General features: G+C 47.5%; 2 protein-coding genes across 5 annotated transcripts; one reads left to right on the top strand and one right to left on the bottom strand.

The window, feature by feature from the left end:
- The first annotated feature begins 7,232 nt into the window (after positions 1 to 7,232).
- LOC101919122 (cholesterol 7-desaturase nvd-like) lies at positions 7,233 to 23,260 on the top strand. The gene is made up of 7 exons (XM_055793307.1): positions 7,233 to 7,545; positions 11,726 to 11,914; positions 14,464 to 14,642; positions 16,118 to 16,243; positions 16,491 to 16,610; positions 18,021 to 18,197; positions 19,592 to 23,260. The coding sequence occupies exons 1-7, from the start codon at positions 7,233 to 7,235 to the stop codon at positions 19,751 to 19,753; spliced, it is 1,266 nt and encodes a 421-aa protein (XP_055649282.1). The 3' UTR covers positions 19,754 to 23,260.
- Positions 23,261 to 24,064: 804 nt separating this feature from the next.
- ZNF618 (zinc finger protein 618) lies at positions 24,065 to 186,290 on the bottom strand. Of its 4 annotated transcripts, none has more exons than XM_055802836.1 (17): positions 185,775 to 186,290; positions 119,668 to 119,711; positions 102,789 to 103,045; positions 98,902 to 98,997; positions 96,037 to 96,114; positions 89,173 to 89,211; positions 69,340 to 69,429; positions 67,918 to 67,953; positions 67,077 to 67,154; positions 65,958 to 66,047; positions 58,334 to 58,522; positions 54,717 to 54,800; positions 53,535 to 53,591; positions 46,517 to 46,561; positions 39,183 to 39,260; positions 34,028 to 34,129; positions 24,065 to 32,942 (listed from the first exon to the last, which is right to left on the bottom strand). In XM_055802836.1, exons 1-17 carry the CDS (start codon positions 185,826 to 185,828, stop codon positions 31,429 to 31,431), a joined length of 2,931 nt encoding a protein of 976 aa, XP_055658811.1. In that variant the 5' UTR covers positions 185,829 to 186,290; the 3' UTR covers positions 24,065 to 31,428. The 4 variants fall into 4 exon arrangements, with proteins under 4 accessions (XP_055658811.1, XP_055658748.1, XP_055658854.1 ...); XM_055802773.1 differs by lacking the exon at positions 67,918 to 67,953 and adding an exon at positions 74,616 to 74,699 and having other exon boundaries at positions 185,775 to 186,213; XM_055802879.1 differs by lacking the exon at positions 98,902 to 98,997 and having other exon boundaries at positions 185,775 to 186,287.
- Positions 186,291 to 246,701: the final 60,411 nt, after the last annotated feature.

Raw genomic sequence — 246,701 nt, 5'->3', positions numbered from 1 at the left:
CTGCGAGACATGGGAGTGGTTAATCTAAGGTACAAAAACTAAGTAAAGCACATGCTGAGCGGCCATGGCAGACCTCTAAGAGTGGTTTTTAGTGAAGAACTGCAATGAGATGCAGGTACACCTACAGGTATGAAAGGATTTGTGATGTGGTTGATGCTTCAGTATTTCTGCCATTGCTCTGGAAGAAATTAGTGATGATAAAATCGGTGAGACAGCAAATAATGACACCAAATGATTTGGATTGTTTGATAAACAGAGTACCGAAACGTATTTGAAGACAGTCGGTGCCCAGCCATGTACGTAGAAGCGAGTATCGTCGGTCCTGCCCTTAGGACCGCAGATGCGGTGGAAATGCAGATGAAGAATGGCACTAAACCCCAGCCTGAGGTCGAGGGGGGCAGCGGGCTGTGGCAGGCAGCAGGCAGGGATGATGGACAAGGAAGGGGGTGCAGAGGCCCCCCCGCAGCTCCTCACCACCTGCCTGGAGACTGGTGCAGTGCGTTCCCTGCCGGCAGTCCGCTGGGGAACGCGATTTGTGTGAGCACGTGGGGCACAGCAGGAGGACGTCCTTGTCACAGTGTCAGCCAGCCAGCCAGACTGACAGGCAATGGTTGATGTTTGCAGAGAGTAAGGTGCCCAAAAGCGTTATTCCTTGGGGAGGGGGGGGGAGGGGGGAGCTGCAGGGAGCAGTGGGGTGCAGACCAAGGTGAACATGTCTGAGCAGCCATTTGGCCTGAGCTGTTGCTGTCGTATGATCTGGCCCTGCCTCCACCTCTTTTCCAGATGATACTCAGGATGGACCACAGTCCTTAAGCAGGTCTTGTGCTCTCCCTAAAGCTTTCCCAGCTGAGAGGGACTCAGCCCAGCCTACTTTGCAATTCAGATGTGGCTGATGGAGTCACCAGGCAGCACAGCTCCCTGTTCCAGTGCCAGCGCAGCACAGAGCTGCCCGGCTATGGGCATTCGTGTTGTTTTTACTCATCTCTCCCCACAGGGCATGAGATCTAGGGCTCCAAGGGCCTTTGCCACCCTCCCAAGCACAGTGTGTGTCACCTCTGGAATCACAGAAAGAAGCTGCAGCATCATCCTATGAGAAGTGATGAGAATTGAGGCATCTCTCCCCCTCCACTGCCAGGTTACTGCATCACCCATGCACAGGAGCATTCCCACCACCCACCAGTGCTTTGCCTTCATTCAAGGCAGCCGGGCATTCACAGGGTTGGGGGGGAATTAAAAAAAGATGCAAGCCTCTAGTCTGGCTTTTGGATACCAAGAGGTTCCCGAGCAGGCAAGGAGATATTCAGGTGACTGATACAGAGGATGGGACAAGGAACATCAATGGCTAGAGGCAAAGATGGTGAGAAACCCCAAAACAGATTCTGTGAAATCTGAAGGAACTGAATGCACAGGAACACACAGTCAGCTGTGCAGTAGCAGTGGGTGGGAATTTCCACTGGAATAATTTTCTGAGGGAAAACTAGCATTCACATGTTTGAAATGCTCTGTAGGGAAATTTTCATTCTGATAAAATTCCAATTTTCTGCTGGAAAAGCAGCCAAGAGGTGGCTGGGCTTCAGCTGCCTACACACTGTGTCCCAGGAGATGGGACAACTTGTCCTCAGGGACTTCCAGCCCCCTGGGACTGCTGCACAGCAGAGGCTGGAAAGGAGCTCAGAGAGACTGGTCACCGCCTGGGGGGCTCCTGCACATCTACACCTCGGAGGACTCTGGAGCTTGGGCCCAAGTGATGCAGTGATGCAGTCACTGGTGCAGAGTGGCTGGAGATGGAGCATGCTGGGGAACATCAGCCCCTGTGCATCAGTCAGTGCCCCCCAGCACGCACATCCCACCACCCTGGAGCTCGGTCAAACAGCTTGGGTGTCCGTGGGAAAGCTTGCTGATGGGATGTGTCTGCCTTGCTTCATGAAGTAGAGCTGACATCCAGGGCTGTCACATTCACTTTCTTTATCTCCAGGGTCTCTCTGAGCACACTGGGACCAGAGCCTGCTGTTGTGCCCGTAATCTGCAGCCCTGCTCCATGCAAGCATTCCCATCTCTGAAACCTGCCTTTGGAGGAGGCAGCAAACATCTCCCCAGCAGAGACCCTTTGTGCGCACTCCCAAGCCTCCTGTCCCCCTCCTGGGAGCCCACCGCAGTGCCCAGGGCTCCCTTTGCACCCCCGGCCCAGCCAGATGTGGATCTGTAGCAAACGATGCCTAGGACACCTCAGTGCTCAGTACTTCATGCTCCTGCTGGGAATCTTTTTCATGTCTTTGCAAATGTTTAACTAGCTCCAGGGGCTCCCCAGCCCGTGCAACTCCTGACTTTGGGAGAACAGAAGAATTAGAGGGCTGCTTTCCAAATTGCCAGATGTGGCTTTCAAAGACACCAAACATGATAAATGAGAGGCATAGGGCCTGGGGAGTAGCTTTGGAGGATGCTGAGGAAGCCAGGCAAAGCCAGAGTTGGCCCAGTTGTGTCAATGTGGCATGTAGGGGCAGGAGCTGAGTGGCACCAGGCTTTCTGCCACGCTTGATGTACCTCACCCCAGGAGCCAGCAGGCAGGCTGGAGCGTGGAGCCTGGGTGTGCTCCGGTGCAAACCAGGACAGATAACTGGGGGGCTAGAGCTCAAATGCATGAGAATCTGACAACCGACCTGCACCCCTGAGAGCTGTGCCCTCCTGTCATGTGTGAATGGTGTTTGCTAAAATATCAAAAACCTTGTTGCCAAGGTCAGATAGAAAGATTGATTGCACAAGTGCTATTATGAAACCAGCCTAAAACCAAATAAAAACATGACAAGACAAGGCTAAACAGCACTGGTTTTGAAGACAACATTGTTTTTATCTCATCTCCTTCCCTGAAGGTATCTGGAATGTACTTACAAGTCACTGCCTCTGGAAAGCGAGGCACACAGTCTTGATGTGGGCTTCCTGGAAAGGCAAACATGCAGGTAGGACTATCTGGTTGAGAACTGTCAGTGAGAGGCTTTGTGGTCAGCGACTCAGTTCTCTGAGGCTTCACCCTCCTCCTTCAGTCCCGTGAATTACCCTTTCCTTCCCATTTCGGTCACCATGGCAAGTCCCAGTCCTGACTGAACGCAGAGATGTGCTAGAAAGTCCCAGCCAACCTTAGGACTTCTAATAATAGCTAAACACCACATTTCTCCTTTACTTGTTTTTCTATAAACTTCCTGTTTTCATCCTCTTGAAGCAGATGAATCCTCTCTACTATGACCACTGCTCCCGTATGTGTCACGCCTTCATTTCAGCCTTAAGTGGATAGTTCAGCAAACTCAGCAGCTTTTGAAATTGAGGTTTTGTACATGGTGAAAGGCATTCAGCATCTGTAACCATCGGCACTACTTCAGACCCCAAACAAATGCTTTAGTGTAGCTGAGGTTGCTATGTACCAGTCAAAAGGCTCTCTGTATATCCTAAAAATAAATACTGAGACAATAACTGGCAGATGCCACAGTTACCTCACCAATGCTTAATTATACTGAGTTTACATAATTTTACGGAAACATTTACTGCTTCTTGGACTCAGATGTCCCAGCTTCCTCCTTTCCTCTCCCAGCTGCCTTGGGATGGTCCCCCACAGGTCATTGCCCAGTTTTGCCTGAAAAGTTAAGAAGAGAAGGAAATCCCTGCATCGGACTTGATTTTCCCTTCTCGCATGGGGTGTGCTTCACCCCAACACTGCCCATCCCCAGCACCCTGAGCCAGGCACCCCAGCAAACAGGAGGACACAAGGCAGAGCCACGCACCCTGTGTCTCTGCAGAGGTTCTGCATTACTCAACAAGTTCCCAGGTGCTCCTGCCATCACCTGACTCGGAAACTCCCAGCGCCCTGTCCTGGACCCATAACATCCATCTGTAAATGCCTCTTGCACCCAGTCTCTAACACCCAGGGCTTCTGGGCAGCCGTCGTACATCAGGGGCTGTTTCTCTTCTGTTCCCTGCCCCAGCCCATGCCCAGAGAAGCAGAGGTCCCCGCAGTGCCATGCCAGATGTGCCCTGAGTAACCCTTGATGCTTCATCAGTGGTGGTGAACGCTCCATCAGGGGATGCACCCCTGATGCTGGGGGTGTCCTCACCCTGTAGTTTGCACCTGTAAGATGTCTTGGAAGAAAGATGTTTAAGGTAGCAGCAGAAAAAGTGCAGAGCAATGGGGTGAGCATTCATAAAAGCTCTGGCCAACCAGTTCTTGGACTGAGCCCTTCCTCGCCATTGAGGTAGTTATTGCTGCTGGGTTTATGTAACAAAGCTACATACAAGCTCCCGTTGTCCCCATTTGTCCTTTCATTTTCCCTCCTGCTTGACCGAGCTCTGCCCACCCATAAATTCCTTCAAACTTGGAAAAGGGGTCAAATATGAGCTTAAAAGGAAAGTGCTAGAACAAAGCCCCACCTAGTTCAGTGACTAGTAACAGAGGGGGAAATTCACCTTCTGATTTTTAAGACTTCAAGTCTATTCCGTTCACGCTACTCCCCGCGTCTGATCACTATCCTCCTTTCCCTGTTTCTTCTCCAGGTTTACTCCATGCAAGGTGAGGTGGCCACCATTACATGCACCTTGCAGTAGACCAAACTTGTGCAGATCATTTTTTGCTCTGGTCCCAGTTACATTCCTAATTATTTTCAAAGGAGAGCTATTACGCCTGAAAGCTTGTCAGCTTTTTTTCCAGCTGTATCAGCTCATCTAATAGAAAATATCATTGTCCTCTATGGACCTTGCTTCTTTTATACGCTTAGATCATCATGCCTACAACAGCATTAATACTAATTATTACTAACATTACAATTGTCTTTTTGAGCAGCGTGGACCAGTAAGCAGATGTATTCATGGACCAAGTCGAGGAACGCTCAGATGTCTTTCTGAGTGCCAATTAACAGCTAACAGTCTCCTGCGGGTCTTCGCCACATGCGTTACATTTCAGTGGCAGACACTGCTGTTTGCCTGCCAATCACTGAGAGATTTGTAAGGATTCTTTTGCAGTAGTTCACAGTCAACTTTACATTTCACCATAGTGAATAATTTAGAATCACGTTAATCAGATGATTTGGACACCTGTTTATTCCATTTCCCAGGTTCTGCAGAAATAAATGCATACTACTCTCTGTTGTAACAGCTGCGCATCTATTGCTTTTCCTTGGCTCAATTTTCTCCTCAAAGGAGTGAGGTCCCCCCTGTTACTTCAGGATGATTTAAGGACCTTTTGCAACTTACCTTAGAGGAAGTGTCTTGAAAAGCCAAGTGAACAAAGCATGAACTTGTTCACCTGTTTGCTGACTCCTCAGATCTGTTTGCGAGATGTGACTTCTCTGTGCAAACGGGGTGCTGACTTTTCCCCAACAGAGCACTTTCATTCCTGTGCCTCTCAACCCCTTCACTGCAGTGTCTAATGGATTTGCTGTGTGCAATACTGAGACTTATTGGTCTGCCCATCCCCGAACCACCCGTCAAGTCTGTGGTTTTGTGTGACGGATGTATTTGTTATGTGCTTTTATGCCCTTAGTAAGTTGCTTTTGAAAATCCCTTTGTTCTGCCTTATTTTGACTTGATGCTTCACTTGCCAGAGTTGCTGCTTTCTCCCTTTCCCCCGCTCAGACAGGACTCGCAGCCTGTCCCTCTCTGAGGGATATCTGTTTGTCTCTAACTCTGGTGTTCAGTGTAACTATGCTGGCATTCTTCTCCTAGAACAGGTTTCCAATAGGTCATATATATATTTACCTGAACCTTTCACATGAGGTCTTCAAGCAGTTCCCCCTGAGTTCACCCTTTTAGCTGCTCCATTTGCTACAGCCAGATGCTCCATTTCTGTGTACTTTTCCCTTTCCAGTTCTTCAGTACTGTGGTGGGTATTTGGGGTTGCTGCTTCTCCTAGAAACCCCTGACTGTATCTACCTGACAGGCGGCTTCACTACTGTTACCTCCTCAACCTGGGCAATTCTTCTGACTAAATCAAGTGTTCCCTTTCTGCCTCATGTTCAAATAGCCCAGCGCTGGATTTGTCCTGATTTATCCTCTCTGTGTGGAGGGGATCCAAGTCCCTCATTACGCCTGTTTTCTGTGCTGGCGTCTCTCTGAGCTGATCTTGAACTTTGAGAGACCTGTCAGGGTCCCAATGTCAAAGCCAGCCCCAGCACAAGGCTCCCCTTTCCAAAGCCCAGGATAGCAGCTCAGGAGGGTGCTGGGGTATTTATGGATCTAAGTAATGTACCTACTGGATTTAAGACCGCTCTTTCACGGAATCATTATTTCTGTCTAGGTGCAAGTGGAGTTCCCTTTGCTGCAGCTTGGGCTCGGTGCCTTTTTGCTGTGCATCTTGGAGAAGCCCCTGGCTCCCTCTGCTCCATAACCTCAAGCAGGCTGCAGTCCACCTCTCCCCAGTTTGCCTCCCTCTCCCCAGACAAAGCAACCCCCCCTCACCCCCTGACCCCCTCTGCTGAGCGTGGGGCTGTGCTGGGTTGCAGCTCCAGGGCCAAGCAGAGGGGACCCGCTGTGCTCTGGGGAGCAGCCAGGGATGCCCAGGGGGTCCCCGGGGTAGGGGTCCCACCCTCCCCAGCCTGTTATCCCAGCTCTGGGTTCGCCAGACAGTGCCCGAGAGCCAAGCCGCACACAGAGCCCAGATATTTATTTACTGGGTCCTGCACAGAGGTGGGTGCGAGGTGGTAAATCCACAGAGCCAGCACAGCTTTCAACACATGGCAAAACACTTGATACACCTTGAACATTTGTTTGCAATTAGCATTAGCCGCACTTAATTTTCACTGGTTCTTACAAGCTTCGTCTCCATTTAAAGGCACAGCACCCCTTCTTATCACCTTATCTTACGGTAAAATCATCCTATCTTATAATTTCTTCCTTCTGTATCTATCACAGCATATTCTGTGGGGACGGGCTTTGTTAGCAGGGGCTTTACTTTACTCGAGGGTGGATCTTTTAGTACGCTAATTAGGACTGTTCACACACAGGTCAAGTAATTTTGTTTGGTCTTATTAAGCATTTGGTTCTCCTTGAGCCTGTCATTTCTTAGCTTGCTGTATTTAATGTGTTTATTCCTTCTCCCAAGGCCATGTCTCGCTTACTGTTTGCAAGTGTTGATTAACACCCTCTGGTTTTCAAGTTCTTTCCTGTTTTAATTGCTGCATCCCTCCCGCCGGCACCTCCCCGGGCGGGGCCGCCGCGCTATAAGGGGCAGCGGCGGGGCCGGGGCCGGGCGCGCTATGGAGGGCGGCTGGTGCGGCGGGGCACTGCTGCTGGGGGGGCCGGGGCATGGGGCGCCGGGGTGTGGGGCGCCGCTCTTCATCTTCTTCCTCCTCGTCCTGCTGCTGCTGCTGGGCTGCTCCCGGCCCCTGGCGCTGCGGCGCGGCCCCGGGCAGGTGGGCTACCTGCCGGCCCCCCGGCTGAGCCGCGGCCGGGCTGCTCGCCCCCCCCGCCGGCCCGGGGCGCTGCCGCCGCCGTACCCCAACGGCTGGTACCGCCTGCTCGACTCCGCGCAGCTGCCCCGCGGCGCCGTCCGCAGCCTCGCACTGCTCGGTGAGTGCCAGCCGCCGCACCCCGACCCCCGCCGGGCATCCCTGCCTCCCCACGGGCATCCCTGCCCGGTCACCCCTGCTGAGGCATCAAGGTGTGCACCGGCACATCGCTGCCCGGGCATCCTTGCTGGGGCACAGGCACATCCCCGCCCAGACATCCCCATTGAGGCACTGGGACATTCACATGGATATCCTTGCCAGGGCACTGAAGCACCTCAGCCTGGGTACCCTGCTGAGGCACTGGGGCATCCCGGCTGGCGCCCATGGGGGGGCCCAGCAGTATTGCTGTCTGGGCTCCCTGCCAGTGTGCATGGCACCCCTGCCTGGGGGCTCTGCTCCAGCACTGGGAAAACTCTGCCTGGGCATCCCTTTCAGGGCAGCTGAGCCAGCACCCACATAGGGGCACCAAGGGTGTCACAGGCTGGGCTTTTGCACAGGCATTTCTGGGGCACTGGGGACATCACGGCACAGGCTCTCCGGGAGTGGGCAGGGCACCCCTCTCTGGGCTTCTTGCTCGGGCACCGCAGCATCTCCCTGCCTGTGCTCTCCTCCCAGGCATTGCTGCCTGCAGCTCCCCATGCCCTGGGGAGATCGGGATGGGGCCTCACCACCACATCCAGAGGGGTGCTGTGCTTACCCAGGGTCCTTTTGCCTTGAAGATGGCTTTGGACTTGTGCTGGTGCCTTTCTCATCAGAAGTGATGTTTCTGCATGGAAAACCCTCCGATTTAGTGGTGAAGGTGTGTGAGGGTTTCTGTTTTCCAGAGCCACCCTCTTCTGTTGAGTTGTTTGGGTTTGTTGGGGTTTTTTGGTTAATGGGACCTATGTAATCCAATATAGCTGTCCTGGAGAGTCCGTGTGTGTCCCCCCCCCGTCTGTTACAGCTCCCTTGGTTGCCTGCCTGAAGCCTGGTTCCTGGCACCCAGTCCTCTAGGTCTGGCTGAAATGAGCAGGTAAAATCACTTCTAGTGGCAGACTAACAGTAGTGCATAGGTGCCAACAAGAAGATTACCAGGAAAGAAGACAGTTAAACAACCTGCAGCCTCCAGGTTTGTGGGTGTCTAGTTTATTTTGGAGTCTGAGCATAGCCTGGAAATACAGCCCTATTCCAGAGGCAGCAAGCCAGAGGAGACGAAAGGATGAAAATTGCTTGGCTCAGTCCCTGCAAGACTCATCCTTTGGGGTAAGACACCTTCCAAAACACGGCACTGAGCACGCAGGAGCGCCACGTTCTCTCCCGCATTGCGGAAGTGGTGTGAGGCTGCTGTGGTCTGTGGGGCACCAGGCGGCACTGCTGTTTGGGTGCTTGCTGCAGGGAAGCTCCAGAGCAGGTCCTGTGAGCTGCTCTCTCCCAGACTCTGTGTTCCTAGACAAGTGCCCAGAATTGCACAGGGGCCTTGGGTCTCATGTCCCATGTGCTATTCTTGCTACAACTGCTGCTTGTTTTCCACAAAAGAAATAGGGTAATTTAATAGGAAAACATCAGTGTGTGGCTGTTAATGCTCCAGTATTCACTTGCAACAGTTTTTCAGCATGTCTTAGGGCAGGGTACTGTCCTCCCAGGTGGAGAGACATCAGATTTGATGTGCAAGCCAGAGCAAAGATCAGCTTTTCCTCTGGTTCTGCAGGCTCCAGAGTGCGAAGTCTGGAAGCAAAAGCAGAACTCACTCAAGAGTCCTCAGTGAGGTTTTTGGACAGTCCAGCAAGGGTCTGGCCATGGGCACTGCTTCAGATCATCAAGGCAGGATTGCTCCAGGCTGCCTGTGTGAAGGAAAACCCTAGTGGTGAGATCTTCTTGGAGTAAAACTCTCTTAAAACTTTGGTGGGCAAAGCACCAGGCTGCAGGGCTGCTCCCCGGGGGCATGTGGCTGGGACCTCCTAGGCTCCAGACTCTGGTGTGACCCATCCGAGGTTGCTCCTCTGTGTTGCTACACTGAAGCTGCTCCTGGTGAGCTTGCAACGCCTCCAGCAACAGGCAGAAACACTTTCCCTGCCTTCCCCCTTTTGCCCTGAGCCTCAGGTTGGGTAGAGAGGCAGGTTAGAGGCAGAAGAAAATGCTGATGTTTCAGAATGAATCCCTGTTACCTGGGGCAGGGGGAAGGACCTGCAACTCTGGTGCCTCTACTCCCCTGTACCTGCTGCCAGCAGCTGTGTGGGAGCCTTCCAGAAAGACTGCAGGGACAACACAGCCAGGTGTCCTGGGTGAGGAGGGATCTCCAGGTGCTGGAGTACAACTCATCTCTGCCAGACACCAGAAATAATCCTTCCTAGGCTCGAAGGCTGGGCAGGTTTGTAGGATTTTCTTTTCTTTGCTCAGACTGCAAGACTTTGATCAAGGAAAGTGGGTTTGGGTGGGATAACTCACGCTGTGTCACTTGTCATCAGCATGGCTGTCTGGGAAAATACAGACAGAACTTGGCTCTCAGAGTTTAGTTTGGTCTTCTTTCTCACTAGGTGAGCTTTAAGTTACAGCAACTGCATTAATGATCAGATTTCACAGGCTGATGAAATATGAATAGAGATACGCATAGCTGGAAGCACAGTATAGTAGAGAGGACCTGGCCTGTAACTCAGTGGCCACATTGGTGCTAACAGCACTCAAGTGCTTCTGCACTCCCTGACCAGCTGTGGCCCCTTCCAACCGGGACGAGGGGACACTGGAGCAGGTCTGGCTTCACTTCCAGCTCAGGCCAGCCGTGAGCAGCCCCTCTCCTCTGAGGTGCTGACAGGGATGCAGGTGCTGGCAGGTCTGCAGTGCCACAGCACCCTTGGAGCAGTCTATGCCAGGCCAGGAAAGCACCTGGAACCTATTCAATCCCTCCAGGATGAGCATTTAGTTAAAAGAGCTGTGGCATGCCATCCAGCTGTGGTTGCCTTGCACAGCTGGGTGGAGCAGTGCCATGTGGCTATAGCCCAGATATTGTGCCTCTCTCCATCTTCATAAGTCTTTGCTCACCTAACCTGGTGTCACCCTGGGGGTGGAGAGGGAGAGGGCGATCCTAGAGCTGGGCAGGGACAGATCCCAGCAGGAAAAACCTCACATTGCTTCAGGGAGCACAAGGAATCAGGCCCAGGAGTGGGGGAAAGCAAGCCTGAGTGCCAGGGCAATGCAGCCCCAGCCACCCCAGCAGCGCCTCGGCTCCCTGCACGGAGCAGGGCAGAGTCAGGGGCTTCCCCTCGCTTCTCCAGAAAACTCCCTTTTCCCAAGGAGGTGTCCTGGTACCAGGCCATGCTGCCTGAGGAAGGGATTTGCTGCTGAGCTGCTGCGTGGAGGGTGCTCAGAGTTCAAGAGCAAACAGGCAAAGGGCTTCTCCTTCCAGCTATCATTACCAGAGATTCCTGAAATGTTTGAGCCTGTGCGCTCTCCTCTACACCTCTTGGGCAAAGGGATGGAAATGGAGCTCCCCTTAAATGCAGCGGTTGCTCCTCTCTGTGTACCTCTCCCTAAGCAGGGGAAGCATCCTAAATCTTTAAACATTTTTGTGAAGGCACCTTTTATCCTGCGGCTGAAACGGCCTCTGAGAGCTTAAAAACCAGGGCTGAGGGTCAAAGCCATGAGGGTTTAGAGGTGGCCAGGAGAAACTATGCTCCTCCTGCCTGGAGCAAGGCAATGTCCTTCAGCATGGACCTTTCTGTGCTACAGCAGATCCCTTGGGACACTGGGCAGCTGCCCGGCTCTGCAGGGTGCCAACGTGCTGTCTGAAAAACACGAAACGCAGGGTGTGATGGACTGGCTTGCTGCTCTGGGGTGTCTTTTAAACCCGGGCAGCCAGCACACCCTGGACTCTTGCTCCAGCAGCTGCCAGGCCGATTTTGCATGGCCCTTTTGGCAGCCAGCAGATGCCTCCTGCCTGCAGCCTGCCTTGCCCCCCTGCCCGCAGCCTGGGCAGCAGCACCAGCTCTGGCAGCTGCCTGGTGCCATCTCGTGGTTAAACAACCTCTCCAGAGCAACCCTATTCCTGTCCTGCCACTGATACTCTGCTCGAAAGGGAAGAAACCCTCCAGTATTAATTTTTAGCAAGATCTTTCTGCATGTCTTGACACAGGCAGATGCCTGCCACGGTGGGTAAAAGCACCAGTCAGTGTCGCCTGTTTAGAAGGGGCCGAGCACTGTGTGTCTCGCCTGACCCCCATCACCTGGGGATGTTGTTTTTACAGCTCCATGAACTCCTATTTCTGCAGGAGAACATCTCGCTGTGTTTCGCACCCAGGATGGCCAAGCCTACGTGGTCGACACTTACTGCCCTCACCTCGGGGCCAGCCTCGCTGCCGGCGGGCGCGTCGTGGGCAATTGCATCGAATGCCCGTTCCACGGCTGGCGGTTTCAAGGAGAAGATGGAAAATGCATCAGCATCCCATATGCTGGAAAAGGTGAACATCCCCCACACCCGCAGAAAGCAGCTGCCAAAATGGTTGTGCCCCATGTGTCCTTGTTAAAAGCTACTTCGTTAAGGAAAAGTTGTCTTTACAATAACTCACCCTCCATCCTGCTCCCCTATTTCATGCAGCACCCTTATTTTCCTCCTGGGTTGTCAGTGTTGGGGCGTAACGCTGCAGTGCCCTTTCCTATGTGAGATGATAACTGGGATTTCAGCCTAATTAAAGAACCACCCTGTTTGGTTCTGTCAGTCCTACAGCTCCTGCATTCAGCAAGCAGGGTGTAAAAGAAGATACTTTTTTTTTTTTTTTTTAAGTCTGAGTCGTGTGTTGCACCAGCAGGGGTGGATCCTCAGAAGCTCTTGGGTTTCAGAAATGATCCTGTACTCCATAGTGACAGTTTATACCACATCAGTGCTTAAATCTGTCACATTAGCAGGATGAAATAGTCTCTCAATGGCAATTTTTTCTCCTTCTAAGGCTTGAAGGGAACTTTTGGTTGGAATCCAGGAAAGCTCTTCACATAACCTACCTTTTAGATATGGTTTGCGTTGACTGTGTAGGAAGAATATCCTACTTACAGTTCACATGTAACAATTACTTGATCTGGCTGCACTGATTAGTTTAAATCACCAATTCTAGATGTGGCTGAAACCAGCAAACAGACTTACCTCAAGTTTTGCTTTGGCTTGTGCTTCTTAGTTATTTTCCTGAGAAGTTCAGCTTTCTTTGATTGGGATTGATTGGGATAGCAATGAAACAGCTTTTGATTAGCAGCAAAAGTCAGTCTACTGAACAGACTATTCTTCCCAAAGTGACAGAAACATTCAATCTATACAGGTAAGGTAAACAACTTATAGATCTCACCAAAGAACAATGCCTTTTCTGTGTGTGTGCAATTTTCAGAAAAAAAGATTAATACTGTTTTTTTTTTTTCCCCCATGCATACCCAGTCAGGAACTGCATTCAGATGAAAATTTGGTTCCAAGTAATGAGCGATGATGCGTTTCATCACAAAATCAGAACGAATATTCTGGACATAGGCAAATGCTTGCCAAGATGCATTGTTTCATCTGAAATGGTTGTATTCAGAGGCATTGTTATCTGTAGTTACTAAAAAACCCGAAACTGCAGGCAGCTGCCCTGCTCCCATACAGCCCAAATGGGTCAGGTTGATTTAAACAGATTTAAAAGCCATCTGTGCTCGTGCAGGTCACTTTGACAGAGGGGGATTTTGGAGAGCTGGGATGAGCAGCTCCTCCAGCACTGGGCTTGCAGGGGACCAACACGGTGTGGTGCTTGATGCAGCTGGGGAGGGGGCTGGAGCACCAGGCTGATGGGGGGTGGCTGGGGGAACTGGGTGTGTTCAGCCTGGAGGGGAGGGGGCTCAGGGGGGACCTTCTGGCTCTCTGCAGCTCCCTGACAGGGGCTGTAGGCAGGGGGGGTCGGTCTCTTCCCCCAGGTAACAAGCGACAGGACAAGAGGGAACAGCCTCAAGTTGTACCAGGGGAGGTTTAGATCAGATATTAGGAAAAAATTCTGCACTGAAAGGGTTGTCGAGCATTGGAACAGGCTGTCTAGGGAGGTGGTGGAATCACCATCCCTGGAGGTGTTTAAAAGATGTGTAGATGTGGTGCTTAGGGGCATGGTTGAGTGGTGGGCTCGGCCGTCCTGGGTTAACAGTTGGACTCTATGATCTTAAAGGTCTTTTTCAGCCTAAAAGATTCTGTGATTCTCTGTGGGGGGTAGGTGAAACCCTCTTTAGAATTTGATGAGATGCATTCCACCCAAAGCACCAGATTTTTTCAATTGGGAATTGCAGTGATGGTTTCCTCCTGCCCCCTCTGATATTCGTTGACTGAAAGGGAACATAATTCCTCCTGTTATTTCACCTCCCATGTGACTGTGCAAGGCTGAATAATAAGGCAGTGCTATCCTCTGTACTTGTTTGCAAATTAGAAAAAAAGTAATGAAGAGAAAAGCCTTCCAGGCCAGTAGAAGCTATGTTTTCTGACAATTGGGTAAATATAAATGCCAAAAATAGATCTGTACTCTTTCCAGTGAAACTAATCTTAAAGCAACACACGATAGATAGTGCAGTATTGTAACAGACAATGATTTGAACTTGAGATGTAGAGATGGCTTCTACTCTCTGCACATCTGTAACTAAAAGCATCTCCTTTTAGCTCATTGAAACTTGAGGAGGGTCCATGGATACAGCACACGTTCACTTATTTGAGCAGCTTTAAGCCTAGTGAATGAGTCTGTAAAGCATCCAGCCATGTTTTTTCCCTAAAAACCTCATGCAAAACACTCAAGTGAAATACAACTGATTTAAGAAAACTCTCTTCTGTGATCTTCAGAAGCTGTTGTCCTCCTTCAGCAGCCTGAAAGCTGGAAAAGTGTCACCGGAGAGTCTGTGCTACCAGAATCTCTATCCCATGAAGGCATCTCTGAGCCATGGTTCAGGAGGAGGTAACCCCTGGTGCCAGCGTCATCCTTGGAGGTGCCACTTTTAACAGATTCCTTTCTGCCCTCCGCAGTGCCAGATTTTGCGAGGGTCCGGACCTGGCCGTCCTGCGAGGTGAATGGGATGCTGATGGTCTGGTACCACTGTGAAGGAGTTGGTCCAACGTGGGCAGTGCCCGAGCAGCAGGAGATCACCACCAGAGAGTGGGTGTTCCGTGGGCAGACGGAGCACTTCGTTGATGCGCACATCCAGGTAGGGAGCCCAGTCCCTCCACAGCCACGCCTGGGTCCTCTCCTGTAGTCTAGTTCAGGGACATCCCCTCCCAGTTAACCCACCCAGGGACATCCCCTCCCAATGGACCAGGCCCTGCCTGTGCTCAGTGTCATCGCTGCTGCTGGCAGATCCCAGACCTAGAAATACCCCCCTGCACCATGTATCCAGAATGTGGCATATGTTCCCCAAACACTGATCATGAGCTTCTCCAGTAGAGAACAGATGTTCTGGGTACTTAAAAGGGACCTGTTAATTTGCTTTGACTCATAACTGGTGTAATTTTTAAAAAAAAGGATTCTTTAAGAATTGCAGCACTTAGTGTCAGGAGGCTTTTCATCAGTCACTGGAAGGGAAACACACAGTTATTTTGCTGTTCATCTTCACAATCACCATCATATGGTGACAGACTTGCCACAGAGAACAAAACGGCTGTTGCCTCCATCGCTTCCCAGTAGAAATGAGCCCAGAAAAGGGGAACAGTTTGTGGCGCTGTACAGAAGGGGCCACAGCCGTGGACCTTGAGGGGTGTGGGGCGGCCGCCGGTGGAGGGTCCTCCGGGAGAGTGATGGGAGGCAGCAGCAGTTTGGAGACTGGGCAGTCCCTGGAGGTCCTTGGGAGATATTTTCTAGGCTTGCCATTGAGCAGAACATTTCTGTTCATAAAAATCAGCGAACAAAAATGACCCTTAATCTAGAGTGCACCTCTCTCAGAAGGCAGCACCCACCTACTGACAAAACCGCGATGGATGGGGCTAGAAAGGGTTGGAGAATTGGGAGAAGAAATGAAGAAGGTGCATGAGACATGGGAGATACAGCTCAGGGAGTGCGCAGAGGAGTTGTGAGCAGCGGGGAGAATGTGGGAGATTGATGACCTGACGGTAATATTTCATGTCTGCTTTTTAGTGCAAGCCACAGTACATAGGTTTATACTGGGGTCAGCCTGTGCTGCTTGCTGAGCTGGTGGAAAGCTGGTGTATTTGAGTAAGAACACAGTTAAAACTTCTCAAAAAGTGACATATTGTGGGCAAGCTGGTGGTGTTTACAGGTTTAAAGTATGTGAAAACTAGTCTAGGAGCACAAACAGGCTTTATTCCTTGCAATTATTACGGGGTCGAGGGGAATTATGTGGTGTCGCAGCTTGTGCAGCTGCAGGAGTTAACACGCATGGCCTTCTGCGAGCTTAAAATGAACTCTGAATTTTCCGAGCGCCATGTTTAAATTATTCCTGTGCATGAGTTAAGAGCTGGTCCCGGGTCGGTCTGTGCCGAGGCCTCTTCTCCCATGCACTTGGTTGCCTCTTGCTGTGTCAGGCCCCTGCGAGCATCACGGCTGTGCCCTGGCTGTGCTGCCGTCACTGCTGCAGTCACACCGGTGCCGTTGCGATGCTGCTGTTATGTACAGGCAGCTCACACCCCCATTAGCTCCCGCCGACGGCAAATTGTTCCCCCATGGCAGGAGATCCCCGAGAACGCGGCTGACGTGGCTCACCTGTTTTTTCTCCATGGACCAGCTGTTCTGGGTGGATCTGATCTGAGATACATACGGGCCAAGGTGTGGGCTTTTATGAAGCACATCTGGAAGGTAAGAGCCTGACTCCCCTCAGCCACCAGGCAGGGGTCGAAGCCTTTCAACCCAGGCCCCCTTTCTGCCCCAAAGCACCAGTCCCACCTCACCCCCTCTGCTGCACCCCCCCCATCCTCAGGTCCGGTCTCTTCTCTATCTGTGAGGGTTTTAGCTGCGTTCCCTCATCTGTGCTCACCTATAGATGGTTGTCACAGCCAGCTCTTGTCACCACCCCAGTGCCACTGATCCTTCTCCACCCCTGCAGGCGGAGTGGCAGGCAGAGCCAGAGCCCAGCGAGCATTGCTCCCGGCTGCTGCTCCAGCACAAGGCAACCATCTTCGGGAAGCACATCTCCTTGCTGGATTTGACGGTTTCAGTCCGGCAGGTATGTCCCATGCTGGTGACCAGCACCCTGAGCTGAAGGGCTTTGCCAGCCAGAAGGCTGAGTCCTTGCCTTTCCTACCAAGGGCGTCAGACACACGGGCCAAAAACCACACAGTGGCACTGGGGCTGCTCCACAGCTGGGCAGCACAGGGGAAACTGGGGGTTCGTAAGGGCTGCTGTGCCCATGGAATAACTAGAAAAAAACAAGCTGGTACCTCAGAAGACACTGGTGACAATCCTGAGGGACCTTCCCACCACATAGTCACAGCTCTTTGCAATAAAGTGTGGACCTTTTCGGTCCACAGTGAAAATGCCTGGGAAAGGCAATTGGAAACAGAGTGTTTAGTAGCCCAAGATTGGTCCTGAATGAGATAATAAAATAGCTGACACAGACTCATAAAGAACTGTAGGAAAACAGAAATAACGCCACGCATCAGTGGGGACTAGATCGTCTCACTTTTATTTTTGGTTGTGGGTTTTTTTTTGATGAAATGCTAAGTTTGCCTGATAAAACTAGTAACCTCGTTCTAGTAGAGTTTTGAAGGCGTTTGACCTACTCCCGTATTACAAACCCAGAACAACAGCAAAAGTTGTTCTTTTCTTTTGACAAAAACAAACAAAACAAGTCCTGATACAAAACTTTCATTAAGGGATAGATCTCAGTGTAATTAGGGAATTATCACAAAGTGCTTGTTGATTGTATCTCTGTTCAGTTTTTAGATCTGTGCTACTTAGCACAGTTATCAATGAACAGGAGAAAAAAGACATTAAAATAACCTTACAAAGAGTTTGTACCCAACCAAATGTTAGAGGAGTAGTAAATAAAGCAGCTGAACAATCCAGCAGTACCTGCACTGCTTCAAAGAACCAAGTGTATGACCATGCATCTGCTTGACTGGATGCAGGTTAAAGGGCACAGAGCAAGTACTTTATGTCATGCAAGATAAAAAGCTGAACCTGATTTCAGCTAAAACCTGATGTGACTGTGGTAGCTGCAAAGGAGAAAGACAGAGCAGGAGTGGGGATGCTGTAGTACCTCCGTATTGTATTGCAATTGCTGCTGCTGAGGTCAGAGCCCTGGACTGGCATCAACAATCCGATAAGACTGTTCATGACCTGAAGGTAATTCAGTGATGAACAAGACCAAGTGCAAATTTGCAGCGTTTCCTACAAGATTAGCTTTTAAACTTTTGGGGAGCAGAAAAGCACTGTAAACCCTCATGAATTCCCATGGGGCCACAGCAAAGAGCCTGTGACTCATGGCCCCCAGGTGCAGCTTGACTTTGTGCCTATGATCTGGTGAAAAGACAGAGCAAAGGGGTGCTTAAGCATGGTCTAGGTGACATCTCAAGCTGTGGGAGTTGCTGGACCATCCGGGGCTTTTCCCTGAGGCTGCTCTGTTGCTCTGCAGGTGGGGCCAGGGCTGGTTTTCCTGATCTTTGAACACGCTTTCCTGGGCCGTGGGGTCATCCTGCAGACGGTGACTCCCCTGGAGCCTCTCCTGCAGAATGTTGTTCACAAAATCTACTACCAGAAGAACATACCAGCCATAATCCCCAAGTTCATCCTGAGAGCAGAGTGCATACAGGTAAGGAGTGCGTACTGGTGAGGAGCAGCCCCAGGTCATTCCCTGGAGCCTGGTGGCTCGGAGATGTGAGCAGGAAAGGCAGTTGCCCACGTGGGCTCAGATATATGGGGGAGCAAAGCACTCGTGGGTGAGAGCCTTTCAGTGCTTGCTATGATCTTGCGTTTTCAGTAGCCCAGAGAACTAAACTGGAGGTTTGGTAAAGAGGGTCCCTTCAGTGGGTCATCTGTCGAGGGTAGCAGGGAGGTGCTACCCCTCTCCTGTGGATAGGGCACTAAGGCAGAAGGATTAGGCAGCCTCTCCCAAGCTGCAGGAAGTCTTCGAGGGAACTAATAGCTGCATCCAGATCTCCTGCATCCCAGGCTGGTGCTTTAAGATCATCGTATCTCCTTGGGTGACAACTGTGCCCAAGAAATGCTTCTGTTGTTAAACGATCATGATGTTTGGCAATTCTTACCCCTCCTGACAGAGGGTGTCCAGGCCCTTACCACAGGGATTCATGGAAGTGGTGACAGGTCCCTCTGGAGGTCTCCAGCAACCCAGCTGGGGCAAGCCTATTGCCAAACTTGGGTCAAGCACAGCCTTGAAGGCCTCCCCTGGAGAACACTCCCATCCCTCCAGCTCCTTTGGAGACCGATCCCACTATTGCTCTGCCCATATCAGGTTTTATTTGCAATGTCCATTTTAAACGTCTCAACCTGCCCTCTGTAGCTGTTGCTCCTTGTTACATCAGCTGGCACAGTCAGTCTGATTGTCATCCCTCTAACTCCCTTTCAAGCAGTCAGAAGGGTTCATGCCATTCCCTTCTGTCATGGGTCAAAGCTTGGAAACTGGTCTCGCCAGGGAGAGTTTCACTGGTACCAAAGCAGAAATTGCCAAAAGGTGGTTTTCAGATGCCAGAAACCTACCCCAAACCAGCCCGAGCTGTGCTAGCTCACACTCCATAAATGCTGGCTTAGTGTTTTGCTTCTTACTGATGTGAACGAGCAGCACTTATTTCTGCAGAGACTTCTTCACAAAGGGAAACTCCGTCATCTTACTGCATGTGTGTCGGAGCGGAGTTTAAGATGTGGATGCTAAATTTATAAAGCCCTGGCTGGCTGGCGCTACCCAACAGATCAAAAATCTCAGGTGGAGCAGCTCCTACCTCCACAACATGCATTTCTTTTCCAGCATCTCCCGTGACAGGGGCAGACTAAGCTGAAAGTGGCTTCTTGTTTGGGAGCTACGACGGGCTAAACATCTGCCAGCTGTAGCACTACAGATCACGAATAGCACAAGCAGTCCCACAGTGGTCATTTGGGAGAAATGCTGAAAAACAGCTAGTGTGCGGGTAGCTGGCACAAAACTGCTGCCTCGGCTTCCTCACCTGAATGAGACCGTCCTCTTCCCCCTAGTTTGAGCGGGATATAACCATCTGGAATAACAAACAGTACCTCCCCAAGCCACTGCTGGTCAGAGAGGACTCCAGCATCCAGAAGCACCGGCGCTGGTACGCCCAGTTCTACAGCCAGAAGAGCATGAGGCTCCCGGTGCAGAAGGAGGGCCTGGACTGGTGAGGACCTTGCCACCCACTGCAGAAGGTGGTCACGGGGTCTCCAGGGGCTCCTGCCTACGCTGGCTGGTGGGCAGCGGTGCTGGGCAGGCGTGATCAATGTAACAACCATTGGCACTTGGTGGGGGGAGGAGAGCCTGAGCCCTGGTGATGCTCTTCTACCTTCTGTGCTCAGTCAGGGCATCAAAGCTCAAAGGGTGTAACGTGCTTGCTCTTGTACCCGCGCTGCAACATCTGAGCTGAGCATGAACTTCTGATTGCCAGAAGGGCCCTTCAAGTGCCCTTGTCCCTTGCTGTGGATGTTGTTTTGGGTAGTTATATGAAAAGCTTGCCGTGTGGTCTTTTATCGCCTGATGCGTCCTTCCCCAGCCAGGCCTGCTGTTGCTTCTGCACCATCACCTCGGCTGGGGCAGGCTTCAGCTCTCAGGGGAGCCTTGGCCAATGTCCACGTGCCATCAGAGGTGTGATTGCAAAGCCCACAGACATACGCTGTCTTCTTTCTCTCTGGCAGCAGGCAGGGCAGTGTGGGTTTTAGGTGCCCACCATGCCCTTACCATATCTGTGGGCTTCCTCAAGCCTACTGAGCTCTTTCTTGCATGAGTCAATTCCTTATGGAGCTATCGCACCTAGTTGGGAAGAAGAGGGACTATTCTGGTGACCAAATCACGTAGACCGACAACTCTATAGGTCAAAGATGTGGATAAGATCCTGCCTTGGTAGCCCCTGGATTCCAGCGGTACCTTGGGTATGTGGCTGGCTGTAAAAGCTTGCCTCATGGCAAGACCATAGGTATCGCTGTCACGGTGATCAGCAATGAAGCTAACACATGGAGACCAGGCAGAAAATCAGACAAAAACTAGTCTAGATCCTCCTGTGCTTTGTGCCTACGTGCTCTATGCTACAAGGGGCTAAATTCTGCCTTGCTGCACATCCTAGGGAAGCCTGAATCCCCACAGGCAGAGCTGCCTCGTGGTTAGCAGGACTCTGGCAGTTTATCTGTGCCAAGCGCCAGCAGGAGCAAAGGCTCAGCTCAGGGGCTCTCCTGGGAGTCTGGCAGCTCCTGTTCTCCTGCACTGCACACTTGCCTCAGTCTTTTGAATTCTGCACTTTGCTGAGGCTTCTGGTCCCTCCTTCACCATTAACCCAGAGCAGGACTCGGACCAGGAACGTGCCATTGTTGAGTCCCTCACCCACCCTGTCAGCATTCCACATAACTGTGCAAACCGCCTCTGCCATTCACACCTGGCTATTGCACTGTCAATATTTCACCATTAAATTTTTTTACAAACTGATCTCATGTTCACAGTTTGGTTTTCATTGTTTTGTGGGGTGTTTTTGCACGGGAGAAGGGATTCTGTAGCTGGCCCATGCCGTCTTGCTTCAGGAGCCACAGGGACTCTCCAGCAAGGAACTTGTGGAGATAGCAGGAGCCTGGACAAGGAGCATTGCCCAACTCAACAGGCTGAGCTTCTCAAGGACCTGAGAACACTGTTCTAGTGGCCCTGACCCACCTCACCTGTGGTGTACATCCACTCCCTGCCCATAGCCCAGGAGCCCCATTTCAGCTCAGCTCTGGACCTTCCCTCCTGGTCCTGAGCTACGCTGTAGCAAGTCTCCAACTCAGCTGCAGACGTGCCATGCCTGGCTGATCTACACTGACCACAGACCAATTCCCACCTTGGCCTCCACCCTGTCCCATCACCATGGGCCAGCCCAGTGACTGCTGGCTGTGCCTGACCCTGGCCACCCTCAGCAGGTCCCAAACCCAAGCTGCAGACTGACTTCCCAGCTTGACCCCTGACCTGCCTCACCACCGTGAGCTTACCTGATGATCTGGACTCTCAGCTGAGCCTGGCCATGACCTCTGGGCCAACCCTGCCCACCCCACTTGGAGGTGGTGGGACCCCCCCTGCTCCCAGCACCCCGTTCCCTAGGGAGCAGCTGCCCTCATGGTGATGCGTGATGGAGCAGCAGCAAGAGGCAGAAACTGCAACTGGCAGGACAGAGACGTTACGTTACATGGCATGGGTCAAGGTGTAGCGTTCTCCCACACATTCAAGGGGGCATGTGGCCACACATCTGCCCCCCCAGAGGTCTTGCCACACTCCTGGGGCTGCTGCTCCCCACCCCTCACTGTGATCCCACATACAGGATCTCAGGATGAACAAAACTCCAAGGCACGCAAGTTGTTGAAGACCAGATTAGAGATGGTGACTTAAAATTAGCTTTGCTAGATTCACCAGTCCTCCTGAAATTAGAGGAAACTATGGGACACCTCCAGCATAGCCTGAATTCTGAGCTACCATTTCCTTTACTACTAAGGCTAAAGTAGTTGTGTCCTGTTAAGGCAGAAATTAGAGAATCGAGAAATAAACCAGGATTAGCTTAAGCTGCTTAAGTTTCCATTTGCAATCTTATTCACCCTTTTAAATGGGTCTAGCAAAAAAAGGACAATTTAGTGCCAGGAGACTTGCCAGCATGCCAAGGTGCATTGTCCTCCAGTCTTCTATGCCTTTTTGATGATACATTATCCACTTTAAATATATAGATTTTCAAATAAATCATAACTCCCATCTGGATAGGATGTGAGGGCATCTATCTGACCATTTACTGAAACCACTTTCACATCAGATCTACTGCAGAGCTACAGCCATTCGATTATATTCTGGTAGTTTATTACCGTGATTTATCTTTACACTTGACCACTAGACAGGAATTTATTCGACTGCCAGACCTATCATCATCCCGTGTCTTTGGGCGTTGTTTTTTCCCAGCTAACAAATTCACTACAAACACTCCAATTCCCAAACAATTTTGTTTGGGATTTTTTTGTGGGGGTGGGTGCAGGGTTAGAAAACCCCAGAGGGTATCAAGACAGGTCAAAGAAAAGGATACATGAAGGGTGATGGACAATGTACCTTGGATTTTCCGGTGGTAGGTCTGGTCTTCTCCTTTGAACCCTGGTCCATGTATTTGTTCCGCTCGGGACAACTCCCCGGTTGCTCTGGTTCAGCTGGAGGTGGGTCCCGGAGCTCCGGACAGCATCAGCCAGTCTGCGGTCCTGCATGCAAACCCGCCGGTGGTCCTCACTCCCCATCGCATCCTTGCGACCCTGGGAGACACTTTGGATGTAAGTCAAGACTGGCAAAGCCTCCAAGCAAAGATTTCCGTGCCCTTTCATATCCTGGCTATCAACATAAATACAGGACCTGGTCTGGTGGAAAGGACCAAGCCCGCTCAATGCCCAAACGCCTTTCTCCTGTGGTGAAAGCAAGTTGACAGATGGATCTGCTGGTACAAGTGAGAATCTCTGGCCACACCGGGCAGAAACACGGCACCTGTGAGTTAAGACTATCTTGCCCAGCACCAGCTCGCACTGCTCTAGCAGCACAAAAGCCAGCCGAGCTGAACCTGTCCCGGTGGTGTGAATACATGGACCGCGTCACACCACAGCAAACCCCTCCAGCTGGCCCGGCAGTCTCGGTTCACTTTCTGATACGTACAAAAATCTCCCTGGCGAGAGAGGAGCAGGTTCACTGCACTGCCAACCAAGCGTGAGACAGAAAATGCTCTGGAAAATGCTTTAGGGAGCTCTGGGTGCACAAGGGATGCAGGGAGAAGCCCACTGTAGAGTTTCACGGCTGATGAGGTCCATCAGGGAGACCGCTGCTGAGCTTTAGGTCACTTTAGCGGATGCTTTCCTTCTTCACGAGACACTCGGCACTGGCTGATATCCCATTCATGTGCTTGAAAAATAGAAAACCCCAGACACTATTTTTGTTTTTTTCCTAAAGGTTGTTTTATTGTAAAACCATAAATACAACACTGACATGAAAATCCTCAAGCAACGGATGCTTTCTTACAGTTACAGTTTGTCTTCTGCCTTGGCATCAACTCTGAAAAGAATGTTGCAGAAACATGTCTCTAAGATATCTCCAAATAACCGAGCTCTGGCCTGGAGCGCTCAGCTGGTTTGGAAGCTAAGTGGAACTATTCCTCCTCTCTTGTGGAATATTTCCATTCAGACAGCAACAGACTTGTAAAAACAGCAACATTTAAACACCTTGATTTTTTTTTTTCTTTAATAATCCTTTTCATTTGACGTCAGTCTAAGTTTCAAACAGCACTGAATTTATTTAGCTGTAAAAACCAAACCAAACCAAACCAAACCAAAATCCTAAAAAGAAAAAAAAATCAGAACTTGAGTTGGCCTCAAGCGTTCATATATCACAATGAAAATCAGCAACTCAACCCCGTGCAATATTGCTCTCTATTGAGTCATTCGATCCACACCAACAATACATGAGACTTCAAACAGGTTTTGTTTTGTTTATTAACACAGCAAGTGTGACATTAGATAACCTTTTAAATACAGTACATGGTACAGTGCAGGGCCAGCTGCCCGCACTTTTCCCCATTATGAAGACAAAGCCAGCGGTGGCGGTTTATAAAAATATTGTGTTGCTACAAAAGTATAAATTAATGCTACCGGTATTAAGAAATATTAAACACATAAAACTTATAAGGATTAAGAAAAATATTCATTAATACCTGTAGAAAACTCTGGCCTAAAAAAGATATTTTTTGTATATTTTTTGTATATTTTTTTTTGTATTTTTTAAGATGACATGAGATTCTTGCACTCGCACGTAGAGACACACGCAGGTGCATCTGTGGTATTGCCTAGAACATCTGCATCTACAGAAAGGAAGGAAATGCACACAAGTTACTGAGGGGAGGGAGGGTGAGGAGGGAAAGGAGAACATTAATCATTTGCTTGATGAAACAACAAGAATTCCGCTCCCAGCAGAAGGTTTTGAAAAATGAACATACGAATGAGGAACAGCTTCTCTTTTCAGACTGGCTGCAAACAAGGATTTCCTGACGGTTTGGTTTGTCGGCAGGACACTTTCTAGCTACGGCGTGGACCAGAATCCTCATGGTCTGGATGATGTGCGTTCCTCCTGGACTTACAGCCTTGGCTAGTCACCTATGTTTCAGTTCATCCATTATCAGTTTTCCTTTTAAATAATTTAGAAAAAAAAAATATTAAAGTCCCACTAAGTTTAAAGGGACCATGGAAAACAGCTCCTAAGACTGTTACTCCTTCCAGAATACATGCCTCCTTCCTTGAGTGGAAAGGTCCTTCTCCATAGATAGCAAGAAAAAAAAATAAAAAAAAAAATCCCTCCTCCCACCCCTCAGCCCACCCAAAAAACCCCCAAACATCCTATCCACACACATTGCAGAGACCGCCACAAGAACCCCCAGAAGACTGAAAACAAGCATTCAAGGCTGATGAGGCTGGAAGTGTCTTTTTAAGGAACTTTGGTTGTAAAAAGCAAGGGTTTGACATGCCTGTACTCATCAACTCCACTGGAAAATATTCCTATTGTTAAGGCTGCGCTGCTCACCCGGGTACCAGGACAGGCTGACCACTGTCACCGACGCTGGAACGATGGGAAGGAAGAAAATCCTTTCAGTCAGTGGTTGATGTTGTGCAACAATGAGCCACTTACAGGACTCATTTCAGAAGCTATTCTAAAAAAATTCAAACTCAGCTGCCTAAAGATCATTAAACCCTAAAGGGTCGACTGGATACACCGTTGTCTAACGTGAGCAAAACTCTTCTGTCAAGTTATAAAACAAAGGACTCTAACAGGAGTAGTAAAAAACTCAACTAACCAGCCAAACAAAACCCAAAATTCAACAGAAATCCCGCAAACATTCAATATATCAAATTAAATTTCAGGGCAATACACTCTCATTGGTTTACCATTTCTGGCCTAGCATAAACGAACGATCCCACAGCACTAACGAGGCATTCAACTTGGAGCTGCGCTTGGGTCCCCCTCTCTGCATTTCCTCCTGTCGTTCAGCGCCATGTCCCGCAGCCCCAGGAAGATGACAACCCGCGGCACAGGGACAGGTCCCATGCACTGTGACAATTCTTATTGCTACGGAGCGACATCTTCAGAAATACCTGACACGGGAACACTGCATCTCAGCCAGCATTTCTGGGCATTCCCAGTGGGCGCCACAGATTCAAGATCGAGGTGTAGCACAGAAGATGCACAGCAGAAGCAGCAAAATGTTTAACGCTCTCCCCACCCTGATTCTTGCACCTCGGCAGTATAAGGGTTGACAAGACATTTGCTCCTCAACCGGTGTTTTCTCCTCTGTCCCTCCCGCAAGTCAGCTACCTCCCTCCTTTATGAAACCCGGTTAACGTACGTACTGGGGTGCTGGGAAGGGTTTGGTGCCAGTGGTGGGTGGGAGGATGCGGAGGAAGATGCCCTGTGAACCCTCCTGGACCCATCAGTTACAGAACTGGCATTTCCCACCCCTACATCCAGTCTCTTTTCTCGGCGAGGTCCAAAGCAGCCCTGTGCCTTGCGGAGTGTGCTCCATGTAGCTGTACAGCCTTGTTTTAAACGACAGGGCTCAGAAAACATTCCCTTAACAGGCTCCTCCCAGACTTCTCCCCCTGAAAAAGTTTCCCAGAACCTGCCTTTAGTGTCTTTTTGCTAATTTTCATCCCGTCACTCCTAACTGTTCCATAGGGAACAACTTATTCCTTGCTGCCTGTGCTCCCTCTGAATGCTCACGGGAATTCCTCTCCACCTCCTTTAGCCAGAGAGATGCAATTAGAGATCCGAGTCTTTCCTCAGTACCAAAGCAGCACCCCCAGCCTTTGAATAACCTTTTGGCTGCTCTTTTACTGTCTTTTTTATTTATCAGTAACTTGGTGCTGTCTGGAAATGCACGCAGCATTCTCCCGAGTAGCACAAGGTCTCAGTCACCCTGCTCCTGTGCAAGACTACATCCTGGCTTGCCTACTGCGGGATCCAGAAAGTGGAAATGGTCCCTCAGACCGGGTAAGGCTGAGCAGACGCATCCGCCAGGATAAACATACGTGGTAATTTCTTCTCATGCTAAACCTTCCATGTTATTGCAAGCAGCTGGAAAAAAACAAAGCAACCAACCTGAGACATCTCACTGAATACTGTATTAAATCAAAAACCACAATTTAGAGCTCAAGCAATTTGCAGTCTCTATTTTCAGTCATTCCCGAGCTTTGAGAGTATCTGCCACAACTTCATTTGCAAAATGCACATAAGGGTCATGACTCCCTGAGCTGCTTCTGGACATATTCTCTGATCAGCAGGGGAGAACACCCAGCAAATGCAGTTAAACCAGTGCAGGGCGTTTATATGGGTGCTTTAACCAACTTAACTCAAAGTTAAACCGGTTTAACCAGCAACTAACAAACAACTGAATCTGATAAAACCTGAGCCCACAGTCAGTTTTCACAGAAAGTTTTCCAGATTGCACTAGTTCAAATACAAGCAAACCAGTTTTCTTAGAACAGACATAGCTTTGACAAAAAGGAAAGTTTACTTCTGTCTGAAACCGACCCAGGTGCAAGACACCAAGCCCATCTTGCGAGCCAGGACACAACTGCCGTCTGCTGCCAGAGGCATGGGAGGAAGAGACAGACACAGGAGACAAATCTGGGCTCCGTGTCCTGCTCGGGCTTTCTGGCTGCCATACTCACACAGGACTAACCTTCTGTTTTGAAGAGCTCTGCCTTTGTATCCCACTTGCTCGGTTTTCTAGTAACAAGGATCTTCAGACAGCATTGGAAGGCCCTTTTTTCTTTAAAGTTCATCTTCTGTTGGTGCTTGCTCCCCACCTGAAGACCATAATCCTTCCCAAAGCAAATGTGTAGTCAGAAAACGAAGTCTGCAAGGTCAGGCACACAGTAAGCAGCAGAAACAAATGAATGCCTGGACAGCACACACCCCATTTTGGTGTCCCAACACATTTCTCAAGTGTGAGTAAAGGAAACAAACAAGCAGAAGGCAAATTCCCAGCGTGACCTACCAGAGGATGATCCCAATTCTGAGGACTTCTCCTCCCAGCTCAAAGGAGCAGAACCTCATGACTGCTCTGGCCAAACTAAGAGGCCCTCTCCTCTCCGGTCTCCCCCCACAGGACGGACAGTGCTTACAGCCCAAGTGCTGCTCCACACCACTGAGCCAAGCACAGAATAGTTAGCGTTGCGATAACCTGTTAAACTAAGAGCTTCCAAAATTCAGACCTTGGTAAGGTAACTATGCTCCCTCGAATGCAAATCCCAGTCTTGAACATGGAAGGAGAAATAGGAGCAAGAGCTTGGCATTTAGAGCACATCTGTGCACTCCAGATGTGCTTCTCTTTAATGAAGCATACCAGACAAAAATCAGCCTGTGAGCAGACACAGCATGAATAAATAGCTCCTCTGAGCTGAACACCTGTAACCACGCTTAAGACTCATGAAAAGCTGTGGCTTCTTTCACCGGGTCACTGGAGAAGGGGGCTGGCTAACCAGCTCCTCTTCTCACCAACCTTCCAAGCTGCTCCATTTTAGCGCTTTAGGTTTCATCTTGTTTTTTCAGCTGCCGAGTTGAGTTTTTAAGTCTTTGGGAGAATCTCATCTACCAGACATCACTGCATGGCTGCTTAACATCCATCGTTAGAGCAACTACAACCAAAGTTGCCTTGGAGGGGACACTTGCTTGAATGGGGGAGAGGGCCAGTCAGCCCCTCTCTTTGGTCGTCACAGCAAGAAAGCTCCAGATCTGAATGCCAAAATCACACTGTACAAAGGGGAGGGGGAGACGGGCTGGGAGTTAAGGGTGGCTGCGGCTTTTCTGTTTGCATGCCCTGGCCATGCAAACATGGTCCAGCTCACTGCTGAGCACAACCTGGCAGCAAATGGTTGTGCAATCTACTGCAATTTTACCTCATTCTCAATTCCAGGGATTTAAACCTGTGCTCGCTCTGCTTTGTCCACTTCCCCACCCTGAATGCCTTGCAGACAGACAACACAATGAGCCTGAGCTGGCAGATTCCACAGAAGTTATCAGCCTGTCCCTTAGCAAAGGAGTGCTGGGGCTTGGAGCTTTCTTTTCAAAGGAACGCAAGGGTTTTGCACATTCGCCTGAGCACTGAAGAGCCTGTGAGTGGCTCTCAGGGTCTCAGGTGAAGCAAGCAAAAAGGTCTAAGTGCCATTAGTAAAAACAACTACAAATCCTGTCCCCAGTTCTGCCCACCAGCTGAGCTGCTGGTACACACTGTAGCCTCAAAAGCTAATCTTGCTTTGGATCCATCCTCCAGCCAAGTCTTCTTGCTGCAGGATACCTTGTGCTTTTCAGTGGAAACAGAGCACAGCACAACCACTTTGAAACTGGCACACATCTCACTTCGGTTTTTTGTTTGAGACTTAGTTCCTGTTTGTTACAGGTTTCTCCTGCATTGCAGTGCGTTACCACGGGCCCAGCTGATGGCTGGGCAGACAGCATTCGACTGGGAGCAAGTAAAACCAGCAAGAAGCAAGTTGGCCCTACAACCAACACCTCCATTTGCAAAAGCCACTGCCAGAAAAATAAGATGTCCAAGTGCCTCTGCCTTGGCAGCTCATTTTCAAGTGCTGCCACCCTTGCAGTTGTCAGCGGGGTCGCAGACTGTATCGTTTAAGATAGCCATATGCAAAACTTACATTTAGGAGACAACTAGTTCGCCCTGATGCCAAACAGTGCCAAGCAGTCAACCCAAACGCTAGACTCAAGCTAATAGCATGGCCTGTTTCTAGGCTGAAAAAGGGTAAGACAGCTGGGTGCAAAGAACTATCCTCAGTGACCTTGACCTAGGGGAGGTCTCTAGCACGCCAGCTGTTCCCCTGTCCGAGCCCCACGGCAGTGAAGCTGTCAGGTAGTGCCTGTCAGGTTCAAGGCATCTGCACACAAAGCCTGAGAGACTGGGTTTGCCGTTTCTCACATCTTGGGACTTGCAACTCCTATTGCAACCAGAGACGGGCAGGTGCGATTTTGGCTTAACATCTGTTCAACAGCAGCACTTCAACGAGAGCCCCCAGTCTCACCACCGCATTGTCAGCAACCAGAAAATACCAGGGTGCTGATAAAGGGTTTCAGCCTCCAGCCTGCCGGCTCAGAGCTGAGCGAGTCCATCCTCCCGAACCTCTGATGCTGCTCTGCTGCCACTGTGGCTGCAGCTCCAGAGCACATTACTGGAAGCAGGATAGACTACTTCAAAAATAAGAATTTGCTTCAATTTGCCTCTGGGATACGAGTCCCAGTGATGAAAAATTAACCGTCTGGCACCAGAAGTTGGGAATTGTCCAAGAGGCAGCAAACCTTTCTGAAAGCCTGCAGAGATCCCATCCAGCAGCCCATGAACTGTGTGCCTACAGGCACTGGCCGCAGCAGAGCACCGGCCTTGGTGGACAGCAGAGTGACTGAGATGTTTTTGTCTTACGCTGATCTCTAATTGCATTTGGGGTGAGCCAGTAAGTGTGAATGTTTCAGGGCCTGTGGCCTTCCTAGCCAGAACAATTCAGCAACATAACAAGTAGTGTAATGCACTGTAGGTATTAAAAAGACATTCGTGCTACTAGAGGAAACCATTCCAAATAAAATGGGAAGATATTCTTTGCACTCAATTGGGAGCACTTACATTCAGAAGGATCTTTGAGCCCATGCACTTCTCTAAGCTTCCTTCAAACCCCAGTCTGACAAAACTGATGATCTTTGTTCCCCTGAAAAATCATACACCTTGGTTTGTCCTTGGCCTTGCAAAGGTTATTTTGGGTGTGTGTGCCGAGAAACACTTTTACAAAAAGTTTAGGTACAAGGGTTCTCAATGGCAGCTGGCAGACCCCAGCAAGCTTGCCGATGGCCCACAGGCATCTGTGCTGTTGCCACTTGCTTGCTTTTCCTGGTTTCTAGTTTTTCCATAGAAGCAACTGCTGTTGTTCCCATAAGGATATTTAATCGCAAACGGGCTGCGCTAGAACAAGTTTGAGAACGCCTGATGTACAAAATTCACAGAGAAGCTAATTAACACCGGGAATTCAGAAAAGAAGTTATGCTGTAAAAAATAAATTCAAGAAGCGTAACAATTACATTTTCTGCTGTGAACCATTTCTCTTAGTTTTAAATCAAACTTATAATCACTAGCTAACGTGTTAAACTCAAAACTGGGAGAGAGAAGAAGAGTAACTTTTGTGTTTTGGAAAAAAACGTGTATGAAAAAGTTAAAAATAAAATAAAAAGACCCCTTAAAGTATCCCTTCCTGATTTCTAAAGATACTGGTGTTCGAAAAACACAGCTGCCCTGATAACATGCACCGTATGTCAAGAAGGCTGCAGACAAATGCCCTCAAGGTGTACAGTTATTCAAAGGAGCAAAGTCCAGTGCAGAACTGGTCTGTTCAATGTGGTCTGATTATCCATGGCAAGATGGCCCAGGGGACAAGAGGAAAGGTGGGGTGGAGGAGAAACAAAAGAAACTTCAAGTCACTTTAGATCTCAGCTGCCTGAAGACTTTAGAACATCAGCCTCCCATTCGTCTGCCCACTTGAAAACATTAGAAAGTCTGTCAAGTCCACACACTATCTATGGAAAGGAGCACGTTCCTGGCAGAGGGCTGTCTCTCTCACGTGCTCAGCTTTCCTTTCAAACTTAATTTTATATATATTTATATTTTTATATATATATAAAAAAGCACTTGGTTTCCAGGGGCATTCATAATGAGGTCCACAGTGTTTAGAACTTAAAATTCTTTTTCTTTGTTTGGAACAGTGTTTTAAAGTTTTGTTTTAATTAAAAGACAGTCTTAAAGCATGTTGGACTTCAAAAACATGAGTTTGTTCATGTCTTCTGGACTGAGTAGCCGTCTCCTTTTGATTAAGAGAGCCTGCTCACACATATTTACACATTCACTTCTGGCACCAACAGCAGGCACTGCTAAGAGCCAAAAGGCTAGCTTGGCTAGTTTTGTATGCTTTTGGGTAACACACGACCAGTACTGAAAGAGGTCAGGGGTGGCCTGGAAGAGAGGTTCTTGCAAATAATCATAGACTTCATTTTTCCCGAACCAATCTTCTTCCTGAGCTGCTGTGGCTTCCCCTGCTGCCCGAGGCTTCTTGGTTGAAGGTTCAAATTCTGTTTCTTCTGCCCAGGACTCTTTCACCTCATTGATCAACTCACAGACCTTGCCAATGATCTCTTCGTGCTGGTATGGTGGGACGGGCCGCAGCTTCTGCTGAGGGTCTAAGATCATGGCTACCTTGTGTGCCGAATGAACTTTGAAGTTCTCCTTCAGTGCCTCCAAGAAGAGGTGGCAGAGTTTGCTGACCACGCCAGCATCGTTAGCTTTGGAAGTGAACAGTTTCTCCAGTTTGACGTAGGTGGGCAGTACCAGCTGCAAGGTGGGCCGGCTCTCATTGCTCAGCTCAATCACTGCCTGTTTCACCGGAGCCAGAATGGCTGCCAGGTTGCTGAGCAGGTGTTTGTTCAGGTTTTGGATGAGGTTCATCTTCTTAGCCCTGCTGTAGAACTCGCAGATCTGCTCGTAGCGCTCGTGGACGAGCAGGAGGGAGTCGGTGACCGAGTTCCAGCAGGGTGGGGGAGAGGTCTCTTCCAGGGAGCCAAAGGTCTCCTTCGAGAGGCCCGTGGATCCTGCCAGATCTTCACAGACATTCAGGAGCTCGATCACTTCGTGCATATTGCGAGCCTGTAGTGTTCGCTTGTTCAGCACACTCTGCACTACCGAGTTCAAGGCACAGGCTGAACAACGCAAGCACATGCCTGCCTTGGAGAACGCAGAGGAATTGACTTTGCAGTCTGTGACGTACACCGTCCTGATCTCTGACATCACAAACTCCGAGAGCACGTTCTGTACCCAGTGGTGGATAAAATCACCATTATCTCGAATGTCTACGCCCTTAATTCCCAGGACGTAACTCTTGATGTGGTTGCCTTCCACCTGATAAGCTGTCAGGATGTAGCAAGAATCGGGACCAATACTCTGTGAGTGGCAAGTGACACCGATGCCAAGGCACGCGTTGCTGCCCAGGGCACAGGTGACTTTCACCTTCACTTGGTTGTACATCCGAGGCAAATGCTTCAAAGCCAGTGTGTTGAAATTGCCAAGGATTTCGGTGACAGAGAAGGCACCATAGCGAGCTCCGCTATCCACCAGGGTCTGTGCTAGCTTGATGAATTCCTTCCCGCTCACCACACTCAGAGCCCCAAGGTCAGTGCACATCACCCTCAGGAGCCTCTCAGCAATGTTCTGCCGCTCCTTCTCTGGGATCGCGCTGTTCCCTACTGAACCGCTTGCAGATGCTGCAGTGAAATACAAGGAGGGAGAGAAAGCACCGTATGAGCATTGGCCCTCTGCAACAGGAGAGAGGAGGAAGTCGAAAAACAGTTCTCAGAGAGACCCGAAGAGGTGGAACATGCCCAGATGATGGAAGAAACGTCTCCAACCCTGGATTCCTTCCCCCTTCTGGACAGAGGAACCTCCAGGGACAGGCCTTCTTTTGCTTAGAGCAGCAGGGAGCTTATCTGCATGCTTTCCCTGGGGTGGGGGCTGAGACAGAGCACACACTATCTACTCACAGTCCGGTGCCTTAAACCAATGGCCTATCTGTGGTGTTCAGTAATACCTAGTTAAGTTATAATAATCACGTGTGTTGTTTACTATCCATGTCTATGGGCTGGTGGTCATAGCTTAGCCTTTTCGTTTTTGTGATTTGACCTTTTTTTTTTTTAAGACAGTTATTTTAAGAGGAGTTGCTCCAGTGAAGCACACAGCTTCCTCCACCATCGCAAACAGTGCCGAAGCCCCAATTTCCATTTCTTCCTCTGAACTCCACCAACCCCACTTTCTGTGGCAGATTTTGGGCAAAAAGTGTCAGTTTTGGCTACACCAGAACACAAAAGCACCACCATTTCGTATCATCCTTCCCCCAGGCTGCTCAGCTCAAGTGCTTTGGAACTGATTTTCTACAGGGCTGAATTTTACCTTTTCCCGTGGTGAAGCAAAAGCTCACAGGACGAGCTGGGGATAAAGCCTGACAGCGGCTGCCTGCCAGCACAGGGAGTGACAGGTTATGCCTATGTGTCACACTGTGACGACTGGATTAGTTTTTTAACTCCAGACTGGGAACTCTGTCCTTTGATTAAAAGTTATTTATTTCCAGGACTTCCCAAATGCATCCTCCTCACAAACCTTTCCAACCGTCTCCCCAGGATTCCCAGCACTTTCTGCATATAAGCACTCCCGTAATGGTAGGGATGAAATGAAATGCAGTCGGGCAAGGACACGGGCCTTGTGCAATGCCCATCACTGCTGCACCCTCTCTGACAGTCACTTGTTCAAAGTGGACAGGTAAGCCCAGGACAGAAGAGCAAACACTGCTACGTACTATTGTTGGCGTTATTTCTTTGGAGCTGTGGTTTCCACTTTTCTTCAACAACAGCTAGAGGTGATCTGGGCTGGCTAGAGGCAATATTGTTCTCGTTGTCAGCTGTGGGACAAGAGACAGGGAGGTGTTAGAAGCACAAGATAATAATGCTTAAAGCACAAAGAAGGGGAAACAGCACCCATCTGCTTAGCACTTACTTATGGTTCCCTTAACCAAAGCGACAACAATCTACCATTCTCTGTAGCTTTTAAGCATTTTCAGTGAGATGGCACAGTACTGTCAGAAACCTTGGAACTGTCTTTGGACTTGCAACCTATCACCTCCCAAAATGTGGCTGAAATGACAATAGCTTTTCTGTGCACCAGCGACACTGATGCCATCAGCACACCTTGAGAAATGTTTCCCAATCAACCGAAACCACACACCAGGAAGAATAGATGTTCCTTGTGCAATCTGACTTGTGCAATCTACTTGCTTTCTAAATGACAGGAGGTGCAATATTTATCGTTCTTTTGCCTTACTGCATCCTTCTTCCCTGTTCTTCACTGTTAAGCACTTTGTCTTTCAAGCTACGCCCAAGTCCTCTGTATCCAGGGCTCTTATTATAATCTTCACATATGGTTTCCTCCCACCGTAGAGAGAGGGCCAACCTCCTCTCGGGCTGCTCACCGCTGCCTCAGACTGGAAATGAAAAGAGAAAAACCCCAAGTTTCTGGAGTGTGACCAAAAATTGTTCCTCACTCTGGCTGCAAAGACACCAACTGCCCTAGGGGTCTTCGTGTTCATGCTCCTGTTTCTGTGTATATAAGTGGGCTAAACACTTTGGCTGCCAATCTAATGAGATCTTTCAAGGAAATGCAGTCAAGGTCAGTAAATTCTGTATTGTTTCCATGTTCTTTCCTCTCCTGTGCCCCAATAAATTCTCCCCACCCTCTACAGGGAATTTTCTAGTTCCTAATATGCTTCACTGTGAAACTGTGCTTTGAAATAGGCTGTGAAGCATCATTAAAGCACAAAACGAAGAGAGGTGGAAAAGGAAGGAGAAAGATGGAGAGACTGATGATCACACTGAACAGAAGGATGGAATTAAAAACAAAGAAGACAAAACAGGTCCTTTATGCATCACAGCTGGACTCATCTCACCCAATTTTGGACACCCCTGTTAGACACACCTCTCTTCAAATTGGCCCCTTAGGGCTCCTTTTACACTCAGTGGCACAGAACAGGCTTAAGAATGCAATTCGTTCACCCGGGCAGAACTAGATGCCTCTTGTAGTATAAGATCCATCATGCTCTGAACTCACCTGGAGTCATGACTTCTTCTCCACTGATTATAAAGGGAGTCCAAGTTGACCAGTTCAGGTGGCAGTATCTACAGCCTAGGCACACCGGCATGCAGCGACATGAATCCTCCCCCAGCGCTCCAGACAGCAGAGCATGAATTAGATGAACACCTTATTAAGGCACACACAGGCACGCTGCTCTGCAGCCCAGGCTGATCTGGTGCTGTGCAGAGCAGGGGGCTGCCCATCAGAACAAACAGGAGAGGGCAAAGGTGCTCTCCTTCATGAGTGGCAATGACCTGGGAGAGAAGGGAGACCACCACGGATCTAGAGACAAGCAATGAAACTCCAGTGCCCTCTTAATTACAAGCAAGTCCTCTCAAATCTGAGCAGCTCTGCATGTTAACTGCTGGGGCACTCACAAACCTCGCTGATGAACAGCCACAGACTGCACAGGTATTCTTAGGCCTGGGCACTGCACCTAAGTATACCTAAGAGCAATCCAGGGTATGACAGAACCAGGGTAGACTCTGGGACTGCCTTGAGGACCATTCCCAGGGAATTCACTGGTCATGGCTGGCACCTGGGGAGGGCTGCCATGCTCAGAACTGCAGCCAGCGGCCAGTCTTTGCAGGAGTGGAAGAGACGTGAAGAGCAGGAGGTGCTCCAGTGAATGCCAGTGATCGATATGACACATCAATTTTCCCCCAGCATTTGCCTAGACTAACTGCTCTTGAGCTAATGCCACCAGTGTCCTCAACTGCAAACATCTGTGGGTAGGCAAAGGAAAATGCTCGATGTTGCCTACTAACTTTGTTCATGTTTCAGACCTTCCTTGTCTTGGTGAGGGGTGGATGGGGAGAGAAAACCTCTGTATTTCCTCCCCCCAACTCTTTATCTATTTCATAATAATAGAGGATTTATTATGTACAAATATCTGCTGGCATTCAATATGGTATTAATGAGATTTGTGCATTTCAGCCTCATCTTCCTTATCAGGCAGTCTGTGAACTACACAGATCATGGTTCTTTAATTTCTCTTCATGCCTCCAATCCTTTAATCCAGGTTCAGCCTAGTCGTCCTTTTATTTTTTTAGCTCTAGATTGCAGGAAAGGCATTATATGGTAGCACTCGACCTGAACAAAGTACTCTAAAGGGAGTAAAAGCTGTATATTGTACAGTGTAATTACAGAACAAATTCCTTTGCCTGGTGTTCTGCTGTTCTATTTCTGCCTTTCAGCATCCAATTTACATTCTAATTGCTTCTTCTCACTGTGTAGCTGCTTTACGGAGCTATAATCTCTCCTTATTACCTTCTAGCCTCCAGGCTCAGCCCTCTGAATGACTCAAGAGCCAGTATGTCCCTGCTTTTGCTCTTTGAGGCCAGCAGCATGTTGTTCCCTGTCTTCAGTCACTTGCGAGGGGGGCTCAGTGGATGCATCACATTTAGTTGGAAGAGATTAGCCCTTTGCATCAGACACAACAAGCCAAACTGGACTCCTGAACACATTAACTGAGGGAGTATTTGACCCATGTAAGCTTCTTGTATCTCTGCATCCCCATAATGAAACATTCCTTGAGCCAGGCACAGCGAGTGGTACAAACCGCTACTATGCCAGTGTCCCCAGTGTGTGGATCCCATGCCACCAGTGCTGACTACCGCAAGGTCTCTGCACTCCCAGACTTCAGAGATGTTGTGCCAATGGTGTTTCTTGGATACAGAAATCCCTGAGCTCTGACAGGCTGAAAGGCAACAAACTGCGACCAGAGTAACTGCAAGCCCTGTGTAATCGCTACCGTTGCTCTGCTTAAGTACAATACCCCAAACCGGACTTCCACCAAAGCTGTCTGTAGCTTTCACACCTCTTCATTTTGTTTTGCCCTGGTCCCGCAGGAGAAAACCCCGCGCTAATCGCCCCCAGCTGCACAGGTCTGGAGGAAAGGCTGGCGCTCCCTCCAGAGGAAGAGGCATGAGCACAGGACTGGCAAGCACCATGCACAGAGATGCCACAGCAAGGGATGGCTGCTTTCACAGGGGGCAGCCTCCGTGATGCTGGAGAAAGCACTTAAAGAAGACACAGACAAGCTTGCTGTCACTGTGCCACTGAGACATTTGGGAGGAAGCAGCCAAGCAGAAGACAGTGACTTACAAAAAGAGCAGGGAGAGATGAGAAAATACAGTTTCACAGGAGTAATCCTGAGTTGGGGAGAGGGATTTACCCATTAATGTATCTCTGCTGACATTACATGAGTCAGATCACAGGTACCTGCTCCCTCTAGCCCTGTTCTGTGTCCGAAGTAACCCAGGTTGAAAAAGCCCAGCATCCATGACTCATTTGCAAGGAAGAGAGGAGGAAGAAGCTGCAGACAGTATTAGCTTAAAATTTTCAACAGCTCACGCCTTGCCACGATTGCCATTCTCCCTTTTGACACCTTAGCTTGGGCCCTCCTTTGCAGCTCCTTTACTCAGTGTCACCAAGAGCTGTAACTTAAAATGCTGCATTTCAGCACCAGAGACCAGAACAAGGAAAAGGATGCTCAGGATGCGGCTTGGAGGTAAGCAGAAAGTGCTCTTGACAAACAGCAAGAACAGTCCCCAGCACCGTGGAGGTGGCAGCCACTACCCTGTGCGGAGCTTCGCTGCTCCTCGGTGTAACAGGAAATCCAATCACTCCACATTAACCAGCTTATGTTCTAAACAGAAAGTAATGTCCAAAGAACTCACACCATCTTGTAACAAATCTAAATGTCTCTTCATAACCTTGAAAAGATGATAAATAAAGCAGACACTGAACAACACACAAAGCCTGCACTGAGATTTGCCAATGAGAACTGAACTGGCACCAAGGAACTGCTTGGATGAAGAACCCAAGGGGCACTATTAAAATTAGGACTAAAACTAAAATATAGAACAAGATAAGAACTTTGATTAGAATCATTGTTACAGAATGGAAAATATCTTTTCCTCAAGGCACTTGTCCTTCTGTGCCATTCTACTCAGGTCTTACCTGTAAAGTGAGGGCAAATGCAAGCACTGAATGTGTATCTCAACAGAGCAGCTGTCTGTTGGAAAACACCAGTCTGTCAAAGGTGAATTAATTTCTAAACCTGTGTTAATTCACTTGAATTTTCATTCAAGAGGGGGAAAAAAAGAAAAAATTATGCCAATATGTTAAAAAAATCCTTTGCTACATTTTAGAATATTCTGAACGCTGTCTTTGAAAGTGCTTTGGCTCTGAAATTTTACAATCGCCTCTATTGAGACACAAAACAAAAAAGGTGGCTTAGAAACAAAGTAGTGGAACCACTCCTTAGAATTTTCTTTTGTAGATAGCTGAAAAGGAAATGAACACAACTGCTGAAATGGCAAATTCTTCTGAGAACACATTTCAGTCCTTTGCAGAACTCCAGGAGACACAAGTACAGAAAAGGACTTGTGTGGGCAAAGGCTCTGCTGCCCTGCAAGTGTTTTTGCTTTATCTGCTTCCATGAGAACTACCCTTTTTGCAGGAGGAGGGATTTAATCTGCTGTAGGAGTGACCCATTAACGCTTATGCAATGAGTATTCCCTAGATACCTTTGGATAAAGGGGATGAGTAGTTGGATGTGCTCTGTGTGAGCATGGCAGCACGGCACGGTTCCTCTCTTCCTATGGAAAGGAGTAATATTTATGATATACCCTGAGCCTTGCACTGTTGCAGCCACTGCTATGTGCTCCAGTCTTTGAGTATCTTTTTTGCTGCAGGTGAAATTACTGGGGCTTTGGAAACCGTGAGCACAGAAAGCTCTATTGACACACAACGGGGTCAACATCAGGCATCAGCGCAGAATTTAATTCTCCGCTTTAAGCGAGTCGAAGTGCCCAGCTTACCTGCATGGGACTGCATGTGCTCCAGGAGATTGTTATAAAACTGGAACTGGATTCCACAAGCTCCACAGGTGTAAGGCTCTGTTTGGGAGAAATCAGTTCAGAAGAATTATACAGAGTATGCAGGGAAGCAGCACACGTGCATACTTCAGTTTGTACAGTAGCAGGGCAGTGCCTTAAGGCCCGGTCCTTGTCACCTCAGCCCACGTGTGCATGTCACAGCAGCTCCTTAGAACCGAACCCACAGGGCTCGGGCTGTGATTTGGGAAAGCACATGGGCACGTGACTGCTTCCTGGGCTGGGGTCAGGCGTTTTTCAATGTACTTCACTTTACTGCCACGAGAAGGCCCAGGATGGCAGAGGGACTGCTCGTCCACTACAGTGATGCACCTGCCAGTGTGTGTGTGTGGGATCTCAGTGAATCTGCACAAAGATTTGAGAGGCTACACACTGACCGGGGTTTACTAGCTCATGCCTGCTGCAGGCTGTTTTAAGCATTTCCTTGTTCTTTTTAAGCCTGAAAGCAAAGCATGGTGAATTACTTTTACATCCAATCTGTCAAATTCCAGCCTCTGCTGCCTTTCCTGAGTAAGACAAGGAGCACTGGGTTGTGAAAAATCCTGTTGCTCAGAAGTTGGGGCATGGAGAAGTGCCACAGGGGGACTCAGCTTAGGTTTTTTTGTGGCTGTCAACAAGTGCAGCGAGACTGGGGAATGGTGAGTGCCACTGGGCTCGGTGGCAGCAAGTCGCTGGGGTAAGCAGAGGCGGAGGGGAAGAAGCACAGAAATCAGAGCTGTGCCAGAAGGCTGAGAGCAGAGCAGGAGAGCCATGTTGCCAGAGTAATACGGATGAGCTGGAGTCAGGTAAGAGCTGAGCGCAGAGCTCCCTCATGAGCTGAAAGATACGTTTAGTTCTGTTCTAACAAGTATGTTGAAAGTGCAGTTTTTCCACTGAATTAACCTAACAGCAAATGTTTGCAGTTGCTTGTTTAAACAGTGTTAGTTGAGTGCATTAGTTGACAGACGTAATATCAAACTACAGTGGCTGAAATACATTAACATTGCAGTTTGCTTCTATACCTCCAAATACACCAGCACACTGCCACCACTTAGGCTGTGGCATTTTGTTTCGTAACAGAAGAATGGACAAATGCAAGCATTTGATATATAAACAACTCAGCATATAAACGCCTGGCACACGCACAGAGCAATGCCTATTGCTACAATATACCAGAAATCTGTACCTATGTTCAAAGGGAAAAACACATTCTGTATCAATGAATAAGCAAAAGCACCAGCATCTGGGACGGAAGAACCAAAATACAGGAAAGCACAAGCCTGACTTGGCTACAATCTGTAAGAAGTCTATCTCAGGTAGCAAAACCCAGAATTCATCAGGTGGCTACAGGAAGCTGCGAGGGAAAACATAGAAGAGACCATGAGCAGTTCGTATAAGCTATACTTAAATGCTGTTAGGTTAAACACCCTGCTGTGCCTTTCCCACAGAACCTACAGCCCTCTGAAACAATGGAGCCAGCTCCACCTGGAGAAGCTGTGCTCAGTGCTTTATTTAACTTACTGTATTTTCTTGTGATGCTACTCCTGTGTTTTGCTGTAGTGAGGAAGTTCATTAATACTGTACTTAAACGTGCTTGTGAAAAAAAGGGAAGACTTTGGCCCCTGGGTGGCACACTTTGGAATTTCAGGACTGGGCAATTAACACGGACTGGCTGTTTCTGCTGGAATCATCAGTAGTGAAATAGCCAGTTGTGGTGAAATGCCACAAGAGGTGTAATGTAATCTAAGTGTTCAGACCTTTTCTGTAATTATAGGAGAGGAGAAGACCCCACATGGGTGCAAACCATCCCTCTTAGATATACATTTCGATGTCGAATGGCCTGTTTGATAGATGCACCTATCTGACCCTGTTGCTTATGAAGCTTATACTGCTCAGATGGAAGTGTCTCAAAGTAAGTGGGTTGATTCCGCCTTCAAGTGTCAAAATTAACATTTGATTAATCTAATGAAAGAAGTCACATTTCAAAAAGCCTGCTGAATGTTGCTGGCAGGTTCCCGACAGGATCAGAAGAGCTGCAGTGCTGACACCACGGCAGCTTACAAGGCCACCACCCCTGTTCTTTGCCCCAGTGCTGTGCTGGAGACCCTTCCGCTACAAGAACTGGGAGAACAGAACATGCTGTACATCTCAGGTGCTTCAGAAACTCTGAAATTTAGAGGTGTCACACCATGGTTCCCTGGGACACTTTCAGGTCTCCATGTGCCATTTATAAACATCAGCAGGCACATGCATTTCCTTCTGTCATCTCTGCCTGTAGTAACCTTGGCCAGAGGAATTGGTGGCGGAGCAATCCATCCTTCACTGCTGCAGTCCAAGGACCCTTCTCTGCTCCCAGACAAGTACACAAATGCCACAATTCCCCTAGAAGCAGGTTTCCAAGTAGCCGCCAGAACAACTCTTCCTCTAAGCTCAGTTACAGGGCACCTCACTGGGAAGCAAATCACAGCCAGCACTCTCCAAGCAGCACGTTTCTCACATTCATTTTTCTCTCCTGTTTCTCTACATCCTCACATTTCCCTCTCATCTTATTTTGCCTGAGCTGCTTTACCTTCCTCCTGTTACAGTCTCAGCTGTTTTACCACCATAAGTCTGTGCTTTCTTCTAGCCCTCCCTTTGCCTGACTCCTGACCAGTCTTTTCTGGGTTCTCCCCATCCCCATCTATCATGCAGTGACCATCGAGGTCTCCTCAGTTCTTTACCTCAAGCTCCTCCCTCTGTCACTACAACATACTGTGTACTCAGTATATTTGGTGCACTCAGCGCCTCTGAAAGGTCTCTCATTTGTAAATCTTCACAGAAAAATCCTGTTGATTTTCAGCCCATTTCCAAAAGCCTCCCCTTCTATTCTACTACAGATGTGTCCACCTCTGTAAACAAAACCCCTGTCTGGTTTCAAAAAATCATTTCTTAATTCTGAAAATGCCAGAACATTTTCTAAATACTTTTGAGACAAGGAGTCTACAGTTTGCCACAAATGAAAATGATGGAAGTTAAAACTAGGGATAAATTTTAAATTCATCCAACAATTCAAAAGTCTTTCCCAGGGAGGAGGGAAGGGATACTTGGGAGGATGTGCAGAATCCCTGTGGAAGTGTATGGACTCGTTTTACTTCCCAGGGCTTTCTCAACACTCACACTTCTGAGATAACAGCTTCTAAGCCCCTTACGCTCCACAATGCAAAGAGCTGGCAATAGTCAGGCTGGCTGAAAGGAGGGTGGGATGTGTCAGTGCTAGAAGAGGGAGAGGGATCTGGAAGGGGGAGAGAAGAAATAGGCAATCTGTCTCTGAAACCAGGCAAAAGCCACTGCTGGAAAAGAACTGCCCACCTGGGCTGGTACACACAGCCAATAAATTCCCCCTCCCTTTGATTTCTGCTTGCAACCTAAAGGTAGAGTTAACGGGAACAGCCGTCAGAACTGCTCTGAACATCCCTGTGAGCCACACTTGTGCCCCATTCTCCTTCCTGGGAGCACAGCCCCCTTCGCACCACTGCAGGACCTGCTTAGCTCTGATCCCTTGGCATGGGTTGGGGAGAATGGTGCTCCGCTTTCTCCAAGCTCCCTCTATTTGCATTCCCCTGGGCAGATGCTAAACACACGCTGGTGCCAGCTGGTCTCTTGCTGCGTACTTGGCTTGCTTAGGTTGTGAGTTGGGACTCCACACCTATTAACCACAGCTCCTGGAGGCCTGAGCACCCGCAGGCTGGTCCAGGATGTGGGCTACATCATCCCGAAACCCCACCAACTGCCAGTGTGCATGCAGGGTTGCCGCATTCACATAACCTTCCTTCACACAAGGGACTGGAGCATAAATTCACCAGGCTGCATGAGAAGCTCTCCCTTCCTCTCCTTGTTTCCACTACTCACTCCTAGTAACCACTGCTCCACCTAAAGCACCTGGGTGATGAGAGGGGAGGGTGAAAACAGCCCAAACAGCTTTGAAAGGTGGAAGGAGACAGGCAGAGAGCTCACTGAGGCTGCCTTCAGAGTACTCCTCCTTTACAGTCTGAAATCCCGAGCTTTGGTTGCTCTTGCTTTGTCAGCCAGGCTGTGACCTGGGCACAAGGTCCTGCAGTTTGCATGTATCCTCTCTACTACTGACTGCCACTAGTGCATCCTACAAAAACTGCAGAGTAACAAATGAGCCATTAAAAACCTGCAACATTCAACTCTAAACCTGTAGCCCAGCACTCTCACACTTCACTAAACGCCTCAGAAGATGGAATGCCAGGCTGCTATCGCTCCTCTACACACCTCCAGAAAGCAAGCTCTTCACAAAGCAAGCTCTTCACACAGCCAAGACCAGAGCCACAAAGCTGGGGAACCAGTCAGGGATGCTGCATTTTCTGCAAGCCCTGGGATACTTCTCGAGCTCTCCCATGGCTTCATATTCAGCCACAGCTAGGATGCACTTTCCTGCGGTAGTACGAAAAGCTGCAGAGCCTGTGCAGCAACATGGAAATGGCTCTGCCTGACGCCTGACACATGTGGCTGCGCAGGGAGCATGAGCATCTCTGAGCATCGCCTATTCTCCAGGTTCTGCCACATGGCTGAGCTGCACATAAGAGGCTTTGTTGCAAAAAGGGTGGAAACAGGCTCCAAGTCTTCACAGAAGGGTAAGAAATCATGAACTGGATGCCCAGAGAGTTTATGCTACCACATTAACCCCTCTATCTTTCTGGCTCTGTGTTGTTGCTGCATGTCCAGAAGCCTTCTGCAATCCTGTAGACTTAATTTGGCAGCAGAAAGTCCGTGCATGAAATGGCATGTTGTGTGGGCCAGACCTGTCCGCACAGCATCAGAGAAGAACAGGAGAGGGTACAACGTTGAGTATGTGACAAGCGACTGGCTGCACAGCACCTACACTGCTCCCCTGCTATCTGCCACTCACCATCTTCTCCCATCTCCTCCCTCCTCTGATCCCTCCTTCATTGCTGCCTGTCCCCTTCCACTCGGCGCCCGTGGCACAGAGCCAGCAGGTTTTCCTCAAGCCATGCTAGCTGTCGCTGTGCCCCCCGCTCCTTCCACCGCCTGCCATGCAAAGCAGCAGTCCCCGGTGCCTGGAGATGGCTGCCTCTGAAGCAGCAGTGCTATCCTCTCCCCAGCAACTTGAGGATCGCACTGGGCTGAGCCAGGATCCTGACTCTGAACAGCTCTTCTGAGGCAAAATATTTGAAAATTTGGGAGGAGGAGGAAATCGCTCTCTGAACATGTCCTGTCTGCCAGCAGAAAAGGGCTGCTCTACAGCCAACTGATCTCAGTAGAGTCTGACTTTCATTCCCAAGTTTTCCCACAACGTAGCAAGGGCTGCACAGTGGAAAGCACAAGAAAATCTGCTACAAGCAAGCAGTGCTGTGCTGTTAGAACTGCAAACACCCATCCCAGGGCGCTTCTAACAGCGTCTTGCAAGCTGTCTGAAACTCAAGCATTTGGCATCCCCAAGCAATGGCATTTCATTCTCCTATCAAGCACCAAAGAGCTTTCCTCCCCAAAAAGAAGAGACATTTGTCTGTGGTGTACTGGGATGTGGGCTGCTGAGCACAAAAAGTACTCCTTCTCCCCCAAAAGCGTCCTTCCCCAGAAAAACTGACCTCTGTTGTGAGCCAGGTCCCTCTCCACTCTGAACAAGACATGCTGTCACATCACCCTTACTGGTTGCCCAGGTACTCTCTGAAAACACCTTTACAGAAACCTGAAGCACCATCAGCTGCTGAAGCCTCTTCAGTCCCTTGAGCCACACAGAACTAACACTCACAGTTGGTTGCACAAGTTAAAACATCTTTCCCCAAGGCTATTATTAGACACTTTTATTAGTGCTTTTTATATATACCCAGTGAACAAGGCTCTAGAGTAAGGCAGCAGGCTATATAAGCCAAGACAGAGAAAAAACATCATTTGTGCTTAGGTTAAATAAATCACTCTAATTCCCATGTTAACTCTCATTGCCACATCTAAGCCAGAGAAAATAGCAGAGCCTGGTTTGAGGCCAGGACTGAACATGAGTCGAGAGCTTTTAACAGAAAATTTCAACACAAACCACCCTGAGCTGCTTGTGCACAAGTGAAACCCAGCAGCCAGCTCAATGACTGATGGCAGCACAGGGAACAGACCCCCAGGCAGCTCTCTCAACAGAAAGGACCCACATTTCAACACTTCTGTCCACATTTTGACGAAAAACAAATGCAGAAGAACTGTAAGGGAAACTTCGCAGTGTTTTCACCCAATGTTTCCATTGGTTTTAACCTTCACAACAGTGTAACTGCATCTTCCCGTACCTTTGATACAAACTGATTAAACACCACATGTGAATCAGCAGCAGTCTCCTAGAAAAACGCCATCACACACCAAAATAAGCAGAAGTTTCTTGAAAACAGAACTTCTATCGCTTCCACCCATCTCAGACAACAAACCAGGGGCTACATAAAAAGGTGCAATGACGTGTGCTTTAAAAACTGAAGTCCCGAATGCATCATGGTTGTTAAATTTGTTTGCACTGATTTGATTTCTCTTCCAATGTGAACTCTCATGTTCTAAATAAAACTCTCACTTCTTTAAGTGTCCACCACCACTGTGGCCACGGTCAGGGTGCAGCACACAGGGCTCTCCTGCACTAAGAGACAGCAGTCCCGGATACCAGGCTGGCACAGTATCACCCCTAATATCCAGATGCAAGCCAAGCAGTAACCAAACACACTGTAAGGCAAAGGACGAAGCTCCGCCTGTTGAAAGCATCAAGCACACAGGGCAGAACCTCAAGCAGAGACCACCTGCATCCACCCACCCCAAACCTGCTCTCCTTCCACTCCTGCATGCTCACCGCTGCGCCCTGGGCTCCCATTTCTCACCTGTGCTCTCAGGCCAAAGGGAACTGTCTCTGCAAAGGTGTTTACTGAGCAGAGCCACAAAAAGAAGTTTTCCTGTGAGTAAATGTAACTTAAACATGGGTTCATTTTCAGTCTTCAACCCTTGGTCTCTCAGAATACGTATTATTGATGTATTTCACAAAACTTAACTCCCAAAGGCTGTAAATGAGTCTAAATGGTCTAGCAGCCACATACTGCACAGAAACACCTTGAAGGATTTCTGTTGCATTTAAATCTGAAACCAGAGCTACAGAAGTGAGGCATTTTGTTCTTTGACACCTAGACTCACAATAAAAAAACCCCATTTATTCATAAAAAATGCTAAGAGGGCAGGCCAGCATGGCTGCAGGGTGGAAGTCCCCGCCTTTGAGCACCACAGACATCCATTACACTTACTTTGTAAAAGCGGGAAAGGATTTGAAATCAGGGGACTTGCGGTTTCTGCAAAAAAGAAAGAGATTTAAATATTGAGACTGGCAGAGACCTTGCTGCATGCCACACAGGCTCTGCCTATCTGCTCACCGATCCTTATCCTCACTCCGCACTTCAGATTTAAATGTGGCAGGATGGGGGGTCTTAATTTACCGCAAATTACAACATGTCCAGCTGTGAATTTTCTCTCTTGGTGTCTTGCTAAGTTTCTCATGGTTAAGAATCTGTGCCTTTCCTTCCCATTTTGAAATCTCCAGAGATTTTAACATACACCCTATGCTACAGTAATGGAAACAGACAAGTGAGGAGGGGCAGCAGCAGAACAGCTAAGGGAGCAAGAAATCATTTACAAATGCTTTTTTGGGGGCCCCAGATGCAAATTCCCAGATTCACCATGCAGCTTCCTCGGACTGAAGCTGGGAGGAAAAAAAGGCGTTTTGGCCTCACTGGATGGTATGCTAAAGGAAAGAGTTCTAAGCAGTGCACACTACTTCAGGCTGAGAATACCCATTTTCTGCCCAGCACATCTTGCAGATTGCCTCTCTTTAAGGTGTGACTGAAAGAAATGGAAACCCTGGCTGCTCAACGAGCCCTTGGTCAACCAGGGGCTGTCTGCATCCACTCCATGGTGTGCTGGAGCAGAAGCAGTGATTCTCAGCACCTCAGACTCTGTGCAGTTTCCTACAGTTTGCAGGTGAGGTCCTTTAGTGTCAAACCCCTGCAGAGGGGAAGAAACCATTAGTGTTAAATATTCAATCATCCATTCAATGCATTTACAGAATGGTCCCAGGTCCAAAGTTACGAATTGCATCGATGAAGGAGGCTCTCAGGACTGACAGACTTGGACTGGTTTGCTTGGAAGGAAAACTTAACTCATTAACTGCACAGGTCAACCGTGAGCCTTCATGCTAAATATTTCAACATGGTGAGGACCTGGGCTGTTGAAGAGGGCTTCAGCTGGCAGGGCCAGCCAGTAACGAATGAAGATGAAGGCATGGATGATGCTTGGCAAAGACGTGAATAGACAGTGCTATGGGAAGGGTATGTATGGAAGGCACCAGCTAGATACAGAACACTGCTGATCACTCAACACATTTCTGTTACTCCATGTTGCACTAACAGTGCTATTTGCAGCTGATGAGGTCTGTATCTGGAGGAAGATCTTCAACGGAACAGGTTCCAATCCGGTTCAACACAGCAGCTGAACAGGGCAGGCTCCTCTAGGTACCATTCTTTCACTACTTGTGCTCTCTGCCTCTGCTTTGGGACGTGTTGTATTCAGTGAACACACGGATGCTCGCTGACCGTCCCATGGCTTCAGGCTTTAAAGGGCTCTTTCAGCACCCCAGAGGCAAGTAAAGTTTTTGAGGGCCAAACCCCAACATTTTACCATTCCCCCAGAAGTGAACCTCATCTGGAAGAGGCACCCAGCACACAGCAGTGGCTACACCACGTAATACACTGCAATGAGTTCTCAACATACTCTTTAGCCACTTTCCAGCCAGAAGTGCCAACAGAGGCTCCTCGTTATGCTTGACTTCGTACGCACATGAAACTCGCTGTCAGTCTGCAGCAGGAGTTCCGGCCATTGCCAAGCATTGCTACTACGTATTTTAAGCGAAGAAAGACTGTTGGGATTTTTCTTGTCTTTGTGTTATGGGCCACTTCGTTACCCATGCACTGCAATGTCCCTGCCTCAGCACAGTCAGTTCAACTAAAGCCACCTGCTCAAAGAACAGTCGCAGAAGTATCAGTTTAAATGACTAATGATAATGTGGCTTGGTCTGGGGATATGCTAATATTAGATTCTCCAGGCAAAACTGAAACAGGAGCTCATGTTTTTCTGCCCATACATTGGTCTATCAGTGACTCTTTTTGCCATGTTCTGTCCAGGCCCAGCCCAGCATATCTGTGCTTGAAGACTGCAATCCACAGCTTGTACCACTGGCTGTTTGTTCCAATTTTGCTGACTGCTCACCTCTTGCCTCAATGTCTTTCATACATATTGTCTCAACGTCCCTCCTGGTGTCCCAGGGCTCTTGAGCAATTGGCAGGGTATCACCCACAGAGACTTGCTGCTGAGTGGTTATTTCAACCCAAGCATCCTTCTGCCTGTCTACAAGTTGCCTGTTCAACGTAACAAGTCTGGAATAACTTAAATGAACGTGGCACCAGAAATTAACAGTTCGTTCCCAGAAACCTCAATTCCATGCAAAAGCCCAGTGGACACAGAGACTCTCATTTATGTGACTGAGCAAGCGACACTTGCTTAACTGAAGTCTCTCCCTATATTACTCTTTATTCTAATGGTGAGAACTGCACTCAGATAGTAATCCCTCTTCTGGGCACATCATTTTTATGCTGCTTTGAAAAATGCAGCTCTACGCATGTGCAATTGTGTTGCCCCATGATCAGCATCACCTGTGCTCTGCACAGCTTACTTACAAAAATGTGGGTACTCACATAACTCCCCCCACTTTTCCTCACTCCTCAAACTGGATCATTAGCAGGCTTGGACTTCCCACCTCAATGGAAAGACAGCAGTAGAAGGCTTGTACCATTCGCAAACCAAGCAACAGATGAGAAAGATTTACCAACAGATGAACCACTTGAATGGGATTTGTACTTTGTGCTTCGGTCCAGCTGACACAACCTGTAAGACAGTTGGGTGCATCTCGGGAAGCAGAGGCGCAGGAGGCTGGCTGGGCTGTGCTACACATCAGATTGTAATCAATAATCAAGAATTATTATGCCCCAAGTATTAAAGCTGCACTCACCCACCAAAAATCCTAGTCATTTCTTCCCAGAAGAAATCCAACCAGGTGGGCTGTATGATCACTGGACTGCATAGAAAGAGCAGAGGAGGATGCATGGCCAACAACAGAGAAGGAGGAAGATCCCAGTGTTTGTAACACACCTAGCTGACTCCCCCCATATGTGCACCATGACCACCTGCACTTTCAGTGCAAAACAGCTTGGCAAAACAAAAAGTATGGCAGTAGCCACTGCTCTTAAGTCTGGCCTTCCATTTGGGTGCACATGGGGACCTGGCATTGTCAGGGCAAGAGTAACTCCTGTTACTGCAACAGAAGTTGCACGGGACACTCAAGCAGACATCATGTCTGCTCCCAGCACCACCAAAGCTTCAGAAGAGATTTAAATCATGAGTTTAACACTGATTTGCACTCTGCCTTTTTGCTGCTTTCCATAAAACTAAAGGTTAGTTCTGGCTAGTTGCTAAGCAAGAAAGACATACAATCTATTTCTGTTTAAGAGACTACCCTGTTTAACATAAGCTAAAAATACTGGGTTTATGTGGCAAGTGGTGAACGAGACATTTCTAATTATCCTTCTGCTTGAGATAGTTATATTTAGCTAGTGAAAATGTACATAAGCCGCATCCTACAATATACTATGGTTCTTAATTCCCATCCAGTTGTAGCATGGAACTATCTCAAGCGTGCTGCATACATAGGAAAATAAAGTGCATTACTTAAAAATATTTTGCACTTAGAACTGATTCACTAAAAAGAATATAGCATATAAGATCAGGAAATGACAGACTAACAGATTTGTCATTTCTGAAAATCCCACTGAACTCATGTTTAAAGTTTGGTCCTATGCCCTACCGATTTTGAGAACTGGCACTTCTCAGCCTTTTCCAAACATTTTTACTTCTAAATCGAAAGGAGGAAGTTAACTGTTTTTTGGTCTCAGTCTCACCTCAGCTTGGCATAAACTGATTCAGAAAAGAAGATATTTCCCTTGCCCCTCTACGCAGTCTGAAATAAACACTGCTGGAAAGAAAAGCTTCCTTAGGTAAACATGAATGAAAAGCACTGACATTTTAAAAACTGTAAATGCTAAAATTTGTTCCACTGGAACTTACGACAGTAATAGTTACCTAATGCAGCAGATGAAATTGAGACATACTTACACAGCTTAAATCAACTTTGAAAGTTAAAAGTATTTCCCAATTCCCTACATAATTTTAAATGTTCTCTCTTTCGCATTGGTAATGTCTAGCAAGTTTAGACATCAACAAATATTGTCAATTTCAATTAGTTTTCTCCTTTTGACGGCTGTATTTTAAGGTATCTAAAGAGCTTTTTTTTTCCTTTATGTTTTGGGGTTTTTTTCTTCTTGAAGCCTCACAATTTCTTTCATTCCTCTTGGCCTACAGGTGGTGTAACCACAAATTCTTCATTTTACTAAAGAGTCACCCATAGCGTCCAAAACAATAGATCACAGCTGGATTACGCTGTAAACACCAAGTCAGAGACGGTTGTTGCCCCTGAGGCTTTCTGATGTCTGATGAAAAGTGCAACAACAAAGAGATCCAAAAGCTTGGGAAGTACCAAGTGTAGTTGTGGTTACCACAACTACATCACGGCAGGGCCAAGCCCGCAGACTTCCACTCAAATGCTGCTCTACCCACTCCACCTGCACATGGTGGAAGAGGAAGGCAGCAAGCCTTTATTACTGAACACAATACATGTATTTGCCCCTTTCTGGGCCTTTTTCCTTCCCATGCTCAGGCTGACAATCACTAACTTTTGCAAGAAGAGTATTTCACAAGCTGGCCTTCAAATATTGTTTGGCCTCCTGCGAATTTAGTACAGAAAATCCCTGCACATGTCAAGACTCAGCAGGATAACCACCACCAAGGAGTGCTTTCTTGAAAGCAGCTTTACAGCACCTTAGATGAGTAACATCTCACGCACTGCAATGAGCAACTCTATCTTTCAGGATCAGGTTATGTCATTGTTTTCTGGACTCTGCTTAGTTCAGCAGTGAATCATCACAAGTTTCACGCGACTTGGGACCACTGCATTGGCTGCCTGTTGCTCCAGAGGAAGAACAAGGAAGCAATCTGCGCATTTTAGCAGATAATATTTTTAAAGCACTGTGAAACTTCCAGGTTTCATCAAAAAGCAAGTTTAAGGGACTGTGGAGACTATCCCATTAATACAAAGGACACTCTCCCACTCACGAGGTGGATGGGCAGCTAAACAATCCTCCATCCACTCTGTGGCTCCATCATGCCCTGCTGGGAGACAGACCTTCTGCTAGTCAGTGAGACTCAAACACACCCACAAAGCAGTTTGTGATGCAGAACAGGAGCTGTTTTATAGGCAAGAAGATGCCACCTTACTCAGATAAGGATACCAGGTACCTGCATTCACTATGGCCATGACTGGGGCTATGCCTAGGGAAGAGACATCTGAAATTCAACATTTTCCATGCTAGTTGTCTTACTCCCACTTACAGGACTCCCTACGGCAATGCATCCAAATCCATTTCAGGTGGCTTTTGTTGCTGATCTTCCCTCTCTGCTTGTCCTCCCCCTCACTCCAGACAACCAGACAACCACATTATCATCAGCTGCCTTCCTGCCTGTGCAAAATCCGCTGGTTGGAGCTCAAGAGAGGGCAAGCCAACAATGCCAGAATTACTCCCAAGAGTTCACATGACACATGTGAACACTAAGCCACAGAGAGTTTGTCCCACCTACTGAAACACAGCTATGGAAAGAAGGAAAACAGGGAGGTAAGGACATGCCAGCTCTTTGAAAAGGAAGTTACTGAGAGCTCTGCTTGGTCACCCAAGCACGCAGATACCTGCAGGGCTCTCCATAGCCTTCTCTAATCACCAGTGCCATTCGCAGTGTGGCATGGTGATGTTCATCAGGCTGCTATCAATGAGAACGTTTAGACCGACTCCTGAGAACATGAAATAAAAGAGAAGAAATGGCTTGGTGCAGAGGCTGGAAGAGAGCACTGAATGGGACACACAGGAAGCAGCACAAAGATGGGGTCAAGGGGGGAACACAGGGCTGGGGAAGAAAAGAGGATGCAGGATAGACAAAGAAAGGGGGAAAAGGGAAGAAGTTTATACATCTCCATGCACCACTCTGGCTTTGAGGAGTGTGTCAGCTGCTTAATGCAGAAAAGTACTTCCAACCAGAGCCAAACTCCTCTCAAACCAGTCCTGAGCAACTCACTCAAGTACCTCAGGTTTCCCAGCTCAAATAAAATTTCAGATGAGCACCTTGCAACTCCCCTGCAGCCTGCCAGGCCCTAGACTAAGCCATAAAATAAACTGCCAATACATGTGGTGCAGACAGAAACACTTCTTACAATGAAGTAAGACGAGGCAAATCGTATGAAACTCACTACTCAGTTTGTAAAAATTTCTGACTTTGTTTTGAGTTTTACTGTGAGATTTTTATTCATGTGATTTAAATGTTGCAGTTCAGACAGAAACAGATTCGGAAGGATGGGTGTGATGTGAGCTGGTACAAGAAGATGGCAGGGAGAATCTGTGAGATGTGTCACAGCAACAACAGGTCAGTATTTAATAGTTCAGACAGAACTGAAGTCTTGGACTATTCAATACAGCCACTCTTTCTCTGTGTCTGCTTTTTGTCAGTGGTTCCTGGACCCCCTCCCACGCTACAGTTTCATTTCTCCTCCTGCATAACTTAACAAAAGGAGGTTTGCAGCCAGAAGGTTTTACAAAGCAGCTTTCTTCACTTTAGGGACAAGCTGTTTGATATGAAGGAAGATAATTCTATCCTTCCTCTGTAGGCTATACAGGGTTTGACAGGAATAAAAAAGGAACAATCTAAGGCTGCTGCTTTCAAAGGGCCCCAGAGGAGTCAGGAACCCAACGATACATTGGCATGTAAAGCCAAGCACTTAAAGGCTTTGAAACCCTTCAGATAAACCACTCGTACTACCCACAGAAGACAAGATATGAGGAGCAGACCTGCTGAGAGGCAAGTGGCCACTTTCAGAGCAGCAAGTCAGGCTAGTAACTCTTGGCCGTCGGTGAACTACGCTGTCGCGTGTCATGTCTACCAGCCTGGTGGGGCTGACTGAAGACAGACTTGGCCAGCCTCTAAGGACTCCTGACTGCTGCTGCTCACGCGGAACGGGACTACAGAGTACAAGGGCCTGAAACACCGAGACAAGCTCACCTGATGGGTTCTGCTTACACCTCTTTTCTTTAGGTTTTTCTGTCCCCGAATGAACAGCTGTAATTGTGGTGAATGCTTGGATTAGTACAGGATTGTTCCCCAACACATAACATGCAGTATTTTAGTAACACACAACTTTTCCCCCATTCACTAATATCCACTCTGCTATCACATGCGGGTTTGCAGCACCACTTCATTCCTTTTTTTCCAACGTGGTTCCAAAAAGCCCCTTATTTGCTTCAGAGGCAGACATAAAGCCCTACAACAGATTCTGTGTAACCTGCTCCAGAGACAAATCCCTCCCCTTACCTGTCCATTCCAGCTAGCAGCGTTGCGAACACCACATGTTTTGGTATTATTGAATGGGGAGAGGAGGGAGGCCAGCCTTTTCTTCTGGATTGTTATTTATCTCTGCACCAAGATGCCAAAATTAACATTTCATCTGGTCTGTCTGTTATGCTCCAATTAAGGAGCATAAAAGAATGGCAGTGTCCCACTTGAACGGAGGGAGGTACATTGGCAGGATAAAACTCTACTTGTAAAGAAAACTCCATAAACAGTGTACCTAAACAAAATTGTCTAGGCCCGTGGTTATGTTTAGTTACTACCACTTGGACTTAAAACTCAAAAGAAACTCCAGAAGTGGAGTAAATTTTAATTCCTTCTAGCACATGTATTTTGGTCCCACATCTACACATCTGGTATGCTGTAACCTCCAGGTAGCGAACTCACAAACACCTGGACTCTGGTTACAGTGATGTGCAAATAAACTGACACATTAGGCATCACTGCAATATGCAAACTGCTGTTCTATTTAGTCTTCAAATTTCTCTTGCTTGCTGCAAATGGCTTTGCTTCACAAGGACTTCACTGATACACAGACAAAGAACAAGTACACTTTATGTCCATCCATATTCCCCTTTCTCTAGATCTTTGCTCCCCACTGAAAAATCTATGCTAAAATATCTGGACCTTGGGAGCAGGATCTCTGCATCACCTTTTTTACAGGCTTGGAGTGCCAGGAACCTGGGAGGAGTGAGAAGAGGGCACTACCCCCGGAATGCTAGCTGCCTGCAAGCTTAAATATATACCCCAAATATATAAACAATCACCGATCACAGCTGAATCCTGCTCTCGAGAGGGACGTGGTAAGCAACAGCAGGAGGGAGTGAACACACTTACCGCTGGAGTTCTGAGAATTGCTGTTTGTTTCTTCAAAGTTGTTTTGCGCTTTGCCTTCCACTCTCCTGCTGAAAGCACTTTCTGCTGGGTGGAGAACAAAGCAGGGATGGTGACTGGTCAATACTGGTTGCAGAACCACACCGACAGGAGGCAAGACAACATGCTCCTGTGCCACATAATTGCATACCCTGAATACATCAGAAAGGTCAAATACCTCGTTTTGGAGGCAAATGGGCCAGATTCATTGAAGGGGTAACAGGTAGGTATTTTTCTTGAATGCCTTCTGGCTGAGGTGGCCTGGATTGGCTCTTAGGGAGCCCATGAACACCAGTCCTGACTGAACCAGAAGGGTCATGGCTTCCTCCCCTGCAAAAAAACCCAACTCTTATCTTACTCCTCCTTAAGGCAATAAGCAGCCCTTAAAGTCTCGGGCACAGGTGACCACCAGGTCTGCAGACTGAACTCCATGTCTTCACCACAACATGCAAGAGAGTCACCTACCAAAGCCCTACGCCAGCTCTCCCCATGCTTCCCAGCAATCTGCATTTGCTTCCTAAGCACTCCCTCAGAAACATTCGAATGGAGGACTGACAGGCTGTCTGACAGCCTGCCCACGATGTCTGGAAAAGCTACGGCAGATCCCCTGGCCCTCTTTACTTTCCCACACTGAACTTGGTGCTTCACCCCTCCCCAAGACCAAGCAAGCAGGCCCTGCTCCTCTGCTGCATGCTGCCAGCCAGTGCTCTTAGCAGTTCACTCGCTTTGCACGCTTCAGCAGCAGTGCAGGGCTGTTTTCCAGGAACTGTAATGGGAGGACTCCTCCAGTGTGCAGAGGTGGTTCCTGACCCTGGCTGCCGTGTCCTGAAACATCACCGTACAGCACAGCTGAGGTGCATCCCATCCTTCTCAAGCTGATGTTCCTTAGCACAAGTTCAACAGTACAAATACTGTGAGGTCTCATCTCACTTCAACTAGGATCGCAATGTCTGGGAAAATGTCTTTACTGTACTGACTCAAACTACAAATAAATACAATAAAAGGTGAACTGGCCAAACTAATGTGTATGGTCTACGCTGTATAGACTCTTCTGTATGTGGACTCACCCATGGAGCTCACTGTCACCCAATGGGTTCATCTGAACATGGCTCTGCAAGGCTCTGCTGGGATCAGCAGCACACAAATTGTATAGGGAGGGAGCTGAGGGACAGAAGTCTCATTCAGGAATGACAGGGACTGTTGACAATTGATATCAGATCATCATTTCGCTACGTATTTCTGTAGATCGCTGCAGTGGTCAGAACTGCTGTTATTACTTCCGTAAAGAGGCCCCAGCTCCCCGCAGCCTCACAGCCTCCCTGTGCTGAAGCTGAAGTGTGGCTCAGACACATGGGCTTTATGTCTGATGCGGCTAGAAAAGACCTGAACTGCATCAAGCTCCCAGCTCATGAATTTTGGTCCAGCCAGTCCTTAGTGGACCCTTTGAGTCCTAAGCAGGCTTCTTAAATTCTCAATCTACTACAATCCTGACTCTTTCTAAAATGTAGAACAAGAAAACTGGGTAATCAAATCAGTTAAAACAGAATTTCACAAAACAGGGCTGAAAACGAACTGGAGAGATTATCTAGTCCACCCCCCCGACAGATAAATAACAGGAATGAGAGGCCTGAAATAACTAGAAAATCAGATGGCACAGTGGGAAAAAGAGACCACGACAAAATGGATGAGGCCAACCCACCCCCCAAGAGACCCAGGTTCAAATCCCGGCTTATGTCACAAGTAGAAGTGAGTTGCAGGTCTCCAAAATTGTTCAGAAAAAAATTGCATGGTAGTTTTGTCCTCCTCTCCTTTTTTTTTTCTCCAAATCTGGCATTAAGAAAAAGCTGGTTTAGTGCACCTCCTTGATCTTACTGTATCCCTCCCACACAGCAAAGGGCAGCTGACACAAGTTCTCTCTCTCTCCTCAAACTGAACCTTTGGCATGCAAAGCAAAATTATCTGTACAGACAAATTAAGTGCCACTCTACTAAGCGCCTGTGGAGATGCTGTCAGTGGAGTGGTACTCTATCATCTCTGGTATTATCCAGGCCCAGTGTAATGTCTCTAACCGCAGCGCTGGGAAGGCATCCCTTCTGGAGACTGTTTTCCTATAGGTATTATGGTCAATGCATTCGTACCAGAAATTCAAGAAACTGCTCAGACTGCCTTTGTACAAGACACTGCCTTGAAAGACACCACAGAAATGACGCCACCAGATAAGATAGGGTAGGACCCCCAGACTAGTATTAGTTTCTTGAATATTGATCTACTAGGCCCAAGCATCATGCGATTCCTTCCTCCATACAGGAAGAGAACAGCTCAAAAGTTTTTACCCAGTGTACTGATACACTTTTAGGTTAGAGAAGTGGGGGGGAAAAAGTGCCTTTACAAAAAACACCTCCCAGCTACTGCTCAGATGAATCTGGCCTCTGCCCCAGGAAGGCTCCCAGTTTTTCCATTTTTGTGAGAGACATGAAACTGGAAGACGTTGTTGCAGGTTTAAATAAATAATGAAAAAGGTTTCTCAGCTTTAACTCTGACATGGGTTGGATTGGATGGACATCAAATTAGTAATAAAATCATACAAATGTTTAAGAGGTGCAGTAACAATATGAAATCTCAGGACCCACAAGCTGTAAGAAGACAGGTCACTCACTGCAACATCTGGTACCTGTGGGAGTGTGTGCTATCTAACAAGCACCCGTGTTGAACATCCTGTGGTCTCTCCCACCACAGTCACCTCTGCTACTCAGCATCTGTCCATGCCAGACATTTCAGGGGCATTTAAACACCAGCTGATTAACCAGCCCTTCTTTTGTACCAAGATGGAATATGTATCTACCAACCTGACAGATTTAAGAGAGTGTTTCCCTGCTGCCTGGACATGTGAATGCTGTGTCTCACATCCTATTTATTAATAGTTATCTTTCTGTGCTCTTTGCTTTCTATTTTTTTTATCCCTTTTTTTTTTTTAAGTTTTGATATTGCTTGGAAGGAGGAAACAGGGACTATGGAAGGACCAATCTTAACTTGAGTGTCCTAACATCTCTGTAATGGTTCTGTACCATTAATTTTATTGCCAGAGCCCACCTTATTTCTTGGTGGTTCCTGTGGGGAGTGAAGCACTGTGAAAACACCTGTACTCCATTTCATTTCCTCAGGCACAGGCCTATCCCTGAAAATATCGCCTTGAGGGAAACAAACACTAAATGCCAAACAAAGCTGAAAACCAAACAAAAATCCCCACACCTGACAAGCCATTATGCCAGTCCCTTGTCAGGAAGCTCTCCTCAGTTTGTGACACCAGGATTTGAAACAGGGTCTTTTGTACCTTGTGGTTAGCATGATGCTTCAAAAACCCCACCTTGTCTCTGGGAAGAAGTTATAAAGACCTATGGCTCATGTAAATTTTTATATATAATGTGCCAAAGGATCTGATCCCCTCAACTGCTTCTGGGAGTAGCTTATCTGGGACAGTCATGGATGGATCAGACTGAGTCCAGGAAGGGTCAAAAGCCAACCCAGGGCTGGACTGGACACTAAGCAGTTAAGAAAGTTGATGGTAGAAAGGCAATTGGTACCTGTGATGGCCTTGCTTCCTGGGGATCCAGAATTTGGAGCGCGGAACATCTGGGATTGGGATGCCGGTGGGACACCGGAGGGGGTGCGGTGCAGGAGGGTAGAACATCGGTTTATTGAAGCCGGTGTTTTTTTGCTGGATTGGCTCGCCTGTGTCTTCACTGCCACGAAGAGTGGAGATCGAGAGAACTCTGGATATGAACACTCAGAACTAGTGCCTGGACAGTCAGTCAGCTCCCAGACCGTGTGCCTTCTGGGAGGGTTGCTTTCTAACAGCAATGCTCACAAAACCCTTGTGTGGGGACCTGAAGCAACTGTGGATCCACCGATCCCATGTAACAAAACTTTTCCCCGCTCACCCGAGGGGACAGATTATTGAAGCTTGTTAGTTCCCTTCCACACCTTTAACTGCCACGTGACCAACCCATTCCTCCTCCAGCAGGAATCACCCCATCCATCCAGGAGCACTATTTGATTGCCATGGCCTGGCTGGGTGTACCTGCATCACTGTCCTTCATCTCTATGTAAGTAAGAGTTTGATTTTTGAGAGCAGGTTTCTAATCTAATACCCAGAGCTCTGAATAGGGAGGAGTTTACAACTTTGTTAGCTGAGCTTTGCATAAATCCTAGAGATCTCCAGCTATTCCTTGTCTCATTAACCAAAAACAAAGGAAAGGGGGCTGCTGGTAATGGAATGCAATTAGGAGGCAGAGTTCTCATCCTGCAAGTCAGGAAAGGCCTTTTGGCCCTTATCTTCAGAAGAGTACTGGTGACATGTGGAGAAATTCTCAGTGTTACTGGGATATGCTCTTTGTATGTATCTATAGTTTGGTCTCTGCAATGCACAGTGAGGATCACCAGGAATTTTCAATGCCAAAAGTCATATGAAAAATCTTCAGGAGGACAGCCCTTTGTCTAGGCCATATGGACTAAAAAAAAATAATTACAAAAATAGAGAAGAAACCTAACCTTCTTTCATTCCTCAGTGGCTTCTTCCATGGAAATTTGGTACAGTTCCTGAAGCCCAAGTCTCACTACAACCATCTGCCCTGAAGAATCACTAAGAAACAAGGTTCACATAACCCACATCCCAAGCTCACTGCCAGTAATTTTTATAGAGTGATATTTCAGGATGCCTAAAGCTGGGTGGGCAACACTAGGACTTGTTCATCTTATATGGAAATAGTTATCCATATTGAGCAGTTCTCTCATGGACTGCCATGGCAGCTCAACAGCCTGACTCTGAAACAGGTGAGGAGAAAAGTCACTTAGACTGGGACTAGATCCTTATTTCCCAAATCCCATGAGATGCAGACCTCAAATGCGAACTGTTCTTATCTTCCCTGTCAGCAGTCAGCAGCACTGGAGAGGGAGGATGTGTACATTCAAAGCGGCTTGCAAAAAGATACTCAAAGTAAACAGGTTTTTGTTTCAACTGATCTGATACACAGATCCAAAATGACACTTATTGTTAACATTAGTGAACTTCTGCAGGAGATTATGTACTAGGTTTCCTCATAGTTTAGGTCAAGATACTTCTCTGCTTGGTCTCTGGCCAGCTGAATAGGCAGGAGGCTTGCTTTCGCTTCCTATACTTCCTTTCAATCTCCATGGACAATCCTCCTCCAGTTGCTGCCAAACCGCCAGCAAAAACGTAGTCAGATACGACAGTTTCCTGCTTATGTATCATCTAGTTTCCCACCAGGCATATTCCCACCAACTGCTGCTTTATTCCCCCTCCATACCAAGAGAAGTTGCAACCAGCCAACTTGGTGTCAGAAACAAAGAGCATCATTGCAAATTCTCTGCAGTCCAGGCACTGCTCTCTTGAGAGCCAAATAAAAAAGCCCCAGTGCTATGAAGGCCTCCAAAATTATTTCTTTTCTCTTCCAACTTAAACAAGTATGTCTTCACATTCAGACCGCAGAGCGAAGGCTGCTCCATCTGACACTAGGCAGAGACAGAGTCTGGGCCAGCAATGCAAGACAGACAAAAGAGTATTCTAACAGTATGAAGGATGCTAATAATTCATTGGAAAAAAAAGTTTTAGTCTTTAGTTCATCAGATGACAAATTCCCTCTGAAGACTAAGCAACACAGGTAGAGACATTAATGTAGCTCCTCTGTTCTGCTCTTAAAAAGTCACCTTCACTGTGCAACTCACTGCCTCAGGCTGATGAAAAGGCAAGGTATTTCCAAAGTTCAAGGTATTTCCAAAAGTGAAAATACTGAGTTGCTGAATGCTTACAAAAACCTCCTGCCTCAAAATCTGCAGCTAGACAGCAAGACTGAAGACAGCACTGTGAACAGATGATCCCATAATTGCTGCTATGAAGTTTTTTAAACTTTCTCCGAAAGCATCTGAGAGATGTCCCAGTTGAAGCTGACATAGTGAGGAAGGGAGGGCAGGAGAGGAGTAGTGTGGAGAGTAACTCTCACTGAATGCCCCCTAGTCACTCGGTAAACTGTGTGCCCTGTGCTACAGCTGCACAGACTGGCACACGGTGTGCTAAAGAACACAGACAATACAGGTGATATGTGAAAGATGGGGGACTCTGCCTGGGCAGCAGGAAAAAGAACTTGCTCATCGCCGTGCTCAGTCATGATGGCCGCAGAGTTGCTCCCAGGGCAATGATGTAGCTAAAAAGTCTGAGGTACTCTTTGGGTATGCAATCAGGGCACTTTTAAAGGGGATCAGGAAGACTTGTTAGCTCTCAGTTCCCTCACTAGACCCAGTGCTGGTGCCTGCCCTTCATGAAGGTGGTTAACAGACTTGAGAATATTCAGATGAGAAGGCAAGAGAATAAACGAAGGACAAGAACAGCACACCTTACAATGGAAACACAAAGTCACTCCTTTAGCTTAACCGGGAGGTTAGTTACTACAAAGTGACCTGACAGCAGGCTATACAAAGGTCTAGAAAGGACAGAAACTTCGTAACTCAGTCCTCCTTCATCTAGCAGACAAAATTATAAATAGGATCCAGTGTCTGAAAGCTACAGCTGGATATTTTTAGTCTTAATTTGGTGAGGGTAATAATTCATCAAAATAATTACCTTAAGAGGTTGCTGTATTTTCTGTCGCTCTTAACAGCAAGATTAGATGTCTCTCTAAAACATATACATGACCAATTAAACCAAGGCAATCCTGTAGCATGTGTCATTCCGGTCAGTCCAGAGATCACAGTGGTGCTTCCTGGCTTGCCTGTCTTTGGTAAGACCTTCAAGCCCTAGAAAGCTGTAGCACTAAGTAGAAAATGTGGCAGGCATTTCAACAGGTCTCCTTGAAAAAAACATAAATCCACACACTACCACAATGCACCACCACAACAGAACAGAGATCAGATTATCCCAGTAACTTCGCTTTTTCCAGCTAAAAATTCTGGCTATTGATTTGTGTACCACATTTTGTCAGAAAGATAATTTTTTTCAGAAATTTTTGTCAGGATGGGTAAGGAACCATTTGGATGGTTCAGATGGAATTATGCCATCACCTCTGGAGAAAAACCTATCTTTAGTGAGTATGATGGGAACAGATTCCTTAACAATGGCCTGAAATTCAATAAGCTCAGCAGAAACCTCTGCTATTGGGAACAGGAAAAACCCTGTGCTCAAACATATCAAATTCTTAATGTGCTTCTTTATACATACAAAGAAATACTGCCAGGGGAACCTGTTGCTAAGGCACTGTGGGATCAGAGAGTAGGAAAAACATCTGAACTCACAGATTTCACTCACTGAGATGGAGAAAGCAAAGACACACCATCCAACTGAAATCTGGATCTGTTTTTTTCTTGGTTAGGCTGGACCTGTGTGGAAACTAGATGGGCTACCAAAAAGGATCCCTCTCCCTAAAAGAAAAAGCCACAGTGGCAGCTGCCTTTAAGAAACACTGCATTTAAGCATTTTTGATGAACAAATTGTATCCAGTGCCCTTCACAGTAAGAAGAGTAATTGAGCAGAGAGGCTTGATGAACTTCCTTGAGCATCTCAGGTGACAGGGTGGATGTAGGTCTGCCTGTCCCCTACGGAGCCAAGTATGACCATGGGGCTGGCAGGGCAGGGTCTTCAGCAGCTGGGACCCATCCTACAGCCCCTGAGAGAGGTGAGAGAAGTGAGCAAGGCAGGACCAGAGATGACAGCCAGGTTCAACCAAGAGTCCAGATCATCACGATTCAAGCTGAGAAGTTAATCCACACACAGGTCAGCAGCAGGATCAGCCCTGATGAAAACAACCAGGGCCAGACACATACCAGTTATCACGGAGATCCAGAGTGATGAGACATGGTTGACATCAAGTTGGGAAGTCAGTCTACAGGTTGGGGTACTGAGCAATGGGATCCATGGCATGGGCATGTCTACAACTGAGCTGGAGACCAACAGCCAACAGTGTGGCTCAGGCAGGGACTGGTGGCCCAAAGCTGGGCTGAAATAGGGATCTGAATGTGGGCAGAGGCCCTGTGTGAGGCTGGACAGGCTGAGTAAGAACTACTAGTGCACTCAGGGCCCTGCCATCACTTTAGATTTTCATCCTGGAAGGAACAAACATGGTTAGCTGTGCCGATTTGAGTGCTCTCACCACACACCTCCATGACCAGCAAATCTGTTGCTTTATCTGCAGTTACCAGAAAAGGATGTGGTGAGGGCACAGTCCTGAACCTGTATTTACCAAGCTAAAACCCACTCCTGATGACTTTTCTAGCCAGTCCACATCCCAATCAGACTAGGTTTTCTCTGTGCTGTAAATACATGATCTATAAGCAATCACAATATGCCAGCCACCTGCAAATACAGTTACATCAGTTCCATCTTACAGAGCAGACAGAGCCTGGAGGAGGACAGAGAAAAATCTCTGAACCCTCCCTCTGTGCACCTCCATTCAGAAACAATTCTAAAATGGGGACAACGAATGTGCCTACAATCCACTTTTTTTGGGAAGAGCCTCTGACACCCTTCTGAAAGAGCGAACAGGCTGACAGAAACAGTATAAAAATATGTATTTAAAAAGAGTAATAGCCCAGTTCTAAGCACATGAAAAAGCCCCTACTCCTCACCAACAAAAGGGAAAATTAAAAGGAGACATTTGGCATTAACAATTCCAGGGAACCCCACAGCAGAGCTCTTTTCCAGACAGCAGGTATCCAGCAGCGCTGACCAAAAATTATCCTGCAAGGTCCTATTGACCCTGCAGGGTATGAGTCCTTGTTTTAGCCCATTTTCGATGATTTTTATCCATTATCAAAGAAAACCAGAAAGACAGGCTCCGGAAGGGAAGCTTGCACTCAAGCAGAGAGACCCAGAAAGTTTGAACTGGTAATGCTGAAGTGTTTTCCTTACCCGGTCCCACTAAGGCTAGTTTCTCAGCATTTGCCTTATATGAAAAGATCAAGACCAGGGTAAAGACACAGTCTCAGCTTTACTTCTTCTGATTGCTAGGGCCCAAGAAAAGCTAGCTGTGCTTTTCAAAAGTCATGGGTTTACAGCTGCCTCACAGGACCTTGGTTTATAGAAAAAGCAGAGTCTGAGCAGTAGAAAGGTGGAAGGATGTACTGGCCAGCCCGCTTTGGGAGCTAATCATGCCCTCTCCAGTAAAGCTCATCAGGGTTAATATTTTGTCACTGAAAATTATAAACCTTGCTGGTCATGGGAACTAGGAAAGGAAAAAAAAAAAAAGGTTAAAAAAAAAAAAGGAAAAAGAAAAGTTTATGGGGAGGGTGTTAAACCTTGTGAAAACACCATCCTGATCTGATCTGAAGTGTCCTCACAGTTAAAAGATATTTGCTGAAAAGACTGGAAACCCATCTGCACACCTCTGTGACTGCTGGCCTAGTCTGCAGCAAGGGCAGCTTCTTTGGCTTTCACAAAGGTTACTGCAGAAACCATGGTGCAAGGATGGCTTCAACCCCAGCATTCAAATGAATGTGCCTCCTCCTCTGAAACTGGCTTCCAGGAGTCAAAACGCGAGCATCAGGACCCTGCAGCTGCACTCTGCACAGGGAAAAGGGCCGTGGGGACCATCTGTGTGGACCATTCCTATCTGCAGTCAGACCTGCAGGGCCCACTTCAAGCAAATACCTCTCAGAAAACCAGCTGTGCTTTTCTTTTATGCTGGAGAGCCTGGACTGGAACCAGCAGCTGCATCCTATTACTACAGATAGTTGGGAGGACGGAGAGATATCCATAGTGATAAAGCCCCTTGACATGGGAAGTACTGGGAAAATAAGAATCTGCTACTGTTGAACAGAGACTCAGTGCACAGTCCTTACAGCACACTGCTCCTGAGCTATCTGTACAGGGGTGGACTAGAGACACCAAACCCTTGGTGTCTGAGGGCCCATTTATACTAGGAGATTGACCTACTGCTGATCACCACCAATGGCTTTTCTGAGGACCTAAAACTACCTCAATTAAGAGGTGGAGTTTGGGGATGCAGGGATGTTTAGGAATAACTGCTACATGTGCAATCATAAGCACCGCGTTAGTTTCTTCAGGCAGATGGGAGATAAAAAGACTAACTTTGTGATGATGGCAGCAGAGGTATTTTATGCCCTACACCTTCTACCACAATCTTGGTCCATCTCCGTGCCTCAGAGAACCTGCACGAGAGCTGTCAAGAGCCACCAAGCCTTGATCCACTTTAGAAGTCCTGGTCTGGTGGACTATGTTCCACATTTATTTTCTGTATGTCTAAAACCAAAGCTGCCTCATTATAATAACTTTAAACCCTAAGCTGAAGCTGAACTTGGTGAGGAAGGCATGTGCACTCCCTCTGCTGGCTGCACATCACAGCTGAAGAAATCCACTACACCCATCCTCATCATCAGCCAAAACACTGGCAGTGCACAGACATGGGCAAAGGGCAACCGTGCTGGCTCACAGCATTAAAATCGCAATAAAGCCCAGGGCAATGCTTTGAAAGAAGCATGAAGTTCAGGTGTAAAGAACTTCTCTGCATACTTTTAAAGCATCCCAAACCAGCATGTATCAGGAATTTCTTTCAACTGTTAGACTAAAATTTTGCACTGAATTACACTTAATTGCTCATTAAAACCTCCCCTTTGTCTGGGGAGTGCAGACCGTAGTGTCCCTCCAGAGTGCAGATCGTAGTGTCGTGTAGTATGCTGAGAACTGCCTTTTCCCGAGCTCCCTGAAATAAATATTTTATTGCCTGTGATTTAGTAGCAAGCTGCCAAGGTAATTTACATGATTTTGAAAACCAGCTTTAACTCACTGTCTGAAATAATTTCTCAGAAGCTCATAAGAAAGATGCTTCTTCCCTAGCATGTATGTCCAGTTATTATTTAGGGGAGTCTAGAAATTTTGTGCATCACTTCAGTTAAACAACAAAATAAAACATCAACCCCCCAAGGAACATACATAGATTTGCATGACTTTAGTAAAAGTTCAGTGACATTACAGACCTAACAGCAACAGTGTCCCTCTGAGAGGAGATTCCAGCTCAGCTTTACAGTGCCCTGGTCAGCACATGATCTATGTCCTGCCAGCTGCAATCCCACAGGCCCAGTGGAAGGATCCACAAGAATTATACTCTCTCCTGCAACCCTCGTGTTTACCACCAACCACTGTAAGTCACAGTCTGTAATGAAACAGATCTCCAGGATACTCACTAATAGGTGCATGCAGCGCCACATGTTCTTGGTAGGGAGTGTAGTATTTGTACTGCTTGCCGCAGAATTCACAGGTGTAATTGCCAGTTTCTGTGAAGATGAAACAAACACAAAGATCAGAAAGGAGTGCAGAACCCTCTCACACAATCACCAAGCTCCTGACTTTTTTACATAGAAACTAGCCAGGAGACAAAAACTAGAGCATAACCCTCATGCACGTGGAACTTATCTGCCCTGTAATTCACACATCCTTTTCCCCAACAAAGGAAACATTTAAAGCCAGTGTCCAGTGATGGACCGTGCATAAAAAGTCCAGTAGAACTGAAAAAGCTGCAGAAGACTATCCCAAAATTACAGCAAGTAAGCTTGCAAAACAAAGGAGAGAATCCATTTCTAAAGTCTGTATTACAGTTGACACAGTTTTGTCTTCTGTTTACAGACTGCGATGTGTGGACAACAGGAACGGTCAAACTAAGAAACAAACTGTCAAGTTTAAGAAAGAACTTTCATATTGGGATTGTAGATTTCTCTTGCAGGAGGAGGGTTTTTTCTGTGATAACTGCTAATTCCTGCTTTGGAGGTACTTGAAATAATGAGGAAGTGTAACCACACACTGACACCTCCCGCTCTTGTCAGTGCCAGGAAGTACAGAACTGACAGCAAGCTGCAAGCCAAAGGAAAATCCAGGGTTAATCAACTTTTTCCAAAATGGAGAATTCAGAGAAATGCTTCAGCAAAGTCTGGTCCTCTGCTTGTTTAACTCTCACTTGTTTGATGAACCCATCACAAAGGCAGTAGGAATGTGATCACCTGCCAACTCTGTCAATACACCTTAAGATCTTCTGTAATCGCTACCAGCTTGCTTTTCTCCTCAACCTTTTTCCTCTTTTCTTTGCAGAACTCTTGAGCAGAAAACACCACAAAGCTGCATTTCATAGGGCCAGGGCTGTTGGTGTTCAATGTTTGTTTGAACCTAAATACATCTTTCAGCACCCCTAAGGTCCCAACACCTCTGTGTAATGTAGTGCTTTCTGGTTTTCCTAGAGGTACTCCAGCTAATGCCAGATTGAAGCCCTTGCACTTTCTCTTTCACATGTGAAGCTGTATAATAACTCATACTTGGACCAATCTTCTGGAACGGTTCCGGCTCCTCCTCCTTCACTTCATCTGCTGCTATGACAGCCTGGTCATAGGGGTCTGCAAGAGAACAGAACCAGCAAGAGAGCTGACAACACCCTCAGGTTTTCCTTCTACAGCTGCATGGGCACCGAATGCTCCTGCATCTGTAATGACATTTTGATCTGTAACAAGATTTCAAGACAGGAATTATAAACCCAATGACCTCTCTGTATGATTTGTCCCTCCTCCTCCCCCTCCTCAGGTACCCCAGGATCACCCTCACTTCCAGCCCAGTCACATGCCTTGTAGGTACGTAATGTTTAAAAAATACAGAGAAAGACTGAACAAACACACTGCAAAGCCTGATCCATATTTTCTGATTTTCTTCCAGTGCATCTCCTATCTAATGATGTTATACTGTCTGAAAGTGGGCATGATAATGCAGTCTGCAAGCAAGTCAGCTAACGAATATTGACCAGTGACTTTCTACCATCTAAGAGCACAGCTAGAAACAAATCAGAACCCAACCCATTTTATAAAATAATTTAATTTATGCCTTGAACAATTCACTAAATCACCAAAGACATGAAACACCTGCTTCTTTGATTTCCAGAAGCCTGATCAATTGTATGTACAACAAAAGCCTGGTAGCTACTAGGGCTGGGCATCAACCTAAAGGCTGTAGACACTGGGGGAGGGAGAGAGGATGCTCCCTCTCCCGCTGCAATCAGTGACAAAATTCCCTTGACTCTCACAAGTGTAGAATCAGACCTGCTGTGCCTGAACTACTGAATGCTTGAAAAGGTTTGTGAAATAAAGCACACGAAGGATCTCAGCTTACCTGCCCGGTTTTCTGGGGCCCCTTCCACACTAAAAACTAACACAGAATAGAAGAAGGAGGGGAAGAAACAAAACAGAAATTAAATCCTCTTAAATGGCCTTATATTCCTCCTGTATTTCACGCACCACTTCAGCATATTTCAGCCCCACAGAATAAACCAGGCTTTGTGCCCCAGTCCCTCCTCTTCCCAGTAGCATCCACACAGGAACTATTTGAGCATGCCCAGCCCTAATATGATTCTCAAGGCCTTTGTTCTGACACTGACACAGCCCCACCTGAAGTTCAGATGCACAGCTGCCTCACCCTTGTGTTTGCTACAACACAACCAGCCCTTTGGTGGAACTGAGACAAAGTGTCCTTGCAAAACACAAGTGGAAGCGGTTACCACAGCCCTCTTGTAACCCTAGGCAGAGCTCCCTGGTCCATAGCTAAGAAGATACATTTCTGACAGAAGCAGACACATCCGCCTCACAGTGACTTTGGTTCCAGTAATTTAATTTTGGCTCCCCATGGGAGGGAGTTTGCAGTGGTGCACTGCAAGAGAACACTGGCTGTTTGTAGAGCATATTCAGATGGTCACATGTTTCAGTTAAAACCAGACATTTTTATGGACAGCACATATTGTGGAAAACCACTTGCTTCTCTAGAGACGGTTCAGCCACTTCTTCTTTCCAAGCAGCCTCTTTCAAAAACTCTCAGGGCTCCCTCCTTGGACAAGTGAGGAGCAGTACCGACAGGTTTTAGCATACATAGCGAGGACCTGGAGTATCTGTGGGCTCCGAGTCAAGGGGCTTTAGATGCTCAATAAGCAGGGGTAAGCCAAAGACATTATATTGTTGCTTCTGTTTCCCCCAATAGAGAAAAAAGAAACACTGCTTCTGGAGAAGGATGTCTGCTTCTGCCTGAGTGTCACCAGCCTAGGCCGCATCTACACTCACAGAGGAGAAATTGGCCTGTGAGGTTCACTGACAACTGCATCAATTCACTACCACAGTGATTACCAAGGACAAAACATTTCTCAACTCTGAAATGTGGTTTCTCACAGCAGAGCATGTTGGGAACAAACCTGGGCAGTCAGAAACCAAAAGGCAACTCACTCTTGCCCAGCAAGTAGCCAGGCCGAAAATTTACCTTGAGGCACTCAGTTCTAGCATATCCATCCTAACCATAAACCTGCAGACAGACAGGACTGCAAGGACCAGAGGTCCCACCAGAGGGTGTTACTCTGATGCACGCAAAAAGAATCAAGCAAAGTTCTTCCTGCAGTGCCTGTGGACTCTGCCTCCACTGACAAAGGCAAGCAAGCCATGCTGTACAATGCCCTGTACGTCACGGGCCACACGGTCCTGCAGAACCACGTTTTGCCTTCCCCAACGACTTCTCCTGCTAGTTTGGGTGTCTGAGTGCCAAAACAGTACTCACCATCCACGGCATGTAGATCTCTGTGCTCTTGGAAGCAGCTATAATATTTATATTTTTTCCCACAAATGTCACACGTGTACCTAAAATTGTCTGTAGGAAGAAGAAAACAGGCCACTTTAGAAACTTTGAGGTAAAAGGCAAACACTCCAGACAACGCTGCTCAATCAGACTCCCCCATGCAGAGACACTCATCCCACATGCTCTGTCAAATCTCTAAGGCACACAGACAGCCACTGCTTCATAATGTCCCCCCCGTGCCCCGTGCTATATGGCTTGGGGCGCACTCTGATCTGTTATTTCCTATTCAGGCAGCTCTGCTCTCCGGAAGATCTCACAGCAATGAAGATGCAGAGCAGCTTCAGCCCTGCTGAAATCTCCTTTGGAAGTTCAGGGCTACGGTAGGTAAGTACTGGTCAGAATGGGGACAAACTGGCAGAGCTAAATGCAGAGTCAACATACGAGCTGTCAGAAGTCAAAGTCTTAATATGCCAACCACAACATGGACTGGACGTGCCTACAAGCTCATGGTTCTCACTGCGGCTGCTAACTGATTACTAACTGCATTCAAGATCCTGTATGGGCACATTACAACAAACAAAACCAAAGAGAACCAACAATCCAAAACACACAGGACAGGAAGGTGCTCAATGAACAGGAGGACTGTTTCATATACATTTGTACCCTAGACCCCCTCCCATCATCCCAGCAACAACAGACCCCCTTCACCACAGCCGTGTGGGGAAGACAGACAGGCAAAAAAGCTCAAGATGCGTATAAATTAATTTTGGTCTGACTGGTGACAATGAATGTGTTTGGCTCAGCTATCACATCAGTGTAAGAGGAAAACTTCACTCGTCACCTTGGTGAGGTTTTTCCATCTTCTGATGTCTGACATACCCCTTGGGGTACAGACTGACATCCTTAGTCACCCCACTGCAACTTGCAGCGCTGCTGTACTTGTCAGCCGACCACAGTAGCTGATGGGTTGCATGCTACTAGCCCACTGCAAATGAAGTAAAACACACCAGCTTGTGTAGCCACAAAGGGTCTTGAAACTGATGTGTTTTACTTCACAACAGAACCAAGCTAGGAGTGTACACACCAGCTACTGTGGCTCCACAGATGAGCTGCCACTCAGTAAGCTCCCCTGCGGTAGCTCAGTTGTTTGTTTTCATGAATCCATACAATTAGCAAAGGTAAAGCCTTGTTTTTACCTCTTCCATACAGTGTTCAAACACACCAGAGTATGCATATTAAGTAAGCTGTTCTTTTACTTCTTAATAATTTTATTTTTTAAATAAATATTTTAAGCTAGTATGCATTGGTACAGTCTAATCGCTCACTTGGGTTCACTACTGCAGTCCATCAGCACATGGGGTTTCAACACTAAATGAAGAATCACTTTCCGCCTTTTATTCTGTTTGGCAGAATGAAAGTAGAAGCTATGGTGATCTATAAGAGAAAAATGCCAAATATAAAAGATGTTAAACAGCTGGGCACTGGAAATTTATCCCTGCTACCAAAAAATATTTGTATCTTAATCAGAGCACAGTAATGCTAAGCTAGACCTAAAGGATTTTTAAAAGTCTAGGCTGAAAAAGTGAGACAGAGCTCAGGTATATATACAGAGATGAAAAGGATTCACTGCTTCAAACAGTGCACTGCTTAAGGAAGAGGAGGAGGAGAAGCAAAACAGGACTGCAAGAACATTCAAGTGATAAAAGTACTGGTAGGTCACATTTAGCTATGTCCCATTATATAATCTTATGCAGTCTCCTGTGGTCAGACAACAGCGCTGAGGATCTCAACCTACCCTAGACTCTTTCCAACAACAAAGAGAATCTAATGATTGCTATGAAATATCTCTGTATCTGTTGCAAAAAAAATAAGTCAATTATTGGCAGAAAAAAATCATAACATGTCATCAGTAATCAGTCCCACATTGCTGGAGTCCCCAAGACAAGAAACCAACCTCCTTTTTGAAGTGTAATGAGCCATGCAGTAGATGAACTGAAGACTAATTCTTCAAAGGAGTACCAAATGCCAAGCACTTCCAATACCTCCATTTGGAGGAAGAAAACTATTATGGCCTTAGTTGGGAAGAAAAGTGCAAAATAAGTAAGACTTGTTAGAACAGAATAAAACTAGATGCTAGAGGCACACCATTGCACAGACTCAATCAGCCACAGCTAGTTGTAGTCACTGTAACTTAGGAAAGATTGTGGGGATCTCACTGTCAACAGGAGACCTGAGTAGCACACGCTGGGTATAACCACTTCCTTCCCTAGGTGGTGGGGGGAAAATAAAAACACGCTAAGAAGTACAACAGCACACCCCAAGAGAATAGGGGTTTGCTTGTTTTGTTAGGGGACTGCTTTCCCTAAGGAAGAATGACCTCCAGAGATTATAGCAAAACAAGCCATTATGAGAAGTAAGAATTTGTTCCAGCTAGTATTGGTACTAATCTCTTCCTCAACTCTTTAAATAACACCCAGCAAATGGTACTAGGTCTCAGAGACAAGGAGGTTTAGAGAGAATTCAGAAAGTTATCAGAAGACAGCCCATGTGCACCTAAGCTTCACCCTCTGTGAACAGCGGTCACTCTTCCACGGCTGCACCCGAGTGCCAGACTTCTTCCTTCTTACCCAATAAAGCTGTCTTTGCTGACAGCCACCAAATACTTGCAGTGCTGTTCCCAGCAGTGAAAGCTTTCTTAGCAAGAAGTTCACTGAGCAAAATTAGCCTGTAGACTACTACTTTTCCTGTTTGGGGTTGTAACTACTATACCAACGTAGACTCCAGCTGGGGCACTGCACCCAATATGCGTAACAGAGCTTTCAATGGGAAGAGCTACAAAAAGACTCCAAGTGCTCAGGTGTGCCTGCAAGCCCATACTGAAACCCCCACACCTAAACCTCTGAAGAGATGGTACCAGACATAGCCAAAGAAACGCTACTTAAGCAAGTTTGCTCAGATTCAAGCTCTCTCCTGTCACCAGGTAGACATCGATGCAGTGCAGCTCCACCAAAAGCAAAATCATACCAACAGGCACTATCAGGACTTTAGGAAAAATACAGGGAAAGATACTAATTAGCCCGCCAGCACAGAGGTACAGTGCTGACCCTTTCTGGTGTTCAGGCAACAGTCCTGCAGAAGGCATCCTTGCTGCAAGCTGAGCAATCACCATATTACACTGCTGCAAACCTAGAGTTTCATAGTTAACAACTGAACTCCAGCAACTATCATGCCTCCTTCATGCTCTTGAGTCTTTCCAAGGCAAGTAGTGATTCCAGAAAGGGGTCTAAGGAGTAATGGCTTTATATACTTTGTCAGCCCACATTTAACCTTGTGAAATACATGTACCACAATACAGCATCGCATCTTACTAGAAAAACAGGCAAGCAACAGCCTTGTTACAAGGCAGTTCCTCAGGTATAAAGGACGGATATACTGAGATATGTCAAACAGGCAGGTTTTTCAAGTACCCCAAGCAATAACTCCATGGGACATGAAAGCATTTTTGACCACTCTTCTCGCAAGTGCACCTCTAGTAAAAGACAGGGAACGTGCTGCTCTTTTCTGCCTGTCTCCAGGGGCTGCTGCCAGCTGGCTCCTGTCGTGCGGCCTGTGTTCAGCAATGACTCGTGGCTGCTTAAATACCCTGCCCTAGGGATGATCAGCCAGGTCATCTTTCTTCCCAGATGTTGTATTAAATATGTTGAGAATTTTTTTTTTTGTTGATTCGTTTCAAATATTCAGCAGAGAATAAATTAGGTATTTCATTTTGGCAGGAAAGAGGGAGGGCAGAGAGCACATGCCCAACAGTGGCAGGCAGAAGAAGAGGCTTCTCTCCTTAGGGCACTTGGCCCAGGGCCTCGGTGGATTTTGCTCTAGGAACACAGGAAGGGAATGACAGCAATCAGAAATTTGTTGAAAGGTCAGAACTTCTGTATCACAAGCTAAAAATACAGATCACTTAACCCACCCTCCTCAGTGCAGGAATCCAAGACCACAAAAACTGTGTGCAAACTCGTTTCCACTGGGCTCTAAGAGCTCTGCACAGCATCACAGAAACCCAAACTGGAAACAGTTACATACAACATCCAGATGACACCCCTGCAATGACGACAGCACATCCTGTTAAGGGTCCAGAATGATGGGGTCTCCACATAGCAGGCTGCAGGAGCTCCTTAAGGACTTCTCCAAGGCGAAGACTGATTTTCACCTGACCCAGAATTCATACTGACCTTTCAAATGGAAGAAGCTACAAAAGCTACTTGATAGAAGAGGAGCTCTCACGGCAACAAGGCACTTTGCAGATACTCTTGAATCCTAAGTGATCCTACTCTTACAGAGTACTGCAGAAACAGCTGTCTAGTAGGGACAGCTTCCATACCTGGAAGGGCAAAACTGCTGAATGTAAATAGATTGCAACAGCCTGAATTATTCTAAAATAAAGCAATGTTCCAGGTCCCAGTCAAGAAAAAAAGCAGCAAAATTAAAAAAGAAGAGAAGGCAGTCTGGACAGCGCTACTTGTCCTGCTCCATGGCAAGGGTGGCACCTTTACACCAGAAGGTTTGAAAATGGCAAAGGAAGCACCAAACTCCAGGAATCCCACATTCCTGGCTTACCTTGGGAAACAAGGTTTCTCAAACAGTTCATAAAGTCCAGCAGCATCTCTGAAAGGGGAGGGGGGCTGGATTTCTTACAGTTAAGCCCTCTGCAATACATTTATCTGTCATTGCACTATTTGAGGTTGTGATGTTTCTCCCCCTAAACAGGCTTTCTGGGTGAGGCTTATGTGACAACATATCAGCATTGTCCTTGCAGTCACAGCCAGTGGATCACAGGAGAGTCCACGAGATGCTCTGATGCTCAGTTTCACATTCCTTAACTGTTTCCTGAGAATCTGCTGGCAGATGCTGGATTCGTTCATTACAAGTCCTGCTGGTGATAAACACAGAGGGCCGGAGCTGGTGAATGGTTGGAAAAAGCATCGGCTTTCCTGGGATGTCTGCCTCACTGAAAGGAACCATGAGCAACTCAAATATTCTTCAGTAAGAGCCAAAGCCACCACGACTAAACCACCTGATGCAAAGAAACAGGAAAGGCTGGCATTTTCTGAGATCTGTGCTGCATGCTTGCCACTGGGAAAAACCTTCCCAGTTTGTGCCCTGAGCGCAGACTACCTGAGCAGCCTCCCCAGAAGAAGACCCAAAGTGCAGCTACTGCTTTTTACAACACAGCAGGGAGAAAAAACATCTGGAACCCTCACTTGTTTCTGTGGATTCCACCCAGGGCAGCACAAAGACAGCTCTGGAGAGAGGCTTCTTCTCCCTTTCCGCAGACAGAGGGGCACCTAGATGGAAAGGAACATATTTATGGCTTCCTAAGCTAGCAGGATATTCCCCGCGCAGGTTCACGGACAATTCCTTTGACCTAACCCTTTGGCATCTTTCAGCGCTTCCTTCTAGATTCTGGACTGACAGTGGGGAGAGGCAGAATGCAAGTTTGCAGACACAGAGCTCAGTGCCTGTAGACCTTCATCTACTCCTCACTCAAACTGTGTTCTTGCACAGAAGTTAGGAGCTTTACAACTGCATTTTACAGCCAAGTATAAAGTTGCCAGTAAAATCAGTTGCAATCTACTTCAGAGCTCAACTTCAAGGTGCCTAATAGCAAAATTCCTTGAAAAGGGAGCAGGACTGAGCCCAAAGTCAGCAGCAACCCCTTAAGAGGATTAAAGTATCCAGAGTTACATTAGCAAGGATTAAATAATAATAAAATCCAGAAATTTGGAAAGGACAGAAACCCTCACACACAAATGCACAAGCCAGCTCCTAAGGAAAAAACTTTCCCTGTGGGCAAACTATTCCAAGATCACTCATTTCATGATCATTTACTTCCTTCCCACAAACATTTGGCCTTTGTCAGGAACACAGGAGACATCTAGGAACACGCTGGCTTAACCTAGCACGGTGCTTCCCATGCTCCGCAAAGGGGGGTCCCTCAGGCTGCAAACTACCAAGCCAAGAAAAAGGTAATCCAAAACCCTCACGCAGAAGGGCCAAATCCCTTGAAATTCCCCCAAAATGGTGCAAGATGTTAGCTCACCTTCAAGCTGCCAAGGGGCTAAACGACAGGTGAGAGGGCATGGAGCCACAGGCTTGTGTCTGGTTTCTTGCTGAAGCATTTCAAAGCTTAGTTCCAGCTCCTGAGAAGAGCTGTTACAGATGCATTCAGTAGCTACAGGACTGATTTCACCTTACTGCATTTTTTTAAGCTGCTTTCAAAGTAGGCAGCCAGTGAATTCTATGAATTCTGTGATACTTCATCCAAACCATGTGTCAGCTGAATGCATCAGCACAATGGAGATAGAAATGCAGACCATCCAGGGCTGTATGTAATCCCTCCAGGTTCAGAAACCTGATGCCAGACTAGCAGGAACTTCCATACAGAGGGGAATATCCTGAACTAATTTCTGAAAGACAGCCCCCTTGTTCGTAATAGACCGATGGTCTCATACTGTAAGGTTTTTTAAAAACATTTTCATGAAAAGGTGTTTTGGGTACTACTCACTGGATATTGAGAGAGAAAAGACTTCCCAGGCGTTCTCAGGATGTTACACATGAATGGATTTCCTTCTCCCACAGTTAAAAGTATGTCAAAGTTGAATCCAAACAGACAGCAAGTATCAGCAATTCAAAGCAAAAATATTATAGCGTTTTACAATTACCCCCAAAATCAGTATTATGAACCAGTCTATTCAGACTCCATGAGAGAATTCAGACGCACCAGACAATACAATTAACAACAGCAGATCTAGTTTCATACTTCTTCATTCTGGTGTCACTACAGGGCAGTGTTGGATTTTTTTTTATTCAAATTGTAACTAAGTGTAAGATAGAGAATGTTGAGAAGAGTGTGTTAGGGTGCTACTACCAGCAATTTGCCAATGAACAGTCTTAACACTGCATAATGAAAAAAGCCCAGGTGTACTTGTACATACCTAACTTGCTGATGCAGGAAGATTTATCTATAGAATCAATAAGAATGCTGAATCTCCACCTTAAGTAAAAAATTCAATTCAGCCTACACTGTGGAGTTATGCACAACACACAATAAAGGCCGTTTTATTTTAACCTCCTTTTGGAATCAAAACGGTTTGGCTGGGAACAGACTACTTATCTACTTTACAACTGTTTAGATTAAATGATGTAGCACTAAGAGGTTCATAAAGGAAAAGCAAACCTCATCTTGACTTTTTCCTACTCATTTGTCCATGACTAGAAATTTTGTTCTTACTGTGATTTCCAGATGGGAATTCACATGGAGTATCACTGCCTCATTTCCAAAGTTGAAAGGAAAAGTGATAGTTAAATGGCTGAGCAGCACTGAAGAAGAGATCCTAGCTCCATAAAACGTTGTAAAGAATAAATCAAATTAAAATAAGCTAGGAAGAATGCAGAACCCTTCTCTCTACAGTCACCCAAGATAATCAAGAACTCCAACCTTTTCGCTTAGGTTGAAAGGAAGAGGTCTTAAGAAGGTAATCCTTGCATTGCTCTGCCTTTCCCGGTTATGAATATCCTTAGAAGTGAAAATACTGAGAACTTAAATACTTAAAATGTTTTGGGTTTTTGCGTGCTGTTGAGGTTCAACATTGTTGAAATGCCAACAAGCAGCTCAACAGACAACAGTTTGGGCTGAAAGAAGTTAATAGTTAATAGAAATAATAGAAATAATAGAAAGAATAGTTAATGGCATTGCTGTTTGTACACCTTTTCTGTTGATGAATTTCAAACCGTGTTGCAAGATGGAAAGTGTACCCCTTCTTAATGAATGTCGGAGGGATGTATTTCTATCTTCAGTAAAGCTCTCCTGGCATTTTCACAACATACTGACAGATGATCAGAATAGTCTGGGGTTACTAACATTCTTATTCTTTTTTTATTAGAATAAATGTATTTCTCCATCAATTTTGCTGCCTAGGAACTCTGTAAGAGATTTGTTGTGAAGTATTAACATCCAGATTTCTGTAAATAGGGTCTATTTGGTCAGTATCTGGGAAAGGGGCAGAAATTTAATTTTTATGAGTGTATCAGCCATTTTCTGTACAAGGTCATGTGAAGATCATAGATTTCTAGACAACCTGAAAGCCTACTTTTCTAAAACCTTAGATTAAAACTACATACAGAGAAATTGGTTCTCTTCAGAGCTACAAACTGCAGGACTTGCACAAACATCAAAAACTCCAGCATGACTGCATGTGTGTCATGCTCCTGAGTTCATCTTATGTGGTTATAAGGCAAGATACCCAATAGGATACCCAAAGTGAGAACATCCAAAAAGAATCCTTAGTATGACAGTTATGTCAGAAGAGCAACTTCAAATTTACCCTGTTAAGAAACAGATCCAATTGCTACTTGTTTCATCCATCCTCAAAAAAGATGCTGGGTACTGTAATGTGAAGGCACTGGTTCAGAACTAGCAGACAGCAGCAGAGAAAGGCAAAGGGAAGTGAGCCTCCCATGTTACAGAAAACCTGAGAAACTGCAGTGATAAACTCTCTCCCATTCCAGTCCTGCAATGTACTCCGAAAAGGAGGACGTAGGAGCAAGACAGGAGTAACCTGTGCTAAGGTGCAATGGACAGTACTGCACCTTGCTGAAAAACTCTCGTTCCAGGGAGGAATGAATGATCCCAGCCCCAGAGCTGCGAAGAAATACGCTTTTGTGAAAGGCAACAACTACAGGACTGAACGAACACGTCTCAGGCTTTAAGGTCAAAATTTCTTCACACTGTAGATCCCAGAACTAAATTCCTTATTATTTTCTTAATGTCTTCTTCCTGCACTGAAATTTATCATTCTTGGTCTCAGCCCACTGGTCATTTAAATTTGAAGATGAACATATTCATCTCCTTGTTAGGCAAATGGGAATCTAAAGAGACTTTACCTACTTAAAATGCAAGCACATTAGAAAAATAAAATCCATTTTTATAGCTCTCCCCAAGGAGCAGGAGAATTATTAAATAAGAACATTGGAAAAATTAATCACAAAGTTGTAAATGACTAACTGTTCACTTTGGCATGTGTACGTGGGTGTGCACGCATACATGCATCATTTACATGAGGCTTTTAATTGTGCAAGGCATTAATAAGTTTTACCAAGCACAAAGTGGAACTTTCCATTTTTTGCTCTGGTACCCCCCAAGAAGTAAAAGGAAATCAAAAGCTAAAATTTACTTTAAGGAAACATTAAGGTTGCAAATTTGAATATTTAAAGTTAATCAAGAAATGGAGATGCTAACGGTTCTTCCTTAACCTTAAATTAACACCAGCAAACCACTTACATATCTTCCCATCACTAGTCAGAACATTAAAATCACCATATCCTGTACGCGTAAGGTCTGGGCAAGAAAACCTTAATTTTGAACATATTAATTTCATGGTTTAAATTCACAACCCTCAAAATGTTTTTGCACATGCAAGACATTAGCACTATGCCTCCACAGTCAACGTTTGCAAGGCATATTCCAGCCCACATCCTTGCTTCTAACCTTTCACTGCTTTTTCAAATAAATTCCCTCTTAGGCTGAACTTTCTCATGCTTAGTCAGAGCCCAAAGGGAAATATGTTTTTAAAAGATCAGGCCAATCATTTTTTATTTATGGGGTTGTGAAATATTTACTATGTATTCCATTTTGGAAAAAAATACTGCAATTTTATTTTTTTCTCCTTGGAACTAAATAATGTCACACAGTGGACACACACTCCTCATGGATGCTGTCCTGTACACAGGTGATGGGCTTGAATGCACGTGGCTAAGAAACTGGAAAAAAAGTAATTCTGTTTGCAGCCTGTAACATCCTCAGACCCAGATGAAAGTTAGTGCCCCCCCTACCACCAACTGTCCTGTCTTAGGCCAGCATGCACACGTAATCTAGCAAACAATAAGCAAGTATGATACTACTATGGATGAGGAAGGAGAAAATAAAGGCTCACAGATGACAGCACAGTTACATTTAATTTTTAAAAGATGTGCCTCTGATGAGAATTTCAAACAGCTACCAGAAGTCAGGGTGTAATCACAAACTAAAACATATCTTGCATTGACACATAAATGCTTTGCTACATTTAGGTACTTAGTAAGACAGACTGAAGATCTGGCAAAGAGAAATGTCTCAGACATCGTAAGGTCCCCACTAAAAAACTATGCCCCAATGTGAAAGCTTCATCATGAGAGAGCTGAACAGGTTGGCAATGTCACAGAATCACAGAAATGTCAGGGCTGGAAGGGACCTCTGGAGGCCACCTAGTCCAACCCCCTGCTGAAGCAGGTTCTCCTCGAGCAGGCTGCACAGAGTCACATCCAGGTGGGGTCTGAATGTCCCCAGAGAAGGAGACCCCACAGCCTCTGGGCAGCCTGTGCCAGTGCTCGGTCACCCTCAATATAAAGAATTTTTTCCTCAGATGGAAATCCCTGTGTTGCAGTTTGTGCCTGTTGCCCCCTGTCCTGTCGCTGGGCACCGCTGAAAAGAGCCTGGTCCCGTCCTCTGGACACTTGCCCTTAAGATGCTTGTAGACATGGATAAGATCCCTCTCAGCCTTCCCTCCTCCAGGCTAAACAGGCCAGCGCTCTCAGCCCTTCCTCGTCAGGGAGATGCTCCAGTCCCCTCATCATCCTCGTAGCCTCCGCTGGACCCCCCCAGTAGCTCCCTGTCTCTCTTGACCTGGGGAGCCCAGAACCAGACCCAGCACTCCAGATGCAGCCCCACCAGGGCTGAGCAGAGGGGGAGATCACCTCCCTCCACCTGCTGGCCGCGCTCCTCCTCATGCACCAGGATCCCACTGGCCTTCTCGGCCACGAGGGCACACTGCTGGCCCACGGGCAACGTGCTGCACCGGCGCTCCCGGGTCCTTCCCCGCAGAGCTGCCCCCCAGCAGACCAGCCCCAGGCTGTGCTGGTGTGTGGGGCTGCCCCTCCCCAGGGGCAGGACCCTGCACTTGCCTTCGCTGAACTGCATTAGGTTCCCTGCGCCGACCCTCCAGCCTGTCCGGGTCTGGCTGAACGGCAGCGCAGCCTCGGGGGGACCAGCCGCTCCTCCCAGTTCTGTTTCATCAGCAAACTTGCCGAGGCCGCGCGCTGTCCCTTCACCCAGGTCACTGATGAATGAGCCGAACAGGACAGGACCCAGCACTGACCGCTGGGAACCCCGCGAGCTGCAGGCCTCCAGCCAGGCTCTGCGCCGCCGCTCACAGCCCTCCGAGCTCTGCCCTTCAGCCAGCTCTCAGCCCACCTCGCTGCCACTCACCTAACCCACTGCCCGAGCTTACCTGTGAGGGCGTTATGGGAGAGAGCACCAAAAGCCTCCCAAGGTCAAGGTAGACAACATCCACTGGCAGCCAGCTCTGCTGTACCAGAGACATGTGCTTCCCCCTAGGCTATGGCAAAGCCCAAGCCTGGAGTCAAGCTCTGAACCAGGGATGGTGATGACACTCAGCTAGTAACACAGAAGTTGGGACTGCAGCACCTCTTCTGAAGATCATTATCGTAACCCTTGTATTAGAAGAATATCTATCCTTAAAAGCAGATATTTTTAACTCTGTGACACTGCCTTCCTTGGTATTTGCTCCTGTGTGACAAAGCACAAGGAAAACATGCCAGCTGGTTTTTCCTTCCCTACACTGCAATGGTAGAACTGGTAGCCTCAGAGTTGAAACGCTTGTCAGCATTTTATAACTGTAATTTGCAGTATGATTTTTGTCTGTACTACAGCAATCTGTCACTCAAGAGGACAGCACAGTCCATCCATTTCTCAGTCTCTTCCTGAAGGCCAGTTTTGAGCCAGAGAGGATGCTAAAGCCTGGACTGTATTAAAAGAGCTCAAGAACTCTTTGTATCACCAGCTGCGCCCCATCTTTCCTGGAAGACATATCTGTGTAGGATACCAGTATCATAGAACCACAGAATGGTTTGGGTTGGAAGGGGCCTTAAAGATCATCTAGTTCCACCTCCCCTTCCATGGGCAGGGACACCTTCCACTACACCAGGTTAATCCAAGCTCCATCCAACCTGGCCCTGAACACTTCCAGGGATGGGGCATCCCCCTGTGCCAGTGTCTCACCACCTTCATAGTAAAGATTTTCTTCCTTGTATCTAACCTAAATCCGACCTCTTTCAGTTTAAAGCCATTCCCCCTTGTCCTATCACTACAGGCCCTTGTAAGAAGTAGCTATGTAAACCTTCAATGACACAAACTTTGTACACCCAATGCAGTAACACAACTCACTTCAACAAGGGAAAGCAACATATAATACATTAAAAAGTTGATATAAACTGGGAAGGGTGATCAAGCCTGGCCATAGAGGGAAAGAAAGGACTTCAGTTTAATTGCAGCAAAGAGGAATTAAGATTGGCTACAGGCAGAACGTCCCACCTGGGGCTAGCAGGGAAAGCACTAGGAAAGACCTCACGTCTGAGAGGCTGAGGAACAGTCTGCACAGTAAATTCCTGAAGGATGCATTAGAAAAACAACGTTGAGGATGTTCTATCTATGAAGCAATTTAACTTTTTGGAGCCCACATGTACTCTTAAAATTCTTGCAAGCTCACAGCTATCAATGCCAGCCCAAATTTTTGTCAGGGATAATCACCAATTTAATCCAGTAATTTTTACCTTGCCCTTGTGCAAGGGGAAGGAGTTCTCTTGAGATGACTAGAAGGGGAAGTGCATTCAAACCTCAGTTCGAAGTCATGAACTCTAGTTTCAGGGGCAATCTGCAGCTACTCCTTATGAACAGACACTTGCTACCCTCACATACAGTCTGATGAATTCCAGTTAACTCAGGGCAGCACCCCGCAGCAGGCTGTGAGCCACTCTCTTGCACAGTCCTTCCAACACTTCTCACAGCAGGGCCCCTAACTCAGGCAGCTCCTCCAGGAAGACCCACTCCTAACCCCAGCACACACCACATTTACCTGACCACAGGGAAGCAGTTTTTCTTCCCTCACTAAAGCACAGCTGAAAACCACCTCCTCTGTGGGAGACAAGAAGGAGGCTACAGGCTTGCCTTCTGCTGCCACCGCGCAGGGCAGGAGAGTCACTGTCCCTTGGCTCAATTCCACGGCTGCTCCTGCCACGGCTGTGCTCTGCCAGCAGCCGCTGACTCCTGCTCCATGGGGTGCTCCTGACTGGGGGGAGGCAGGGGGCTCCAGCCTGGGTAGGGCTATGACGCTGATGACCACAGCTTGGATGTAGCCTCACTCCCACCTGTACTGCTGCTGGCCTCAGGCACAGCGGGGCTGCTGCTTGTCCTTGGTTCTGCCAGTTCCCATGTACCTTACTCCCCAATGTCCTGTCACAAAACCATTAAGGTCTCTGGAAATCCATTTTTTCCCAGTAAATACTGTCACTAGTCTGTCCCCTTCAAAGGACAACATGGAGAGACTTCTGCCTCCTTCCAGAAGAGATTCAGGTAGGACACACTCTCTTTAGTACCAGAACTTCCCACCCACTCTGGAAAAACTTCACACTATGACAATCTGTGAAGAGCTGCTCATTGGAGTGTGTGTGGGTGACATAGCATTAATCGCACAATATCCAACGACCGCTTTTTGCCCCTCCTGCAACCTGATACACAACAGGGTGGTCTGAAATACCTGGTAAATATCATCACCCATGAGATGGTAATACTAAATTTCAAAAATTATTTGCAAACAGGAAAAACGGGTTGCGACACAACAGAAAGGCCAACAGACACAAAATAAAACCAGGTTGCAATTAATTGGGATCAGTCTTGGGATTTTTTAGGATCTGGCCTAGGAGCTCTCAATCTTTGGGGCTGGCCACAGCAAGCGTGAATGTATTATGAAAGCTGCTCCCATTTATGATAGAATTTAAGGCATGAGTGAAGGACGCTGTCAGGTGCTGCTGGGCAAAGGATGGACTGGGCTTACAAACTGGATTTGTGTGCTGGGCTCCCAAATAGTGGAGTCCGCTGAAGAGTTGTGTAGGAGTAACCTGCTGGTAGCACGAGCACAGGGATCTGCTTTTGAGAAACAGCACAAAATCCAGCTTTGCCTCTTGAACAGAATTACGTATACCCAAAAGCATGAGATGGAGACAGAAAGAATGGGATCTACCAGAAAACAGCCACTAGTAATCTTCCAACCTCCAGCGAATGTCACTGAATTGCCATAGTAACAAACTGCAACACCGCTAGGAATGAAAGCAAGCAGAGCATTTGAACTGGCTTGTTTTATGGAACTGTTTTTCCATGTTGTCTTCCTGCACATCGCAGAATAACTGGCTGGTGGCAGGCTAACAGTCTAACAGAGTAAACTTCATTCATTCATGGCTAGTACTACCTGTGAGCACTACCTGCCTTTAAACTACAACTTGTTTGCCGTGGTCCTCAAAAAACCTGCTACCAGGGCAAAAGAACAGAGCAAACCACACTATCAGCAAGCTCCTCTGAACTCAGCCAACCTCACTGACACACTGGAGTAGAATTCAAGGCTCCCAAAACATCTTCTTCCTAATTCCTCCCACTTTTAACAGAATTTTATTTAAAGATTCTAGAAATGGTAAGACTCTTCCCCACAATATTTATTAGCACGGCTCCATCAGGCTCACGACTTGCCCCCTGAGAAGAGGAACACCTATTAAGTCTCAAATAGCTAACCAGACATATGTGACATTAACACCAGATATACTTTTAAGAAACCCTCAGCTTTTAGCAGTTCTTCCCTTCCCATTTCTCTGTGCATTTGTTTTCTGCTGTCTTTCACAGGGCACAGAAATGCAATCCAGCAGCATTACGGCTGTGCCCTGCAGACAGCGACTGGGCTGCAAGCCCAGAGACTTGCGCTTTCTTCCTTTGCCACTTGCCGGCCGGTTGCCTCTGGCAAGTCACTTTCTTTCTGTCCTGCTGCTTCCCTGCCTGCCTGCAGAATACCAAACTCCCCTGTAAAATGATCCGAGGCTCATCCAGGCAAAAGGCTTACAAGTGCTCTAGACTCGTAGCACTATTGACTGTATTAGTTAACATTTGGTATTTTGAAAACAGGTATTAGAAGGCCACTGGTATGCTGAAATTAGGCAAGTGCCATATTAACAGTTGCCAGAGCAACCTTAATTTTGTCCTAGGTTGGTCCAAAGAGGTAGAGACACTGTTAGAAAAAGCAGTAGTGAGCATGTAGACAAAAGCTTAGGTGCTTATGCACTCCCAGATCAATTAAGGTTTCATGGGCAACCATAAAACTCACAGTCTGACTTCGAGCTCTTCAAGTCAGTTACGGTTATTTTGGAGATGTTCTTGTACAGAAGATTCCCTTTCCCACAGAAAAGAATAATACTAAAATCCAACAGCCTGAATATTACAAGCCCTGATCTGTAGCAGAATTACAGACCTGGAAACCACAAAGGCTACCACGCTCTGGAGACCAGGGCTATGCTGCTGGAGCCTCATACCCTACCTCCCGGGGCTGAGCCCAGCAACAAGCTGTCAGCACCGAGACCATCCTGGGTTTTCGTCCTAACGCAACCATACCTCCGAAGTATAGGCACTTCCATGTGTAGTGCTGATCCGACACTGGTGCCAGCCTAGCTCTTACAACTACTGTCCACAAACTGTGACATGTGCACTGAATGTAACCCACTGAATGCAACCTGCTTCGTGACCCAGCACAATACCTGTTCACATCAGAGGTGATGCTTCCCACAGCCGGGTCTCTGGCATGCTGACCCTGCTGGTGCAGGGCTTGTGGGCCCCTGCTTGCCAGTGGTTTTATTTAGCTATCTGTCAGGCTGCCAAGAATTTCCTGTGGTATGTGAGCAGCAGGAGGGAGACTGTTTTGCAAAGTATTTAACTCCCCTAAACATGACTGGAATTTCCATGGAGAATGATGGTGCAGATCTAGCCCAAACACCTTCTTCCCGAGGACTTCCAAAAGTCTGGAGCAAACCACAGAGGCATACAAGCACCTCAGAAAAGACTGCCAGACTCTTCTATAGGAACAGTCAGTGACCTAGATGTCAAACTGGCCACCCCTGCCTAGGAAAAAATATCTAATAGAAAGTTTTTTTCAGAACCTCTCTCTCCCCCTTCCTCCTCCCTGCCAGTCAAAGTTGGTAGCAGTTAGACAAGCCTTTTTATTAACACATTAGCACTGTGGGTTGCATTGTTTTCTTCTCTCTACATGTGGGAATTCTGGTCTGGGACCCTGAGCCAAGGCTACGAAAGTAGCTCCCAAAGCCATGCAACTATGTCCCCATGAGTACATCCTCTTCTCAATACCACAGATGTGTCCCTTCAAGAATGGGTAAAAAAAAAAAAGGGGGGGGGGGGAGTCCCAGGGATACAATCTATAGACTAAAAACCCCAAATGCTGAAAATAACTAAGTACAACAGTTTTTCCTCAAGGGAGTCTTCAAAGTGTCTTCCCAGCTGGAAAGTCTAAACACCACTGTCTCCTCTTTAAGCGGGCAGCAAACTGGCCTCAGCTGCATCCCAGCTTGCCCCATGGCTCCCTTCTTCCCAGGAAAAAAAAGGCCAGGCCAGCTCTTCCCGCAGCAGCCTCTTCTTGCCACAGCCCTTCAGCCCCGAAGGCAAGGACACGTTATGACACAGCTTTACGCGCCATGTCAGTAACCCATCCTCCCAACAGGCCAAGCATGACTTGCTCTCAGACCCAGTACGGCAAGATGCAGGCTTTGCCTCCCAAGAATAAACACGACTCACTGCTCTCAGGGCAAGCCTTGGGAGCACAACCCAGCGAACTGCCACCAAAGCTCGATTACTCCTGGGACCGAGCCAAGGCGCCCTCACTGTGCTCTGCAGAGGCAGCACCTGAGATGTTTCCTCACTTGACATACAAGGTTGCTTTCACCAGAACTTCTTAGGTGACCGCTGGGGCCATGAGTAACAGCCGTCTCCAAAAAGTCACCATGGAGAAAACTTGAACAGGTTTTGTAAACCTGCAGTTCTAGTTATTTGAAATAATGCCAAGGACTCACTGCTGGTCAAGGGAGCTCCTCATCCACGTCAGTTTAGCATGGATGCAACCTATGCCCCAGAGGGAACACATGAGAGAAAAAAGATCTTGCTGTATCCCTCAAACACTGAGAAATTTTGGAAGAAGGCAGCAAACCATGCCTGCAGAGACCGCGAATCTAGAGGTTCCCAATGAGATAGAAATAGCAGAGGAAGATCTGAACAATACAGATGTCTGTAATAAAAAGGGTGTAAACAGCCAAATCGGGTCACAGAGGAATAGCAGTGGAGCAGCAAGCAAAACAAAAATAGCAGGAAAGGAAAGATAAATAAAAAATTCCTAAAATATATGAGGAGCAAACAGACTGACAGGGAAACAAGAGAGCCATTGAGTGGAAAAAGGACAAGAGCCACGCAGAGGCAACCAGGGTAGGCTGGGGATGTAATCCAGCCCCAGAGGGGAAGGCATAGGGAGGAAAGAAGACAGCTGAACTATTTCATTGCAGCAGCAAGGAGGAGAAGGGGACGATGACTTTGTGAGGAAATTACAACCATCTGCAATTAGAAACAGCAGCACCAGCCCAGCAGTTTCACATTCACTCTGTAAGACAGGTGACATGCCTGGCTTGTTCTTCCACCGGGGTGGATGGCTGCGGTGGGTCCTTCTTACACATCCCCTAGCTCACCACTCACTGCTTCACTGCTCCATTGCTTTGGTGATTTGGTCTTGCCTCCAGCTCTTTCAGCTAAATGAGACTATTTTGGTATAGCAATGAGTGTAGCAGGTAAAAAAGGGGTTCCTGCGCTAGGGAGGGGGCCAGATTTGTACAGCCCTGCATGAAGATGGAAGGAGTCCCTGCCTCTCCTGCTGCTCCCTGCTCCATCTCCATTGTCACCACCACAGCTCCTCTGAAGCCTGGTGCAGAGAGCAGCTGCTTGTTGCTGTTCTCTCCCAGACTTCTTCTGCCTGTGACTTTCCATTCTCCCCCACTCCCCAAGATCCAGCCACCAGAGAAGAGGCAGTTACATCCACAGAAATCCTGTGGCTCAAACCTCATGGGGTTTGCCTACATAGCAGAGGCATGAACCCTCATCCCCTCTTACTCTTCATACCTCACTCTGCCCTGTCCTTCTCAGCCAAAAAACCTCCCATGACAGGTAAGAAGGAGAAGCTGACTTACAGAAAAAAGTATTTTTTTGGCACAAGGTGGTTCCCAAGCTCTGGCAAAGAGGATACTATGTCCAATACCCCAATAACAAGCCCCAATACCCGAATAACAAGCCCAGGATGCTCGCCGCCCAGCCCAGAACCCAGCAGGGTCCAGTGTCAAAATTCAGAGCAAGAGGGCAAGATGAGCCTGGGAAGACTCAGGATAAGTGAAACACCGACGGGCAGCAGAGCCTGGGAAGCAGTCTGCATCCGCTGCATGGAGGTGGTTACCACATGTCACTGGGTCAACGGAATGCGAAAGTGCCCAGCTGCAGAGCCTGTCTCCCCTCTAGTGAGCACCAGGAGTGGGTATACACCGTGTGATGGCTGGTTGCTACTGAGATGTTTTGGCTCAGGGCTGAGGATCTTCATCCCCCACCTGCAGTGAAGTCAGTCCTGCTTCCTTCTACAGACACAAAGCCAAGGCTCCCCCAGGCTAACCACAACTTTTTACCTATCACAGAATGGCACTGAAGAAACAGCAGTTTCAAAAGGTGGCATGATTGTACTTCATTATTACTTTTCTTTTCTATTTATCTAACATTTTTATACCCATCCAGGCTAAGTTTGGTGCTTCCAAGCTGCCCTCTGTAAACCACCATGGTATGTAACTTACCTTTCCAACAGAAACCGTGGCTCTCACCTAAAATGATCACAGCAAAAACCAGGTTGGCAGAGACCTGAGGAGGTCTTTGGTCTGACCTCCTTCTCAAAGCAGGGTCTGCTCTGAGCTCAGATCTGGTTCCTCAGGACTTTATCCAGGCCGGCGTTGCAAACCTCCAAGGATGCAAAGCCCACCTCTCTGGACAACCTGCTCTACAGCACAGGGAAAGGCTTTTCCTCCAACACAGCCTCAACCTCTCTTGCACTTTGTGCCCTATATCTCTCATCCTCACGCCACTGCCAACTGTCCAGCTCTGTCCTCCCAACCACCCCCTCACAGGGGCCGTTGGTGCCACCAAGTCCCCCTGTGGCCACCTCACCCCCTGTTGCACAGGCCCCGCGCCTTGGCCTCCTTGCCCTGGCAGCCCAGGGGCCTGTGCTGAACCAGCAGGTTACTCAGTGCCCCTGATCAGGGCAGAGCTCCCCCCCCGCCGATTGTATGTTTAAGGTTTAAAAATTTTCCTGAGACTTATCATGCTAGAGAAGCCGCCAGCAGCCAGCGCCTTCCCTGCGGGGCTGAGGCAGCAGGGCGGGCGAGCCCTGCTCATGGCCGCCCTCCGTCTCCTCAGGCCCCCGCGCCCGCCCAGCCCGGGCACCGCGCTCCCCTCCCGGGGGCCGACGGGCGCCTCTCCCCGCCGAGGCCGCGCTGTGCGGCGGCTCCCGCCCGCCACCGCCGCCATCTCCGCGGCTCGGGCCGCCCTCTGCCGGCCGCGCCGCCGCCCGGCCCGCGGGGAAAGGCCCCGGCGGCTCCTCGGCCTCCTGCCCGGCTCGGCAGCCGCCCGCCACCCGCCGCCTCCCCGACGCTTCGGCCACCCAGCCCCCGCCGGGGGGGCGAGGGATGCCGGGGGGCTGCGGTGGGCAAGCTGGGCGTGCCCCCGAGGGGAGCACCCTGCGCCCCACTGCTCGCACACGCCACAGGCCCAAGGCCCCCCTTACGCCCCCCAGCGCCATGAGTACTTACTGCCTTGTGAGGCTCCTTCACCTGAGGCAGCTTCAGTGTCTGCAAAGAGAAAGAGCTGCACTTAGATGCGACGGCCGACTCTGCCCCGTGTCCGCTGCGCTTGGCTGTCCCCGGCGCCTCGCTCCCTCGCTCTCCTCCATCCGCAGCTCTTCTCCACCATGGCACCCCACCATCGCCTCCCCGCAGCACCTCGGCTGGACGGCAGCTGCCCGGAGCGGGCTGCGAAAGGCCTGAGGCCCTTGATGGCGGTGGGGCCCAACACGGCACCTCCGAGGCTTGAAGAGCCTCCACAAGCGGGGCTGGTTCCCCAAGCTGTCACAGGGGCCTGGCTCCCAAACAGGCCAGCTGGAAGGGCCGGCCCTGCCCCTGCACACCGGGAGCCCAAGCTGAGGAGCTGCAGGGACCCCCGAGGGCTTCGGAGAGGCACGGGGGGCATGGGTCAGCCTACCAGCGGGGCTGGGAGCAGCCGCCTCCCCGCTGTCCCCCTGCAGCTCTGCCCGGGCCAAGCCCCGGCCTCCAGCCCTCTGGCCTCCAGCTGCCCCGTGTCCCCCCGGCTGCAGGGGCACGGGCTGGGCCGACACGTCCCAGCAGCTGCCACGCCAAGGAGTTCCATGATTTCTGCGGAAGGCTGGTTGAAATCCCTCATGTGCTTCATTCTTTGGGCAAGTGCCGCCAAGCCAGGAATGCATGCAGCGAACAGCATGCCCGGCTCTGCCTCCCACGGGAGAGGGCACAGCCTGCCCCGCTGCCGTGCCTCCCCTCCGCAGGGTGAGCAAAGCCTCTCCAAGAGATGGGTCATGAGAATCCCCCCTCCCCAGGGGGCTGTTCTATCCTGGTCTTCCTGAAGGCACACATGAAAAGATGGGAGAAAAAGCTCCCTCCGCTGTGACACGTGGGACCACAAGAAGCACACGGCAAAGATCATGTTCAAGCCCTAAATGACTGCAATGGGCAAAGCTGCAAGCTGGAAAATAAAACCCAGTGTTACAAGTCAAGGATCATAAATGATTAGGACTTCCAAGCCGTTTTGAAGTGTTTCATATTCATCCTAAATTGCATACACTGTATGTCACATTATCTAATAACATAACTACGTTTCAAAATATTCCGTATGTCTCTTGGAATCATGCTTGCATTGCTCTGAAAACCACAGCTGCAGAATGTCACAGCGTTTCTGAATTTAAAATTTGCAACCTTAAGTAATGAACACTGTTTGCATTTAATTTCCTTATTTCTTAAAAATAATAAAACCAAATGATTGTGGGTTTGTGAATTTGTATATTTCTACTTGATTAACCTGCCTGATTAGATCACTTTTCTAGGCAACAATATTAATTTGGCACAACTTCATAAACTGAGGGGCCAGATCAGAAACCCTCAGTATCATATGCAAAAGCTCGACAGTCAAAGCCCTGTATTTTTCCACAGCTGCTACTTGTTTGAATTACCACCTATCACTCAACGAAAAAGCTAGCTATGGCACAATGGAGTTCTGCAGAATGCTGTCCTGGTGTTCACAGACAACGGCATAAATAAACCATAAAAGATACGTACTATGCATGCACCAGGCCCTTTCTGTCATTTAAACAGCTTTAAAAAGTACTTTAGACAAACTTAACAAGAATCAAGCAACACACAAGTGTTTAAGGAGCAGCCATTTTTCCAAATTGTGTTAAGAAATGTTGTTACTCTTAGTCCTAAGACAGACTAAAGTCTTTAGGAATTTAAAATAATTTAAAAAAAGCCACCTAAAAATCCCCTAACAGCCCACTTGAAATCACCTTTGGGCTGAGACCAAGTAATTACAGCTTTAAAACAAAAGACCAATTTCTGAGAAAGTTGCAAAAGTAAGTCAGAGTAGGGAGGTCGGCAGGAAGGCTGGGAAATAGGCAAGTTAACTCCTTGCCTTTCTCAAGTAACTTTCTGCATCTCCTATAAAAATCTGCTGCAGACTGGGAAATGTACACAGTAAAAAAAATGGGTGCTTGGGATGGAGCACAGAGGGCAAAGGACCCCCCCCCAAATCTTATGATTTTTCGGTAGCAGATAATCATACAAATGAAACCCAACTTTTTTCAGCTCAGAAACACCATCTCTCCTCAGGAATGGTTATTTTGTGATTAATTTTCAAGTTCTCACCTCAAAATCGTTTCACTCACAGCACTGCTCTGACTCAGACTCCAAAAATGTGCACTTTGGAAAAATGCATTTTTCCATATTCACAATTTGAACAAGTCATCTTCCTTTTCGTATTTTTGGAATCGAGCAGAACCCATTCTTGGAAAGTATTGATCAGAAACTTCAAAAGCTTTGAAATGTTTTTTAACAATTGGTTAAACTAGAAACTTCGCCTGAAGAAAACCCCTCTGCTCTAGTGCCTCCAGCATCTATTCCGATGATGGCAGCTCAGCCCCTTGGCTGGCACACCCCTGCGGGAAGGTAACAGAGAGCTGATCAGTTCAGAGGGAGGCGATGCAGCAACCAAATAATGTAAATAAATAATAAAGAAAAAAACAACTTGAGCAAAATCATCATTCAGCCCAGAAAAGCTTATCTGGAAACAGAGAACTTCCACCAATTATTAGGACAGAGGTGATATATCCTGCGAGGGTTAAACTTGAACCTTGCTATTTTCTTTCATTTGCTTTCTGAAGAATTCTCCTTTGGGTAAAATTCTCCCTTGCTTGGCCTCAGCCCAGAGGTTTTTAAATTTACTGTTTGAAAGTCTAATACAGCAATTTCAGCCATTTTTTTTGAGTTATCTAAAAGTGAAATAATTTTCCTGATGCATCAGCATGCAGATGTTTTGCTGCTCATGTTGCTCAAATACGACCCATCGTACAAAACAAAACTTTCTAGCTGACTAACTCCTGAAGGCAATCCAAACCTTTTAATGACTTGAAAAACCCCACACAGCTAAACAAAAAGCACTGTAAGCAAAACATTTTTAAGGCCTGGGTTGCATGTAGGCGAAGCGGTAACGTTTGTCAGCGCCGATCACTGGGACAGAGCCTTCCATCGCCACCAGGAATGTGCAGCCTTTCTGCTCCAGCTGAACTCCAGCAGCTCTGCAGGAGGAAGGAGCCACGATCCTGCAGGGCTGCACAACAGCTCACAAAAGAGCCTTTCAGCTCAGCAACATAACGTTTTTTGTTGGGTTTCTTTTTTATTTTATTTGTGCCTTTCAGGGAGGCGAAGGGGAAGGAACGCAACCTTTTCATTTCTTCCTTGATAAAACGTAGTGAGTAAATTTCTTACCTACGTTGCTGACTCTTTGCAGAACCCTTTATGTGGGGTTTTCCATGCCTGCCTCTTGGCTTTCAGAGCAAAACAGAGAGGGAGCTTGCCCCTGTGAGCCAGCACATCTTGAACAAGACCTGCCTCAACCCTTCGCTCTTACAGATCTTTCCAGATCAACCGCTCCTTGAAATTCTCCAGCCAATGCTGAGCACCACAGGGAAAGCTCAAGAAACTAAGAAAATGCCCTGTTTTCCAATAAAAAACCACCCATTCCTGAAGGCACACAAGGAAAGAACACAGGTCACTTCCAACACAGCTTCTCTACCATGGAGATCTAGAGAGGAGGCAGGTGCAGTTATAAAAAGAACCATCTAGGAAATTTCTCCCAGAAATGATCATTATAAAGAAAAACATGACGTCGTCAGTGCAAGAATCTTAATACGGAACTGAACACCTCAAAGGGTAAGAAGAAAAATTTAAGTTTTGCACAGGGCAAACCAAGCCGCTGACAAGTAAGGACCGGCTGCAAGAGTGGAGAGGGTGACTGACCTCCTACCCCCGCTGGCCTCAAGCCACAAGCCCCAGGCTCCCCAGCTCTAAACTGGCCACCAAGATGTACAAAAACCAGCTTAGAAATAACCCAGTTCAAAGCAAGGACAGCTCGAGTCCTCCAAACCTCCCACCCTGGGGACTGAGACAGCGTCACTGAATGTAACAGTGGGGCTGGCTGGACACATGGGTTTGTTCAGTTGTTCTGCCCCAAAGGTCCAGACCAGATCAACACAATTACTACCTGCCCTGCTGTGGGCAGAACCTGCTGCATCACCAGCTCTGTCGATCCACAGGACCAACCCATCAGCTAGCCAAGGACCATGAGTGACACAGGAACTGCACAGGAATGCAAAAAACGGGGCTGTTCAAAGGGAAGGAGCACATCCCCCAGCAGATCACAAATAGCAGGTGTTTCTGCTCGAATGCCCCAAAAGCCCTGGAAGAAACACCTGAAGAGAACAAAAAGGGGCCTGAGTTTGCTCTAGCTACTCTCTGACGCTCTAAGCTCTAGCTCTACTCTGACACTGAGCTGTTGAGTTTACCCAGGATCAGCCAGACCTTCAGAGAAAGGCAGATGCGATGTGACTGATGGGTGGCCCAGAGCTTGGTGACACCACGGCTGATGCTCAGGCAAAGAGGGAATGCCAGGTCCTGCCACTGACATATGACTCCTTCCTCACCCAGCCAAAAAGGAATGGCTTAAAAGATTCAGGATCTGAGTTTCTGGCAGCTGATAATTGTGCGTAATACGCCAAGGGAGCTCAATTTTCAGTACTTTGAGAACAAGCAGACCTAGGAGAGCTGGCCTGCCAGTGCCTTGGGGTTTTATCTGATACACGGACTGAAGATACACAGGGAGAACACACAAGTCCAGGATCACATCCTCGGTGTACGTGTAACCACCAAGTTATCTTACATTTCTTATGACAGTGCAGTACCAGCCACTCCTCTATGAAACCTCAGATACACGTGGCAATAAAAGCATCTTTCACAAAAATGTCTTTCAGTCCTAAGTGCTATTTCCAGCGTTGTTACTGGTACGGTTCCACGTACAGCTCTCACTGGATAACAGTACACAGGGCTTTCCCTCCATATAATCCTTTCTTCTTTTTTCCTGACTGTACATGACATGCACATTCAATGGCACGTTATTTCTCTGCAGAGAGGTACACCTCCTGACTGCTTTAACCCCCAGCTCAGGTTCTGTTTCTGAGGGAACCGCATTTAGAGCTGCATCAAGTTTTCAGTTTGATTTCTTGCTGAAGAGTGTACATGAATAAATATGTCACTTTGATTTTTACTGTCTTAAGGTAATTCAAATGCACTTTAAATATTACTACTACATGCACCTATTTACAGCAACATAAAACATTCTCTGTTTCATGTAGACAAACTGTTCTTCTCCACCACTGATGTGAAAATTACTTAAAAATTTCCACATTCAAAATTTTGAAATTTCCATCTTCTACAGCTACACTAAAAAGGCTTTGGAAGCAAAAGTCATGAGTTCATGGCAAAACTACGGATATCAACTGTGCAGGAGTAAGTTGATGCATCCAGACCATTTAATATATAGCTTCATTCCATGATCAAAATGTAAGTAAATGTATAAATGTATAAATACAAATCAACTGGATCACACACAAGGACGTGTCCTCATACTAATATAGCTCTTAAAATTCCAGCTGAATTAAGGATCCCATAGTGCTTGGGGATGAAAAGTAAAATAAAAGCAATCTTTGTCCCAAACCTAAATACTGCAATTATTATTGCAAAATTATTGCAACGCTGTGATGCAACAGTAAATCATTCTGCATGTCAGCAAATAACTGCTGCTGACTATTATTTTAGGGATTTTTTTTTTTCTTAAACTGGAGGGTGAAACTACTTTGTAATTATATTTAAAGAACTTTTAGGAACTTTGTTGGCATTTAGAAAGGAACACCAGCATTGAAAAACAATTCTGCATGTATCTAAGGATACAGAAGAAGCTCTGTGATGTTCAACAGCACACGGGAAATATGCAACTTTGCAATTAAACAATGTATTATGAGACTGTGAAAAACTCTGACGAGTTAAGGACGCACTTGTTCACTTTTTAGCTCTGCATTTGCTGAATTCTGAGAGTTGACACATTTGAAATTTAATATTGTATTAGCCTTCATTATTCCCGGATTTTCAAACTTTTCCCTGGGAGCTTCCTTTACGTTCCTTTAGACATTCCAGCCAATCGTTCCATTGACGACCATGCACGCAGATACTGCTGGTTGCAACTGAGGAGCTAAAGCTGAGGCTCCGACAAGCCCAACGCACAGACTTCAGCGCTCAGCTCAGGCGAAAGAAAATAAAACCACTCAAAGGCTCATCAGCTAGTTTCAAGTCCCTGTTGTTCTGTTATTTCAGATATGTATTTCTCCAAATAATACAAGCTATGCTAAGTACAGAACACGGAGCAAAACTTCCACATTTCTCCAATTAAGCAACATCACACCAGCCACTCTTACAGAAAATTCAAATGAAGTCACCCCTCAGCACAAGATATGTCACACAAACTATACATTTAGGAAGTGACCTCAGTTGACAGCAAGGGTAGAGGGGTGAGTTCAAGCATCATTTTGATTTTAACATAAAAATACATCAGTCTAGCAATGCCAGTGTCTGACTTTATATGCTCCCATCCTGACTTAATGGGGATGGACTAAAACACCCAGCTGGGCAGGAGGTAGAGCACCTCAGGGAGATGCCTACCCCTGTGGTGCTGGCATGGGGTATCTGCCGGGAGAAATGGTTTGATTTGCAGCTCTCCCAAGACACAGCGATGCCCCCAGACAGCCCTGTGCAGTAAATACTGCACTGAACGCAAGAGCTGCTCCTGACCTCAGAAGAAATATTGCTGGAGCAGAGCCACAAAGCTCAGGCAGCCCCAAAGTTTACCCCACGAATGGGCCGATCGAAAGAAGCATTACCGATGAAGAGAAAAGCAGCAGAGACTCTTGAAGACCTTCCTGAAAAGAGTCCCTGAACCTGAATGTTACCCCAGGATTCCCCAAGATTTGAGCAGGAGTGAGATACCTCTGTGTGCTCGCACATGGGTCTGGAAACAGTTGTAATACTTGTATTTCTTCCCACATATTCCACATTCGTAAGACCCTGAAAAACAAGACAGAAAAGTATACGTCACCATCTTAGATCAGGAAAAACAGCCTTGCCACATACTTATCCATAAACTGGGGACAAAAGAATGTAGTTTGCAGCAAAGTAATTTTTGGAAGGTTCATGGAGATAAATGCAGGAAATCACTATCCCAGACTCAATTCTTTTTTCAGCCTTATTTAAGATTCCTTGGCATATTACCCTGAACTTACGTTTTCAGTATATCTTTTTAACTTTGCTAACATGAAAGGGCCACTCTCAAAATAGCCTGACTTATAACTGTATAATAACGACTAATATTTCCTATGGACAGAAATAACCTTGAATTACTTTTCAGTAAGTTCTTAGTATATGGGAAAAAAAGCTTTTTCAACTGAAAAAAGAAGGCAATCTGTTATCTTGAGGCAAGGAGTTTTCAAAATTTCTCAAGAAATGCACAATGTACAAATTTCTCAAGAAACCCACAGAGATTTGGTAAATATTCACCCAGAGGAAACCAAATAGATACAAATAGAACTTTTGACCTTTTTAAGGAAAAGCACATGACCACAGTAGTCTCTCTTCTCAATTTGCGTCTCTAATTCCAGAAAACACACATCTGCAAACAGTCATTTGAAATGAAACCAGAGAAACAAGAGCTGGGAGAATCATTTGTAATGATGAAATTATGCAATGAATTTAGCCTCTTATGTTTATTGGAGAAGCAGACAGAAATTTCCTTAGATTTGTTACTTAAGTTGATTCAACCTTTTTTCCCCCACTCCAACTTGGTGAACAGGCTATGAACTCACCTTTCAAGCTCTCACTTGTAAAATGCATTGCAGTTCTTAGCTGTTCACCAGCAGCTAAACAACTGCAGTCCTATCTGTGCTCTTCGGTAGGGTGAGAGCAGCACTTACTGGAAGGGGAAGTGGGAGAAAGAAGGGCTGGATATTATTCTGTGTGAACACAGCATTTCACTTCTATTAACGCTTCCTCACGCAACCGTGAAACAATCTCTTCCTGACCATGCAAAGCAGCAGAACTCAGGGATAAGCCACAAACAAGAACACAACATTCATATGCACATCCAAATACATATTCCAAAACATCATTTTACAGGGATACTCACCCAGCGCTACTCCAAGTGTGCTCTTTCCGGGAACAAAACCAACCAATTTTTTGAACACAATATACCCAGGTTATTTTTTTCCCTTTCCCATGCCCTATTGCTTACAGCTTGGGAAGAAAACAGCTCTCCTTCCAGCGCATAACAGTGCTGAATTCCCTATCTGTCACTGTTAGCATCACTTGGGACTGCCTTTTGAGCTTGGGATGCTACTTTGTCATTGATGCTGAAAGAGGCAATTCGCTACAGTCCAAAACACAGGAGTACACATCTGAAAAAATACTCTAAAATACTGATACTGTAGTCAGTTGACTATGTCTGATCTGCTCCACAGACTTTTAATTATCATAGCTAGTTGTATTTTATACATATATATACACATACATGGGACAGTCATCAGCCGTGGTCACTCCACACAGGCTTTGCTAAGTAAAATCCTGGATATCAGCAAGTCGGCATCATCTGCCAGCCCTCATTTTCCATGCTCAAGGACTAATTATATTCATCACCAACTGCCAAAATTCTTTCCTGAAAACTATTCCAGCTGGAGCACCAAAAGCAGCACCACCAGAAGATGAGCGCACTCACCATCCCACCAGTGAGCACCCTACCAACCAGTAACCCTGTGCAACAGCTGCAGTTCAGCCGTACCAACAGCAAAACGTGACTGATGCCCACTCATCCCCCGAAACAGTGCTGTGCACACATGGAGCACAGGGAAAAACATAAAAAACGTGAGCAGATCTAGGTTGAATTTTCTTCCCCATTTTTCTTACAGTTCCCCCTTCCTCTGGAGACAGTCTATGGCACAAGCGGCACATAAATGCATTTGGTTGTGCAGAAATTCTTCAAGAAGAGTATAACCTGTACAATTAACAGTGTAACGCCTTCCCTCTTCCAATACAAAACGGAACTGGTGCTGCAGCCCTCAGGCAAGGGGCTGTGCCTGGAAAGCAAGGGCAGGAGCTGAAGGCAGGAGAGCGATTGTCACATCCCATGGCCAGTGCTTTCGTGTGGATGTCCTGAAGCACGGGATATCTGCCAGGAGAAACTGATGTCCTGAAGCCCCCAAGTCTCAAGTGCAACCTGGGAAAGCCTGGAGTCATCTTCTTCGATGATGGTACCTCTACCCACCTCCTACACACAGACAGTAGAGCACTGCCCCAGGAGGACCGTGAGTTTGTGGAGGGTGTAAGGGGGGTGCATTATAGATCTGAAGTCCTGCACGCACTGAGGGACAACTCAACAGCCACAACTGTGTACTCAGTACACCACAGTTTGGGGGGGCAATGGCACAGATCCTCATATTAGAGAAAGGAGGGATGACTTGCCACAATAAATGTGTTACTAGAGTGGAAGAAAGATGAAGTGGAAAATAAAAAAGACATCGCTATGTGTTAAGACCTTACAAAGAACATGCCTGTGTTGCCTCGAACACTGCCACTGTGGTCATGGTTTATCTTGGGACTTTGTCCACATCTGGATGTGTCATGCAGGTTAAAGCTGTTTGTAGCAGGAGGGGAGATGGGGAAGGTTTTTGGTTAGTTGGTGCATTCAGTTTTGCCAGGCTTTTCCTGAGCCTCATAGCTGGAATTTGGGCAAGACACCCATTGCATCCAGAGCTTTCCCTTGCTCCCTGATCCCTGGTTAGACTTCCACACCCTTCCATCACATACCGGACGTGTATCTCAATGCATGGTCAAAAATCCAGGTCCCTGAATATCGATTTCGTGTATATCCAACGGGAGAGCCACGTTCCACTGCTTTTCCATCTAAATTGTGCAAAAAGAAATCAGAGAAAAGCCCTTAAAGTGGATGCATTTCCAAAGAATAATGATGGCTGAAGCCTATTAAAAATTTCTAAGACCCATCTGTCCCTGTGGCTTGCTAACAAGATGTCAGAGGTCACACAGTTTCTTAAGGCTTCTGCAGCACTATTTTACTTGGTGTAACTAGGGAGAATCCAAAGTGATCTTGAATTACATGTGCTGCTCAGCAACGTTGCAACAGCAGCATCACGGCAAGAATCAAGCATGTGCATGTAAGACTGACAGTCTCAAAGCAGAAGGATTCACTCTTCACTTTGTCTCAGAAACATTTCTGATTTAATGCATTACTTGAAAAATCCTCTGCAAAATGTTTCCTGTAAAGCACGGGCCAGACTGAGAGCTTAAATAGTCTTGTATAAAACTCCTCCTGATCGACTCACAGATAACTCAGTCCTCCAAAACACATATACTGACCTGACAGAATTCCAAACATTAGAAAATGATTCACATCAGCCAAATAGTCTCTCCTCTTTTCTCTTGATTTACAACACAAGTGCCATTCTCTCTTCCTCTCTTTCCTAGAACTTCTCTGCCTTCCTGCCCCCACACCCCTGCCCTGCGAAACGCTGATGTGGTGGAGCTCTTCAAATGCCCCTGGCCCAAGGCCAGCACATGAAACTAGTAAGAAAAAAAAGAAGAAACAAAGAGGAAATATTGCATCTCTAAGCTGTGCAGGGCAAGAAATGCACCACCTGTGAGGCAGGGAGACCCAGCGGTACCGCGGGGAGTACAGGTTGGTGGATGGGGGGGAGAGCCGGATCCACAGCGGCAGTACCGGTCTGTTGCTGACTGGACCCAGGCTTAGAGCCAACCTCTCCGTTAGCTTTCTTTGCCTGGGATGCTCGAGGGGGTACCCCACGGGGCTTGCAAGACTTCTGTGGAAAAGCAGATGAAAGGGAAATGGTCCAAACCCACAAACACCAGCACCCGCTCTTCAGCTGGGGGACTGCAGCCACTGTCACCACCCATCCCGCCTCACTGCATCCTCTTCCAGCTACCGCAGCGTTTGGGCTGCTCCAAACAGATGGAAACAGAGCATGGAGTAGTCCAAAGTGCAAGGAGAGAAACATGAACATGCAACCAAACAGGAGGCCTAATTTGATGAAAACACTACAAGTGAATAGCAGCAACTCAGCTGGGAAACCCTGTTATAAATTGCTGCAAGTAACAACTAAAAATATAAATATAGCACACTCCTGCAGGAGATGTGTGACTCAGAAAAGAAACATAAATCTTCTAATGCGTATTTCAGCCAAGTCCCGAAGCTGAGCCCCCTGGAAAGCTGTCTGTCACTTGGAGCCATGTATGCCCTGAAGCCTTCAGCAAGCACTGTGGCCCTGGCTCAAGGCAACACATCCCCCATTTAACTGACCAGCACCTGCGCCCTATGAAACGAGACAATCTCACAGTCTGCATTTCCACACGAAGGAGAAGAATTCTACTCCGGATTCACCATTTCAACCTGCATCATGAATTATTATAACCTTTTTCAACACCTCTGATCTCAGCTTCCTTGATGAAGGCAAATAAAATCCTACCAAAGCCTCGCCTTTCTGCACGGCCAAGGTGATTAAGAGACAGGGCTACCAGATCACATCACGAGAAAGCTTTCAGGAAGGAAAAACTCCAGGAGGTACCGGTGAGCAGCAGCAGAGAGCACAACACCTTTGCTCCAGAGGGAGGAGGCATCAGCATCCTCAGCTGTTCGCAATCTTTGGCTGTTCCAGAGCAGCAGCCGAAATCACCAGCGAAGCAGCAGGCACGGGATGGTTCTTGTTTAAGTTACACAGATGTCTGCAGTGATGGAAACAGTGCCTGTCCGTGGTTTCTGCAGGGGGGACGGAGGGGACCAGAAGAATTGACTGGCAGCCAGTTCAAGAAACCACAAGGAACTGATATCTGGGCACCACGGTTGGTCCACACGGAGTACAGTATTCGGTTGACAAACAGAACAGTTATTCAGAGGCATCTCCCCAACAAACGCGAGTTATGTGAATGGGGGATAAAAGGGGGCGCTTAGAGGGCTCTTTTCACAAAAGAATCGGCCACCAACTGCCAATCACCTCAGGACCAAGTTGCCTTTAAAGAAACCCAGCGCACATCTATAAAATAACAAATACGATGCACATTTCATTGGAAAAGGCCCTTCCAGATAGAAGCTCTCCAGTTTACTTTTGACGGCTTTCAGCCACCGCTTGCTACCTAGTAAATAACTCTGCCCCTCTCCCCACAGCACCTATATGTTGAACCATGTCCTCCCTCACCCCTGCCTGTCCCCAGTGCTCTCCATAGGTACAACCTGTCGGTACCTGCTAACAATCCAGGTCAGCCACCAGCAAAAGCCCACTCCCCACTTTGCACAACAACACGGTCAGCTTTAGCTAGAAACCACTGTTTTCAAGGGAGCTCACGCACACAGCAGCTGCTGCTCCCAGCCAGAAGCCCTGGGGAGAAGGGGGCCTTACATGGCAGACACCCAATCTGCAGATGCTTACATCAAGGGCTGGTGACCATTGGCTGAAGAAGCTCCTACTGCTTCCCATCAGTGGTCAAATCTCCACCTTTCCCTCCCAGGGCATCAGGTACATCTCTGCATATCAGGGTTGCCCACGATCGACCTCTCAAGAAGCGTAGGGGCACAAAAACTCTGAATATACACAGAGTATTTCCTCTAAATTCTAAGATCTTTAAAGTCAGAAACAGTTACAGACTTCTTCGCCTTTCCCTAGATGTTCTGAGCCTGCAGAAACAGCAGTGACCTCCCACCCTGCTGTTCTTAGTGACTGTCCTACTGGGGAAAGAACAGGAAGGACAATGATGCTCTCACCAGCTCATGACACCTCCAGGGTTGCCTTCCAACAGCACGGACAATGATCAAGCAAAAACCAGGAGAAAATCTAACACCAATACCTCTTTTCTCTCTCCCTGCAAGACAAACCAACCCCAACAGCAACACTGGGCAGTTCAAATTAGCTTTCTCCTGGGTTCCTTGAAGGAAACACGGTCCAGCTCTTCTTTCTTCTTTTTATCAGCATCTGCCTTTGGCTCTCAGAGTCACTGGCGGGGACCTGCTCCATGTCGGAGCCAACAGAAGAGTCCCTTTAGCCCCCGGAGCAGGAGAAGGCAGTCTGATGCTCACAGAAAAAAAAAAAAAAAAGCTTCATCTCGTCACCACGTGAGTTGGGGTGGGGATAGGAAGTACTGTTTTGGAAGTGGCACACCACAGCCAGCCAAAAGTCAAAATTATGCCCACAATGTTACCAGCGATCAGAAAAACAAACAAACAGCAACCTGTAAAACCTGTTTTTGAGCTAAATCTAATTATTTACAGAAAGCATCCACTTTCCTCAAAGCAACTTACCTCAAAACATCTCCACCGTTTCTCAGGCTTTCCTCCTGATTGCCTCATCTACACCCAACGTACCTACCACCAGCTCTGGGGTCACCATGAATTGTGCACCTGACTGATGGGCAACTCATTCAACACATCAAACTAAGATAACGAGCTTTTTCTGACAGTTACCCTCATCTTGGTTGAGTCTTTAGGGGTAACCAGATGCAAACGGATAGCAAAAGTCAAAGAAAGTCAATAATCCCTAAGACTGCTGTGCACCTTGGCTCTGGTCCCTCCAGCAGAGATGAGCTTCCAGGAACAGCTCTCCAGAGCCTCCTTCCTCTCCCCACACCACAGACTCAGGGAACCGACTGATGTGGGGTGTTATCCCACAGCTTACCGAGTGTCTGCTGGTTGCGGACCCCACCTATGACCACGCAGATCTCCGCCGGCACATCTCCCGGCCCATCTTTTATGTTCTTCTTGGAATCTTTGGTGTCATCCTGCCAGATCACCTCTTCGATATAGTCATCTGGTACTTCTGTTTTCACTTTCACCTCAGTCATCATTCCAGCCTCTTCACTGGGTGAGGACTGAGATGTCACCGAGTCGGAGCCCTCCGCCTTTGGGCTGCGCGGGCTCCTCTTCACACACTCCCTGAATGGGGGGAGAAGAGGAGAAAACATGAATCTTCATTGTCAAGCGCTCGCTTTCTCATCACTAGGACCTAATTAAAGGTACTTTTGCTTAATGCAGTTTATTTAAAATAAGTATGGGTAGGCACGTGTCTCTGTCATATATGACAAGTAATTAAAATTTAACCAGACAAAAGTAATAAAGCCATTTGCTAGTACTGAAAATAACCTTCATCATCACAAATAAACAGACTGGATCACTCAACACGAGCACAAAGTTTCCCCTGGTTCCTAGCAGGCCAGGAGCGTAACTCCAGCAGTCCTGACAACAAGTATTATGCCAAGACTAGTCCATACATTCAAAGGAAAAGCCATACACTCCTGGCATTTTTAATTTGGAGCTATCTCCACCCTTCCGTACTCCTCCACGTGTTACATCTACCATCACATCCTCTACTATAACCCTCCAAGGCAATCTAACATCCCATGGTACTAGTATGGCCTTATTCGACATATATGGTGATGATGGAAAGGGACCATCTGTAGTATAATGGTATTTAGGGAGACTAATACATTATGGACAGATACAAGTATCAAAGATGACAAAGAAAGCACGATGGATGGGGAAAGGCAGAGGGAAGAAAGGAAAGCTCCAGTGTTATTTAGAAACTGATCAAGGAAACAGTACGTATTTCCATCTTGTAAAGAGAAAGCTGGAAATTCATGGGAGAGATCAATCTAAATTAATAATTATTCAAAACCTCTTAAGAAAAGGAAGGGAACTAGACACCTCAAAGCTGTAAACCAACATCAACACGTGCTATGGTGGCAAAAGGCAGAGTTTGAGCACAACAGATGAGGACCAGGTAATAAGCCACTGTAGCTCCTTTTCCAAACACATCATCCCACCACTCCTTAGGGGCTCCCTGTTTTTAATACTGGTTATTAAGAAATTCCAACATGCAATGCAAAGATAAAATAATTGCTGGTTCAGTCTGTGCAGGAATCAGAAGAACTAAATACATAATAGCTTAAGATGACCCAGAAACAGACATTTTAGAGATTATGACATATTTAGACTCATGTAAATACCGGGAACAGCTAAAGTGTTTGAAAACATTTTAAGCAGAAGTAATAGGCAAAATAAAGTGAAAACCAGGCTGAACTTACGGATAAGCATCATTAGACCATGCAATAGCTAAAGTGAAGAAAATCCCATTGCTTGGAACATCACACAAAGTCAGAACAAAGCATGACTTAAAATGTTAGAAAACTAACACATGCAATGGTTTCTGATACTGGTTATGGAGCTGGTAAAGAAATCAAAATGCAACTGCAGGCAAAAGTGCCCAGTGGGTAATCCTGGGAGGATGGAGATGAGAGGAGCAGACAAACGAAGAGAACAATCTTCTGCAGTAATTACTGCACAGCCTCCTACGTGGACACATAGTTGCCGTTTCAAAATGGGTCAGTCACATCGTATCACCAGATATTTTATTATTCATCCCTTCATTCTCATTATGGAATGAAATGTACAATTAATAGTCTCTAAACAGAGAAAATTAGCCTTGACCTGCCTCCCTACTCATTCCCATCCTCCTCACACATACTCCCCCCTGCCATGCTCCCAAAACTGTACAAGGCTTTTACAAGTAGGAAAGATGAATTAAGACAGAGAAAATGTGGTTGAAAAGTGAACAATCTTAATGGTAATATTATTGGATGTCCAAAAGATCCATCAATCTCACCCAATAGTGCTGTGGCTCAGCACCCATTCTAAAGCCAAGGGAAAGGCAGTAGCCAGGAGTGCAAGTACAGAACGTCAGCAATCAGGAAAAGGTGGGATTAATAGCAAATCAATCAAACCAAGGTGGTGTGGAATGCAAAACACTGATGAAGGCAGCAAAAGCAATGGGAGTATGGAGGTGGGGGGAACATCTCTCCCTTGGTGGGGACTGTGGAGCAGGATCAAAATCAAAGCAGTACAATTCCCACCGGTAGGCAGAAAGGTGAAAGCAGCTAGCAAAAGCCAGCTTTGAACCTGAAGTGAAGGCAAAATGCCCGTTATAGACAGTACAGCAACCTGTACTTGCCTGGACAAAACAGAAAAATCAATGCAGGAGCCAAGTGATGTGGAATTAAAAGCTAATATAACTATCAGTGAGGCTAAGGATATGGCTTTCTGAGGAGATTATAAGACTAAGAATACAAGAGACCTTCTGATGGCACTCAGCTTTGCATCACGTCACCTTCAGACATGAAACAAATCTGCAGTACACGATGCAAAGGGCCACGTGCTACAAGGCAAAACGCTGTCCTTGCTGTGTACTGCTCCTGGGTGGACTTATTTCCACAGGGCTCCTGAAGTGGTTGATGTGGAATAGGTTTATTAATGCTCCGGAATTAAACTTTAACATCACAGTTGACAAAAAGTATGGGTGACCCATGAAGGGGTGGAGAGCAACGACTATGAAAGGGACACCAGCACCAGTGGATCCATCACTTCATACGCTGGCTCTGCCCAAGAGGAGCAGTTGCATATAGTCAGACACATCCAGGAACGTGGATGCACCCACGGCGCTCAGCCATGATGCCAGCAGGCAGGTCACGCTGCAGCCACACAGAGCCACACTCTGACCCAAAGGACCAATGCAATTTTGGGATACACGTGCCTGAGATCAAACAAGGAGGTAATTTTTTCCCTGTATGAAGCTGTGGTGAAGCCATTCCCAGCATGCTGAAGACAGATTGAGCACCTTCATTTTTAAAAGGTGATTAGAAAAGCTGGAGACTCAAAAAAAAAAAAAAGGCTCGAAAAAGAGGCAACAAAATGGTTCAGGACTGGGAAAAACATGCTTTATGACTTTGCAAGACCGAACAACCTCAATCCGTTTCTCATGCCAAAAGGAAGACAGAGATGATTTGATTGCAGCCTATTATCGTCTTCATGGGGAGAAAATACTGTCTTTCCTTAATTTGGCAGGGAAGAGCAGAGTACGAGCTTATCGCTGGAAGCTGGAACCAGTTGAAATGAGGCATAAAATACTAGCACGGATGGTGGTCCACTGGAACATCCATGTTCCAAAGGATGTGCTCAGGGAGAACAAATCCCTCCAAGTCTTCAAACCCAGAGTATCCGTATCTGGCTGGCCCTGGGTTACAGAGCTCAGTACAGATGGGCACTGGCCTGACTGGTGGCCTGAAGCTGCAGGAATATATAAATTATTAGATCAGAGCAATGGACCCTCAAAAACTTTGCTCTTCACACACAATGACTTTCTGGATCCACCTCTGCCAAGAAAGTAACTTACCAGCTGGGCCGTCTGCTCCTGGGTGGCACCTAAACCTGCAAATATTAATTGACAGCAATACTATTCCTCTGATATTGCCCCATATGTTACAAGCCTGAGCAGGTACTTGCTGTACAGAAGGACACCAGCCCCACGTATTTTAGCAACTGTCTTCTGCATGACTTCATAGTACAGAAGCCCTGAAAGAAGCCTCTCAGGAAAAAAAAAACAAACAGCAAAACTATAAAAAAACACAGCACACCTGGATTATTACAACAACCTTAGAACAATTTTATGACAGACAGAGACTTCTCTGTCTTTGGACGCTTTCTAGGAGAGAGGAAGGCAGCAGCCAGCAGGTATACCCAGGTCACAGAACGGGTACAGACTACCCACCACGTGTGTCAGGGAGGGGAACCCACAACACTCCCCATCGAGCCCCCCGGCATCGCACGCAAGGTCAGCCACCACGGCAACCCAGCAGGGAGATCTGCACAGACCCGCGTCCCACTCACATCCCAGGGAAAGAGCTCCAAGGTGGGGAAAAAGGAAAAAATTACCAGCATCCAGCTTATTTTTTCAGATGATACGTACCTATAAAAATACATCTATGTAAACCCATGTGTTTGTATACCGACACACAGGTATATACACATGTATACATATGAGAAGGGCTGATACTTGCGTCTGAGGCGGCATCCCCTTGTCGCACCAGCTCATGCCCTCCTGCCACGGCAGCCCCAGGACACATTCTCTGCTGACACCCTGAGGTGCCGGCATTTTATTGCATGAGCTAGATCTTGTTTCACAGCACCGAGGGCCCCAGCGTCTGGGCTGTGCAAGCCGAAATGCAAGAATCACCATCCTGGAATGCAAGCTTTGCTGTTGACCTGCACCAGGCTGGAATCAGTCCCATGCCACCTGAGAGCAGTTTTAGCTACCTTCTTCATGGCTGCTGCTGTTTTACCTAAGAAAGAGCTGTGTTCTCACATTGCTCTTATTATTTAGTATCTCACAGAGATTTTCTAGCCACTGGCTGATGTTAAGCTTCAGCCGAACTTCAGCGGGAAACTCCCTCCAGCTCAATGTCCAGAGGAACACTATGGCTTTGCAGAATACCTTAAAATAAACATAATCAGAGCAACACAGTCCCAGCCCTCCGTCTCCTCTGGATGTGCTACACAGGGGACCATAACTCTCTGACTGCTTCACATGATGCACGAGGAGCATCACCAGCTGCTGATAACAGCAGGTGAAGGCAACGGACCCCTTCCACCCTCCCTGCACATGGAGAACATCTTCTTCACCCTCCACCCTTACAGCCTCCAATGGTCTGGTGGACAGACTACACAGAAGAACTTGTCTGAAGACCACAAAACCAGATCCTGACAGGCCATGGGATCGACTCTTATTGGCCTCTTGCTAGCAGTGACCGAGCAGTCCCCAACAGCACAACATCACGGGGATCATCACCCACATGGCAGCTGTCCGCTGTCCAGCTCGTTCTGCTTGGACTGCAATCAAGCTCCCCAAGTGTGAAGATGGGTCCCCTTCCAGGCCGGGAGGTGCAAGGCTGACGAAGAGCTGCTGCTGCAGATGGCCCCAACGGAACAGCACTGAAACCCCTGGGAGCATGTCTGAGCCTTCAAAACGCTCACTCGGTGCCTCTGCTGGGGGCTGCAGAGCTTTGGAGCGAAGAAGGCGGTGGCAATGATGGAAGACAGCTCTCCCAGCAAGAACTAGCATCAGTTTCTTCTGGTCCCACGTGAAACCCACTGAGTGCTCCTGTGGCTAGCACAAAACTAGGATCCATCCAGGCTTCTTGTGTCTGAAGCTCAGTTACACAATTTGCTGAGATGAGGCTGTGCTGACCTAGGTATAACTCTCCCCAGGGTGCCAGGGGAAGGCAGGCTGAAGGAACAATCCTCATGGGACAGGAGGGTTTGAAGCATCCTGGTTTGGCTGGGAAACACTATGAGCATCATGAAGCAGAACGGGAAAGAAATTCCTGACACCAGAGAACTTCAGACAGGGTGGAGAGGGGTACATGCACAGCCACAGCAGAACCAGGTTGCACTTGAAGACAGCACTGACCAGTCTCCATCAAGGATGGCATCAAACCAGGAGGGAACACCTGCTGACCCAAGAGAGATGACCCAGTAAAAAGCGTAATTTCTTTACCAGCTCTTTGGTCCTTGGATGTTGCATCCTTTGCAAGCCCATGAGGCTGCAGTTGTTTGGTGTTGTACCAAATTTTGCCTCCCCTGCTTCCTAGCAGCACAGAGAGCCTCCAATTAAAGATGAGGATAAAACAGCAGCAAATCCAGAATGTATTTCTTCTCCAGAAATTCCCTGAGAGCCCCAGTTACAGAGAACATGCTGCCTGGTGGAGAGAAGAAATCAGGCCCCAGTGCCATCGTATCCAGACCTGGTTCTGCCATTCCTCTCGCAGCACCGCCGGAGCTGATACACAACTGCCAGAAAGGCGTCCAAAAGACGAGTAAGAACAGGAATGAATTTTCAGTTCTGCAGATCCCAAGGCTGGAAGCAAGTCTTACTGGTTTGGGGCAGGGACACACAGAGGGAAGGGGACTATGCAGCTTCTGGGACATCAGCTAAGTCAAATATCAGTACTCGGACCTGGAAAAGCACTCCCCAACACAAACCAGGAGGTGACCACGTCTCCGAGCACTCGAGGCACAGAGCTCACATTGTGCTAACACAGGGATCAGCCAACACCTGAATTCCTGCGGGGCACTGCTGGGTCACACACTGGTACCGGAGATGTGGTCACAGCCTCCACTTGGTGGAGACAGCAGTGCACATGAACTAAGGGAGAACCTACCACGAGTCAGCTCCCAGTCCCGGGTACCTGCAGCCATCCCTCTCATGGTGGCTCTGAACATGGTCCCCGGCCCATGCCACCGCTTTTCTGCATGAAACAACGCAATTTTACAGTTTTCAAGTGCCCTTCCAGGGATCAGCTGCAGTCCCCTCTGCAGGTCCAACCTGTGTTTAACATCCAACGCGTGATGTTCCATGGGAAGAGGACATTCTCCAATACAGGACAAAAACAACTCAGAGAAATCAGACCAGAGATTAGCAGAGTGCCCAGGCACATCTGGCTTCAACCCTCCCTCCTTCCACAGAGTGCATCTAACTTCTCCATGCCTTTGAGCTTTCCTGGGGAATACCACCCTTCTTTACTGTTTTGTGTCTTGCCTTTACTAAATTGTGGGGCTTCACAATCCAAGAAGCTCTTCCTTGCCCAGGAGATGAGGCAGAACCCTTGGGATCACACACACCGCTCACACCGCCACTCCATGGTGTGCCTGGATGCTCCTGCAGGTGTGGTACTGTTTCACTTTCCAGAATAAGGCTCTATGGATTTTAAACATTAAAGAGGCAAACAAACATTGCACTTGCATGTATCACTCCTCCGACTAAGTAGGCCACATAGCCAATTACTGTATTACCAGCTCTGCCATCTCACAATGCTCATTTCAACATCGCTGCCCGCTTTGATCATCAGACTTTCATCTTCCGATGACGTTACAGCCACTTTCATGTCAAACACAAGCATGTGAAGGCAGAAGAGATTTAAGGAGGCCTTGATGAAGACTCATCATGGGGAACTGGAAAGGTAAGGGGGAAAAATGGGTTCCTGGGCCCATTTAGGTACAACTCTCCCTTGGTCCTGCACCCACGATAGTTCATCAATTGCCCAAGGCTTGAGCACAGACGGATGATGCAGCAAGATAATATGGACAAATGACCCTGCCAGAAGCACAATTTCGATTATAAAGCGGAGTAGCCCTGACGATGCCTCACCAGCATCAATGCAAGGGCAATGCAAGGAGCTCTTCCAGATGGAAGACAGGAAGGGAACGGCCGAGCGCCCACACCGGGCTCCTCTGCAGAGGAACACGCCACCCATGAAGGCAGTGGCCCCCTTCCAGCTGGTCTCCTGTGCAAGGAGAGGAGGAGAAGGGGGTGCAAACTGGAGAGCTGCAGTAGGGTGCCATTTTCATCTTTGGAGAACATTTCTTTCTGGCTGTGATAAGCGGAACCGGCAATGACTGAAAGCAAATGGGGCCCGTCAGTTGCTGCAGCCAGAAGAAACTCGCATTTGCAGTTTGCTTTTTCTGATCTGGAGTAGCATTCTCATAAATAATGAAAGTGACTAAAAGCTACTTAAAAAACACACACTCCTCCCTTATGAAAGAATGAGAAAAAAAACCAATTATAAAGGGACATTTCTTCCAGCTAGGAATAATTTGTCATGTAATTCTCTGAAGACAGCAACAGAAACATGCATGCTCTGTGCTCCCTTTTGAGTGATCTGTGATTGCATATGTACTCAGATGGCTTCTAATGAGGCTATTTTTATAGCACACATCCTGCTGAGCTTTTGGGGAGGAGCAAAGTGAGATCAGTGGAGAACGAGTCTTCAACGTCAGCTCCTGTGTATTTTCTCCTCAAAAGGAGAGGAAAAGGAAGCAAACATGGAGGAGGACATACCGCTCTGAATCAACACCTACAAACAAAACTCTTCTGCCCCGGCAGCAAACGTGGAGCATCTTCAGTTTTTTGCTGGACACCACTCAATCTGGAAGAACCAAAGACACATCACTGATGCCTCGATGATACTAATGATGGTGATACCCAACTCCCCCCTGGCACAGCATGCTGCGTGCCCATTTATGCTGCTGAAGCACTCTTGTACCATCCCTGGTACGCTCCTCTGGTCTGCAGGACCAAAGAAGTTCAGAAGAGCACAGTACCGAGGACTGTGTAGTGGGCACCTGAAGGAACATACTTTGCAGAGCCCACCAGGACAATATCATCAGTACAACGTTACAACTCATCTTCTTGAAACCCATGTGCAGTTGGCTCATCCCATGCCAAATCATAAGGCCTCAGCTGTCAGAAAGGAAAGGAAGCAAAAAATGGGCAAAGCTGAAACTGGGCTCAATTTACAGATGTCTGCTACGGTTTTAAAAGAACCAGAAAGTTCCTGCCACGACTGGAGCTATGGGAAAGAAGGGACAGACCAGATATGAATGGGCTCCTGTTTTACATGGAGATGATGGAAGCCGAGACAGAAAAAGAAAGCTGTAAATTGAAAATCTGCTTGTCTGGTAACTTAGTTGTGGTGGCCTTCCCATCCCCTCCCCTCCCCACAGTTCTTACTTGCTCCCTGGGGCAGCCCAGCCCTGCCTTACACCAGGAGGAGGGAGGGAAAGCGGGTCAAGAAGCAGAGGAACAGCCTGGTGTCTTAATCAGGGACATCTCTTTTGCAGACATTACTAGGCAAAAAAAAAAAAAAAAAAAAGCACTTTCAAATTCAGGGTTAAAAGAGAAAAATCTGGAGCTATTTTTCCCATGTTACAGCTGAGCACTTTACTCATGAAGACTTCATGCCTCCTGCTTCGGCTTTCAGATATTCCCTCGCAGACCTGAAAGCCAAAGAGACCAACCTCCAGATCCAACCCCCACCCCGTGCCACAGCTCGTGGAGCTGCTCCTCCGTCAGAGCTGCATCTGCAGCTCCAGCCAGCACCTCTTCTAGAGAGAATGTCTTGATTTTGATGTGTAAAGTGCTGGAGTAACCATCACATTTCTGTATCCCTCCTCGGAGTAATCCTTTTCAAAAACAGGCACTCTACTTCCAGTGTGGATTGCTGCCTCTGGCCATTCTTTGCTGGAAAAGAGATCCTGCTACTGGGAATGCCCCTTCCACAGGAGAGAACAACCTCTTGTGCCGCCTCTTGAACGAAGCAAAGCAAACACACTTTTTCAATGTATACTGTACACACACTAAAATATGCCTTCTAATTCCTTACTCATTCCATGAACATTTGGGAACCTGTCTGCATTTCAAAGCGCGGATACCGGAGCAGGACAAAGTGTGCCACCAGCACTCGTAATAACACACGTGGTGGCAGCACGTGTCTGAAGCCCCAATCTTGGTCACAGAGCTGTACAAGGAGTTCACAGTCACTCATGTTCCACCAGGAGATTTCAGTTCTCTTCACAATCACCACCTTCTAAGATGCCATTGCGTATTCTCAAAGTGTGGGTTTAACCTCTGCGGACAAGTGTTGTAAGAAAAACCTGTTCACTCATCTTCTGAAGTTGTTTTAGGGAATGGGAATGTCTTCCTCCATCAGTGGTAGAGAAGTGAAAACTTGCTAAAGAACAGGAAAAAAGAAAATGCTGGTCGGAGCTTCAGGGCATCTTCCATGTGCAACACGCTCTTGTGAACCTCATGACTTAAGGACTTCAAGGCTACTGCTACATTGCAAGTGTTGCTTCAAACTTCTATACTGCTTTTGTCTGTGGTCCTACAGGCTGGACCCTTGGGTGGTTGGCTGGGTTTCTTCACAAGGCTGGTGCATCCACTCTTTGCCATACATGACTTTCTTGAACACACTGATCACTTACCAACTGACCAGAATAAACTGAAGCTAACCAGGATGAACGTGCAACTCTCAAAGGCCATGAGGCTCATGCTATAAATTAAGCTATCAAGACTTGAGGACATCACACTAATTGGGCATGCAAAAAAAAAACAACCTGAGGCAAGGGAAGCAGCCCAACACCCTGTCCTTATCTGGGACACTTAGGTTTTCTGCTTTCTGCCCCCAAAATAAACTGAAATCAGAGTATGAGACCACATCCTTCTGCAGGCAGAAGTGTAACAGTAACTGCCATTTAGGTTTTCCTGGAAAAAATGTGCTCAATAAATACCAGTATTATTATGGAGTTCATAAATTTAGAAGGGCCTAAATGCTTTTTAGAAGAGAGATGCCTCAAGTAGGATCACTACCTGCCTCTAAGGGCAGCCACCTCCTAAAACCAGAAGCCACAGCTTTCAAAAACCCCAAAATAACTAATGCAATAGTTGGTGGTATAGTGCGGGGTGGTGTCAGTGCTAAAATCCAGGGAAAACAAACAACGTAGCGTACTTAATTTTTCCAACTATCTTGGTCTGCTAAAACACACAACCCTTCCCGACAACAAACACTGCTTCAGTAAGCATAAGAAGAATTTAATTGTGTGTTTGTTCCTCAAGGGATGCTCGGCAGCTCCAAATCCTTCAGAAAAGGTAAATTACAGGACCAAATCAGGCTGCCTCTCCTCTAAAAATTAAACATTAAAATACAAACCAGAACAATAGTCAAGAGCCACGAAGAATTCCTAAGATATTAGCAAAACAAATTCCCTCCAGTCCTTATTAGGAATATCTTGAGGATGGTTTGAAGAGGAAAGTCTAACCAAATATAAAAAAAATTTGGCTTATCCAACAAAAAACAAACGCGCACTGTTTGCCAAAAGCAAAAGAATTCAGTCAGATAAAAAACGCAACATACAACTGATGCAGGTTAAAAACTAAATTTAAAGCTGATAATAGAATAGCTGCCAGCATCTTTAAAATTTCAAGCGTGGAAATGTCAACAGAGACAAAGAAATTCAGGGAAAAACAAAGAGAATAGATTAAGGGTTTATTTATATCGGTGAAAGCTCTATGTTGCTTGACTGAAAATTGACTGAGGGGGTGACAACTGCCTGCAAATGTCCACAGGTCCCCCAGCACGGCCACAGGCAGCCTGTGCCGGCCCATGCCACCGACGCGCCGGCGGCAGCGTGGCACGGCACCACCACAAGATGAATGGGATCAAATGAGCAAGGGGAAAAAGAGAGACAGAAAAGGAGCCAGGACCTTGGGACTGGGAAAACTCCCCAGCTGGAGAGCGATACAAATGAGGTGGCAGATGTCCTGCTGCTGGAGATAGACATGCATTTAACGTAAACAAGCTGTGAGGCTCTACGCCATTATCAGAACAACCCCAAGCTGCCCAGGAGAGGGGGTGACCCAAGGAAAACAATTTCCTGGTAACTCTGCTTTGCTGAAGACCCGATAGCTACGGCATCTTGGTACTTAGAGCTCCACAAAGGAACGTTTACCCACCTCACACCAACCGAAGCCCTCCGAAGCTCTGGCGTTTGGCAAACTGGTGCGGGTTACACAGAAAATGTACCTGTCCATGGGATGTGTCCGAGTGCCACTGCCTCTCCGTATGGGTACACCCGTCTGACTTTCGTCTTTCAAGGAAACCTGCCTGGTTTCCCACAGCTGCTGCGCTGGTCGCAGTACAGAACTGAACTACCTGCTTCTTTAAATTGGCCAGAGGGGGCTTGGGGGGGGCTTCAGCTGGCTGGTTTGTTTGGTTCTTTTTGAAGATGGCTGGTGAGAACCCTTCAGAGAGCACCAGGGCTTATTAAATACCTCGCCTAATGATTAATAGTTTTCTCTGTCTCTCTGATGCAGGATGAGTCTGAAGCTCTTCACGCTCTGGGACTGAAAATCCCACAGGTGGCCTTTTAAAGAAAGAGAAAACAATTGAAATAATTTTGCTTCTTGGAAATGCTCAGCCCATGGAGCCCTCTCCTGAAGTTGGGAGGACCACAGCTTTCAGCTGGGGCACACACAGAGGTTGTCTTCCCCAAACGCGGGGGACCTGGTGAGGATGGACGGCTGGAAAAGGAGCCCGCAGAGCTAGTGCCATCCCAGGGCAGACCCTCCCCTGGGTGACAGGAGTGCTAGGGACAACGTGTCTGCAGGGACAGAGCAAGCAACGTGGCGAGGAGAGGGAAAGATGCCACCAGCGAGGCTGAAGGGCGAACTGAGAAGAAGCAGAGTAGTGCAACCACTTCTCATTACCTTCTGCTCCAGCTGGAAAGTCACATCTCCTAAGACAAGAGACCGAAAGGACCAGACTACCTGAGCAGCACAGCTCGGTCTGGCGTACCGGGGGGAAACTGCACCGTGCCAGAGCTAGCAGAGCTCCACGCGCCAGCCTAGAGCACCCGCTGGAAACCTTCCTGCCTGCATAGCACTTGAGCTCCCTCCAGGCCAGCACCACGGAGCCCTTCTGCTGCACCTCCAGCCCCAAGAGACCTTCCCACCCCTTTCAGGACCTCTACCACGGTGCTGTTAATGCTGCAATAATGCCGGGAGCCACCCGTGCCCTCACAGTGAGCTCCTAACCCCAGAAGGTCTGGGATTTTCGCTCCGTTCGGAGCACAGCATGCTTTTCTGCACAGCTACATCTGTGCTGTGAGCGGGTTCCCTGGCTGGTGACAGCCCTGGTGCAGACGGGGGCTGAGCTTCCAGCTGGCTCCGTTCCCTCCGCAAACAGATGCAGCTCCTATATCAGGGTCTGATTTATTCAGCAGGAGTCTCGCACATTAAGTGTAGTTAAGTCTGAAAACAAATCTAATGATTTTAAAATAAATAGCCAACAGAGGACTTGAAACTAAAATTCTTCCTTCCTCTGACACCCACCATATAAACAATAATAATTATATAAAACCGTGTCTAACACATGACTACACAAGGCTCTGGTGACCAAGAAAAGCACACGCTGCTTGTCAGACATAATTGCACATTTGGTTTTTCAATTATTCCTTGTCAAGATCCAGAGCCCACCATCTGAATGCTGACATTAATTATTGGTAAGCAGTTAGTTTTACAATAGCGTTATGGAGACTCCCAATGATTCCCCGGAGGTCCGCAGCTCCCAGCGCTGTTCCCACACCGCCCTCTGGTCCCTCCAAGCCCCCCAGAACTCTCACCCAGACTCACACCGAACCTGGTCCACCACGTGCAGAAGTGGCTCTAGAAGAAGCTTCAACAAACTTTCCAGTAGGCACCAGCAAGATAACTGATCCCCAGGCAACATGCCTCGTCCCCCAGAGCCCACGGCACCTACGGATGCCATCTTTCACCTGAGCCCCCTCCGAGCCCCGCTCGAGCCCCAGCTCTTGGCAACACGCTCCACCAGCTAACTGCCCATCACTGCAAGAAAAAAATCCTGGCTTTTATTGGCTTTTAATTTGCTGCCTTTTAATTTTGTCAACTGCTCTTTTTTCCTTGCAAAAGGAAGAAAGAAGCCTCTGATCTACCTTCTCCGGAGCGTTCAGAAACATGCACAGCTTTGTCACGTTGTCTCTTAGTTGTCATCTTCTCCAAGGCAAACAGCCATCTCTCTTCTAGCTCCCTTAAAGGAAGGTTTTTTTCTATGCTCCTAATAATTCTCTTCACTTTACCCCCCCCATTAATAAGCATTCAGTGAGGTAGGGGAACCACACACAAGTTAATAAGGGAGGCGAGTAGTAAGCGCTTTCTGCTACCACCAATTCTTAGCTGCAAACAGCTGCACACGCTGAACCGTGTTATTTCAAAAGCAGCAGACAGGCCCAGTCAGAGCTGTGGGGGTGAGAAGATCATAAAAATCCTGCGCCTTCAGAGCTTTAAATGTTTACTTGAAACAGAATAAAGTCAATTCAATACAATAAATAAATAAAAATAGGATCAACCCAAGTCTACAGTCACCATGTTAAGATCAAGCGTGCTATAGTCAAAAAAAAAAAAAAAAAAAGGAAAAAAAAAGTTGCAGAAAGAGAAAGTTGTCCTGGCAACCTTATTTTGCTTATATTTTTTCTCATATAAATTAATCGTTAAAACTGTCCTCAATAGTTTGCAAGTAGTTAAGAGTTTCAAGCAGCAACAACTTTAAAAAACATCTGCCTTGTACCTCCAGCTGCTAAAGACCCGACGGATTTCATCAAAGCCCCATTTCAACCTTCGTCGCTAATAAAGAGCTTTCTTGACATATTCATTTTTTCTTTTATTTTATTTTAAACCAGACTTGGCAATTTTCCTTTTTTTGACCATCTTTTGTTCAGTCAGGTAGATGCTGAAGGGGATTTTGTTTCTACTTCTCTAAAAGAAAAAAGTGACGGCCAGCCTTGCACTCCTTCTCTGTGCATGTAGAAAGTAACGGTGGTAACGGGAGGAAGTTCTGCGGGGCCGGTGGGAGCTCAGGGACCCACCTTTGGGAAGGCCATCGGTCCCCCACAGGAGGATGCTCAGGTGCTGGGCCCCGAGGGCACCTCCCGCACAGCCGGGAAGGGAGGATGCCCATAGGGGACACCCTGAAGGGTCACTTCCCACATGGCAAATGCACCCACCCACCTGCTCTGCAAAACCCTCGGGCGAGAGCTACAAAACTGAGTGGAAAGTCAACACAAAGAATTTAGGGGAAGGAAGCGATGCCTGGCTCTTTTCCCTCGCTCTTCAGCCTACACCCAGTTTTCCTTCCAGTGCTTCATCCACGCTAATTCCCAGCATCCCAGGAGCGAGCACCGCTGGACCACACTGATGAGCCACCCCAATGCTGGGAGCAGAGCAGCCCTCCTCCACATACGATACCCGATGCTGGTGCTGCTCCCCGCTGCCGAGCCCAATCCAGCAGGCACCCAAGGCGTTCTGTGCCGGGCAGCGTCACCGCACCAAAAAGCTGCTGGTAACGAGGGTGTTTCATCCTGAAATGCCGAGCAGCGGAGCAGCCGGGGCACCAGGCAGGGACCAGGGCTGTCGTGGCAGGGAGCACTCGGTGCGTGTCCAGCAGCGGGAGGTGTGGGGGGGACCCACATCTCAGTGTTTTGGAGATCAGAAGAACAGACATTTTAACATGGAAGGATGATTTCAGCTGAGGGATAAAACTTCAGCAGTGCCTTCAAGTCTCCAGAGGGAACAGGAGGATGCTCTGGCACACAGCTAGTAGAGAGACGGTATCACTGGCAGTGCAGAGGGGAGGCCGTGGAGGGCAGCTCCCGCTGCGGAGCAGGAGGGCAGTGCTGAGGGGAGCGCTGGTGCTCCCTGCTTCGCTGCCAAGGGCTGTGGGTGCCTGCAGAAGAGCCTCGTGTCCCACCGGGGTTGGCTCCACGCAGCACCGGTGACCTGCCCCAGGCAGGGGAACAGTGCTGAGCCCTGCAGAGTGACCAGCAAACCTTGGCTGGGCACACCGATGGTGGCCTTGTTCCGCACCGGTCACGCCGATGCGTGATGCTACTGCCACACCATCACAGCTCCACTGTCTGGGTCACACTGGCATTTGGGGGCTGCCCTCGTTGCTGCGCCCCTTGCTGAGGAAGGGGCAGGTGATGCTGACGGAGATGATGCCAGGACGGGCTGCAGCCCTCCATACCTGCTGGCTTTTTCCCACAGCAGCCAAACTGGCTCTGGTTTTCTGCTGTCCGCCACCACCCATTCGCGCTGACGGAACCCACAAACACACCTCAGGTGCTCGGCAGTTCCCCCAACAAGCTGTGCATTGTCCCACCATGTGATGGCACCTTCCTCACTTTCCCATCATCTTCTCCAGCTGTCATGGATGTCTCCATGCTCTGCTGCAGCCTGTTCCCCTTCCCAGGCCACATACTCCCCTCCCCGGTGCACCTTCAGCATCGCTCCTGTTTCCACTCTGGCATTTCTAATCTCCTACACCTCCACCTATTTTTTCCACAAAACCTTTTAAACCTGGGAGGTGAGTTTGCCACTTTGCTTGTGGATGGCAGACATCCAGGAATCAGCTTCCAGTGTGCACAAGACCAGGTAAACCCTACTGTCACCAAAGCCACGTGTTGCTCTCGGCTCCCACCACCTCCCCAGCGCTGCCTGGCACATCAGAGGACACCCAGCTGGAGAGAACGTGTGTCTGGCCAAGGAAGGAAAGCTGCCCCTTCCCCCATGCTTTCACAGCTCCAGAATGACTCCACTGGACAAGAGATGGAGAGGGACCAAGAAGCACATCCTTGAGTGCATCCCAGCAAGCCCAGCCAGCCTACAGCATCAGCAGGAGGTAGAAAGGCTAAAGTACAGGGCAGCCCCAACCTCAGCACATCCCTCTCCTTTGTGCTGGGCTTGCACGCCTCCGTCCCACACCGCGCAAGGCTGCTGCAACATGCCGGCTGGGGACATGCCACACGCCCGGGCGCCCTGCTCGCCATCACACACACCGGGGTGGCAGCAAACCAGAGTCCCCAAGGTGGGACCTGACAGGTCCTGCACCCACCTGGGTGGGAGCGGCGAAGACATTCCTCAGCAGGATCAGAGGGGGCTTGGGTGGTGGACACCCCTCCTCTCCTCCTGCGTGAGAGCAGCACCCAACCACCACAGCATGGCCCAAGGTCTCCATCCAAGAGCCTCACCCCGGTGTCTGCACCCCAGCATGAGCAGGGGGCTGGGGGGGCTCAGCTGTACCACCCCTTACCACATGCAAACCGTGCCTTCCTGCAGCCCCCAAGCCTGTAACGATCCTTCCCGCATCCCTCCTTTTAGCAAAATCCAAAAGTGGGCGTATGGATGCTGTGCTGTAAGATCTCCCAGCTCACCCCTCTCATGCGGTCACACTTTGTCACCCATCCCCGAGATGGAGTGCCACATCCCAGCAGAGCCCCATCTGCCCACCACATCCCACCCAGCACAGAAACCATCTACCTACCTGCTGGAAGAGCTCCTCCGCCCACTGCTGTTGCTCTCGTTGGCCTAAGGGGACAAAAGACATCAAAAAAATAAAAGGCTGTTTAGGTTAAGAAAGGCAAGACTGCCCGCCAAACTCTTCCTGCTAGCACACTGCACCCAAAATACCTGGGGTTTTTCCATTCCGAGCTACGCACCCGCCCCGCGCCCAGCACCGGCAGGACACGGCGTGCACCAAACCCAGCTCTGCAGAAGCCCAGGACGGGTTTCGCACACGGTCCCACCACGGAGGCAAGGTCCCCAGTCGGTCCTCCCGGCTGCTCCCATGCAGTTACTTATTGCGCTTTACCCAAGTTTCAAGGAACTATCCCTCCTATGCAAAAATAAGCAATCTGCAGGAGGGAAATAAGGCAGGTATCGCCAAATCCAATGCTCTGTCCGAGTGGAGATGGCCCCACTCCTGAATTAGAGGGGCAGGTCCGGCGCACCTCCCTTCATTAATGATGAATTTCCTAATTGAGACCCTCTGGGCCCCTAGAAAGGGCTGAGCAAGGAGTAACCAGTGTCTCCTCCTTTTCGCCTCCTTCCCCCGGCTCGCTGATGAGGGGCTTCTTTGGAAAGACAATATTATTCCAAACCCAGAAATTTTATTTCTGAATTTGTGCAAATACAAGTTAAAAGATATTAGCTGCATTTCACATTTTGTGCAAATGGCAGAAACAGGCAATTCATGTGCAGCAGGATGGGGGCTAGCCAACGATTTCGATAAAATAAACCCTTTTTTAATTTAAATGCTAATGCACTGAATTAAAATTTAATAACTGAGGAAATTGAAAAGCTGAGCAGGAATATTGGAAATAAATCCAAGCAGAAACAGCTGAAATTAAAAATTCTAGAGAGTGGGAGGATAGCAGCTAAGCTGTCTTATATGATTACTTTTTTTTTTTTTTTTTTTTTTTTTTTCAGAATGAAGGGGGGAAGGAAAAAAATCCTATCTTTGGCTGGCTGTAGGGCAGTAAATCGAGAGTGCTGTGATTTATTGCTCAATTTTCCTGAGGGAAAAAGGCTTTCTTTCATGCTGAAATATTTCATAAATTTCAAGCCAGCATAAATTCTTAATTTAAAAGTTATGGAGGTCACATTTAGTGCACTGGTGCAATTCTGAAATCTTAAAGGAATAGCAACCAAAAATTGCAATTTGATTTTATTTTTTTAATTCTTCATGTGAAATTTTCTTCAAAGGGATTCTCCAAGTTACACAAAGCAGAAACACATCCTGGCTTCTGAAGGTTTAAGAAATCCACTGGAAATGAAGAGATAAAAATCTAACTCAATTACAAAAAGGTATTTTTTAAATTATTATTATTATTATTGTTAGCCACTTGAGGAATTTCTGTTAAAAAATTTCCTCCCTCCATTGCCTGGGAAAAGCCAGAAGGGAGGAGCTGACAATGTAATTGCTTCTGTTAGATCTCCAATCTTTTGTGAGCACTGATATGTTCATTTGTTATACAGCTGTTCAGCTACAGAAAGGATGTCAGAGCACCCATAATTCAAAGCAATCAATCAAAAATTAATGATTTGTCATGCTTACACAATGGGGGAAAAAAAAAAAAAGGCTTTATGGGTTCCTGCAACTGGTAGATTGCTCAAGCCTTCGGGGCATTTTCTAGAAGATTAGATCTGTATGTGCAACCAAAAAAAAAAAAAAATTAAAAAAAATAGGGAAAAGGGAGGCTTAACATACAGCCAGGGCACAAACCCTGTGGGGTGCTGGGGCATCGGCGCAATCCAAAATCCCCTAGAGATGGAGCACGCTACAATTCCCATCCATTGACAGGGCTTTCTGCACATCCCAACCTCGCCAGCCGCCCTGCAAGCCATGCTCCCCAGAAATTGCCCAGGCTCCTGCAATATAATTCCACATGAAAAACACCCGCTGAGCATAAAGGTCGCCTGGACAAGTGCTCCTGAAAGCCACAAAATACAGACACCAAAGCTAAAGGCACAACCTTGGCTCCACCGTCACATCACCTGCGTCCAGCCGTAACACCAAGTGTTACCGAAATGTTACCAAAATTGAAAATACTTCGGTTTGGGAAGCACGTAGCCAACTGGAAAACTCTCTCAGATTGCAAAGTTATTCATCCTCCATGTAATCAAGAATTTCTTTACGTAAAATTCATTTTGAGAACACGTTGTGCAGGGATCGTGCTCCCAACACAAAGCGTATCAATGTCCCGACGCCGTATTTTATTCCTGGTTATACACAAGTGTTAGCTGGTGCCTCCGGTGTGATTTACCGCCCAACCTAACGCAAGTATTACTCTGTGAAGGATCATGCATGTAATTCATTTTACGTTCCTTTTCGTATCTGTATTTGGAGTTGAGTGAATGAATTCCTGGAAATAACTGACGCGGTGACTGCAGCCGCTGCGATTCCCAACCATCACTGACCAACTGCACGGCACCTTCTGGGGCCAATACGCAATTTTATTATTTAATTCTGGGTTTTCTTACCTTCCTCATTCTCTGTGTGTCTGCCCTGCCTGATTTCCCTTTTCTCTCTCTCTTTTTTTTTTTTTTCTTAAAAATGTCTTTTTTTGCTTTTTGACCTCTTTCCACGAGCAATTCACGGACTCTCCTCTCTCCGGACACAGCACATACCAGTACAGAGGGCAAGACATGCACAAAGAGCACAGACAGGGCGGTGTAATGGTGTGACCCCACCAGTGCTAGGGAGTTTGTTTATTTTAAAAGAAAAAAAGACCAAAAAAAAAGGAACCACCAGAGGTGAGAGCTCTCAATCTAGATGGTTTCACGCAGCCAAGATGCTCTTGGAGAGGAGGCATCTCCTTGGCACCTCCCGTGGGGGAACCAAAACCCACGTATGGACACGGGCAGAACTGGCACGGGTATTTCTGGGCTGCCACAAGTCCACAGCTGACTGTTAGCTTGGATCCACTAGACTTAAACAGCAAGTCAAGTCTGAAAAAAATCAGATCTAGCTGATTTCTGGATGCTTAAATAAGCCCACTCTCCCCAAAGGTGCCACCGGGAGACACCTTCACACACTGCTCCAGCTTCCAAACATGCAATTAACTGGAAATTTTTCTGTGCCAGTAATTTGCCCTGCTTACAAACTCTTTCCAGCCCTTGTGCAGCACCAAGCATGCTGACCCCCGGGCCATCCTGGGGCTGCAGGATGATTCAGTCGTCAGTCACCGGCACCTGCGCTGCAGCGTGGCCAGCCAAGGCGCAGGAAGGTAATTTCCTCTAATCACACACAGCATGCGAAGGTGAAAAAGCATAATAAAGCAGTACCACCGTTTTCTCCTCAAACTTGGCCAAATAAACATGATTACAAGCTTAATAAAAAAAGGAGATACACCAGCAAAGTTTATGGAAGTTGGCCTAGGTGCAGCATGGATGCCCCTCAGCAGGGCGATAGGCAGGGCGACGCAGCACAGTGCTCTGAACCCTGGTCGGCAGCTCCAACCCTCAGCAAGCACAGCACAAATCTCAAAAATAACCTCCACGCCACAGACCTACGGGCTCCCATCGGTGGAGGCGCCCCCAGCGCGGGGCTGGGTGGCAGCACCCACTGTGCTGCCCAAAGAACACCCGCAGGTCCACAGGCACATCACCCCTCGGGGGGGCTCCAGCCCACCACCCACCTGAATGGTGACACCCTCCTCTCTGCCTTGCTTGGGGCTCACCTTTGGCACAGGGAAAAAACCGGCAGATTTTTACCTACCTATTTTGAAAATTTGGGAAGACCTATTTTTAAAAATTGGGCTGAAATAAGCTTTTTTTCCTTTTATTTTGCAGTAAGCCCATTTGGAATCAAATGTGAAGGGATGCTGCCTTTTGCAGGCCACGCTATTAATCCACTTAAAATATAACATTTGAATTCTAAAAAACGGTATTTAAAAAGTACAAATATTGTAAGGAAATCAAAGCGGTGAACTGCTGGAAATCACCATTTAACTGCCAGCAACCAGAACGTGCCGAAATGGGTCAGAGCAGCTTTCAACAAAGGAGCGTCTTTGGGAAGGGCAAAGCGAAATCTCCTGCACACCAGTTTACCCAGGTAATTTAATTTGGTGACTTCTTCATTTATGATTGAAAAAGCAGAGGAGCAGAGTTTGCATCTGCCTGCCGGTCGGCGAGCAGGGGAGGACAGACACGGAGCTCTGAAACACAGGTTGGATAATTAGTCATACAATCTCTCACATAAAATAATTTACAATGCAAAATATGATTCCCTAAAGCTGCTTTTCTACGTATCGGGTACGTTTAAGGTAGTTTTGTTTAACTAATGCTAATAAATATCTTTTAAATTAAAATGCATGAAAGCAGAATGTGGTTTCTGGCCATATGTTCCTCAACTCAAGTTGTAAGTGAAAAGTAAATCATGTGATAAATAAGAAATGTATCAGTAAACATCTCCTAACAGGATAAAGTGTCAAAAATTAGAAGTCCAAGCAGATGTATAACTGACCTGAGAAATCCATGTTTATAGAAAGGGCTACACTATATTGAGAAAAAAACCCAACGTTTTAACAATTACTGCAAAACACACACAAAAACCCCTAAAAACCCTAAAAATGTTAAATGAGATTTTCAGAAGAATTAAGCACGGGCTTTCTGCCTGATCACTTAAATTATGATTAAAAACAATTATTCAAATCACTTCGATTTGCATCCACATACACCACGCTCAGATCTGTTCCCATGAGCGTGAGTGACGCCCACTGTGGGACAGGGGTGCCAAGACCCCCCCCATCCGCCACTGCCAGAGCCTTCCCCAGGGGCTAAAAGGTTTTAAATCCATTTATTTACTTGTACACAGCCACTCTCCATGATTTACTGCTGAACTTCACCCTGGCTCTCCTGAGGTGAGATGCCCCTAATTCTGCCCAGGAGGAGCAGAAGCTGCTCACCCCAGCTCCTCTCCCAGGACAGGACAAGCCAGCTTTCCTCTCCAGATCCCTTATAAAAGGGCAGTTTTTAGTTTTACTTAAGAAAAAAAAAGCAACCCACAACCCAAACCCACCACCTCCTTTCCCCAACGCCTTCCCAAAGACAGCTGAACAATTTTCGGTTAAACACAAAACACACGTACAGTTCAGAAACAAGGCAGCAGCACCCAGCGCAGAGAATTTCACCCCAAACAATTAAAATTTGGCAATGGGAGAAGCAACTGAAAACAGGTCTCACAAAGGAATGCGCCATAAAAATAACTGCAGGCCTGCCTACCTGCACTGTCTGTTATTATTAACTTCAGAGCAACAGAAAATGCAGGAAGTGCCTTTTTTTTTTTTCCCCTTTTTTTTTCCCCACAAAGGGCAAGACATTGGCAGTTTCCTATTTAATTTTCATTAAATAGCAAAGGCAACAAAAAAACCCTGCATCACACTGAAACATCTGCAGAGCACAAGGACCCATAAACACACCCATGTCGTCGTGCCCCCCCCCCCTTTTTTTTTTTGATCTTTGCTTCCTCCTGCCAAAGCAGCGGATGCTAAGGGAACCCCCTGGTTTTGCATGGCACTGCACCTCCTACGTAAACCCCTATGTTGTCCTTCTCACCCCGCCACCCCCAGCTCAGCCACGTCCCCCAAAGTTTATTAAGAACAGGGAGCAATGCTCAGCTGATGCAGGAGCTGAGCAGGTCCCGTGCCCAGGTGCTTCCCAGAGCCTGAGCATCCTCTGCACAAAGGAAAACAATCTGGGCTGCTCCAGGCTGCTCTGCCCCACCCTGTCTGCACCTTTTGCAGATCCGCAAGAGCAGCCTCCAAAAGGGATGGATTTTCCACCAGGGAACGACTAAGTTCCTTGGGCCAGAGGAATGCGCTGCCTATTTCCTCAGCTGCAGGTTCCCCTCAAGAAACAACCAAAATAATAATAATAATAATGATAATAAAAAATATCTGCAAGGAGGAAATCTGAGCTCTACCCAAGGCATCTTCTCTGAGAAGTCCAGAGTCCCTGGAGCGAGGGTCCCCCGTCCTCCCATGCCCATCACAGGGTCTGCAAACATCCCTCGTCCTGACCGTGAGGCAACACTGCCAAGACATGAGTCACAGATGCCAGCAGCAGCTTTAAAAAATAGTAGTGTCAAAATTATTCATGAGCATCCGGGGGAATTTTGCCCTTTTACTCAGCTGTAGCCTGGCCGCGGGGAAAAAACAGCGCGCGGATGGGCTGAGGTCAGTGCTTCTTCCTGTGGTAAGGGGGAAAACCCGACAGCAAAAAAAAAAAAATAATATCTGAGATTTTTGAACCCTCGGAGAACAGCGGGAGTGTTTTTGACTTGAGGTCATCAGAAGAAAAAGGCAGCGACTCCCATGCTGGCCGCAGAAGCATGTGCAGCTCCTGCCAAGGCAGGGATGAGCTTTCCAGCAGGCGAGGGGGATGACAGATGCTGACAATGGGTGGAACCCAAACCTGGTGGGGACATGCACTGGTGATGCTCCACACTGCTGCTGCTGGAGCAGGACATCCGAGATGCAGTAGTACCAAACACCCATGGACCACCCAGGGGTGTGAAGACCGATGAGCTCATTTGGGCTCAAAGGCAGCACGCAGAAACGCCTCCAGCGTGTGCCAGCAGGGTACTCCTCGCTCCCGGCCATATGCGTTAGGCAAACCAAGCTTTAGAAAGATGTATTTTAACACCATGATTTCCCAGGCTGGCTCATGGGAAGGTGCCAAGGTGACTGTGACCTGCAGGGACACAACGTGTCCCCAGTGCTCCCATGTTGGGCAGATGGAGCATCCCGATGCTCGAGGCTGGGGGACATCACTCCCCATGCAGCTGCCCCATGTCTGGAGCGTGTTTTAGCGTACCCAAATTGATGAGATTTATTGAGCAACCACCTCACCCACATGAGCACATCTGCTGGAGATGGTTGCTTAGCCTAAGAAGAAATCGGAAGGGATGCCATATGGGAATACAGAATCACCCAAGCTTGGCTGGGCCCCTGGCTACATCCCCTTCTTGGTCGTGGCCAACATCCCAGAAGACACGTCAAGAAGACCTTAAGCCAGCAAACACCATCACTGGGGGCAATGGTACCACAGGATCAGAGTGCTCAGTCAAAAACCCCCAGGACCGCCCCCCCGAGAGCATTGCAGTTGCAGAGAGGATGCTCTCCCCCCATCTCAGGTGAAACCAGGGGGCTCCCCCAGTCCCCACGGAGGGGTGCAGTGACCCCCCCCTTTGCTGGTGCCCATCCCCGCAGTACCAGGGACAATTAACAGCTGACGGTATTTCTCACCACTCACCTTCCCACAGGTTCCCAGTCGCCGGGAATTCACTAGGTGCTTCCCAAATACTAATTAGTAACAAACACTAATGACAAAACCAGCTAGGAGGTTGATCAGCACAACACAAAGACCTGGTGTGAGCACAGGATTTCACTGGAAAAGCCCAGTCGGGAATGATCCCCTCTGCTCACAAGTTTCACTTCTGACTTACCCGGGGGCCCTCTCTACTGTGATTTCAATTCTCTTTGTATTGGCAGGAGAATTATTTTTCTTGTAACTTCTTTTTTTTTTTTTTCCTTGGGTTTGTTGGGGTTTTTTTGCTTAGTCTTGCAAACAGTGGGACTGGGTTTGCTCGAAATTCTGCCCAAACTCTTACCTGGGCAGAAAAAGTTGCAGCAGGGAGGTAAAAACTGTCAGTAGGCAAAAAATAATAATAAAAAATCATGATTGAAGCCTAGAAATTATTCTCACAGTTTCATTGTATTTACCTCTTGCCTACCATTTATTATCGTCCCATATTGTGATCCTAATGTAGTAACTTGGGTGCGTTGCCTGCATCCACCCAATTTCTGAGTTGCCTCAGTAACTCCTAAGTTCTACAAAAGTTGCAAACCGAAAAGGTCAAATTCCTGCTGGAAAAGGTGCACATGCAGTTTTGCTAACCAGGAGAGCTGTGCAAACACCAAAACCAGCAAGACAATGAAAAACCCCATCACAACCTCACCACCAGCCTGGCCAGGGGCTGAACCACGTCTTGAAATGGAAAAAAAAATTGCCTCTGAGGGACCCCGGGTCTGCGACCCACCGACCACACGCTCCGGCTCCCAATACTTCAGACGGCCGCAGACATGTTTAAGGGCTGTAAGCAGTTGCCTGAGTCAAGGGAATATTCATATGAGTAATTTTATTAACTTGCTGAAAGTACTGGCAGAATCTGTGCTTTGAATTTCAAATTTTTCTCCCGTGACAGTCCAGGGAAATTCAAGAAGCACATGCTAGCAGAAGCAGACCGAAGAAAGGGAACATTAGATAAATTTTAACCTAAAACTGCAAATGTTCAAACAAGTATTAAAAAGCTTCAACCTGACATACCTTTTCTTTTTTTTTTTTTTTCCTCAAAGCATCATGAAATTAAAATTATGAATTAAATCAGTGCAGCAAATTGGTCTGGATTTAAAGAGTTACTGGTTGATTATAAGCAACTGAAAAGTAATCAAAATATTTTTTCCATCTCCTGTTGCTCAGTGCTCTCCTTACTCCCCTCTTTAGGAGAAAAATAACCAAATTGAGGGTGAAGAGAAGAAAAGGCATTACTGATTACTTCTGAACTCTCATATTATAAAACCTGGAAACAAAGAGTGACCGGGCAAAACAACCGAATTATCTGCATCAAGCAGTTGTTTACAGATGGTATGAGTTTCCCAGCAAAAGAAACAGCTGGAAATATTTTTAAAGAATAAATGTATATGGAATGAAACCTTGGGGGAGAGAAGGGATTATTATTTTTTACTTGGGGGGGGGGGGGGGGTGGGGGGTGAAAGCAGGGAGAAGCAGCCATGCGATAGCATTTCAGAAATCCACCCATCTTTCCAGGTTTCCAGTTTCACAGGAAACTCTCAGGAAATCGATTTTTAAAAAAATCCTATTACAGGCATTTTTCCAAGTTGATAAAACAAACATATCTAACAAGCTATGAGTGCACGCAGGGAAAAAGAATTTACAATAGGACTGATTTATACATGGAATCCCACCCGTTTTACTACAGAAGTGCCGTCAGACACGTTTTGTTTGGGTGTTTGTGAGCCGGCACATCTCCTGGCTGGCGTAGGCAGGCTTGGCTTTGATGGCTGCGTCGGATGCTGGGACGGCATCCCACCACACGGGTCCCCCCCAGCAGGAACCACCAGGAACCATCCACCTGCAGAGGTCCAGCCCTGCCCGGCTGCTGCAATGTGGTGGGAAAGACCTGAAAGTTGAGTTGAAGCTTAAGCAGGTCCCAAGCGGAGCAGAATGGGAGCGCCTGGGGCTCTCACCGCCACTCCACTGATGGGAGGCAGCCGGAGGAACCGTTCCATCTCCACCACACGTGGAGGAGCTCAGCAGCAGCTGAAGGGGAACAGAGTTTCGTCTACCCCAAAATAAGCCTGTGCGATGACAGTGAGAGGGGGGGGTCGCAGTGCCTGGAGCCGCGGCGGGGAGCACAGCCTCCCAGGTGGTCCCGGTCATGGAGCTCGGCACGGTTTGGCCAACACAAAGACCAGCCAGGAGACACTCCAAGGTATTGGATAGCAGGATGGTCCATCAGCCATGGGCCCACCTCCATCACAAGCTGTTGGAGATGCTCAAATCCTGCTCTCTGAGCATTAAAAAGGATGTTGGGAAAGAGATACCAAGCCTGTATCCAGAGGACAAACCAGGTACTTCCCATCTGCCCATGAAACCACAAAGTCCCGTTGCTGCTTCCCAGCACACAAAGGACGGAGGCTCCCATGGATCACCCTGCTGGTCTCTTACAAGAGTCTGTGACCTTCCAGAAGCCCTGACCCAACACATGAAGAAAAATGAAAGAGAAAACCAAAACTGACTCAGGTCAAGAAAATTCTCAGAGGACCGCTCGCTCTGCTGGGGCACCCACCGGCCACAGCACCACGGGTCGCGGCGCTGAGCAGGAGCCCTGCGATGAAGCACTTCTTGGAAGCAGCTTTTCCTAAGACTGAAACTCTGCCCTTCAAACCTGCCGAGGCTGTGAAGCATGTCCCAGAGGAGCTGCTCCAGCTCATGGTTAAGTCAGCTGTGTTTCAGTGGGAGTAATGCAATATCCCTGGGCAGAACTGTACATTTTGGAGTTGGTTTTACTTCTTTTTTCTTTTTTTTTTTTTTTTTTTTTTTTTGTAAATCCTGGAGAATGCTTTGGGTCCCTCCATCATTAACAGCACTGCCCAGATGCAAGGTACTGATAATGTTCAGCTTCAATCTGAGAGATGTAATGAAAAATGAAATGTTTGTCAAATACACAACAACGCAGAAAATTACTATCTAGAATTAAAAAAATGCATAATTGGATAGATATCACAGTGAGATGGTGTTAGGAACACAACCATAGGGCAGTCCAGTGTTGGCCAAGGGTCCCCTGCAAGGCTGGCACCCGAGACCCCTTCCTAGTGCTAGTGGGGAAGGCTGTCCCATTTACAAAATACATATTTTATCCTTATAAACAAAATCCTTTGTAGCATTCAGAGGCTGTGAGGTTGAAACTAAAACATTTACCATTGGAAGGTTAACTACGGGACATCACCTTCTCTCCCAGTTTTGCATGATTGGCTTTTTTTAATAGCATGAAATGGTGGTAATTTTACTTTGGAAAGGGAGGAAAAAAAGTCAAACCACATCCATCTAAAAGTAAGAAGGGGGGAAGGCACACAAAGCTGAGTAATTTTTTCAAACTTAAAAAAGAGCAGTAATTACAGGGGGGAATTCAGAAAGGATTTAGTCTGCCTGGCTCCCTCAAAAATAAAAAAAAAAAGAAAGAAAAAATAGTGAAAAGAGAAAAAAGTGAAAAGAGGAGGAAGGGGTGGAAATGAAGGAAGCTGGAGAAGAAGCAGGCTTAAAGTAGAAATCTTAGAAATTCTGCTTGCAAAATAACTCCCATTAGCCAACCACAAATCCTATAAATATCATCAGATCGACTCCCCGAGCAGATATAAATCAATAAACAAACAAACAAACCTCCAAGATTAAAAAAAAAAAAATGGAGAAAAAGAAAAGAAACCAAAATAAAAAAGGACCAAAAAGCAAAACAGCCTAGCTGCTCTCAGCAAGGGTGGGAGGGTTTGCCAGCTTCCCGAGAACGATGGCAATTTGGAAAATAAGGGAAGAGGAAAAACAACTTTTCCTGGGTACATTTAAGCCTGTTAAGGCTGCAGCAGCGATCCTGCTGAGACACTGCTTCTCTCCTCGAGATAACCCAAACATTGCCCAAGGGCAGAGGGAATGGTGACCCCACAACCCTCACCCAGAAGTCCTCAAACCCGGCACAGCGTTGGGAAGAGCAGGACTGTCACCCCGTACCACTGACCTTCACTTCCATCACTCCCACATCGACATCTCCAAGCCATCGGTTGGGCTAAAGAAACTGTTTTTCAAGTGGTTTACATGGGACAAACATCACCGGGACCTGACCCGTGTGACCTTCAATTCTCTATAGTTCACGCAGCTGAAAAAATGAGGCCATAGAGCTGCAGGGAAATTATTTTCAGCCAAAAGCGTAGCTATAGCAAGACCGGCCACTGCATGGATTAGTGTCATTTTTGCTGAACCATTCATACAGTACAGTATAACACTCATTTTCAAAAAGTGGAAGTGACACAGTCTGACATTTAAAATTTTATGATTAGTACAGGCAAAATATTTTTTAAAGCAAGAACTGGAAGATACGCTCAAAATCTAAACGAAGCACATGGAAGCCCCAGATTCTGCTCAGCTCGAAACCATGCAACCTTAAAAGATAGTCTTTATTTTCTGGTCAACAACAAAAATTAAAATCAATATATTTTTATTCTGGCTCAACCTGAAAAGGAATTTCTCAATCTGTCAGAGCTTCAAGAAAACAACAACAAAATTTTTTTGCATAGCCCTGCCACCAGACAGATTTGTCAGGGGACAGTGGGAGAACTGCCACCGTCATGTGAAAAAGGTACAAATGTTCTTACAGGATCCATTTTGGGGTGAATTTTGCAGGCAGCATCATTAGTGCTCTGCCCGTCTGCAGGCCAGCAGCTGCTGCAAAGCCTTGTGAAAGGCAAGCCAGCAGGTGTGATCGCCTGCCCCGAATTCAGACACAGCCCCGGGTCGTGTGGAAGAGCTGGAGAGCAATCCCCGAGCCCAAGCATCAAAACCGAATTTCCAAAGGCAGCCTGGGCTTCCCTGCCACACGGGCTGCTGCTGCCAGAGCCAGAGAGGGCTGGTTCTGCCTCCACGTGCAGAAAGGAGCAATGAACCCACTGAAATGAGTCTGTGCGCCTCTGCACGAGAAAAACATTAGGCCAAGGGCTGTCTGCTCCTCCAGATGTGTCACCAGAGATCCTCCGGCCACCAGCCTGCTCCAGTCCCCCGTGAGTAACCACTGCAGAAGATGCTGGGCTCACGTGCACCAGCTTCCCCAAGCTCTTCCTTCAAAATAGAAAAGATTATGCTCACCTACACTTCACGCTAAGGCAGCCCCAGAGACAATTATTCACCTTGGGCGCCTTGTCTTCCACTCAGCTCATATATAATCTCAGCAGCAGCCATGGATATTTTCTATATGAACTGTTCTGTACCCAAGGAACATGGTATACCATGAATTGTGGGATTGTCTTAAAGCATGTCATCACTAATAAGTTATTCTACTCAACATCTGGAAAATTTCTTCAGCCCGAGAATTGTTTACTGCACATAACACTCCAAGTGTGGGATTAAAAGTATGGGCAGCTGTGAGAATTCAGGGCAGCTGTACAAAAGCCCAGTGAATACTGGGGACTGTCCTGGAATCCCCAAACTCCATCCTAGGTGAGGGACCTCTGCCTTGAGGCACTTTGCCTCCACGCTGTCCTAAATACAAAGGAGGACACAGGCAATTCTTGAGTCCAGGAGAAGGTTGGCTGGGGAGAATCGCACACAGGAGGTGCATGCCGCTGGGCACAGGCAGGACAGGGTGCAGAGCGCCTTGCAGAGAGCTTCACCATGACAAATATTCATTCCAGCCTTTTCCTGCTTTGTGAAGTTGGCAACTTCATTGGGGGGGTCTCCAATTCTTCAAAAATACCATGCATCTCCTCACCCACTGCAAGGCACCCCTGAAGGGCTGAGCAGACCCCCCAGGCCGGAGCTACAGACAATGTTTGCTAAAGCTACAGCAGGTCACAGATCTGTTCTGGGCTGGCAGCCACCTGGCAACCAGCCGTGATAGCGTGTTCTCCGTGAAGAGGAAAGAGACAGATAACCCATGCCCAGGCTCAGAGAAAAACCAAGGTCAGATCGCTCCAGCCTGTTAGGGCACAAGCTCAAGAGCCCAGCATCCCACAGCCAAGCTCCGTCCTGCCCAGGGAAGCTGAACACCTGCCAGGATGGTGGCTGAACTGGGACTGGAGATGACCTAGGAGGTGACACTGAAAACACTCCCTCCTCTCACATCAGCAAGTCATGAGGTAGTTGTTATCAAACCAGAGGAACACCCATCCTTCCATCCAATTCCTCCAAGTCTTTATCCAGCATTTATTTTAAAGACAAAGGGCCAATATCCAGTTAATTAACTGTACTCTCCTTTGCCAGCCACAACCCCAAAAGAACCCTCTGCCCAAGGGAGACCATCTCCCTTCACCCTGCGGATGATACAGACAGCTTCTAATTCCAGCGTTGGTGGTTTCAAACCAGACCACCTTAGCAAAAATGGAGAATTCTTGTTAACTAATGGTTGTTTGTTGTTGTAAAGAAAAATTAACTATAAGCCGCCTTCCCCTCTGAGCTAACAGAAGCTCCAGTCTGTGAAGCCACAGCTCCAAGAGATGCTCACTTGCAGTCCTGGTCGGCAATGGTTGCAGAGAAGCCAGAGAGTGGGCTGTCCAGGGGAATATCTGCTGAAAAACCCCTCAACGTTCCCCAGTGACCAGTGAACATGTGAGCCAGCATATTGTAAGTCTAATCAAAGCTCCCAAATAAGTGATTGTCTGAGCTCCCTGCCCCCAGAAACCCAGGTGCCTACACATCAGGGCCAACATGAGCAGACATGCAACACAACCATGCACACAGCTCTGCTCAAGGATCCCACCTGCTTTAGCTCAGGTTATCCCTAGCTCTTTTTTCTTAAGAAAGATGAGTATTAATTGGCTTATGTCCACCTGAATGATCCAGAAAAGATGATCAAGCTGGTGCTTCTCACCAGATCTAGATGATCACTGCCACTCGCACACTGAGACAGGAACAGCAGCTCTGAGATGCTCGGCCCAGGATGCACAAACACAGGCCAAAGTGCTCGAACGTTGGCACCTCCACCGGGAGTGGGCAAAGGAGAGTGAAGAGGAACACACACTTCTGCAAAGGACAGCAGTACCTACAGTTAACCATGCCTGGACTGCAACGTTGTCTTCCAGAGTCACCAGCTACCTCCGAAAGTCAGGCTCCAGCCAAGCACTTCCCCAGCGAGATCTGAGACACCAAAGCAGCCTCTGGCTCTGAGCTCCGACAGCCTTCACAAAACTCTGTGCCTCACCAACAGGGTTTTGCGGACATTGTGTGCTCTGCAGAAAACCACAGAAGTTATTCTGCTTGCTACCCCGAGGGCACGGCTACCCTTCGGGTCTGCCTCTGCACAGGCAAAGGAGCTTCACGACGTCGGCACAGGTCCCCTACAATAATTCTCCATCAGTGTTCCTTTGCAGCGCTCCATTTTCCGCTCATACATATGGTAAGACGGCAGCTTGCACACACAGCGTATTGGTCTCTGGTGACTAATTGCCTAGGTAATAAAAAAAAATAATAAAAAAAAAAAGAAAAACCTATCACGCCACAGCTATGCAGCCACTATATTGCAATATGAAGTGGACATACTCTCAAGTCTCCTGGGATTCCCTGAAATTTGCAGCCGGGAGAGGGTTCAGAAAAAGGACATTCAGAAGGTAAAACCCCACAGTGCTCTAAGGCTCTTAAATGTGACTTCCAGGCTTCCCTGCAGCCACTAACGGGCAAACTCTGCACTTCGCACAAATTATCGCGAGTATCAAAAATATCTTTACAACTGAGCTTTTATTTCCATATATTTGAAGCTGCTTTCCCCTTTTGTTTCTTCTCTAAACCGGTTAAAATGAGCATTAAGGGATATAATTATGTTGTTAGCTTAATTGCCTACTTAAAGCAGAATCTACAGGGGTTTAATGCAAGATTTGAAAGGGAGGGGGGAAGGAAATTGGGATATTAATGGATACAATTTTAAAAATGAACCTCTTCTGGGGAAAAGCGAGTTTAGGGCATGGGACAGAGCGGGCCAGGGGAGGAGGTAGAGTCAGCCCCCATCCGTTTCTGTCGCAAGGTTTTTGTCAAAACGCAAATTGTTGGCCCATTCCTTCTCCGGCAGTCTAATTTTGGAGAATTTGACCTAATTAATCGTTAACCACCACACATACACACACAAAAAAAATGTATCCCTCCCACAGTTTGAAACCTTAATGCTATTATTGGCGTGACACACTTAAGCTCAGGATAGGGGCTGGTATCTGGTACGCGCCTGATGCTGCAAGGACCAGTCCGGCTGGGAAAACTCTTGCTCCCAAATCACCCAGTGGACAAACAATCGCAGACAGAGGAGCACAAACAGGACAAGGGGAGAAAAAACTGGCACCCAGCCCTTATTCTCATAGCTGCAGTCCAAAATACAAAAGTCACCTGCGACAATATGCAAAGGGAGAAGGATGTTCATCATCCCTATGAGCCAACCCACCCTCTCCCACACACGCGCACACATCGGCCGGCTTTTGTATTTATTTAGAAACGCCAAACTAAATCGTCAAAGCTTTCCATGTTTACACTGCCTCCTTCAACTAATTTTATGCCAGACCCCAAAATAAGTACAGGGCAAAGCCTGCTGAGGAGCAGAGCAGAGCGTGGTGCTTTGGGAAGCGGGAGCAGCTCACCCCTCGGGAAGCTGCGCCCACCGAGGGTCCCACCTCTCCCCAGCGTCCCCAACGGCACCGTGCGGCTCCGGATGGGAGAGACTTCGAAAGCAGCAGCAAGAACAGTTGGGTTTTCTCTTTTCATTCATGGTCCTAAGTGCCTCCAATATCTACATTTCTCCTCTCTTCCCATGGAGAGTCACCACGGCTGGTGGTGTCTCCACCGTCTCGGCAACTGAGAAGCTGCTTCTTGAGCACTTCTGGGCTCCTCTAACTCAACCCTACAGATTTAGCTCCTCTGCCACCGGAGAAGAGTCAGACCTAGAATTAAGCTCAGCACTCCTCCGTGCCGCCTCCCCTGCCTCGACTGGACTACTTTATTTAAAATACGGCTAAATCCCCCGCTCTGCACTTCCAGTTTTGACTCAGAAACTCGGTTTCTGCAGGTTTTGATGACCTTCCCCCTGTCCAGCATTCACCACGGAGCTGGGGCACGCATGGGACACAAAATTTGGGGGAAAACCCCTCCGCCACCTTTACGAGGTTTCACTGCCCATACAACCCAGCAAGGGAAAACGTTCATGAAAATGCAGTAATACACATGGGAAACACCATTCTACTCTTGCAGAGACAGAGCAAATGCTCATCCACAGCGTTTGCTCAGAAACACACGCTGAGCAAAACCCAGCGCCACCATCTTCTTGTTTTCCCCAAAACAGAAACAAAATGGTGATTGCAAAAGAGATGCTTTCTACCCAAAAAGAGATCCAAAATCCCAGGGTCCACTCCCTCGCCTAGGCTGTCCTTCCTAAAAGCTTATTTAAATACAATTTTGAAAACTTTCAGGAAACATCTTATTTATTATGTTATTCAAATATTAAATACTTAATATGTTAATTCAAATATTATTATATTTGAAACCTTTAAGAAAACAATTTTATGTTATAAGCAGCTGTTTCCCTACAGCCTTTTGCAGGTCCCGCAAAGGCACCGAGGCTGATGGCGTTAGATGTGTTCCGTGCCAGGGAACATCACACTCCTGGATGAATTATCGATGTACTCCAAAAAATTCACAGAATTAATGTATTTCAGTGTCTCCTTGGGAACACAGAGGAAACCTGCATTGTTATAAAGTTTGATATCATTAGCAGGAATATGTATAGCACAAATTAAGGACTTCAGAGAAGAAGCCACCTTGGATCGTTTGATTAATGTGGTAAGTACTTCCTATACCAACACAAGTGGATTTCAAACAACTTGAACTCAACGTAATTAGATAGATTAATAAAGCACCAGAATTAAGACATTAGGTTGAAAGGAAAAATGTGAAAGAATTTGGAAATAGCAGATCAAGTGAACAAAAGTAAATAAGAGGACGCATCAACCAACAGGCTTGTAAATCCAGGGGGGTCCAACGGCAAATCTGACCCACCACAGTCACCAAGCAGCAAACAACGGTACCATCAAAAAAAATCCAGGTTTAAAAGCCCATACTGAAAACTTAACCCCATGCAGGGATTCTATTGAAACCACATTGAAAAACAACACCATTGCAAAATCGCGAGTCAGAAAATGCCAAAATTTTGGTGGAATCCCCGCTGTGCGATGTGCCGCCAGCCCACCCTGCACTGACACAGCCCTGAGCTGTGTGAACACATGCTGCTTCTTCCACAGAACCCGCAACTCCTCCAGCGCTCAGTCTGATTTAGAAAAAAATAAAAATAAAGGGAGAAAAATAAAATTTCTAGCAGCCAGACTGACCTGACCAGGGCTGCTGCTGGATGATCAGGTCATTGATTCTACAGCGTTTGTGCAAAATATTTTTTATTTAATTTTTTTTTTCCTAAAAATAATTAGAATTTTGTTGTTGTTGCTTTTCCCTCCTGTGTTTGTGCTTTCCTCCATGCTCGGGTTTGGGCAACACAGGGACACCAAGGATGCAGCAGGGATGCTCTGCTCAGCCCCACTGCGTGCCACCCCCACTGCCCCTTCCTCTCAAGGCTTGGCTGAGCATTTGCACCCCGAGTCCTTTCCAAGGTTAATAATCCAGCTGGATCAGGGCATTTTCCACCGTGCCACATCCCTGAAATACCAAAAGTTCTCTCCCCTTTCCACTCAATGCTCAATGGCGGTTTCTGCCTCCTTCCCCAGAGCAAAGAGCTCGGTGACTGCGCCAGCCCCAGCCCAGCAGGTCACTTAACCACATTTAGGAGAGAAGGTCTCAAAAAACCCCAAAATTCCTCAAGATCGGCAAAAAACAGAAGACCCCGCGAGGGGCAAGGACCCGGCCACCGCGACGCGCTCTGCCCCACACCAACAGCAATTTTTTGGGCTCACCGTGGGCAAACCTGTCTCCCTCTGAACCCCATTCATCAGCCAGGGCAGATTTGCTGCAACTTCTCCAAGCAAATTCCCCCTTAGGCAGACACCTGGCTTGGAAAATTTCAGCTCAAACACTTAAAAAGTTTTGGCAGAGTTATAAAGAGTCCAAGGCAGGGGCTCGTCGGAGTTGGGCAATCTTCACCGGCGGCACCGCTGCCAGCCCTGCCTGTAACGCAGCCATCCAAGAGAAGCAAAGGCCAAAATGAAAAATTTAAAAAAAAAAAAAAAAAAAAAAAGCTGAATGAGTCATTGTTCGTTAAAGAAGAGGAGGAATTGGGGTTTTTTTTTTGTTTGTTTGGGAGGGGGGTGGTGTGTTAGAGATACTGCGGGAAGAAAGGTTGTTTTGTTTTGCTTTGTTTTACAGATATATCACAGGAAAAGTCTTGTTTCGAGATTAAGTAGAGCTATTAATGACGAGCAAAATGGCTGTCAGTCACGACCTATATTCCCCGGGTAACGAACAAAGTAGTATTTTTATTATACACAAAAATAGAGGGGCCTTCCCAGCAGCAGCCCGGGGCTCCGGGCAGCCCACGGTGGCAGCACCCCGCGCTGGGACAGACCCTCCAGCACACCCAGCACACGCCACCCCCCTGGCCTTGACTTCAGCCGGGGACATAAAGCTAAAGCCAAAATGGGGCTGTGCACGTCGACGGTTCCTTCAAATCGCTTTAACTATCTGCAGCAGCATGGGCAACACCAGGGTGAGAGGATGAAACTGCTGGTGGCACGGATCCTGCAAACCAAGTCCAAACGGGACATTTCAGGGCTGTTTTGGTTTTGGGTTTTGGGGTTTTTTTTTTTCCTTTTTTGATGAAGTCAAGAAGAAATAACACTAATGAATCATGAACACATCACGTGCTCGGTGACCTTGCGGAGTCACCAGTAACTCCCGCTCATTTATTTTTCAAACAGAACTAAGAAATAAATATAAAAGCATCACCAGCCCATGTCCTTCTATATGCTGCTGTGAGAACAAGAAAGAAAAAAAAAAAAGAAAAAAAAGAAAAAGAAGGAAGACAAAAAAGAAAGAAAAAAAAGTAAATAAAAAAAAAAAAAAAAAGACATTTGGGCGATAAGGAAGTTGGGAAGAATTTAAACCAACAGCCCCAGTGCAAACCCACGCCCTCGTAGGCGCCCGCCCCACCGTGCCGTGCCCAGAGGCACTGGCTCTGCTTGCAGGCAGCCGCCACACAGGTGCTTTGCAAATCCCATCCCACATGCCAGCACATTTGAATTTTGTGAAAGCCTTTAATACCTCAAGCTCATGAAGTCTTGCACTCAAAAAAAAAAAAAAAAATTAAAAAAACACTGAGGGTTTTATAGGGGATTTTTTTTTGTAGTTCCTATGAAATTTGTAGCAAATTTATTAAAAGAAGTGACCAGGAGCTTCACCCCCACGGTACACCCATCTGTGGAGCCAACCCAGATTTTGGTGTACTGGCTGATACCAGAGGTGAAAGTGCTGGGCTCTTTGGGGGAGAAAAGCATGCTCTGCCGGATGGGGAGAGGAGAGGTCCCAGTCCCGGTCCCGGTCAGTTTTGGAGACCCCCAAATGTGCCAAGAGTGAAGCTTTTTAAAACAGCTCTTGCTGGCAGCATGGGAATGCCAATATCATGAATCGTGCCCTTCCTTGTAATGAGAGAAGAATTAAACATAAAACATTAACAGTGAATTTCTTGACCTACACAAGGAGAATTTCCCGTGGCCAACGATGCTGTAAAAAAGGCACTGAAGATAGCACCCAGCAATCAGTGATATTATTTTAAATTTCCTCTTGCAGTGGCACCAATAACCTGAATTTTAAGGTCACCTTACAAACAGCATTTGAAACATCTTGATTCAAAATGGCTTTTTTTTCTTTTTCTTTTTTTTTTTTTTTTTTTTGTAAGAAATGTTTCTGTAGTAGCATCATGGGCTTGCTTTTGGTTTTGGGGGTTTTTTTTGGTTTTAAGGGGGAACTAATCTATCAAGTCTTCTTCTGAAGGCAGTAATAGTTAACCACACATTAATAGAAGTGCAAATCAAGACCAGGCCAAGCGACATAATTACTTTCCAGACGGGTGAACGTGCCGGCAATGGAGTAGCCCATCTGCTGAGAAAACAAGTGGAACAACTGCTCCAATTTATTTTTTTTTTCAAGCAAAGGTGCAGCAACAAACCCACAAAATAGGTTTCGCTTCCAGCAGTCAGCGCCTCAGAGCCATTTTTATAATCCTTGTTTTTCTTAGATTATCCCAGTGTGGTTTTTCTCCTGTTTCCTTGTTGAGCACTATTTAACCAGCACAAAGTATGCAATCATTAAACCATGCGACACAGAGCCAACTGGTCATCCCAAAATGACCAACGGCAGCAGCCAGTCATTTCTGAAATAACCGGTTTGTTGGTAAATCGATAAAAATAAAACGGCCTTTGGTGACTGCAATTGGAAGGCAGTGCTGGGTGCTCTCGGGTTTGGGTTCAGCCCTGCCATGCGCCGGGTCCCAGCACGGGAGGGGGGCTGAGCTGCACCCGGTCCCTACCGCACGCCTTTGCACCCTCCGAGAGCCTTCAAGACAGATGCAGATACATCAAATGCAATTATAAGCACATCTTTAGCGATAACCATTCTATTTAGAAAATAAAATTTATTTATTTAACCAATTTGGAGGCCTGGCCCTCCAAGCTGGAGTTCCTCCCTCTTGCAAGAAACAAGGCCTGCAACAAGTAAAATCTGTCTTTAAATTAAATATTGCAAGGTAAAACATACATGCACCTTCCTCCATCCGTCTGCCGATGCACCAGGGGCCAGGATGGCATCACGGGTGCCACCACCCGAGACTCAGCTCTGCGAAGTGGGTAACGTTTCCCTAATTCCTTTCACGTTCAGACTCTCTGAATGTGAGCAGAGCACTGGAGCCTGCGACACCAATTTGGGAAGGAAGCCGGCTACAACCCAAACGTGCCAGTCCTGCCCGAGCGGGCTCAGTGCCAGGATGCAGGATGAGCACCAGGACGTGGTCCCCTTGCCCAGGTTCAGCTCTGTGCTCACTCCAGGTTCAGCTCTGTGTTCGCTCCAGGCAGTTACCAAGTCACGGTCTGAGCAGTCACAGGGCAATCATTAACCAGGGAGACCAGCAGCGCCAAGTCCACACACCTGCCTTGCAGTGGAAAATCAGGTGAAATAACACCCTTAAGGGCCAGCACCGCTCGCCATCCCAGGGAGGCTCTGGTTTAGTGATAAAGTGCCCGTTCCCATGGAAAAACACCAATTGGCACATGCAAAACACAAATCCATTGCCTTTTCCTGAACTTGAAAGACACTGGAAGCAAGAAGCGAGAAGTGCCGTGACCAAGACGTCCCTGCCTCAGCAGCCACATCCCCTGTGTCATGTCCTGCCTGTGGGTACTAGAGTTTCCCCCGCTCCCCAGCCGGGCTCACCGCACCAGCTGCATCTCCCCTTCCATTAGGGGTTCAATTCATCAGCTCGCTGCTCCCCCACGCTGGTACTTGCACCCTGCAGCTCCGGGGTGCTCCAAGGCTGGCAAGTCGGAAACCCCAAGTCTTTTACTGGGGAAAAAAAAAAATAATCTTAAAAAGTCTGAATGAGGTTTCGGGAGCAGGTGGAGCCCCACTTTCAGCAGCGTCTGCACAGCAGCAGGCAAGCCCGGGGTGAAGCACACAGCCTGTGCAAATACTGCCTGAATTATGCTGGGTGCAAATGCAGGGGTAATGGGGAAGGTCCAGGCCCCCCACCTGGCGTGGGGACCCCCTGCCTCATCCACTGCTAGTGGCACAGGTACATTCATCCTCTCGTTTTCAAGTTTCCCAAACGCCTTGAACCAGTTTTTCCTGTTTTCTTTCAAATTAATGGTCACCACAGAAGGGAAAGCAGCATGCCAGCCACATGGTGTAGCATCTCCTGGGTGCTGGCGCCAGGAATTGCTGCCGGAATAGCCCTTTGGGAGCACTGGATGCCAAATGGCAACACCTGCACCAGCACCTCCACCCCTCTCCACGCAGTGGGCACACTGAACCGGCCACTGGCACCGGCCACCGGCACCAGCCACTGCCACCCCTCAAGTCCCTGCGCCAACGTGGGTGGCTTCCAGGAGCCCCAGTGTCCCACCTCCCTGAGGAAGTGCTTGTGGTCCCCACACACCGGGGTCTGCAGCCCCCCCAGGGTTCCCCTGGACAGGAGGTCGGTGCTGTTCCCTGGCAGTGCTGCAAGTAGCTGCAAGGAGGAGGAGGAAGAGGACGAGGAAGAGGAGGAGGAGGAGGAGGAGGGGGGGGGGGGTGGTCTGGTCCAGCCCAGTGAACTGTTATGCCAGGTTTCCATGTGCACAAGTCTGCTCCTGTTCAAGCAGCATCACATTAAACACAATTACAGCAGCACAGACCCCCCCTTGCTCCTGCTTCAGGAGTCACCACCCAGCAGGTTCAAAGTCTCCGCTAGGAAAGAAACTCTTCCATGGTCATTATTCCTGTTCAGGTACCAGTCATTTCCATGCAAAAATCCAATGTTCCTGCCAAAACGAAGGGAGGAATTCCTGCCCAGCCAATGGCACCATCCTCATCCTCCTCCAAACACATCCCAACAGCCCTGATCCATGCAGGGAGCGAGCCCGGGACATCACAGCTGCGTGGAGAGACGAGCCCTATGCCCTACCTCATGGGTTCTGCGACAGCAGCAATCCTCCAAGCACGCTCAGCAAGATTTTTAAATAATTCCAAGGCAAACAAATGGTGCTGAGCACCTTCAGTTCTAGGGGCTCAGCATGTCAACGGCTACCTAATAACCAGCCCACTGCTTCAACCTGTCACAGGTCAAAACACAAAGGCATCGGATTTTTAACACCCTTCTGTCCCCGTATGCCTACATGAAAACTAGTTTTGAAATGCATTAGAGAACACAACTACCATGAAATCACCGATTTTGTTGCCGTGCTTTCAGTGGAAGAAAGCCCAAAATGGAGGCTTTGTGATTTCTCAAATACAGAATTTCAGTTCCCAAGGGATTATTAATTTTTGTTTTGTTTTTTAAAAAAAGCAATGCAGAAGAGTTATTTTGTAATGAAAATATTGAATGTCCAAACTAAGTCAAAAGTTAAAACATGCCACTGCCAAACTTCTGCAAGGCCCAATTGCTATATTAAGAAAAGAGATCATAAAACAAACAAAACTCCAAACAACCTACGGGCCATGATAACCAACATCCAACAGCAATACTTCTTTTGCTATGTGTAAATTTCTAATTATAACCACACCAAAAAAAAAACCTCTCTCCAAATCCAATCAGAATCTTTCCCACCTTGTCCCCAGGGACCAAATTTACCCAATCAGAGTTTTAAAAATTATTTCCATATGTTAATTATTTCCTGTAAAAGATTAGCTCACTTCTCTTTTGTGTTACAGTAAAATCCATGCAAAGGCCTCGAATTCTCAGCTAAGCACCAAATTACGGGACTTTTCCACATTTCAGACCCAAAATAGATGCTTGCAAAGCAAAACGTGAACCCAAGCAAACTTCTATCCAGCCAGGTCTGTTCTGAACAGCAATTACACGACTGGGCCAATGTCTGCTTAAATGTTCAACTGGGACAAGGAGGAACATGAAAGTACTTACTGATGCCCACCAAGGAGAGCATGTGAGAACCTTCCTATGGAAAGATCTCTTTAATTCAAGTCCAATGGCTCCTCTGCGCTGATGAAGATGAAGACCCGGGCAATCCAGACAGCGTCTGGGGATCCATCTCATCTCATTCTCCAGCTCCTCCTTGTCCTTCAGCCCTTGCAACCTGCTCTCTGCTCTCACAAATCCAAGCACTCCCTCCACGCTGCTGCTGCTCCTGAAACATGTCCTCCAGCAGCCTGACCGAGTTGGTACCCAGGAAGAAAAGCACCCACCCAACAGGAATTTTATTACTTTTTTCATCATTTTTTTTTTTGGTGGCCATTCATCTCAGTTTTGAAGAGCCAAAATGATCCCCAACCCTCCTGCCTACTCAGAGACAGCTCAGGACCAGAGATAAGGACTGCTGCTTCCAATGGTGGGGAAGGGCTCAGCCGCCTCCAGTCCCATAAACTTAAACCGATCCATAAGACTGTTTGCTTTGTCAATACGAAAGTACAGCATAAAGCCTTCAGGCACCAGTTAAATCTTGACATCATTGTATTTATAGTTATGAATAATAAGAGCTTTTCCACAGCACTACAGCGGCAAGGCATAATTCAACAGAAATTCAATTTTTAAAGGATGATGAATTGTGATACACTGAGATTTTTATGCTCCTATGACTATTAAGAAGCCCATGATATTCATTTTAGTAAAGTAAAAATTGAATAGGGCAAAGTGTTGTTCGTGACTCAGATAAGAGTACCACTGCTGGCATCCGCACAGATCTCCATCGCGCCTGGGTAGGAGTTGGGACAGTTCAAATGACTCCCGGGCTCTGTCATCGCTGATGTCAACTGTAAGTTTGGAAACCACTGAGCATCGGCACCTTCCCAAGCACCTCCCACAAGAGGCCACTGTCCCTCGCCTGTGTCACACCACGCCATGCTGATTTTGCAACTCCCCCTTTCCTAAATTATTTTGCATTTCTCCCTCTGATTCATCGAAAAAATGCTCAAAGACTGGTTTTAAAGCCTTCTCCAGCCTTTCTCCCAGCTTCTCATCGTCTAGAGACAATGTCGTCATCGTCTCTCTGGCAATGCCCCAAGGAGTACCACAATAACTCCTACGCTGACAGTGCGCTGCTCTGCGTGGATCTGCTCTCTGATCTGTGGGTCCTTCTTGAGAATCACACAAAAGTTTTGTCTAATTAGGGTTTTGTATTAGCTCGTTCAGGGTGCCTAGAGCACCTCTTCATAAACCAAGCATCGCTTTTGTCTTTGCAGACCCAAACTTCCCTCTTTTGTCATGTCTCTCCAGCCCACGAGGCAATTACCTTCTCCTTTAAAGCATCACCAGAATTCACCTCCCAAGGCTTTGTCCCCTTAGCACAAACCGACCGTTGGGATGAATCGCAGCAGCGGAAGCAATGCCCTGACTGTGGCAGTGCCATCATCAGCTGAAAGGCAGAATGAGGCGAAGAAAAGTGAGCAATTATAGACCATCCCGTGCATGAGGATGCTATGCTTCTGCTTAATCTGGTCAGCCGGTGGCTGGCTTTTACCCTAAACTACAGGGGTTTCTCTCTCCAATAAAACCTTTTATAACCCAAGCTGTATTAACCAGAGGCTTTCAGCATCCAAATAAAGATGTTTCAAAATTCTGAAGCTCTCACCATCACTGATTTCTAGCAGTTGGCTCCGTATCTATGGCACTATCTGTCATTTTAAAGGGACCGATTCACCACCAGGCTTCACTTTACCCATAAAGGCAACAAAACATTTCAGCCCAGTGCATGAAAAACAAATGCTTATTCAAAGGCCTTCACACAAACTGGCTTGTGCTTGGGCTTGGCACCCTGCTGCCAAGCTCCTTCTTGCCTTAGGGTCCTACTTAAATCTAGAAATCAGGTCCTAAGGCTGATTCTTGGCACTGTATGGTGTGTTTGCGGTGCAGTCAGGATCAGCTGCTCACTGTGGGACCTACAAGGACACAGACACGTGGCAGGACCCGGACCCCTGGTTCAGCACATGAAACTCACATCTCACTTTGCAAACACCCAGGAGACCCAAGTGCTCCATCCCTTCTACAGTTGCGTACTTGCCAAGGGCAGGAACAAGACAGCACCTGCTCGTAACACCACTGGAGAAACACTTGAAACAGGTTAAATAAGGATCCTGATGCAGAAGAGGCAGTGTAGATATGGTCCTTCCACGCTCCAGCTTCCCATCTTCCTCTCAAGCACATCTGTGGGATCCTCACTGCCCGCCCTTTCCCCCTCTGTGTTCACAGCCCCCTGCCCCAGAGCTCGGGGAAGTCTCTAACTCCTGCACTCCCCAACCCACAAACCCACAGGGACACGCTCAAAAACGCTGACTCCCCCCAAAAAGTCTCATCTCAAGGCTCTTCAGCTTATCAAGTCTTTCATTTGACTTCAATGGCCTTTGGAAGGGTGTGCAGAGCCTTGGAATGATGCTCCACAGCACACGTAGCTCCCACCTAACACCAGTTCTGTGGGCAGCACGCTGGTGTGACAGCAGGGCAGCTCTGCCCAAAGCCTGCTCCGCTGCAGGCTCGCACAGGGGACCCAACACCCTGCCTGCACAGGTCAGGTGTCACCCAACAACACCCACCACGTCCTTCCCCAGGAAGACACCACAAAGTCCGTCTAGAGATGCAACTGAATCCTAAACACCTGCACCAACAGGGGAAAGTTATTTAGAGAGGGAGATTTAATGACTTTCACAGTCATCTAACCAAAGGGTGCTGCCAGCACGGCTGGAGGGAGGTAGCGCATTCCCGGCCAGCGACCACCCCGGTTGCAGCTGGGGGATGCACAGAGCTGACCCCTATGCGATGCTGGCAGCAGTGTTTTGGATGAGTTATAAACAGAGGTCTTTAAACCACGGATCTAGGCAGGAGCTATAAAGACACCTAAAACTTGCCACACCACTTTCAACCCAACCCAAATCAGGAGCTGTAGATGACTGCCCTGGTTGTCCCTGCTGCCATGAGCCCTGGGGACAGCCATGCCACCCCCATGCCCAGGCATTTCATGGGCATGAAACAGCTGGGGCTGATCCACCTGTGAAAGCACAGCCAAGACCATGAGCAGATGGAGGGACATCCATCCCTTCATTCCTCTTGGACTATTCCTAGGTTCAGGTCCTCCTCCTCAGACTCCTCTGAGACCCCCAAGCAAGGAGTGGGTTTTTGATGGACACCCCTACCACGTCCTACCACACTAAATGTCACCAGGGCAGGTCACAAAGGCACAGCAACATGGACTTTTAACACAGATGGAGCTTCCCACACCTCACAGTTCCGTCTGTTTCTATAAGTATCACACAACACCATCCTCCCTAAAAATAAAGGTGGAAAAAATATAATTGTGAATGAATGGTAGTTACTGTGTGATGTTGGCAGGCCAAAGAGAGTCCCATACCCACAGCAGATACAACGAACCACCTCAGACAGAAAAACATAGAGAAATGATTTGAAATAATTTTTCTGCAGGTGTGAACACGCTGTGCCAACCTAGCTAAAAACGTCTTAGCAAGACACTCAGCCTGTATGTCTTCATATGGGAAAGGGGAAAGAAAACCAGCCTTGCCAAACAGACTTGGCATTACTTCCCAATAAGATCTGGTTGAAAAAGACAACTATTTTAGCATAAGAGACTTAAGATTTTTGCAGAGCTTACTACTGCACAAGATGTTGATTAAAGTGAAAAAAAAATCAGCCCTAGAATAGAAATCAATGTAAACACATACTAAGTGGATTAAAAAATAGCTATTTGATAAATTCTGAAAACTAACTGTAATGAGGGAATCCTCATTTCTTCCAAGAGAAAGCAATCCCTGAAAGGATTCAATATCTATCGGTGATTTACAATCAGCCAGAAAATCACTCCCAGTCATGTTTGCAGAGAACATAAAATTAAAAATTAGTTGCACGTAATTAAAGAGGACAGGTCACTAATACAATGCCATCTGGATCGATGGGTGTGCTGGACTCATTTAAACAAGACGCATTTTTAAGCTGCCAAACACAAGATTGTACAAGTAGGAAAAAAACCCCAGCAACCAACAGACCAACATGCAGCAGATGGACGGTGTCCTGGAGGAACGGCTGGAAACCACTTAGTTGTCGTGGCAGAGACCAGAGGGAGCCCTGCTGCCCGCGTCAGGCCGTGGAGAAGGAGGTCAGGGGTGTTCAGAGAGGGTGATGTACAGACACCACCAGCGACACCGTTATTTTGTGCTGCTCCCAATTCCCGTGCAATGATCACAAACGAAATGGGAGAGAAGGAGGTACATCCACCACCCAGCTCCTCCTATCCTACAGCAGGTATCTGAAACGGGCCCATCCCTCCTTCTTGACTAAGGACACGGACATCTAGGAGAGATCAATACCATTTCCAGAGCCTTGAAATGCACATTACAGACCCTTTTCTAAAGATAAAGCCTCACGCCAAACAAAACCCCTGGGTTTGACCCTGGAGTTGCTGCCCTGGGCAGTGCAGGAGCTTGCGGCTGGATGACCATGAGCCTTTCCAGCCCCGAAAGCCACAAGTCCACAGAAGGTGGAGAGAGGACAGAGCATCGTCTGGCCTCATGCTAGTGCTGTTCAGACGTTAAAGCCAGCCCCGTTTCCCTCAGTCTTTCCTGGACTGGGTGACTGCAGTCCAAGAGCCTGTTTATTTTTGCTGAATTAGTCAGATGGGTTCCTGTCAAAAACAAAGCTAATTCTCCAGCAAATTTGATCGCGTCTAACAAAAATCTGCATAGCCTGGACTCAGAGATCCTGACTTGCACTTGCAGAATCCAAGGAAAGAAACAAGGAATGAGGTAGCAATTATTTTCTCCCCACTTTATGTTTTATAAACCCCTTTCCCTCCTTGGCTGTCCAATTTATTTTTTATTACTGCCCTAGACGGCAGCTCCAGAAATGAAACACTTAACCTCTGCAAGTTGCTTCTCTTAATGAATACGCAGCAGTTTGCTATTCATTACGTCCAAAAGGAAAAGCCAAATCTGTTTCTGCTGCATTAGCCAGCACGGCTGTTAAACGCAGCACGGAGAGTAGCCATGGCGACCTTCTCAGAAAGGAAAACCGGACTTTTCCAAAGGCTATTGTCAGCACTGAAAAAAAAAAAAAAAAAAGGGCCAAAAAAAGCAACTTTATTATTATTATTATTATTGATTGCTACTTTAGAAGAAAATTCAACGCCACTGAAAGACGGCACACTGGCAGCAATAAAGAAGTAGTTTATCCACAGACTCAGCATAATATACTCAAGGTGCTGAGAGTTTATTGTTGGGGTACCTCACCTGTGACCTAGAAATAACCACGTTTATTAGAACACAGAAACTGATCTCCTTGTATACCAAAATCTCCAGCACATCTGCTCAGTCTGACTGATGCTCAACTGGTTGTTTAGCTACAGCCCACAAAAAATTTGGCCAAGTCTACCAGGAAAAAGCCACCTTGAAGCTAGGAGATGGTATTTTTTTTCTACCTCTAAAGAAGACAGGGAGAAAGCAAATGAAGATAGCTTCTATGGAAAGAGGGCTCCAGTAAACCTCACTCAATCCCTCTAACCATTCAAAGCTATGAGAAACACCAACTAAAATATCTTTAACAGCCTGATGTCTCCCAACACAAGGTAATATCGACAATTTCGATGTGGGCTGATGAAGTAATTGCTCTTCAGTTGTTGTGCTCTGAAACCTAAGATTATACAGCTTGCTCAGAGCCACAGAAAAAGAACTTGTGAGAACCAGACACTTATCTCTTGAATTTCAGTGCTGCATTTTATTCACAAAATCATTCCTTCGTTTTGGAGAGGTTATCTAAGCACCCAGGGTCATCCTCAGACTTTTTGGGTAGTTAAAACATCAAAAAGCCAACAGACACAACCTGGCCAGTAAAAAGGAAAAATATTAAGAGCACTCCAAACAGCTTGTGGCTACTGCAATTATTATTAAACGAAAACAAGGTCATCTGACTGCTTTCCAAAGCTAAGAAGTGTGTTCCAGGATGGAGGGATCCAGGTGGTGAACTCCATGACGGGGAAACACTCTCCAAAGAGCGTTTATGCAGACTGACACACAAGCAACTGTGATACCTAGCTGGGTACTGCTCTTCAGGGTGTTCATTGCTTTCTCTCAGAAACAAAAAAAAAAAGAAAAAAAAAAAAGGGGGGGGGGTTCCTGAAGTGTTCCCCTGTGGCAGTAACACAGTCAGAGACTGTGTTCAGCTGCTGAGCAGAAACACAAACTCAGCAAACAGAAACTGGTATCAGAGTTGCCACAGCTTCTTGCTTCTACCAAACATGACATTTGGATGGGGCAAAAATACGTGACTGCCTGAGACCCAAAAGCCTGTCTCGGCCTCCCCTTGTTAACCATCACACAAGAGCCCAGACCTCAGGCTGCCCCCCCAACCCACCCACCGAGCAGTCTCTGGCTCTCCACTGAGCTCCACTCTTCAAACAGCCAGAGCCCGGGCTCCAAGTCAACCCCTGGCACTTTCTTGGGACAGAATGACACCTCCCATCCCATTCTGAAGTCAATCAAGTGGATTTGCTCTTCAGGCAGCTGGAGGTATCCTCAATTCCTGCTGAGCCACACGATGCAGCTGCAGAGCTTTGATGCCCAGCAGTGATGGTCCTCCTACAAGAGCAGCAGGCAGTGACACCTGCAGAGGTGGTTGGGCTTCCAAACGTGTTGGCCAGGCATCAAACAGTGTTGGCCAACACATGTGGCTTGGCACGCAACTGCCAGCTCAACTACTCCTGCTCTTAAGGCTCTAATCCACGCCCTTGCAAAGCCAATGCAACTACTGCCTTCCTCCAGCGACGTGTATGAAAACATAAAATCTGAGCACAGAGCATAAATGTGGAGGAAAAGTGGATTATCGGGAATAGTCATCATGGATTCACCTGCCTGGATGCGACCCTGTGTGACCCACTCTAGGAGAACCTGCTTCAGCAGGGGGCTGGACTGGGGGACCTCCAGAGGTCCCTTCCAACCCCCCACCGCTGGGTGATTCTGTGAAATCCCAACCCACTTGTGTTTGGTGGATACAAGATTTATTTTTCTCTGACCACCTTCCATAGCTTTGAGGTAACCGGCAAACACTGCTGAAGACCATAAACAGTTCCCGCTTTGAGGGCCTACAGCTCTCGGTGTCGCTTCTTCATGTCAGGCTGAACAAGCACTAACTCATTTTTTAATGACCTGTGGAACTTATCAACCAAAGTAAGCTGATGGAAAGGGCAATTACACATGCCACACAGACCTGCACTCTTCAACATCTTACTTATTTTCAGAGCCAAATACTTATTCTATGTTTTATTTCTCTGTATTTAACTTGAAGCACTACACAGCTGCTATCTTTAAAGCTTCTGAATACCAGATGAGAAAATCCTTCTTCTGATGGCACGTTAGCCGTGTAGCTGAGAAACGATCCGTCCCAGCAGACAGATGAAGACTGCCAGGAACTCTACGAGGAGGTTCCCTACAAACACCAACCTAGCCTCTGTAGCCAGAAGGTGTTTTCAGAATTACACACTTTGGTTCAAAGGTCTTTTGCCTTTATTGGCTCTGACATTCAAATGACTATGACCCTGCAGCCACCATCAGGAACCCGGACTGCTGGGCAATGGTGGTCCTTGCTCTCCTGCCAGGAACCCTGCCGCTGCTCAGACATCCCTTGCACGGGCACGCAGGTGAGCTGCACAGCTAACAGAAAGAGCCCTCATCCAGCCAAAGTTCTTTGCCTTCTTGAAAACTGGATGCTGCCTATGTCAGAGCAGTTATGCACAAGTGCTGGAGAGCAAAAGCTTTTAATCATATGAGGAGATATATTTGGAAGCACCAAATAATGGCATTTTACTTTTCTTTCATTTATGGAACAGACAATACAAGTGTGATGTGGGAGCACCTTCACCTTACACAGTGCTTAGAGGAAAGTCCTACTCTCACACGGACCCATGCTTTCCCAGACACGGTCCCTCCTTTGCAGAAAAGGAAAGCCTCCAAGCAAAGCGCAGCACTGTCTGATTGCACCAAGTAATCCCATGGGAAGAGCTTCAGTGCCAGGTCTCCAGGTACCCCTGGAAGGTGCTCCTCATCACTCTCGGGCACAGCTGAGAAGTTCAAGACACACAGGTTGCATCTTACACTAGAGGTGAGGCAGAGGGGAGGGAACAGAGCTTTTAGCAACTCCAATTCTGCAGAAACAGACTGTAATATAGCAAGGGGGTCCGTCTGGACCGTCCCCACTGAAACCAACAGAGAGCTCCTGATGCACGGGAGAGACCTACACCAACAGAAGTGCCGAAAGAGGCAGGTGCAGAAAGCTGCTGGGTGGCAGGGGAGGAGGTGCTGAATCAAGACTGCTTCTTCCCACAGAGCATTTCCCAGAACCACCACGGGCTGCTCTGCTCAACCTCAACGCTTTGCTCCAACTGACCAAGTTTTAACCTTTGGGTTTTTTCAGTCTTCTCAAACATTTTGGAAGTGTGTGCCCTCCTACAAGCTTGCTTTTCCAGCAGCGTTCTTCCAGCCATGTACAGCCCACAGGGGTGCTTACACCCATCCCAGTGACAACCAGTGCTGCCACTACACCTCCTCCCCATCAGATGCAGGCGGACTCAGAGCACAAGTATCATTGTTTAAAGCAGGATGATCCAGGCTGCTGGGCTACAAACTGAGAAACAGCCAAAGGTCCATCCATACCACTGCTGGCTCAGACGGACCAGTTACCCATTAAGACCAGTAAGACTCTTAGGACTTTTTGCCCTTAACTCAGCCCTGGAAGCTGGGAACCAGAGCCCAGAGCTCATCCTGCATTTTCATGCTCATTGCCATGGGCTCAGATGCTTTCAGCGCCTGGTGAAACCTGAGAGCGACATCCCAGAGAGGGTCATGGCTCGGAATAACGTTTCCGTGCAAACCCATGCCGAGCCTGCAGAAGTAGGGGTGGTAACAGAATATTTTCCCTTTGCAAAGTTACGCTATCAGTCTGAAAGCTGCCAGCAACAGCAGCTTCCTGACATGTGCTTCCCAGTGCCCGACAAGGCGCAGGAAAAAGGAAACACAAATTCTGAATCTATGAATAAACATGACATCCAATACTGAACGAAAAAATAAAGGCAACTTCAAACCATTTTCAAAACTCCTACTTGTGTAGCAGGCAGGATCTCGGGGAAGGGGAATGCCACACTGCATCCCAAACGTGCACGGAGGCCACCGCCTCTGCTCAGAGCTCCATCCACCTGCACAGCACCCACCTCCTCAGCTCTGAGCACATCTCACCCCCTATACCACACCTACACTTCCAGGAAGATACAACCTTCCAGCCAGCCAACACCAAAGTGTTTTGCATATGGATTGAAGCCATAACCAACCTTCATCTCATGACTGCAATGAACAGGGACATCCTGCACCACCAAAATGAAAGCTGCTGGGCACCGCTGAGGCTGTGGACACAACATGAGTCCCACCATTACACTCTCCTGGATACAGATGAAGGCTCAGGCTCTTCACCTTGTTCCACCAATGCTCTCCAAGTGCTGTGAACAGAGCAAGTGAAAGCAACCGGAGCTGCACATCCCAGCACACCTGAATGGAAAACACTCTCAGGCTGTTCTCGCCTTTCTTCGAAGAAAAGAGCCCTTCTCAGAAAGGAAAGCATCATTACGGTGCTTACACCGTGCAGGTAGACACCCTGGTTCAGGGGGTGACTGTGCAAGATGCCTGCAGTCCTGGCCTTGCTCCAGACCTGCCAGTTTTCACGTGCTAAGTGTGAAACCTGCTCTGGCTCCTGTATCCTCTGTTTCTCACTTGGCTTTGTGCAGGATCAAGCTCTTGGAAAAATGTCTGAAAAGCAGCTGAACCACCCTTGTGTCAGAGTCCCTATGTGAGGAAGACTAAGCAGCCTCAGACCATGGGTGCACACAAGACACTATTTCTGTCCCCAGCAGTGGCTGGGTTAGGAAAGCATATAAAATCAGGAGAAGTCTAAACGGGACATCTCCAGAATAACCTGCCATCCTCCAGCGAGCTGCAGCTCAGGGCTTCATAGGCAAGAGGTGTTACTTTTGTGTTTGGCCGCTGTTGGCAGTAATTTCTTTCATTAATTTATCCAGTTGCTGCTTTTTACTATTTTATAAATATAAAACATAACACCAGGCTCTCAGAAACAGGATGGAAGAAGCTTGAAGCATTCCCATAAAAACCATTTAAAACTCCTTGCTTGTTGAAGCGTCAACATATCACATGCATAAAAGAAACAGAGAAGGAGCTACTGAAAGGTGACTTGGAGAGAGCAGAACCATCAAGATCCACTTCTTGACTCAACAAATCCCACTCCAACACATGAAACCTTCACCCCTGGTTGGGAGAATAATTAGACACAATAACTAATTTTTAAGCAGTAGCACAGTGGGTGCAGGGTGAGCAGCCACAGCAGCGAGTCCAGCCGGGTACCAGTGGTGCTGCTCTGCGGGCACACAGAACCGCCTGGCAGTGATGCTGTGGGGTGGATGCTCGACCTGCGCCAGTTACATTCACACTCAGCACCAGAACCAGGCTCCAGCCACATCCTTGTGTGCTTATTTATTCTCCTCCCAAGCCGCAGACTGCACTGCCAGATCGCTGCATGGGGGGGGGACATGTTTGAGTCTGGGGGTTGGGTTTTGTGGCTGCGTAAGAGGGGCACATATTTTGAAAAACAAAAAGGAAAACTTTGTGGCACGCTTGATTCTTACCAGCCGCTTCCGATGTGTGAGAAGGTGGGCTAAGCAACATTTCTGAACCAAATGTTCAGATCCGAGAGACTATTACAAACTGGCTGGCAGCCCTTAGTGCAAGCGAAGGCGCTGAGCAGTCCCAGTCCCATCCGCATGCTATTAGTACCTGCAATTTCCAAGAGGCTCAAAAAAATTTAAAAAAATTAAAAATCAGGACTTACTTTTGTTATTTTTAATTTTAAAATGAACTATACCAACTTAAGGACATCAAACCTTCTGATCTTTTTTTTTACGATTATTTTTGAAGGCCCATTGTGACAGCATTTCACTGAGCAAAAGATTTTGCTGAACAGCTCATGGCCTTGATTATCTGAGAGAAGGGCTGCAAATGCCAACAGAAGCCCAGGTTTTAAACCGTCATCCAGCATTTGGACACTTCAGAAACAGTGCCAAATAATTTAGCACTTGACATTTATTCTTTTAAAGCTGCTGGCAGTACAATTTACAAAATCTATTTCAAAATCTATTTCTACTAGAAATATTTTCATGATTTAATAAAATTAAAATGAAAACCGGGCATTAAGTTTAAATATTGCTTTCACATCACTGCCTCCAAAATTTTACTGGGCTGTAGTTGTGGAGGAGAACCAGAAAATGAAAAGCAAAAGTGATTTCAGCCTGCTTTCGTCTCTGAAAGCGATACCAGAGTTTTCTAGGATGGATGTGTTGATTAATTCGGTTCTAGGAACTTTTGCCTCTCCCAGCAACGTAAGGAAGGAGTTATCCAGAGCACTTTAGCACTGACTTTCTCCCAGACAACATTGGATCCCTGTGTTTTCAGTGCTGAGTGATGCCCCACTGCAACAGCCCCAGCTCCCCACTGCCTGCTGCCCCCCGCATCCCGCGGGAAGGGCTCCGAGCCCCCGGGAAGGGACCAGGACCAGGCAGCACGGCCACGCCAACGCGGTGCCGGGGGGTGATGAAACGCTGCGGCAGGGCTGCCGCCACAGGGACAATGCCAGCGAAGCCAGCCAGCTCCTCCAGCCCCGCATGGCTCAGCGTTTCACAACACGGCTGAGTTTTATGAAACTTCTGCTCTCCGTAGATTAAACTCAGTTGTTTTCTATTGCAAAACACATTTCTGTAGCTAAAGGGAAGCAGTGGGAACAACTACGAAGGCAAAGCACATGTGATTCCTCTTCTACCCATCATCCATAAACCTGACGGGCACCCAGAAGCCAAAAAGTCCAGTAACTAACCTCAACCGGGAGCGCATGCAGGTACCACACACAGGACATACTACAGATGGACACAATTTATCACCCAGCTCCAGGGATGTTTCCTACCTAATGCCCAAAAGGAAAAATCCCTCTGGCAAGAAGCATCCAAATGCACGCTCTCCAGCACACGGTCCTGCTAGTACATGATGTTACCAGCAGATAAATGCGTTTTCCCAACACACAACTCTCTCCAGCAGTTTCTGAGCAAAAGCAGATCTACAGCCACTGGCAGTATCTTGTGGGGAACGCAGATTTATCACTCCTTGTAGACCTCAAAGTCTTGTTACATGAAGCAAGAGAAAACTGAAAGACCCTCCTGCATGGACCCAGCATCACTAAAACCTGCAGTAAGGAGTGGGAGCAGACAGGGAAAACGCAATCACTGTGTCCAGCGCAGGGGTTGACAAATAATCAATTCTTCATGAGGTAGGAGGGGAATCATTTATTTCACAGTTGCTTTGTACCTAGAGAGAAATCTTGGCACCAAGTCTTACCTACGCCTTGAATGCTCCTACGAGGCTCTGAAGGCACTTTGGGGGACCAGTGCAACTATAAATATATTAAGAAAAGAAATGGGGAGCTGCTCCTGCCTGAGCTACAGTAGCATCTTGTGCAGTCCATTACATACTGCTAAGTTTGGGGAAAATCTTGAATTTTCATCAGACACAACGAAAAGGTCAGCCTTTCTTATGGGATTTCAGCCATTTGAGTGCCCTTTTGAGCTACAATCTTGAAATTAGGAATAATTCATTCATTACAGACTGCTGATTACGGGGGGGGGGGGCGGGGAACAGAAATCTGACATTTCTTTCCAGTTCACCAAAAGGTCAGTCTACTGATTTACAAAATTTATATTAATTTTAACTCTGAGGCTGTCACATTGGGCATGAGGCATCCAATTTGGAGAAATTAAGGTCACTTAAGGTCTCTAGTTGCATTTATCATTTTGAATGCAAAAACTTCTCAAAGGTAATGGCAAAGCTGAGGGAGCCAACAGCCAAAGTCACCGAAATTGGGGACGGCTGCCAATTCTAACACACTAAATGCATTTCTGTTTAAAAGAACTCAGGCTTCAAGTATCTTCTTGTTGCATGTTGCCAGACATCAACTGCTGTTGTTTCACGATACAGAGACAAACTAAAATTTGGGGCTGAACCATCTCCCATGGCAGACCCAACCAAGAGTCCTCAAGTCATGCTGCTACTCATATAGACTCATGCTGACACCGGGCACTAACACCGCCAGCTCCGCCTACCTCCACCAGCCGGCTCAACGCCTGGAAATCCTCCACTCGGAGCTTAAAAACACCGAGAGATGAAGAGGAGGAAGAGGAGGCGGCAGCAGCATGGAAGTCATCCTCTTGAGCAGCTGGAGCAGAGGAAGGCATGTTTTGGAATTGACTCAAAGGCCACCAGCAGGAGGGTGGGATGCATCTCCCACAAACATGGAAAATATTGCAAAGCCGCAAAGCACGAACCAGCCCTCAAAGGCACGGCTGGAGCCCCAATGGCCAGCGCGATGGCCCAGCCACCAAGCTCAGCCGCCTCACCTTGCCACACAGCAGAGGGAACATGAGCAAAGTTCAAGCCATCCCTCCCGAAAAAACACAAAACCCAGTGACCAACTTGATTTACAAGTCCTGTTATTTGCAAGTCAGTCACCTGCGGAGATTTACAGCACTGTAAAGCCCACCTCGTGCAACTGCAGGATCCCTACGTAAAGCTTGAAGCTCCTCCTGTCCCTCCCAAGGAAGCTCTGCTCAGCAGCTCTTCATCAAAACGTATAGAAAAGCATCTTCACGTTTATAAAGAGCAGCAAGCAAGAGGAGCAATCCCAACACCCGCTTTCCTGCCGTCGTCACCAGCCCAGGCCACTTCCCACATGGGGATGGCTCCCAATTCGGGAATAAAGCTACAGCCAAGGCCAAACCCTCAGCTGGTCTAAACCAGACCCATTCACGCCAGCCAGAGCTGCTGCCCTCGATTCTTTTTTTAATGGAAGCATCACTATTTTTATTTTTTTTTTTTTAATAAAGACACACTCATAAAGAGATTGAATGGAGGTCTGTTCAGGCTTACAAGGCAGAAGGCTGCTCTGGCTGTCGCAGCCCATCCTTGCAAACAGGACCCGTGCGCACTCCGTGCTCTGATGCTTTACACTGACTTTTTATGCAGCATGCCTGACATGATTTTCTTCTTCAAACAGGAAAAATTAAGGAAACCATCTTGACATCATGGTAATTTTACGCACCACCTATAACCTCTGCCCATCAAACCTTCGCCCAGTCTACCCGTGTTTATGCTGTAAGCAGATTTACATTTTCTAACTTCTTAAATTTAGAAAGATGGATTTTACTACTTTCCCTCTAGAAAACAGTTCAATGCTTAGTTCTGTATTAAAAATTGGCCTTAGTACAACTAAGTTTTAAAATAAATTGCTATTTTTTAAACGATTTGAAAATACTAGTCCCTCTTTGTATTTCATTTCTTCCGGGGGAAAAAAAATACAAACCCAATCCACAATCAGACATTTGCCTTTTTTTCTACTTTTTAATTTAGTAACTTGTGAATTCATGCATTGACCCAGCTGAACAAAGGGCAAAGACTGTTAAATTCCAGAGCCCAGGAGATACTCAGTTACTCATTCAAGGCCTTCTGCAGAGTATAAAAATAAATAAATAATAAAAATGAGCCTTAGTGAGGAAGAGCAGCAGATTTGGAAACTATACTTTTAAATTAACAACCAAAAAGGGGGAAAAGGTAAATGAGGAAGAGATTAGCTGCTTGCTGTGCCACGATGGGAAGATGGAGAGTGGGTTGGAACTCATTAGCCCAATTACATAATAAATTGTTTTGGCCAAATTTGAAGGCAATACAAGCAGCGAGAGAAGCGAACATTAGTTAACAGCAGAGATGGAAGAAGTGGGGGGCAGGAGAAAAAGGAAAGGTTTTTCATGATTTTAAAGCTTCTTCCAAAGGTTTCCCTTCAGCAGGGAAGCACCGAGCAGAGGCAGGAATTCGGCAAAGGACCAAAATTGGGCTACGGGTGCCCATCACCGCGGGAGACGGAGATGACCACAGCGGGCACTGTGGGTCCGTGGGCTGCAGCGATGCCAGGGAGGGAGCGCTGGCACACCAACCAAAGGGAAAAAAAAATGTAACTTGAAATTTCCCTGCCTTCCCTTGCTCCCATCCCCGAAAAATCACATTTCATTGAATTCAAAGGCATTCTGAAAATTGTACTAGTTTAGGAAAGATTGAATAAGCATGTAATTAAATTAATTACAGAATCACTGCTCTGCATCCTACTGCAGGAATAGCAGTGTATCAACCAAATGGATTCAAAATCACTTCCTAAATCTTTCCAGTCATATAAAACTTCAACAGTTTCAAACCACTTGCAGCGCAATCCAGAAAAATCCAACCTTTCAACCAGTTTCCTTCACCCGTACAGGGATGCACTCTGAAAAGGTCTAACCAGATTTGGAGCATTTCCCTTCCTAGATAAGCAGCAGCCACTCGAAGCCAGATGCCTCCTCTCCCTGCCTGCATCCCCTGCACATTCGTTGCTGTTCAGACGCTATCCAAGCCGGTTCCTATGGGCAGCCACCACACAATTCTGATTAATCACCCCTCCATGCAAGGAGGAGATAGGAAAAAGCCCTCCGTGAGCTCACGGCTGAAGGGTGTGTTGCAAAGTCCATGCACAACTGAAGATGGGTGACTGGCTCCTACCAGGAAAGATGCCAGCATCCCCTTGCCTGCATCGGCACCAGGGCTGAGACTCCGAAGTCTCAGGTGAGGGTTGTGTGTGGTCCCACACGGAGACGGCTGCAGCCAGGTGTCCAGCCTTGGCGAATGGGACAGAGCATCACTCCCTTTAGCTGGGGGATGTCTATGACCAAAGGAGCCTCCTTCTCCATTACAGGAGAGTGCAACCAGAGGTGGATTCAGCTACAAACAGCACAAGCTGCATCCTAGCCTTGGCAAACATGAGACCACAAGCAGCAACACGACCGCGGGCAGCATGGGGGAGCGGGCACAGGCATCCGCTCTTCCAAGAAAAGAGAAATAACCTCACGCTGCCTCACCCCTGCAGTTGGGAGCAAGGCTGCCTTTCTGTTAATGAATGCTTAATGTGAAGGCAGTTTTGCATACCACCACGTCCGCCGAGCACGCCTGGACAGCTGCCGGCAGCTCTGGATGCAGTGGGACCATCACGGTGCAAACAAGCCCCTTCTGGGTCGGGGATGCAGCCGGGCTCACTCGCTGCCTCCTCCCGGAGCTCAGCACCCAGCAGAAGCGCCCGGGGAAGAGGACAGGGGGGCTTCTGGGGGAAGCAGTTTGATGACCTGGTGTGAGGTCTCTCTCCTTTGGATGCTCACCCCATTTCACACAGGAGAAGCTGTCAGCTCCTGCTCCACTGTGCTCTGCCAACACCGATCCTGCCAGCTCAGCCCCACAAGGCTGCAACATGACACAAGCAACATATCCCCCTCCAGCAGTGCCTTCCCAAGGTCCTCAAGGCACGCACAGGCAGGGGGTGACTGTCACACCGAACCCCAAGCACGGCCACAGCAGCACACACAACTGCTCAGACCAGAAAGCAAACATAAATGTGAACCCAGGTGACTTTGCTCAAATCAAGTGAAGGAAGCTCTTCCACCAGCACTGCTGCTTCCAGAAAGCTCTCCATCCACAGCTTCAGTGGCTTCAGCTAGCCATGAAGGCAGCAGACAAAGCCAGCTTTCAGCCCCTGCCTTACGTGAGATGCTGCTTCAAAACCCACTCCAAAGGTGCTGAAGGTGGGAAAAGTCCAACAGGCAACACCTGCAGGACACCCCACCGAGCACCCCCAAGCAGCAGGACACCGACATCACCTCTGGCTTGCTCAAAGAGAAACAATTAAAAAACCCAAGTAAGAACTCCAGGACTCACATCGTTTTCAATAAGCTGATGATCTACACCAATCCCCCAACAGGCATGGAAACCACCATGTCCATGTCCTTACCCGTGACCTTGTCTGCAACCGGAGCAAGGCCAGCACGTTACTGGAGAGCAACCAGCTTTGAAGGCTGCAGCTAGAGCTTGTTGACCCATGCTGGGATGAGCACAAACAGCAACAGAGGGTTTTCTCTAGTCTCCCAGGACTGCAGAAAAGGCCCATCTTGTCCCCCCCAAAAAAGTTTTTCAGCTGATGAAGTAGCTGTCACCATGTGCAGCCATGTGTGCTGCCTGATCAACAAGATCTTGTCACAACCAGCCCAGAAGCCAGCGATGGGACAGGCTCCAACACACCACACAGGTCCCCTGCAGCCCCCACACAGCCGCAGCGAGCAGCAGGACCTCCAGCAGCACCCAGGACACGCACCCAGCTGCTCCTCTCCTGGCTGGCAGTGACAAGGGGCACCCAGTGGGTACCGAGCATCTCCCACGCCACTGCCACTGTGGATGGAGACCAGGTTCATGACGCAGACTTCAACCCCTGAAAGGCATTTCTAATTACTGCATTAAAAGGTGTGAAATGCTTCCTCCCCACACCGGCATGGCCATCTTCACAGTCTGAAAACCAAACCTCTCCTTGGCATAACCAAACCAGCCTCCCAACCACCCCATGAAGTGATGGTCTGCGCCTCTTTGGGGCTTATGCTCCCCTGGCTCACTCCTCATCCACCCCCTCAACCCCACATACAATTAACCACATTTGCCCATGAAAATACCAGCAAAGATCTTCACGACATGGCCAAGAAGGTTTCAAGCATAAACTGGAAAAAACAAGTGGTAAGAAATTGCCAAATCCAGATGGACTGAACAAAAGCTCTTGGGAAAAGCGAAGATGAACTAGCTGAAGCAGCCCCTGCACTAACCATGCTCTGACGGGGGGGTGGGAGGTGCAAACCCCACGCAAGGACCTCCTCACCACTCTGCAGGTGGAGATGCAGGGGAATGAAGACTGCCAGTGGAAGAACATGCAGAAAGCACTAAAATCAAGCAAACTGCTCCAATCAGAGTAGAATTACAAAAAAACCAATAGATCTGTGCTTTATGTCAGGGAAGTGTCGAACCTGATCTCAGTTGGCCTTTATGTCTTAGATGCGCAGGGAAAACATCAGCTCAGTGCTCGTTAGCAGTCAAAGAGAAGAAGAGAAGGTAAGGAATTGTTAAATAAGGTAAAATAAACAGAAAAGGCACTTGTGCGGACATGTCCCTACCACACCTGCATTTTGAACACAGCCTACAGGTTTGGCCATCCTGTCCCAAAAAAAACTACCTCTGGGGAAGGCAGAGAACAAGACAATCAGCAGCAGAACCAAAATGAACAAAAATCTTTCAGCTGAGAGGCGGCAATGGGGGAAAGGATAAGGGACCCCTCAAATGGGGGAAAGATGCTTGAATGCATCCTCCAGCACTGCAGGTGTGAGCACGGGAGGGTCAGGGTTTGCACTGCTCTCGTGCTCCAGCCTGGACACCAAGATAGCAAAATCTGAACTGGTGTGCACGCCGATGCCCACAGCAGCCGCCTGCCAAGGCGGGGAAGAGCAGAGCCCATGGCAGCACCGGCACCGCGGCGCTGGTGCAGACCGCACCACACAGCCGTCCCCTCCCCGTGCAGCACGCAGCCGTTTCACTTGGAGAGAGGTGCAGTATTTTGTACCACTCGGTCCCATTACGGCTCACTGGGGAACGTCTTTTGCATTAGAGGGAAAGGAAGCGGGGAATGAATTATGCGTTGTTTGACCTCAGGAACGGAAATCCATCGAGTTTCACTACTTCATCACTCCGGTGCTGCTGGCCGCGGTGCCAAGATTTCTGCCGGGACTGGTGCAGAGGCCGGGGAGGACACAGCAATGCATTTCAGGCAGAAGCTTTAAGTATTTGTTACTTGGGAAATGGAATAAAGAAGTACAAAACACATTCTCATAAATATTCAAAATACATTTTCTTGAATATTCCTAAATATTCAATGAACTTCTAAAAAAGACACTTCTTTACATACTAGCACTTTAAACCTGTAATACCTATTCTCACATTCTTCAGCTTAGCTCAGAAGAATCCCAATAACAGGGTGGAATCTTAATGTAAATTTAAGCAGCATATGCCTAGATAAACCATCAGACACAATACTTAAGGAACCATATGCTTAGGGTAGTGACATGCAGCTCCGGCCACCCGCATTTTATGGGGAAAAAAACCCATGAAATATAAAAGTAGAGTGTTATTTTAAAATTCAGAAGGCAAAAGGCCCTTTACCTCCATCATCTCTAGCACTTGGGGACCAGCACTCCCCAACCTCACAGCCCAGCCAGAATTACAGGGAAAGGGAAGGCAGATACTGATGCTGCAAGCGAGGCCAAGTACAACACCATAATATATTCTCACCGTAACAGAAAAACCCAGCTGGTTTATTCACGTCCATCCCTGCGGTATCACTAGCAAACAGAGCAGAGTTTGTTCAGAAATGAGTTTGGTCCCTGATGAAATTAGGTGCTGCCCTCCGTTGACACTCTCCTGATAAAGAGGTTTTGCATAAAGAGAAACAGCTTCTCAGGAAAACTGCCAGATTTCCCTGATTCTAGGATTTTATCACATTTTCCTGAGATATGGTGCTGACCAAAAGCAGGCTCCAGCACACCAACTGCCTCCGAAGTCGGGAACAGAAGGTGCTTTTAATCTCATTTCTTGCCATCAATGTTTTATACACCCTGGCGAGCTACAGTTTGGGAAGTCACTGCAAATTTTGGAAGAAAGAGCTGTCCAGAGCACACCTTGTTTCCCAGCCCCTTGGGGGAGGGCACATCAGACCACAGGACATGAAGGTCCCCCTCATCCCACAGGCTCCGAATTAGTGGGTGGCAGCCCTGCAGAAGAAGCACCCACTGCCAGAGGACAAGGGTGCTGGGTTCCTGCTCACAGGGGCGAGCTGCCTGGCCGGAGTCACCACCCTTATCCCCGAACCCAACAGCTCTGCTCTGTGAGCCCAACTGGCTGGTGCATCTGAAGGAACCTGCTCAAGAACCGCTTCTGTGAGCGAGTGCCATTGCTCAAAGCCGAGGTCTGAAGGGTGCAGTAGGGCTGCAAAATTCCTGGAGAGGGCAGAGGGCTGGGAAGGGCGATGGGAAGCGAGCCCAAGGGTTTCCATGTGTCTTCTCAGAGTCTTCTAGTACTGCCCTGGGGCTTCAAAGGAGCTCAGGGCAAGACCTGGCACATCAATGACAGCAGGGAGAAGGAAGATACTGAGACACGTATATTTTTATATAGCACAAGCTAAAACAAAATTCTTCGTTCGACTTCCACCATCTTCTTGGAAAACAAGGACTCCAACCACCACGGCATGGTTACAGCTGGCTGACTGCAACACAGCAGCTTACCAGACTCTGCAGTGAAGCCTGCAGGCATAAAATACAGTGAATGCAGTAAAATTCCAGTGGAAGCCTAGCAGCAGCTGGAAGGGTGACTGTGTTGCTTGGAGGTGTTTTTGCCCCTGGACCCTGTGGCGTGACGGGAACTTGCACGGAGCCTGGTCCAAGCCCCGTGGAGGCGGGGTCCAGCAGGGTGGCACCGCGACCCAGGGATGTGGCACTGCTCCAGGGCTCATAAACCAGGTCCTGCTCCTGCCTGTCGCTCTGGCAACCTTGGGAACGGCTTATTCTTCAACCATTTGTAACCAGACTAGACACTGTGTGACTCTACAGCGCTCGGCTCCAGGAGACCTAACCTAAGCCAGCGATGCTGAGGAGCTGATGCCACACAAGCCAAAGACCCACGGCTATCGAGTTGTGCCAGAAAACAGTGTCAGACACTGATGTTGTGACCATGGAGGGATGACAACTCCAGAGCCAGTGCCAAGCCTGAACCATGCCATGCCTTAAAGCTCTGCACCATGGCCGTGGTGGCTGGGACAGGCTGCAGGCAGGGCAGCCATCCCCTAATGGCAGCAGGCACCAGCAGCTCCACACCTAGAGAGACAGCGAGTCCAAGGACAGCAGAAGCAGCCAAAAAAGTAGGTAATTAAGACACAAACCATTGGCTTTTGGCTGAACAACGCTGCGGTGACATCTCCACCCAGGTCACTGCAAGCCCGCCAGCTGCGTTACAGCAGGTTCACCCACGTCCACGTGAGCTGCTGAAAGGGAGCTGCTGAAGGGGACTTCTCCCTTCACATCCACACCACTGCTGAACTTCAGTCCTCTCCTTATTTTTAATGTCACAGTCCTCAGCCCCTTAACACCACACCAGAGGCGAGACCTTCTGTAGCTGGTCTAATGGTACAGTGTGGTGCCTTCCTCCTCCCACCCATCCTCCTCCTCTCCCTGTGCATGCTCCCCATTCCCTGATCCACTCCATAAGCCAGTTTACTCACCAACCTGGCAGAAAGCCTTGCCTTTCTCCCCTCTCCATAGCTTTTTTTTTTTTTTTTTTAATGTGCTTTTCCTGCATTAGGGAGATAAATCAACTCACAGAAGGCTCCAGCAAACACTAGCCCACGAGACAGGCAGCAGAAGAGCGTGGACAGAAGGCAGCGGACCAGCACCTCCGTCTTTTGGCAACAGCATGCTCTTGGCCAGGCTCCCTTCCCCATCCTGCAGGCTCCGCTTGCTACCCACTCCTCCCCTCCACAGGATGACTAGCGGTGTCATTAACATCCGACAAACGAGGGCTAAGGGAGCTCACACTTCGAGTTGTTCAGCAACGCTGCCGGCAAACTTCAGGAGACTACAACGTGCTGCTCTGCCTTCAGACTGCACTTGGAAAACACTCCTCATAAAAAGTGCATAGCTATTTTTAAAGGAAATCCTGGCTGCTTCTGAACATGCATGCAGCAGGCAGCCGCAAAGGTACGTCAAGCCAACGAGTCAAGGGGTTGGAGCTGGGAGTCCGACACCATGTCATCGCACTGCTCCGGCAGCAGCGGCCAAGCAGGGAACGAGGCTGAAGCACCGGCCAAAGCCACGGTCCTGCCGATGGATGCCAAAAGACACAAGAGCGTAGCCAGAGGCATGGCAGGAGGATCTCCAGAGGACGCATCAGCTGTTCGCTGGAGGTCAGAAATCGCGAACGCAGCACAGCGCGGTGCTGATGGCTGCTACCACGCGGTGCTTGCCGCACCGAACAATGCACGAGACTGTGGGCAGTTAGTCTGGCACTTGGGTTTGTCGGAGTTGATGTGAACAGGTCAATTAGTGAAAGCTCACTGGAGTAAAAATTTTACTGAAAATTACATTATCCAGCCTTTAAAGGCTCCCAACAATCCTTTCATGGAAGAACTGGTGAAAGAAAAAAAAAAAAAAGGATTACTCTCTAGAAATGGAAAGAACAGAATTTCTTATTTTTATGACTAAGATATCACTACAAATCCAGTAACTGAGGTGGATCAAAACCAGCAAGACCTCAAAATGCAAATGTCTCTGAAGGACAGGACTGTTGGAAAATCTCTCACCAACAAAAGAGATGGAACAATTCATGGAGGGCACCTTAGGCAACATCTTGGACTCAGCCACCGTGACTACTCCTACAGGCAGAAGGTCTACGCAACTACCTCTGCTCAGCCAGGACCTGAGCTCCAGGGATGCATCTTCTGGTTTGCTCTTGTACCAGCCTAAGCCAGTGCGTAAATTATAACCATCACCTCCTGGTCACTCTTTCTGTTCTCAGAAAATAATGTGATGACTGGGCACCATCAGTTTGATAGCTGCAGGAGTCAGCCCTGGGTGGAGACAGCAAGCTATCCCCAGGATCACTGCAGGGCCAACAAGGAATTCAAGACCAGGTCTGCCAAAATTGCAAGTTTTCAGTACTCACAGGATGTATTTCCGATTTTCCTGCAGCGCAACCTAGGTCTAACAACCTACATGAGACACTGGAACTTGAGGTTGGGTACTTGCATGTCCTCTCACATCTGAACCCTAACCGCAAGGTCTTCTCTTCCTCCATCCACACAAGTTACCGATACTGAGTTTGCACCACGTGAACACACTCAAAGAAGCTGGAACCAGAGCAGGTCCTCCGCTGCAGGCACGCTCACAAGCAATATATTCACTTTACTCTCCAAAGTGGGCTGGGATTTGAAAACAGCAGCGGTGCCAGCACCAGCTCCAGCACAAGAAAAGCTTGGTGCCGAAATCACGTCTCATTATCAAACCATTCCCTCCACCAGGATCTCTTGCTTTCATCTCTTTGTCTGGGCTGGTGGCTCCAGGATTCTGTAGCATTCCTTTTCTTTTCCAGTACAACACACAACTTCCTTCACCACTGATTACATCTGCTGATTTACAAAAGCTTTTCCTCAAGATCTACATTACTTTTGCACAAATATCTCCCACATATTGGTTTTTGACTTTAATTTAACTTTTCTCCCCTTGAATCAAATTACCATTTTCCTCTGATCATAATTTGGTCGAATGAAATATAAATTTGAAGGATATCAGATTTAAGGAAAAGAGGAAAGCAGAGCAGAACCACAGATGTGGCGTGCTCCTGCCTTGCTTTATTTCCCATTCAGCCCAGAAGACACCCTGCTCTCATTAGCACTTAATGCAGGTGAAAATAAAGGGGTTTAATATTAAATCCGTGTGGGCACATGGAAAACATCCACTCCGGGACCTGTTGGAACTTGCCCAATATGAATGCCAAGCTCCTGCCCTATACGAGGAATTCTTTCACTCAGAAGACTATAATTCCTTATCTGGGCTAATAACGTTCAATATGAAACCTCTCAAATCCTATTTGAAAACTTAAATATTCAAAATTTAGGACATTTCTCCACTCCATTAGAAACTTAACAGTGTAAAGGATACCGTCCTGCTGCCGTCACAAAACGCACTAACTATTTATCTGCTGGTTACACCCGAGCGAATCCAGGGTGCTGCTGCCGCTCTCCCACCCCACCAGCTCATTTATGCCGAGGAAGGGTCTTGCTACTCCATGCCTGCAACAAAAGGAAGGGTTGTGCAAGGGAACAGCAACCAGGAGGCCCGAGGGCCTCTCTGGGACAAGGACACGGAGCATGAGCTGTGCAGAGAGCAGCATCAACGCCGTGCACAGCTGGACACCTCATTGAAGCAGATGGAGTTGGCAACCCCAAGCTAAACAGACATAGGCAAGGCTGCGAGTCTGCAATGCTCTGCGTAAATGTTGTAATGTTTTAAGGGACAAGCCATAATCTACAAACAATAGATCTGGTCACATTCCCGACAAGGCGAATTCCACCCTCCAGTCAAGATGTGACACCAGGCATCCGGCACTCGCTGACATGGAAACTCAAGTCTATTGGCGAGGCACTGCCCGTGCAACCACAGCACCCCAGGAATATAACCGAAGAGCCACACGCTGCAGCTGCTTGAAACATCACTAATTTCCTCCCAAATTTGTTGAAATTCAGATTATGGTGGCAGCTGGGTGAAAAGCAGGAATTCCAACCCTGGACACCATAAATGTCTTTGACCAGCTAGTGATGGGGCATGTTGGTGGATCGAACAGGAGGTGTCCACCGCTGGGACAGCCTCCCTACCACAGGCTGTGACAACTTATCTAGCATTATAACACATGGAATCCACCTTCATAAACACACAACCCAGAACAACACAGGATCTTCTGGCATTGCTAATCCTACTCAGGGTAGGCAGGCGATGAGGAGCCCACAGACCCATCTGCCCCTGCATCAGCCACCAGAAGAATCATTGACTTTCCCAGCCTGTTAAACTCTACGCATTTTCCTAAATGAAACATTAACCAGTGTGATACCAAGATAGAAGATGGCTTTTAATTACATATACAAAGGAGTTCGTAACACTCCAGCTCCACTGCAAGGGCAGCGTGCTGAGAAAAGCAACTCTGATCAAAGCTAGAAAATCTAAGTCTAGTGAGCTAACCGAGTAAGTGCATAAATTGTCCCCAGGTTTTTATGCACAAGACCCATGAATTTCTAGCCAGAATTTGTAGCATTACCTTCTTTTCCGATTTACATGCCTGTTGAACTTATGGGGAGGGGGATTTTTGAGGAGAAGCACACAGCAAACACCCATACACCAAAATACTCATTTTTACCAGTAAAATCCGCTTCCAGATGACAAGTTTTGTGTTTCCGTGCAAAATACTTCTACGTACACACTCACACAACATTATACAAATATATGCATACACACACACATATGTGTATATGTATGTACCTGACAGTCTTGAAGGCTGTAAGAAGAAGCTAATCCTTCACGACTGTCTGCAGCATGAGGTCACCTCTGCACTTAGCAGGTGAGTGCAGCAAGAAGGCATTTTCACTGTGTGACGAGAAGACTTCAAGCTTCTTGGCAAGCTGCACATACCTCTTACTTTAGAAACAATAGCCGCACAAAATGAACGTGCCCAAGCGTTTTGCAACTCCCTCTGCTGATCATGGAGCTCCCCAGCACATGATGCAAACTGGGTCCTGGACGCAGGTATGCCTAGCACCTACCAGAGGCATAAAACACCTACAAGAGGCATTAAATAACTCATTTCCAAATCTGCTATTCCCGTATCTCCTGCCTCCAATTGCTATCATCATCTTCAGTGGACAAGCTTCCTCTGCTAGCTTCTGTCTGCTCAGAATATATCTAAAGAACCCTTTGAAGTCAAAATATTCTTAGCAATTAGATCTTCTCTATTTCTTTTTGCCTTCCTAATTATCCTTTTAACTGCCTTCTGCTTATTTTAATAGATCTTCCTATCCTCCTCCTTACCAGACTGTTTATACTTTTTTAAAAGCCTGCTGCTTACTGCTTCTAATACTGTTTACATCTTCACTTAGCCACCTCAGCTCAGTTGCTGCTTTTTGCCTGATTTCAGAGTTAACCAGGGGAAATTTCCTCTCTGATCTCTACAGCAGCCTGTAAATACCTCCCATTTTTTCTACAATATGTTTCCCTTGCATCTGTGAGAGGGAACAAAGTCTCCTCTAGACCACGAAGCACCCCAAGAAAACTCCATATTCCTATATATTGCTTTAAGGACACTCCTCTCCACTGCTTTGCCTGTCGCTTTTGCATTAGGAATATTAAGCAGATTATTAATGACTGCGTCCCATGTGTTCCCTAACTACCTTATTCGTTATCATTTCCTGCCTGAAAAAGTAAACAAATAGCCTTTTGTGCTCAATGTTACAGGAGATTACCTATGAATTTCATTAGTTATATCTCTACTAGGGGGAGAAAAAAACCAGTTGCAAGTACTCTGGCTTCATAGAAGGGCTTATGCCGGGGTGTGTGCACATGTGCAATGGTCCGATGTTGGCGGAGGACGTTTTGGAGCATCCCTTAGGGTTTGGAAGTGAGAGTAATTTAGGGTCCATTCGGCAGGAGGGGGAGAGTATATTAAAGGGAGGCTCACTCAATATTTCCTCTGTTCCTTATAATCCTTCCCCAACCATCTGCTACTGGACACTGGGAAACAGGATACCAAAAGAGACAGACAGAAAGTGAGATCTTTTGTTTAGACCACAGAATAGCCATTCTTTATAACATAACAGCAATTCTCCCATCTAATGGCTAAGCTGTGCCAGAAAACTCTGAAACACATATTCCATAGATGCAGAGAATAAGAAACAGCATCAAGATATGCAGCGTCCACAGTTTCCCTTGGTAGCTTGTTCTAATAGCTAATCTCCCCTGCTGTTCAAAATTTCCACCTCCTACTCTTAAAAATATTTTTGTGTCTTCATTTTGTCATCTGAATGTTTGGATCCAGCTTCCAGGTATTGTTTCTTGCTATGCAGTTTGCTAAAATGAAGGGCTCTGGTACCTGCTCTTTTTTTTTTAAACTTCTTTCTTTTAAACCCATGGAGAATTGGCTCCATGAAGATAAAAACCAACAAGTTAGTGGGGTTTTTTTTCCTCCCCCAGACTTATTGTCAGGGAGAGCTTCCCAAAATACGGTGCACGTCCCCAGACGCTCAGGAACAAACAGCAATGAGTATTTCCTTTGACTCCTCAAACCGCTTCATTCCGCTCACATGGCCTGTGTCTTCTCCAACTTTTCAAAATCTCTTAAAAAAATGAGAGAACTGAAAATGGGGATATTGCAGTAAAGCATAAGCAACAGGAGAAGACAGAATAGCTGTTCTCACACAGCCCTCTTGCTCTGCACACCAACAGTTTGCACTGCCCCATTCCCACAGGCCCAGCACCACCGCTGATGCTGCAGCAGCCATCCCTTTCTCACCCCAAAGCCTGGCCTGGTACCTCTGCTCCTCCTCTGGTCTCCCCATCCCAAAAGCACTCCCACCTCCGGATGCATGAATCCTATGATTCACCATATCAAATAAAGTTCATCCGATGGAGATTAACCAATAATATAAACCCCTTCGAACAGCTACACTCCCCCATTTCCTCATTCCCACCAACCTTTTGGCCACCTGCAAGCACAACCATGAGCCCCCAGCACTGCGAAGCTAGACCCCAGGTACCACTGCCAATGCAGGTGGCCACCCAAGACCCCATTCACAACCTGTTTCACACCAGCTTGATGCTACCAGAAGGCGCACGACACCAAAAGAGCCATTTTGCCAGCTCAGCAAACAGCACATCCTCTAGCACTTCTGCTAAAGACCACATTCTGTTTGATATTCCCATCACCTCCTCCCCTAGGTTTTGTGCACCGGTTTGCAGCCAGACTGATGTCAGGCTCCAACAGTACAACAGCAGCACTCGCCAATTTTTCTGGAATATTCTCACTATATCCAAGTCTTCCAGGAGAGAAAAAAAAAAAAAAAAAAAAGATGGAAACCCAATAGGGAGACCTTGTGGGCGTCCCCAGTGAACATCATCCGCACGTGCTGGCTGGAAAACCAGCTCAGCCTCTGCTCAACACCCACCCCAGCAACTGCTGGACCGGGAAGCCTGTCGGCACATGGGCTGTAAGTGTATCACACCTCTTCCTTTCAAACAGGGAACAGCAATATTTATTAAACATGTCTAGTTTTTCTGCTTTATTATGCATTTTACCTCTCCTCAGTCGTGATAAGTCTACACAAACCATTATTAGAATTTCTTTTGTTCCTAATACAAATACTTTCTTACTGTTCCTTGCACTGACAGCCAGAGATTTTTTCCCTTGTGTTTTTAACTTCCTTTATCAATTTTCTGCACTTGATAACTTTAACTCAAGGATAACTGTCATCTCTTCCTTCTATTATTCCCCTCCCTTTTTTTTTTTTTTCTCCTTTTCTTCTTTTTTAATTCTCCCCAGCACAGCGCTGCCCGCGCAGGAGGATACCAGCAGAAGAGGAGGCAGGAGAGGGCAGCTCAGGGTCCTAGCACAAGGTGATTTTAAATCCAGACAATGGTTCTCATTTCATGGCAGAGACCATCCTTTCCTAAAAAGCACCTGTGAATGACATAGAGAACAGCGGATGATGAAAAAGTAAAACTCAAAGGCTAGATGACGCCCTTTTGTGAAATCCCACGAGGACCGGGCAGGTTCAGAGGGGCTGCAAGGTGTAAGCTGAGGGGGGCTTCCACCAAAGCAGGCAGAGCCCCTAGAAGAAAGCCAGACGCCGCCAAAACCAAAATGAAAACAGATGTCAGTGTATACAGGCCAGTTGAAACTAAAGCCCAAGAAAAATAAAACAAGGGTAGGAGAACATTCAGTTTAAGTGAAGCATTTTTTATTGCCGCGGTCACAAATGTACTGTATCCCTGAAAAACTCTGTAAAAATACAGGTAGGAAACAAAAGACTCAAGGCATTACAGTCCAATCCAAATTACACAGGACTGATGGAGCTGTGTTGACAGAGAACCAAAGTGCAGCCCAACAAATTGGAGGTGATTTTAGGTCAGTAGGTAGCAGAGAACCTTCATGGACTGGAAGCCCATCTGAGAAAAGCAGAGTAAGAGCTACAGCATCGGTGAGCACAGAAGGATGCTTGAAACGTCAAGGAATACCAGAGAGGCTGCATATCTCTGCCAAGGCTGAAAACACAACTCCAGTGACAGAAGAATTCAATTAATCCCAGACAGACTTGCAAATGAGAAAGTTCAGTGCAGACATGATGCTCTAGGTCCCCCCAGGAGCCCTCCCTGCACCCTGTCCCCAGCCAAGGCACATCGGGTTGTGCAGCTGTCCCAGTGTCCTGCTCCGCTCCCTGTGGACACCCAGCCTTGGCACAAGCAGGAGCAAACCCAGCGCTGCCAGGGATGGAGCCCCTCAACCCACCTCAGCCCTGCTGCTCCTCCAGCTTCTGGGGCTGGACCCATCTGAGGCCCCTCACCACGCAGCTAAACCCAAAAGTCTCCAGAACACAAAAAGCCACACAGGAAAGACTCATTACAATAACACTTAACTGAAGAACAGGGCACTTAAATGGGAAAATGTGCTGAAAGAGAGTGTTAATGGAGCAGCTAAAAGGGCTTGCAGGTGAGGAGCAGAACTTGGAGAAGATGGTTATCACCTACCAAAGGGGACTTGTTAAACAAATAAGCACAGTTTAACAGCAGAGTGAAAAAGGCCATTAGAAAGAAAAAGACATCCTCAGAAAGAAATCAAAATTACAAGAATGTAAACCCAAGGAAGCTAGGCTTAAGCCGTAAAAAGCCAATCCAGAAAAGGATTTTGAGACACAAGTCTGCCAGACTGTAGTATAAATCAAGCACTGAAGAAAAATAAAACCACAGGATAAAAATCCAACTTCTTTGCACCAGCCTTCACTTGTGACAGGGCTCAGCAATTCCCCTCCTGGAGTCTTCCTTCATCAGGAATGAGCTGAGCATCTGCCTCAAACTGCAGGGTCACCAGAAAAAGATGTGTATCAGCCTAGCAAAATTAACAGGAAAAAAAAACCAACAACCCAACCAACTACAGGGCCAGACAGTATCCATCCAAAACTGAAAGGCATTAAGCTATTAGAATTACCTAGCTGCCACAAAAACACCAGGATCCACCTCTGTACCTGAGAACCAGAAAGTAACACATGGGATCCTACTGTTTCAGAAGAGCTACAGAAAAGACCCAAAGAACTACGAACTGCAGAACTTCATTTTCCTAGCAGAAAAAAAATAGTATAAACAGTAATTAAAGCCACAAAAATAAAATCAGGGTTCACACAGATAAAAGAACCACAAAAGGAATCAATACAGCTTCTGTAGACGGTCCCAACTCACCAAGCCCCGAGGACCATCGGCCAGAGCCAAGGTGCAAGCAGAAGAGGGTGTCACACACCCACACTCCCAAAATCCCATAGCCAAGTTTCCTCTGCGAAGGCTCTTACAGCAAGTACACTCACAATACTTTCATATGCACAGGATGAACCAAGAAGTCATCTCATTGATTAACAACTGATTAAAAGATGGAAAATAAAGGGCAGAAATAGTTCGTTATCACAGTGGGGTCCCGCAGACATCTGCTCTGTGCACCAAGTTAAGATTTGGAGAAAGTAATACACCGGAGGAAAAATGACGGCATAACACAAAATCAAGGTATCTAAATTAGACATTAGCATTCACAAAAGCAATCGAGGAGACACTGAGGGCACTTCTCCAGCAGCGCAAGCGCGTGTTCGATGGTAGCCAGCAAGGCAACAACTAATTATGAGTAAAGAAACAGAAAATATGCCAGTGCATAAAGCTGCATCCATAGCTCCATGCATTGTTCTGGTGATCCCACCTTGAAAGCGACTGCAGAAATAAAATGGGAAGAAAGGCAGCAAGGGAGGGCAGCCAGGGCAATCCAGCGAGAGACATTCCTGTGGCGTGTACAGGGTGTCCACAAACAGCCCCAAGGAGCAGCACCCCAAGGATGGGCAGGGAGAAGGGGCACGCAGGACGGCGGGTCGCTGCCTCCCAAAGCACAAAGCTAAACCCCAAATATAAACCCAACAAGCAAGGCAAAGCAAATATTTTTTCACACTATTTGCCTAAATAAATTGCAGACGCTGCAATTATCCGAATCATTGCCTCGACGGTCCGCAACGCCAGGCTACTGAAAACCCACACCACGAGGCGCTGCAGCACGTCCTGGGGACAAGATACGAGGAGCCTCCAAAGGGTGGGCACAGCACTGTGAAGCAGAGGTGAGAAATAAACAGCTGGATGCTATACCTGCCAGAGTGGCAAATAAAGCTATTATTAGTAAATTGTCTGTCCCATGCCTGGAATTATAGAGGACAGGGGGGATAAGGCAGTTCTTGCCCTGCAGAGCTTGCCTTAAAGGCTGCAGGCTCGCAAGGAAACCCAGAAAAAGCGTCTGCAACACCGTTTTCTTTTCATTTATGTAGTTGGTCACCACTCAACACGTGGTGACGGAGAACTGGGAATCCAAGCTGCTGACGGCTTGAGCACCTCATGTAAAAAGGTGTTTCCCATAAGGAAGAGGGCACAGAGGCATCCAGGGAGGGTAGGAGAAGCCAAGGACTCACCCCGAGACAGCACAGAGCTCGTGCAAAGGGACAGGCTGGGAGAAGTGGCTTAGAGCAAAATTTCCTCTGCCCTGGAATACAGAGATGGGGAAACACAGCAATGCAGAAAGTCAAAGGAAAATACTGGAAGATGGATTTGCAGAGATGTCCAAGAGGGGAAAAATGGTTACCATCCAACATCTCGCCTTCCCCACACAGAATTATTAATAGTTCTTATGCAGAAATTAGTAACGGAGCCAGCGTGTTTGCTGGGTCCTCAGCTTCGCTGGGGGATGCTCTTTGAGTCAGCCTTGGGCCACCTCTGAAAGCCCTGAACTATCTCCAGAAAGAAAAAGCAGCCCCAAATTCTTCAAATTTACAGCTCGCCGTGGCATCTACTCGGAAAAAATCTAACAAAAATAATTAGATCAAAAGTTTAAAAGTTATGACATCCCAAAAAAAAATGTTTCTGCAGTTTGCTTTTGAAAAATTTCCTACTGCTTTTTTGGGTTTGTGGGATCATTAAAATAGCTGAGCTGGGAACGTCATTTATTTCGTTGGTTTTGCTAAGAAAGTACCTTCTGGGATGGAACAGTGGGGATGTTTATGGGGGGAAAAAAGGCTTTTTGTGAATAAAATGGGTTCAACTATTGATATGCAAAACAGGCCAAATAATTATTTATGTAACAAACTATGACAACGTGATCAAACTTTAAATATTAGGGGGAAAAAAAACCCAACACTTTGGCAGAAATGAAACTAAAATGTGTTATTCCTGGTGCCAGAATATTTCTAAATGAAAGCAAGTACTACAAGGAATATATTCCTTTATTTGTTGCGCAAGGGCTCTCTTGCCATAGAGAGAGTTAAAGGTAGAGGAAGGTGTGTTTTGGAAACAATATTGGCCAAACACTTGAAAATACATAAATCCAGAGGACAGACAGATAATTTTTTTTTGCTATTTTTGGGTGAGAGGAAGGAAGAGGCTTGAAAAATGTAAATATTCTAATGCCATTTTTCCTCCAGAATGATATTTTGCTCATGATGATATTCTCTTAACAAAATTAAATCCTCCTGTCCTGCAGAGTCGGAGGGATAGGCTGAAGCACAGGAATTAGGTACCAATTTACTGACTTCAGTCAAAGCTACTCGTGGGGAAATTCAACCACAAGCCTAAATCCCTGCAGGACTGGTCCCTAAGTGAATTCCTAAGCAGAACAAAAATTAAAGCACTGAAGATAGAAAAAAAAAATAAAATAAACCAAACCACACATCCTATGAGGAAAAGTCAAGATACAAATGGAAAATTCCTTCCTGGTTTCATGGATGCTAATTGCATACCTTATGCTAGGAGCTGAGTATCATGAATTTCTACATATATATTTAATTAGGTTAATTTGTAAAATGTAGACATATGTCTGCTTGGAGTAGACAGGAACATTTCATTTTATACATTTAAAATATCACATAATGAACTACAATCACAAACGCTGTTTATACTGGAGTAGGAAGGCCAAAGAACTCTCCAAGAAATGAGGGAAGCACAAACATGTACGCATCAGGCAAACACTCACAACGTGACTGCCATCTCCTCCACGTTATCAGAAACCAAAAGCAAATGGAGTATTCAGCCAATCTACTTTTTAGCAACTAAACCAATTAAAGAGTACAGGTGTAAAAAAAAAATAAAAAATAAAAAATTAAAGACATGCAAGGTTCCAGAAAAGGGCCTCTTATTTTTCTCGGGTTTGGGGTGTTTGCTCTCATTTATGAATGGCATCCCTGTTTCCACGGAGGATGCTCCAGTGGGCTCACGCCTACGTCCCTCTGACGCCTGTGAGCTGCTTCCACAAGCCAGAACTGCATCACTGCTGTCAGACCACATGTGAGGCAACCTGGACCTTGCAAACTTGCTTCCGGATATATTCATTCTCTCTCCACCTACTGCAATTTATTTGGATACATTTACATTTTTTATTTCTTGCGCAGTGTCCTCCCCAGCTCGTGGCAGAGCGGGTCCCCCTCCAAGGCTGTCTCGCTGGCAGCATCCTAACAAACCTGATTAAGGACAAACGCTAATTCGAACTGCTGTTATCACCAACCAGCCAAATTTATAGGCCTCTAAAACAAGACAGATAAGAAGGTAAAAATATCCCTCCCTCGGAGTTAGTATGTAGTATGCCTCAGCGGTATTACCCATAACCAGATAGCCGAAGCCACATGCCCCGAAGCAGCCGAAGCATGACAGAGCCAAAACACACCCAGGAACAGTCCATCCTGGTGTTCAGTTATTAATTCCTTCGCTGGCAAAGTTCATCTCCAGCCCTGCCAGCCCACACCAGTCCCACCAGCTCCAGCCCACCACCAACCTGGCAACCCCAGGGCCACTGACTGGGGGTCCCACCCCGTCCCCCCGTGTTGCTGCCACCGCTGTCGTCCCAAGGATGCACCTGAGCATCTCGAGATCCCTGTCGACAGCATCACCTGACTGCAAAGAGAAATCCTGCTGATTCCCAGGGGGATTTTCAGATGCCATCTGCTACCAGACCGATCCAAATCTAGCTGTGTCTCCCTGCACAGGTTTCAAAAATGCATAGAGAAATCCAAAAATGTATTTTGTTTCCAGCAAATAATTACCTTGTGCCCTTACAGCCTTCCCTTCCCACCTTAAAAATTACCAATATGACAAATGCAGGTAAAGGCTCAGGATCTGCAGCCCATGGACTAAAGCACATCAGACCTCAAGTGACAAATTTACACCCAGAAAGCAGTAGCTGTTCTTGAGTTTCAAGCTAGGGACCTACTGCCACCTGCACGCTGTCCACCAGGATGCTCTCAGCTGTTTCCAAACTAGATCCAACACTCTGCAGGCTTAATACATGGACCTGTACAGATCTGCTGAAAGGGGGTTTCATTCATTCTCCCCCCATGTAGCCACGTCATTAGAACAGCAATAAAAACTCACCACCGTGCAGACAGCTCACCTCCAAGCGTGGACCCCAAGGGGTACGCAGCCCCCCGAGCCCTGACCAGGGACCACGACCACGCTCTGCTCCCACTGGGGTCAACCCACGTCACATTGGGTTTTCCTCCAGGTTCCCCTCCCGGCTCTCCCGTACTGGCAGAGCTGTCAGCTTTGGTCACAATTTTGAAAACTGAGGTTTAATACTTCTAAATACTTCTAAAAATAGGTCTAAAGCAATTAAATACTTGTACTAAAATTGTTCTCGGCATACTGGAAGCAGAACCTAAATGATGGGCCTTCAACACAAGCACACCCAACTTCTGAAAACTCACTCCTGCTGCTATTTCCAGGCAGGGAAGGATACCTACACCCACTCAAAGTAAAAAATTAACTTTCAAAATTGTTGCCTAAGTGTATCTAGTAAAATGAAATGATAACGAGTATTAAAACCTGAAGACCCTGGAGACACGGTGGTGCCAGGGCGTGACCACACGTGGCCGCTGATGGACCGCTCTGACAAACACGGCGCTTTCCACTTCTATCAGCTGCGGAGATGTTGAACCATGCATGATAACATCCCTGATTTCTAAACCAGTACCAAGGATACTGGTGGCTCAGTGAGCCCCATGTTCCCTGACCTAAGTGCTGCCAAGCGCCTTGCCGGCGTGGCCCCAACAGCCCAGGCAGCATCCCAGACTCGCCAGAGATCCACGCTCTCCATCGATGAGTCTCTCAGGCACATCCATATGCATAAATACATACACATATGTCGATCCCTCACATATAACAGCAGCCCCAGCAGCCCCCAGCCTCCCCACATCAGCCCATTACCAGCGCAGGCAGCATCTCCAGTCGCCACTTTTCCACTTCCAGCCTTGTTCTCCACATTATGCCAGCCAAATACAGAGGCGAAACGGACAGCAGTGCTGCAAATTACAAGCAAGGAAGGCCTTGCCTATATAATTAGATCTTTGCAGGTACAGAGTACGCCAGCTACACCTTTCCAAGTGCACGCTGGAGAGTGCCTTGGCAATACAGGTGAGAGAAACAAAGGCAGAGGAGAAGGACTCCCAAGAAAAGCCATCCCAGCAGAGGAATTGGTATGGTGATGCCGGTCCCACCACCAAAAAGCATCACGCACAGCCATGTCACTGGCCCTTGGCATGGGGACAGCCCTGCCAGGCTGACCCAGAGCTCTGTAATTTCACCCCAAACCAGCCGCAGGGTCTCCAGCCCCCCCGGAGGCAGCACCACTCCATCAGCCCCAAGCCTCACCACCTGGCACGAGCCTGCAGCTCTGCCCTGAGCTCGTCCAAGAGTCACCTGGGCCCATCCACACCCACCGCGGCACAAACACGGGGGGCTACACTGGTTCCAGCTCCCCAGAGGAGGCACAATGCGCCCTGTGCCCCCCCTACACCGCCTCCGCTCCCCAAGCTGCCTCACGCAGCAGCATCCCAGCCTGAGCAAAGGCTGCCAGCGTGCTGGCACAGGCACCCACAGACCAGGCAATGACCCTGAGCTAACTGCCATCCAACTGTCAAAAAAAAAAAAAAAAAGTAGGGCACAAAAACTCTTCTACAGGAGTACTGAGGTGGCTTGAGGAAAGGTACACAGTCTCATCTGCTAACATCTCTTCTACACAACGTGCACCCTCTGTGCTGTGTCCTTCCCCAAATTCACCTCCCTGGACAAGAAACCTCTTCACAGTTGCACTTTGAAAGGGTACGGAGGAGGATTTTTTCTACTTAACCTCTCTTTTCTGCTACATCTTGCATTGCTCACTTTGGGAGCAACAAACACTCAAATAAATAAAACCCAAGCAACTCCGAAAAGCCATCATGCAGCTTGCCCAGCACCTCCATGTGCAATTTACACACTCAGTAGCTTTGGTGTACAAAACCCACCTTACAGGAGACAACCCGTGTCCATCGCTTTAGCCAGCAAAGCCCTTTCTGTGTGGGAAGAGCCCCAACTGCTAACCCCAGCCCCAAAGGAAGACCAACAGTCACGCTCAACTTCACCTGCCACCAAAGTCCTGCCAACAGCAATGAGAGCACTCAGCAGAGGACAGCAAATAAGGCCCTGGCCGATGGGGACATAGATTCAAGGTCTAAAATACCCAATGTCAACCAAAGGAAATCAACCCTGTCTTTGCAAGCACCGTGTCCAAGGGTTGAAGCATGGCAGCTTTGATGTCTCCAGCAGGCACATGGCTTGGGAAGGGACCTGCTCCACTGAAAGAGCATCTCCGCCAGCCTCTCCCTTCCTCCAAAGACGTAAGCACGTGGCAATTTCTGCATCCCATGACCCACCTGAATATGCAGCATCTGCTTGTGCAGCCCCCTAAGACCAGGCGGGGACAGGAGGCACCAGACCCTGCTCCATCCAGAGCCGACCGTGCCACTGCACGTTGCCGAGGCCACCCAGCAACTCATCCTGCTACTTACTATTTACAAGTATCAGATTTTGCATCCTCTTAGGTTCCCAAGTGAAAAGCTCTCTCTCCATATATATTACATGTGTTGTGTATTACATATTTGTTATATATATTACAGATATTAATTTCTTTCCACTCTCTTTCTCAGCCACAAGCTTTACTCCGCTCCCAGTGCCACCAGAGCTAACCAAGATAACTGGGAGCCGCGTGCCATGCCTCTCCCACGCCAGGCACGCATTCAACCCCTTCAACGTACACCACATGCCGCTGCCTTCCCGGGTCCCTCTTCCCGCTGCCGCAGCTCAAAATTTCAGCTCTCACACAACCACCAACAAGGCAGAGCTGCTGTGACAAGTCGCACCAGAGCCATGTGCCACTGATGAAAGACACATCGCAAATGGTTATTTTTCATATACTATCCATGGTAAACAGCATCATTCATTTCTATTCCCTTGCTCCAGACAAATCAATGATTGTTAATGCAAAGTCAACACGTCCAGATGTAGTTTGCATACTAGTTAACCACTAAATTGGCATCACACAGTACAAAATAATCAAGAGACATTCAAGGAACCAAACAAAAGCAGAAAGGAGGCAGATGACTAGCAATTAATCCATAAAGAAACCTTTAAAAATTAGAAACTTCTTCCCCAGAAAACACGGTATAGCCAAATTGAAGCCACAAATGCAAAATTCTAAATATACATAACGCTAGATGCTCATAAACTTAAAAATGACAAGAAATAATTACCTCCTGGTGCCATGGACTCCTGTCCCTTCCCAAACAGCAACCGCAACCTCCAGCCACGCTCGCAACCCCTGCCCAGGCACCTCTTCCCCCTGCCCTGGCACCTCTTCCCCCTGCCCTCCCCTTCCAGCCTCCACTTGGCACATTATGCACAAATAGGGCCTAATCCTGCCAAACAGCACCTCAGACAAAATTTACATCCGTGGGCTGCTCCCCACGGCTGCGGGACTAACCCTGTCCGTTTTCCAGCCCGCAGCGTGATCAGCTCGTGAATAATCGCCCAGGTGGCTCTGAGCGCAAACGGGAGCAACCCACAGCGCCCTGCGCAGCACCAGCAGCTCCGCACGCCCTTCTGCACGTGCAACGCGCTTTGTGCACATGTGTGATCCCACCAACGCTGCCGGGCAGGGAGACCACGCGCTGCCCTATGTGGGTAACGGGGTAACACCTGCTCCACACCGGTCCCAAAATCCCACTGATGCCCATGACGCTCAAGATGAGACCACTGGTGGCTTGACTTGCAACGCCGGGCACCACGGAAGGTGTGACTGCCCACACCGCTCACCCACCCGGAGCCAGCGTGGCCCCCGGGGGGCTGTGCTGTGGGGAGCTGTGCCGTGGGGAGCCACCAGGACCAGCACCAGGCACTGAGCCCCACCACATCACGGTGGGGAAGGTCTGAATCCTTCAACAAGCTCAGCATCCAAAGTGGGCACAAATCCGTATCACCATGAGCCTTACAGCAGGTTTCAAACCCCACCCCCATAAAATAAAATAAAAAAAAATAATCTAATGTTTAGAACACCAATTTCACTACCGCACTTGCATAATTGCAAACTTGACTGTGCATCACCAGGGCCACGTGACCGCACCCGTGAACTGAACTATTCACGGCATTGCATTATGGCAGTGATATATATTTAAATTATTCCAGAGTTATGCGAATAGCATCGTAAGGTTTTATATGGCGCTTGTGTAAATATTATCTACTACTTTAATAATATTATGTCTATTTTCATCCAGGGATGAAAACAGACATATTTTCATCCTCACTGAGAATGAGGTACTCAAAATTTTTCTTTTTTTAAAAATACATTTCAGTTATGTCACAAGAAATCTGTTGGTATTGCTCTGCTGGGCTCCCTTCCTCCCCCTCCCCCTTCCAGGCTGCCAAACAGCAATTTTAAAAATGATAAATATTGATCAACTTTCCAGAGGAAGGAAAAAAAAATAAAAAATAAAAAATCCTCCCTGAAAGCAGACCGCAATGAAAAATTACAGAAAAATTTTCAAGCAGGAGGAGGTTTCTGCTGGAAGGACACCAGCACACAGAAAGGTTAGATTCAGAAATCCATTATAACCTCAAGCGTAGCTTTTCATCACCGGCGGAACGTATAATGGAAGCCGTTGTTTAAAAGAAACTGATATACACAGAGTTAAAAGATTGTAAAGGTTGCGGTACGCGCACACCTACGGTATGACAGCATCCCCACAAGTTGCAGCCCAGTACTATGGCATTGCATTTTCCTCTCTGCAGAGGAGACGTGCAACACACAAACCCGTTTCAAATGCCGACAGAAAATCCACTTATTCCCACAACAGCTGAAAAGAGGTTAAAAAAAGATATATAACTAGGTGCCTTTCAAGTTACAATTCCTCTGTTTCAGGATAGCGTGATAAACTTTAAAGATATAACTGTAAAAATGTTGTCATCGTGACCCAAAATGGAATATATGCCATTATTCGTAATTAAAATGCAGCACCCACCAATGTTAAACCCCCACCCCAAATCCCAAAGCACAGACTCAGCGCTGCTCCCCAGATCCCGAGGTGAGGGTGTGGGGCTGGGCAGAGAAAAAACAGCATCAAAAGATCTCCTTTTGGAAAAAAATGAATGGAACCTTAAAAAAAAAAAAAATTGCAGCTAAACAGTTTCTTTGGGTATAATCACAGAGTAAGTGAAAGTTATGGGGTGCAGCTCAAGGAAGGGAATTCTTGGAGTCTAAGAAAATGGAAAAGCCACCACGTTAAAGCTTCCTGGATGAAACCATAAATAAAATATTCTCCGGGATTGTTTAATCCAATTTAGAGCATTGTGCATAATTTTTACCCATATGTGCCACCCCGCTCTAGCTGCACCACTGCTGCTCTGTCCCCCGGGTACTTGCTTCATTATTTGCTAAAAAAGAGATTCAGGAAGAGGGTGGGTCCTTTTTGGGGAGGGGGGGGGAATAAATGCAAAAATAAAATATATGAAGTTGACATTTCGGAGGATTTTTTCCTCCACCAAGAGTTGTCCTGCTTTGCAAATTTTTTCCATCGCCCCCCCCCCCCCCCCCCCCCCCCCGAACAACCCAAAATGTGAAACAAATAAAGGGGAAGACAGCAAAAAATAGCCCAAATTCACCAGCCCCTCCTGCCTAATTGCCAGCAAATATCAAGTTACAGTGAAATAAAAATTAAAATAGGGAAAGGAAAAAAAAAAAAAGAAAGAAAAAAAACTTTTCAGGGGGTTTGAGATTCAGATTTAAAAATTCATTCTGGATTGAAATTTTTTTATTATTTTTTTTTAAAGCGCTTGGATTTCACCATTTGCGGCTGGGTGCCCAGCAGCACCAGAAAAGTCACTTCTGAGTTCAAAATTTAAAAATGCCTTTTTTTTTAAAAAAAAAAAAAAAAAAAAAAAAAAACCTGCTGCAGCTGTGGAGCCAGCCATCTTGCTATTTTGTCCCCATTTTAGAGAGACTGTGTCAAGGTTGGTAAAACTCAATGTTGACCTAATCTTTCCCTTCCTCTCCCTCCCCCATTTTGGGTGGAAAGGCCACGCATCCCTCCTATATTGCTTTTTTCTTGAAACAATGCATGTTTCAGTGCTCTTTTGTTATTTATTTTTTTAAAAGATCAATACCAAGCCCCCAGTATTCAAGGGCAACCCTACAATAATAAACCAGTGTGTGCACAGTCCAGAACTCCCAGGCACCCCGTAACAGCAAAATAATAGGCATGTCACAGCATAGTTAAAAATAAAAATTTAAAAAATTAGGAAAAATAAGATTTTCAATTCCAACTCCAGGAAGGCTTTCGAGCAAGAGTCAAGGAGAAAAAGGATTTTGAAATTGTGAAAAAGATCATGGCTGAGCCCTTTAAAGGCACTTTAGGTTTACTGGTTACCAAAAAAATAAAAATCAAAATCACTAAATTTGCAATTATTTTTCCCAATATTGTTAATTATGCATATTCATAATATCATGGCGGACCTTATAATAAACCTGTGTAAATACTAGATTTACATGATCCACAGTAGCTGGAGTTGCTACAGCCTGTGTGTGTTTAAAAAAAGAAGGAGAAGAAAAAAAAAAAAAACTAACAGCCCTACTATGGAAATTTTTCTCTTTACAAAAGAAGTAGGAAATTAAATGCTGGAAACTATGTTTTAACTATGCCAGGAGAAACCATCAGAAAAGCCAAGAAATTCAAAAATAAAACTGACATTCGACTGAATTTTGCTTGTCCTCGTGTTTTCCTGGACCGTGTTTAGAACCTCATTGTTTAAGAGCAGTTTTGCATGAAATCCAAAAATCACCAAAAAAAAAAAAAATTTGGGTGTGTCCACAGCAAATTTTCTTGCGCTCTAATTTTTCCTGCAAAACTCCTCATTGGAAACAAATAACTTTAAGCACTGCAGCATTAATAAAAAAAAAAAAAAATCAGTTTTGGCACGGCGTGCTGCACAAGTTCAAAATTACAATGAAGTACAATTCCTAATTGCTCCGGAACAGCAATTCTCCCACTTTCCCCAACTAATCACTTATTGCGGCTCATCCCGCGGTGCCCACCTCAAACTTGCGTTACTTTCATCCCCCAGCACTCGGCGGCTCCCAGGCTCCTGCTCCTCCAGAAAAAGGGGGGCGGGGGGGGGGGGAACCTGAATTCATTCAAATTCCAGCTTAATTTTCATTTACATATCAGCCAGGATTTGCCTCCACAGGGATAAAAATGAGATTTAAGGGGCGAGCCGGGCGCGCCCGAGGGGGGGGGGGGACGGGGGGGGGGACGGACCCGGCCCGGCCCGCCCCAACTTTGTGGAAAAATAAGAAATAGCAGAATATTTCCTCTTTTTTTTTTTTCCCCTCAATTTTAATTTTTTTTTTTTATTTACGAAATAGTCTCCTCTAGGTGGCGTCGTTTTAATGGAAAAAAAAAAAAAAAAAACCACCCTACCGTTCGGGAGGAAAATTAAGAGAAGGGAAGAGGAAAAAAATTAAGGGGAAAAAAAAAAAAAAAAGGGAAAAGCCCCGAGGAGGGGCGCGGGCGGGAGGCAGCGCGGCGGGCCCGCGCGGCCGGGCCGGGGGCAGCGGGCGGGCCGGGGTGCGGGCGCCGGGCCGGGCCGGGCCGCGGGCGGCAGCTCGTCCCCGCCGACATGGCTGCTGGGCGCCGCTTTGTTTTCCGCCCCGGTGCGCGGCGGGCGGCGGGGCCGGAGCGGGCCGCGGCGGGCCGGGCCGGGCCGGGCCGGGCCGGGGGGGGTGGGGGGGGAAGAGCCGCGTCCCGGCGGCGCCCCCCGCGCACTGCGCCAAAGCGCCGCCGGCGGGGCTCCGCGACGGGGCGGCTGCGGCTGCCGCCCTCCCTCCTGCCTCCCCGCTCCCTCCGCCTCCCCCCGGGGGACACGCCGCCCGGCCGCCGCGTACCTGCGCTCCCGTCGCCGCCGCCGCCGCCGGAGCGGAGCCGTCCGGCTGGTTCATGAGGCTGGGGCAGGAGGCAGGCGAGCCCCGCGCCGCCGGGGCCTGCGATCCGCCGCGCACAATGCCGGCGCCGCCGCCGCCGCCGCTGCCTCCTTTCCGCCCTCCCAGGAGCGGCGAGTGGGGGCGATGCCCCCGCTGCGCGGGTGGGCGGCTCGCCGGGCTGCTGCAGCCCCCCTTCCCCCCGGGGGCATGGGCCGGGGCGGCCGCCGCGGGCACGGGCGCTGCCGCTAGCGGCGCGGCGCGCAGGGCTGGGCGGGCGCCTCCCGCTGCCGAGCCCGCGCCGCCGCCGCCGCCATCACGAGCCGCTCTGGGGGCAGCTCCAGCCGCAGCGCGCTCGCAGCCAGCGGCGGCGGGAGAAAGGGGCTGAGTCTGGCCCAGCGCGGGAGCCGCGCCGGCCCCGCTGCCCTCCGCCCCCGCCCGGCCCGGCCCGGCCCGGCCCCGCGCCGGCCACCGCCGCCCGCCGGCCGCGGGGCCGCTGCTCCGCGCCGTGGGGCCGCCGCGCCCCCCGTGGGGTGGCCCTGCGCGGGCGGCGCGGAGCTGAGGGGGGGGGGGGCGCGCCCCCCGCCTGCCCCCCGCGGTGTGTGTGGGGGGTGCGTCCCCCCGAGTGCCCCCAGCCCCGCGCTGGGGGGCGGCCGGCACCGGGCACCGGTAGAAGGGCCTGGCCGTGTCGCCGCTGCCCGTCGCCCCGCAGCTGCCGGTGTTGGGGTCCCGAGTGCGCCCCCCCCCCCCCCCCCCCCGTGTCTGGGGCCGTTTCAGCACCGTGCAAAACGCGGGGGACCCCTACACCGACCCTTTCCGCAAAGGGCTGCACCTCGGCCGCCCCGCTCGCTGCCACCCGGCAAACTTTTTCCTTCCAAAAAGAATTAAAAAAAAAAACAACCGTCAAAAAGCAGCACTTTTCTTCCCCTGGAAAACACACGGCGTTAACTATAAACATAATTACATCTCGTGCGTACCTGGTGCTCCTCTCCCTTGTGAAGCGCTGCCAAAAGTAGTTATTAATAGTATTAATAAAATCATCTGAACTCGTGGATTTCCCTGCCCCGGCCCATGAAAATCCTCTTTCCCAAGAGCTCCACGAAGGTAGAAATTCGCCCAGAGTCAGTCAAGTGCTGATTTTGTTCTCCTTGCCCAGACGAAAGATAGCTTCAAAGATAGTGCAAATTTATTTTTCTCTATATCTTTCGTGCAGATTTCATTGCAAAATGCTGTACAGCCAGATAACGTAATTACGGAGCTAAATAAAAACAAAGGGGCAGGGGAATCGCTGGAGATGTTGGGCAAGGGAAGACATTTTCCCAATGGGCTTGGGAGGGACATGGGATGTCAGGAGGCAAAAACCACCCCGGAGGCTTTTCTCCCACCCAGTGTCGGCGTCAAGGAGGAATCCCTGTGGAGCAGCCTAAAGCAAAGCAGCGTGGTTAACAAACCGTACAGGTTGAGGAAGGGTTTTGGGGAAAAAAAACCCCATTATTTTGACATGGAGTTTGCAGGTTGAGGAGGTGTGTGGAGATCTCCTCAGCAGCCCTCGGGAAGCCTGCTGCCTGCCCTCCGTCCTCAGGGAAGAGCTCACCATGCCGTGTGCCGCGCTGTCTTGGGGCCCGTCTCGAGCATCATGGCGTACTTCTAAGCGTCTTCATCCATCGCAGCTCATGGTGGCTTGGCCAACCCTTCGTCACCTCCACTGCTGGGAAGTGAAACCGGGACTGGCTTCCAGCCTAACCCGACTTTGGTCCCGGTCGGAATGCCCGTACTGTGGGAGAGCCTCCTGCCATCCCACATCCACATTCGCGTGGGCAAACATCCCTCTGCCCTCCTCTGGGGTCTTCAGATTTGAGCTCTCCAAGCTTCCTCAGCCCAAACCTCCCATTTCTCCTGACCATGGGCCCAGAATGGATGCAAGAATCAAGCAGCCGCCGAGAAACTGCCAAGGAACCCCAACTTGGGGCTTCTTTTCCACATGTATTTTGAAACCAGCCCTGCCATCTACTCCAGCTGTGCGGCTGCCAGAGCCGTTGTGCTGGGTGGTGGGCTGGGCACCCTGGGGAGAAACTCGCCAGTTTGCAGTCAGACCCACCTCCTGGGGGATTTGGCTGCTGGTGAGTCTCGGCTTTGGGAAACCAGCCCTCCAAAACCAGCGTGTGTTTCTGCTGAACGGGCTTCATGCCGTTGATGCAGAACAAATTCCATCGTGTGGTGGTCCCTTCTGCCTGAAGGACAGCCAGCTCTCCTCGTCAGGGCAAGGTGTAATGCCACATTTCTACAAGTCATTTGGGGTTAGGACATCTCTGTTGATTAGTTCTAAGGAATTCCAAGGATGTTTTAATCCTGGCAGGATGAGGTCTCTGTCGCATCACTTGGGTGAAGCCCCTCCTGATGAGGTGGCCTTTTCTTGAGTGCGTTAGGCACAGTTTCGGCCGTGCCAGCCCACCACTCCGGTAGCATTCCATGGGCTCTCCTGTCCTGACCAGCACCCAGTTTTAGCTTTGTTTCACTAAGACTTCCCCACAATCGGTGACCAGAGCCTGAAAACCCACACCCTTACCTTCTTAGTGCCCTCAGACCTGCATTGAGTGACAACTACTGACGGGCCCGTTCGAGCCAGGAGCTCTCCCCGCTGCATTTCAAAACTGACTTCCCAGAAAAAGATCGATCTCTTTTCTTAGCCTGGTTCCCAGTGCCTGCGGGCAGAGGGCACGGTGGTGCTGTGAATTCTTCCCGGGACCTCGACGTCTGCGTGGCACTGGCCTTGCCGCAGGTGACGCCGTGACTTCTCTCTTTTTCCCTACGTGTATAAAGGGGCAGCAGCGATGCCTCCCCGTTCCCAGGGAAGAAGCGCTGCAATCATTGCAGACCGGGAACGCCATCCCAGTAGGAACCAGGAGTAGTTTCCTGGTAGGAACCCACCTCCCGTGGGCTGCAGGAGGTAGGGTCCCAGCTGCAACAGAACGATGTGATAATATGATGAAAGGTTGTCATAACGCACATAGACACAAGGGCTGGTTCTGCCAGCTTGATCTTCTGGTGTGTTTGCAGGAGTTAGTGTGTTTTTCAGGCAGGCGGCACAGTTTCTATTCTGTACAAGTGTCACAGCCCGCACAGCATCTCTCGTGAAGCAATGGAGCACCCACCCTGGGAGCTCGCATGCTGCGGCGTGGACTTGGGTGTGAGCTATTGCGTTAAGGGTATCGGTAACAGGAGCAGGCTGTGGGGTGAACATGCTGGAGGAGATGCCACTTAGCCCCTGGAAGAGGTGTTACAGCCCATAACTGCAACTCCATTTCACAAAAGTGCAGCAGAATTGCTGGAGACGAAGTCCGGCGGGGTGATGAGGGCTGTGTGTAAGGCACTTGCGCTGTTTCCAGCGAGGAGCCTCTTTGCAGGGTACGTGCTCGATAGTCTGCTGGAGGAAATTATTGATAGTGGTCTGCTCAAGTCAATCTAGAGCTCACGACCCCCTTAATCCCATCACAGTGCTCGCTCATCTGCGCCAAAGGTTATCCTGATGGGGTGTGGGGGATCCCCCTGTTTCAGTGCCTGCTCTGCAGTTTGGACTCTGGGTCCGAGCCACAGAAGCTGAGCCCCGTGCCGGGGTGAAGTGCTGCACGCTTCTCATGCACTGCCATAAATAAGGCAGGCAGCAAACCACAGTCAGGAAATGGCAAAAGGACTATTTGTAATCACCACGATCTGCAAAGATAGAGATATTTGTGAAACCATGGGGGGGAAAAAAATATCCCCACTTCACTTTTCCTGACCCTGGCACTGTCTATTTGCTTCTCTCTGAGGCATTAAAGCTCATCAGAAATGTTTGCCCACAGTTACATCAAAGGAAGCATTGGGCTGTGTTTGTCCTTGTCACCACTGAACTGCTCCTTCCTTTCCTAGCTGCGATCCCATTTTGTCCCTGCACTCTGAGCGCTCGCTGGCAGTGCCTACAGGTCCCACCAAAGGATCTACAGTGATCTTGTGTCTGACGCACGCTGGTGCTGCTGACATTGATACCGACAATGCAAGGAATAACCACCTGTGTGGAACAGGAGCGCCCAAACCGTACGGGTTTAGGTACAATACTTTTCCCTGCAGGATGTTTAACAAGTTCTTCCTTTGCATCTAAGCCTCTTCAGAATCTGTAGCGGATGGGTCGTTAGGGTGAGCTCTGCTGGGGGATGATGATAAACCCTTCTTCTGGGGAAACGCTGCTGAAAGCCACAGCCTGTGAGTGCAGAGCCGCCAGCGTGATTTTGGCTGCGTGCGGTGCTTTGCTGCCCCTGTTCTGGCTGGTTTTGTGAAGAGGTCAGAGCTGTGCGCGTCTCAGGATGCGGCAGAATTTCAGGAGCAAATGCAAGGGTGTGGGAGCATTTATAAGCATATGAGCGCGTATTTTACCTATATAAAGACAAACCTTTGGATTGAATAGCATTAAGATTGTATAAGCACGACACTCTCCAGAGCAAAATGCAAAGCAGTAAAATCCCAAGCCATGGAACACCTCTTACCCACTCTTTAATGACCATCCAACATGTTTCTGCTGACGGTGAGAGGTTTATTGCTACAACGAAGAGCTTTCTTCTGCCTCCAACAAATAACACAACAGTCTCCTCCCAGTGTGGGAATCTGCCCTGCCTTGGTCGCTAGAGCAGAGGTGCCACTTGTGGGTCCATCAGATGAGGTGGCAGCTGAACGTGCTTGGCCACCTGCCTTCGTGGGAGGAAGAGGAGGATGCTTGAAGCCCCCCCTGCCCCCCCGGTGGCTGCACCGGCGGCAACATCTGGGTGCTCAGGCTGCGAGCACAGCTTGGGCAACTCTGCCTGGTCCGGGAAGTAGATGCTGGGCTGGAGGAGAGCGTTGCATGGATGCAGCCCCTAGATGCTGTCAGCCTGGCTGATAACCCCAGGAGATGCTCGGGGTTGGCACGTGCATGCCGACCACACGCCCAGCAGGGCTTGGGATGGGGAGGATATTGGCTCAGGGTGTGCGTTATGCCAAGGATTGCATTTGGCAGGAAAAAGGTGTCCAAGAAAATTCAGACACTGAGGCAAAGACCCTTAATAAATGGGATTTAAATAATAGATTTAGCTGAAAATCCCCAGAAGACGGATTTTTTATCCACACATCAGGTGCTGTAAGCTTAGAAAAAGATAACAAAACGTTCCTCAGACAGAAAAGGTTGAGTTTCTGCTTTAATTGAAAAATCGTATGTGGTATTGATATTCCTAGAGAGATGTTATGTTAAGAAGGAGTTTATACTGAGAGATGTATCATCACTATTTTGGGGTAAATTAGATTAAAGTGATTTGTAGTTATCCCCATGCTAAGTAGTATAAATGGAAGAAATAGAAAGTTAAAGTTGCACTTAAGAGGAGCGCAGGCGGTTCACGGAGGAAATCCTAACTCTGCGCTGCCATAGCACGCAACACTCGTCTGCGTATTAGAGAGGAATTGTAGCTTGCTGGGCCCATAATCAGATTCATCTGTCTCTTCCTTACAGTGCCACGGCAGAGCGGAATTAAGAATATTTGCATGCCTTAAACTGAGCCTTTCTGCTTTAATTGTGTAATTATGGAAATCACTATTTAGGGATCCATGGTTATGGCTATGTTGAATTTTGCACTTCAGGCAGGCGCACAATCTCCTTGTTAGAGAGTATGCCCTGCAAAATCCCAGCGTCTACTTTTTGAGTATGGAATATATGTCCTGGGTATGTATTTGCAAATACATTAATTAACTTATCAGTTAAAACTAATTAAAAATCGGTCCTCTAACAAATCTAATGCATTGTGTCAGACCTGTCTTTTTTTTTTTTTTTCTGAAGATCCTATTAACAGAATAATGCAAACCCTGCAACCTTCCTGCATAATTAATACTCACTGAAATCTTATATATAAATTTCACTTGGACAATCTATTTTACAATGAATGGTCTCTTACGAGATTGTGCTTCTTAACTGAAAGTTTATTAAGCGAGGTTGGTTTGCAAGGTTTTCCTTCCATTTCCCATAAGGATTCACCTCCCTTCCAGCTCCCGTGGTCCCCGATAGCAGGGTCACAAGTGCCAGCCCAACCCTGGGGTGTTTGCTGGGGTGCTTGTGCTGCTCCACCGGCGTGAAGCTCCGTGGAGCAGTGAGCTCTGGAGCTTTGCAGCTGCTCTGGAGCAACACGAAGCAGCCAGACACATGGGAGAGTCAGGCCATAAGTGTTCATTTGAATAACAAACATAAGCTGTCCTTTAAAGTCATCACAACACCTTCAGTACATTGCACATGGTCCATGGGATGAGAGGCCGAAGAAGTGGAAGATTTTCTGACTTATTTTTTACCCTCATAAATAGACTATGCTAAATACATGACTGAACTGGTATAATTAGTTTTATTAGCACTCACTGGGGGTGCTTCAAACCATCCACTCACAGCTTCACCACGTGTGAGTAATGTGTCCATCCCAGACGCACGCCAGTAAAACCCTTTGTGCTGCACCACTGCAGACAGCATCACTTCCAAAAACCGCCCGTAAACTTCCATGGGCTTAGTTAAGACAAAAAGCCTGACCCAAATGTAACACACTGTCATTCATAATCCTGCCACAGCTGCTGACCCACCTGGGCTAAGTCAGGGCTGTGCCCAGTCCTGTTGTGCAACTGGCAGAAAATTGCGGATCCTCGCCGGGTGGCACTCAGTAAAACTTGGGATTTCTTTAATGGTAATTATCACTAATGTCGCTCAGTTCTCGCTGAAGTTTTCTACCCCTCAGAGGTGAATGAGGAACAAAAAATGGTAAAATCGACTGAGTCAGAAAAGGACACATTTAAAAATGCTTTTTAGAAACACAGTAGTGCCGTGCCGTGTGTTTCACCACACCGCGCTGGGTGCCCCAGCAGCATCGGTGTCAATAAAGCAAGTCCCATCCCTTCCCTGAGCGCCTGCGCTCTGGCACTCTGTCGCAGTTAGGGATTGTCGTCCCTCCCCATGCAGCAGGGCTGGCAGCCCCATCCTCGGGATGTCCTCGGCCATAAGGGACCCCCCAGTCCCCCCGCCGAGCCAGGAGCCCCTCTCCGCCAGCCCCTCTCCCAGCCCTCGGCACTCGCCCTCCTGCTGCACCGCTGAGCCTCTGCTCGTAAATTAACAAATTGCAAATACGCCATTAAATAATGGCAAATGCATACTAACAAACAAACAAATAAATATTTCCAGTGCTTTATTAATAGAATTTTGACAGCTTCATTAGGTTGGTGAAATTTCAAGATACTTAATGAAATAATGCTTCATCCCTTGGCTTGTGATATAAATTCTAATGAAATGCGCAATTCCGATTCATCACCAACAAACTGTGATGCTCTGCTCAGAAGGCACTATCACACTGCCAAGGTTTTTATTTCCCTGACATTATGATCTTAACAATTTTATTTTAACAGTTAGAATGGTGGTGCCTAATAAGTTAAACAGCCGAATAAAAGATCCCTCCAGAAGGAAAAAAGTATATGTTTAGGTGGAAGAGGCCTCAGAACAGATTATGGGTTGTTTTATATTCTAAATATGACACATTAATACCTACTCATTTAATACTATAATTTTTTTTAAGTTCCTTTCACTGAAAGATGATCTTTATTTCTCTGAAAATTGCCTAGTGGAATCCCCACTTGTGCAAATGATAAGTGACTGCCGCACACCAAGAGCTAAATGCTCCAGAGCTCAATGGAGCTGCCCTTAAATGAACAAAGTAAATGGAAAAAAAATTAAGTAGAATTAATATTATTAAAGATAATAATATAAATTATTAGCAGTATTCTATTAAGGTCAGATTAATCCCACTACAATTCAAATGGAATAATACATGCAATTTATGCAATCACAAATGTTTTAACATTTAAATTACCTTTCTGGCATTCTGGAAACCTGTACTTTCCATCGCAGAGCCAGGCAGGCGCTGCCCAGGGGAGGGTGCTGGGGGTTGGCAGCCGCAGGTGGGGTGGTGGGCAGTGGCTCTGGGCCCTCCGTAGGGGCTGCGGTATGAATCGAGGGCTGGCACCCAGCTGCAGCCTCCCAGCCGAAGAGGGACCTTGGCCTTGGGATGCTGAGTTTGCATCCCTTAAGGGTCTGCGGGTCTGCGGTACCCAAGGGGTGTGGGCTCTCCTATGAACCCTAGTTCCGAAACTCTATTTTTAAATATTTATATATTTTCATATATATATTTTTTTTTCTACTTATATATACATATATTTATATTTTTAAAATATATCTATATATATTTACAAGCCTCCATGCCTGGCTTAGCCCGCCGAGGATGACATGCCAGCATAGCGTGTTTGCAGGGAGCATGCTGGCTCGTGGCCAGGAAGCTTCGGTCTCAGCATCTCTGCCCCCCCACCTGTACTGGGTCCCCTGCCAGGGGTCTGTAAAAGACTGACTAAGGCTTTTAGGGACATGTATTAGTGGTGGGCTCGGCAGTGGAGGGTGCTACAGTTGGACTTGAAGGTCTTAACATTTTTTTCCAACTTAAATGATTCCATGATTCTGTGAAAGGTCCGACTCCACATGGCGAGCATCAGATCCGTGTGCTCAAGTGGGAACCAGCATGTCTCGGTGCTTGCTGAAAAGCCAGGGCCATATCTGATGTCTTTGGGGAAGCACCAAGAGCATGAAGGTCCCAAAGGTGCTGGTTTGAAAAACCTCCTTCCAAGCAGGAGCAGGAGCCCCATCTGCAGCATTGCTACCAGCTCCACCTGCAGCAAGTGGAATTGGAACGTGCTCTGAAATGCTTTGGATTAATTTGGATTATCCAGAGCGCTGAACAGCTCGGCAAAAATGAGCAACTTTAGATTTTACTAAATGCAACTGCTTTCTGAAGCAGTTTTCTTTTCTCCTTTGCCACTTGCTGGAGAGACTGGGGGTCTTAGAGACAGGGAGCATCTTATCTGACATTTGCAAAAGGCTGGCAAGGAAGCCTTGCTCCCAAGGGGGACCTCCTGATCCTGCAGAAATGCAAATAATAAATAAGACAGTAGTAAAATTTTAAATCCAAAGGAGTTTTGCGGCTCTCTGTTGATGCAGGATCCACCTTCTCTGCACTCATTTTGCAGCAGGACAAGGGTACCATCAACATCAGGGAACAGCAACATGTTTGCTAATGGATTGGATCCAGTTCCAACCAGTTTGCAAGCTCCCTGTGTGCCATGGGGCTGCTGTCTCATGCTGGGTCTGTGTAGGAACACCATTACAAGCACCTGTAAAGGCCCTGTACCCCACCTCCCTCCATCCCTACCTGTAGTACTGGGGCGTGGGAGCTGGTGTAGCTCAGGGACGCAGCTGTCCATGGCTGTAGTAGCACAGGGGGGTGAGTACAGGGTGGAAAACCTGCTTACACGCTCAGGTTGATGCTTCAGCACGGGCAAAGTGCTGGTGGTGACACGGTGGTGGCTTCCCTGGGAGTGGGACCCACCCTGCTCGTGGGGAAACCCGCGGTTTGTGCGTGTAAGCTGTAGCAGAGCCCTACACTAATCGTGTTCTCTACTTCATTGCTCCTTGCAAGGATAAATATATCAGAGACTGCCAGGGGTTCAGCTAGTCTGATAGTGGTGGTTATACAAATAACCTCGGGTTTAGATTAAAAATAATCACGATTTTGTCTGCTTTTTAGAAAACGTTCTGCAACAGCAGGCCACAAGCCAGCAGCTGTCCCCAGATAAAATTTATACAAAGTAAGAGGGGGCAATTTGCCATGATTTTTTAAAGACGCGGTTTTTAAATACTGGAAGTACAATGGCAGAGGACAAGCTCAGGAAAAACGGGAATCTGTGGCATGGTTCACAACCATGACCAAAGGGTGGGAAATACCACATTTCAGACGGTCCGTGCAGGATGCTATGTACCATTTACAACGCTGCCCTAAAGCCCTCCGAGGAAAAGGTCTTTTACAGACCCTCTAAATGTAAGCCTCTTCCAATGCCCGGAGGAGCTTATGAGCTGCTTGACCAAGATAATGACACTCTGACATTTTTTGGATCTTCTCAGTGTCACTGTTATTAATTTTATCATCTAATTTTATCATTTTATCATCTTTTTTACAATTAAGGGTCTTTTTCTTGTTGATAATAACAGTTCCTATTATCTATAACTCATCAGCTAGATTTTTCTTTAATGCATTTGGCTTCCCTTACCAATTTTCTACCACTCAGAAATGTTGAATTATCTTGATTACTAGTTTTTCCTTTTTCCCCATTCTTCATATTCTGTTTCTTTTTCTAATTGCTGCTTTCATTTTCACATAGAAAAACCTAAAATTCAAACACCGTTCTTTTAAAATTATAGTGGAAATATAACTTTTTAGCCAGGTTGTGAACTCTTAGTGGGAACTTTTAATTTTTCACTCATTTACTTACACTTGTATTTTTCTTCCCAGCGAGTTTCACTCGTCTCTTTATTCAGCTTCACAGATCCAGGGAGAAGCACCAGGTATATATTACTGGTTGGGACTGTCTTTTATTATCCCATAATTAATGTAATCAGGTCATGATCACCGGTCTCTAGGCAACCACCGATTTCTAGTTCAGTGATCAATTCATCTTTATCCATCATAATAAGATCTAAAATAGAATTACCTCATGTTAGGTGCCATCCCTTTTGTGTTAGAAAATTATCATATATAATTTTTAGAGATGCCACTGTTGTTTTATTACTGCCTGCAGGAGGTCTCCAGCATTCACCTCCCACAGTAACATCCTGCAGGAAAGGGCAAGTTTTCTTTTGATACCCTCCAGATAGGTGCACCTGGGATGGGGTAGGATGGCACGTACCAGCCCACAACCAGCCTTTTCCCGGGATGTTAGCTAAGACATCGCACCACGCACATGGTACTGCTTATCAAAAGGGTCAGAATTGCCATTTTCTCCAATTTATGGCCAGTGAAGATACCATAACTAATTCTTCTGTTTATATTTTTTCCTATCTTGCTTCAATACACTCATGACCCCTGGAATTTCTTCTTATGGAGAAGATCCTCCATCCCTTCACAAAAACCTCCAACACATCCATCCGCCTCGTCATGCAATGCCGGGCAAGCACAGATATGTGGGCATGAATGGAAGAGCTTCAAAACTGTGTTCCCACCTGAATAATCCCATCCAGCCCACCCATAATGTATTAAGTCATAAAAATGTCTTGAAACAATTTTGATCAATTAAGGTAATTCAAAATTTTGAGAAGTGTAGTGAAAACTGGCGATTTAAAAAATTAAGCTTATTGAATACAACTGACTTTTAAATCAACATTGTCATTGTATTCCCATCCATTATTATTTCCTCTTGGTTAGTTTTAGATGGAAAAAAGACTGGCTGTCTTTAGTCTTGCATCTTATATCTGATATAGATATAGATACAGATATAGATATAGATACAGATATAGACTTGCATCTTATATCTGTGTACATCTTGGGAAAGAAGCCCTGTTCCCATTTGGTGTATTTAATGGTGGTGTAAGTGAAATGGTAAATAAATCTGTAAGAGTAATACTCAGTTTCACAGGGAGTCCTTTGTTACCAGCAGAACCAGGGCTGGAGCAGAGCTGGCATCTCCTGCAGTCTGGAAGGCTGGGGTGAATCTGTTGAAGTTTTCCATGCTGCTGTGGACAGGGACACATGCAGGAAAATTGGTGAGGAGCAGCCGAGCTCATCCAGGCTCTCCAGCTCCCAGAAGGTGCCTCCTCCCCAGGCCAGTGGAAACCAACACACAGAGTATCAGTCCTGGGCACCCAAAGAGCTGGTGTGAGCACGTCACCCACTTCCACTCATGGCAAACGCCGTGTTTTGCCTCAGCAGCCCTGTGGCAGGGGGTGTGGGGTCATCCCCCGCTCCGTTGCTGGTAGACATCACGGTGTGTCCCATGTCCCTTCCCGGGGCACAGTAAGCAGCGAGTGTCTCCTCCAGCCTTGCTCTCGGTGTCTCGCTGTCGAATGGAAACACTAAAAATCAGCCTCTTGTGTGGGAGTCTGCAAGGAAATATTTTCAAGACGGTGTCAAACTGCCTGAGCAGAGGGACAGAAAGATAGCTAGATGAAAAAAGAATTAGAATAATTATATGAAAATCAATAACTGTCTGAAACAGCAATCAATTAACCTGGAGACAGTTCAAAATGAGATCTATACTGAGTGGGCAACTGAGGTACAAATAATGTCCTAAAATTTGCCCTGGATAACCTTAACTTGTCTTTCACCTTAGGTCCACCTCCACCAGCAGCCAACCCTGAATCCCCAGGTGCCCTGGTTTCAGAGGTGGCCAGCTCTGGGAAGAAGGGGGTTCCTCTTGTAGGGGGCTGCCCCAGGGCTGTCGTTGCAGAGGATGGATTGAAGGCACCCCTGCAAAGAAATCAAGAGATATATGGAGAGAAGCACATCGTGCAGGGTGAGGACTTGACTCTTTGTTCAACAGAAGAAACCCTTGGAGGAAATCTTAGGGCATTTGGATTTGTAGCCCCAAAACAGGGGCAAGCTGGATCATGTCTACTGCAAAACAGAGTTGGTTTTTGGGACTCCTGGAGGCATACCACTTCTCACAGAGCCCTGGAAGATCAGCTAGTTTATTTTTGAACTGCAGCATGTTTCTAGGAAGGGCTGAATAAAGCTGAGGGCTGCTCTCTGATTAAAAAAAAAAATAGATATATATTTCACAAATGTGACCTTCTGTAGGACTGACTACATGAAAACTGCAAAACCAGCCTTTAAAATGCTCAGCTAACCTTTTCTAGTCCCTGCTGCATAGCATACTGGGGGCATCAAAAGCAGTAAAAATATGGAAAAGGCCCAACGGTTGATGTAAGGTAGAGGCTGTGTTGTGGCATCCCTTTTGCTGCTGCAAATTGTTAGCCCACTTTCTGCTGTGGGTTTTTCTGCCTGGGTGAAGGGGAAGCTCATCTGCAGGTTCAGCAGTGGACATGCTGTCATGTGTGACCACCCCTCTGCTTCAGGTCCCACCCGGTATAACACGCTGCCCCTGGTGCCCGCCGAAGCCTCCTTTGAGCTCTGCCTGGTTGCCCTGGCAGGCGAAGCCATCCATGTTCATACTTGGTGCTAAGTTTGTAAAGTGCTTTAGGATCCACTGACAGGTGTTGAATATTTAAAGCAGGGAAGGGGGAAAAATGAGCAGGTAACTGCCAGCTGCCAGCTGCTCTCCCCTCGAGGAGCCCTGACGGTCCTCCCTCCCATTGCACATTAAGCTGGGCTTTTTTTTTTTTTTTTTGAGTTTGACTTCTCTGCAAAGAAGACATGGGGATGGACAGAAAGGAACGTTGCAAAGAGCATAATTTTTCCTTTTAATCCAGCAACCCAAATAAAATTATTAGATTTAAACCTTTTTTTTTCTTCTTCATATTGATAGTCTCTGGCTAGTCCCTTATTGTTTCCTCAGGGCTTGAATTATGGTGCAATAATTCACGCTGAGTTGCATGGATGGCACTCAGCTTTCAGCCTTGTGCCTGACAATGCTCCAGGCATGAATTATTGTACTATAATTCACACCTTGTCATATCTTATTGCCGGAACATCCCCTAAATGACAAAGCTGGATTCATTAAGTAGAAATTCAGTCAAAACTTGGAAAAGGCAATTGATGGGAGGAAGGACCATGTACTTAAGTCTTATGAGGAGCAGCTGAGGGAACTGGTGTTGTTTAGTCTGGAATAAAGGATGCTCAAGGGAGACCTTCTGGCTCTCTGCAGCTCCCTGACAGGGGCTGTAGGCAGGGGGGGTCGGTCTCTTCCCCCAGGTAACAAGTGACAGGACAAGAGGAAACAGCCTCAAGTTGCACCAGGGGAGGTTTAGATCGGGTATTAGGAAAAAATTCTTCACTGAAAGGGTTGCCAAGCATTGCAATAGGCTGTCCAGGGAGGTGATGGAGTCACCATCCCTGGAGGTGTTTAAAAGATACATAGATGCGGTGCTTTAGTGGTGGGCTGAGCAGTGCTGGGTTAACAGTTGGGCGTGGTGATCTTAAAGGTCTTTTCCAACCTAAATATTTCTATGACTCTATGACTCTGTGATTCATCTGTTTCATTTCAGTCTAGAAAGGAAGAACCCCAGACAATTGAGATAGGGGAAGAAGTTTAAACATCCATGTTTCAGTGCCCATGTATGTAACTACATTGGGTGGAATTTCTCCAAGTAGATAGAGATGACTTTTCCAAACTAGATGCCTGTTTGTGGTCCAGATGTATCGACCAGCTGCTCCACAAAAGGATTTCAGATGTCTAGGTTCCCATGTAGACCAAACAGGGCTTCATGGGGGCATCAGCAGCCATTTACATGTAAAAGATGCCCACAGGGTGGTCAAAAGTCAGTAAATCTCTTCACAGACACAAGAAAATGCAGTCTCCTGTTGTGTATGCACTCCTCCTCCTCCCTTGTGCCTGCCATAAGCCATTCCTGCCAGAAGACCTTTGATGCATCTTCCAGGGCTCCCGCACAAGACAAGCCCCAGGCCAGCAGCAGCAGGTAGGAAGGTGGCCTCATCATCAGAGCGTGCCAAAATCAAACGTCCAGCTTTGCTGTCACTGTGAGCCGAGCATACCTCCTTGCCACAGCCCAGCTCCGTGCCACAGCTGGGGCTGGATGGGGGTGATCGGCTGGTGTCTCACACCGCAGAGGGCACAAGCATGGCTCCTGCCTTCTTGGTGAGCTGGGCATCCTTGGGAAGACACAAGCCTGCCTGGTCCAGGGAGCAGATCGCTTTTTGGCAGCCTGAGCTCATAGAAAGGCACCCCTTAAGTTGAAAAACAGATCCGGGGAGAAACAGCTATTTTGACAAATAGCTGTAGGTGGCTGGAAAGTCAGCAGGGACTGGAAAACATCTTGAGGAGGTGAATCTCAGCCAGTCTCACCCTGGGCTGTATGCGGTGAGCCAGCCCGTGGCAGACGGCGTAGACATCTTTCTGCGCAGAGTGTGCTAAACGCAGTCACTCACAGAAGCAACATCTTGCTGGTGTTTGGGGTAGCCGAGAGGAATCACTGCCAAACATCTAGGTGCTTAAAACAGCACCAGGCATCTGCTGCGAGTCAGATAATTCACACCCTTCATGCCCACTGCAGTTTAAAACATTGCAGTCGAAATATTGCTTTCTGCTGAGCCAACTCACGCGGGAAGCAGCTTGTGCTCAGATGGCTTGTGTAGTCGTACTCCCCCCCTGCTCCTCCAGCTCTCCCTGTCCTCCTTGCAAGGTACGAGCTCACTTCCAAACGGCTGAAGTGGTGAAAGATGTGGCCACTTCCCCAGCTACTTCTCCTGCCCATGGAGCGGATGCAGGGGCAGTGGGAGCGCTCCCAAATCCACTGGGAGGAACAAACAGGGAACAACAAGTGGCTGGAGGTGGCAGGGTCTGCACTTGGAGTAGCTCAGTTTCTTCTGCAGAAATAAAGGCATGTACTACTCAAAAGCTCTCACAACAACCAGCGCTTGAAATTTGTCACCTGGGCTTCAGAGCGGATTTCGCAATGCTGTGGTAGGTGCCCACTCCACAGAACGCCGGGGCTGTGAGTGGCAGGAGCACCCTGACTGCCTCATTCAACGGGAATGTCAAAGAGCAGGATATACCTTGAAATTAACTACCTTCCTCAGGGCTGCAGGCAGGCACTTGGGTGGGACAGGCTCCAGATGGTGCTGAGACCCAAATATCACATTGTTTCATCTTAAAACCAAAGGAGCAGTGACAGTGCCCACGTGCTGGCTTCAAGCTTTAGAGGTAAAACACTGTACATAGCACAGGTGAAAATCCACCAGATTCCCCAGGTTCTCATTTGTCAGGACATTTTTCTGCCCTGTATTAAAAGCGCAGCTGGAGAAAGCGCAGGGCAGCCTGCCCTGGCTGGCATCCCGGCACAGCGCAGTAGTAGGGAGGTGTTTGAAAAAGTGCATCACGAACAGGTGACATTGCAAAAGCAACAGCTCTTTGGCTGACTCCACCCAAGGGACCACTTTCAACTTGCACATGGTTGTCATGGGGCATGGCTCACCTCGGGATGTCTCAGGAGGCCGAGTGATGACAGCCTGGACCACAGTGAACCTCCGAGCCAGCTCTCTGTTGACTGTTAACGCAGCAGAAGACAAGTTTAGGTGGAGGCACATCTCAGAGAAGTTAGAAATCCCACCAGCTGGTACACGTGCTGTATCCAGCTGGCAGAGGCAAGAGCACAGAGCCCTGAAGAGGTAAAGACAGGCGGGGAAAGCCAGGCACCATGTCCCCTGGCAGGTCTGGCAGTGTTTGTGCTGGCACATGAATTCAGCTCAATGCTTTCCCGGTGGATGGAAGCACCTCCAAAGCATCAGCTGCAGAAGTGTAAGTAGTGTTTACTGACGACTGGGAATAAACATGTATTACCATGAGTTATCCATTAATTCATAGACTAATAACAAGTTAAGCCAGCTTGTTATTTAGTGGTTGAGTCTTACCTGTCATCCTGGATTGTTGCAATAATAACACTTACTCTGTGTGTTCCTGCACAGCACCACCGGTCACAGCATCACCCAGAAGAGAGCATCGTACAGCCTGCAGCCATCCTGCCGCTTCTTTCACTCCTCGCTGACACCCCGGACCTGCCAAGCATGGTGGCAAAATACCAGAAATGGAACCAACTGATAGTGCAGATGTCAAGTCCCAAAATCTTCTAGGACAGATGTCTCTCCCAGTCTCGGGCCAGACCTTCACCCCACCTTGCAGCCGGAGCGAATCTAGCTGTGAGACGTGGCAGAGACAGGCAGCAAAGAGCTTGGAGCAGGTGAAACAAACCCTGCCAAACAACCCTAACCGTGGCATGCAGCCAACTGATTTTTCTGACCACAAGGAGCACTTTAGCCTGTTAAAATCCCCTTCGGGATATTCTATGGGCTTGTCACTGCACGAAAACAGTCTCTTTCCTCCAAGATTGTTGACGTAGCTTATTACTGAATGCTCGTCTGTTTGCAGATGTTCTATATTTTCCTGACATGAAGTTTCTTAACATCCCTTTTAAATTGTCTTTATGCTCACAATGTTGATGCATAATCTCTTTTTTCCTTGAGAAGTTACTGTAAGTGCCTCGTGCAATGATGAGATGAAAGCCTTCTTTGTGTTCCTGCCAATCCAGTTTGTATGCCTCTGTTTGTCACCTGCAGATAAAAGCTCAGGGATGTTGTTTAGAGCTAGTCTATGAAGTAGAGGCTCAACTGGAGGCAAGGACAGGAGGAAAATATTAGCAAAGCAACCACCTAATTCTTGACAATTCCGGCACCAGCCATTGTGAAGCTTTGCCCAAACAAGAATCCCCACCTAAAGCCTCTGAGGGTGGCTTACGTGAGTACATTACACTTCAAAGCAGGTACACACGAGGCCAGCTCCCGTAGCTCGGCTGATGAGCAGTAACACATTAAGCTGCAGTAATTTGGCAGGTCTGTGTTTACTTATATCTCAGCTGGAGCACCACATTTCATGAACCATTTATTTTTTTCCAAACAGAGCACATACCAAAAGGTTTTGAACTGTGCCAGGCTGATGAAACCCAGTCACATAGACCGTTGCGTGGTTTAGAGACGACATCTTTAAATGGTAAAAGTCTGCCTGCAGATACTTTCTTTAAATACGGACCAAGTTTCCTCTGTTTATTTTTAGCCAATTAGAAACTGGTCCAAGCAAAATCAAAATCGTACCTTTTTGTGACAAAGATGAGCTAGACAGACACTGCCGTGTGGGCACACCGATGTTAGCTTGTATCCCAAGTCACCGGTCTCGTGATTTGGGACAGCTGAAGCTTTGTCCCCTTGGTGGTTCCCCTGAATCCCTCTCCACCTCCACACACCACAGCACCCTTTCCATCATCATCTGCGCTTGCTTGCAGGAAACCACATCAGTGCTTACCCACAGACCGGGACAGTCCCTCAGTCCCTTCTGTAGCAACCTCTCCCATGGCTGCTGATGGGGTGGCCAGGAAACACCTGATGAAGAAGATGATGCCTATAGGAACACACCATTTGAAAAGGGAAAAGACCAGAGGAAGACTGTTTTTCCAGAAGTCTTACAATCTTGTCATGGCCACATAGACAGGACCTTCACCCTCTCCAGAAGGTAAAACTTGAAAAAGCCACTTGAAGACACTGCCATTTTCAGCCATCTATCCACCAGCCAGAAAGTCCTACCTAGAGGTTTTCCATCTCCTCTCTCCCTGTGGCACACTCCATGTTTGCCAACCTTTTAAACCATTCTGTAAGAGACTCTGCCCGAACAAACTGGAGCTATTTTCTCTCTGTCTGGAGAGTGGTGCACTGTGACACCAACAACTTGTGCAGCTCAGTGTGAGCAGGAGTGTAGAGTGAAATGGTGGCACGGAGCAGCCAGCATCCATGCTGGGTGTGTTCGGTGGGGGTGGTTCAGACTGTCTCTAGCATGGTCCTGTGCACGTCAGTGGCTGGAGAGCACCAAGTGTTTCTGGGGCACGTCTTCTGGTTTAATTTCATTTGACAGGGCACCATTTGGTGTGCTCTAAGTCTGTTCTGTGAGGTAAGTCAAGTATTTGACCTTGGTTGTAGCCATTTGGGATTTATCAAAAGGAAAATTGAGCTGCGTCACTTATAGTGTGTCCAGACCTTCTGTATCGGTGTGTGCATGTGGGTAATATCAGGTGTTAAAGAGATGTTCAGTTTAATAGAGATGTGCATGAAAAGAACCATCACCAACAGCTGAAGTCAGTTAAATTTGCATTAGAAACTGGGCACAAATTTTAGCAATGAGGGCAATGAATCACTGGAACAAACTGTTTAAGAAAGGGGTTGAGCTCTCTCTTTCTTGGTCCTTTTTGCTCAAGACTGGCTCATTTCTGGAAATGTTAGTCCAACAGCTCACTGGTACCAGCCCAATGGAAACAGGGAGAAACTAGGATGTGTAGGATCTAAGGCAGAAACTCTTTTCTGGTTTTGATTCTGGTGTTGAGCACAGCCTCCTTTCCCAGCGGAAGATCTCATGCAAGGGATTGTCAGCCAGATTGATCCCATCTGAGAGGGGATGATCCCATGGCTCCCAGGGTACGATGGTGTGGCGGGGCAGCTCGCCGTGACCACATCCACCTTGCCTTTGGTTTGCACAATCTGTGCTGCAGGGGAGGCCTCCACTCAGCTCTCCAAGCCCTGAGTCACACCAAGAATCAGCTCGTAGTTTGGACAAACCTCGTGGCCAGAGACATAATTGTGCCCCTTTGCATCCCTTGACAGGTTGCCCTTGTTCCGCCTGGTTGAAATGGAGCGTTTAGCAGACACGGGAGAGGTGAGGGATTTTTGCAGGACTTCACACAACACACTATAAAGTGTTGGGTTGGCCTGATTAGGGTGGGAAAATTTGTGAAGTCTTGAAGTCTTCCTTCATTTCCTACTCAGATCTAATTGTGTTGGCAAAACACCACCAGCATCCTGGAGGCAGTGAGAGGAGAATAGCTGTATTTAATAACCACGGGAAAACAGAACAGAAAATATGGAGGGAGTGAGTCTTCATCTTAAACCATCAAGAAAAATGTTGTTCCCCGTGACTTCAGTGGATATTATTAAGTTGGAATAAAACATCTCTTCAGAGAAGCACCTTCTTGAAGAAAGCTTGATGTTGGCTTGTCACAAGCTTGTCTCTGCTGCAATAAGTCACGAGGATACATGGGTTTTGTGGGACGCCTGGAATACGAGACTGCTGGTTGCAGTGAAAACACGTGGGAAAAGCACACAAAGAGCAAGGAAGTGAGAAAGACCCTTGCGCAGATCTTCCATCTCCTCCCAGTCCTGGTCTGCTGGTCCAGCCAGATGTTGTACAACAAGAGCTTCCCTGGCATGCCTCCGAATGGTCGTACCCCAGGGGAGCCTTCTCCGAATCCCTCCCTGCTTTCTTCCCTCTGACACTGGAGAAGGGACTGGGAGTATCGTATTTTTATTTGGTTTGCTGGGAGAAGGCTTACTTGCATCCAGGTAGAACAACCAATCCATTAAACCATTTGGAATAAAGGTAGATAGGGATGTACATGGATGAATTAACTGTAGAAACTATGGAACTGGAAGGAAAGTGGAACCTGTAAAGGTTTCTTTGTCTGTTCAACAGTGTCTTCTTTTCTTTTTGTGATTTATCACATCAACGGCCAACAAATGATGTCAAAACAACTCAGCCTCATGTTTCTTCTTCCTCCTGTAGATCTCTGCTCCTTTGCTGTCCTGCGCTGGCTGGCACCCCCTGCTGCGGTGAGTTAGGCAGAATGCAGACTTTCAGGATTTTAGAGCTGTTTGCGTCGTGCGAAAAATTTAGTTTGGGGGTTTTTTTGGTTGGGTTGGTTTTTTTTTTTCCCCAAGGTAGGAAAACAGTATGCTTTTCCCCTTCTCTCCTGATGCAAATGTGGCCAGATTGATTTCCCTCCAACTTTCCATAAAACAGATTCATTCCAAGAGGAGAAGTTTGTGAAGACGGAATGTTCTCATGGAGGCTGAAATAGTTGCTTTAGCTAGAACATTTGTGGCACATGGCCTGTGAAAGGCAGGGATTAAAACTAAGGCAGGGAGTAGCTCTGAATGGGATCACAGAGTAGAGGGCAGTGATCAGATCAGAGGGTTTACTGGGCAGATCAGCACCTTATAAAGCAGCGCGAGGCAGAAATCTCAGCAGTGCAATGACAACCAGAAAGGTAAGTGTGGGCTGACATGTCAGAGCAAGCCGGTATTCCAGCAGAGTTTCCACCTGGGTGCTTTTCCAAGCCTGTTTTTGTGTCCCTTGAAAGCCCAAGTGATGTATTTTCTGGGCATGACGCTCCGCAGACTGGGCTTCACTGGGGCAGTGGTGTGTGGTGTCTGCACCCACAGAGCTGACGGGGCTTCTGCGACAATGAACATGAGTGAAATGAGAATATGAGTTAGATGCAAACCCAGGCTGAAGTTTTCTCCAGGTGGTAGGACGGATAATGCTCACAGTTTGGCTGATGCTTGTTTTGGATCTTCTAAAGAGAGTCTAACATGTTTATTTTCTTTGAGCTTCTTTATGCAGTGAAGTCAACAAAGCACCATTGCAAATCAATTTAAACAAAGGTGCAGGAGCAGGCAACTCTGAACTCCCAGGCACTTAAAATAGCTGCCACATCCATAGTGAAGAACAGTGACAGAGTTATTCAGCTCATCTTTGTCAACTAATGAAACAGCCTCCGTATGGAAATGTGCTTTTTGCATACATTTTTGCTGAGAACTAGTTGAGATTAATATAGGCCAACTCTCTCTCATTTCAGTTTTCTTTTGAATTACCCTGAAGATTTGTTTATTTACAACTGTCTGAGCATTTGAAGATTGTCACCCAATTGATACCGCTGCAAACTAGGTGGAGTCAGACCCTGCACTGACAAACCTTGGAGTAAGAGTGAGGAGTGCAGTCGGCTGGGGCAGCAAGAGGGGACTGCAAGGATGAGATGCCCAAGCTGGATGGAGATGAGATGCCCAAGGGATGCGAGCAAGCCCTAGCTGGGCAAGCAGGAGATATTACAGATCTCAAAGGTCTACCTGAGTGCAGCAGGACATGTTTGTGGGTGGCAGAAAGTATTTAGTCCTGAAGCTCATGTGGCAGGAGAGGCTGTGGGACCGATCATGGAGTGGTATTGGCTGGGCACCATCTCTTGTCTCCTTCCTACTGGGAAAATGGAGCTAGCCAGGACTTCAGCCATGCCACAGGGAGCAGGCAGCAGCTCAGGAGGCTGCACTGGCAGAGGGTGAGCGTGGAAATGCCGTGGCTGTGTGCGGGCAGGAGGCTGCCCTGCGGTGGGCAGGGTGCCCGCTGGGCCAGGGAGCAGAGCGGACTCTCCACCGTGCCATTGCACGGGCAGATCCACAAGCTTTTTTTGCAGATAACCTGTTATATGGGACTTCCCAATGTGTGTTGGGATTTTCCAGTGGGGTGGGGTTCGCTTCTGCTGCTAAATTGTTCCCCCAAGGCAGAAGGTGCCTCTGAAACCCTGGTGTTTTAAAGCTGTCGAATGTTCAGCTTCTCCCTCGAAGGGAACAGCACGCTCAGAGCAACCTGGCCAGAAGCAGGAGCGCTGTGCCGGTGCACAGAGTGCTAGCTGGAGATCTGGTGTTTGCCTCCAGACCAGCCACAAACCCTCTGTGCCTTGAATCTAGACAAGCTGAGGTTGTTCCCACACTGGTTTTGGGAGCCCTCCTTGGGTCTGAGGTCAAGTGTCCTGTGCCGTGAGGCATGTCAATCATGGCCGTGCCATCCATGGGTAAGGAGCTTAATAGAGGGTCGTTCTCCATGCTTGCAAGGTCAGCTGGGACCAGGGCATCAGACATCATTCAGCCAGTGTAGGGTCCAGCCCTGTACTGGGCTGTGAGCTCGTGTAGACACGGGCTGAGTGTTTGGCTCCTTTTCCAGGCTACTCTCAGGCAACGTACACAGCTGCAGCCCACTGGCACGGTCCTTCCCCAGGAGTTTGTCCTTTGCACTGGGCTGGGAGGTGCAGACCTTCCTGTGAGACAAAATTCTTATTGGGACTTGCTGGAGACACTGATGCGGGGATGTGTCCTGCGGCTGGCTTTGCTGTTGCTGTTTTGTATTTTGTCCTAATGCTCTCCCTGACCATCTAACGAGGAATAAAAAAATCCTTGGTAATGAATGGTACAATGAGCATCACCAGCTCCTCTTCTGTTCAGCTCTGGCATAGTGAAATGGCATTGAAATCTGGGGTGGTATGTTGGCACAGGAGTGGGATGATGTGGCACACATCCCCTGTGCCTGCCCCAGCCCCCCTGGACCACCTCGGGGGGTGTGTGTGTGTGTGTCACACTGCAAAAAAGATACACCGGGGGGTGAGCCGGGTCTGATGGGGAGCTCAGAGGCTTTGCAATTCCTACCAATGCCAGTCATGCCGGAGCAGCAAGAATTGGTTGCTGTCACTGGAAGAATCGATTCCAAGATTTTGACCCTCAGAGCAGAAAAGTGGTCCCAGACCAGCTGGGGGCAGGACGTACAGACCTGATGGAAGGCTGCTCCATGCAGAAACCCCAACAGCTCGCAGGTGGCCCCGGGAGGGACGTGGCTACACTGGTTCACAAGCATCAGGTGAGAGCTCCGAGCAGTGCTCAGGTGCAGAGCAAATCATTGCATTTCCTCTCTTAAATAAAATTTAAGAAATTTTATTTCTTAAAATTGAAGCATACCATCTAAGATGAAATGTGAGTGCTTCAGTGTATGGGGAAGCATGGTAACTAGAACAGGACAGAAAAATAAATCTCCCCTGCAGTGTGCCTTTCAATATTTTAAAAGTACAAAAATGTCTGGCAAAAAGAAATTTAGCACATTTCTTGAGTATTGTTACTTTAGCTTTTTATTTAGTCAATGCTCTGTTTCATAAGGTGTATTTTATGAATGAATGCTGCATTGCATCTTGTATAAAATAAACCCGTAAACGAGTAGTCCTTCTAAAAAGAAAATGAAGAAAGAACTTTCCAATGGATGAAAAAATCTTGTGCAGGGATTCTTAGTAGTAAATTTGTACAGAAAAATAAGTTATGACTTTCTTCAAGTTTTTCAGCAAATTAAACCTCAAATATCTATTGAAATTATACATCTCTATGACACTTTTGGATCTTGGTAAATGTGCTTTTAAGGACACAAATTTAAACCAGTTCTAACATTAACAAGAGAGGTCATCACTCTGGGTAAGGGTACTTTTCGGGGAAGCACCTTTGCTAGCCTGAGTACGGGGAATTCCAGGCTCTGCACATGCAAGATGTGGTTTCACCGTTGGTGCTTGCAGACATCCTCATAGTGTTGCTGGGTCTGAGCAACAGCTCGGCTGAGCCGGTGTGTTAGACGTGGCAGAGGAGCCAGCGCACCTCTTGTAGCTGCAGCTCCTGCAAAATACGCAACCTCTGCAGCAAAGCAGTCAGAGACCCGAGAAACGGTTCTGCTGGGCTGCAAGACCTGTGTGTGACCATGACCGTGTGATGCTGCTTGGCTCAGATCCCTGCTCGATTCTCCTGAAAGCTGTCACCAAAATGCCATGGGCAGAGACTGAGGGGAAAGACTCAACCTGGAGCAGGTGATGTGTAAGTGCCGGGCAGAACCTGGCACACAGGAGCTGGTAGTGCCTGTGCAGAGGTCAGGATGTTACAGATGTCAAGAAGACCCTGCTATGGGGCAGAAGGGCCTTTCTGGGGTGGGTGTCAGCATGATTCCCCTCTGCTGCCGCATGCTCAGGGCATGTGGGACTGGAAACCTGGTGCAGACCCTTTGGGAGTAAAGTCCAGCTTGGCCAGCTCTGGAAACCAGAGCCACTGAGGTGCTGGTGGAACCTGTGGCAGCCAGGGCATCTCCTGCCCCTCTGGAGCAGCCAGCCCCCCCAGCCAGGCGGCCAACTGCCTCCCCACCATGCCTTCCCCTGAGGCTGTGCATACCAGCACAACAGACGCATCCCTTGGTGGCCAGGATATTCTACGTGGCTCAGTACTGCAGGTGACCATGACACCAAGGAGAAGTTGTGAAGTGCAGCTTTACAGAGCCCTTCTGGTACCCTGACCCCCACCCACAGTGGCATGCCCTCGCCCATCTGTGAGCTGAAATCCCAGCAGAATGACCAGCTTCTACACTTTCTCTTGCCAAATTTGTCTCATCTGTGTGGGGTGCGGTGCACTGGGCTCACTGCGATGTGCCACGGCCCCTTCCTGTCTTTGCAACATAAATTGGCTGCCGAGTGTGGCATGTGATGGAGAAGAGAGGAGACATCCACCAGGCAAGAAGAGATATTACCTGAAACACCCCCAGCTCGGCAAAGGTTCTCATGGCACCAGGACAGCTCCGGCTCAGCTGTGCTGCTGGTGGAGCAACACACCGGACCACAGGAGATGCCTTTTCATCCTGGTGGGGACAAAACCAGGTCTCCCTGCAGACCTGGAGAGTATCCTTAGTCACAAAACCACAAGGCATGAACCTTGATAGCGCAGCTTCTACACCGTGAGCCTGCTCTGAAGGGATGAACTTGCTGAGATTTTCTGTGTGTTTTACTGTGCCGGGCAGCTCCCACCCAGTGTGAAGGGGCACGAGCCAAAGCATTTTTCTTTGCTGCAAGCAGGGAAATAAAGACAGAAGCATGAAATGTGAAAGATTTTGATTGCAAAGTGCTGCCAGTCTAAATAAAACTGTTTTTCAAGCTTCATGCCTTTACGTCTGGGTTTGTGGCTGGCAATAACAGAAGCTACTGCCAAACAGTCGGCACTCTGCAGATCTACCCAGGTGGGCTTTATGCATCTCCGTTTGTAATTCACCGAGGGAGGCTCAGTGCACCGTATCAATCCTCTGCCCATCAGATAAGAGTGTAAAGTACTCAGCTAATGCAAATGTATAGTAAATCAATAACATGCCACTACTAATACACTTTAATTAAAGCACAACAGACTGCAGCTCCTCTGCAATTACAAGGAAGGAGGATTGGCTGATGTGGCATCAGGAAAGGTGGCTCAGAGGTTTGAGGGTAAAAGAAAACATGTCCTAGAAGGGGACTGGGGAGGGATCTGAGCAAGGGATGGTGGAGTTCTGAGGGAGAAGGTAGGGACTGGGAGGAAAAACCCAGCCAACTGCGCTGCCATCACATGTATGGGGAATAGCAATGTCCCATGAGCCGATGGGGCAGGAGAAGGGCACCAGGGAAAGCAGCCCCCACGGAACAAAGGTGAAAGGGATGGTGACTCACAGCTGCTGGAGCTGAGACCCTGAACGACTTCATAAAATCTCTCTTCCCACAGGGAGTTTCAGTAAAACAAAGACAAATGATGAGTGAGGCACTCACAAGGCGAAACCAAAGGGAAGTCAGGAGCTAAATGGATGTATTGGAAAATGCGGACCACGGCTCGCCGTCCACACAGGGCTCTGCAACAGCTGTGCTGTGCATCATGGGCAGCATCACCCAACGCAGTGGCCCAGGACTTCTGCAGGCCAGGAGGTCCCTGGTGGGATGGTGGCTCCTTTTGGATCCCACCAGCTCTGCCCTCCCAGCCACGGCACTGGCCGCCCCGGGGAACAGCCACGTCTTTTAGAGTAAAGTGAGACTGTCGTATGGCCACACAGTCCCAGGAGCGGATGCCTCAGGGGTGAGATGCTCGTGTTTGTACTTTAATCCAGACCTCCTGGCAACTTCATAGCGTATAACGTTTTGCTCAGATATGTTAATTGAAATTTAATTGAAACTGGTTGGCTGGGAGCTCTCAGAAGGCTTAAGTGCTAGAGAAATGACAGTCAGCTGAGGAGAGCGTTGCACTGCAAGGCAACAACCTGGGCTTATTATGGTCTGGCCTTGGTCTTAAAATAGTTATCAATTCTCTGAAAGCAAGCATGGCAAGAATGTTAGTGGATTGCGCTTCATTTGCAAGAGAAACAAGCAACATGATCGGAAAGGGCCTAGAGAGGGAGAGAGAGAGGGGTTCATCTTGCTTTTTTCTCAGTGCTTTGGTGGGAACAATGTGAGAGCAACGTGCTGCCCGGGTGAGAAACCAGGAGTCAGAGTTGTGGAAAGGTCCGAAAGCATGGAGAGACCTGATGGGTGAAGATGGGTTTGCAGGAAAGGCTGGAACAATTTGGGGATGCATCCTAAAGAGCCAGAATGGAGAAATAACCATCTAGGGAATCAGCTCCACTAGAAATATCCCAGCAGTTGGGAATTCTTGGGAACTGACTCTGATCCTGACTGGCAGCACTGGAGCCATCAGACCTCAAGCCTACGAGAAGCTTTTTGTGGTCTTCATGGGCTGTCTATTCAGACTTGGAGGTGATGTCTTTCACTATCCAGCCCTGGCTGCATCCCTCCCCACAAGCATCTTCCCTTCCCTTGTGTGGGACTTGCTTCTCAGAACGTATCAGGCCTCTGGAAATCCCCAGGAGATAGCAGCTGGCTAAACGCACCGGGAAGGTTACCTGTTATGGATACGTTATTCCTGGCATGTTTGAATGAAGTAGCCTTGTCCCTGGCTGCTTGCATAAATGATACACAGTATTACACCCACTGCATGAAATTTGAAGTAAATAACTAAAGCAGTTATGGAGCAGGATTACCCTGAAATTTGTTTCCATCCTATCGTTGTGATTTGGTTGTCTATGGGCATTAGCTCCACAATGTAATAAGCAAAGCTTCTGAAATACCTTCATGAGAATTAGGGTTCTATAAATTAACTGATTACTGATAAAGCCTAATTATAAATTAGGTCTTATTATCAGACGCTTCTGAACTACACTGAATGAATTAAAGCGGTAGGAGCAGAAATATTTCAGTTAACCATGTGAACTCTGATAAGGGCCTGAAGGGAGACTGTGGTCCTCACCGCTCCCCATCCGAACCCAGGGCACTGGTGGGAGCTGTTACAGAACCAGGCGGGACTGTACCCTGAGACAGCCCCCCTGCACCCACGAGTCCCCTGCGTTCCACTACAAACCCTTCTTTCTCTGCTCTTTGCCCAGGGAACAAGGGGGTCCCTTCCCAAGGGGGGAGATGTGTTCCCACCTGGTTGCAATAGCACCCAGCTGGCCCCCAGCTGAGAGCAAAGGTGCCCAAGGGGGGAGTGTGGGGCCATGGCAGGCAGTGGGGCAGGGGGCTCAGGAATAGCTTTCCCTTCACTTTCTTTGGAAAAAATCCTAATTCCCTCAAGCTACTTGCTAACCCTTGTCCTGCAAATCCTTGCTGTGACCTCAGTGGCACAAACACGGGGGCTGTAGAATGGGAGGTGAAAAGAAGATTTGTTCAGTGATTTCATCCCAGCCTAACGCATTTTTTTCTTACTCACTGGCAAAACAGCATTTCTCTCCCTGCTTCCAGCTGATCTCTGTCAATAAACTGCTTCATTTTTCAGGAAGTGCTCTATCTTGAAGACATGTCAAAATATTCTAAGCTTTTCTTGGTGAAACAAGTAAAACTGGCTATTCTAAAGATGTCGGAATGCATGTCCTGTCATCATCTCCCTTACATTTCCCATGTGCCCGTATAGGTGTGTATGAGAAACAGAGACAGAGCTGGGATGGTGGCATCAAACAAATGAGTAGCACTGACAGCAGGTCGCTAGGTTCAGGTTGCAAGGGGAGCATTGCTGCAGGGTGACCACCCTGGAAGGTCAGGTTGGTGGCAGCTCTGTCAGGAGCAGGTACCTCCTGGACCTGGCTCTGACGGTGCGTACCAGTTGTTTTTTTGGCAGAAGTGTGAAAATAGCTGGCTTCAGGTACAGTTTCCTCTTTTTTCTTCCCACCCCCCACCCAACTCTTAACACCATTAGGTTTTGAAGAGCTGTGTCTCTTGATTCTCCCTTGCTGGTAGACCTGTTCTGCTGTTGTGCTGTATTGAAGTTGGAAATCCTTTGCTTTGTGGGGTATTTCTCTCTGTGGATGGGGACTGGGAAATTTAGGAATGAAGAATACAAAATAGAATGATCTTAAGCATGTGTCCCTCAGCGTGAGTGCTGTATCATGTTCATGACAGTCCTGCTCATAAATGTTTTCCTTCCCATCTGGAAATCAGTTGGGTTTTGCTTCTTGCCTGTCCCACCCAAACCCCAGTTCTCTGGGGACTTGAACCCTTCTGGGTTGCAGCCTCCACTAACCTGTGGCCAATGCATCTGTTCTTGTGCCACCGTGGACTCACAGTTCAAAAGACTCCTCTCCCTCCCTGATGTTTCCCAGGCAGATTTACCAACACTAAAAGCCTCCTTGGACCCAGGTTTTCAGCTCATTCCTGTATGAAAGGCTCCCCGTTCCTTGGAGGCTGTGGGTGCAGGTTCTTGAACATGGGCAAGGAGAACTCATCGTCCAGTTCAACAAACTACAGCCCAGATCCGACACCACTCAAACCTTTTTTTCTGTCACTTTCTCTCGTGTTCCTCATTCCCTATCCATGATTTTTAAGCCATCTCCACTACCCTGAGTGTTGGCCCCACTGCAGCAGGAGGATGAGGGCAGCTCACATTCCATCCCTTCCCCAGGGAGCACCCGGGAGCGTGTATTCTCTGTTGTAGGTGGGGACTGGAGCTTGCTGTAGCACATTCAGGGACATTTTTCTGAAGAAACCCATGCTGCAGTGCTCTCGTGAACTGGATCTGTGCCTACAAATCCTTCAGTTCAGCTACTTCCATCCCTAATTATTAGCAGAGCCATGCAGGACAGTGCCTAAGAAGTTTAGCTTCTCTCAGATGTCTGATTTGAAAGATGTGACTATTCTCATCATGGGACTGAAAAAGCTGCTGAAAGGCAGGGATTCATGAACTTCAGGCCATAAAGGCTCATTGCAACTGCTGGTTGGACCTTTTGCTTAGCAGAGGCCAAAGATTTGTACTTCAAACCCATAACTTCTATTTAATGCCTCTGAAAAGACGGCAAGACTTGATTTAAGGGCTCCAAGTGATGAAAAATCCAGTGTCCCCAGGAATGCTGTTTCCATGATCAGTTACCTCATTATTAAAAATCGCACTTTATTTCTGGCCTGAACACGTCTTACCTTCAGTTTCTACTGTCAGTCTGCCTTTCCTACTCTGCCCAAGAATCACCCACCATTTGAGCTCCTCTCCTTGTGGAAGAACTTGAAATCTGAGTTGCATCTTTCGGACTGATAAAAAAGGTTGAGTGGTTATCTCTAATTGTAACACTATTTTCCAGCCTTTGAATCATTCTCATTGTCTCTCACCTGTCCAACATGAGAACAACTTTTGGACAGAGGAGCACCCCAGTGGGATATCATTTCCACTTGTGGGCTCACCAGTCGCAGGTGGGTGACCATGTTGCAGGACCTGTATCTCTGGGAACAGTCCACTTTTCTCACTCTGGAGTGGTGGTTTCCTAAAGGAAAGTTGTGACTATGAGTGCAGGTAGGATCATACATCTAAGAGAAGCTAAACTTCTTGAGCACTGTTCCGAATTGGCCTGCAGCCATGCACCTGAGCCATGATCCCAGTGGGAATCCTCCAAAAGGTAACAAGTAATGACTGTGAACCAAACCCTTCTCAATGTATTTTGTGGTCACTTGGGCAGCTTTCTTGCCTAGAGAAGGTGGTCACCTGCCTGTGGGAAGGGTGGTGTGTGTGTGGTGGCTCATACACACTTCCCATGTGAAGCAGAAGATTTTGTGTGCCCTGGTTCCCCTGTGTGGCTGTAAAGAGCAGGACACTGCTTGACCCCCATGACCACCACTCTGTTGCTCACCCACCACCTCCTTACAGCTGTTTTAACTTCTTAAAACTGCAGTGCCCTGGCAGTGTTTGGCCACTCTCGGTGCTGGAGTAGAACTCTATCCAGCAGTGCAGGGAAATGTGCGATTACCTTGGAAAGTGCTCGTTCTCAAGCAGGTGATCTCTGGAGACCAGGTGGGGAACAGGATCCAGTGCCTGTGACTACACTGAGAAAATAACGCCCTCTGGTATGGAAAAATCATCATTTGGCTTTTTAAGGAGAAGTTCCATGTAAAGCCATTTTCATTCCTCCCCAGCAGAGCATGCAGATGGAATAGGATTGTTTTCATGATGACAAGGATTTGCTTCCTCTATTTGCCAATGCAACCAAACATTTAATTATAAAAGCTCCTGAAATTAAGTAGATGCGAAAATTAAGATGAATATGCTCATTTTTGCCAATACTGTGAAATGCTTTTACTCTGAAAGACTCATTTCATTACAATATACTGTAATGGAACGTTAACACTCACATAATGACCTTAAAACCTGCTTAGAATGCAGAAACAGGTCATTGCTGTTCACTCTCTTAAGAAAAGTTATAAACCCCTAAAAATTGAGTTTACAATGGAAACACTTTAATTATAGGAGCACAACATGTGACACCATAATTCTATGGCTCAGTATACAGTCTCTTCTGGACTACAGACTACTTACAGAGTATACATCTGCCTGAAGGTCACCGAGATGTGTTGCTTTCCTCATTTTTCTCTGCTTTGGAACATTTGGAGAAAAAAATTCTCACTTAGGAGGTTTTAGGTGGCTGCCACCATGTACAGTTAAACCAGTCCAGTTACACGTATTCAAGCAATGCGAAGGCATGGTTAGTGTGATTGCAGTGATCTGTTTCAAATGAGCTTAAGCTCCTTCCTCATTATCTTAGGCAAGCTGAAAGAGACCTGGCTGATCCAGAAAAGAGAGTGCATGCTGCACCCTTCCTCGGGTTGACTGAGTGACTTTGACATGACACCTCATGCTAGATGGGCACAAGTCCAAGCACAGACAAGCCCCAAAGGGGACATTCACCCGACGCCCCGTGGAGAGGAGGATGGAGCAGCCAAGAGCATCGCCGGTGCTGAAGCCTGGGTGGGAGGAAATGTGCTCCTCAGATTTGTGTGTTCAGGATCCCCAAATTCCACAGGGAGACTTGGGGGTGAGGGGCTGACCTCAGAAGGCTGTGCACCTCCATTGACTTCCCCCTCCACAAAGGCACCAAGCAGTTAGACCGAATATGGGCCAATTAACACCCATGCCAGCAGTCTAGGGCTAGGGAAAACGTAGCCTGGAACAGCTCAGCTGCAATTGCCTCAGCTTTCTGGAGGGAAAAGTTGCAAGGAAACATGGAGGGAAGCATCAAAGAGCTGTCATTCTGAACCAGATGTTAATTTGAGTTGGGGTCTCCTTGGCCACGCAGAACTATGGTGCCACGGCTTGGCAGGGAGAAATGAGATGCTGCGTTGACGATGATTAGGGGGAGCCATGAAACAGCTGGGGGACATCAAGCTTGCAAGAGCTGCTAGGACACATCTGGAATGGGTCAGGATGGCCCAGGGGTGCTTGGCCACCTTCATAACTCGTACACCCACATGTGCTGGGAACGTGCTGGTTTCACCTGCACTGCACGCTGATGTGGCACACGTGCAGACCTGATCTCCCTCAGCCTGGCAAAGTGAGTCAGTGGGTGCATCCTTCAAAAGACACCAGAGTTTCCAACAGCAAGGGGTGACACTGGTGGGCAAGGTCTGTGGGACATCCCCCAAATGTGCGAGTCCATTGTCTGATGGCGATAGCAATAGAAAATCTGTTTGTTGTGTCATGTCCCCCCCTCCTGCCCTGGTACCTAGAACAGTGTCAAGCAGCTCTAGACCACTGAGTAGGTACATCTGAGCCTTCTTTGCTTAATGTTTACCCTTAACATATGCAGAGGTCACCAGGCTCCGGCTGAAAGAAGTAGTGAAGGAACTGCGGTGCTCTTCTGTGTCACTGTGAAGGATGGACACCTGCAAGGCCAGCGTGGAGCACCTCCATTTCTCCATTTCTTCAGTCCTCCCCAAATCTTTAAACCTGGAGCAGGTTGTGGTGGTTCAGGCAGCCCACGCCAGGAAAGCTGCCTGGTATTTTTCCCTTTGCAGCTCTCCTGAGCCGAGCTGCAGGAGCTGCAGGAGGAAAATGTCACCAGCTGGCTGGAAAATCTGTCGGAGGCCATGGTGCAGGGAACCCCGGACCTTGCTTTGAAACTCCCTTGTTAAATAATGAATTTCCTGGCAGCTGTGTCTCAGGAAGGCTTAGCACGAGGGTGCCAAAGAAGTGACCCTGTGTGACAAAGCAGCTGGAAAATGCCAGAACTTGATCAATCAATCTTCTTAATTTGCCGCTGAAAAATGCAGTGCTTACAATGGGATGGTGAGGATGCCAAGCCACCTTATTTTACCTAGATCTTAAAAAGGCATCCTCACGTGCTCCTCGGGGAAGGAAAACTCGTGTGAAAAAGCAATTCAGAGGAGCTTATGGTGCACCTTGCAGGTGAGGTGCAGAGAGATGATCCTGGCTCGGAGGGAACAGGAGGACAGAGTTCACCTAATCTCAAAGAGCCATATAATTTACAAATGTCTTGTGTTCCCTTCCTTTGCTGTAGCCAATGGCCCATGGAGCTGTCAGGCAGCTGGAGGTACCAGGCAAGGCTGAAGGGAAATGCACAGTCAGCAGAGTGAAGACCCAAGTGTCATCAGTGATGCTTATGTGAGGTTTCTCTTAGAGGCATCAGAGACTGAGTAAAAGCTGGCCAGACCAGCTGTCTGACATTTCTTCAACTCTTTCTGCTCTTCTTAGACATGCTGTAGCTTTTGTGTCACCCTACATCAGCAAAACATAGGTATTAGAGTCCATGGAGTACAGAGAAAGCAAGACCATCGCCGAGTGCAACCAGGCCACCGACACCTTGCATTTCCAACCTCCTATTACCAAGCCTTGTAGCTGGACACAGCCGAAAACCTCTTGGACTGATATTTTCTGGGCTCTGTCTCTGCTCCCAGGTGGGTTTCCTCTGGGAGTGTTACAAAAATAGTGCCAATGGCATCAAGTGTCAGGAGAAAATAGTGATTCCCTGCCCATGAAACAAGTCCTGGTGACCTTGCCTGCAGCTGAAAGTGTAGAAATAGGCTGAAGGAGGTGGAAAGTTGAACGCTAGGCTGAAGATCCAGGTCTGTGTGCTATAGAAAATTTGTGTCAGATACAGCTGAACCTCCCTGTAAGTCTCTAGAAACTGTTGTAAAAACATGTGGTTGGTGTTTCTCAGTTACTTGGCAGAACGGGCGGATGGGGCATGGCAGCCACAGCCTTGCAAATGTCTGGATGGATCCAGGTAGGCATGAGGAGTTTCCTCAGGACTGTTGGGATTTTACCTGGTTGCTAACAGAAGCAAGGAAAGCCTGGGAAAATGCAAACTGAGGTTCCTTTGCCGGCTGTTCATGTCAGGGTTCTGCCTCCTGAGCTGCTCCAGGAGGTAACTCGTTAGCAATGCTCTTGCAGGTGCTTGCCCAGCCTGGGGCTGGGGACCAGTGAGCGATGCTGAGCCATGCTGGGGCTTGCTCTTTCCAGCAGCCCCTGTTTTCCAGCAGCCATGTTCCCACTTTGCAAGGGGTCAGTCTTTTGATTCTCTCCTTCAGCCCGTGATTGCTGTCAGTCCTGAGGATGCAGGTGGTAAGACAGCATGGTATATCCAGCACTGCTGCAAGATAAGGCGCTGCCCGTGGGCTCTCCTGTTGTCTGGTGGGCACAGCAGGTAACTCATTAGAGTTGTATTATTGCAGCCTTACACACATTCGTGTGGAGCTGCTTTGCCTTCAGTATAGGCCATTTCAGTAAAAGCAGGAGTTAAGGCAGACGCTTTGCACAGATGGTGCTGTCACCAGCCTGTAAAGACCTCAGAGCCTGTTTAAAGGTAAGCACTGGGATGGGAACTCAGCATCCCAAACTGGCTGCCCTGGAAGATCCCTGAAGGCTCCTTTCTGAGCCTGGGAAGCTCCCAGGCTGGCAGCGGGGTCCTCTCCACTTTCTGATGGATGACCCAGCAACAGCAACTGCAGAAGGACAGGCAGAGGCAGAGAAGCACGGAGAGGGTCCAGTGAAGGGCAGAGCAGAGGGAAAAGGGAACCTGGGGTGTCTTCACACCCTCCCAACCCAAGAGGAGCTCAGAGCCGGTGGGGTCTGCCTGGCACCTGGGGCTGAGATTTTGTCAGTCTGGGTTTATTCTCCTTCCCCACAGTGACAGTCCTTTCTCCTGTCCAGCCACCTCCATGGGTCTTTCATGTCAGCACTGCCGCACGACACACATTTATTTTGTGATTTGAGTGCACAGTCAATACAGACCTCACCCTGCTGTGTAATTCTGCAGTAACTGGGATCTGTAATACATGAAATATTCACTTTACTTCCCCCAGCCTTACTTGTGGCATGAGGAAGGGCTATGTTGTGCTCTAATCCAACAGTGTACATTGTACACGCCATAAATCTGTTGTATTTACCCCCATACTTGTAGTAAAATAATGCTGTGTCTTTGCATCTGGGCTGCCAAGCGTTAGTGTTCCTTCAGTGCTGTCACTGTAGGAGAAACACAATACCAACAATATACTATTATCACTACAAAGTGACAGGACTGTAGCTATATCTGTGCTAATGTGCTGCACTGTATGATAATTACAAATGCTTTTCATACATACACCTTTTTTTTTTTTCTTTTGAAGAGAGAGAGAAGCCTGAAGAGACTCCGAGCAGGTAGCGCTGCATGAAAACCCTGTTATCCTGGAGCTGCTCAGCTGAGAACCAGCAACTCATTTCATAGTCTCAGCCCCACCATCATCACCTTCATGTGAGCCTCTGACACACTCTATCATGCACTTGGTCACGTCAGCCTTGTTTTATAATTAAGAATTACTAAATGAAATACAGAAAGATTCCAGTTGGCAGTTTTCCTTCCCAGACACCCAAACTGAATCTGCATTTGAATGGCAAAATGGCACTTAGATGGCATGAGTGGGCACGGAATCCCCCTGCACAAGTGCACGTTAAGGCACACAGATGGGTTTTTCTGTCCCTTAGTGTGTCAGGGTAGTATTAAGCAGCATTAATACTATTAATTAATAATTAATTAATATAAGCAACCTCTTAGATCTGAACATTTTAACATTGGTGTATCTCTCACTTTATACTTCAGCATCCTAAAATAGCAGCTTGAATGAGATTTCTTTTGCTCTGATGCTGATTTTTAATCGCTGTTGCAGTAGTGATGTGCTGATATTCAAGCTGGGGCAGCAGGCTAACGAGTTATTTCAAAGCAAGTGAGCCTGGCAGGGGTCCTGGGCAAAATATTGTTTCCACTACAGACCGAACACCTAGAAAATCGACAAATGTTGGTCCACATGGGTTTATAGCAATTAGATCCCATCAAACAAGCCCGATTTCCTCTTTTGCTGGAACTGGAAGCTGGTTTGAGAGGCACTTTGCCTGGATGCAGCAGATGTTTGCAATGCTCCTGACAAGGCTGCTAATTGAGTGATTGGGATCCCCTGGGCCCATTCACAGGTATTAATGTGAAGCCAAGTGCAGGGTGATCTATCTAAAGGTAAAATAGGTCCTTCTGGAAAAGAGTGGCTCCAGAAACGGATTGAAGGCTCCTGTGGGCAAGTCAGCAAAGGTAAGTTGCTAGTGCTTGAAGATTTAATGTAGCCTGGTGTGTGTTAACACAGGGGTGAGTAAGAGCAGGGAGAGATTCCTCCCTGCCCCCCCCCCCCCCCCCACGTGCAAGTGCTTGCATCAAACCTGGATTATGAGGCACCGATCTGATGTGCATGCTTGTAAAAGGATACAGGAACTGGAGAAGGTTCAGAAAAGAGCCATAAAAATAATTTGAGGATGGGAGAATGTGCCCTACAGTGAATGATTTTTAAAAAGCACATTCTGTTTAGATTGTAGAAAGGAAGAGCGAGAGGTGACTTGATTAGCGTGTAAGTACCTTCATGGGGAGAAAATACCAGGTACTAAAGGGCTCTTTAATTTAATGGAGAAAGGGATAATAAGAGCTAATGGCTGAGAGCTGAAGCTGGAGAAATTCAGACTAAATAAGCCACCAGGTTTTAACAATGGAGGTGATTAAACACTGGCACAAAGTCCTGAGAGGGGTGAGTGTTCTGTGTCTCCTGAGAGCTTCTGTTCAGGCTCGGGCTTCTTTTTTTTGGAAGGTGTGCTCTACCCAAGCATCAAGGATTTGCCTTTTTGCAGGGGTGAAGCCCTTTCCCATAGTGGAGGATGGGTCTCCACAAGGCCATGGGACCTCCTGGCCAAAAACTGCTGTGGAAAATTGCTTTGCCACCTGGATGTGCCAAGGGTAAAGGGACTGCTTCTAATGAAGGATGTCTTAATATCACATTTGAGTCCACAGGGCTTATGGGGGTGGCTGAAGAGCTGCCAGCCCAGGGTCTCACTTGGAGTAATGCAGTTCAGCATCTGAGACAAATTGTGTAGCATGGATGCTCTCCCTGCTGCTGGTACCTCATTTTTCGTTCTTTCTCTGGATCAGACCTTCCCTCTGCACTGACAGATGTTGCTGTCAGGCCTGCAGGGGCTCATCCTCTTCCACCCAGAAGCATTTGGTGGTCCTCTGATGTTGAATGTCTCCCTGAACTCTGCAGGAAGATGAAATGTCCCCTCCCAAGGCCAAGTCCCAGGTACATAAACCACCCTCCATCCAGTGGTGCAGCCACGGACTGAACCATGCTTATTCACACAAACTGGAGATCCAGCCTCAATCCCATTCATATTTCCCTTTGGTGACCCCTTTGAATTCCACACTAGTTAATGTTAAAATTGTCTGCTATTAAAAAAAAAAAAAAAAAAAAGGCTTTTATTGCTGAAGCTGTATGCAGGATGCTCTCTTTGTTGTTGTGCTGCGAGATATTCAGTGTATTTCCAATTTCTTTAGCAACAAGCAGCAATGCTGTTGTGACTCCCTTTGCAGTACACATGTGCTGGTATTTATTCTGCACGTGGTGGCTTGGCCAGCTTGAAAATACTCTGCTATCCCTCAGCGTACCTATAAACATCTCAGTTGCCCTCTCACAGAGCCAAAAAAATACCAGGTGACTTAACGTGATGGCTTATTCACCATAAATAATGAGCAGAAGAAAAATACCACTGTGGATAGTTCAAAAGCCATCAATGGGTAGAGATGCATTCCTGTGATTGGTACGTTTGTAACAACAGAGCACATTATACAAAACAAACTGTTCAGAGTTAATTTCTGAGAGAAAAAGAAACCCAGCAGTAATGGAATAAGTGGCTAATCGTGTGTCGCTCCAGCTGCTTTAGGGAGCTACCACAAGCTTTGCCCATTTCTGTGGCAAGCCTGTAATGCATCGTGGTGTTTAACCACCAGACCCAGCTATTGCGATGGACCGCGGGTGGCAGCAGGAAGGTCAGGGCAGCACGTGTATTAGATTGCTTTAACCAAGCCAGACATTTTCAGAGGCAACCTCCCACCTGCTCAGGTTTTTGACCATTTACATTCCTGACGGCATGCTCGAGCAAGCATTTTGTATGTATATATCCTCACTCATGAAAATTTTCTCTTTAAATCTTAGTGTTTTATCACATGAGGGCATAATTTCCTACTTTTCCACCTCCCTGGGAATCTAATTCCTCCACCATCACCATTGCATCCGATTCTCCTGTGGTCCCAGTATCAGGAGTCAGTCAGCTGTTGTATACAGACCAGTTTCTGGTACTTGGTCTCCAGACTTGATTTCTTCCACTCCTTGGTGGTTTGGTACAGGTAACCCAATAGTTCACTTCCTAATATTGAAAATGGAGATACAAGAAAAGGATATTTTCCCTAGTGAGACTGGCTAGGGTTCTGATCTTCACAAAACTGTTAGAAATAGCAGTTTTCTGTAGTGGTTAGGCTCAGTTTCTAAATGATCTTTTGCTGGAAGAAAACATTGGCAGGACACCCAAATTGTCAAGCAATCTCACCCAGTGCTTTGGAGAAAGCTGCAGCTAGTGGTTCAGGGGGGGTTAGCTTTGGTTTGTCACATTCCTTCCGGATAACTTTTAACAAATCCAGCCCAAGCAGACCACACATTTTCCCTTTTCCAGTTAGATTTGGATTTCTGTCCTGTCTGGGAGACCGTATTGTGTTCTGCCTGTGAGAGGCTGTTCTGTACTATCTGAGAGACATGCACATCCAAAAGATGAGGGACATCTGCCCAATGGATGACACAAAACGTTGGCTGTAGGATGTCATGTCCCAGAAGGAGGATGCAGTGGGGAAGATACCAGTGTTGGATGTTTGGATGGCTGCTCTGGGAGAACCACAGGGCGAGCCACGAAGGTGTGGACCTCATAAAGTGTCTAGTTCGGCTCCAGGTGCTGACTGAAGTCTGGTCTGTGTGAGCACCATCATCCCAAGGGGGAACGGGAGATAAGTTTTAGACACAAACCTTAATTTGCTAGTGAGTATATTATGTACCAAGATCTCAACAGTATAATTTCCGAGATGCTCTCAGAACCAAGTATGCAGCAGATGGAGTAGAAGTCTCAAGGCATATATGAAAAAAATGTGTATGGGATCAGGACCTGGACCTGCTAGAAAGTGGATACATTTTTGGTATTTTTTTTTTTATATATGTTTTATATTAATGGAACATGCCCAGGAGAAGCATGTTCCCACACAGCCAAAACAGACCTTGGTTGGAGATGGTGTTTAAGACTATGGTTAAAAAAAACCATCATCTGAACCAATACCAAATAATTACATGTATCTATTTGAATACTAGAATTTTAAAAATTAAGATAGGTGAACTGAGGAGTCAATTCTAAAGGAAGGTATTGACTTAACAGGCCTTCTAGCTACCTGGCAGAGTGATAGTAATCGGTGGGATGTTCATACTAGGGTGTAATTTATGTAGTAACAACAGAGTAACTGGCATCGGTGGAGAAGAGACACTAGGGAGATCTTAAAGGTTGATAAGGTAAAGAAGTTCACTGTATCAATAAGTAGCACGCAATTCCCATGGTCTGAAACTTCAAGCGTACATGGGAAGGAACGGCACGGTGCCGTACGCTTTACTCTAAGGGTAGGCAACAACTCCACCATGGTGCCTGGGGTCATCAGGCACTGAGTAGTGTTGGTCTCTGAGGACTGAAAACACAAAAATGAGAGTAGAGTTCCATCACCCCCGTGGTGATCAGTGACTGCTACAAAGAGGTGTGGTGCTGAGACTACATTTTCAGGCAGCGTAAGGGACTGTTTCTTTGGAGAATAGGAAAGAGGAGAAGCAACATTTGATTTAGTGTGGAGCAGTCCAGGAGACCTGGTTCAAGGTCTCACCATCAAACGGTGGCTCCGTGTGACGGGCCATAATAGACTGAAGTTCAATGCTCTACAGGAGGCGGGGGGACACGACCAGAAATCACTCTGATAACGTTTAAAGGGAAACTACAAAAAAAATGAGGAGACTAGTTAAAAGGGAATTTAAAGGGAATGGCTACAAGGGGAAAATGATTGAAAGTTGTGGGGATACTTTCAAAGGGCATTGTATTAGAAGCTCTGGAACATTATTAGAAATCTTTAAATGGCCAGAAATAATTCTGGCCGTGGTTATCCAGCAGCATAAAAGAAGCAACTAGAACTAAAAGGATATCTTTCAAATGAGGAAAATAAACTCTGGCTAGTTAAAGTAAAACCATATTAACATGGGCCAAAAATGTGTTTAGGAAAGAACTTGCTAAAGACAAAGAAATTAATGATAATTATTTTTTTCCAAGCATTAGAAGGTAAGTATATACTACAGAGCTAGTACAGCTCATGGAAGGTCAGAAATCAGTGGGAAAACCGTGGAAGAAAGGGCACAGCAGGAAAGTTAAATAAACAGAGGAATTTAGTAATGTTCATACATGGGAAATTTTCATTACAAGGGATGAGTATAAAGAACTAGTTTATATTTGAGGCTTGAAATTTAGAATTGAATAATAAAAATTCATTAAGACCAGATGCTGTTTTCCAAAGAGCTGTGAAGGAATGAAAAAAATGAAATTCTGGTCTAATATCTGTGCTGGGAAATCTGTCACTTCTGTCTACCTAGGCACCAGAAATTAGAAGGTGGATAATTTCTTGCCAATTTATTCAAAAGAGTTGAAGGAGAAATATGGAAAGCTGTGAAATGGGAAGCCTGATTTTTCACAAGGAAAGCTGGAAGACACTGAATAAAGAGCAAAATAAGCAGGCATATGATGCAGAACAAAACGTATTCCAAAACTGACCAACAGAGCGCTTCTAGATCCTGGAGGCGAGAACAGATGTAGCCTTGGATTTCCAAAAAGCTTTTCAATAAAGTTTCCCCAGTCATGAGATAAAAGGAAAGGTCCTTATGTGTATAATGGCCACTTCAATGACATGGAAAAAATGCAGGAATAAAACTTTTATGTCTCAAGAGAGTAACGCTGGAGCTGGGGGAATCTGCCTACAACAGTAGATGAAACAGCGCCAGGGAACCTTCCTGGGTTGTGGTAGTCACTAATTAACAGCATTATACAGCTAAGCTTTTAGCCTGGCCTCTGGCTTGGTTTTTCCCAGCCAACTCACGCCGTACGGAGCAATTTGCAGAGGCACTACAGGGCGTTTGGGGCAGCCCAGGATAATTTGCAATGGTCAGTGTGGGTATGACCAGCCTTTTCGGGAGGGTAGGGAAATAGTAATACAAGGTATGTGCACGTGTCATGCCAAGAAAGATGCATAAAAATGCAGTACAAAGATGTATAAAGATTTAATCTTTATAGAGAGTTCTTGAGAACATCAGTACAATCCCTGGTAGTGCTCATAAAGGAAATGTTAGGAAACAAAGAAAACATTGGGAATAAGCAGAAAACGACTTACTGCATATATAAATCCATGGAATGATCATGTTTTTAAAGTGATGTATATTCCTATTGCAACTGCCCCGAAATTTTTTTTGCAAACTAGAAGAGCTTTAGAGATGGGCAAGAAGGATAACTAGAGGTTTAGAATAACTCTCGTAGCAGAAGATTTTAGAAGACTGGTGCACCTCAGCTTGGATGGTAGCATAGGGAAGAGAGAGACTGTGGGGAACAAAGCCCTACAAAATCATGAAGGACATAGCAACAGTGAGTAAAGAACAGTTATTGCCTATTTTCCCAAACACAAAGCACTGCAATCAGCATCTCAAGTTATCAGGAAAGAAGTTTAAAACCAGCAAAGGCAAGATCCCCTGACAATGCATAACACTTCATAACACGATGGCTTATGTACAAATAGGTTCAGGAAGCAGGGAACCCGATTTATGGACGAGAAGGATGTTGGCTGAAACAGTGATGCAGAACAAGGTTCAGCAAAAAATCCCTGAGCTACGCTTGGCTGGAAGCTGGGATGCTCACCAGGGAAGCGCAGCTCCGTGTTTGTCCTGTTTTTTCTGAGCATCCTGTGGTGGCCATTGGCAGGGATGGGTAATGAGGGGGATGGATCTGTCCCAGGATGTCCCTTCTTCCATCCTTGTTACATCCTGATGGGAGTTTGGTGACTTCCACAGCGTGGGGGTTCTCAACCAGGTATCTTAACAGAAGCACTAATTACAGTAGTGGACAGCGGTGAACTAGAATTTCTGACAACAAAGGAAAAAGCTGATATTTATTCTGTTTAGAGAACTAAAGAGACGATCAGTCTTTTGAAAAACTGGGACACGTATTTGTCAACAATTTTTTAAAATTAAAAAATGCACTTTTTAAAATGTATATGTGGTGTCACATCAAATTCAACGGTGACATGAGCGTACTTCTTGGTGTGGAGGTTTTTTTTTTTCCAGTAACTCCACGTTCTAATGAGCTTATCATGAATCGCTAAACAAGCGTCACTGACACGTGCTTTGAGGATAGGACCAGCCCTTGGCAGTGCCTGCACAGTCACTTGGCTTTCTTCTCCATCCCTCACGCTGTTTGTTGCATTGGAAACTCCTTCTACTGGGCTGTTTCACCCTGGTGAGCACAAAGTCAGGTCTGCTCAGGAAAGCGGTGTGTCTTGCACAAGCATATTGTGTCTTATAAGAGCTTGTCACAACGAATTGGAAAAAATGTGATGTGTTAGGACACCAGAAACCTGCCAAACTGAAACCCACTTGAAATAATAAATAAATGGTCAGATTCTTGCATGGTGAATTAGTCATCTGTGGCTCTTGGCAGCATCTAAATGGCACCCAGTGAACAGTCTCTGACATTCCCAGCAGTCTGTTAGAACTGGATCTCAGCTCCATTAGGACCAGACCTGGGCCAGGAGGGTGGAGAGGCAACAGCCTGGTGAGCTGGGCTGAAGGAAGAAGTGGAGAGGGGACATGAAGTGGGATGACCAGCACACCCCAAGCAGGGAGGTGCTGCGGCATCCAGGGACTTGACGCCCCGAGTCTGGGCTGGACAGCCTGTCAAGGTCCCTGTGGGGGTGATGTGAAATTTTCGCTGCCCTCTGCCTAAAAATATGCGCTTCTGGGCCACATATATATACTTTTTCTTTGCCTCAGAACAGGGAAATCATCAGTCAGTGTCCAGCCTCTAAAAGACATGAGCCACCGGGAGAAACATGGAACCTGCCTGGTTGAAAGCTGGTCTCAGCACCTTGCAGGGGAAAACCTTCCTCAGGGAACAAGGGTCTTGAATTCTGGCAAAAAAGGGGAAAAGAAGAGGGCTGGGACTCTCCCCCAGAGGGTCAGTGCCATTCCTCCTAAGAGTTTACTCCTGTCTCTGGTAGAGCTGGCTCAGCATCTCCGGGCTGGGGAAAATCTCCGTTCCTGGAGCAAGGGGAGCATCATGCTGAGAGCCCCCGCTGCGCCCTCCCCGCTGCAGCCCGGCTCTGCACGCCTGCTCGGGAGCAGCAGTGCTAAATTAAACCGGATTGCACTTTTCCCACTTTAGTAATTTAGATAAAAGTAACATTTTGTTTGAGAGCAGCAGCAATTATACCCTGGGGTTTGGGATTAACATAATTAATACTTTCTCCATCTCCAAATGTCGCCCCCCCTCCCCGCCCTCACTTCTGCTGCAATCAGAGTCTTGTCTTTCAGTGATGCTACAGTGGATAGCACTCCCCCAAAAGGTACATAAGTCCTTATTAGGGAGTGTTGCATGTGTTTAGGAAGAAGCATCTTGGAAAAAAAACCCCAAAAAACGAACTGTATCGCAATGCATTAGTGTCTGTATCACATGAAAAGCCTGTCACTTCACCACCCAGGGAACTAATGAAGATCCCAATTATATAGCAATAAAATATACATACGCAGTACAGAGGGGCTTATACATTTTTAATTTTTTTTTCCAAAGCCAAATGCAGAAAGAAAATTCTAATTAGTGGTTTTGTCGGTTTTAAATAAAAATGAACGCCGTTGCAGGAAACACGTGGGAGTTGCATTTCACCCCCAAGCAAAGCCATCAAGGGCAGCCTTCATGCCCTGCCACAGCCCCGGCACTGTCCCCACTCCCTGCCCTGCCAGCAGCTCCCTGCTCGCCTGCAGGATCCTGGGAAGAGGAATCCACACTTTTTGGCAGTGACCCCAGCAATTCCCACAACTTCCACAGCACACCACTCTCCAGCCCAGCCATCCCCCCCCTGTACCCCCTCTCCTCACCCTAAGGAAGCCCTTCACTGTTTCAATCAGCTTTGCCTTGCTAAGGAAGGTTTCCCCCTTCGCAGGGAGGTCAGTGAGGACCCAGCAGGTGGTCTCTGAGGGTCTCTGTGCCCACCCTGCAAGGTGGCAGCACGGTGGCAGCAAGCACCCGAGCCACCGGCTGCACCCTCCAGCTTGTGTCTGCTCCTGCCTCCTGGCTCGAGGAGCTGGGGGGGCACCTGTGATTGCCCAGCCCAACTGGCCTCAACCAGGGAAGGCCAAGCCATCACTGCATGGCAACAAGAAAAGAATAGGATGGAGCTTTAGCAGCAAAACCAGCAGCTTCCAGCAAAAAATCCTCTCCTTTATTCCTGGACCAGAGCCCTGGAGGTACTGGGGATTGGTGAATAGTGCTCCCATTCAAAAATCCCTAGCAAAGAGTATTTTGGGGCAACAGGAGTGAAAACCTGCTGGTCTTCCCCATCCATTTGCAGGAGACCCCTATTATGTGATCATTCACTTTTATTTTTCAGGGCACTCCTGTCCTGTGTACCCTTGGAACACAGTGAGCCTCATGGAGGAGCCACATGCGTTTGTCCTCCCTGCGGGTTCACATCCCGGCTGTGTCCCCGCTGCCTCAAGCCTCTGCATCCCTGTGGTCCCACCCTCTGATGGGGACCACAGGGATGCAGGGGGGGGATGTCTGTGCTCACCACTGCACCTGGAGACAAGATTTGCAGCCACAGACCTCCACCGCAGCTCTGCAGACAGCACGTACGGTGCAGGTGGACTTGCAGTTTAGCAGCACCTTCATCAGCTTATTAAAAATAAGATTTTTTTTCTTTCCGGTGGTCCATAATACATATAAATCTGGCTCTTGTCCACAGGAACAATGAAACACATACCTAGCCAGACTGCCATCCCTCCCAACCTCCAAACGTTGCTCCAGACCAGGAAGGTATTAGAGCTATTCAACAAAACAACTTTAAGAGCTTTTAAACATTAGCCTAGCAATATATTTCCCTTAATTGCATCCAAAGAAATAATTGACCTGTTTGAGATCCAGTTTCCAGAAAAGTATATATAAAAGCATCAGTCTGAGACAGGAACTCAACTTGGAACTTTTCAGACAAAAAGCTCAAGATCTGGCAAGGTTTGAAGCAATTCAAAACGTTGTTTTAAAACTGAGCTGTCAGGCAACCCAAAGGGTAAAGCAGCTCTGCCAGCTCCTCTTGTAGTAAAAATAAATGCTCATTTGTTGCTTTCTGAATTCTAAAATGCAGATGAGTGAATACATTATACAGTGTCCGATGTGCTTAACTCCATCTTCATTTCAATTTTAAAGTCACTATAATATGTTGCATAAATATAAAGGTAAAAAAAATAATTACTGATGATAGCATTCTGGAAAGTTTTCAAGCATGCGAAAAGCACAGAAATGGATATTTTGACATTAGTCAGCGAGTAGGCTCTGAGCATATCAGAGTTGTGACAGACGTAAGATCATTATCACCAGACATGGCAGGAACTTTCACCTACCATGGAACTGTTGGGGGGGGCAGGGAAGAATCCTTCATTGCTCCAGCTATAGAGACATCAACAATGTTTAAAATGCACATGGCAGCAACAGTCATTGAAATTTGTTTATGGAACCCATTAGGTGTCAAAGAAAAATGTTGAGGGTAAAATTCAGCCTCATGTAGCCCAGCTGAGACTGACAGGACACTGAGAGGGTGCGGGTGATGCACGGGTCTGCTGCTGGGATGCTCTGGGTACCCGCTGCGGGGGGGACAAGCGGCTGGGGGGTCTTTAGCTGCCCACTGGGTTAAACCAGGCAGGAATACAGACGTGTCTATCAGCTGTATCAGATGTTTTCCTGACCATCCATGCTCTGCCGAGCCCCTCTGCAGAGGGGTAGCTACGGTCCCTGCTCTGTTCTGCCTCCTCCAGCGAGCCAGGTACTTCCGTGCTGCTTAAGCCATAAGAAGAATGAAACGGCTCAGATAAAGTTTTCATTTTTTTCCCTAAGTCACAAAGTTCATCTGGAAATCCCAGTATATACCTGACTGCCTTCCTAATTACTGTTATCTTAGCTACTATGCCAGTTTTGAATTGCAAGTTGAACTGGAATAAAAGCAAAGAAAGTTTAATTAATTGGTTAATTAATTATTTCTCCCTCTTTTAATAAGAAGAGAATATTCACAGAGACAAAACAGGGGCAAAGATAGGTACTGCGGCCAGTTCACCGCTGCGGTGCCAGTCCTCATTGCTGGTGGCTGCCCTGCCGTCTGTGCCCTTGACATCAGAGGCTTTTTTCCAGGTGCCCTCTCCTTAATCCTGCCACTGCATGAAGGAGCTGGTACCTGAGCAATGGGAGCTGCTCCTGGATTGGGCAAAGGTTTTCAGAGGGCCAGCACTAACAGAAAGTTTGGGATATAACGATCCTAGGGTAAAACAGAATGACATTTTTATTATTTTTTTTTCTCAAAAACCTGCAAGCAGCCAGGATTCCTGGTGAAAATGTTGAAGTAAAGAAACCAGTGATGCCCAGGGAGAGATCTACCCCTGGCAGGCAGTAAGTGCCCTGGGTGACCCCCCCCTCCAAGGGATGCAGCAACAGCTACCAAGGGCAGTGCTGAATTTGGCCCCTGTACTGGGCACAAGGATGTCCAGGGATTTGATTAACTCACCCCTTTGCAGAAATTAATGCTCCAGCAGCCAGCGCGGGTGAGCTAGAGAGGTGTTCATAAGAAATTCCACCACCAGGACTCTGCCATAACATCAGGGCCATGAAACCAAGCAATGAGCAATGAATGTGGGATGGATTCTGCCCAGCTTGAAAAAACCCAGCACCCTTGATATATCAAGGGAGGCGGTTGTTTAACTGCACTGCAGCTGGCTGAGCTATCAAGGGAGATATTTAGAAGTCAAAATATTTGCAACTGATATCCAGAGGCTGAACATGACAGACTCGGAAATAGAACTGGCCAACTTTATTTTTCCATCCAGGTGAATTTTCAGTGAGAAGGCAACTTCTGCAGCAATGTGATTTTTCACACGGAGACAAGCACTAAAAGGTGTGCTCAACTTTTTCTCATGGTACTATTAATAAATACTGCATTTGGTTTGCTAAACAAATGCATCAGCCTCACGTAAGGAGATTCACAAAACGCAGCTGCTGTGATGACTGTGTCAAGGTGGTCTCAAAACGAGTGTATGGAAGACTGCCCAGGCGGGATACGCATGTAAAGGCTTTGGATCTTTTTGAAGAGGTCCTACCATGACTCTTCAGGGAAGAGCTGAAGACAACACAGAAAGAGCAGGATCTGGCCTAGGAACGTGCTGAATAGTCTAGTAAGGATGTACAAAGCATTTTTTATGAGAAAGAACAGAAAAACAGAGTTAGTGCAAGCAAAAACATTATCCTCCAGTGAAAAAATTAGATAAACCAGCTGGCTTCTCTTGGAACCATCCCACCCTCACATTTGCCTTTAGCACAGTCACATCAATGCTGGTTCTTGTGCTATTTGTTAACAAAGATAATAAATACATTTTAATTGGAAATAATTTCCCTAGTGGCTTCCTTCCAGCCAGCCCTTGCAGCTTTGCCCTAACGTGTCTCCCAAGTACCTCTTCAGACTGGTCCTGGTTGTCCCTTACTGCAGTTTAGATTATCTTTTCCGATACGGTGTAGGATCAAAAGCTTTCCTCTGGTGTGAGTGGTCAGAGGTACCACATCTCTTTACTGAGAAACCCACTTTTTTATTCAAAGTTATCAGGTTAGTCTTGCACCATCTAGCTTAATAAAACCATGTTGAGCTCTAACCTCTTTTCATTTATCCCACATCTTTAATTCTTCTCTGTCCAAATTGGCTCTAACAGCTGAGATACCGCAGGGATCAAACGAGCCGGCTGGTAGGTGCCAGGTCTCTCTTTCCCTTTGCCCTGGGAACTCCCCTGCCTCCTCTTTGTTCCTCCAGTGCCACTCTCAACTTAGTAGATTTATTTGAAATAATCATTACTGGACCTGCAATTTGACGTTCTGGTTATTTTTAGATGTCTGAGGCTGAGGTTATCAGGCCCCCTGTCCCTGATGCATTGAGTCGCTCCTCCACGGATGCGCTGGGCTCCGTCTCCAAACCCGGGTTCTCTGCAGCATCCCGCTGCTGCGGCTGCATTCAGCGCCTTCTTCATTAGTGAGGACTGACACAAAATGTAGATGTAGCTTTGGGGCTATATCCAGAAGGTCTTTAATCTTCACTGTTACTGATCAGCAACCCCCCATCTTTTTTCTCTTTTCATTCATAACACGAATGGGTCCTTTACAATGTGCTTCAATTCAGTTTTAACTCAGCTTGACTTTTACCAATTCTCACTTCTTTTCTACACTTTCTGAGATGCAAGACGTGGGTTTATTTGCTGCTCAGTTCTTTCTTCCTGCCCTTGTGGCCTCTCTGTTTGGTCCTAACAGACTTTTGGATGAAGTTATTAATTGTGTTAAACCTGAAGCCCAGTCCTCCAGGGTTTTTCCAATTGCTTTGGAAGCTCATGCCAGACACTTTTGCATATTTGATTTCAACACATTCCCACTGCTTCCTCATTTGTGTCCCTGAGCTGCTCAGGACAGTCATCTTAGTTCATTTGGCTTATTATCCTCTGTCCTGTGAAATCAAAAGCTTTATTTGCAGATAATAAAGTGATCTCCCCATTTGTCTGAACTAAAATAATTCAAAATAAAGTGATTTATTAGTGACTGTCACTGCTAGTAAAATCGAAATGCAAGGCTGTATCAGTCCCTGTTGATAAAAGAGTTGTGGAGAAGTTGTGTTGCCTGTCATGGGCAGGAACCCCTGGGGTGCTCCAGCCTGAAGCAGTGTGTTGTAAGCTGCACCTCACCTGCCAGAGAGCGACGCGGGCTCTGATGGAGGGTGCCCAACCTCTCTGCTTGTACTGGAACAGCTCCAGCACCAGGAGCAAGAAACATCATTTCCCTTCGGTGCTTTCCAAGAAGAACCTGATTTAAGAAGCAGAAAAAGGACAGTCACTCGGAAGGACCACAGAGGTGTACCTAACTTTTCTCAGAAGTGCATTTGATGCCATTTCAAGGGGCTCGCTGTTTTTCTGCAAATAACAAAGAGTGAGAATAAGACCTAAATTATGAGATGCTCGTGATTAGGACCCAGTGTTAGTTACTTCTGTTTGCTGGGAGAATGATCCAGGACAGGGTTGGACACCGGTGGAGTATTTTAGCAATGACAACAGAGCAGAAAAGCTCCTCTGTTTCTCAACTTGCTTAAAAATCGCAGCAAAGTATCACAGTCAAACCCTGTCTCATAAGAATTTGATTCTTCTGTGTGCCACCCCTGCATCTCCACAGCTGGTACCTATCGGTGCCACCACACTACTTGCCTAGAGCCAGCTTGAACTATTCCACCTTAATCAATTCATCTCAGCAATTCAGGAATACAGAACATCATTAGCCTTTTATCTCAAAATACACTCGTCTCAGGAATTTACCCGTGCTTCTTCTCTGTTTCTCCGGTGAGAAATTAATGTGTCTGTCAACAAGTGCCCTTCCATTAAACCTGCACTTGTTTATTTTAAAATAAAAGTAAGCTGCCACATTGAGCGTAAAAACATGCAGCATTTTATGTGGGAATCTGAAAGAATATTATATTAAAATGCACATTTCTTTGCTTCTCTTCTGAATCTCAAGAGACACTCTTCCAGGGAATTTCAGCTGGCAACTGTTCTCCTCTGCATTAATGTGAATCAAGCCTTTTCAGCTATAAAAGTTTCTTCATGTAATACACAACGCTTTAGTGAAGTTTGCCTTAAAATAAACAATCCAGCAGTTATTTGGCCCACCATCTCCTGTGTTGCTGTGGTAAAACCTTCAGCTGCATACCCTGGTCCACCAAGGCAGGTCTGGAGAAATGTGGCCAAGCACAGCATCCCAGCCCTGCGCTGATGGAGATCCCTGAACCCAGACAGAGCCCAAAGGAGGGTGGGCATTCCTGGGGGAGGGCAAAGAGGAGGATCCCACCAACCCCAGTGCCTCTTTGCATCCCCACTGTGGGGTGAGCTGGCCATGGGACAAGTCCCAGACTCTTAGCAAAATCCACCTGTCTGGGGCGGTGTCATGAAATTTGGAAGGTGTCATCCACCACTATTGTCCCCCACTCAGGTGACCCCACACGGGAGTCTCCAGAGCTCTGGTTTCAGCCCCACTGCACATGGAGCTGGACCAGGGACATCCTGTGCTAAAGGTGGAAATCTTGCCCACAAGATGACCCTCTGCATGGTTCTGCTGGGGGTCTGCAGGGAAAAGACCTGCAGCTCCTCAAGGGCTCTTGCACATAGGATAGCTGAAAAGTCTGCCTGAGCCTCTGTTTTCTGCATTTTTATTTCATTTTTCTCTGCAGAGTAAAATATCAGCTTTATACTGATACATGCTCTGCCCTGTGCCCCTATCCAGGTCACGGCCTCCACATCCTTCTCCTGTGCCCATCAAACTCAAGCTGAAGAAAGGATGGGGGGAGCTTGGATGAGCAGTGGGTCTCCTCGGAGCACGAAACGTGGGCACTAGCTTGTCAGAAAATCGCTGTGATACAATGTGTGTGTTCAGCCCGTGAGGCTGCTGTAATTAAAAGTCCTTGCTGGGATTCTGGCTGACCCTTAGCTTTATACACACACGGATGTCAAATGTCAAACTGTCTCCCCAGCTCCAACAGAACCGGCCTGATGAGACAGCCGCCAGTGAAAGTCGAGCAGTCTACTGGGACATCTGGCATTCAGTGTAATTGTTTATGAGACAAAACTTGCCAGAAGCAGCAGCAGGCCAAATTGGAAAGAACTAATGGCTAAATATTGGGGAATTATCTGACTGGAGCAGTACGGCCCAGCCTGGTTAATTAGGAGCTTGTGACGAATATAGAATCACTGTTAATTTTAACCCACCGTACCTTTCCTGAGGCGAAATAGTGAGAGTATCAGTATTATGTGATTTGGTAAATGGTGGAAGGGAATGTTTAATAATGGTGGATTTTCTTCTTTATCTTAAGTGCTTCACCTTTCATCTGGCAGACATGCACCCACCCCAGTCAGGTAGCTGAGCCGGTGGCAGCAAACACGGCAGGATTTGGCCCTGAGTGCCTTTTTGGTGCCTTCTGCAGAACTTTTTCTATGGTAGCAGTGCTGCAATGCCTGCCCATTGCAGATGGAGCATCCCTGCCTGGGGATGCAGGCTCCCAGCCCCATCATGGTTTCCCTCAGTCCCTGTGGTGCAGCCCACTGCTGGGTGCACACACACCCACAGACACACACCCACACACCCCGCAGAGCAGGAGCCAGGGCATTGCTGCAGTGGGGAGGGCTGCGGCAGGGGGACGTGGGGTGGGAGAAGGGTGATGCATATGCAGGTGCTGCTGCAAGGGTGGCAGGGTGGGCAGGACAGGCAGGGGGCATCTCTGTGGGGGTCTGGGGCACGAGGGATGCACTAGAGATGAGGGGAGAGAGGAAGGCCAGGAGCACTGATCGGGGGGGTGGGGGGTGGTGTCCATAGGTAGAGGTGGTTTGGGGCAGGGGAGAGGTGTAGTGAAGGGGCATAAGCTAAGGTGCAGGATGGGGCTCTTCAGTGGGGCCAGAGCCATTGGTCACAGGGCTGAGGGTACAGAGGGCTGGGTGGCCGGGTGCTGATGTTACTGGGGGACACTCCTTGGCACTGGAGCAATCCGCTTCAGGGACTGGGACATGGACGGTGCCTCCATGTCCAAGGGGAATGGTAGTTCTGTGTGGTGTCACGCGGGAGCTAAGCTTCTTCAGTGGTACCAAGGGAGTTAGTATCATATGCCGTCCCTCTGCTTACAAAGCACTCACTAAAATATTGTAGGAAGGGCTGTTTTGTGTGGTGTCCTCAGAGTATGTCCTCAAAGAGCACAGCTGGATGCTCCTCCAGAGCAGTGCTGACCGAGGATGCTCTCCCCTGACCAGTGTAACAGCTTTGGGGTTTGCCTTCCTCAGTTTAGACCTTAACAAAACAGCCGTGGAGGCAATGCTAGCTGGTGAAGGAATCTACTTGATCCTAAATCCATAGTTTCCTTCAAACATGAGTGCTCCAGTGCCGGGGAACACAAAGGACACAGTGACAAATACACTAAAAAGCATCCTATTTGTGTCAGGACTGAGATAGATGAGAGTTGTGACACTGCAGCTATCAACCTATGAGCAGATGAACTCGATTCACTCCAATAGCCAGAAAAAGACTGGCCTGATGAGCGACAGAGAGCCCACCAAGCCTCAGCAATCCCTTCTGAGGCATCTTCAACTTTTGTATGATCTGTTCAGCCTCACCATCACATGGAGGGGAATATTTGTAAGGCACCTTGATGACGATTCATGTCAGGTTGCTTCGAGTGAAACCTTCCAACTCATTACAGGTGATGACATTTCTACCCTCAGATACTGTGTTATGCATTAATCCACAAATGGAACTGATTCCCAAAGAGCAGAGGCGATTGTGGCAAATGACTGTAATAAGACTAAAACCATCTCCAGCTATTGCAAGTAGGAAACCACCGCAGCCTGGAAGTCCATTCCCTCAACAAGCCAAATGAAATCAGTCTGGGTTTTGGACCATTGCCTCTGGATATTTTCCATGGAAACATTCGAGTTTGCAGCCGGCTCTGGGGCATAGTTTGGCAAGAGAAACCTGCACTTAGAAATCTCTAGATATGTATTAGCACTGATTTGGGCAATCAGGCTTACATCTTGGCTAATGCTCCCCTGTCATAGTTTCATATCTTGAATTTCAGTGTTCCCAAACTTCACCCAGTGTTCCTGAGCTGTAGTTTTGATCTCCTGTAGAAATGCCTGGAGGACAGTGACTTCAACATTAGAGAGTGATGTACATTGATGCAGTACCACAGGAGCGTGACACTAGATGCTCACTTTCTCAACTCAGGCATACGACTTTCCAAGTGCTCATGAAAATTCCCTAAGTCACTCAGCAAATTCATCCTCCATTGAAGTCATAATCAAGATGTTGTTCAAGTATGGTGTGATGCATGAAATTGTGGAACGCGGAGCTACCATGAAGAGTTGAAAATTTCCCCTTAATGGAAAGTTCGGACAAGAGCTTGGGAGTGGTACAGGGACCTGAGACAGGATGGGCTCTAAGGACAGGACCAGGTCTGCTGCTCCATCATGCATCTTCCATCTGCTAACGTGTATCCTCCAGCAAAGGCATCTTTTACTTTCCTCTGGTGTGTCTGGTCCTGGTTGGTCTCAAAACCAAGAACTTATTTTGAACCACTCGAGTGATTTTTACTATTCATCTAAGAAAATATAGAATACTGATATCTATTGTTGCAGCAGAAAACAAGCCGTACCTCAGTGCAACTTCCCGGTCCCTCAGCCTAACCCTGCACTTCCTTCCTCACATTCTCCACTTCTCCAAGGACCTTCTTCCCATAACCCAGGGAACCTGACCTGCCTTTTTTAGGAAGACTTTTCCTGAAACAGGTTCCAAGTAACCTTTCTTACTTAATTTAAACTTAAATTTATTTCATTTTTCAAAATCTGAATGCACCTGACTGTAGAACATTTATAAGGAAAAGAGAAGACAGAGTGAGTGTTGTAATGAACTGCACTTTCCATATCGTTTGTGGCAAAGCATTTTTACTGGGAATTTCAAAACATGTCTGGTAGGACATCACTTGGCTCTTGTATCTGCTGAAGTGAAATAAAGTACAGTGTTTTTACTAATAACGGTGAAAATTCTTAGCAGGCGTTAATAAGTAGCAGGAAAATATTTTCTCTTTTTTTTTTTTTTTTCTCCAAGGAAATAAGTGATTATGTCAGAATTTAAAGGAATTTAGGAACTAAAAATGCAAAAAGATATTAGGTGGCATTTATGAAAACACCTAGGCAAGAAATAAACCTTTTTTCCCCTTGAAATGCATTCCTTGCTGGTGCAGTGGTACAGCCGCATACATTTTACACAATCTGTACAATGTTATCTTTCTTCTCAACTATTTAAAAACCTGTTATGCTGTTTGGAAAGCTCACTCAGGGGTATGTCATTTTAGCTTTTCATCAGGCTCTACCGTATATGTTTGTTAGGCTGTGTTTTAAAACAAGCAAGCATTCCTCATTCGCCTGGCATCAGTTAGAGATGCAGAATTTTTAGCTCTCCCTTGTGAGCAGAGCAGTCGCGGAGAGCCACCACCTTGGAGTTACTGGATGACTGGGATCAGGGTGAGATGCACTGGCAGCATTTTCTGCTCCAGACTCTCCTACCTTGCAAGCAGCAAAGGGAGGAGCTGAGGAGAGGAGCAATGCCTGCTGGATGAAGGGCTTGGAGCTGAAACACGAAGACTTTCACAGAAACTTGTTTGCACCCTCAAAAGCCAGAGGTGCCAGCAATTTGCAAGAAGACTCACCAGCCAGGTCAGGATTGACCAGGCTGCTTTCAACAGTGGGACACACAAGTTCTTTTGGCGGTTCGGGCTGAGAAAGGCTCAACGTGCCCCACCAGCGTGCCTCAGGGGTAGGTCAACACCTGACCTGTGCATGCTTGCTCTTACCGATACATCCTCAGCCTCGCGTGAAGTGGACCAGGAGAGCTGACACTGGTAAATGACCAGCAATGACCAACTTACAGAGAAAAGGTGGTGAAGGAAACTGCCTGTGACCTGCAGGAGACACGGGGTCCAAGCCCCTGAGAACCCGCTGCCTGCCTGCCCAGCCCACCCCACCTCCAGGACTCTCCAGTTTCTGACAATGATGGACAGGGGGAATCTGGCTAAGGTGCAGGAGGGTGGGTTTGGGTGTCCCTGGGGAGGGCAGGCCATGGGGACAGCTCACCTGCATCATGGCAAACTCCTCCCAAATTAACTAAATGGATAACATACACAGAAAATGGGAAGATGACATAAAAGAAAAGCAAAGGGTACTGGGGTAGGTGGAGCTGAGTGCTGCAGGATCTGAACGTGCCTAGTGTGTGCTATGAAGATCACCAAGGTCTTTGAAGTCCTAATGTCAAAACCAGGTGTTTCCGTCTAAAAAGGTGCATCCTGGTTAAGCAGATGCACGGGTGGCCGGAGCCCTGGCTGTAAATCCCGCACTGGGTTTTGCAGAGAGGAGCCCTCCTCACCCGCCTGTGCCCAGCTCAGCATGCTTCTTCCCCAAAATGTTGCCTTTTCCAACAACCTCCCAGCCAGAAACCCTCCTCTGCAGAGCAGACATGGGTCTTGCTGGAGGTCTCGGTGATCCCCGGTGCTTGGGAATGATTGCGGGGTCTTGCTCCATGTGCGATGGGGTAGCAGTGGAGGTAAAGCAGGAGGCAGGGGTTCAGAAGGGATCGTGAGCCCTATCCGCTGTGCGTCCCCCAGATACAGCCCTTGCCCCCTGTGCTGAGCGCTGCCGCATGCAGATTTCATAATAACTGGGTTTGGGGGCAATTTGTAAATGGCCTTCAGCTCTGTGAAAATGGTAATATCCCACCAGCAGGTATGTGCATCACCAGTGCGCACCTGTGCAAGGGGGGTGGCTGTCCCGGCACGCTGTGGTGAGCACGCTGCCTGCTCTTTTCCCACAGCATGGGTGTCGGGAGCCTGGCGTGGTTCAAATAACTGTGATTACAGCCTTACATTTCCAGTGATTCAGTTAACAGCCTGATTAGTAAGATACTATTCCATTTTATAATTAGATTAATGAGAGCATTCATTCAGAAGTTGTTATCTCACTTAATAATGACCTCACTGATTATTCTCTCCTTTAAGTGAGTGACTGATTTTGATTAAAATAAATATAGCTCACAGCACCTGGAAATTCATTCTTCTATTTAGAAGAAATCTGATAGAAAGAGATTCCCTTTTAAGAATTTCTGGAGTGTTATTAAATATTTTGGTCTTCCTGAGGCTGAATTTTCATGTTTTTAAAGATGGCATTTTTGAAATACTCGATCATAAAATATTTATTGAGCCCTGTATTTATATTTTCAATACATCTGTTTCTACTTTGACAGAACATAATTTCAGCAGAAATATATATTTGCATGCCGAGCTGATTTAAAAAAACACCCGCAAGTGCTTATATACACAGACGCACACACGTATGTACGTTTGCACTCACGCATAGCCAACATACCATTGAATGCCAGTACTCATTTAATCCTGTACCATACATAATGATTTCCGATTTAGGAACAAATGCTGCCATCAGTCATTTAGCCAATTGAGTTTATCAGATCCCTGCTGCTTATGATGTTGTTTTGTATATTAATCTATTTTCTGAAAGTGGCAAGAATTAGAAAGCACAACGCTAAACACTTTAATATGAAAAAGGCAAACAGGCAGGCAAATAGAGATAGCAGGTTTGTAGGAAAGGCAAAACACATCTGATTACCACAATGCAATTAGTGATCATGAAGTCTGTGTTAGTTTGGACAATTCAGTTGTGCCCACAGCAGAGTGAAGGTGAAGATGACCACAGACAGCACGTGGCGTGGAAGGCACTGCCGGTCCTTCACAGTGCCAAAACTGCACTTTATCAAAATAGATCTAGCTTGCTTTTTTTTTGCCTGATCTGGGGACAAGCAGCACCCAAAGGAAGATCAGCCGGGGTGATCTGCTCCTTGTGCTCCCATGGGAAGGACTGGCAGTAACCAGATTTTGCCCCTGACCCACAGGGATGTGGTGCCCCCCATTCACAGTCAGGGTGATGGGATGCTCATGGGGGGATGGCACCCTGCTCGTTCCGTGCTTCCCTCCCAGATGCCCAGGCCTCGCTGTGCCTCAGCATCTGCTCTTTTGTGTTCCAATTCACATGCACAACATCGCAGGGTGAGTCACTGGGCTTCTGCGCTCTCCCTCCGAAATAAGTCATTTTCCAAGAGCTGCCCGGTTTTGCTCTGGTTAAGGAGAAATCGCGCTGGTGCTCAGCCGTGCCGGCTGGCTCTGCCTGCAGAGGGGACAGGGGGACACACAGACCTTTGCCAGAGTGGGGCACACGCTTGCAAAGATACAGGAATAACAAACAGCCAAATTCCAGCTGGGTTAGTCTTTAATGGCTTGATGCAGCCAGTTTTCTCTGAAGGCAGCTATCACGTTGCTGTCAGCCTGATGCTGACACGACAGCAGCATCAAAACTCGCTGCTGGTTGCAGAAGGGAAAGCTATCGCTGGTGCGGTGCAGCGAACAGCCAGGTCTGGGCTAGCACAGCCAGTGAAACGGGAAACTTTGGGAATTGCTCAACTTCTCAGGCATCGGATCACCTGATGAACAGAACTGACACCCTGTGCTGCAAGGAGCAGGTCAGCTCCCATCATGGGGGTTTCCAGCTAGTAGTCTGTGTTTGCACATCTTCTACAGCGCAGTCTGGAAACAGTGACGCTGCCACCCCCCTGGCACCTCCGAGAGATCCTTCATTCTGCCTCCCACCCTCCTCTCTCTTGCCAGAGTAAACACCGCACTGCACCCTCATCTCAAACTGCATCATCAAGTGTCCAGGGTATGGAATACCATTCTGCCTGACACTGCACATACTTCACATTCCTGGCTTCTAATTTCTTGAATTTCCCTTTGTATCTGAGGTCTCAAAAAGCTTTGGTACCCATCTAAAACAGACACAACTTTAACTAGAATTGACTGTGTTTCTAATTCACTCTTAATACTTCCAACCCATCCAACCCATCTGCATCCCTGAATCCTACTTATGCTGTTTGCCCTGGGCTGCCAAAATGTCCTTCTGTAGCCCAGAAGCAGAAGGGAGAAGATGCTGCCAGAGCTGCAGAGGGGCATTGGGGTTTGGAGCTGCTGGGGTCACTTCCCTGCTACTTCTAGCAAGCCAAAAAAAACCCAGAGGAGCAGAGCAGCCACCAAAGACATAACCCTTAGGTTTGATCAGAAGCACCCATGCCAATGAAGAGGGGAGCAGGGTAGAAACTTCAAGGCAAAAGTCAGGATCAGCAGGATCTGAATTTGCTTTGAGACCTTTTTATTTGCCATGTTAATGCTTCTCCCTCTTGATTTCTTCCTTCCTGGGCTTCCCGGCACATTTAGTCTGGCTGCCAAGTGATGGTCTCAGAGGAAAGTTTCACTTTCTGGAAAGCCTGGTGGCAAAATCTGCTTAGCACGCTCCTCTTCCCACTCTGCACCCTCGATTCTGCTTCAAAAGTCATTTCCCTCCCTACCTTTTTTCTTCATATATAGAAAAATGTTTACTTAAAGGTTAAAAAACCCATTACCTGTGAGTCAGGAGAGGATTCTGAAGTGCATGGTGCTAAGGTGCTGTCTGGACAAAGACACTGTAATGAGGACCTAATTAAGTGAAAGCTGCCAAAGCAAATCAGGGTAGACAGGAATCATCTGCCCGTCGTCGAACTCCAGCATCTCTCTGAGTGAACAGGGCAGACAGGCAGAGCTCAAGGGAAAGGTGGCACTCCAGAAACACCCAAAGTTGTGATCACCCATAAGCAGAAATTCTGAGAAACCTGCAGAGCAGAGGGACGATGGAGAGGACCCTTCTCCTGACATGAGGCAAACACCTTGCTACAGCCCAGAAGTCCTAAATCTGAAGCCGTACAGCCCACACCAAAACTGGCCCTGGCTTGGACAGCTTTTCCCAGACTTTGGTGTTTCTTTGCTTGACACTATGTGCTTGCACTCCACATCTGTTCCTTCCCTGGGGGATATTACCCTCTCTGATCCTTGGAGATCAGCCTAACAAGGTGGGGTCGCAGGCTTCAGTACCGGAGGAGATCTGTCTGGTGCAGCCCAGGTTTCTGTGGCACTGATCCATATGTGAGGACACCTCCACTGGAGCTCATGCACAGCTTAGGGCCATTATCCAACCCATCTCCTCACCTTTCATTTTCAAAAGCTGCCCAGGGACCAGTCGTGGCCATTGCGGAAGCAACGGGCTGGTGCTTGTGGGGTGGAGGGGCTCTGGGCACCCTCAGGTCTCACGGCACAAAGCAAATGATCCAAGGGGACAAGGTGACGTGCCAGAGCATCTACACACGGACAGCACCCTACAGCCTCGTGGGACTCACCACACCACCTACACCTGCGGGATGGTGGTGCCCCATCACAGCACACCAAGGTGCACAACCAGGCAGCCCCAGCATCTAGAACCGAGAAAGAGCCGAGTGCAACATTCTGCTTGTTGTTTGACAGCATTTTAACATTCAGCTCCTCGCACCAGATGTGAAACCTGTCTTCTTATTTTTCATTTTATTTTTGGTATATTTCTTCAGGAGAAATCATTATAGATTTTTTTCTTTTTTCTTTTTTTTTTTCTCCTAGCATTTCAGGCTGGAGGTCCTGAAATGGATCTGACTGAAATAGCTCCAGCCACGTTTGACTCAGATTAGAAGCACAGCCTTCAGGTCCTTCACCCCCAGTGTGCAGTCGCAGGTGCTCAGGTCTATAGGTTTGTTGGGAAAATTAAGCAAAACAAAGAAGTGACAGCGGCAGGCTATGTCTGATTCTGAACTATGGTTTTGAATTCCGCAGTCTTTTTTAAAGACAGTGGTTTTGCAGAAAATCTGTTACCAGGGAAGGATTGCAGTCCTTCATAGTGTAATTTGGGGAGCACACGAGGGAGCAACCTGTTCTGCACTGCTTGCAGGCTGATTCTCCCTCCTCCCAGACCATCACAAGGTCCTCTCCAGCCCGGACTGTGAAAGGGGTTGTCTCTGCCTTTTAATCTGGAAGGACCACTTAGCCTGAGAAAAAAAGAAAATAAAATAGCCACAGAATAATTTCTGCAGTGCCTCCACATGATTTTCATTTGCAGCCAAACAAAACCATTAAATTCTAAAAGTTCACTTCCAGTTTTTATTTTCGGGAAGGCTTTTGTCCTCCACTTACTGACTCTGGAATTCATAAGTGTGTTTCCTGCACCCTCTTCACAATGGCTTTGCAGAATATTGTCCAATCTGATATTCACAGAGCCATGAAATCACAGTCATTTGCAAAGCCAAGAATTGTATTGGCCACTTTTGACCCACACGAAGAAGCAATATTTAGTCACAGAGAAACAAATTATGGGGAGGGGGAAAGGGGGAAATGCCATTTTTTTAATTTATTTTTTTTTAATTAATGCTTTTACCAAAATGTAATGTTTCCTCTTGTTTGATCTCCAGATTTAGTGCACAGTTCAGTTTATTTTTACCCATAGAAAAACATTTTCAGCATCGTTTTCTCTTTGTGACCACTCAACCTCCGTGCTCTAGGCTGTTACACCTATTAAGCTATTTCCGAGCGCCCCAGAGGTTTTTGTGGACTAAACAGGACTTGACCTTTCAATAGAAAATTGCAACAGAGGCATCAGAAGGAGCAAAACCAAAGCAGTACCAACCCCCCCCCCCCCCCCGCCCCCCAAACAGATTTATTTCCCTTTACAGGTCTGCTTTGAACAGCCAAGGAGCTGTTGTGTGTACGCTACCCTGCAGTAGATATCCCCAGTTTCCACTGTGGCTTTTAGGAGTATGACCATGAAAATACCCCCAGAGCCAGACTGTGCCTCAGAAACAGGAAAATTATTTTTTTTTCTTCTCTCCTGACTGGATAAGAGCAATTCTGAACGTTTTGAATTGAAGTGACGCAGTGACTTGGCAGAGCCTGTCAGCTTCCCCAAAAGAACATGAGTATTTCTAAAGGAGCACAAGAGCTTCTAAAGGAGGTTGCAGAATGTTAATTGCCTATGGATACTGTAAAATGAGAACTAAAATACCAAAGGTTGCTAGGTCCCCATCAGTCATTTTTTGCCAGAATTCACGCTGCAGCTCAGACTTGTTGTAAAGGTAAAAGGGTTTTTCTTACGTACCTGCAGATGCAGGATGGGACTTGTCCCTGTCTTTCCCTCCCAGACTCAGGTCAGAAAACACTATCTCCATCTACAGAATCTGTGCAAGATTGACATTCTCCTACATGCTTTTCTGACATGCAACCTTTAGAGGCTTTATCAGGGCAAGAAATTAGAATGATCACATTAAAAACCTGTAAAATAAGAAA

Source organism: Falco peregrinus, chromosome 1 (genome assembly GCF_023634155.1).
Source record: "Falco peregrinus isolate bFalPer1 chromosome 1, bFalPer1.pri, whole genome shotgun sequence".
Classification (NCBI taxonomy): Eukaryota; Metazoa; Chordata; class Aves; order Falconiformes; family Falconidae; genus Falco; species Falco peregrinus.
The sequence above is the reverse complement of the archived record's forward strand: the minus strand, read 5'-3'. Positions and strand labels throughout refer to the sequence as shown.

Coding starts and splice junctions, on each gene's coding strand:
- LOC101919122 (XM_055793307.1), top strand. CDS start 7,233: ATGGAGGGCGGCTGGTGCGGCGGGGCACTGCTGCTGGGGGGGCCGGGG. Junction 11,915..14,463: donor CATCCCATATGCTGGAAAAG/GTGAACATCCCC, acceptor TGCCCTCCGCAG/TGCCAGATTTTGCGAGGGTC. Junction 16,244..16,490: donor TTATGAAGCACATCTGGAAG/GTAAGAGCCTGA, acceptor CCACCCCTGCAG/GCGGAGTGGCAGGCAGAGCC.
- ZNF618 (XM_055802773.1), bottom strand. CDS start 185,828: ATGAACCAGCCGGACGGCTCCGCTCCGGCGGCGGCGGCGGCGACGGGA. Junction 89,212..96,036: donor CCATGTGCGAGCACACAGAG/GTATCTCACTCC, acceptor TTCTCTTTGCAG/ACACTGAAGCTGCCTCAGGT. Junction 54,801..58,333: donor AGGAAGCAAGGCCATCACAG/GTACCAATTGCC, acceptor TTCTCCACCCAG/CAGAAAGTGCTTTCAGCAGG.